The sequence below is a fragment of the Sarcophilus harrisii genome, chromosome 4, assembly GCF_902635505.1.
Source record: "Sarcophilus harrisii chromosome 4, mSarHar1.11, whole genome shotgun sequence".
NCBI classification, from domain to species: Eukaryota; Metazoa; Chordata; class Mammalia; order Dasyuromorphia; family Dasyuridae; genus Sarcophilus; species Sarcophilus harrisii.
Window position 1 is genome coordinate 2,270,145 of NC_045429.1, and position 273,660 is coordinate 2,543,804.

The window sequence follows — 273,660 nt, forward strand, 5'->3', positions numbered from 1 at the left end:
TTCATTCCTCTGGGGTCGTTTGTAATGTAGAACACATGGTGTAACTTTAAAAGTCAGAACATGGTGGAATGGAAAAAGAAGTGGACCAGAAGTCAGTAGGGTAACAGTATGATTCTGGAGTCAGAGGACCCAGACTCAACTCTTTCCTTCAATAGTTAAACTGTGTATGATCTTGAGCAAGTCATGTTACCTTGATGTGTCTCACTTTCCTTATCTGTAAGATGAGGGGATTGGACCAGATCACCTCTGAGTTTCCTTCCATCTCTAGAGTGAGCATCTAGCACCTCCATTTGCCATAGTCTTGTCTCTGCTGCTCTTTAGGGTCATTCTGGATGCTGTCATTTCTATTCTTTTAGTTTTCCAAATCCCATCTGTAAGACTTGGAATCATAGGTCTCCTACGATCAGCTCACAGGGTTATGATGAAATTTGGATAGCAAAATATCCAGGAAACATTTTTCTTCTCTGAAGCAAAGCAAAGTGGAGAATCTGTAGATAGAGGGCTAGAGCTGCAGTCAGGAAAATGGAAGCTTAGATCTGACCACCTCTGGAGAATCCAGGATTGTTTAATATTTGTGACATCCTGGTGAAACCTTAGAGAAATGTTCATTCCATCTATAAGAACATTGGATTTGAGGCAGGAGAGATTTTGGGTCCTGCTTCTGATGCTGTGTGACAGGAGGCAAATAGCTTAACTTTTCTGTGCCTCAATTTTTCTTGTTTGTTAAACAGGTATAAAATGACCAGGAGTTCCCATCTCAAAGAGCTCTCTCTGGGTGTGTTTGTACATATGTGTATGTTTGTACATATGTGTTTGCATGCTCATAGGCAGGAAGGTAAGAGAGAAAATCAAATATCATCATGTGTACAAAATGCAACTGCCAGAATCTGTTAGAAAAATAATTGGTTCATCAGCCATAGGAGAAAAACGGCCATTACATGATTGGGTAGTGTTGAGTTTTTTTTAATGACTATTGTTTAGAGTGTAAAAAGTTTATATATCTGTCTCTTCTCCATCTAGCTCTATCTGTCTTATTATTTCTATAGCTGTCTCTCTGTATCTATCTGTCTTTATCATCTATCTGTGGTCTGCCCCTGTCTGAATCTCTCTCTCCCTCTCTCTGCTATCTATCTATCTATCACTGCTTGTTTTCTTGCCAGGCTGCCTGCCAGTCAATCATTTCTCTCTCCCTCCCTTCCCCCCGCTCTCTCTCTCTCATACACACGTAATGATAGAAACTGTCTATAGAAAAAATCTTTTCCCTAAGACATCTCCCAATCACCCGAATGGGAAGAGATTTTAGCCAGCCCCTTCCTGCATTTGGAATGACTTAGTCCAATTAATTTCTTTTCTGAAATCCTGAGGGAGCATTTTCTTTTGTGGTGGGAAGAAATGGGCATCAATATTTTCATACTTTGAGTCAGGCTTATATAACCAAGACTAATGCTTTGCCTTTAAAAATAAATATAACGAACCCATACATTTGAGGGAATATAACTTGAAAGTCTTATCGAAAAGAAAAAAACCTCAAGATGTTTTCAAAGATGTTCAGAGCAGCATTATATTTAATCACACACACACACACACACACACACACACACACACCTAGAAGCAACCCAAAGGTCCAGCTGTAGGAGAATGGTGAAATGACTTGCAGTCCACGATTGCCATGGAATATTGTGATGCAATTGTGATGGATAAGTATGAGGAATACAGAGAAATCTGGAAAGAGCTCTAGGACAAAACATCGGAGAGAAGCCAGGACTGAGGGGTTCCCCTATTAGTTCTGTGCCCAGTGCTGAGGATGCAGATGGGATGTGATCCTCCTCTCTCTGGGAGCTCAGGCTGATTGTGAGAGTTCTTACCCAGAGGACAGTCTGGGTCATGACAAAAACCAGGTGCGCCTTAGGTTGTGGCAGGAAAAGGAGGAGAAAATCGAGAAGCCTCTAGAATCTTAGGCAGCAGTGATGGTGGCTGCAGAGCCGATGGGCTCTGGCCAAGAGCACCAGTATCCAAGGCTGGGGGGGAATAGAGTCTTGCTGTGCTTGGCCAAGGCAGGACTGAGGGGTGGGGTGGGTGGGTCAACAACCCTCAGTCAGTGAGCAAAGGGGCAGTGGGAGAAGGGCTTGGGAAGGCCCATGGTGTCTTGTTGTGACTTCTGAGATTGGTTCTTGGCCAGTCCAGGAGAAGAGAGATCACATTAAATAAGACCAAATATAAGGAAAAGGGAATGAGAAAGAAATGGAGACTACTAATGAGGAATTAGAGGGAGGGATTGAAAACATGTTATGCTACTTTAGTATTTAAATGAATGCATTTAAATGTAAATGGTTATTAAGCAAGTTTAATTGGTTATATTGATGATCCATGTTAAGCCTTTAATAAAACATTTATAATAAAAATGCAATGGAAATATCAGGCGTGTAACCCCAGGTGTCATTTTAAAGGTGGTTAAATGCAAATTATTCTTTCTCTGTTCAAAATGTGCATGTTTAACTGATGTTCAGGGTTAAATATAGTCTCAGAAATGCCTATTTTGGTATATTTTTAGGCTACTCCCTAATTTAAATATCCCAGTTCTAGTTCTACTCCAGGCACTTAATTCTGTGTTACCTGCCTCAGTTCCCTCATCTATAAAAAGTTGATGATAATAGCACTTGTAGGGAGCTGAAACTCCTGAGTCATTGCACCGAGGTGGGTTCAAGCACTTGGGGTTAATTACCGATTGGACAATAATACTCTATGGGCACATGCTTGGGGAATGGCCCTTCCCACTATCCTGTGCTGGCTCGATAACTGGTGTATACAGAGAATTGTAGGAGGGACTAGGGGGTGGAGTAAGACTAGCCAGAGTCACTTTGGCGCTAGGCGAGAAACAAGGAGGTCGTGGAGATTCTGCTTCCATCCAATCCAATCCTACCTCTAAAGACCAAGAATAAAGACCAAGGACTTTTGGTTATCCTGACTCGGGCTGATTCTAAGGTATCCGGGGGCTAACCCGGTCGTTACAGCACCCACCGCACAGAGTTGTTAGATCAAACAGGATAATGTTTGTAAAGCACCTGCGCGGTGCCTGGCACGTAGTAGGTGCTATAGAAATGCCTAGGAGGCTCTGTGCTTCTAACTTCAGCGCTTTTCCCACTACACCGGAGCCTGCTTGGAAGAGGGAAACCTGTCTTTTCTCAGAGGATCACATTCTAGCTTCCCAGGAGATTGGAGAGCCCCTGCCAGGACAGACTATGGCACAGCATCAAATTAAGGTTTCGGGTTTGGGACCCGAAAACAATCCGCCCCCAAGAACCTGGGGGTGGGGAGGAGGCCACATTTCTCTGAAAGATGGAGGGGAAGCGCTGGCCAGTGGCTTAGTGCTGACTGGTGGGTGCATGATGCTGCGGGGCGGGATCTGGCTCCCTGCTCATTCCCAGTGTGAGCGGGCTCTGTCCAGGGGGCACCATCTGTACCACAGGCGATCTGGATGTAGGATCTGGAGTCGCTTTTTCTCTCTTTGCATTCAAGGCCCTGATGCTAGTTGGAGCTGGCTTAGCTCTGTCTCTGGCTCTAGTTAAGCTTCTTTTCTTCCCTGCAGAGCTTCAACCATGAGTTGTTCAAAAGCTGCTTTTCCCCTTCTACATTTATGGTGACCCAGTGCTTGGTCGTTAGTGCGTTTCCAACAAAGACATCCCAACAACAAGCGCTGGCATTTGCATGGTGACTTGAAATGTGTGTAATACTTTAGATGTGGGAAAGAAAGAGGCGGGCATTTATTAAACACCTACTATATGCCAAGCACTTTACAAATATGATCTCAATTTCTCCTCACAGCAATCCTGGGAGGTAAGTGTTACCGTCCCCAACTTACAGATGAGGAAGGGAGGAGGTAAAATAAGTTGCCTGGGGTCTCACGGCTACTGTCCGGGGCAGGATTTGAACTCGGGTCTTTCTTCAAGCCCAAAACTCTATTCCTTGTGCCTCTTAGCTGCCTGTAAGTAGAGAAAGGGTGGAAAGCTGAAAGGCAACAAAAACTTTGGAGAGATGGAAGGCCTCGGAGAGCCCGAGAAGGATGGCTCCAGATTTCCCGGCTGCCGCTCTTGACTCGGGAGCCTGCTTTGCCTGGGAGATCCCAGGCAGGCTGGGTGGGGAAATGGTTTTAACCCGAGATATGGAAATGAATGTCTCAGATGAGCCCGCTGTGGAAAGGAGCAGCCGAGCCGCAACGGAATAAAAATAACTTAGAAAAATAGATGGAATTAGCATCAAAAGAGCATCTGAAGGCGAGAAGAGTCTTAGATGATGAACAAAACCCTCGGGACTTTGAGAGGTGCCCGGGAGAGGGAGCTGAGCTGAGGAGGGGAGCAGTTCTGTGGGGCTGGGGGTGTCTAGAGATATGTGTGTGTGGGGAGAGGATGGGGGGGGGACTCTCCTATGCCCGTTGTGGGGGAGGAGGAGGGATCACCTGGGATAATCACAGGAAGAGCAGATGTTTGGATGGCTTATTAAGGTTTGCAAAGGACTCCCTGCAGCCCTGGGAGGTTGTCCGAAGGTAATATCGTATGATCCCCATTTTTCAGATGAGAAAACTGAGACTCAGAGAGGTTGGGTCAGAGGTGAGATTCCAACCCATCTCCCCTGAGTCCTGTAGAAGTAGCTGGCCTGTCACCACATGCTGCCCCTCCCAGTATTAACCAGAAAGGTTTACAAACCCTGAAGCACTTTGCAAATGTCAGCTGTGGTTCTTACTGAGACCTCAGGCCAAACTGGGGCCCATGGGCTACTGGGGGAAGGGCAGGGGCGCTGCTTCATTCCTGGGATCCTAGATTCCCTCCGTGGCCTCCGTGGGCCTCCAACCCTGCCCAGCTCTGCACAGGAGCCTCCCCTTGTCACGTGGCCAAGCGACGGCAGCTGCTTCCAGTCCCAGTCCGTTCTTCCAGGCTGCTTTCCTGTTCTGCCTTGTCAGAATCTGGTGTCTCTTTTTAAAGCGGCGGACCCTCTGGAACTGGACGCTCCGCTCCTGCTTGGGGCCCGCCACTCCTGGGGCCTCCCCTCCTGCGTGGGGGCCTCCCCTCCTGTGTGGGGGCTCTGCCCTCCCCTTGGGGCTCTCCCTTCCCACTTGGGGCCTCCTCTCCTGCGTGGGGGCCTCCCCTCCTGTGTGGGGGTCTCCCCTCCTGCTTGGGGGCCCTCCCCTCCTACGTGGGGGCTCTGCCCTTCCCTTGGGGCTCTCCCTTCCCACTTGGGGCCTCCTCTCCTGCGTGGGGGCCCTGCCCTCCTGCATGGGGCCCTCCACAGAGTGGCTGCCTCTCACTCTCGGGGGTTTGGGAGTCAATTCTGGGGTTCCCACTTCTAGGTCTGTTTCAGAAGAGCCCCCCCTTCATTTTCCCATTACCGGACCCCCAAAGACCTGCGCTCCATCTGGCACTTAGTGGTAAGAGCTTGGACGCGTCATTCTGCCTCAGTCTCCATAAAAGCTACCTCGGAGCCGGGAGAACGAGCCGTGTGGGGAGCGCTTAGCCTGGCACTTAGTAGAGGCTGTCTAGGTACTTCCCATTTCCTTCTCCCGCCTAATGAGCTGAGACTCAGGCTTTCGGAAGGGTGAGTCCTGCCTCAGCTGCATCCAGAAGGGGCCACGTGGCAGGCCAGCCCTGATGGAGACCCGCTGGTTCCGCCTCGGCGAGCTCGCAGTCATCACGCTGGCTCCGTAGCAGGCGAGGGTTCGGACGTGATCCGGTTCCGGCTGGCCAGAAGCGGCTCCCCTCGAGCATCTCTCCGGCCACTTGGACTGGACTTCTCGCCGTCTGAGCTCACCGGGATGGTCCCATCCGCGAACCCGCGCCGGAAACCTTCCCAGGCTGTCCCGGCAGGGCTCAGGAGCAGCCTGAGGGCCCGGGCTCGGTCTGCGTCCAGCGGGGCGGCTTCGGGAGGGTCCGGGCTCGGTCCGCGTCCGGCGGGGCCGCTTAAGGCTAGCATGTTAGCTCAGAGAATAACAATAATACACATAAAATATTAGAAAAGGACCCTTCTTTTCAGTAGCACGAACGTTCTGGGAGATATATGGGCGCTATTAAAAAGATGTACACTTGAGAAATGGGGGGACGTTTCTGCTAATATTTCAACGTGAAATTAGAGAAGGGAAGCTGAGCCAGGCGGCCCTTCCCAAATGGATGCCTTTCCCCATTGTTCGGAGCGTTCACAAATCGTCGAACGGGAGCGCGGCATTTATGGCTCGGTTTTCGTTCCCTAATCTCCAGGGAAAGACTGACAGGCTTTTTGGCTAAGAGGGATCTCATGACCCTAATTACTTAATGGATTGAAATGACAGAGAAAAAGACTCCTTTGTTTCAGCTGATTTGTGGTCTTACTGCTTTGAAAACACAGCCAGTGCCCTCCATTTCCTCTCATCCTGTGGGATTTTGGTCCTTGCCTTCTCATAATTCCTTCACAGCACCTCCTCCTAAGGTGTTAAGTGCCTTCTTCCAGCTCGCCTGACAATCTATGGGTACCAGTTTCAGTAAAGGCGGTCATTTGTTATTCTTCCTCTGATGAATGAGCTCTTTTAAATTCAGAGCACTTTAAATAATTTCATTGTGATGTTATTTTCTGACCTGATAGGATTTGGGGACTTAAAAATATCAATAATAGCCAATATTTATGTAGAATTTATTAAGCAATGTGTTTGAGTGATCAGGTTTCGGTTTGAGGAATCTCTTGTGTAGCATATGTGGGTTTGGGGTGCATCCACATAGTGACAACTGTACCAGTCTTCACCCCATCTGGGGCTGGCTCATTTCCTTATTGCTTCTCCACCTCTCACAGTCTGGCTTCCGACCTCATCCTTCCATCAAAACTGCTCTCTCCAATGTTACTAATGATCTCTTAATGACTAAACGCAGTGGCTTTTACTCCATCCTCCTTCTCTCTCTTTTCTCTCGGTTTTCAGGACATCACCCTCCTGATTCTGATGTCCTCCTATATGATTCCCTAGATGATCTCATCAGCTCCCATAGATTTAATTGTTACCCTTATCTTAATGCTCTCACATCTACCCTTTCTGCCCAGACCTCTCTGTTTGCCTTCAACCTTGCATTTCCAACCGCCTTCCAGGTATCTCAAATGAAATGTCCTGTGGACACCTTAAAGTCCATGGATCCAAAATGGAACTCATGGCCTTTCCTCTCTAAAACCTCCTCCCCACCCCATCCTCCCAGCCCTTCAGATTCACAAGCTAGGAGTGATCCTGGACTCCTGGTACCTGTCACCCCACTCTCCATACCCACTGTGGTACGGAGGCCTGTGGATTTCCCTTCAGCATCTCTCCAACATATCCCCCTTTCTCCTGGGACACTGGCTCTCGTGACCTCACATCTGGATTGTTGCTGGAGGGAGGGGAAAAGGAGTGGCTGTCTATCTGCTTCAGGTTTCTTCCTTTTCTAGTCCATCCTTCATTCAGTCACCAAAGAGGCTTTTCCTAATCTTGGGTGTCTGTGTCAACCCCAATGGCTCAATACTTTGGGGATCAAATGCCAAATGCTTTGTTTGGCCTTCAAAGCCCTCCACCAGCTAGCCCCTTCCTACCTTGCCAGTCTGTTTGCACTTGACTCCTGCCCAGGTGCTTTTTTAATCCAGACTTTGTGTTCCTGGCTATTGCATGAACACGGCGCTCTATCTCTGAGATCCAGGCATTCTCCCTGGCTATCTCCCATGCTTGGACATCTCTTCGTCCTGTGTTCTGACTGCTCATCTCCCTGGCTTCTTTTAAGTCCCAGTAAAATCCCATTTCCTGCAGGAAGCCTTTTCCCACCTGCCCTAATCCCAAAGCCTTCCCTCTCTTAATGATTCCGTTTTCCTGTATATAGTTTGCTTTGTATAGATTCATTTGCACGCTGTCTTCCTCTTAGGTTGTAAACTCTCTGAGGGCAGGGGCAAATCTTTTGGCTTTTTGTATCTCCGGCACTTAGCCTTGTAGCTGGCACCCAGCAGGTGTTTAATAAATGTTTAATTACTGGGACAAAAACATAGCTAACTATTCCAGCAAGGTGTCACTTGTGAGAAAGCTCAGGCCAGAATCACTTCCTCATCTGCCGCAGCTGCCTTTAGAACCAGTCCCTCATCCCCTTTCTCAGGGATTCTTTTTATGCAAATTTTCTACATAGATTTTTTTTCCCCCTTCAATTAAAAAAATGATAGTTAACTCACTCTCAGGAAGTTCCCTTTGTCTCTCTTTTAGATTGGACCCCGTCATGGCCCCAGGAGACTCACCCTCCTCTGAGATCTCAGCAGCCTCACCAATACCCTCTTTGCCCCTCAGCCTGGAGGGTTGAGCCCAAACCTCCTTCTAAAGTCTCTCCTTAATGAGGGCTCCCAAGGCAGCCTGCTTACCCTACTCCTTGGACTGGAGCCCATCGTGCTCTTCCCCCACTCTCTCTGCCCTTCGTGGTCCTCCTGAAGGGGGTACTCTGTATCTGTGTGCCCAGCACTTAGCCGAGGGCCTGACACCAAGAGCCATCCAGAGCAAACGCACTAGGAGGAATCCCACCATCCTCGTGGGCTAGGGGGTTAAAAGGACATGGAAAGATGCTTCAGGTTTCAGTGGGCTCTCCTGATGTGGGTATTCCCTTGAACAAGGCAGATGGCAGCCCAGGCAGTCAGGGATTTGCGGGATTATATGTTTATTATGTACCTAGATGGAAAAAAGCATGTTTGTCTGTTCCTCTGATTTCACTGGTGTGGGAACTTCCAGGATGGAAACTTCCTTCCCCAACGAAGACCTGTAGCTTCTCTGTGACATGATCTTGAGCTGCTCGGTGCTCCCTGTGACAGGGCTTGAACCCCGGTGGTCTTGATTCCACTGCCAGCCAGCTGCCCACTGGCTAACACGTTACCTCTTTTTCATAGTCAGAGAATACTCGGGTATCTGAGGAGATCTACAGACCTATAAATATTATGCACAAACATAGGTGTATGCACATATATCTGTGTGTATGTATGTATGTGTGTGAAGTTCCCTTCCAAAGACTTTCATTTCAAGGAGGGCAGCTTTGTTTTGGGTTAGAACAGTAGAAAATGACTTTTTCTTCTGCCATCTCTAACTCCATTTTATTTCAGTTGTACAAACGCAGCCAGCCAGGTCTCCAGGCCCGGGGAGGGGGGGTACTCCTCATGCCCTCCCCTGCCTGCCTGTCTATGGACAAGAAAAGCCCCCTGATGTCCCCCGGAGGCTGCCCGAGGAAGACAAGCCCTGTTTAGCTCCTTCCAGAATCTCTGGAAAATCTGGAAGTTCAGTTAATGGGCCCGGCTCTAAAAGCCCGTTTATTAGATTACTGAGACCCAGCGTGGAGGACTTGATAGATGAGCTGGCTCTTTGCCCAACCTGTAGGTATTCCCTTACAACTATATCTTCTCACTGCTGGCATTGCCCCTCCCAGAGACTACTGGGGTAGAGAATGGGGGGGCCTTTTCAGCCTCCCCCTTTTGGACCTGGCCATCTGTTCCAGCTGTCTAGCAGTCTCCTCGCTGTTTCTTCGCGTTCCTTAGATGTTAGCAGAATTAATGGATTTGGGATCTGAAGCTCCGGGGCTGAACACGACCTCCACCACTTAGCACCCATGTGACCTCAGGCCCATCCTGTGAAATGAGGGGGGCCAAACCAAATAGCTCCTAAAAAGCTCCTTGAACTTTGCTCTCCCAAGATGATCTCCCAAGGATCCCGTGAAGCTGGGACTCCTGGGATCATTCTCATACGGCAGCTGAAGAGATCCAAGGATTGGTCCAGAATCCCAGAGCCAGTAAGTCGGAGGTTCCTGACCCACGAGCAGCCCTTGCCCTCCTGTGGATGGTGCCAGCTGTGACCCAGTGGGGTCCTTCCCAACAGAGTTGTGCTTAATGAGGGGCACCATGCCCGTGTAGTTTTACTTACTGAGATAAGGGCAGGAAAGGTTGGCGAGAGGGAAGATCCAAGTTTCCATGGATAAAAGATGGGAAGAGGAGCCAGCCTGGTGTTGTGGCTGGTGGGCTGGACTTTGAGTCTGGACAAATCCTGGGTTCGAATGTTACAGCTTCTTCTCTCAGGACCCTTCAGAGGAGCGATCCGTGCTCCATGTGTGAGCTGTTGCCAAGCCAGAATGGCTCGGATATTTCGTCTTAGGCCAGACACTTTTAACTGGCTAGTTAAACATTTTAGCAAGTCATTCTTAATAAGCCCCAGAAAATGAGTTCCCGAGAAATACGTGGGCGACGGCACACTCCCCGGGCTTCTGTGATTGTCCATCACTTAGGAGGCATCTCAGGCCTCTTGGAAATGAAGATTATGTAACCATATTGTTAGAGTTCATTAAATAAAAAAGCTCTTAATAGAGCATCATGTAAATGGATGACTTTGGAGCCCGAGAACCGGGTGCTTTTGATGCTAGAATATTATGTTAATTTTCAGGAGACATTTTAGAGAATCTGTCATTGCAAGATTGGTCTTTGAAAGCGCATGTAGCCAAATGGATTTGGGATGGTCTAAGAACCGAGGTTTGTAAGAGCCTTCCTGGCCCCCGTTTTCCAAGCTTCCGCCTGGTTTCATTAACCACTGTGACCTGGCTGTGCTATTGTGGTGGAGGGCATTTCTTATTTGTGTGTGAATTCTCGAGGTGCCCCTTCTTCTAGCCCCAGGGCCTGGCATATTATACGTTTAATAAATGCTTGTCCATTGATTATCTAGATTTTTTATCCAGGTATTGGATTTTGTCCTTCAATACCCCAAAATAGAAAAGGTACCCCAGGAGATTACATGGGGGAAGCCCTCTGCAGATTTTACTGGGCTGTATCATTGGTGGTTCCTATTATCATTATAATAGGAACTTGTCTTGAGACTCTACTTGTCTCAAGTTAGTGGATTAAAGCATCCAAGAGTCCTTTTTAAAAAATCAATGTACGCTTTCCATCTTGTCTTTTTTTGCCAGTAGAGTCAATTACCACAGGTCCAGCTAGTCGGGGCATTTTTTGGAAGGCCACAAAAAAAGGAGAGAAAGGGCTGAAAGCCGATCTTGGCTCTTTAATAGGATAAACTGGAGAAGAGTCATCCTCCCTTTGATCTCATTGTTTGCTCCTGGGGTAATTCAAGGTGTTAACTGGGATGCACTTGGCCCTCTCTGCTAACTTATCACTCTCCGTGCAACCTCCTGAAGCTTAATTCAGCTAAGCCCAAAATTAGATGACTTGAGACTTTTGCTGACAATTTGAAGGTTTACCATATTTGCTGAGGCATTAGATGCACTCGGGAGGAAGGTATATAATTATCTTTATCATAAATATTGTATCCATGTATAAGATGCAAGCACTTTTTGAACCTCCACATGGTAAAAAAAAAATCCCTTCCTATAGCAGCAACAATATTTATCTGGAGAGGGGTGTCAGCAGAGTTTTTCAGCTCTGTATATGAGATCTCCTTGTCACAGAGAGGGTCATCTTTGATTCTTGTCCCTCCTAACAAGGGGAAAACCTTTCCTTTTTATTACATGCAAAGTCAAATCCAATTCTCTTCCTTTTTATTAAGCATCTCTTAAAAGTAAGGCACTGTGTTATATGCTGGGAATAGATCGATAACAGAAACCAGTTCCAGCCTTCAAGATGTTTGCATTTACTGTTTCCTTTTTTTTTTTTTTCAATTATCAAGTTTTTTTTTTTCTCCTTCCCACTTTGCCCACATCCACTGGCAAAAAGAAACACAGAACTCATGTGTCACATAAACATAGTCGAGCAAAACAAACTCCCACGTTGGCCATGTCTAAGAGTGAGTTTGCTGTTGCACTGATCAAAATTCTAAAGGATTTCAGAATTGTTCATTTTTATGATAGATTGATATGTTTTTCTCCTGAATGTTATTTCACTTTCTATAAGATCATATAAGTCTTTCCAGGTTTCTCCGAAGCAGTCTGTTTCTTATAGCTCAATAGTATTTCATATATCCATAATGACATCCATATATGTTTTTCAGTCAGACCCCAATTCATGGGAACCCTCCAAATTTTCCATTTCTTGCCACTACCAAAAGAGCTGCTCTAAACATTTTTGTAAAAGAAGGTTCTCTCGTCATTCTTTGATATTGGACATAAGTTCTAATAGGAAGACTTCTGGATCGAGGGGCTTGCCCAGCCCTTTAAGTTTCAAGGCATGATTTCAGATATGCTTTCCATAAAGAGTAGGCCATTTAGTGTTTCTCCAAATGTTCGTGTTTCCTGTAGTTCCTCCAATATTATTTTTATTTTTGTCCACTTTTTGAGCCCGATAGGCATGAGGTAAAACATTAGAGTTGCCTTAATTTTCATAGTGATTTGAACCTTTTTTCCCCATTTGCTCTAAATGGGTTTCTTCACTTGAGAGCAAATTGTTATATCTTTTGACCATGTATCAACTAGGGAATGTCTTTTATTCTTATATATTTGAATCAGATCCTTATAAAACTTGCAAATAAGACTTTCATCAGAAACACTTGATGAAATGATTTTCCCCTCCCCAAGTTTAGGGTTTTTCTTCTAACCTCAGCTGCAGCAACATTTAACTCTACTCCGGGGCTACTTCTTCCTTTCTCAGATTATTGATTTCAAAGATTGCTGACCATCTAGTCAATCAGACCCTCCCAGTGCATCCAGCTGAGAAGACTCGAGCTCATGAAGGGCAGTTGAGTTTTCTCTTCTTTTCCCTGCTTGTGCATGATTCTCGCACTGACTTCCCCAGTGTCAAGACTACACTTCTATGCAGAGCTAAGCCACATCTTTCTCACCATTTTGAAGTCCGTGTCCCTTGGGCCAGAAGCAACGGCTCGATCCCTTCTCTGCTCTCATCTTTCAGGCCACCAGAAGCTCCCTCCATGTTTTGTGCTCTCGGGCTGAGGTCCCTCTGGTTCTGGAGACTGTTACTATTGAGTTGTGTGCCAGCTTTTGCTGTGCATTCACCCTCCACCTTCTTAAATCTTCTATCACTTTTCCAAACAATCCACGGTTTCCAACCAGGCCTTTATTACGACTAGCCTGGCTGTACTAATAATCCTCCCCGCTGGTTCATCTGCCTCCATTCTCTGCCCGTGAAAGAAGTCTTTGTTTAAATGACTCAACTTGGCAGACGAGCCTGAGCCAAATGGATTAATAAATTTGCCAAATCTGTTTCATTCCTGAGAACTCGCCTCCTTCAATCAGCCAGGCTGCCAATCAAAATCATTATTTAGCACTTCCTTCAGGCACTGTGCTCGGTGCTGGGAGAAACCAATAAAAACTACTTCCCATTAGCTGCCCTGGTGCTTACTTTCCTTTACAATCCAGGGGAGTAGAGGGAGGAGGAGCAGAGGGCGCGGATATCTGGGAAGTGGTACCCAGCCCCGCCAGAAGTCGCCCATCGGACCAGGAAGCATCCATGAGGGCGTGTGGGAAGCTCTGCTCCGAAGAGCCTGAACCCAAACCTCCCAACAAAGGAGCCAGTAATGGTTGTGCCTCCTGTTTGTCTTCTCATTCCATACCAGTCCCTGAAGGCCGCTCCAGAGGCATTAGTTAAAAAAAAGGGAGAGTACCATTCTTGAGAATGTCATCTTGAGTATAAATAAAAGAATCTCAAACTCCCCAAATTGTCCCCAAATTTCAGGATATTTTCTTTCACGTATATACCATTTCCTGAATGAATGAAAAAAGCATTTATTAAGCACTTAGTGTTTGCCAAGCACTGTGCCCAACACTGAAGATGTAAATGCAAAGGTGATCTCAGGGCTTCCATTCGAATCTCTCGCCTCCTTTCCCTGGCAGAAGCTGTGCCCTGTGCTTGCAACGTTTTCTCTCATTCCAAGGTTATCTGAGTGCCTGGTTAAAATTTCTTCCAGAAATTGTCTTGTGTTCATTCTGTGCCTATTTTATATCAACTTATCCGTGTTCTTGCTATTTCTGCCCGGTAGAATATCAAGTCCTGGAGGACAAGAATAGTTTTGATTTTGTATTTGTGTCCCTCGCATTTGAGACAGTCTGGCACACAAAAGGTGCAGAATAAATGCTTACTGAATAGAATTATGTCATGAACAGCTTCTCTCATAAAAATAAACTTCCTTTTTAACTTGCCATCCTCTTTATCTTGTCCATAGAAGATGCTCAATAAATGCTTATTGGTCATGCTGTTTAGAGGAACAGCTATGGAATTTTTTGATGGGAAAAATGCACGACAGAATGAATGGGGCTCTCACCCCCTTTGTGAACTCTCAGTTACCAAACCAGGAAATAGCTGGTTCCTGTGTCTACCTACAAGTACTTTGGCTGTATGAGAAGACCATGTTGCTCATTTCCAGACCTCCATGATTCCATATCTGTAAGTCATGAGGTGCTGCTCTACCTATAATAAGGACCCAACATTCTCTTCTCTTCTTTCTTGGATCTCTGTCTGGAATAAAATTAATTCCGAAACCAGCCATCTCGGAGAAGGGGAGGACTTCCAGTGGTCCTTTCTCTTGCTTGTGTTCCCTTCTCTGCATTCCACAATTCTTGGCAACATTTGGCAACGTCCCAGAAAGTTAGTTCTGCAATCAGATCCGAGTCCTTGGCAGCCCTTCTGTCTCACACATTTCCTCAAGGTCACCGCCCACTGTAGCTTCTCTTTACCAGCAGCATAAACACCGTCACAGTCCCCACTTTATCTGACACCTTGATAGATCAGCAATTTGAAACAGGATTTCCCTTCTGCTTCCTTTCTTTCCTCTTACGGTGAGATGAAAGTAAGCGCTCTTCCTCTATGCTTTAGTGCTTAGGGGATACAGAAAGGCGGGCAATGCAAGTGACCAAACACAAACATTTCTCTTATCGAAGAAGAGAAAAAGAAGCTCTGAATCCCTATTACGTACACTTTATTTTAAATTATATGTTCAAATTAACACACTAGTCCCAGTACTGTCCCACTTGCCTTACTTTTTTTTGAATTTCCTATTATTTCCTTCTGTGTATTTTCAAATGATTTCATTGACATCCTTTTTTTTCCCATCAATGTCAATGACCACCTATTTACACTTATACATTTTTCTCCCTCCCCACCTCAAAGAAACACTAGTCTTTTTACCAATAAGTATATTTGAGCAAACACGCTCATGAATTGGTTGTGGTTGAAAGTGCATCTCTGATCTGTCTCCTTTTGCCAAAGGGGGAGGTGAGGAGCTTCTTCATGGGATTTTGGGGAATTGTAATTGCATTGCATTGATCACTGTTCTTAAATATTCAGTGGTTCTTTTCCTTTACAATTTTGTAGTCATTTTGTAAATTGTTCTCACTTCACTCCGCATCAGTTCACACATGTCTTTTCAGGTTTCTCTAAAATGTTCTCTTCCATCATTTTGCATATGGAACAGTAATATTCCGTTAATTCATATGCCATAAATTGTCCAGCCAGTCCCCAAACGATGGATTTGGTTCTTTGTACAATTAAAAGAGCTGCTATAAATATTTTTGTACATGTGTGTCAGTCCTTTTATTCTCTCTCTGGCCTCTCTGAGGTACTGAATAATGATCACTGAGAAGTAAGATTGCTGGATCAAAGAGAGTGCACATTTTAATGACTTTTTGATTAGGGTTCCAAATTGCTCTCCCAGAATGGCGGGACCAATTCCCAGCTCCATCAACAGGATACTGATGTGTCTCTTTCAGCCCTTCTAATAATGGCCTTTCTTCCTTTTTTCATATTTGCAGACTTAAGGGTGTGAATGGACTGTGGGTATTTGAGTGCGCATTTTTAATATTAGTGATTTTTGAAACATTTTATGCCCCCCCCCCCCACTCACATACACCGTTGTTAATAGCTCATCACTGGAACATTTGAGAGATACCACGCTAACGCTAACATCATTTCTTTGAAAGTGACCTCTCCTTTTTAAAGGGCCATATTCCAAAAGAAAGGAGATGGTGGCTCTACTTAAGTGTGTCCCAGTGGCCTATCTATGAAAATGTTTGGAGCTCTGGCTTAGACTTCCCATTTTCCCGACACTTTTCCCTTCCCGGTGCTCTCTTTTCCAAATTCCTCAGCCCTGTAGCTCAGCGTTTACTTGCGGGGCTGCCAACGTCAGGCTTTGGAAGGCTCCCCAGCTCCTCTGTGCCATGTTCCCTCCGATGGCAGGGAGCGTGCCGTGCAGCCGGGGAGCGTGCCGTGCAGCCGGGGAGCGTGCCGTGCAGCCGGGGAGCGTGCCGTGCAGCCGGGGAGCGTGCCCGTACAGCAGCCCCTTCTGAGCCCATTAAGAGGTGACCTGTCCCAGCCGCCCTCGAGCTGTCCATCTGGTGGCCCTCCCTCTCACCGTGTGGCGGGTCCAGTTTCCTTCCCAATCTTACATTTCCCGGATAATGGCTTTCAGGCCACTTCTTGAAATTGCTTTAAGAAAGAATAAAAATAACCGCGCTCCCCTGGAGCCACGGCACAAACTGGAGCATGCTCATCATCGCTCCAAGCCTCGTCTGCCATTTGAGAGAGAAAAGTAATTACTTTCTCCTATTGATGATCTAATCTCATCCAAATGATTCCCGAATCTCATAGAAAGCCTCCAGTCGTCGCTTGCATATTGATAACAAGAACCGGGATTGCTCCCAGCCTCCCCTCCCCGCCGGGGCTTCTGGAACAGAACACGGGGAACTTGCATCTAAGTACTTTAATGGGGCCGAGCCAGGCTCCAGCGATGGGGGCCGCCTGGCCGCTCCCGCCGGCTAGGGGCCAGCTCCCCTCTCAGGGACCTGGGTTCCAAGACACTTCCCTTCCCTCCCCAACCCGAGGAGGCCCCGGCCCTTCTCTCTCGCCATTCAAGCATCGGCCCAGCCTCGGGCGTCCCTTTGTGGCTGTCCGTTGGACGGCCCCCAGCCTCCCATGAGCTTGCCGAAGGCTGTGAGGAGGAGGAGGAACAGAGAAGGAAGGGATTTCCCCTGAAGCGGTTCCCTGGCTGCCGGCACTTGCGGCTCGTGCCTGGGGCACAGGGCGATGGGCCGGGACAGTGTGAAGCCGGCAGGGCCTGGTGCTGAGTGAAAGGGACGGAAAGGAAGGCAGGAGATGCCCCCGACCTCGCGAGGCTCCCGCTGCTCCAAGGGACACAGCGTGTGGACTGCCAAGGCACAAGGGGCACAGCGCAAATTGGAGGTAGTCCCAGCCGGAGGCTTAGAAAGGAGGGACCGGGAAGGGAGATTGTAGCCCAGGCTCGGAAATTACGCCGCACGTGGGCATCGGAGACCGGAGCATTCTGCCTTCCGCGGCGGTGACTCCCTTCGCAAAGGGGACACGTGGCTCCTTCCAGATCGCCCCGGGCACAGCCCTGCTCCTCAATGATTCTCAGGGGGCGAGTTCCTTCAGGGCGGTGGATTCATGTTCAAAGTAGTGTTAATACAGAGTAATGGTTAAACCAGCCCCGCCAAAAGTATTGTCTAGTTTGGGGCTCCCCCTCTCAAAGGCTGCTGGGCTACTAACAGCCCCAGCCGGCCCAGCACTTAGCCAGGCCTTTACAATTTGCAAAGCACTTTGCAAATATTCTCTCCTTTGACCCTCACAGCAATCCTGGGGAGAGCTGCTTATTCTCCCCATTTCACAGAGGAAGAAACTGAGAAGTGCCTGGTCCCTAATCACCGGAAGCCGGGGGCAAACTCGGGCCATTCTGGCTGCAGGTAGCATTCTCTCTCCTGAACCTCCGGGTTGAAGGTGCACGATATGGGACATCCTCATCCACTCTTCTGCCTAAGGACCCCTGGGCTTCTCACAACTCCTGGACGGCCTTTTCCTCCCTTCCCCACAGCCAGCCCCAGATCCTCTCCCACAGCCAGCCCCAGATCCAGCCCCACAGGGATCCCCAGATCCTTCCCCACGGATCCCTTAAAGCGGAAGTAAGGGCTGAGGAAGCTGGGTGGCCAGAGGAAGGACAGGATTCCGGATCCAATGGCGGTCCCAGCCCGGGCAGATCCATCTTCCACATTTCTTGGAGAGTCGGGTCCATACAAGAAGAATAATGATTTTTTTCTAGATCTAGTATTGACTTTATTTTTATTTTTTTAAATAACTTTTTATTGCCAGAACCCATGCCAGAGTAATTTTTTACAACATTATCCCTTGCACTCACTTCTGTTCCAACTTTTCTCCTCCCTCCCTCCATCCCCTCCCCCAGATGGCAAGCAGTCCTATACATGTTAAGTAGGTTACAGTAGATCTTGGATACAATCTATGTGTGCAGAACCGAACAGTTCTCTTGTTGCTCAGGAAGAATAGGACTTAGAAGGGAGAAATAACTCCGGAGGAAAAACAAAAATGCAAACAGTTTGCATTCATTTCCCAGTGCTCTTTCTTTGAGTGTAGCTGCTTCTGTCCATCCTTGATCAATTGAAACTGAGTTAGATCTGCTCTTTGTCGAAGAAATTCACTTCCATCGGAATACATCCTCACACAGTATTGTTGTTGGAGTGTATAATGAGCTCCTGGTTCTGCTCATTTCACTCAGCATCAGTTCCTGTAAGTCTCTCCAATCCTCTCTGTATTCGTCCTGCTGGTCATTTCTTACAGAACAATAATATTCCCTAACATTCATATACCACCATTTACCCAACCATTCTCCAGCTGATGAGCATCCATGAAGAATTATTTTTAATGATAATAACCATCATCACTAGTAGTTGGCAGGCACTTTCAAGTTTGTAAAACACTTGACAGATGCTGTCTCATTTGACTGTTCCGGTTGCAGTGCAGGGTAAGGTGGGGGACATTATTATCCCCTTCCTAGAGAGGAGAATTAAGTGATTGTGGGAAAGGTTAAGGGATTTCCCCGAGCTTCCAGGCTTCCAGCCTTTGAATTTCTTGAGAGCAGAATCCCTGAGAGCAGGGATTGTTTCCTTTCCTCATTTGTATCTTCAGCACATGCACAGTGCCTGGAACACAGTAGGCGCTTACTTGGTGCTTGCTGATTTTACTTGGTTAGAATGCAGGTTTTCTGGCCTCCATCGTTCCCTCCACAGGACCCTCAGCTTCTTCTCACCTGTAAAATTTGAGTTGCTCTGTCTGTCCTCCCCAGGGACACCCAGGATCTCCCCCACTGCATCCGCGTTCGGATGGGAGTGTTGGGCTTCCAAGAACGACGGTTCACGGGTCAGAGCATCATTCTGTTCTGCATTGTGATGTAGGAGGGCCCCATTCCCAGCTGCCTTTGAAGGCCGGGGAGCCCAGACACTGTGAATGGTCTTTCTCTGATAGCGTTTCCTCCTTGCCAAGGGCTAGCCTGACTCCTACTCTTCCAGAGGTTCCAGGTAGGCCATAATGGTGCTATTGGACCTAAGAGGGGGCGGACCCTGGCCACCTTCTAGCTCTGTCACACAGATAGGCCCCGACTGGTCCCACGAATGGCCTTCCTTTGGTCACTGCCACTGGCCTGTACGAGAATCATCACTAGCTCCCTATTGCCCAAAAGACAATGTGCTGCACTGCCTCCCTTCAGACCCTCCCCGATGCGTCTGGGGAGAGGTTGCATTTCAGAGCACTTCTCTTAATGGACACTGCAACAAAGCCAAACTGAATTAAACCGACATTTCTTGGTCTTGCCATCTCTCACCTTTGCGCTTTGCGTTCATGTACATGTCATGGGGGAAAACCCTGCTGGAATTGGCTTGAGAAGTCCCGGCCAGAGCCACGGCAACCACAGGGTGCTCTTGGTTTCCTTATCTATAAAAAGGGGGACTGGGTGAGATTCAATCCCAGAGTCCTTTCCAGATTCGGGACCTCTGTTTCCTTATCTGTCAAAGGGGGGACTGGGTGAGATTCAATCCCGGAGCTCTTTCCAGATCCAGGACCTCTGTATGGGCGGGAAGATGGTTAAATGAGCCGAGAGGGGCCCACTCTGGGACAGCCGTGTAACAAGAAGCAACAGCTCTGGGCCCCTTGCCCCCACTTTCTCCTCCTTGCCGGGTATCCTGGACCAAGTTCGGTCCCAAGTCAGGCCAGGTTCTGCCTTCTCATCCCGGCTAGCCTGCTAAACCCTCTTGGTGCTCTGGGAATTGTTTAAAGCTTGGGCTGCGGCCCTGTCAAAGTGGGAAATTGAGAAAGGCTTTCAGTGTGGTGTAGGAATCAGGTCTTTATTTCCGACCCACAAAAGAAAAGCCCACAGACACAGGCTTGGATGGACCAGAGGTGAGGGGCCTCAGGGGCTTAACTTGTAACTGGGGGGCCCGGATACCTCCACCCGCTCAGAACCAAAGTTCCCGTGGGGCCCGTGATAGACCGTCCTGCTTCCCCCGGGCCTTAACAATAATGTCCAGTTGCTGTATTTTTATAAAACAGGGCAGGCTCGGACCCCTTCTCTTGCTGGTGGCCGTCTTCTGGCACGCGGGAGCCCGTCGGCCTCAACACACAGGACCTAGGACTTCCAGACCTCCGCCCTCCTCACCAGGTCCCCTCTGAGTCTGGACACGTCTGTTTTGCACAGATAGTCATTCAGCTAAGATCCAAAAATTTCGTCCTCAAAGGTTCAGCCAGAAACCCAGAGCCCAGTTCAGGAGGAACTAGGTAGGAGATGTTCTTTTTATCTATGATGGGAGCAAGGGGACAGAGTGACTGGGGGGAGGGGAGCAAGGGGTGCTTTCTGGCCCTTTGGGCCGTGCTTTCTGACAGTGGAAGGAAAGAGCAACAGGCGACTCCCTGGTCAACACCCATTGGTCTTGGGCTCAGTGGCTCAAGGAGGGGAAAGCCTTCTTGTCTTCTCAAAAGGCTGAGCCCTGTGGTCGCTGGGCCCCCGAATGGTCCCCAAAGGACCCAACGCCGAGTCCTCATGATCCTGGATCCCCGGGTATTTTAGGGGAGCGCTGACCTCATGACACCCTTCCGGGCCAAGTCAGCCCCTGCCCTTTCCTACCGGTGATCCTGTGATCCCACACTCGTGGTTTATTTTCATGAGAAAAGAGAAATAGAACGACTTTGCTCGTCCGCTACCAAGGACTTAACTAGTTTTCTTTTCCGGCTCTGAATCAATCATGCCTTTAAGACTCGAGTGTCTCACAGTCAAAAGGAATTGCCTGAAATGTTGAACTTTGTTGTTGAAATTGCATTTTAACCACAGCTGAAACTCCAGACAGGATGGGACGGGGCAAACGAAGGGGAGAGAACTGTATATAGCAGAAAGAAAAATGGAGTAGGAGCATTTTGAGAGACCCTTCTGCCAAGGATCTGTAGGGCAGGGGCTCTCAGGCCGTCCAGGAGGCGCCCCAGCTGGAGCCTTCCCCAGGCTTGGGCCGCCACGTTGCCCTCCCTGGGAAGGATCCGATCCTGGCGCTTGTCACCAACATTATGTGTGTCCGTCTGTGAGGGCCTGATGAGGCCCCGAGACCACCGCCTTCGGACCCGGGCATTGCGGACTTTTCCCGTGTAGCTAGGGCGTGGCTGTTTCCAGCGGGCTTCCCTCGCGTCCTGCTGAGATCTTGGGAAACATCCTGGAGATGGGCTAAGGGGTGTTTTCGTGCCTTCCATAACAGCGGCGCTTCCCCCCAACATCATCTGATTCAGAAGAGGCGCCGTGACGTCCTGATCAGCGGCGGTGGTCAGAGGGGCAGGGGTTCGAGGCTTCGGTCCTGGGGCTCCTCCCATTGCATGAGAAAGTGGGGGCCCACTTCCCCCTGTGAATCTGTGGGCAGCTCCAGGGCGATCTTCTACCTGAGGCCGTTCCCCTCCCTAATGGGAGAGCTTAAGTCTGAAATTACTGGTCTTTGATGGGATATATTTTATCTGTAGTTATCTGTATTTCCTTTTAATAATAATGATGATGAAGATGATGGCTAACGCTGATGGAGTGCTTCAAGGTGTGCAAACACTTTAAAAATACGATCTCATTTGATCCTCAGAATAATCCTGAAAAGTTGGTGCTATTGTGGGGAAACTGAGGCAGACAGAAGGGAAGTGACAAGTGTCTGGAGTTGGCTTTGAACTTAGGTCTCCTTGACTCCAGACCCAGTGCTCTATCCATTGGCTGCCTCAGTCATAATAACTAGCATTTATATAGCACTCTAAGGTTAACAAAGCACTGCCCTTTCAGTGAATGTAAACTCCTTGGGGTCAGGGGCTATTTTCATTTTTATTTCCTTCCTTCCTCCCTCCATCCCTTCCTTCCTTCCTTCCTTCCTTCCTTCCTTCCTTCCTTCCTTTCTTCCTTCCTTCCTCCTGCCTGCCTTCTTCCCTCCCTCCCTCCTTCCCCTCCTTCCTTCTCTTTCTTTTTCTCTCCTTCCTTTCTTCCTAGGTCCTTTCATTTCTCCCCCCCCCCCTTCTTTCCTTTCTTCATTTAGTTGACTAAATCTTGTTAAACTGAATTGAACTGAATCTACCTTCTCTGACTCCAAACCAGCCTTAGTGTTTCTAGGGTGTGTTGGCAGCTCTGGCAGCTCCCTGCCCCCTCTCATTCAGGCTTTGGGCTCATTGGCTCCCCCCCTGCTCCTTCCCCGAGCGCCATTCACGATTTCTTCCATCTCTCGGATCACTTTGTATCTCTTGGGATTCCTTGGGGTGAGGACGAAGGGGGGGGGGAGGTGTCCGAGGAGAAGGTGATTCATTTTCCCCAAACCTTCTCTCCTTTAGATCAAATTGGCTTTTCCCCCAAGTGGAAGAGTCTGGCCTGAATTCAGAGTGATGACTATTAACCGATTTTCCCCAAAGAGGAGAAAGTCCGATTCTTATTCATAGGCCCAGAATGCATTAGCATGCATTGCTATCGGTGATTGAGAAAGTCTGGGGGAGAGGGGGCCTGGCTGGGGTAGAGGGGAACTGTCCGGGGGAGAGGGGGCCCGTCTTGAGGAGAGGGGGCTGCCTCCTGGGGAGAAGGGCCGCATCCTCCCCCACCCAGATCTGGACCCCAGTGCTGGAAAGTTCTACGAGGTCACCTTGTCAAAGGGAAGGGGCATCATCCAGAGCAGAGCCGGGCAAAGCCCAGGCCCCCCTCCCACCTCCCCATTATCCTTCGTGGCTAAATTGAACTAACCATTTCCTTCTTTTTGCATCAAAATAGAGACGATTTAAGAAAGAAACATTGCTTGGCTTGGGGAGGGGGCGCCTCCAAATCCCAACAGCAGGAAGGCAGGAAGGGACCTCTTGAAATTTGATGGGAATTGTGAAGGGAACGTGGGAGTGTGGGAGTCATTTCTGCCCACCCCCCCCCCCCCCCCCCCCCTCCTCTCCCCTGGTTCAGGAAACTTTCCTGAGCCTCCTTTCTGTTGATTAGTGCCCGTTTCTCCTGTCCGGAGCTCGGCTTTCTGCATGTCATCTCCCCAGAGCGCCATGAGCTCCGGGACAGCATGAACTGGCCGTAGCCTTTCTCTGTGTCTCCAGAACTCGGCACAGTCCCTGGCACACAGCAGGTGCCTAATAAATGTTTGTAGTCTGATCGACAGGACTATGGTGGCGGCGTGCGAGCGGAGAGAAGGGATGGTCGCGGGAACTACTGTGGAGGTAGAAGCCACAGTTCAGTTCCTGGTTGGCTTGAGGGTCAAGGAAGCGCCTAAGTCCAGGATGTGATGGGGGCATGGGCTGGAGCCGATGGGATCTGAGAAGGGAAGGAGGGAGAGAGAGAGAAGAAAGGGCTGAGGCTGATTGAGAGGATGACTCTGATGAGACGGAATCACGTCTGATCCTCCCCTAGTTTGCCATATTTTGCTTTTCTGCCAGAAAGCGTTCATGATGTAGAAGTATGAGGTTTCAGAAGTCTAGAATCCTTGGCCACCTTTTAACCTCAGGCTGTATTTTTCAAAGTCATTTCCCCGATTTCCACTGTGCCCATTTCCCTGCTGAAGTCACGGAGAATCACGCCACAAAAGGCCGACTCAGCCAAAAGGGTTTTTCCAAGTCTTCCTTGGAGCTTCTCCCCCTCTTCAGCAAGTTCTGCTGGGAAATAAGCCTGAATCAGTCGGTTGGCTTATGCTCATTGCGAGACTTTGGGACTGGGATGGCCGAGGGCCGGTGAAATTGCTTCTTGTGACCTTTGGGTAACTTCCTTCCTCTTCATTTCACCGCCTGTGCCCGCCCGCGGTGAGAGCAGCCGCAGGATGGCCGTGGTGAGAAGCGCGCCCGGTGGCTGGAGAAACGCCGTGAGGGGGGCAACAATACTGGTAATGTCTTCTCTACCTCAGGCCTGTGGAGAGTGAGCGCCCTGGGCCCTCCTGAGTCACAAGGCAGAGCGGTTCTGTGCTTTTGCCCCATCTCATGGGTCCCTGTGGCCAGAAAGGCCCAAGGCGGCGATTTGGAGCCAGAGGGAGAGTTAGCGGCTGCCGCGTCCAGCCCTTCCCCTCATGGATGAGGCGCCTCAGGCCCCGGCCGCTGACCCGGAAGGTCCCCAAGATAGGAGCTGTAGAGCAGTGGGCCTTGAACTCCAAACGGGCCCGCTTCCCGGGACACCGGCTTCTCAGGTGCTTGTGCAGATAAAGTCATCGAACATCTGTAAAGTGCTTGATCGATGCTATTATTTCTGTTGTATTTAATCTCACTCATTCCTCATTAGCCCTGGGAAGTAGATGCTATTATTGTTCCCATTTCACAGTTGAGAAATAGACATTCAAGGACTTGCCCATAGTCACACAGCCAGAGAGTGCTGGAGGAAGGGTTAAATCTGGGTCCTGGGACTCTGGGCCCCCTCACAGCCTGGCCCGGGCTGCCTCACATCCCACAGGCCGAGGACCCGACTTCCGAGCTGTTGCTGGTGGCCAGTGATGAGTGACCGAGATTTGAACTGAAGTCCGCTGACTCCCACAGGAAGGTAGCTGCCCCTGCCCCGTGACTGCCAGGGAGGCGGACCCCTGTGCGACTCCTTGAGCACCTTAGAGTGGCTGTGTAAATATTAGCGACTCTTTGGGTTATTAGTTAGTGACTTTGGCAGAAATGTCTGAAGCTGCCTTGGAACCCATGATTTGGGGACTCGGGCCGCTGCCTCCATCGTGAGAACCGAGATCGGGCAGCGACTGTGCAGACAGCCGAGGATGGGGGTGGGAGCAGTGATGTCCTCGGACCTCAGCGTCCATCCTCCCTCTTGCCTTAGCCAGCTGTGGAGAAGTGACTTACTGCAGAGCTCCCAGCCCAGGCGCAATGTCAGCTGGTATCGATCACAGCAGGATGATCACCATGGATGTGTCACATATTTCTGAGCCTCAGTTTCCTTCTTGGGGCCTCTTTCTAGAAAGGGGGTAGCCTTGGAAGCAGGATGGCTTCCAAGCTAGAGCATTGGCTCAGGCATCAGGAAGACCTTGCTCCAGGCGCATCTTGGAAAGTTAGCAGCGTGGGACCCTGGGCAAGACCGGTGCCTCAAACACGGCCCTAGAATTCATCAGTTACTCGATCAAAAACATCTATTGATCATCTGCACTGGTGGAGGCCCTGAAGTGTCTGGGCGCGCTCTGGGGCAGCAGATCGCAGTCCCTGTAGCTTCCGGGCATTCCCTGGGGCAGCGGATCATGGTTCCTTGTGCCCTGGCAAGCTGCAGTATCTCCAGTGGACTGCAGCTGTGGGGGTGAGCATCCCAGACACCAAGTCAGAGAGCTTCAGCAGGCTCAGGATGTCGAGCCTGGAGGAGGCTTCAGGCGGGAGGCAACCGCTTTTTTCAAGTTTGAAGGGCTTTCAGGTGGAAAGAGAGTAAGAGGCAGTGGTTTGTGCCATGAACAAGCATGGCCTGGAGTCAGGAAAACCTGAGTTCAAACCCAGCTTCAGACAATTACTGGCTTAAGCCACTTATGTCCTGCTTGCCTTCTCTTCCCATCTGTAAAATGGGGATAATAACAGCACCCCTCTCTCATGAGGTTGTAACGATCTGGTGAAGTAACTTTGTAGAGAACTTTGCAAACTTTTTTTTTTTTAATTTAATAGCTTTTTATTTACAAGATATATCCATGGATAATTTTTCAGCATTGACAATTGCCAAACCTCCTGTTCCAATTTTTCCCCTCCTTCCCCTCATCCCCAACAAATGGCAGGTTGACCAATACATGTTAAATATGTTAAAATATAAATTAAATACAATATAAGTATACATGTCCATACAGTTATTCTGCTGTACAGAAAGAATCGGACTTTGAAATATTGTACAATTAGCCCGTGAAGGAAATCGAAAATGCAGGAGGACAAAAATAGAGGGATTGGGAATTCTATGTAGTGGTTCCTAGTCATCTCCCAGAGTTCTTTCACTGGGTGTAGCTGGTTCAGTTCATTCCTGCTCCATTGGAACTGATCTGAATCATCTCATTGTTGAAGAGCCACGTCCATCAGAACTGATTATCATACAGTATCGTTATTGAAGTCTATAATGATCTCCTGGTTCTGCTCATTTCCCTCAGCATCAGTTCCTGTCAGTCTCTCCAGGCCTTTCTGAAATCCTCCTGTTGGTCATTTCTTGCCGAACAAGAATATTCCATCATATTCATATACCACAATTTATTCAGCCATTTCCAACTGATGGGCATCCACTCAGTTTCCAGTTTCTGGCCACTACAAACAGGGCTGCCACAAACATTCGTGCACATACAGGTCCCTTTCCTTCTTTATGATCTCTTTGGGATATAAGCCCAGTAGTAACACTGCTGGATCAAAGGGGATGCACAGTTTGATAATTTTTTGGGCATAGAGAACTTTGCAAACTTTAAAGAGTTATAGCTGACCTCTTGTGGCCGTGGAGCAGTCTGTGTTTGGTTCCAGCGGGGATTGCCCGGTGGCTGAGACTCCTTCCAACTTGGAGCCTCATTGCCTCTTCTTATCTGTGGACATGCTGCTTCCCTCCAAAAGAAGGGAAGCCCCCTTTTCTTTTGTCTTTGTGCCTCCTAAGCCCAGCACAGGACTTGGAACACATGGACGCCCGAAATCAATCCTTATTGATTGACTGATTCGGTGAATATTGAGCTCGCTGTATTTTCATCCCCCGCTTCTCAGATTGGAGGCAGCCTGACTGGGTGCACAGAGCACAGGATTTGGAGTCAGGAGCCCTTGAGATTCAATCTGCCTTCAGCTGCTTATTAGCTGCGGGACCCTGGGTCAAACACTTAGCCTCTGCTTGCTCAGCTTCCTCAGCTGTAAAATGGGCTCATAACAGCAGTTACCTCCCAGGTAACTCTCAGGGTTGTGAGGATTGAGTGAGATGACTTCTATAAAATGCTTGGACAACTTTAAGGTTTATTATTGCCATGTACTAGTGTTTTCTCAGTTGTGTCCAATTCTCCATGACCCCCTCTCTTGGCAAAGATTCTGATGTTTGCCATTTGCCGCTCCGGCTCATTTTACAGATGAGGCAAACAGGGTTAAGTGACTTGTCTGGGGTTATCCAGGTCACCAGTGACCCTAGGAAGGGAAGTGGCCCACACCACCATCTGGGGCCGGATTTGGACCCAGAAAGCCGTCCTGACTCCAGGCACAGCCTTCCGTCCCTTGTACCATGTAGCTGCCCATTGTTATCTAGCGTGATGTTCAAATCCAGTCATCCACGTAGCTATATTGTCTATGTTTGTGAGTGTTAACAAAACACCTTCTTAATTATAATCATGTGATTTATTATAACCCGGAATATTTGGATCCTTCCTTCTGTATCAGAAGCAAAGGACCCATAATGTCAGTAGTTTCAGAGCAGACCCTTAGTATCCGTGCTCTGGGGAATTAGAAACGTCTACTTCTTCATTTTTGGTTGATATTCTTATTGACATTTTTGGTTGCTTTCTTTTGTTTTTACATCACCTACAATTCCCACTCTCTGCCATCTTCCAATGCTTTGCCAAATCATTAGTGGTCACAGAATTCTTTGAATTTTGGAAACAGTGCCCAGTATCTCATTTCAGCAGACAAGGGACGGATGGTCATCGCCTTCCTCTGTCGCCTGTTGTGCCTTTTAAACATTATTATGATCTTTTTGAAAGATCAGAGCTTCGTACAGCAATAACCTGAGAAAGAAAAGCATTTGCCTTTTTTCTTATCATAACGACAAAGTACTTGTGGCCCCTGGAAGGGGCTTCCGGGCTTCAGGAGCCAACTCCGAACAGCTCGCCTGCTGTTGAGTTTCCAAAGTGGCAGATGTGCTGACTTGGAAAGGGGGGGGGGATTTCATCAGATGGAATCCGAACCTCATTAATTCTTCGGGCCCAAGTGTGACTAAACACAGTGGAGAATGCTCGTCTTTGGGCCAGCTTAACTCTAAATATCTAACTCTCAAGCTCAGCCCTAAGTAGGATGTCTCTTGTCAGGAGTCTTTGGGAAGATCGCACCTTAATACCGAGAGCTCTTAACCTTTCGTGTGTCGTGAAGCCCTCTGGTCGCCTGGTGGTCCCTTCGGAGCCTTTCTCAGAGAAACGTTTTTAAAGGCACAAAATGAAACACCATCCTTTAAAATGCCAGAACCCTGGGAGCATCATCAGTCAAATGTCACCACGACCCCCTCCAAGGGCACGTGCCACTGAAAGCAGGTTTATGGCAGAAAATCTGTGCAATTGAATTCTTCCTTCCCACGTCGTTAGTCCAAAGGCCAAGGTCTCCCACGGCACCTGGCGTCCTGGCCACGGGACCTGGGTGGCTCTGGGGGAAACTGAGGCTGGTGGTTTTGCCCAGCCCCCCCGCTCACTTAAATCCAGCGTGTCATGGCACCTCCCTGATATCATGGTCCTCTTCGAGAACGAAGGACAGACAATAACAACCACGGCAGCCCAGAGGATGAGTGTGTCCTGATAGAAACGGGATCCCTGGGGAAGATTGTGGGCAGTGAGAGAAGGAGGAGGGGAGGTCCGGGAAGGGGTCACAGACAAGCTTTTACCCTCCATGGTGTCCTCGGAGCTAGTGTGACCTGGAGTGTTGGGCTTTTTGGACAATCGCAAAGAAGCTACTTGATTGAGTGGAAACGGGGCTGGACGTGGATCAAAAGGGACCTCGATACAAATGTCAGCTCTGACGCCACAGACTGTATTACTGTGGGCAGCAGCCTCGGGCCTCTGTCCCTCCATCTACAAAATGGGGATATTCTTAGAGGAGAGGGCTCTTCTGGGCGTCTCCGTGCAAACCGAATGCAATCATGCAAGTGACCCGATCGGTCAAGGTTGGCTCCTGTTATTACCCGCTGCCGCCTGACCCCTGAAGTCACTCAGCCTGAAGCACTTCGACTTGTTTATTCCATTCGCCCAATTTCCACGTCCATTGTATTCAAGCTTCCCTCCAAGTCTCCGGCATCCTTGACTCCAGGCGCAAAGACAGAAGGCTCTCTCCCTGCGGGAGCCGGCGCTTCCACAAGCACGCAGCCACTTTTAGCTTTTCCCAGGATCTCTTACTAAACTAAGAAATATTCTCTGAGGCAGATTTGAAAACGTGCTTAGCAGATTTCTCAGCTGGAAGGAAATTTAGGGGCCAAATCCCTCTCCAACTCCTCCCCGCCAAGAAATGCCGTCGCAGCGCGTCCCGGCTTCTGCTGGAAGAGCTTCGAGGGCTGAGGGGACTCATGGTCTGGGTCTGGGCTACAGCTCGTCTCCCTTTGGGAAAGGGCCGGTCCTGGGGTGGGGGAGGGAGAGATTTGTGTGACTCCTTTGAGCAGAGCCTTCCTCGTACCCTCCGGCCCGGAGCCGGACCTAGGCCTTGGCCCTCTTTTCTCCGGCTTTCTCGGCCGGCCTTCCTCGCCAACTGAGTGAGATGTTGGTGCTAATTTGGGCGATGCAGCAAACCCGGGGCCTTGTGGCCCAGAGAGGAGCCTGAGCGAAGCAGAGCCTGAAACGGAGGGAGCGCCTGGGAGGGGGAGGCCTGGCAGGCCGGGCCTGTCCTGGGTCAGGGGAGGGCCGGTGCGGGAGGGGAGAGAGGAGGGGGGAGGGCCGGCGCAGGAGGGGAGGACTGGCTCAGGCTGGCCAAGCTGACCTGGCCAACCAAAGTGGGGAACCAAGTGGGAAAAGACAAGAAAAAGGAAAGAAAGAGCCGGGCCAGAGGCAGAGACCAGGCAGAGCTAGTCAAGGGCGGGGTTAGGCTGCGCCAGCGTGGTGACGGCCCATGCCAGTACAGTCCTTGGCCACAGGCCGCCATGCCCGGCTAGTTCTTGGCCTCGGGCTGCCGTGTCACCCCTGTCCCTCGCCGCCTTGGCCGTAGGCCGCCGGGCCAGTCTGGCGCCCGGTCAGAGAATCAGAACATCAGGACTGGAAGAGATTGGAGAAATCTCGTCCGTGTCTGTGGGGGCAACGGTGAGAATTCTGGCTCTGTGGCCGGGGCCCCACTGTTCACGCTGGGCCCTTGATGGCTCTGGGCTCGCTGTTCTCCTTTATAAAACGAAGGCTGGCCCAGACCCTCTCTCAGCTCCTTCTAACGGGACGTCGTCACCGTCTTTGTTTCCCCTGTGAGGAGGCCGAGGCCCAGGAGGCTCCGGTTGCTGGAGGTCCTTGCTCTGAAGTGGCTGAGCCAGGACCGGAACCGGGTCCTCCTGAGCCAGGGCACGTGGCCCTCAGGGCTGAGCAGCCGCTGCCCTCGTTTCTCCACCTGTTTCCATTTCTTCATCACGTGCTCCCGGCCTGCAGTTTCCAAAGATGATGAGCTCATTGGGGGGGGGGAGAGGGGGTCCCTCTTGCCACGCCTGGGGCTTTTCAGAAATAATCTCGGGGCCGCTGCATCCAGCCCAGGGGCCAGCCACTCTCTGGGCCCGGGACGTTCATGGCCCATCCCTCGGGGCCAGCCTCCTCTCCAGCTTGGGGGCAAATGACAGACCCCGAGACAGGGCCATTCCCATTAATGAGGGGCTCGTGCCCCTAACCATGGAGAAGACTAGAATAATGATTGATATTGGGACAGCACTTAGAGGTTCATCAAGCACTTTACATACACGACCCCATTCAATCCTCAGCCTCCCTCTTCCTTAGCCCCATTTCACAGATGAGAAGCCTGAGACTCCAGGAGCTCCTGCGCCTTGAAGCCTTGGGTCCCTTCTGACTAGGTCAGTGCTAAGTAAATAGTAGCATTGGTAGTGTCCTGGTTGCTTTCTGGAGGTCTTGGGACCAGCCTTTGTTTCAGCAGAGCAATCACCCCGAGAATAGCCAGGGATGAAGCCTAAGTTCTTTATTGTCTCCCTCACAGTCTGGCTCCTCGCCTGGGGCCCGAGCCGGCTTTCTGGAGGCCCTTCAGACGGGCCTTGGTCTCAGTGGGGGAAGCAGGAGGACAGGCCGGCCTCCACCATGGTGGGAGATGGAACAAATGTCTCTCTTCCAGCCCTTGTTGGTTCTTATATGTTCTATTATAATCGTAGGTGAGCATCTTGTGGAACTATATTAAGTACTAAGTACATGTACTGAACTACAGAACTCACAGCTAAACTAGGTAACCGTTGTCTTATCGATTGCTCTGAGTTAGCACTTGTTTCAAGGACGCTTCTCCAGAGTTCCGGCTCTCTGCAGTGTCACATTCCATTTATTATAATGCAGAGCAAGAAGGGGCTTCAGAAGGGGGAAGTGAGAGCCACGGGGATGAGTGGGATGACGTGGTTAAAGGCACCCGAGGCTTATGGGAGGGCTGCTGCCTCAGCCTGGGTGTTTGGATTCTAAACCTCGGCCTTGTTCCACTGCTTCCTATTGTGGGCTTTGTAAAGCGATATTCTCTGATTAGTTCATCTCAATTCCCAGAAAAGGTTGGGAAGAGGCAGGGACACTGAGGCCTGATGAGACCGCAGGCATGGAGGGGATGTAGTGAATAAAGCAGTGGGTCAGGAAGACCCCAGGTTCAAATCCAGCCCAACATTGATTAGCTGCATGATCTTGGGCAAGTCACTTAATCTTTGCCTCACTTTTCTTTACTGCAAAATGGGGATAATAATATCACCTTCTGTTTTTGTCAGCATCAAAGAAAGTAATATTTTCAAAAAATTATAGCTTTTTATTTTTTCCAAATAAATGCAAAAATAATTTCCAATATTTATCTTCACAAATCACGAACTCATTTCACCCTTATCTTGGTAGATGGTGTTAGATGTTGGTCAGTGCCTAGTTTCTGCCATACTAATTTCTGTTTTTTTCCAGAAATTTTTGTCAGATAGGGAGTTCTTCCCCCAGAGGCTGAAGATTTGGGGTTTCTCAAACACTAGATTACCGTAATCTATTCCACTGATCCATCACTGTAGAGAAGGCGATATTTGAGAAGCTCTCGGCATATCTGGCACCCAGTGTGCACTCTAGGGACACTAGCTCTGATTGTGTTGTTATGTGCACTATCCCTTTGGTCTTAGTAATTGTAGTTCACGGGGAGCAGATTTAGGGGGAGACAGGAGAGAGAATACGAGATCTCCTTGCTAATTCTTGGTCAGAAGTTGTTTTCTCTGGCCAGACGTCAGACTCATTAGAGCGATGAGGAAAGTTTGGGTTCATCTGAAGCTTTTCCTTCTGGCCTCAGGATGTTGATTTCCTAACCCTGTGTCTGGAAATCTTCGTCATCATCAGTGATCACTGAAGATGGAAATGGGACTGAACACAAGCCAGCAGTGGCCCTCCCCTTCCCCGCACAGGCTCTTTAATCTGCTCACTAATGAAAATGAGGGGGATAATAAAATAAATGTCCATTAAGGAACCTTTTCAAAATCAGAGGTATGAGATGGGAGAGAGGCCATCGTCTCTCTCTCTCCCATGGGAGCAGACGGCCACGGGAAGGAGAGGCTAACACAGCCTCAGATGCCGCCCAGTGAAAGCTTTTCATTATGTTCCATGAGGATCATCAGCATGAAAGCCCTTGTCATTTTCTGGGGGATTTAAGAGGGCTCCCGCAGGACCAGGGATGGACAGCGCAGGGTGCTGAAGCAAGGCCTCTGACTTCCTGTTCTAGGCGGAGGGAGACAAATCCAAGAGAAAAGCTGCCCAGCCAGGAAATCGTTGCTACTTGGAATCGTTTTCCCTATGAATGAAGCCTCTGGTTTTTTTTTTTTTCTCTGCACATATATGGATAGAGTCGGGTCATTTTCCTTATTGCTATGAGGGGGATAATAAAAACATCCACTGTTCCTTGACTCTAGGCATTTTCTCTGCCGGTCCCCTATGGCTGCACATCCCCCTCAATCCTCCCCACTTTCTTAAGTTCTTACTGAAATCCCATCTTCTACAAGATGCCCCCCCTTAATTCAGTGCCTTCCTTTCCTTCATGATCTCCGATTTATCCTGTGTGTCTCTTATACGTCCATATCCATTGCATGCTCCCCCCCCGCCCATTGGATTGGCAGCTTGGCCAGGCTGGTCCCTTAACTTTGTGTCTGAGGAAGAATTGGAAACCAGGTCTTCTTAATCCCAAGGCCCCCACTTTACCCATTGGACCCTGCAGCTGCCAGTTGTGGGATGAGGGAATAAAATGCTGGGGTGTAGTTTCATTTGCACCTCACAAAAACTCTGTGAGGGGAGTCAGTATTATTATCTTCATCATCCTCTCAGAGGAGTTAGGTGCCTATTTCAGGGTCACATGGTTGGATAGGGTTTGATTCCAGCCCAGCACTATCTGATCTCCCAATTATGTTGAAACATGTGGATTGCTCCCCAAATTAGACTTTAAAAATTCTTCCTTTTTTGACCGGGAGATGAAAGAGACAAAAGTAAGAATTAATCCCACAGAGCCAGTAGATTACTAACGAGATTGCCGTGATTTTCCCAGGTGTGATTGGCTAGAATTAGAATAAGAAGCCTGGCTGAACCAGGAGCATAATTAGGAAGCAGACGAGGATAGGGCAAACCTTTCCAAAGAGAGAAAAGCAGGGAGGCTGGCCAGACTCCAGGAGGGCTGAAGTGCCAGGGAGTGCCAACAAATACCGGGGATTTAGTGAGTTTCCCAAAGAGGAACATGTGACCTGAGGAGAGCATCTGAACAAATGTGATTATTAATGGCCTGATGAGAAGGGGCCTCTGAGTCAGGTCTTCTTGGGGGTCTTGCCAGGTTAGTGGTGGAGTCTCTTCTTTACTACTGGCCTGTAAGGAGGCAGGCTGAGGTCATACTATGTGTTAGACCTGTACTAGCCATGGGATCCTTGACAAGTCACTTAATATTTCTCAGTCTCAGTTTCTTCATCTGGAAAATGGGCATAAAAATAACACTGACCTCACTAAGTAGTTGTGAAGATAAAATAAGAGGAGATTTTTTTTCTTCCTCCAAGAATTGCTTGAGGATTCCCTGTTCCAGCTCTTATATTACTATTATCATTGATAGCCTTACATCTTCACTAGACTGATCTTGTAATTAGTGTGTGCTCTCTTGAGGTGGGGGTGGTGCTCTGGTGGTGGCCATGGTCTGATTACTAATGGATGTGGTTGGAAAAGGGTTGGATGTGGAGTCAGGAAAGGCTGGATTCGAATTCTGCCCAAGCCACCAGTCCTGTGGCTGTTGCCTCTGAATGTATTATTATAGGAGGCCCTGCAAAGCTGAAACGTCACTGGAGTGGGGGACGTGGGACCAGTCCTGCCTTTGCTCTTTCCTGTGTGACTTTGCACAAGTGTCTCTGGATTCCATTTCCCTCGTCTGCAAAACCAGGAATTGAGACTAAATTTATCCTGGAGCAAAAAGTACCAGGCTTTGAATCAGGAGGCAGTCATGCTGCCTCCTGCACTGGCCACACTGCTCTGGCAATTCAATGAGCCTTTCTGAGCCTCAGTTTCCTCAAATGTAGAATGAGTACAATACCACCTTCATATCCCCCATCTCATTGGATTGTTGTTAGGACCAAGCTCAATAAAGCATCAAAAGTACTTTACAACCTTAATCAGCCCTGAAGGGATGGGGAGCTGTCAAAGGAAAAAAAAACTCCTGGAGACTCAAAGAGAATTAATTTTGATGGGAAGACAGTTTCCTAAGAGATCGACACGGACACAGAGAACTCACCACTCGTTGTAGATTTATTTTTATGTTTAATCATCAACATTTATTCACAGCCTGTCAGTGATATTGTGGATGGTTTTCTGAGATATTGAAAAAGTTTAGCCTTTTTCTTTTTAACATTTTTGTTCTATTTTTATGGCTGGCTTTTATTTTTATATCACATTCATTCCCCAGCCTGGCTTTTCCTCTTCCCTCCCATCGAGTCACTTCTAGTAACGAGGGAAAGAAAGGGTGTAGATCAACAAAACCACTGACACAGAACAAGGCTCTGAGAGGCCCTGGGATGCAATATACCTCCGGCTCCCCACCTCGGACAGGAAGGCCGAGGGACTCATTTCCTCATCTCTTGGTCTTTCCATAATCAATGACACAGCAGCCAGTTTCCGTTTGTTCAGGTCGTTCTATTGATATTGCCTAATTGTTATATAAGTACCCTCCCCCCATGCACAGTGTGTCCTGGTCCTGTTTACTTTGCTCTTGTCGCCTCATTTAAGTTTTCTCCTGGTCTCCAAATTCTTCAGTATCAGTAACTTCCCATTTATGTGCCCGCTTGGCTTTTCCACCCTCCACTGCACAGATCCCTGCTTGGGTCCTAGGTCTTCTAGTCTGTACAGAAAGGGCTCCATCGACATCGTCCTGTCTTTAATCTCTTGTGGGGCATTGTAGCCTTTTTATCCTGGGCATAGGAATTCTGTGCAAAAGCGTTTTATCTAACTTAAATCTTCTCGGTTTTTGTCTCTGTCTCTGTGTGCGAGAAAGACAGAGAGAGAGAGACAGACACACACAAAGAGACAGACAGAGACTCAGAGAGACAGAGACAGAGACATACAGAGACAGACACACAGAGACCGAGACAGAGAAATCCTCTTTTATTTGGCTAGGACTGCTTCCTCTCACCATAGCTGTGCAGAAAGGCCCCTGATGCCATTCTCTGCTATTTTTCTTTTAATGGCGGGGCCCTTTACATTCAGGCTGTGCACCCACTTGGGTTCATTATGTACATGTGCCAAATGTGACTGATTTGACTCCTCCATCTAGGTTTTGATGGCAGCAAGGATAGATCCTGAAGCACCAGGAGGGAACTTTGGCCCATGTTAGCAGCAGTGTCAGGAGCACTGAAGATCAACACCAGACAGGGTGTTGTCTAAGCGCAGCAAAAATATGGAGATGGGCCGGGGAAGGGGAGGAGCTATACTGGGGCAAACAGGAGGATGGAAGAATTGGGAGTTCCTGCAAATGTAAGCCCTTGAGGACAGTAAAATCACAGAGAGAAGGGGAGTGCTCAAATAAAGTCTCTTCTGCTAAGAACAGTCCTCAGTCCCAGAGAGCAAACCCCAAATAACCAGGAGGGAGGGGAGGCCCAAGGTGAGGAGGGGACAAAAAGAGAACCCCAGCCATCCTGGGTGAGACCCCCATTGCCCAAGCTGAGCTCTATGGTTGGGCAGAGGAGAAGCAGAACAGGCAAGATGGCGGAGAAAGGTGGCAGAGAACAGGGGCATCTTGGAGAAGGAAGAGAACAATGGGGTTTGTGGCATGCAGGCCGGGGAGCTTGCCTCTGCCAAGATCCCGGGTGGGGGGACAGCCATGACTGAAGCACAGCAGGGACTGGGGGACATGATTTCCATTGGCAGATCTTTGGCAGCGACAGAGCGCCCTGATTACAGGCCTGGAGAAAGTCTCCCTGCTGCTCTCTTAGTACCGTATAATTAGAGAGATTTAGAACTGGGGGAAAGCTGGACCTGAAAAGAGGGTAATTATCACTTAATATTCTGACTTCACTGTGGGAGGAAGCTCTGCACTGGAGGCTGCCCGGGGTCTGCACTTGGGTATTAGCGACTTAGGCCCGGATTTCGGGACTTCTCTTGGGTCTATTCTGGACCCTGCCTGGGAGCCTCTAGAGCCCTGCTCCGAGCAAGGTTTTTAAATACCTGAAGTAGGGGAGGACGGGAAACCAGGTCCCTGGTTTACACCCCTGACTTGGGGAGAGATGGTGATTTTTCAGATTTGGGGCAGCACCAAAAGGGACATAGGGTGGAGCCAGGAAGAGCGGGCCCCCAGAGCAGCAGAAGGGAACGTCCTCTGACAGCCCAGGTGAGAACAAGGCAGCTTAACAGAGAGAAACAGAGCGGAAGGAGGAGGGGTCAGAGGGAGTGACCAAGATGCAAAATCCCCCAGAGACAGCATCCGGAGAATCCAAAACTGATACTGGTGGGGGCCTGACCCGGCCCCAGTGGGACTGAGAAGGGCTTTTGGGGGCAGACCGGGGAGAGCTCCTGGGGATCTGGGAGAAGGGAAAGAGTCCATGACTCAGAAAGCAACATGCCTTAAGTAGGAAGAGAAAATGTCAAAGCAGAGCGGTTTTATTCTCCCAGAGTCCCATGCAGCAGGAAAATGGCAGGAGAGAGAGAGATTACACTGCGCAGCCGTATCCAAGCCCCTGATGTCCCGGCAGCAGCGTCCAGCTCCCTATCCGTGTCCAGTTGGGCTGACCGGGGATGACCCCGGAGGAGTGGCTCGGCTGTGGGTTTGTTCCTTCCTCTTTCCTTTTCCCTTTCTTCCTTTTCTTACCTTTCATGTAGAAGCCATAGAACATCCCTCCTCAGGATTCTTTCCAGATGGCTTTTTGTGGTGGGGGGAGCAGGGGATGAAGCAGCCCCCTCCCGCCCCTGGCAAGGGCCCATCCTTGTGGGCACAGGACTTGCTGAGACATCTCACTCCCTGCCACGTTCAGGGTAGGGCAGGCTCTGGGACCCTTCCATGGGGCCGAAGCTACTTTGGGGCGCCAGGCTGGGGCTCCCCATTTCACCAGCAGGGTCTCCCTGAACAATAACCAAAAAGTCGATTTTGAGGAGAAGAAGCTAGAAAGTAATGAGAAGTACCAGACCAAGGAGAGCAGAGAGAGGAGCAAGGTCTCACTGAGCAATAACCAAAAAAGTGATCAATGAGAAGTACTTTCTGTTATTATGTGGGAAGTCCTGGGCATCCAAAGGCAAAAGGGAAACAACTCCTGGCCTTCAGGAGCTTCCGTTTCAGTGGCAGAGATGGTACAGAATGTGTACAAGATGAACCGAAAGTGGTTTGCAGATGGCAGGCGTCCTTAGCATCCGAGGGGACTGGGAAGCCTTCATGAGGAACCTGGCCTGTAGCCGAGTCTTAAAGAAAACCAGAGACTCTGAGAAGCAAAGATGAGGACGAGGCGTGCTCGTGGGGCACCCAGAGACCAGAGGTGGACCTGGAGTGTTTGGGTGGAAGAACAAGCTGCATCAAGATGCCTGGTCCTCAGAATGGGCCCCAGAAAATGGAGAGTGTCACAGGCAGGATCAGAACCCGGGACTCTCTTTCCCTCGCATTTATTTGGCCAAAATCTTCTGCTACAATTTCCCAGAACATAAAAGCCTTTATCCTGGAGAGCCCATCTGGGCAATGGGGCAGTGGCAGGGAGGGTAGATGGCAGGGCTGGACAACGGAGCCTGCTCCCCATCCCACCTGGGTCCAGGGGAAAGGGAAGGAGGTCAGGAAGGAACCTGAAAGGGGAGACCAGAGGAGCAGAGGAGGTGCAAAGACTGTCCTTGTGGGACTGGGGACAGCACGCTCCAGGGAAGTAAAGGGCATCCCACAGGACACATGGGAAAGAAATGAAAGGACTTTGGCTTTGAGGTCTGGGCTGCAGTTGGGGTCCTAGTTCCAATGTCTTCTCGAGCATATCTTGCCGTCTCTTCTGGGCCTCAGTTTCCCCATCTGTAAAGCTGAGAGTGAGACTAGGTGACCTCTGGGGCTCCTTTCAGCACTGATTTAGCCAAAGTCGTACAATTAGTGGTAGATGTGGAACTGGCAGAAGTGAAGAGCTGGGAGATCATGAAGGGCTGAAGAAAGGGAGTAGGGATGATGGAAGGGACAAGCGCTCAGTAAAGAGAAGAGTCTAACAAGGGAAGAAGCATTTATTAAATACCTACTGTGTGCCTGAGACTTGCTGAGCATGAGCATGGAGAACTCTTACCTTGACTGAGAAAAAAGGGGATCTGGGGCAGCCCCTGGAAAGATTGGAGTAAAATATGGAAGGAAAGAAGAAAAATGTAGAAAGAGGGAGGACAGCTGTTGAAAAATCACTTAATTTTCTTGGTTAAGTTTGTGGAAAGGTTCAAAGGCAGGAAGGGGGGGGGGAAGGAGAGGATGTGTCTGAAGATGGAGGCGGTTTGAACCAGAGGCTAGCGGGTGTGGGAGCCCCTCAGGGATGGCCGTACAGTGTGAGGACTCAGGCAAGATCAGATAACCCAGACTTGTGTGATTTCTGCCAGTCGTGTTCCAACTACGCCCCTAGAGCCCCAATCGAATAAACACTTATTAAGCAGATGGTCTAAGGGAAAGAGCCCTTGATGTGGAGTCGTTAAGTCTTATTTTTTGCCACTCACTATTTCAGGATGTAATTAGCCCTTGGGCCTCCATCCACTAGAGTGAAGGGCGGCCCAGCCGGCCTCTCCGTCCCTTCCAGGGTGAGTCTGCCTCTTGCAGAGTTCCTGTGCACTGACTGCCCAGAGCGAGCTGCCGGAAACCCAGAGGGCCTGAGACCGTCCTCCCGACGGGAAGCCCGCACAGCTCTGCAGCCGAGTAAGGGCACCCAGCCACCAGCGAGCAGGAGGAAGGGCCCAGAGCTGCAAGGCCCAGGGATGGCCTGGGGAGGACATGGCACCCGAGCTGCCTGGGTCCAGCCAGAATCAGCCGCAGGCTTGGGGAAATCAGGAAAATGGCTTTTACTTCCATTGCTAACATGGGGCAACTGGGATTTGCACAGGGACTGGTGCTTAACTCATCAGGGACGCGAGAGCAAGAGCCAGTTCGAAGGGTGGCCAGTACTCCATGCCAGTTGCCACATGGCAAACAGCCACAATCTTCATTAAATTCGATGTTTGGTGCAGAGGTGTGGGGAACAATCCGCTGCTTGTCCAGGGTCCTGGAATCCAGGAGGGTTTCCATGAGCAAGTGGCTCTTGAAAGGGATGGCCTACCCATACTGGGAGGTCGATTAGCTAAAGGATGCTCCTTGTCTAGGTTACATGTGCCCCTATTGGTCATCAACACGTGCCCGGGGCCGGGTCCTGAGGGAGGCTGGCAATCTGGGGGAGGTCGGCATTTTCATCTGACAAACATCTCGGTCTTTCCCATGATCCCAGATCATTGCCTGGCTGGCTAAAAGGCAGTCATTTCTCTGCTTATTTTCTTGTGATGCCATTTGGCTGTAGCTGATGGGAAATGGCTCCATTAAAGAGAATCCAGGACAGGCACATTGGGGGCTATAGAAGAAGCCTCTTGTGGTCAATACCTGAGAAGTGAGTCGCATAGTCCTGCAGGAAAACGGCAGTGATTGGAGAGTTTGGGCTTGAATTTGAATATTGGCTCTGGCACTTAACACCTGTGTGACCTTGGCCTGGCCATCCGCCAAAGGACAAAGCTGTAGCGGGCAGCCTTAGGTCCTTTCCCACCTAGATCTGCGATGCCTTTGACCCGCAAATGGCCCTGATGCAAAGCCTGCTGGGGACAATGGCGGGGTGCCCAAAAGGCATCGGGGTATCTATGAAGGGGAGAGAAGTTGGACTGATCATGTAACGGGGGTGGGGGGAGACCTGGCTTCCCAAGTAGTGCACTAGAATCTCCTAAATCGGGAAGCCGCCGAAGTCTCCACTGCACTCTCCGAGTGGGTGATTGAGAGCAGGGGTTCTACACCCAGGTCCGTGAGCATGCTCGTAAAAATGCCTGTGTAACCATTTCAGAATGATTCATTTCCTCTGTAGTTGTGGCATTTTATACTCTGACTCTGAGGAGCAGTCCATGGCTTTCCCAGACTGGCACGTGGCACACGGCACAGTCAAAGAGAAGAGTCTTGTCCTTGGGAGCAATCCATGAAAGACATTGCAGGAGAGGGGGTGTCACTGTGGGAGGTGGGGGGAATGGCCCCCCTAGGATCCTTCCTGGACCTGGCAGGAATGGCCCCAGTAGGAGCCTTCTTGGACCCTGGAAGAAATGCCCCCCAGTAGGATCATTGCTGGACTCTGGCAGGAATGGCCCCCGTAGGATCCTTCCTGGACCCTGGAAGGAATGGTCCCCGTAGCATCCTTCCTGGATCCTGCAGGACCTCCAAGGGCATCTAACCCCCCATGCTAGAGAGCAGCAATGGGGATCGAGGGAGATGATGTGAGGGACCTGCTTTAGGTTAGTCGGCCAGGGAATGAGCAACATGCTGGTGGATAGCAGTGTTCACTAAGAGATACTTGGCTCCCACCTCTTCTCATTCATAAAAAGAAAAGCCTCCATTGGATTTTGACTTTAAATTCCCCGAGGTAGCACGAGGAGCTGTGGACAAGAGGGTACGAGAGGCACACTGGGTGTCAGGAAAAGCCTCTGCCCATTACCAGCCCTCTGTGGATGGACCAGGCTGCCTTGGAGGGAGCCCTCTGTAACTGGAGAGCTTTGAGCAAACTGGGTCACGACTGTCAGAAATGGAGGCTATGACCTTCTTTTATGGAACTGGACAAGATCAAGTCCTTTCACCTCTGAGACTCTGTGGTTCTGGAAGCTTTGGATGAGAGGACAGGGACTGGACCTGGGACTTCACCTGTATTGGGGGCTCTCATCCTCACTTTTAATACTATAGCTGCCTCACAAAGTTAGGAGGTAAAGTGACTGGTCCAGGGTCACCCAGCGTGCTGTGATCTCACATGGTTCTTGAGCTCATCAGCCGTCTCCTCTGCCATGTGGCCTCTCCATGAGGTTCAACCTCTGTAGAGTGACTTTGGGAAAATCCCTCCCAGATTGGGATTAGGCTGACAGCACATTAATAAGAATTATCCATTTTCCAGGATGTTGAAACCAAGATCTCTTTTTTCTGTTTCTTGTCATGATTCATTCTACATGCAGGTAAATAAATCTAAACTGGGGCTGGCCATGGCCTTCCGCTGGGCCACGGCTGCCAGAGTTAATTTCAGCATCTAGGAATGAACATGGAAATTATGGCCAAGATCAGTTCAATGGTTTTTTTTTTCAGTGTAAAAAACGGAAATGTAGATATTAGAAGCCAGAGGCTGATCACTCTTTGTACTTCCACCTACAACTTTTCAGTGGATTAATAAAATATTATGAACTTAAAACCCCAAAGGAGCACGTTCTACCCACCAAAGGATTCCAGGAGAACATAAGAAGCCAGGAATATTCTAGGGAGAGAATAAAGCCGGAGTTGATCACCAAAGCTGCTCTGTTCTTGGGCTTCCCTTTGAACTTCCCTTTTGTCTCTTCTATGCTGTAAAACAGGGCTAATGGCCCCCTTTCTTTCTTTCTTTCTTTTCTTTTCTTTTCTTTTTTTTTTTTTTGAAGTATCACCATTGCTGATCCTCCTCCCAATCCTTCCCATGCCAGTGAAAAGCTGAGAAGGACAAACAAACAAATGCACCCTTGTAATGCAAAGCTTAGGCAAGTCCAGCCAAGCCACACAGTGGCCATGTAGGACACCGGGGGGCACCTTGTGTGGAGGTCTCAGCACCCTGCTCCACCCTCAGCTATGGCGCTGGATGGATCTGATCTGACTTCCAAAGCAGCTTTTCTTTGCAAAGTCGCTGTCCATGTGTCAGCGGTGCTACTGGTTCTGCTCAACAGTTCCCATTACCCAGGATGCTCTGAAAGCAGGTGTTTCCCTTACACTGCCCTGGAGCATTCTGTCACACTCTGTGGGGCCGTCCCCCAGCTGTCAAGGAGGCAACTGAAAGGACTTCTGTGGATTGGAGTCCTGTCCTGAATGGGGGAACACAGGTTAAGGAATACAAAGGCCCTGAAGTGGGAAACGACACGCACACGACTGTGTTCAAGTAATTATATAGACTAAATCGAGGGTGGCCTTCTGGGGAAATATTAGCAGGTAGGGCTGATAAAACTCCCAAGTGTGAGCTGAGCCAGATTCAAATGTAATTAGGAAAGGATTAGCAAAATGATGTAATACAAATAACAATTAATATAAATAACACAATTAATTACAATTAAAACAAGTAACAAAAATAGAGCATAAATAATGTTAACTGGTGGTTTTCTGAGCCCATCTGGTCCAAAGGGAGAGGAGAAGAGGTTCCAGAGTGAGCCTTGGATGATATTTTCTGGATCACCCAGCAAAGGGACCTGAGGAGGAGCAGTCAGGAGGTGGGAGGGGACCGGGAGAGAAGAACCAAACTGAAAGAAGAACGTCTGAAGAAGAGCCGGCAGAGGAGGCGCTGAGGAACAGGAGCAAGGAAGAAAGGGAAGAGGAAGCTCATGGGGAATGGCCAAGAAGCCAAGTTCTGGGCAGGGAAGATGAACAGGAATGGGCCAGACCCGAGCCCTCTCTGTCTGCTTCATGGCAGTCAGAGCAGAGAGGGGACACCATGGCGGGCACAGCTGGGTGTTTGCCACGGTGTTTGCCAGCATCCACATGCTGGAGTCACCATTGCTGGCCCTGTAATCCTTCAAACCCAGGCCTGTCCTGTGCAAAGGCAAGGGAAAGTTAGGGAGTGAGAAGAGTGGGATCCAGAGACACTCTTGAGATATTCCAGAGGACTCCCCGCACCTCAGGGTGGACCATCTCCCCTGGGAGGTCCCACCTGCTTTGTCTTCATGTTCCTAAGACAGCATTGAGGTGCTGACTTCCTGAAATATTAAAAAAGATTGTAGTTGTGTGGGACTTGGAGAACAAGACTGGAATCAGGGAGATCCAAGGTCAGTGACGGGATTCTGGCCAAGTCACTTAACCTCAGTGCCTCAGTTTCCATGACTGTAAAATGAGGATAATAATAGCACCTACTTCCCAGGGTATTGTCAGGATCCAATTGGAGGGGTGTGTGTGTGTGTGTGTGTGTGTGTGTGTGTGTATACATGATTGCTTATGTATATATATATATATATATACAAAGGAATATATTGGGTTGTATTTATATTTAAAATAGCGAAATTATTTTAATGATTAAATTTTTACAATTAAACGTAATAACACCCATAGATAGATGCACATGTGTTTATATGTTTCTGTGGTTGTGTATTTGCAAGTTTTGCAAACCTTGAATCAGTCTATGAGCTCACAGGAAGGCCGATAACCAGACGGAATCATTCTAGGCTGGGGGGTTGGCGACTTTCTCCCAAAGCCCTTCGCCTCCGGTGCCCAGAGCTCTAACTTGTGAGGGACCAGGAGGTGATGCTGCTGATTGACAATGCCTGAGCTGCGACCAAGCCAGCTTCTGACTCTGGGGGCTGGTGGGTGGGAGGGAAGTAGGTGCCAGGAACGGCCCTCCAGATCAAGGACGCCTGACTTGCAGATCACATTCGGCTTTCAGACTAGAGCTTGCCAAGGACAGTATTTAGAGAGCTCTTCAAAAAGGTTTGAACAAAGGGGCTATTCTTGTAAACCTCTGCTTTCTGGTTTGCTGGCGTTTGTTGGATTTTACATTTTACTTTACATTTTCCCTTCTGTAAAATTGAAACATTTTCAATGCTACCCAAACCTTGCGTCTCCATTTCCTTCCTTGCATCCTGGTGAATTAGATCATGTCCTCCTTGCCCTCTAGCATTCTCCCGCAAATGTCTTCTCTGCCCTTGACAAGTGTTCCCTCCCATCCCTTGGTCATGGTGGGCTCCCTCATAAAGAGACTTTGGACTTGGTGTGGAGGCCATGATCTTTCCAGCTCCTCATCTTTGAGTCCCCCACCCACAGATGGTTCACAACACCGTGGAAAAGGCAGCCGGGGATAAAACTGAGTAGTTCCTGGAAATGGTTGGAAAATTGTTTCAAGATAAATGAATGCATTCCCTTAGGAGGGACCCCATGTTCATCAATATGCTGGAATCGTCCAAGGCCAGAATAGAAGAACCCCAAAATAGAAAAAAGCAATTAAAGGCTGAAAGGCACACAAAACATGTCAAGTCGGGAGGAACATCCAAGAAATTGCAGGGTCAAGTTCAGAGGGTCATAATAATGGGAAGAACCAAAGGACAAAAGACGGGAAAAAAATCCCATTAAGTAAACATGCTACGATTTTACGAGTACATGAATCACTAAAGGTCAAAGAATGTGTGGGCAAGGTCTCTAATGGAAAGCAAGGCTAATTCAGTGACCGGAAGAGTCTGGTACATGGCCAAGAGATGAAAAATAATATGAGAGAAAGTGCGGCAGTCCTGCTAGGAGGGAAAATCCATTTTCAATAAAAGAAGCAAACTTGGGAACTGGGAAGGCTGTGAGATAATCACTGATAAAGACATGATAAAATAGGTGGAGACTTAACTGTCTTTTCCAGCTATTACCTCTTGGTAGGAGAGAAAAGGGGAGACTCATTAATTTAATTTGGGTCCAGTTCTCATGAGGATCTGTCCCTTTTAACAAGCTAGCCAGCTTAGGAAAAGTGCCTCAGTTCCTTCTTGGTACCCAGACAGATGGAGTGTCTCCCTGAAGCACGTCCACACTGCTGGGAACACAAAGACAAGGCGCCCATCTCATGGGACCCCAGAAGAGGAAGAGATCCCTTACATCCCACTCTCCAATGATGTTCCCTGGGCCTAGAACATGATTTACTTTGGGACTCCAAGGCGAGTGATGAGGTCAGGGGAGCAATGTCTAGGGTGAAATAAACATGTGACTGTACGCTTATATTGTATTTAATTTATACTTTAACATATTTAACATGTATTGGTCTACCCGCCATCTGGGGGAGGAGGTGGGGGGAAAGAGGGGAAAAATTGGAACAAGAGGTTTGGCAATTGTCAGTGCTGCAAAATTACCCTTGCATATAACTTGTAAATAAAAAGCTACAATACAAAATAAAAAAAGAAATAAATAAACATATGACAAGTCCCCAGTGGCCATTCTCTTTGGCAAAAGGCAGGTTTGTTTAGGAGAAGAGGTTATAGACAAAATAAGAAGTAAAATAGGTACCCAGAGTAGCTCAGTACTGCTAAGAGAGTGGGAGAGCATAGTATAGTTAGCAAGGAGACAAGTTCCCCAGAGGAACTCAAAAAGAAGGGTAATACTCCATGAGGTGGGAGGAAGCCGTTGACTAGCAGGTTAGATCCCTAGGGGAGTTCAGCAGACTAACCTGTTAGCCAGAAGAAGGAGAAAGGCGCCTTTGGAGGGAAGGCACTGTGGGGAGGGAGAGAGAAAGTAGCTCATAGGGGGCTTAGTTCTGAGAAGAACTTAGCAAAGATCTTCATCATAAGCAGCTCTTCTAGAGGGGAAATCCAGCCTTGGAGATTTCTGAGGAAAACCAGGGAAGTAAAGGCAGGAACTCAAAGGGGGCTCAAGGAGCCAGATGGGATGCGCTTGGCAGACCAGGTCCCAGTCCCCTCTAAAGATCTGCCCACCAGTATTTCAAAGGTTGCTTAAAGATGCACAGAAGTGGGAGGGACAGACAGGGGAGTTCCAGCCTCACAATCGGTCTATAATTGGGAATTGGTTGGGCTTCTTCCTGACCAGGGAAGAAAATCGTCCGCATCCCAAGTGTCGTAACTGAAGGACTGCATCCCAGAAATCCGGGGAAGGCGACTGATCCTCTCACTAGCACCAGAAGGATCCCTGTCTTGTTGAACATTACATGATGAGGAAAGTGGATCCGTTCAAGTTTGGAGGACGGGTCTAGTCCCGTTGGACTCATCGTCTAAGGCTGTCACCAGCTGGCGACTTCCTGCGGGCCTTGGTCTCAGCCGGTGGCAGAGCTACCCCCAATTCTCTTGGCCCCTCTGCTGGATTATCTGGATACATTCACTTTAATTGTGTTCTGAGTGTCGCTTCCAGCCAGCCCAGGAGAGGGGGGTGCTTTGTAGGTAGGGGCTGAATAGGTTTATTCTAGGGGGATTCTTCTGGGTCACGGATCCAATTTTTAGGTTCAAAAAGCCCCTTTTGTCTGTTCAATGCCTGTTCAGTATGCCTATGGTTTCTATTCTGTGGGGCTGTAAGTCCCCCTCCAACACCCCCCTCCCATTCTGTTCTTCATGATTCCCTGTCAATCCTCTTCTTTCTGTAGTAGAGAGTTGGAATCAATAAATACATAAGAAGCACCTACTATGTGCTAAGCACTGGAGATACAAAAAGAGGTATAAGATAATCCCTCATGGTCTAATGGGGGGAGAAAGCTGAAAGGGGTGGGGAGACCTTGCCCAGGGCCAGGGGAATCTGAGGCTCCGAACCCATTTTCTCTTACAGAAAGATGAGTTTCTGGAGGTCACAAAGCCCAGGAGAGCAGCCAGGTGGGAAATACTGAGAATTCCCTGGGTGCCCCTCTTGAAAGGTGGAGGCCCTGCATTGGCCACCCCCACTCTTGACCAGAGGGAGGATGAGCTGCTGAGGTCATTCCACCTGTAGACTGATGAGTTTCTGCAAATCCTTGCAAAGTGCCAGGAGAGAGATGCAGCTTTAAAATGGGAGGTTTTCTCCAGGTCGCCCCAAGCTGCCAGGATTATGCGGTCCCTTCTCCCGGGGCTTCTGAAGCACTTTGCTCCTCTCCTGCTCCAGGAGAGGGAGCACAAAAGGAAGGACCCACATTGGAAGCATCACCCATAGCCACCTTTATGGGACCCCCTGGTCTGTGCCCGGTCACGCAGACTCGGAAAATGTGGCTGCCACCAGTCTGGGGGAGTATTTAGGAAAAGCTCCTCCTTCCCCTACAATGCAGCCCCAAGCATTTATGAAGTGCCACTGTGTACCCAAACTGAATGGAGGGATGCAGAGGTGAAAGCCCTTGACAGAGTTGATATTCTGTTCTGTCGAGGGCCCCGGCAGCACAAAGATGGGTTGGTACGGGCTGCCCGGGTCAGTATGAGCTGCCCAGGTCGATACAGGATGCCCGGGTCAGTACGGGATGCCCGGGTCGGTACAGTTTCAGGCCCTTCTCCCCCTTCCGCACCCTCCCCGCCCCACTTTGAGTTTGACCTGCCTTCCTATTGAGTCATTGGGATGTTACTGGGACTCCCATGGGCCTTGTCTTAGAAGGAAGCAGTGCTGACTTATAATGTGCAGAAGCTCTTGGCACTTTTCCCAGACAGAGCCATGCTGGTCACAGAGCTGCAGGGTCTCCGCAGGATGGAGTGTGTCCTTCTAGCACATTATGGGTGTGTGAAAAACAGTGAAGTGTCAGCGTTTCCCTCCTGCTGCCCTGTTTACTCCTCTCAGGGGCTTGGCCGGGCACAGACCCAGGCCCTCTCTCTTTGCCCGGAGCTTCCGTGATCACGGTTTGGGCCCATCAGGTGTCTTTTGGATAGATTTCACTTCATGAGCTGCAACATTCATTTTCTGTTCAAATAATTTTCCTGTCCCAGGTTGGACCCCTGAGCTTATCACTGTCAGCCAACGGCCTCAGAAGCTGGAGCTGAAAATCGAATTAAATTCAGTCAGTTTAAGAATGAGCTTGGGCCTGGTCTGTCCACCCCAATTTTGAAGGTCTTCCACCTCTCCCAAGTATCTGGGCTGTATGTTAAACTCCTGCTGCTTATTAAGTGCTCACAATGGCCGAGGGGCCGGCCAGCCACTTTTTAAACAGGTCTCCCAGTTCCCAGCACTTTGACACTCATGCGAAGCTCCAGGTTCTTGCAAAGCTCCTTCTGTTTAGCTCTAGCAACAGCCACCCGCACATAATGCTTTAGGCTGGAAATTCCTACCCTGGGGTCCATAAGCTTGTCTTAAAAACAGGCAATTCTAGTTAAAATCCTTCGTTAGGAATCCTTTCCTTAGTCCTTTTACTCGCCACATCTTCCCCCTGCGATGATCTTCAACGTATCCTGCATTCACCTCATGTGTACATAGGTTTTTGTTTTTTTCATGTTGCCCCATGTAAGCTCCTTGAGGGCAGGCTCTGTGTCATGTCTCTTTTCCAGTTGTTCCAGTGCCCGGAGCATATAGCAAATGGCTATTAAATGCTTATTGACTGATCGTCTCAAGTTCTCCCCACTCCAAGCCATGTTCCACTAGGCTACCCAATCCCTTTTCACAAAGAGCAGATCTGACCGCGTCACCTTCCTCCCTTGAGACATTTCAGTGGCTCCCTCTTACCTCAAGGATCAAATGTGAAAAGCTCTGTGGGGCACTCCCTCTGCAGACCTCTGAAACTTCCGTCACCATCACAAACATGGCTCCATGGTACTGGCATCTTCCTCCACCCTCCCTCTGGCGAATCTGTGTCTCTGAAATGGCTCCTCTTCCCTCTCGACTTCCCCAGCTTCCTTCAGATGCTGGCTCCCTTCATCCCTTCTGCAAGAGCTCCTCTGTCGCTAATGCCTTTCCTCGGAAACCATCTCCCCCTTATCCTCATCTCTTTTATGTACAAGATTATCCCTATGTTTTCTCCTGCTTAAAAGCAAGGACCGCTTTGGGTAGCCGGTGTTCCGAACAGGGGAGGGAACCTATGTATGCTTGTCGACTGGCTGAGAAATAGTTATATTTAAAATAATCATATGTACTGATTTTGTCCACAGTCATTCAATTTGGTAAATAAAAGATTTCCTCATCACATTTGAAATAAATATATTATTTCTAGATCTTTAATGTTTTTAATATGCATATTATCTATCCGATTGGAATTTATTACATATTTTGAAGTATGAATCTAAACCTTTTCTGCCATATTGCTATCCAATTTCATCAGAAAAATTAATGGATGTTAAATTATTTCCTTGATGTTTCATAATCTTGGCTTTATCAAATATTAATCTCTTACACAGAATTTATTTTATTTTTGGAGTCTATATTTTCTTCCATGCATCTATTTTCATAATTTAAAATAATGGATTGTTTTTAATAGTCAAAATAGACAACTTAATAGACAAAATAGACTTTTAGATAAAACCAAATTGTTTTGGCAGTTACTGCTTCATGATAATATATTTTGAAAACTGCCAGAAGAAGATTGCTTTTGTAGTTTTCTTTGTTTCTCATCATAAATTGTATCATTTTATCAGATTTTACGAAGTAGCCATTTGCGGCTTGGTTGTTATTGTACTAATTCAGATGGTATTGATATTTTTATCTTGTTTGACTCATGTGCAGAATATATTATTCTATTTATTTATATCTTCCTGTTTTTCTGTCTAAATTATTTTTAATGATGCTCCTGTGGATATTAGTTAAGTTACTAGCCAAATATTTGAAACATTATTTTATTACGTGGCATTTGATTTTTCTTTCAGTTTTTTGTGTTTTAAACCACACCTGATTTTTAGTGTTTTATCATATGCCTTGCCAAAGTAATTTAGTACTTTCATTTTTCTTGCTAAATTTGTGATTTTATTAGAAAACTTGATTTTTAAAAAAATTTCTAGACTTCCAAGTGTGTCATCTGCAAATAATGGGGCTTCCCCACACCCATTCATTAGCAAGACAGACATAATCCTTTACTATCTTGTTGCTAACTTAGATGTGAGATAAAAGGTAATGATTATGAGTTCTCTACATTAGAATGGAGTTTAGTGGGAATGGCCCGAGATTTTCTCTCTTGTGTATGATCCTGCCTTTTGGTTTGGAATATTTGCAATAAGTCACTGTCCCTCACTTTTTTATGTCTAGACAGCCAACAAACGTTTGTGATATTTTTATCCATTGAAATAAAAACATCTTTGGTTACTTTTTAGTGTATATAAAAAGCAAAACCAGAAACTGAGTGATACAAATGGGCTTTTCTATCTGTTGATGCAGAAGGATATTGTTGGTGATTTTACTTAATGACGTGACACATTGATTATTTCCCCCTGTTGAACCATCTTTGACTGTTTAGCCTAAATTCTACTTGGGGGCAATGAAGAGTCTTTTTTCTTCCCTCTTCTTGCTAGATTCAGCAGTGGTTTGTAGCAAGCTTCAACTAAATTATGAATCACTTGGTACATTTTCAGTGTGAACATTCACACCTTGGGAATTGGCAAATGTTAAAAATCAGAGCTCGATTTCTTGCTTTCTTGATTGTCTAGATTTGTGAGAGTGAGGGGTGATAATAATACAGATTAAATTTAAACGTCTGTCATTCCGTACAATTTTAAAAAGATCCAATTGTTAAACATTTACATCGAAAGCAGAACTTAAAGGTCATCTAGTCTATGGTCCTCGTTTTAGAGATGAGAAAACTGAGTTCCAGAGAGGTTAGGGATTTGTCCAAGGTCACATAGAGAAACAAAAGTCAGATGAAGCCTTTCAGCTCCCAGCCCAGGCCTCTGCTCTCTGGGTTGCTTAGCCACTAATAGACTTACAAGTCTCAATCAGTAATTATTTTGCTAATTCTTTTGGGGGCTGAGTGCCACCCAAAGTGCTGGAAATATATGTGTTCAATATGTACAATTTGTTTGGCCTTTGTACAATTCTATGAAGACAAGTCATCTTTGTTTATAATCAGAAATTTAAATCAAAAATCTACTGTCACTATAGCAAGTTCCTTCCCACTAATGGGTAAACATTGGAAAATACTAACTAACTAATTAGGATCCCAGAGTAATAGTGCTTGCATTCGTACCAGTTGGTAGTGGGGGAGATTATTATGGCTCCAGATTAGGAATGGGGCTGGGAGACCTCGAGGCTTTGTCTGTGGGCCTCTGACCAGCCCCTCATGACCAGCTGGAGCGATGACTGAGCAGACCCCAGTGTGGACTCTGAGATGCTGCTGGCAGCTTTGTCATTGGGGTGACCTCCATCCTGGTGGCCAGAGCTCCATGGAGTGAGGAGGTCAGCCTTGAGGGGAGGGGGGACCACCCAGCCTCCCCCTACTCCAAGGGTTCTGGGGAATGTACCAGATGATGTCAGGTTCCACCAGAGCAAACGGAGGGCCTGGTGCGATCTGTCGATGTGATATTGAAATAGGAAACGGGGATTTCTTTTTGAATCGGAACCGAACCGATTGCATTTTGTCTCCCCTTTGGGATAGGGACTCCTTGAGGGCAGCACCTGCATGTTTGCCTTTGGTAATATTCCAGCATGGAGCACAGGTGCTTAATAAATGCTTATTGATTGACTGAAATAACATGAGGGATATTCTTTATAATTTTCATTTTAAAATTAGGTCAATCCAATTAGTATTGATTAAGCACCTGTTGGGTACCAGGCACTGTGTCAGGATCTTAAGATTGCTGGGGCAGGCAGCTAAGAGGAACAATAAGGAATTGAGTTGTCAAAAGCTCTGAGTCTTGCCCCAGACATGAATGAGTTGTGTGACCCTGTCAAGCTTCTTAACACCTCCCTCGGCCTCAGTTTCTTCCACTGTAAAACAGGATAAGAACAGGACTTCTATCCAAGGTTATGAAGTTCAGGAAGAAAATGTACGTGATGAGCACTTGCCACCTGGAAGGGCTCCATAATGGCTGGTGATTCCAATCCAATCCAATCCAATTATAATCCAGAGAGCCCGGAGAGAAGCCGGACGGTCACGTCGGAGGGGTCGGGCTGTGGGCACGGCAGGTCACACGCAGAATCGTTAAGGGAAATGGTGGGCGAGACCTCCCGGAGAAGGGACGCGGGGGTGATCAGCAAACTCAGGCGTCTCCCTCCTTGTCAGTTCAAACGAAGGCCCACTTTGCATTTATAATGTGAACTATAAATACCCGGGAGCTTTTATTGATGAGCATATTTGCTGTTCTTTTGACATCTTGTCTGAGAGGGAAAATGTCGCAGGAAAAACATCTCCCCCAACCATGTGGCTCCCATGCGTGTGTCGAAATTCTCTGAGGTTCCTTAAAATCGGCTGAAGACCCTCCGCTCACCAGTTAATGAATGAGACACTCAGAGAGCTAATGGGGCTTAATGAGGCCATTATGGTCAGTTTACCATTCACTGATCGATCAGTGCTCATCCAGGGCATGTCCCACGGTCATGGAGAAGCTCCAGCGTGGAGCCGGGGTTGGAGGACTCCCTGCGGGTGCCCAGGTCCGCCTGATGACCCTGCACAGAGGGGCTGCTGTGCCTGCATATGCACCACGCTCCAGGACCCAGTCACGGTTCTAAAGTGAAAGTTCTGACTCTGCGCCTAGAACAGACCTGGTCCATTCAGTGGGGACGCCTGCTGTCTGGCTTAGGAGGAGCAAGAGGGCTGACTGGGTAGCCTGGGAACCAGGATTTCTGGCTTCTTGCTGCTCCTGGCTGCTGGCTCTGGGCAAGTCACAGAACTTCTCGGGGCTCTGTGCTGAAGAGGTGCTGACCTGGGCCTGTAGAGCTTCTGGAGGGAGTTCTTTCTATATACAGACAGTATATCTCTTCCTTTGTCGAGATCAGGGTTTCTAGATCAGAGGGTTCCTGAACTCCTGCCCGCAGCTTCCTTCTAAAGGGGGGCTGGGCCAGCCGGGCTCCTTTAACAAGCTCTCTTTCTGGGGAAGAAGTTACTGTTCTTATACCTATTTTATAGTTGGGGAAACTGAGGCAGAAATGAAGTGGCCTGCCCAGGATCACACTGTCCATGGTCTGAGGATGGATTTTAATTCAGGTCTCCTGTCTTCAGGCCCCAACCTTTATCTGCTGAGCCATTATTTGCCTAAGCTGCAGTCAGGAAGTGAGTTTAAATCTTGTGTCAGACAATATTAACTCTGTGAGTGAGACCTCAGTTTCCTAACCTGTTAAGTGAAGGTGTTGGAGGCCCTTTGAGGTCCCCAAGCATAAATGTCTAACCCGATGGCCCTTCCTCCTTACTGAGTGTCCCAGAGCTTTTAAAGTTCAGGGGCCTGCAGGGGTGACTTTGGGTAGCCGTTGCATGTCTTAGGTACTGGGAATCCCAACAGGTGACTGGGGGTGGGTGACAGACCCTCCAGGCCTGCTCTGCCCCCTCCCTTTCTCTGCCTCTGAATCTACATCCCCAAGGGGATGTGGAAATCCTCGGTTGGAGTTCCATCGACTCAGCCCTGGGAGAATGTGCTTGGACACATTCATAGTCAGTCTCACTTGCCATTTCCCGGCCCAGCCTCCCCGATCTTGGCCAGATTCTGTTCCCCAAATGTGACCCAAGTGTCAAATTCCTTTGCCAATGGGACATTTTCAGCCAACAAAGACTCCTCTCTATTGGACGCTTTTGGGCCCCCTTAGGTGCCCAAGGGATCAAACTCCTCTGCAAACCGATGCTTCCCATTTCAAAGCCCCCATGCACCCATATTCACATCCCAATATGGTCTTTTGTAACCTGACAACCTAAAGAGCGAACTCCATTCAAGTCTGCGCCTGGTGCTAAAAGGCGCTGAGAACTGGTAATTATCTCGTGAATTTAGCCAATGTAGACTTCTTCAGCCCCAGTCCTGTGGATAATTGCTCATCTTTCTACTTAATTTAGGCTGTGAAAAGCACCCTAACATCTTGGCAGATGCCAGGGCTCTATCACTGCCCAGCTACTGGCCCCACCGATGTTTCCTTGGGTGCCCTCTTATCCTAACGAGTCTCTGTCACTCAGGTAGCTAGTTCCCATGATATTGCGTTCTTATGGAGTCATTTCAGGTTTCCTCTAATGAGATCATGGACTCCTTGAAGGCAGGTGGAAGTCTCTGTGTGTCTCTGTCTGTCTCTTTCACCTACTTCCCTGACCGTAATTCTCCATTTCTCTATTCCTCATCCATCCAGCCACCCACGTCCATCTATTTTTATAGCCTGACACTGGGCAATGAATCGGGTCCCAAACTAAGTGCTACTGGGAGATTTGAGAAAGCCGTTAACAAAGTTTTGCTCGATACCGCAGAAACTCATTTCTTGAAAAGCATTATTCCCTCAATCTGGCGAGAATCAGGGAAGACTATGGCTGCAGAAAAACAAAAATTGCGGGCGATGGAGAGGGCCAGGCCAAGCTGCCTGTGGCTGTCAGCAGTGCAAACAGCTCTGGGTTCAGGCAGAGGACTTAAGTGTGAGGACCAGTTTTTCTAGTTAAATTACCTGCATGATCTTGGTCTTAGTCATCTGTGTCAAGTGGGAGGGTTGAATTAGATGGCCCTGGGATGCATCTTCTGGGATGCAGTGTGGTGGAATCACTCAAGAAGTAAGAATTTATTAAGCAGCCCACGCTCCAGCCTTGTCCTAAGCATCAGGGGTCCAGAGAGAGATCCCTGCCCTTGAAGAGCTTAAGTTCTGGGGGGAGATAACATGCAAACACATCCCGGCTTAAGAGATCTATACAGCGGTGATGGAAGGGCTAGTGGAAAGGACATGGGTTTGAGTCTCAAATTTGCAGCTTAGTAGTTGTATGACTTGGGGAATGGCTCCTGATCTCAGTTTCCCTATCTGTAAAAGGAGGTGGAAGATCTCTCACATCCTTCCAACTAGGAGTCTATGCTCCCTGATTCTCAGGCCATTGATGTCTCAAGCATAGCAGGCTGAAGTCTCAATAAAGCAGCGGTGATAATAGAACGGCTAACGTTTATATGGCACTCTTTGCAAACATTGTCTCATTTGATTCTCAAAACCACCCTGGGAAGGAGGGTCTAGTCTCATTCCCATTTTACAGAGTGGGACACAGAAGTAAAAGTGACTTGTCCAATGTCATACACTTAGTGAGTGCTTGAGGATGGACTTCAGGTCTCATGCTCTATCTACTGCACCACCCTAGCGCAGGTAGCTACCCCAGGATAGCTCTCACCTCAGAAAGTTATAACTTGTCACTTTGTCAACAAGCATTTAGTAAGTGCCTGCTGTGTACCCGACATCCAAAGACAAAAGACAATCATAGATTCCCTCAAAGAGCTTACATTGTACCTGGGAAAAGCCAAAGAAAACAGGCAAAACCACGAATTCTCTTTTTCAAACTCTGACCTTGGAGAGAACCCCAGAATATCAGCATCTCAGGGGCATTTCATGTCCTGTGGACCATGAATGTAGTGGCCACGTCCAGCTCATGCTTGGTTTCCACAGCTGTAGCACCAGGGCCCCCACTCCCAAACAAGGGCTCGGTGGCCAGCAGCACTGGGGACAGGACGCGTCTGTCTCCCTCCTGATCGATGCGGGAGAGAAGTCCTTACAGGATCCAAGAATAAAAGCGCAAAGCACAAAGCAGTCCCAGTAGCTCAGAGGCCACCAGTGGGATCCCCTTTCCTCCTCCTACAGGGAGGACCAGTCTTCCACATGAGAAGTTCTCAGATCTTAATGCTGCTCATGGAGCTGGAGCCACCTTTGATATTGAGAACACTTTGAAAGTAAATTTGAGTCTGTGTTTTATTTTCATTTGAAAAAAAAAAGATTCTCTTTGAAGTAGGTAAAGCTATATGCTGGGAAAGAAATCTAATATATATATATATATATATATATATATATATATATATGCCCATTTAAGATATATAAATATTTATTGTTAAGCTGGAGATCTCCCATGGTGGCAGGAAAGGTCAGGGGTCTGAGCCACCCAGAACCCAGAGGCTTCTGGGCTCTTGTCACTGCTCTGTGGGGGGTTCCTCTGGGGCCTTGTGGGAGTGAGTAATCTTCTGGGAATGCTCCTGGCCAAGCCGTACAATCAGGATCACGCTGCATGGCCGGCCCACCTCCCGTGAACGGCGTGGGGATTGATGAAGAGACGGTCTGACCAGACCGGTGGAAACCCACTAAATCACTCACTTCAGAGGCTCATTAAATCCTTTGAAGCCAGGGGCTCTTTAGGGCACAGGAGAATATAATTTACTAAATGGTCCCTTGCTAGCCTCCAAAAGGCTAATGGGCTTTCAGCAAGTGAGGAATTGCTTCCTTCTCTGGAGCCAGATGGCCTCTCAATCTTGTAAATCACCATGCAGGGGTGGGCTTCATCAGCTGGGCACATTAGGGGCATTGAAGAACTGTCACAATTTGTCTGCTACTAACCAGGAGCCGCTGCTGGAACTAGATTGGGAAACTGCCTGAGCTGGAGCCCAGGAGCTGAGTGCAAGTCCTGCCTGTGCTAGGGCCTCCTTGCAGTGTCTTGGGCAAAGTTCTTTATCTTTGATTTGTGCCTGGAAAATGAAAGGGTGGGGCCACACGAGGAGCCCCAAACCCATGGTCCTCCTGCTGTAGCCTTTGGGAATTAGAGATATTCCTTATCTTTGGTACAGAAGACTGAGCTCCAAACCTGCCTTACGTGGACACCTGTGTGATTTAGACCAGTCTCTTCTCCCTTTGGGGCCTTTGGGGCTCATCTATATACTAAAAGGTGTGTTTACATGTGACAGAGCTCAGTGACCTTGGTGGTCCTTCTGTCTCTAAACTTTAGATCTGTGAAGTGCACTGGAAAGGATCCCCCCATTTTACAGATCTGGCAGTTGAGACCCAGAGATGTTCTGTATTTATGATCTTCTTCAGCATAAAAGTTCTCTTTCCCAGGGAGCTCCTTTGTCCTCTTAAATCCTAAATGCAAATTATACTGCGCTGTTACTGTGGCCTTTGCACATGGATTTTTGTGCACAGAGTGAACGCTTTAAGTTCACCTTCAGTCCCATTCATCCTTGGAACACTTTCTCCTCGGCTGGGGGTTGGGGGACTGGGCACTGGTCTGTGCCTGCTGAGCCCCCAGAGGCTCCGAGCCTCGTCGCCTCACAGCTGGCACGGGTCAGAGGCGCTTCCTCCGTGTGGGCCTGGGAGCCTGGATTTGCACATCAGGGACTCCAGAATCAGTCCTTGGTAACTGGTTTGCTCACAGCATTGTGGATACCCAAGAACCTTCAGAAAGGCGGGAAATGCGCTTCCTGCCGCCACTTTTGGGGAGATGGAACCAGCAGAGCCATCACTGCTTTTCTCACCGGACTTTTCCAGCCAGTGCGGCCCACACCGGCAGACGCCCCACACTGGCAGACGCACCAGAGGCCGGGCCACGGTGGGTGACTCCCGGCTCACACTCGGCTCTTGCTGTAGTGGCAGAACATGGCCCAGTGATGTGACAGAAAGGGCCCTCTGAGCAGCCCGGGGGCAGTTCACAGACCCAGCAGGCCCATCATCACAGGCCCGGTTTCTTTCTGGGAAAAGAGAAGTGTGTGTGTGTGTGTGTGTGTGTTTATCCATACCTGATTCGCTGAACCCCAAAGTACCACGGTAGCCCCCAGGAGCTGATGAAGCTTGCACGGATGCCTCCCTCTTCAGAAAGCAGCTGAAGGGATGACGATGGACCAAATGGTTCAGGACTTTGGGGTGGGGTGAGATACCAAGGAGGCAGAATGGTTGGAGTAGAGGGAAAGAGAGGCGGGAGGAGCGAGACAGAGACAGACAGGGGGGAGAGGAGAGAGATAGAGACAGACAGGGGGGAGAGGAGAGATACAGAGACAGAGAGAGAGGGGCAAGGAAAGAGATAGAGATAGAGGGAGGAGAGGAGAGAAAGCAGAAAGCTGAGATCCATTAAAGGCCGTTTTTGTATTTGCAAGATAATAATCAAAGCCCGAGCTTTAACTAGAAATAGTTTCAGCTAGGCAAAACCTGGTGGGGAGGGATGGAGGTGATCCTACTTAGAACAGTTTCACCACAGATTTACTCAGGCCAAGCCTCCTCCCCGACAGGAGCCGGGGGGGAAGGTCACCACCCTGACTCAGGAGCATCGTCCTGTCGCCATTTGCTGAGGGATTGCCCTGAGTTTGGACTGCCCACAGGAAGGAAGACTGCCCTTCTATGGAGAAATGTGTCCCGGCTGGATGTTAGTGTGTCCAGGCAAAGCTCCATTTGCCCAGACCTAGTTGTGTCTCTGATACAAGTTTACCTTTCTTTAACTCTCTTACAAAGTGCTTTTTTCATAACAGTGATCTGCAAATGTATTATGCAAATATTATTCCCATTTTACAGATGAGGAAATGATGATTCAGAGTGACCATGTCCCACCCCACACAGGGATTAAGCTGCAGAGCCAGGACTCAAGTCAAGTCAAAAAGCCCTTATTCATCACTTACTGTGTCAGGCTCTTAGTAAGAGCTGAGGAGACAAAGAAAGGCCAAAATTACAGCTCACTTCCAGAATCACAAAGAGTCTCTGTGGTCTTAAGGTCCAACCCAGACCTAAGAAAGAATCGCTGTTTTAACACACACACTTTCTGCAGGAGGACCTCTCCTCAGCCCTCTTCCCGCAGCCTCCTCCCCCAGCCTCTTTTCTGCAGCCTCCTCCCCTCCAGCTCTTTTCCCATAGCCTCTTCTCCCCCGTCTCCTTCACACAGCTTCCCCCCATCCCCCTCTCCAGTCACTACCAGACTTTCGCTCCCACGCTGCCCTTTGCTCACTTGGTCCATGTCTTGAGTGTGTACAGGTTTGGGTGACATCTCCCTAGAGTCTGTCTTTGGCCTTCCTGGTGCCTAGGACCGTGTCTGGCCTGCAGTAAATGCTTCCCAAGTGCGGCCTGGCAGATGCCTGACAAGGACCCCCAGCTTCTGCTTGGGCCCAGAGCCCACCACCCGCTGCCGACTCAACACCATGGCCTCTCCCTCTGCGTACGGGGAGGGCACTTTTCCCGGCACCAAGCCACCTGTCATGGTGGCTTGGATCCTTGTATTCTTTTTCACCCAGTTATTGTTTCTTTTCCACTGTTACTGTTTCTTTTCACCCAGTTATTCTAGTTCTTTTTTCACCCAGTTATTCTCTGTTTCTTTTCCCCTCAGCTCTTCTGTTTCTTTTCACCCAGTTATTCTGTTTCTTTTCTGCTCAGTTACTATTTCTTTTTCACCCAGTTATTCTGATTCTTTTTCACTCAGTAATTCCCTTCACAGATGCAGGCAGAGCAGGGAGGTAGCAAGAGTACTACGATCTCCCCTAATCGAGGGACATTCTTAACTGACAAGGACCAATTTCATGGAGTGTTTATTCTCCTAGGGCAGCTAAAGCCAAGAGCGAACATCCATGTAAGCTTTATGGTGTGTGAAACTGTACACATATTGCCTAATTTGGTTCTCACATTGTCCCGGGAGGTTCCTCTATTTTAACAGCCAGGGAAACTGAGGCATAGCTATGCCCAGGTTAAGAGACTGAGCTTGTGTTTTGCCCAGATCACATAGTAAGTATTGGACCTTGGTCATCCTACAAAGTCAAAGCTTAATCTGCCTAAAGTTATTTGGAAACCATTCATGCTTCAATTAATTAATCTCAAGGAGCAAAGCCTCCTAACAATTTTTCTGTGAGTCCTTCTGAGGCAACAGTGGAAGTCCATTCTTGGGCACCTTTTGGCTCACAAATTTGTGGCTGGTCTATTCTCTCTCCATCTGCTCCTGCTTTTTGTGATTTGTAGTCATTTATTTATCCCATCGTTCACAAGCATTTTTTAAGTGTCATTGGCCTAGGGGCCAGGCACTCAGGAAAGAATCTCTGCCCCCAAGAAGCTTACATGATGGTCTTTTATTCCAGAAAGGTCTTTCCAGATTTTTTTGTGTCCTTCTATTTGTACTCTTCATGATCTTCATTGAATTATAGTGTTCTAGTACATTCAGGAAGCCATGTATTTGGCCATTTCTCTGTTGCCGGACTTTTAGGTGATTTCCAATTTTGTTTTGGTTTTTCTTTTTGCAATTACAAAATCTGAGCATAGATTTCCCCCAATTCCTTCACTTTTAGGTCCACCATTACTTTATCTTTCAGTGTTTTGGTGAATTAACATAGCCATCCACACGTTGTTTTCCTCCAAAGAATGTAAACTCCTCCAGGGCAGGGGGATATATAGTTTTGGTCTTTGGGAAATCATCTTTCACTAAACACACACACACACACACACACACACACACACAAGTTGTTGTCCTTCTCAAAGAGGGCCATTTGCGTGTGTGTTTGTGTGTATGTGTGCACATAATATACAACTATATCTATATAAGCATACACACTCACATATACATATACCTATGTACCCAGTTAGTAGTTTGTCTTCCATTCGAATGGGAGCTTCTTGATTAGGACCGTGTTTTTGCCTTTTTTTGTAGCCCCAGGGCTTAGCCCAGAGCCTGGCACATAAATAAATGCTTTAGTGCCACAGGACCTAGCACATAATAAGTGTTTAATAAATGGTGATTGCCTGATTTTACATCCCCAGCTCTTATCATCGTTCCTGGCAATAGGAAATATTTAGTACTTTTAGTATTAATTTTTCTCACATGAGGCAGCCATCTGGAGCAGATGACGCTTGGTCCTGAGGTATGGGAAGCTCTCCCTCTTTGCCTTTTCCTTCTTGCTTCCTTCTGCACTCTGTCTAAACCCCTACCTTCTACAAAATACCTTTCCCCGCCTCCCAGCTGCTGGTGACTTCCCGGTGAGATGGCTTCCAATTTATTGTCTGTCTTCCTGCCTATCCGTCTATGTTTAGATATATATGCATGTATGTATGTATGTATATGTGTATACATCATGGTCATTAGGTTGGCTCCTCCATTAGAATGTAAGCCCTTGAGAACAGGTGTAGTTTTGCTTTTTTTTTATATCCTGACTGTCCAGCACAGTCCCTCACATATAGTAAGCTCCTAGTAAATGCTTGTTGACTCCCCCTGACTTGGGGATGATCAGGGTTTGAGAGATGGAATGGCAGGGAGCAGAGTAAGGTGAAGAAGAACAGACAGCCATGGCTCTTCCCTTCCCCCTCCACATAAATTTGGGGCAAAACCAAATCCTGGGGGAAACAAAGAGTGCTTTGAATGTCTCCGCCCTCTCCCTGTTCCCATTGAGAGTGGGAGGGCATTGAAACCTCCCTGACCCCCTGCTCTTCACCCCCTTCCACCCCAGTTGAGACCAAGAAATAGCCCAGTTGAAGACATTCAGGAATCGGTCTCTGCTTTTCCACTCACGCGTCCAACAAGCTCCCTCCTGCTCATCTGCACAAGTACCTTGGATAGCAGCACGCTTTTCGGCCGGCAGGGAAGTGAGAAATACGGCCAGAGTGGAACTCGGCAAGGCTGGCAGGTGAGACAAAATGGCAGGCCGGCCCAAGTCAGCGGCAGCCGCGGCCCCCGCTGCCTTGTTTACTGCTGGGGCTAATTTATTGACAAGGAAGCTAACTCGGTGCAAACCTGACTTGATTATATTTGCTGATAATCAACAAAATTTGACTTTCAATGTCCTGCATATAATTCTGCCAACCGCAAGAGGAGAATATATTTGCCGTTCTATGAATGAGTTGTCTCAGCCTTGAAAATAATCCATATCTCTGCAGAGACTGAATCAGTCACTGAAGAATTTACCTAGCTGCTGCTTATAAAAAGCACGACTTTAGTGAGAAATGACCTCATTTCCCCCCCCCCCCAGCAGAATTAGATATCACTTGATCTGTGGGGGGAGGGAGAGGCACAGATGGAGGGAGGGAGACAGAGAGAGAGCGAGAAAAAGAGAGAGAGAGAGAGAGCGAGAAAGAGAGAGAGAGAGACAGAGACAGAGACAGAGACAGAGACAGAGACAGAGACAGAGACAGACAGAAACAGACAGACAGAGCAACAGACAGAAACGACCCAGATCTGGAGCCAGAGACAGGCTTCATCTAGGCTTTGCCTTTGCCTTGATTACCCATGGGACGAGTTACTTCTTATTTCTTCCCCAGAGTTTCCTCATCTATCAAAGGCAATTGAATTTAGGGAACCTCTAAGGCTCCTTCCAGGTCTGGCTCTATTGGAGTCAGAGGCTTCAGGCCCTGCTCTGCCACTTGTCGCCGTGTGAATCTGGTGGAGTCACTTCACTGGGCCACATTTCCTCATCTCTTCTAGGTAATAGGATGATAAAAAGGGGTGTTGAAAGGGGGAAAAGACCCCATTAGTTTATGGGTACATGAGTGTCAGTGGGCACAGCATCTTGAGGGTTCCTTCCAGCCCCAGAGGCCATCCAGAGCAGTTCCGGGCATCATCACCATTGGAAGCAGTGCAACCAATGTTTACCTTCATCACCTCTCTCCTGCTGGTAGGACTTACCTGATCGCGTCCAGCTGTTTATATTTGTCCTCCCCCTGGGAGGAATTTCTCCACTTCATTTACATCTATTTTGCCTTGATTTACCTGTTCCCGCTCATTTCTCCGGATGAAATGTAAGCTCCTTGAGGGCAGGGACCCCCATCCCATGCAAATCAACCGTGATATATGATTAACTCATGCTTGCTGAATTAAATTGGAGGAAAACAGGAGCTGGAGGCCAGAGGAATGCTCTGCTATCCTGCCTTTGAATTTAAAAACCAAACCCACGAAGCCTTGAGATCCTGGCCCTCCTCTAGTGAGCTTGGCTGAACCAGCACCCTCATTTTCTGCTCTTTCTCTGCGGGGACCTTGGCCGTGTTCTTTCAGGTAGAGATGTTCTAAGCCCGGGCCTGTGCTGGGTAAAAAGCCCCACGAACCCCTTGTCCCATAGCCCTCCTTGTCCTTCAGCCCCTTCCTTGTCCCGCAGCCCTCCTTGTCCCGCAGCCCTCCTTGTCCCGCAGCCCTCCTTGCCCACACTTGCCCCAGAACACCTTCAGAAGACAAGCACAGTAAATCTGGTGGAAATGCCCCAGAAGTGAGGAGAACGTCGGCCACATCACTGATTTCACCTCCACAGGGCCCGTTACAGAGATGACAAGGCATGGATACAGAGGTGATAGGGAGATGATCCATTTCAGAGATTAGAGAAACAGAGATCAGAGAGGCCCGTCCAACCAAAGCTGGGGACTGGAGCTGGACTGAGATGAAAGGTCTGAGCCAAGCGGATCAAGGGAGACTCCCAGGGTCAGGCGCACAGATTGGACGACGGTGGGATGTACCAGAGCCAATGGATGGGGAGGTCTTCCACAGCTGGCTGTCTCTAGAAGCGCTCCCTTCTCTCCAACACCTCTATTTGTGGAACAAAGCTGTCCTCCCTTCCCCAAGGCCTTCCCAGCTGGCCTCTGGTCCCTTAGTGTCTTCATCAAAGCAGGGACAAGCAGGGGACCCAAGCCTGCAGGCGTGGAGCTCCTTCCTCTCCATCCCTGCCTCAGATTTCTATCCTGTGCTCCCCTGTGTGTGATAGGTCAGGTTCCTGTGTCACAGTTTTAGAGAATCAAGCGGCGTGTGTAGGTGCCTGGAAAACCTCCCAGTCCATCAGAAGCTACCTCTTTTCAGATGCTTTTAAACGATGCCCCGATTTAGGGGATCTGGGAGAAACACGTTTGGGGAAGTGCCCGCATCACCCTGGAGACCGTGGCCCTTCCGGACGAGTGGGCGCCGGGCCGTGATGGGCTCCTGGTGACGGCCACGTTGCGGCATTAGCGGCCCTTGGCCACCCTGCGCCCTCACAACTCCCCGCATTTTGCAGCGCCTGATCCTGGTTTGCAGTCAGGGCTGCCCTCTTGCCACCTCTCCTAAATAGACTTCAGACAAAAAGCACCGTTTGTCCCCCGCATCTAGCGAGTGCAGCCTGGGCTGGGCTGTCGCAGACTGGCTCTGATGGTCCTCCCTCCTTCCTCGCTCTCCTCTGGCCTTTCACGGGCGGCACTGGTCACTCGCCGGCACTTCCGGCGGCCCCAGAGAAGGAGCTGGATCTTGGCCCTGCAGAACCGGAGGGGTGGGAGGTCAGGCTCCTTCTCCGGGACGGGACAAGTGGAAAGGAACCTCCACAATTGGCCTCTTGGGTAAACCTGATGACAGAGTAAGGAAGGCCTCAGGGGTGGGGGTCACCTGACAAAATCAGGCCCCAGGGACAAAGGACGATGGTCCAGGAGACTTGGGTCAGAAAACGCGGCTCTTCCACGCGACTCTCACCGGCAGCCTTTGGTTTGTGGGCGCCGGGGATTCTGGAACCGCGTCCTTCTGCCGGACACCATGGGCGGGCCCTGGTGACGGATCAGATCCACGAGCAAACTGAATGATTCAGGGAGAAGCGAGTGCCGCCCCTTGGCAGCGTGTGGGCCTCGTGCCTCGCGGGCACTGCCCCCTGCCAGCAGGAAGGCCACGGGCCCCGAGACTCCGCGATCGCTCTGTATAGCCTGGGTGCCTATGATGTCGGTGGGCTCTCTGAAGCCTTGTGGGAGGGGCCGTGGAGTCAGATCGCAGTGATTTGTGCCCGGGGGCACTTCTCCCCTGGCCAGAGGTGAGCTCCGGGGGAGCTCTGCATTCAAGGCTGCTGCTGGGAAAGTCTCTGCCACTTAGTGCCCCAGGCAGCCCCAGAGCCGCTGCTTCCGGCACTTGGGAACTTGGTTAAAACATATTCCAGAAGTATATTTCAGCATGATGTTTAAACGATCCTTTGTGCGCTTGGCATTTATTTTTGACTGTCATTTCACTTTCTGTTTTCTGCATTTACAACCATTATTCTGAGAAGGTTTTACCAACGAGGGCCAGCGCCACCCTAAGCTATAAATCAGGACATTTCTTTGCCTGAGGAGCCATGTTTCCCCCAGAAACTCCCTTTGAAAGATAGACCCAACAAACCCCAAAGTCAGTGTTCTTGGGGAAGAGGAGCTGCTTCTGGCTCTGCTGCGCCCCCCCCCCCCACGTGCACACGCACGGCCGCGCTCCCGGTGAGGGGGGAGCCTTTAGGGACGAGGAAAGTGACCTGGACCCCCGTCTGAGGCGTCCCCGGTTCCCATTCGAGTGGGTTGTGCCCACGCATGTGTGTCCTGCCAGCCAGAGGCCATTACAGGGGGATTCTGGGACTCCATCATCGCTCAGACCTGACACTGACTGGCTCCCAGGGAAAAGCAGGAACGGCAAATGGTCCCACCCTGCACCGAGTGCCAGGGCCAGCGCGCTCAGCTCACTTGCCTGAGCCAGGGGCACCCCGGGCTCTGCCGGCATTGGTTAAGGCTCTCTGGGGGTGGTGCTGGGACATGCGGGATGGAGGTGGGGCTGGCTCCGGCATCTGGAGGACGGGAACTTCACCCTCTTTGGCCCAGTCACCCACTTCTCAGCGTTCTGGGCAGCTCCCTCGGGTGGCAAAGGCAGGGAAGGTGTCCCCCCGCATGCAGGGAGTTTCCTCCTCTGGGAGTTCCCTGTTCTGATACAATCACAGCCTCTTCCTTCCAGTAATTTCTCGTGTGTGCTTCTTGTGTGGTGACTTTGGTAAAGGAGGCTGAAGAGTGCCTCCCCCCACCCCCTGCCCAGCCCCCTTTCAGGTCCTACAGGACATCTCTGGGAGAGGGGCACCTGCTGTTGGACCAGCCCTTAGTTTCCAAGATTTCTCCAGTTTTCAAAGAGGGCCGTGACCCTTGGCAGGTCAGGACCCCCCCTGCCCCCACCTGTGGAAGTCTAGAAGGCATTGGGAGGCCCTGGGCAGGAGGAGGGACAGCTGGGCATTTCAAGCCCTCAATCACTTGGATCTTGCTCTCCATAAGGGGCTTGGTGCATCCCTGCCCTCCCCCTTCCGGGGTCCAGCCAAACGGCCTTGTTTTCTGTTCCCCGGGGCCTGGGGGTGCCCTCCCACCTCAGATCTGCCCCCAGAATTCTTAGCTTCCCTCAGAACTCAGCTTACCTTCCTTCCCCTGCACAAGGCCTCTCCTCTGTGGGCCCCAGTACTTTGAGAGGTCCTGGGATTGCAGAGCCTGTGGGAGGAGACCTCAGGTGGCTATTGGGGAGCCATGGAGCGGGGGGAGAGGAATGGGCTAGCTGGGGAGGAATCAGGGTAGAACCACCAGGGAAGTGCTTGCTAAAGGTTGGTGGCCGAGGTTAATGCCCTGTTCACCCCACCCTAGTTATAGTACGAGCCTGATCAAGGATGCAGAAACTGCCTGACTCCTAACCCCGATAATGATGGGCCTGGGTGGGGGGTGGGGATGTTAATGGGGCTGGTCCATACTTCTCCCAGACTGTCCCTTAAAGGGGGCAGGACACAAGTTCTGTGAGTGATTTTCCTTCCCCCTGGCAGAGCCCAGCCTTGGCCCTGCCTGGCAGGAGGAACCCTCCCCTGCCCCTGACTTTCCTATGAAAGTGTAAATGGGGCCGGTGCCCGTAGTGCCGTTGTTAGAAGGACCCGAGGATTCCTCGGTGATGCAGTGGTTACCCTGCGCATCCTCTTGCGCCTTTATCGTGCCTCCGTTACCGTGTTCTCCAAAGCTTCTCTGAATTCTCCATGTCTCATTCTCTTTGCCTTGGCAGGGGTCCCATGTTCTCATTCTAAAATGTATTTAGCCCTTGTCTGATCAGGAGCCCCCAGCATCACCTCCAGCTCCACCATCCAGGGTTGTTAGGGAAAATAACCGTGTCTGGTACACAGTAGGCACTTAATAAATGCATCTTTTCTTTCTTTCATGGTCAATTGCATCTTCCTAAAGCACGGTTCTCCTTGTTGGGACTTTATGCTAGGAGAAGGGGAGGAGAATGTGGAAGAATTAAGAACAGAGGAAGTTCGCTTGCTAGGGGGATGAGGGGGCAAAACCCACAGCTCCAATTCTCTCCATCCTTAGGGAAGAGCAGATGCAAGACCTTGGACAGCGCTATCCCCAGAAGTCAGAGGTCCAAAGGACTTGATGCTCATTCCCCCCAAAAGAAGCTTTCCTTGGCTAGAAAGAGCAGCCTCTTAGATCGGGGGCACCCACCCCTGATCGGGGGTGCCCGAGCAAACCGGCCCCTTTAGACCAAGGAACTTGGGTGGCCGGCGCTTTCACCGAGATCCCCCAGCATCCTCTTACAGAAACAACAGATTTTAAACAAACACAGAGAAATAGCTAATGACGCTTCCCTGCAACGCTCTGCTTATTTAAGATGGTAATTGCTGCAAATGGCCACGATTCCACGTCTTTTTGGGTGTTCGCTGCATAATTCATCCCTTCGCACCCTCCTTAGGGCTGAGATGTGAGGAAAACCAAACATATTATGGGAATGAGGTGATTATTTAGAGACGGAGGGCCTTCTTCTTTAAGATAACAGAGGAATATTCATTCCGGGCACTCCCTTCACTGTTTATTTTCCCTTGCAGTTTTATTAACTTCTTTAAAAACTCTTCTCTCCTCCTCTCTCACAATTTACTGCTTTCCTGAGGAGCTCTGGGTCGAATGCATTAAAACATTAGTGATGTCATGAGGCAGCGAATGCCCCCAGGAGGCTCGGAGTTTAACAGATTCACTGGCCCCATTGTTCTCCCTTCTCTGCTCCATATGGAGCAGAAGAGAAAGCAAGTCATTAAAAATTAGTATTTCCAATTTAGGCAAGGCCAAAGGATGTGTTGCACTTAATAAAAGTGAGTAAATCTTCTGCAAAATATGGGGGACTTGGACTACTGGACTTTAGCCAAGTCTTGCTTGAAATTTGAAATCCCTAAGTTGGAAAGGTTTGTTTTGCTTTTGTTTTTTGATAGCAGGATTGCCAATAATTCATTTATTCATTTAAGGGCCATTCTGCAGCCAGGTGGGCAGGGAGCAGAGGACCTGGCTCTGAGTCTAGCTCTGCCATTTTTTGTTTTAATGTGTGACTTTGCACAAACCATTCTGGGACTCTTCTCATGAGGGAATTAGCGTCAGATAGGGAAGCTTCCCCATTGTTGGTCTGACCATTGATCCCTTTGGCAGTCTGAAGCTTATCAAGCCTTCTCAGAATCCTATTTTTAAACAATTGAAAGAAATTCTAAATGTCAATTGAAGGTGAAGGAAAATCAAGATGTCTATTTTCCCCATTCATTCAATACTAGACCCTCAACCCTCCCCCCAAGTTAAGGAACCCCAGGACAAGAGGATCCCCCAGGTCCCTCCGATCTCTAGCTACTGTGATTTGTTCATTCAACACATTTCTAAAATTTCGAGTACACCTGAGATGCTGGGGCAAGTGGAAAGTATAACAAGAGGACCAGAAGGCTGATATCTGGAACATTTGATGAGCTTGCCATCCTCCAGGTCATTGCTAAAAATCACAGGGCCAAGGACAATTTGCCTCAAAATCAGTCAGCCAACAAGCATTTATTAAGCACCTACTATGTTCCTGGCACTATTTGAAGTTCTGAGAATACAAAGGGAAAAACACAGTCCTTGGTCTCGAGAGGCTCCCCTTCCGATGGAGGAATCAATTTGCAAATAATTATATGTACATATGAAACAGAGTAAATGGAAGAAGTCTCTGAGGAAACTTCAAGGACCTTCAACATTTTCCTTTTCCTTTTCTGTCATATTAATCAGTCTGGCAGTAGGAGTTGGAAGCTCAGAGTTGATTTAATGTGCACTTCTCTCATCAATAGTGACTTAGAGCATTTAAAAAAAATATGGCTATAGCTCGCTTTGATTTCTTTGTCCGAAAACAGCCGACACATATCCTTTGATCATTTATCAATTAGGGAATGGATTTTATTTTCATAAATTTGACTCAGTTTTCTCTATGTTTAAGAAATGAAATCTTTATCAGAGAAACTCACTGTAAAAATTCTTTTCATAGTAATGATTATCAGCTGAAGATTCCTCTCCATCCTATTTTCCTCTTCTTTATCCTACTCTCTCTGTTTACCTTGTCTGTTCTCAAAAGTGATTTGTTTTTGATTTTTACCTCCCTTGAACTACTCTTCATTCTGTCAGCTCTGCTCCTCCCTCTCCTTCTCTTGTCTCCTCTTTCTACTTTCCTGTATGGTAAGATAGATTTCTCCATCCAACTGAGTATATTTTATTCTATCTTTGAGCTAATTCCTATTAGAGTAAGGTTCATGTCTCCCCTCCCTGGTTCTTCCATTTTCCTCATCACTATAAAAATCTCTTTTAGGCTTCAAAAAAAAGTCAAGTAATCCCATTCTACCGCTCCCTTTCCTCTTTCCCTATTGCATTATTTCTTATCCTTTAATTTTTTTAGATAATCATTCCAACATATTCAACTCATACCTTTGTCTTCTATGTATATTCCTAACTGTCCTAATAATGAGAAAGTTTTTAAGAATTATAAATATCATTTTCCCATGTAGGGATATAAACACTTTAATCATATCAAATTCCTTATAATTTCTTTTCCCTGATAGCTTTTTCAGCTTCTTTTAAATCTTGTATCTGAAAGTCAGATTTTCTCTTTAGCTCTAGTCTTTTCATCAGGGATCTTTGATAGTCTCCTATTTCATTCAATATCCATTTCCCATCCCCCCAAAATATTTATATTTATTTTTGTTGGGTAGATGATCTTTGGTTGTATTCCTAGCTTTTTTGCCTTCTGGAATATAATATTCCAATCTTTTAACATAGAACATTTTTCCTTCTTTTGCTTTTATTTGATTGTTTTTTGATGTCCCAAAAAGTCATTAGCTGAACAGAATCAGGAGAGCATTGTAATGGCAACCACAAGATCATCGTATGATCAATTCTGATGGATGTTTGATGTCTCTTTTTGATGATTTTCTTGTATCGCTCATTTCTCTTCCTTTTTACCCCTCTACTTCTCTTATATAACTTTAAAAATCCTTTTTGAGCTCTTCCATAGCATGAGACCAATTCATATTTTTTTGAGCCTTTGGATGCAGGAATTTTGACTTTATCTTCTTCTGAGTATGTTTTGATCTTCCTTGACACCAGTGTAACTTTCGATGGTCAAATTTTTTTTTTCTGTTGTTTACTCCTTTTCTAGCTTATTTCTTTGCTTTTAACTCTATGTTCAAATGTCGCTCTGCTTCTCGAATGCAGGTGGCTCTATCTCAAGCTTCAGGATTTTTGTGCAGCTTTTTCAGGGGTAATTCTGGAGAGTAGTTTTTGACTCTTCCAAGGTACTATGATGCAAGGAAAGGTGTGTTTCCTATAATCCGAATTGTGCACTGGCTTATGAGAGACCACAAGCACTCGCTCTTTTCAACCCTGTTACTGTGAGCAGGATCTCTGCTCCCCTAAGACTACAAGCTCTGAGGAGCTAGTACTCCTCCTCACACTGGACTAAGACCCAGGAGTGTGACCCAAATCCAAGAAAGGCAATGCAACAAGTCCTGCCTCTGATGCCAGCAAAAGGACCCTGTAAATCTCCTCCTGACCCCTTATCTCATCCCCTTACCATCTGTGGGCTGGGAAGTCTGGAAATCACCACTGCTGCCCCTGGTTCAGTACCTCCCAAGGCCTGCTCCTGGTTCTCTGGGGCTAGGACTATGCTGGGCTGGGGCTTCTTTCACTCTGGTGCAGCAGACCTTTCTGGCTGACCTAAGTTGTCTAGGACTGGGAAATTGTTTCACTGCACATGTTCACAAATCCTGCTGCTCTAGAATTTGTCTAGAGTCGTTATCTAAAGGTCTTTGGAGGAGAGCTCAGGTGAATCTTTGCCTTTTTACTCCATCGTCTTCCTGAACTTTTCTTAAGAAATTGTTCTGCGGTCCCTTTGTTTCTTTTCCTTTCACTCTACAAGACTTTTTAGTGCCTCGTTCCAGAATGGGAGTTATATTTTAGAGGAAAGTACTTTAGAAAAACAAAGGAAATTCAGCTAATGGACATTGAGATCCCACCTTACACAAATACAGTGTGCTAGAAATCTTCCTGCAACTTTAAGCAACTAAATCATAAATTGGCACACAGACTTTTGGGACAACCTATATTTTCTCATGTGAGCTCTGAAACAATTCTTAAAGAGGAATGCTACAGGTATTAATTTCACTTGATGAGGAAACTGAGTCATAAAGAGATTAAATGAATTGCCCAAGTAGGAAGATTTCAGGTAGGATTGGCCTGGGGCCTTTCCTGACTCCCGGCTCTTTACCCACTGCACCACACTGCCTTTTATTGGAATGGTTTTTTTTCCCCTATCAGATAATCCAGCCTGCTCAGAGTTTACAGTTTTCTGGAGAGAATTCTGCCTTCACGTTGCTAGCATTTGCTTCTGGGAGGGCAATGGAAAACACTTTCATTTTATTCACAAACATGACATTTGATTCAAATGCCGTATTTGATTAAAAATTGACCTCCTCAACTCAGCTCTGTAGAGGAGGATCATTTCTCCAGCCTGTGAGGATGTTTGCCAAAGCTTTACAGCCGCGAGAGCATTTTCTGGGCAAACAGTCGCAAGATCCGAATGTTTGATTAAAAGGGGGGGAAGCTCTTGCTACTGAGAGCATCGTAAATGGGGCTGCTCATGCTCTCCCTTGACCTGCCGTGTTCTTTCACTCTTTCCCTGCCAGGGCAGGACCTTCACATCCTACAGCGTTGCCTCCAGTCAGTGACCTTGGTCCTGCTCTGAGCAGCCCACTGGTCCCAAGCCTTGGCCCTGAGGAGTTCCCTCCGTGCCGTCCTCTGGGCTTCGACCCACTCTAAAGTTTTCTGATGTTGCTAAGAGTCCACACATTTCATCTTTCTAAATCTCACAGGAGGTCTATATATTTCGAGCTAGAACAACCGGACCTCCAAGGTCATGCAAGGCAGAGTGCCTCACTCTACAAGTGAGAAAAATGAATTCGGGGACTTGCAGTGACTTTCCCAAGAAGTCCTAGATCAGCCTTAGAGCTGGAAGGGGCCTTTTTGTCCAATTCACTTTATAGTGATTCCAGGATCTTGCTGGAGGTCCCACAGGCAACTAGGTCATAGAGTCATAAAAGGGAACTTCTCTCGGCCATTGAGTCCATCCCTAGTTTTATAGATTAGTAAACTGAAGCTCGGGGAGATTGACTTTTCTGGGTCATGTCGATTGCAATGTCAGAGATAGCACTTGAATCCAGCTCCTCTGACAGCAGAATGTCCAGGTCCTTTCCTTCACGGTCCCACGTTTCTCTGTTCATCCTAAATGCCCAAAGCCGTGTTCTCCGTCCAACAGGCAATCAATGCTTCGATGAGTTCCCTAGGACACCACCTTGGTTCTGGCTCAGAACACTGATTGCTCTTCAGCCAAAGCTTGCCAGTGTGGACAGATCTATTCTTAAAACTGGTTGCTTCTGGAGACGGCAGTGGGAATCTTCCAGCTGGGGAATGGGTTTGAGCTGACTCCCTGGAATGGTGGGCTTCTTGCAGACCACTGGCCAGCTGTGGGGATTGGGAGGGGGGCTGCTGGGAGCCAGGGGTCCCAGAAGTCGGGCTCCCAGTTCCACGCCCAACATGCTGCAGTGCTCTTCCTGTTCTGTTCTCCATCAAGGTTTCTTGGCCATCTGTGTGGAGATGCAGGAGGAGAATTCTGGTGTTTTCTAAGCCGGGGAGAGCTGCCGGGGGCCTGGAGTAGGGTGGGTGCCTTGCCCATGGAGATAATGCTAGTGTGACCATTTGGCATCCAGGGCCAAGGACAGACTATGTTCTCACAGTGCCCCGAGCCTTCCTGCCTGACCTCCTCCTCGTGCTCGCCCTTTCCTTCGGACTTGGGGCTGGGAGGATCGTGCAATCTCCCATTTAGAATCTGAAGCGACTCTGAGCTCCTGGAATCTCCCTCCTCCCTCTCCCAGATGGGCTCTGCCACGATGCAGGGCCTGTCCAGGGTGAGGCTGTAACAACCCACATGGGAGTCATTGCTGATCCTATCATGGGGATCGTCTTGTTTGTCATCAAACTCCATTTGCCTCGGGGCCCTCGTCCTGGGGACCACTAGCTTGTCCCTCAGCATTCTGATGACTTATTCCAGTCTGATTCACTTTGGTGGCAATTCTGGGCTTGAAAGAATGATTCTGAGCAGCTTCTATGTGGGCTGGTGGAGGTCCCAGGACCCTAAATAGGGGAGGAGCTTCTCCTGCTCAGATGATGTACAGACAGCCTGTTCTCTGGTCCGCCCGTGTCACAGGAGGACCCATGGGGCCGAACTTGGAAGCCGTCCGGCAGCTGGGGACGAAACATTCGGAACCGAGGGTGGTGGGGGACATAGTGGATTTTCTTACCTAAACAACACCCACCTTTCAGAAATGATTGTTTGCTCTCACACCAGACACTGCCCTTTTCAAGAACAAGCCATTTCTTTTTTCTTTATATCATTTTCCCCTGAAGGTCTATGAAAACATCTCCAGCAGAACCAGATAAGTCACTGGGGAAGCATTGGGAGGGGGCGGGTGGTGGACTGGAAGGGGAAGAATGGATCCACCATCGCTGAAAAGCTGTGCATTTTGTGTCTTGTTTCAAAAGATTTAGGGACTAATTTTTCTTCTTCTAAGGCTTTGGAGCATCAGGTCCTACCTTTCTGCCCAGGGCCACGCTGCAAACAGCGCCCCAGCACTCACTCCCATCCTGGCTGTCACCTCCAGGAGCCAATCCTAGGGACGCGCATTTTGCCATGGTTGTTTGGTCACTTCACTCATGTCCGACTCCCTGTGATCCCATTTGGGATCTTTCTTGGCAGAGATGCTGAAGTGGTTGGCCATTGCCTTCTCCAGCCCATTTGAAGATGAGGAAACTGAGTCAGAAAGGGTCTGGACCAAGGTCCCCCAGCTAGTAAGTATCTGAGGTCACTCTGAATGCCAGTCTCCTAACTCTAAGGCAGGTGCTTTGTCTACCACGCTATCTACCCACCCTTGGAAGGTCATGCCAGTGGCCCAATTAGTGGCTTCCTTATTAATTTAATCTTTTTGGCTCCGTATTCCCCAGCTCCCATTTCTGGCTTAATCTGTCAGTTTCCCTCCCAACTTTCTATCCCCCAAACCCTGTCATACAAATCTGCCATCCTTGGGGTTAATTCCTTCCAGCTATTGACTGACTTGGGGATTTGAAAGAAAGGAAGCAACAGAAAGTGTTCAAGCTTGGAAGAGTAAAATATAGAAGCTTTTCTTGAGAGAGAAGTGCTGATACACTAGAGAATTCTGGGTATGCTAAGGCTAGAAAATGCTTTTGTGAGGCAGAGTTCTTGTAGCACGAGGAGGCTGGTAGAATTAAGAGTCTGACCAATGAGCATCCCCTCTCATTAATGGTGAAACAAACAAATCAAAAAAAAAAACGAATTGAGAGGGATTTATGTTTGATGTCTGTGTCTCTTACCTTCTCTGGGGTGAAATTGCCCTCCTTGATGGGATTCGTCTTTTGGATGATTCCTTCTCGGTGCCATGTAGCGGGCACAGAGGGCACAAAGATGACCCTCTTCATTTGGCTTCTTGCTGAGGTGTGAATACTTCACGAGATGAGGAGAAAATTGTCATTGTTGATGTTATTTCATCTTTGCAAAAGGCTCCCTTACAAACGCCAGGTAGAGGGCACCTAGGAATAGAACAAAAAAAGCCTCTTTATTTTGTTTCTTGCTGAAGTGTGAATAATTTAGGTGGGGAGATTAAGGGGATTCACAGCTATTTTCCTCTTGTGGGGATCATGTCAGGAAAGGTGACTCTTTGCAGGGGAGCCTTTGCCGGAGAGCTCGGGCTCTCAGGGTTATTATCGGAGAACTTGAGAGGTGGGATTGGTTCCACCAAGTGTGAAGCTTTGGGATACTCAGGGTCCCTGTTATCTTTAGGTTCCAGGTGCTTCCCATGATCCAACCTTGGAGAACGCCCCCTGTCACATCATGAGAGCTTGAATTTTCACGGTTTACTTGGCACTTCACAACCATTGTCTCAGGAGAGCCTCCTAACAACCATGGGAGCGGAGGCTGTTCCATTGGAGCCTTGGGGAGTTCAAGGGGACCCTAACAGTTAGGCAGCTCAGGGCTTATTAAACTACTCATGACCCCTTTTTACCTGAGATTTTCACATGACCTCAGATACGTAAGAGTGTAAATATGTATAAAAACCAAACATTTGCCGATGAGAACTCATAATTTCATGACCTCTACATTCAGTATGTGACCCCACATGAGGCTGTGACCCACATTTTAGAAAGCTTTGGTCTAGCCCACCTCCTCATTTTATGGAGAAGGAAACAGACACTAGGGATGTTAAATGGTTTGTCTAGGGTCAAAGTGGAACTTGAACTCAGGGCCAGTGGCCAAGTGAATTGAATATTAGACCAGGAATCAGAGAAGACTTGAGTTGTCTGACCCTTAGGGACTTAGCTCTGAATAACTGGCTCAGCCTCATGGAGACTCACCTTTCCTGATCTGTAGAATGGGGATGATAATAACAGCTCAGGGTTATTGGGAGGATCGAACAAGACAACAGATTTAAAGTGCTCTATGAGCCTTAAAGTGCTTTATAAAGGGTAGCTATTAATAGTATTACTGTTGATATTATTACCAACATCATTCTCATCCATTTCCTCAATTGGCACTTTGTAATGTAGGGCTGTGACAGAGTCCTTTCCCTATCCTTTGTTTGCCAGATCTTCCCCAGGGCCTTCTGGGATAAGCGCGTGGAAGACCCTTGTCAGGGCCTTCTAAAGAGGCTCCTGGGTCAGGGAGTAGCTCGGGTGCACAGGAGACCTGCATCCTTTAATATAATACAATATAATATAACATAACATAATAATATATTATTCTGTTATCAAATAGTATCTCATTTAATTCTCAACAGTCCTAGGAGGGGGACGTTATAATTCCCCTTTCACAGATGAGAAAAAAAATCCACATCAGCGGCAGCCTCTGAGTCCGTGGGTCTGCCTCTGCCTCTCTTTCACACACATGGATTAATTGATGGATTAATTCAAGAGGAATCACAGAACTAGGAATCCCCCTGTTTGGAAACCGTCCAGCTGGGTGCTGGGTGGGGGAACGGGCCTATTTCATAGCTACTAATGTAGGTCAGCATTTAGAAGGGAAATTACTGGCCCAGGGTCACATTGCATTGCATTTATGTGTCAGAGACAGGGCTTGGACCCAAATCTTTCTGTCTCCAAACTAGCTGCTATTGTGCACCAAGGTACGTCTGGGGAAATGAAGATAAAAATGATACAGTCCATATGCTGGGGGGGGGGGGCAGGCACAAAGGATTGGATCTGCAGTCCATGAGGTCTGAGTTCAAATCTGGCCTCAGACACGTAGAGGCTGTGTGCCTCTGAGCTTCTCCCTTCACTTCTGCTTGCCTCAGTTTTCTCATTTGTAAAATCAGAATTAAAATAGTACCCACTCCCCCTGTTTTTATGGGGCCCAAATAAAAGAATGAAAGTAGGTACTATACAAATGTTAGCTCTTCTTCTTACCCTCAGGAAGGATACAGGGTTAGAAGGAGGAAGATGTTCCAAAATGGTGAGGGCAAAGGAGATGCAGAGAAGGGGCTTGCGGAAACCCCTTGAGAACCCATTGCTGCTTCCCAGTCTCTTTTATTCCTTGAATTCCCTTAAACAACAAATAACTCGGCAGACCCCGGGGTAAGTTAATAAGCTATTCACAGCATCCGGCAGCTGTTTACTTCTCAAGGCCCCGTTAAAGAATCTTTAGAGTGAACCCCTTGGACCCTCAGCACAGACTCCAAGGGTTTGCACTCCGTTAAATGGGACCCACCAAAATACACTAACCTAGTCCTCAGTGTAGACCCGAGGTAATGATGAAGGGGATTGGAAGTGGCTGAGGAGAGGGCTGGAGAGCAGGCAGGAGCCACCGGGCCATCTTCCCAAACTGTGGGTGCAGTGAGGGGAGTGGGGGGTCCCCTACCTTTGGGGGGAGTCTGGGGAACTCGTTGTGGAGATTGTGGTCAAGATTCATTCCTTGCACTGGGGTTACAATGAGTGCAGTTCTGTCCATTTAATGCAGCCCACGATACATACACTGGGGACAACTTTATGGCTTGGGAGGAGCCAATCTGAGGCAGCGGCCATGAGTTATGTTCCTGGGCAGAAAGGCATGACCTGCGGGAGGTCTGAAACTCTGGCTTTTAGGGCTTGTGTGGGAGGATCTTGGTCCCGCTTGGAGCTGGAGAGCTGGAGGCCGGTCTCTAGCTGATGAGGCTGGGTCGGTCCCGGAGCCAGAGAGTCTGAACCTCCCTTTGGCCCACTTCCTCTCCCTCTTCTTCCCAACGAAGCCCTGGACGGTTCCCTTGTGCGAGGTTTCCCTCCCAGCGATGCTTCCGAGAGCTTTCTTCCATCTGAGGCTCTCCAAGGCCCCACAAAAGCTCTTTGGGAAATGTGCCTCCCTTTGTAGAGGCCCTGGGTGGGTGGGGAAGTGTTGGGGGAGGTTTTCCTGGGGACTGAAGAACCCGCGGCTGAATGCAGGACCGGGATTCAGTCCCGGAGCTGGGAGGCGAGGGAAGCCCCAAGCGCAGGGAGAAGGCAGGCGAACGGCGCTGGGCGCCCGAGGTGAATTACGGCCCGGATTTCCACCCCAGACCAGGGCTCCTGGATACATAAACCAGTTTTATAGTCAGCTTCCTTTGAGGTGGAGGGAAACGGCAATCCGTCATGTCGGAAGAGGTAGCCAGCTCGCTGCAGAGGAGGAGGCTGAGATGGGGGGGGGGAGGAGGGAGAAGGCTCTCCTTCTTGTTTATGGGTGGGGGGAGAAGGATATGAGCCCTGGGACAAGGGATGCTGAAGGTGTTTGCGGGACAAGTGCTACATGGAGGGAAGGATTATTCGGCCGGAGAGAGGAGATCCAGATGAGAGGCAGGAATCGGAAATCTTCCTACATGTTTTAATTGATGCTTTAATCGGGAGAATTGTATTGAAATAATCCCGCCAACTGGGGAATATTATCTCTGCGGAGCACGGGTATTTCGGCTTTTAGATGAAAAACTGGGATTTTCCAAGCCTGGAAGAGGTGAGCTGAATGTTATCAGGGGCTGGCACATGGTCAGGGCACCCCCGGGCCGATATCTCGCATCCCAGCCCAAGCGCCCTCCAACCCCAGCAACCCCCTCCTTAATTGACCAAGTCATTTTAATTTTCATCACGGGCGGCTATTTGTGCGAAATTATCACTGGAAAGATGATCGTTGTAGGGCAAGAATATTCAGAGTGTGCGAGTGGCTTTTCCCGAGTTCTTTGGGATTAATGAGCCCTCTAAAATCTTCTTCCCTTTGCAGAATGGGGACCAAGTCTAAACAGTTGGCTTTCAGAATGCATGGCTGGGCTGCCCCCACGAGTGAATGCATTGTCCTGGCCGAGGGTCCCCCCACCCACCACGTCCCTCCCGGTCTCTTGTTCTCCCAGGCTTTGACCTTGCTTTGTGTGGGAGCTGCTCAGATCTCAGGGGAAGACCTAGAATCCGTAGCTCATCTTGGCTTGGAGGATCAGGCTGGAGGGCTCATCGCTGGGCACCCCTGGAGCTCTCTTAGGCTGGCACATCTGCCCTGTTGTCCTCATGGGAAGGGGCCTGTGGGGGCTTGGCTTGGCTTTAAAGGAACAGCCCACCCCCATCCCCCAACAGAAAATGAGACCCAAAAGGAAGGAAATCTTTGTTCATGGCTTGGAATACTATTTGCATCACGTAAAACATGTAAGATTGCAAAGGGAGGCTTTCATATTGGAATATAATTATCAGAACATAAAAATGTTTCATGGAGCCCGAGTTAAGTGATTTGTTCAAGGTCACACAGGCAGTGAGCATCGGAGACAGGAAATGAATCCAGTTCTGCTGACAAAGTTAATGCCCCCAAAACCTTCGAAACAAGTGGATAAATGTAAAGTTCTTTGCACTTGGTTAGTAATAAATAGCTCTGGATTGGAATTCAAGGCCTTGGAATCCAAAGGAAGCTGGAGGAGGGGTGGTCCAGCCTGGGCTCTGAGCACCCTCTGAGTAAGGGGCGGCTGCTCCAAGGTTTGGCAGGAGTGGGGGAGCACCTGGCAAGACTGTTGAGGCTTTGGGCCTTTCCATAGGGTTGCCCCCTTCTCTTGATCCCAAGAGTCTTCCAGTAAAAGTCAGAGACTCCCACAGGAGGTAGGAGGACATCTTCTTTGTCTTTTCTTGGGACAGGCTAAGACTGGCTGAACTCTAGGGACTTCTCCCTCTCTAGGATGCTATCATTTAAAAAGGGAACCTCTATCTTTGAGAGAAGGAGCTATGGCTGCACTGCTTGGCTATTAAGGTATTAGAACTGATTTGCAAGATACAGGGAAAGCTGGCTCATGCTTCCAGTACCATGATCCCCATTTTATGTTTGTAGAGACCGAGGCCCTCACGTGCTGCCTCTGAGTCACAAGTGATGAATTGGTTGATGTTATTGAAAGGCAATTGCTTTCTTTCCTGGTTTAATCTTTGTTACAAGCGCTAGCTTATTGAGAGGAGAGGGGAAGGGAGATATTCAGAAATGAGAGCAATGTGGAAACACAAGATATATGCAGAAAAGGAAGCCCTGGCGTCTCCCCACTCCCCACGATCCCCACAGAGCATCCCGATCGGCCTCCGCATTTGGGACCGGATGGGACTTAATGAAACGACTCTAGAACCCCTCTGTTTGCCCTGCTGACCCGACCTCTAAAACCATTGTTTCAGAACCATTTCCGAAGGAAATACCCTGTCCAGCAAGATGTGACCGCTTCCCACCCAACACAAGAAGGAAGAGGCCGGCAGGCGGGCAAATTAATTTACTAACCCTTGGAAAGATAATGTGCTTTCACTGTTTCTAGGCAGGCCTGAATCTTTTTTTTTAAACCACCGGGTTGAGGTTTCTTTTTTAGTTTCATAAAATTAATGGTTTGTAACAGCTCGTTATAGTGCAGGACTAAGGGCACCTTTCTCATCATTGCTGGATTCTCTGCCTCTGAAGAAGATGTACAGAAGGCATCCTAGCAGACTAATGTTTAGGGATTCATTATTCCCACAGCAAGCAGAGAGTTTCAATCCTCCCCAAACCAGGAATTAAGTGTGTGTGTGTGTGTGTGTGTGTGTGTGTGTGTGTGTGTGCAATTTGGTGGAGAGAATATTTTTAATATTCCAAAATCATAGACTTGGAGATAGATGAGATGTAGAGATCGTCTCTTTGAGGAATTTAATGTTTCTGATGTCATGGAACTTCTGACAATCTGATGCATCGAGTCTCATGTTTGTTCCTTCAGGAATGAAGGAAATAGTCACATTTCAGCTCGAGTTGAGGAAGAAAAGAGAAGGCCTTTTTCTCCCAACAAATTCACAGTCCCGTGGGGGGCCATGGACCCCAGGGGAAGAGTCCCAGCCTCAGTAGGACCGCTTCACTTGCAAGGAGATTAAAGGCAGTGGGAGGAGTCCTGACTGGCCCAGGGAGCTGCTGAGCAAGGCTTGAACTAGGTCCTTCCCTTCCACACCTAGTGTCCTTCTGTGGCTCACCCTGGGAGGATGACATGATCGGGACAAACACTAGCTTTTACAAAGGAGCTTTGGGGGTCAGTGAACCTTCGAGGGGGCTTTGGCAGCCTCCTTCCTGGGCCCTGCAACAGCGTGGCCCGACCAGAGGGGCCATCAATCTGATCTCGCTTTCGTCCTGTCACCGGCTTCCCTTCCTTGTCACAGCCCTGCTTCTGTTCCATAAGTGGTGACAGTTGGCCGCCTATTTTATTGACAAATATGGTCTGGATGTGAAATATTTGCGATGCCCAGGTTGGTCTTGAAATGTCATCCCCGAAAGGTGGGGACGAGGAAAAGATCGCTGGTTTCTTCTTTGGGGATATATCTACTACCTGTCTGCTTGGCTGTCTGTCTCTATTCTGTCTCTCCATCCTAGCCACATACACAGTCATACATTTCTAAATGGCAGAAATACAATTAATGTCTTTGGGGGGAAATGCCGTCATTTAAAGGTCTGCGGTATCTGCCATTTTGCCATGTAGACTTCCAATACTCATGGACCGTGAGGGGGGGAGGGACAGGCAGTTAGTGACGAGCTGTGGCCCAGAGGAAAGCTAAAAACACAGCACAAATCTGCCCTCAGAAGTCAGTAACCATAGGACCCTGAGCAACTGTCTACCTGCCTCGGTTTCTTTAACTTTAAAATTTGTATTGTAATAGCACCTACCTCATGATCATGGTGATCAAATGAGATCAGATGTGGCAAGTGCCCAGTGCAACTTGAGGCATATGTAGTGGGCACTTGGGCTTCCACAGACCCATTTTTGTAGCTGTGGAGACAATGTATAGAAAACTGCCTTAGCGGATGGGGGTCAAGTGGGCGGCATAGGAGGCTTAGATGGGAAGCAGGTGAGACCTTTGAAAAGCTTTCAGGTGAAGAGGCCTCAGAACCAGTGTGCTCAAGTGAGAGTTTTCTGACCCAGACGGGAAGATCATGGTTTCCTTGACAAAAGACAGAAGAAAGGGAGTGTTTGGGGGAATGATTATTAGTTCTATTGTGGACCTGTTGAGTTTGATACGCCATCCAATTCCAGATGTCCTTGTGTTCTTTCCGAGTTTCTATTTCTGTGATGACCGCCTTAACATCCTGGATACCTTAGAATTAGCCAGAGTCAGGATAAGCAAAAATCCTTAGTCTTTATTCTTGGTCTCTAGAGGTAGGGTTGAATTGGATGGAAGCAGAATCTCCATGACCTTGTTTCTCGCCTACCGCCAAAGTGACTCTGGCTAGTCTTACTCCACCCCCTAGTTCCTCCTACAATTCTCTGCATACACCAATTATCGAGCCAGCACAGGATAGTGGGAAGGGCCATTCCCCAAGCACATGCCCATAGAGTATTGTCCAATCGGCAATTAGCCTTAAGTGCTCCAACTGACCTCAGTGCATCAACTCAAGAGTTTCAGCCCTCTACATATTTCCCCCTAGTTAACATGAGAATATCCTTCTAAGCATGTGATGGATCATTAATTTTCATACTTCCTATCTGTCGTTTGCACAGTGTAACCATGCAGGCTATATGGACACCTGGAATCATAGATCTGGAGGAGTAAGGGACCTCAGAGATCATTTAGTTCAGCCCTCTCATTGTCCAGGATGAGAAGACTGGATAAAGGGAGAAAATAATTATGTCCATTACACCTGCTATGTACCAGGTAGTGCTTTCAAAAAATATCCTACTTGATGCTCCCATCAGCCCTATGAAGTAGGTGCTGTTGTTATCCCTGTATGATACTTGGGGAAACTGAGGCAAACAACAGTGAAATGTCTGATGGGGAGGCCAGATTTGACCTAAGTCTTAACTACACTGGGCCACCTAGCTGGGTAAGATCCCTTTCTCCACTTGGAACCTAGATTGTAGACAAGTTTTGGAGCCATATGCTCTCTCACGTTGCCTCCTTCTGGTGGTTCTTGTTACATCCCTACGAGGGCTTCATCTGAACTATTTTCTTCATCCAAGGAGGGCCCAGGGAAGGGGAGAATCTTGTTGAATTATCAGGATGTGTTATTTACTCCCTATAGAATGTTCTGGTTGAGGTGAAAATGAGGCTTGAGTGGAAGGATTAGAAATGAAGGCAGGTGTTGGAGAGATTGAATTTTCAGCATCTAAATGTGTTCACACCAAAGCTTGAACGTCTGCAGCACCGGCCACCCTCTCCAGGCTTGTCCCCATGGGAAATCACTATCATTTCTCACACCCCACATAAAGTTGCTCTAATCTGGGCTTTAGCTTTGGAAAAACCACTTATTTGTGTTTACAGAATGGGAAAGCCATCTTCTCTGGCTGTTCAAGGGCTTTCAGGAGCAGGGAGAGAAAAAAACCAAATCCCTCAGGAAGACCAGACGTTTTTTGCCCATGATTGTGTGCTTGTAAAAGTTTTATTTTACCAAGCAGATGCTGAAGCTCCCATAATGCTGTGGTTCCATTTGTGAATGCATTTCTTCTTCACATAGAACAGACTCTGCTCAGGGAAGTGGGTTAGGAAAAAAAAAGCCAGAGTGCTGTTTTGGGGCAGAGTGCTGTGCTGGGAGGGAGATGGGGCACAGATGACAGCAGCATCCTTTTCCGTGTTACCAGAGCAGATGCTAATGGGCAGCCCGGCCATTTGAAGGAAAGGGGCCTTAGGTCCGCTCAGTTCCTCCTGGCAGGCCCATCCTTGTGCTGTACAGGGATTCTACTTCAGGGAGACTAGTTCGTACAATTTATGTTCTGTGGACACATGGCTGTTAATTTTAATACAGTTGCTCTCACTCTTGAGAACATCTAGTTGAGTTATAAATCCGGCTCTCTTAGGAATTATTTTCCACTTGTGCTTCTCTGTGTCTGTGTTTTCCCTTCTCATTTTTTAGGATCAGTGCTTGCCTGAAGAATATTTTCCAGGTGTAAATAAATACATGTTGGAACATTTGCTCATCACTCAAATAAAAATCAAACAGAACAATCCGGGTCCTGTGACGTCCGATCTGCTATGACTTCCTTGAATGAGCTGAGATTGGGTTTTTGTGAGCACTCCCAGCCCTCCCTCGATACAGTTTATAATCCTTCTATAACTTATAGGATCACACATTCAGGATATAGGACATGGTCTTCAAAGCTTTTCCCCTCCCCCTGTTCCTTGAGTTCTGGAACTCCTCGTTTCCATCAAAGCCACCGAGACCCTCTGGTCTCAATGGCTCATGGGTTTGGAGCTTAACGGGAAAAGTGAGACATTTATCCCGACCCCTTCCTTTTACAGGAGGGAAGCTGAACAATTTACCCAGTTACTGGGCAATCTCAGAGCCAGGACTGAAGCTCAGATGCCCCACCAGAGCCCTTCCCCTGCATGTAAACTCTACCTCCACCCCACCCCCACTTCCTTACTGGTGTTCTCACCTTGAAATCATTTTGTTTACACCTTCTACTACTTACTTGGGCACAGATTGGCTTTTTTTCTCCTTGGGGGACCACCATCTTTTTTCTTAGTATTTTCATCATCTAGAATATTATATAGTAGGCATATAGTAGGTACTTAATAAATGCTTGTTGAATTTTATTCAAAGTTTGCTGTTGCTAAAAACTTCCTTCCCATGGTCAGTTTGGTCCTGTGCCTCCCTCGCCTTGGGAAGCCCACACCAACCTCTCAGTCTTCCTGACTCCAGTCCCAATTGCCCCCGGGCTGCCCCCACATGGGGACCATCAGTAGGGAAGGGTCCTTCCTCAGCTGGCCTGACACTTTAGTCTGATCAGTTGTTTCTATGATCTTTAACTTGGAAGGATGGAAGCTTCTTGAGGGTAGCGATGGTTCCATTCTTTCTTCAGCACCTAGGACAGAGCCTGGAAGAGTCGGCCCTTAGGAAGTACTTGCAGATTGAGCTTTCTCTTCTCTGAGCGGTCTCTGAACACTCTCAGCACATATTTATGTATCTGCCTCCGCGTTGTTTCCTGAAATGGGTTCCGTTGTAACCTTCTTGCGAGAGGGATTTTTAATCCTTGGTACCCTGTGCGCTTGCTAAGCTCTTAGCAGGGGCCGGGCCCTAAAGCTCACGGTTTGTTGTTTGGCAAAGTGAGCGCTCCTGAGCCTCGCTGTCCCCACTCCCATCCTGCCCTCTTGTGCTTGAGGAGTACGTGGGGAGACTTTGTCTTAGGAGCCTCTGACTAAGGCCTGGGAGCCCAGAAATCTTGCCTTGTTACCCTGCTACTGCCCCGGGGCCCAGAGCTGAGCTGAGAGGGCAGCAGATCCCCCTGGCTTGCTTTGTTCTGAAATTTCCATTCCTCAGACTGTGCAGTAAAAGGATCTTTTTCCTCCTTAAAACAATCAATGTCAGCTGATCTTAGAGTCTGCAAGAAGACTCAGCAGCATTTATTCCTAAATGCTCTCCACGGCAACGGGAAGAAAAACTATCAAAATTTTAAGAGCTGGAAATTTTAAGGCCTCATCCATCCCGACCGAACTCCATCTTCCTCCAAGTTGCTAAAGGGAGTTTCCTGGCGTCCAGATCTGACCACATCCCGCCCCGACTCAGTCAACTCCATTTTTTTTGGACTTCTAATAAATCCTGCTCCAGGCACCAGCAGTATGACCTGGAACAAGTTAATCTCTGCCTCAGTTTCCTCATCTGTAAATCAAGGATAACAATAGCATATGCTCCCCAAGTTGTTAAGAAGACATTTTACAAACTTTAAAATATCATATAAATCAAATAGACACTATTGTTGTTATTGTTATTACTATAATTTATGGGAACAAATACCAAAGCCCTTAAAGGGCCTTTTAAAGCTTTCCACAGCTTGGTCCTTCTCACTTTTTCAGGCTTCTTGCCCTTCCCTCCCTCCCTCCTTGCCAAATATTTTGTCTGGAAAGAGTGGTTTGTCTCTCTCCCCTGTCTCCTTTTCCATGTGACTTCCTTGAAGGCAGGGACTGTTTTTTTCTCTTTGTGGTGCTCTTAGTGTAGTGCAGCACCTGGCATACAGAAGGCCTTTAATCAATGCTTGTTGGCTGGTTGGCTGAGCTCGGCTTTAGTGTATTGTCGTGGAAGAACTGGGCAGTCCTTTGGCAAAATTGTACCCTGATCCCTCCATGTTCCTCAGCACAGTGCCTGGTGCATAGTAAAGGCTTACCAAATTCTTGTTGAGTTGCATTCAGGAAGAGTAGAGCGGAACCCCCTTGTGCCGGTCACAGCTTCCCAGCAGTGGATCCGGTCAATGAGTTGTTGCTGCACTCCCAGCCAAAGCAAGAAAGGAGACCCTGCGGCCTCCTCTTAAAGTGCTCTGGGTAACCCCTCCTCGTTTCATTTTACAATGAACAGACTGAAGCTAAGAGGTCAGCTGGAACGTGTTTGTGGGAGCTGATTGTTAGAGTTTCTGGGCTGAGTCTTTATCCCTCAGAAATCCGCCAGACTGCAAAGCAGGACTGAGTTGATTGTGCTGTTGATTGTACAGGATTATTAAAACCCTGGACAAGATGTTTCCGATGTAGCTTGCAAGTGTCGGGGCACATTTTCCCCCAGGAGAGCTGGTTGTTAAATGATCAGGTGTGAGTATACATTTCCCTCCAGGAGAGCCCCTTGGTGACCATATTGCAGCCTCTGTGCCGGCTCCCTCCATCACTCAGTGGCAGAATGAGGATTTGCCAGCCGGTCTTTGGCCTCCACACCAAGTGGTCTTTCTATTCCACCAAAGTCTTCTGATGGGTCACCCCGGGATCCTGACCAAGAGCGGAAGTTTCTCATCTCGCAGATCCAGAGACCGAAAGAAGTCTGGAAGGTTTCATGAGCCCCCACATGGCTCTGCAATGAGCTTTCACGGGGGCTCTGAGTGCTCTGGGTTTTTGGGTGGAAGTGGGGGGCTTTATGGTGATAATTTAGGACCAGCATGGACTAATGGACTTTATGTTTGGGGCCAGCATTTCCCCCTCTCCCCAGCTTTTTCTTGTTCCCCTCACTTCATCTCCTGGTTCCTTGACTTTCTGCCATGACTTGCCACCTTCCCAAGGCCCTTCCTGCCCATTCTGCTAGGATCATATAGAGTTTTTTGTTTTCTTGGAAAAATCTGTGTGCCTATTGTCTCCCCGGTAGACAGGGGCAAATCTGTGGCCCCAGCAGGTAGCACAGGGGTCAGTATGCAGTTGCTTGTGTAGGTCGTACCACATGGGCAGCCATACAGTTGGCATTGAATGTATGCTTGGGGATCAAATTGAATGACACAGTTAGGTGGGAAAATAAACACTCAGACCCTCTTCTCCTTTCTTGAAATCTCAAGGGAGCCGACTCCCAGGGGACTCTTTGGACGCGTTGGAGGGAGGAGGACTGTCATTTATGCTCATCTGGAGTCAAGTTAATTTGCAAGAGCCAAATGACATTTTTTCTCGTAATTATTTCAATGATGAGTAAAAGCCACTTTTGCCCCACAATCGGGCTCGGGCCCTGGTTGAGTCATCCCACTCGAGTGCAAGGGTCAAATTGGCAGCCGGACTCCCGATCTTTGACTTGGGGGCCCCATGGATCCCGGCACATCCATTTTCTGGTAAATAGTAATCCCCGTACAGACGGCTGAGGCTCTGCAGGTGCTGTTGGTGTTGCTGTGGCTCACTCTGGCCTGGACAGCAGGGGTGGTCCTTAAGGAATGGAAGACAAAAGGAGAAAGTGAAAATAGGGCCATCTGATGGTGTCTTGGTCCAAGAGAGCTTTTTTCCTGCCCAAGGCAGCGCCTTCCCTGGAGCTGCAATCCAGTGCTGAGTTTTCTTCCTGGCCTCTCCCCCTCTGAGCAGCCCAGGCTGATTTTTTTTTCCAGGTTTTTACATGGGTGGTAATCATGGCAGGGATGGGTAAGTTGAATAGGTTTTTTGTAAACCACATTGACTGTCTTCCTGTGATAAGCAGTGTGATTTTACAGTCAAAAAATGGACCAGTATTGAGTCTTCATGTCATGTTTGAGGGCTGGTTGCAAAATATATTGTATCTGGGTTTATGTTCTTGAATGCCCTTTAAGATTCGTGCACTGATTAAAAACCAATATAGCACATCCACGTTCTACTTCTCCCGGGGCATAAGTAATTGGGGACATAAAGCATCCTCTAGGGAGGGCAATTTTAAGTGGCAACTTCCATTTGTGATTCAGTTTCTGTGACATACAAGCGCCTTCACAAATAAGAGCCTTTCTAAGTTTGTCCCTGGGTCAAGCTCTGGCTGTTTTGACTATGCCGGCCAGGTCCCGCTGCGTGGGAATGAGGCTGCCCCCTGAGCAGCCACAGGGATTCTGCCGGGCCCTCTCAGAAGGGAGATTCAGCAGAATCCCAGCCTTGGTTCAGGCCTAATGGAGACCTGTGGTGCAAATGCCAACCGCGTGCTCCATTGGGAGGACCTGGCCGAACACGGGCCAGTCTACTGGGGGAACTGCGCTCCTCCGAGTTTGGAGCTCCCAGCACCACTCTCAAGGGCCCGAAGCCCTGGTGGCCCGCATTTCCATCTGGGAGCAGCCCTGGACCAGACCCATCATCACTGGTAGCTGCCACCACCCTAAGCCCTCTGGGTCTCCAAATGAAGTTTGCCCTCTTTCTCCCCAGGGTCTCCTGCACTCCTTCTGCCCCATTAGTGCAGAGAACACCCCCATCCTCCCAAGGCTGACTGGCCTCTCTCCCCTTTCATCAGCTCCTCCATTGCCACATACAAACCCTTTCCTTGTGTTCAGAGCCCCCCCCCCCAGAGTGGGGAGGGCTGGTCTGGGAGGCAGAAGCCCCTGTGTGAGTGGAATCTGGCTCCACACTGGCCCTGACCCTCTTTGAGGAGCAGCTCTTTTCAGGGCCCCCCAAGCTGCAGAGAAGGGGATGACATTCATTGGCAGAGGAATTTTGCTCACACGAGACTTTCCTCTACCCATGGCACCTCTGCCATGTCCAGGACAGTAACTCTGCACTGTCTACCCCATGATCCTGGCAAAGTAAATGCTCTTATTAACCCCATTTTACAGATGAGGGACCCAAGGCTGAGAGAACCTCAATGATCTTTCCAGGATCTCGTGGCTAGTAAACTAAAAGATCAGTCACTCGGTTGCCTTTTGGCTTTGTCTGGTTTCCTCCTCATCAGACCGGGTGGTCCCATTTGCTTGAGGTGCAGCTTCCTGGGACCCTGTGCATCTTCCCCTTTCCCACAGAGAAATTGTGGCAGAAAATGTTTTCAGGAAACCAGTCGTACTGGGCCCATCCTGGGCCACAACCAGCAGGCATTATTGCAGGGAGGGCCGCCTCCTTCCCATTGAATATGTTAAGGGATAGGTCAGTTCTCTGAGAGCCTCCACAACTGGGGATCACAGCATCTGAAGGCATTGCGGGGCAGCCTTTGCTGATACAGGTGTTACTTGTGAACTGGGAAAATAAATTGGAGGCAGAGGGAGGAGGGAGGTCAGAGAACACAACGGCCGCTCAGTCTCCTTGTAGCATCCCATCCTCTCACACAAAGAGATCCATTCTGGGTCGGACCTCCAGCAGCCACTGTTGGGTGGCTCCCGTGTATTCCAGCGAGGAAGCTGCTTTTATCCTCAAGCCAGGGCTCATCTGGACACATTTTAGGAAGGGTCATAGGCAGACCCGCTTCCGAGAATGCTTTGAGCCGCCAGAGGAGAATTGGAATTGATGGGAAGACTTCCCCTTGATGGAACCTTAGGAAAATGGCTTTGCCAAACCCGAGGGGTGGAAGCTTGTTTAGATTACAGAATGGCGCTGGCTCCAAGCTCCCAATTGCGCTCAGTCATCGATACCCACTTGTAGACATGGGAAACTCAGGGCAACATGCATCCTGTGCCAAAAAGGGACCACACTTGAAACTGAGTCAGTCCTCTCTGTCTGAAACTATGGGGTAAACATGCAGTCCTCCCCAAGCATACCCTGAGTGAGGGGCTTTCTGCTGATGGACCGGCCCCCCCTTGCCCTCCAGATAGCCACGTTTATTTCCTTTTTTTGTTATATCATCAAAAACCCAGCCGCCTCTCATTGGCCATGAATTAATAATGCTTTACCTGCAACACACAGGCCTATTAAAGTGATAAAAAAATGGGCGCATTTCCCAGCACTAATAAAAAGCAGAACACCCTCCCCCCTGCCCCCCCCACCAGACTATCAAAGCCCTGGGGACAATGCTCAGTTCGCCTGAACCTGGAGTCCCTGGCAGGACCTCATGACCAAATGAGTGACTCAAACCAAGATGTGCCCCCAATGATCCTGGAAAGAGTTCAAATTAATTTCTGAACAGTATTGAAATGATGATGTCACATCACCTCCTGCTTTATATTTCTTACCTCATCTGTCCATTCAGGGAGCAAACACTACTACAGCTGTTGATTTCCAAAGGGTTAGAAAACTTGTTTCTTTGATGTGACTGGAACTTGGGGAGCAGGGGAGGAATTCTGGGGTGTTTAAAGGCTATGGGAGACTGTTCTTGCTCCTGTTGACTTGGCAGACAGATTGTGCCTTATTTCTACTCATAAAGACATTAATGTTTCACGAAGGCAGGGGATGGACCTCTGCAAAACTCCAAAAGAACAGGAATAAAAATAGTCCTTGAACTGTTTCTAGCTGAACTCCATTGAATAAGCAGATCATGTTTTTGATGATTATTATTCAATTTTGGGAGTATTTTTCAGGTTCACATTTACATTTTACAGTTATTACATATTCTACATTAATGTAATTACATCATTTCATTTGATTCTCACAACAACTCAATGAAATCAGGTAATAAATGTCTATTTTACAAATGAGGAAACTGAGGCAAAGAGAGGTAAAATGACTTGCTTATTGCCACATTGCTAAGTGTCTGAGGCAGGAACCAAGCTAGGAAATACTTTATATGTTTTTGTATCTCTGGCATGTAGCTCAGTGACTGGTGCTTCAAAATTGCTTGAGCAAGTTCTGATTCTTGGGCTAATGCTAGTGCTAAGTTTGGAGTCAGGGGACTGAGTTTGAAGTCAGAAGGCCTCAGTTGCTCCCCCCTCACAGCGGGGAGGAGATCAGTTGAGCTCTCAAGTTCTTACCCATCTGGCCCTCAGTGCCTTGCACAGTGTTCTAGTGTCATCATAAGTATTTATTGGGGGAACGTCCGGGACCAAAATCCTCACCATTTCACACTTAACCAAGACTCTTTGCTGACTGTCCTGACCCAGCGGATTGGTGATTTCATTTGGTTCTGGTTTTTTCCACCCTGACTTTCACAGTCATTTGACTGGATGAGTTGACTCCCTGGGCTAGACAGGCTCCAAATCAAAGCATGTCATGTCTGAATCTGCCTCGGAGGCAAGTCCTGGGCAGTGGAGAGAATGCCGGCCTTCAAGTTAGGGAGACTCCAAAGCTGGTCTCTGTTTGCCTCAAATATAAAAGGGGAATAAAAATCCAATGAAAGAATCACTGTAAAGTGTTTAGTTAGGTCCTGGCACATAGTAGGTGCTTTACAAGGGCTTTTTCTTTCTCCTCCCCCTGTGCTCTAATTCCTGTTTCCGATGCTGCCAATTTGGCATTTCTGATTGAATCTCTCCAGAGTGGGGGTGAAAGCCAAGCTCTTCCCTAGGGAGGTGAGAGAACAAGCATCTCAATTTACCTATTACCAGTCTTGAGATAGCCCTTTACAGATGACAAAGTATTTTCCCCTACTAGTCTATGAAGTGTGTCGGGTCACTCCTGTCATGTCCAACTCTTTGTGACCCCATTTGGGGTTTTCTTGACAGAGATACTGGGGGGTTTAGCCATTTCCTTCTCCAACTCATTTTACAGATGAGGAAACCGAGGAAGAGAGAAATAACTCGCTTGTGTCTGAAACTGAATTTGAACTCACTTCCTCTGGATTGCAGGATCATTACTCTATCCACTTGCTGCCCCAGCCCTGTGAAATAGGGAGTGCTGTCCAGTATATGTTCCACCTAGGACAGTGATGTGGAAATGGAGCATCTGAGGGGTGTGGTGTGACTTATCCCAGGTCTCAGTTGCCATCCCAAGAGATTTGCAGTAACCGGCCAGGGTTCTACTGTGGGCTCTGCTGTGTCTGACTTAGAGAAGCCCCTTCTCCATTCGTGGTCTCAGTTTCCCCCATTGTAAGATCAAGGACCAAGGACTCTTTAGCAGCCGGTTCCAGTCTACTTTGCCTCTGCCTAAGGCTGGCCCTGACTTTGGGTGGAAAGATATTTTTAGCCTGATTATCCAGATAATTGCCTAGCTTCTCTCCTTCGGTTTACATACAGAGACACCATCGCTGAGAATCTGCCTCACTAATTTATTTCAATCCCCTAAATGTCATTTTCTTCAGGAAAGGCTGATTAATGGTCTAGAAATAACTTATATGTATGCTCTTATCACTGGAATCAAGGAGAATTCTTGACAATGTTTTGTAAATCTGTAAAAATAGAAGCCATGGATCCGAGGGTGGACCAAGGAGGAGGTTCTGATTTGGGGACAGTTGGGAGCCCAAGTGCCTCCTTTGGAGCTATAAATAGGCATCAGCATTCCCATGGAAAGCACAGATTCCACTGATCGGTTGGGATAAACGGCGGCTGATTTGCAAAGATCAACATGTGCTGGGACTTGGAAACAAGTTGGCCTAAAAATAATCTGGGTTGTGCTAATGATGAGAAATAATGAGCCGGCCTGACAGACACAGACGGTCTCCTTGGAGTTCTGCTGTAGGTGGGGGAGACAATCTGGCAGTCGGCATTAAGTGCCTACTATGTGCCACGTATCTCTGCTAGCCGTGGGGCTACATGTATGAAGCAGGGAATAATTCCTGGCTGGGATCTCTCTGACTCCCCCGGCTCTTCCTGACTCCTCCTGAGCACTCTCTGTCTCCCCACAACTCCCCTTCCTTCCCCTTAGCTCCTCCTATCCCTTTTTGCCTCCTTTTGTGTGTTGGTGTCTTTCTCCATCAGATTGTAAGGGTTTGGGGGAAGGGAGTGGTTTTTTAAAAAAACAATTGTACCCCGTGATCAGCTGGTTCCTGGCACAGAGAAGGCCCTTAATAAATTTCTGGACAGCTAGATGGAACAGCGCATAGAGCACCACTCTTGCACTGAGTCAGGAAGACCTGAATTCAAATACAACCTCAAGCAGTTATCAGCTGTGTTGTGTGATGCTAGTCTAGTCACTTATCCCTTTCTGCCTCAGTTTCCTCCTCTGTGTAATGAGCTGGAGAAGGAAAGAGCAAACCCCTCCGGTAACATTGCCAAAGACACCCCAAACGGAGTAGAAAGAGTTGGACATGACTGAACAACAGCTAGAACAATAATAACAGTGACTGCTCCTGTTTGGGCGGGATGATGGTCAGTGGGTTGGAGGAACCCTTTGGGGTCTTCTTGGCAAAGATCCCAGAGGAGTGTGTCATTGCCTTCTCCGCTCATTTGGCAGATGAGGAAACTGAGGTAAACACCAGCCAGTGCCCCCCTGACAGACCACCCAGCCAGAACCCCTCTACTGAAACCGACTGGGCTGCTGCTCACCCATGCCCTCCAGATGTGGCGAGTGCCCCTCCTCCTCTGCAGGTGCTCAGGCTCCCTCCCCAGTGGCTGCTTAGCTGGCAAGAGCAGGGGGTGAGTTTGGAGAGCAGAGAGACCGGAGCAGAGGAAACCGGGCCGGATCTGTGGCCTGGATCTCACTGACCCTGGCTGCCCATCCATGACCAGAAAAGAGAAAGATGGTGCCCATTTGAGGCAAAGGGGGGGTTTGTGAGCGCTTGGTCCCCGCTTAGTGCCCAGGATTTCTCTAGTTCCAGAGGGCTGGCCCGCTTCCAGGTCACTTAATGGTTTCAGCTTCGACAAATAATGCTGAAAACTCCAGGGAAGAAAAAAGGGATCTTTAAGCATCTGGAAAGGAAGCTGCTGGTGGTGTGGACACGAAGCTGGTGGGAGCAGGGCAAGATTCCAACGCCTCCCTGCATAGATGGATGGCTCTCACTCTTTTGTGTTTATTTATTTGGGGTTCCTGGCCCGCCTCTTCCCAGAAGCCCAGAAGTCCAGTATTAACTCAGAGGGTCTGTGCTTTCCGAATGAGCTCCTATGCACTTTTTTTGGTGAGGGAGAAGCTGCAGGGATTCATGGACCCAAGAGTCATTGGTTTACCTGTTGTTGCCCAAAAAGAGCCCAAGGAGAGCTTGGGAGGACTTGGAAGCAGCTTTGTGGGTGACTAACCATGGCCCACCTTGGGGTGAGCCGAGGGCCTGGTCTCTGGCAGCATGTTCCCATTATTCCGGATTGTCAGAATCTGGGGGCACCCTCCTTTCCAACGCTCAGGCCCCCAAGCAAGCTCTGCCCCGCCATTGCTGTAACAGCCACCTTTGTGGTCCGGGTGATCTCACCTTCTGGCAAAGGGTATTGATCTGAGCAGCCCCAGGTGTTCACTGAAGGACTCATAATTTTCACATTAATCAATAATGGTTTATGTTTTCTGGCTCCCCTCCCCCCAACCCCCCATCACTCACAGGCTCACAGTCCCTGCTTCTTGGAATGGCTCAGTGACCCGAAGCAGGTACTGCCCTTTCCTGCAATGCTACTGCTACTGCAACTGCTACTAATGGGTCCATTTCTGTCTCACTTGTGGTGCTTATGTATATAAATGTACATATGTATATATGTGTTTATGTATATAAAACACCCCTTAGCCCCAACATGTTAGTCCCTCTTCCCTAGGAGGAAGGACTTCCATTCTCCTGCTGCAATGAATTAAACTTCTGTTTGATCCCCGAGGATCCTGGCTCTGGGGATGGAGAAGCACAATTAGGGTTAATGGGGATGGACCTCTAGCAGGTGCTTGGGCTGGACCAAGGAGGAAGATCCTTCCAGGCAAAGGCAGCTCACCTCCATCTGCCCGGTGCAGCGCCCCGTGGTAGCATCAAGAGAGCTCGTTAAAAGGGGAACTACTTCATTCAGCTTCCAAGTGTGTGGAAAGTGGCTCTCCCAGGTCTGACTGGGGACCTTGGCAGGGCAGCAGGGCTGGTGTTTCACATCGACATTGAGAAGGTTTTAGAGAGAATTGTGGCCCAGGAGGAGAGTGCTCAGGCAATGATCCTGCACACCATAAAGGCCTCATAGAGAGAAAGAGCTTCACAAGCAGGAAGACGCCGGGCTCTGGTCTTGTCCCTGACTAGCTGGGTGACCCCGGGCTGGTCAGTGACCCGGACACTTGTCTAGCTTGGATATTTACAGAGAGCCCTGTGCACTGACCTGGGCTTTCATTTTGAAAGTCCCTCTGCAGTTGAAATCTCAGGTCAAATGGAAATAAAGGGGAGCCATGGTGCTTTTTTAAAAGAAAAAAAAATTATTGTCAAGCATTGTTTTGCTTTCCCCTCATTCTCTCTCTTTGGAAAAAGAAACCCATTGAAAGAAATCTGCATAATCAAGCAAAACAATCCCTGTATTGGAGGAGTTGCCTTCTTCTGCCTTTCGTTTCACTTCTCTGTCAGGAATCGGGGAGCCGTGTTCTTCCTCTGTCTAGGGGACCTCCATCCTCATCACGTTGAGCAGTTTCAGAAATGCTGCCGTATAAATAATTCTCCTGGTTCTGCTCGGGTCATTCTGCTGATGCAGAGTCTGGGGCGTCCCGTCTTCGGAGATTTCTCTGAAATCCGTCCTTTCCCAGAGCCAGCAATGACCTATCACGTCCGTCCACCCTGAATTGTCCAACCATTGTCCAGGTGATGGGGATGGGGGGGTGTGCTGCCGTTAGCCATCTCGAAGGCTTGGTCACGTCTAGACCGTGAAGGAGAGGGAGGCTGCCCTGTGTGGGAAGACCTTGGCCAGGGACATGCTGCTTTCTGGCCATGAACTTGACAGCGTCTCCTCCTTTCCATCCCCAGATGCAACAAAGCATAGGAAACTAATGGCATTTTCAATGGAAAACAGCAGTTCATTAGGATTGGTTAATAAGTTCCTGGCAACATTTCAGCTCAGCCAGGAGGGGAGTGTATCTCCGTGTGCTCAGCGAGGCCGGCCCCACGCTTCTTAATTGGGCCACTCCGTACTATAAATTTGCTCTGACAGCCGGTAAACAGATAAACGTGTCGTGGGAGCAAAGAGTACGGACTTGGGAGCTCTTTTCAGGGAAGTCGGGGCAAGGGGAGCCAGCCAAACCTTGCCACAGATGGCGACCTCCTCTCCCTCTTTATTCTCTCCTGGACTGTCTGAGGAGGAGGTTTCATTTCCAGAACCCTAGAACATAGGAAGGGATGATCAGTGATGAGAAATGAAGTCTTGGAAATTATGCTTTGGGATGGTGGGGCTGGGGGAGTATTAAATGGCCAAGGACCCAATAAGGTTCAAAGTCACTGCCTCAATTTCTTGTTGTTCAATCAATAGTTCCTTTGCTTGCAACAGCTGAGTGGGCAATCACTCCATGGGACTGTGGACTGTGTCTAATTTAATTCAGTCACCCAGAGACTCTGCCTGCCACAGTTTCCTGCAGAGAGTTGCCCTGACTCCTCAATCTGCCTACTTGGGGTGCCCTGGTGGGTGAGCAGCCTGATCCCCAAGGGCCACGGGCAGGGGCAGGGGCTCTCTCTGAGTTCCACGCCTGTTGGGACCATCCAAGCTACCCCCCCCCCAGAAAAGGCATCACTTCTAATCATTACAAAAAGGACTTCTGAGAGAATGAGGGCGGCTGCAGGGACAGCGTCCTGCCACAAGAAGCTCTTAATTAAGGGCTTGCAAGCGATGTCGGTGAGCGAGGAAGCTGGAGAATAGCTTGGGCCGAACGCGTTTTTGGAGTGGAACAAATGGGTAAAGGATCCATTCTTTGGGTAATTAGACCATGAAGAGAGTGGAGAAAGGTTCTCCTGTTGGGGAGTGGGCTGAGTCTAGGAAGTACAGGAGGAGTTAGGATCGTTTCTGGTGTCAGAATTCAAAGTCCCACCAATTCAAGTCCATCCAACCCCTCCCCTCCATTATACAGAAGGGGGAAACTGAGGCTTTCATGATACCCCTCCAGAACCACGCCGGTTCTCCATAGGTACATGTCCCCCGGTTTCTCGGCGTCATGCCTTTGTTTACTTTGTAAATCCCACTCCTCACCCATGGGGTCCCGATTTTGTGGCTGCCTCTGAACACCCTTTCTGCTCCAGGGCCCAGATGAACATCTGTCTCCTTCTAAAAGCTCCTGCTCATCTCCCTCCTTAGGAGATCTCCCATAAGCCCACCACATCGTGAACACCTGTCTTAGATACTTCCTCGTCTGTATTTTTGTCCAGCAATCTGGGCTTCCCAAGTGACTCTGGATACATAAAGAAGGAGGTGTTTATGGAGACCAGAAGATCTTGAGAGGAAAGGGCCAAATGTACAAAAGGAGAACGAGGTGTTTCTCCTGAAGGCCAGACTCCTGAGCCCGAGCTTGGGGGCTCCCCCTGACCCCCAGGACCCAGTGCACTCTCCTCTCAGGCTTCTGGCCCCTTGGAGACCCCCTGGACAGCCATATCCTTCCCTCCATTCCAGCCCCTCCCCCGGAATGTCGGGGACACTTATTCGGATCACTGTGGCTAGAGAGTAAGACTTGGCTGCCAGTGAAGCTTTGTGGCATGAGACAGTCTGGGGGGGGGGGGGAGTGAGAGGGGCCGCTTAGGCAGGATCCAGTCCAACCCCTGGGACGTTGGCCGGAAGATGGGAGATGGAGGATCGGGTGTGAGGAAGTACAACTGGACAACAGCCGATAGGACGGGAGCAACACAGAGCTTCTTTCTAGTTTTAAATTTGTGAGTCAATGAAAAAGAGATGGCTCAGGCTTTCAATATTCACCCACCCCTTCATCATTCTTTCGTTCGTTTCTCTAAAAAGTTTCTGCTGGGCATCTTGCATCATTTAATCTCTAGGTAGATATACAAAGCACAGAAGTTCCCCTTTCCAGATACATCATTTTGCATTTCTTTGACTGCTCTCCCAGCCTGGAGGTGCCTCCCCCGCTCCTGCTTTTTGCCTTTCTTTTCTGGATTGTTTCCCCCATCAGATTATAAATCTCTTGAGGACAAAAGGGGGCTGTCTTTCTCCTTCCTCTTTGTAGCTCTATTACTTAGCACAGTGCCCGGCACCAGCACCCAGTAGGTGTTTAACCAATGTTAATTTTTTTTGAAAAGGTAACTTGTATATGCATATGAGATGCTTCTGTTTTACGTATGTATTTATAATACATAACCATATGTTTGGAGGAGCAAATTTGTAAAAAGGGCTTAACACCGTGTCTGGCACATAGTAGGTGCTATGTAAGTGTTTATGCCTTTCTCCCAACCAGACAGTGACTCCAGAATAATATCTAAGCAGACATGTGCTGCGGGGCCCAGATGGTAAGCATTAACGCTGAGATGAATTCATCTAAAAAATAGGTCTTGTAACAACAATTCACAAGTGACATTTGAGTTGTGCATGATTGACTTATTCAGATTTCATCAGGAACAAAGAAATTAGCATTCCTCTTCCCTCCCCCCTCCCAGCCCAATACCTGGCATAAAAGACTGATCATTTAAATCTGTCTGGAATGAATGCATTATGAAGAAGGAGCTGGTTTTTTTTTTTTTTTTATCAATTTACATTGTGTTTGGAAAAATTGTATAAAGCAGCCATCACCAGATGATTTTCTCCCGAAACTGCCTATGAAGGCTAGTGGGGGGGGGGGGGCAGGGACAGGTCTTTGTGGTTCAGGCCATCGAATTGTCCTGTGGCTGGGATCCCCTTGGGATGAAATCCTTCTCTTTGTTTTGTTTGTTTGTTTTTAGATTGTTAACAATATTCCCAAAGAAAGGAAACAAAGGAACAAAAACCTTCCCCCAATAACAGAACCAAGAAATGGGAGACCTTACTGAGTCTCCCCTTCTCTCCTTGACCTTCCATTGATTAAAATCCAGTGTATGGGTTGCTCTGTGAGTTTGACCCCCTTCCTTTTCTCATTATGTCACATTTTCCCTTCTTCATGATCATATTTGTAACTGTTCTCACTCCTTCCATGCTTGGCACATTGTAGGTGCTTAACCAATGCTCATTGAGTTAAATATTTCGTTATTACAGGTGAAACAGCTACATATTTGCACCGATAGGTCTTTCTTCCCTTTTAAACTGTCTTTTGAGTACATTCCTGGTAATAGGATCAGAAGGTCAGAAGGAATAATGAGTTTTATAATCCTCTCCAAAATGATTTTAATTGATTTACATTTTTCCCAGCAATGCAAGCGGACCTATTTTCCCAAACCTTGCCACCATTGAGTTTTAACATTTATTCATATACATATATATTATATATATACACACACACAAATATAGATATAGCCTATTTCACAATATGAGGTGATTCCTTAATATGAATTTAATTTGCATTTCTTTAATAACTAGAAAAATCCATGTTATCATTTGCAGTTTGTCTTCCTGCTTTGGGACGGTGTCTGTTCTTGGTCATTTATTCATTGGAGTCTCATTTATTTGTTTCAATTTTTCATGGATTTCATTCATCAGATTTTTTCCATAGTTTTAATGCAAAAACATGTTCCCAAGTTAATACTGTTCATTATTGTTTTTTGTTGTATATGTTTTAAAAATTAATATATTTGAATCCATCTACTTCGTCCCCAGTAATTTCTTCCATTTGTTTAATTGATTTTTAAAAAATTAATGTATCCATGCTTTGTAGTCAAGATGTATTTATCATTCCTTCTAATTCTTTTATGTTTTGTTTTTAATACTTAACTTATTGATCCTTTTGGAATTTATTATATTGGAGGGCATAGCATGAGTTATGACTCTAAACTAAGTTTTCACCATATTGTCTCCAATTTTCCCAATAATTTTCATCGAATAATAATTTTATTTTTTGACAGTTTAATTTATCAAATGCTATTTTTTTGTGTTTCTGGGACTTTTATTTTATTGCATTGATCTCACCTCCCTTTCTCTTTTTTGGTTTTCTTTTCTATTTTCCTCTCTTTCTTCTTCTTTCCCTTTTTCTCTTCCTCTTCCTCTTCCTTCATTTCTTCCTTCTCTCCTTTCATGTCCTTTAAAAAATTTCCTCTTAATATTCTTTCACATTTGTTTTCCCTTAAGGATTTCATGATGATTTTTATGAGATTTTTATCAAGCAACTCACTGGAATCATAATTGCTTTTACATTAAATCTTTGATGAATGTAGAAAATAATTTTTTTTTAAACAATCATCTCCATGTTCCTCCCATTGTCCAGGGCCGAATCCTTTAATCAGTTATTTCTGGTCAGGCCATTTGTTTACAAATTCCCTTGAAGAGTTAATGCTTGCAACACATTTGACGTTGATTATGTATGTTTGGTACCATGAAATGGTATTTCTCTTTTCATCCACTTTTCTTTTAATCTCATATTTGGGGTTTTTTGCTAGCAGTTCTGGGGAAATGGATAGTTGGTGGTTCTCTTACCTAGCTACTGTTTACTTTCTCAAGGTAATTTATCATCTCAATTAAAAAATTTCAGCTGACTTCCTTGGATTGTCACCTACAGAGCTATTTTCTTCTCCTCTTTTTATTACTAATTCTTTCTGAAGTTTCTCCTTCATGCTTTATTATTAGCTTGTACCCCATTTCTCCATGTTTAGAAACAATTTCTACCAGCTAATTGCCTGCCAGTTTCTTTTGGAGACAGTTTGGGCCAGTGGTTCGAGCCCTGATTCTGGAGTCCAAGGCCCTGCCTGCGGACACTGCCAAGACCACCTCGATGTCTCACCCCCATGAGACAGCTCCTGCAAAGCAGGATTCAGCATTTTCTGCATGACGTTACTTACTGAATCTCAGAGACCAGTCTGTCCATTGGAGAGGCGAGGAGGGCACCGACCCCGTCACAGCGGATGGCGTTTGGGAGGAGAACCTTCCCAACATCACAGAGAATCCTTCCTGGGAAAGGACACAGAAATCTGATCTGGGCCGGGTTTGAGCTCACAGCCCCACATCCACCACCACCAGACCCATCAGGGAGGGACGGCTTCTCCAGACTAAAAACAGAGAGACGTCCCAGAGAGGGGTCTGCTCCCTTACCGGCGTCTTCCTTTTCTCTCTCCTCCTCTCTCTGTCTCTCTCTTCCTGCTGGTGCTCCTTGTCTTCTTGCCTGTTTTTTATGCTGGTCCCTTCCCTGGTGACTCTCCAGGACAGACATTTTCTTGTGTCTCCACCTTAGGGCAGGTCCTCAGGGTCTCCCTGATCCATCCTCCTCCAGCAGTGATCTCCTCACCACTCGTCTTCCTTGTCTGCATTTTCTTCCCTCTTGTTTCCAATTAAGCTAGGGTTGAGCCAATGGAGCCATTCAGTGATGATGGGCCATTGGGAGCTAGCCACTGGACCCGGGTCCTTTCCTAGGGGCCATGGCCAGTGGGGAAGGTCTCCAGACCTCTTCCCTTGGGGCATTGCCTCCCCCTTGTACCCACAAGGAGAAGTCCCCAACTCATCCCCCAGGAGACATGAAAGCATGGGGGTTGAAGCTGATTGTCCTGAGGACCCCTCTCCCCAGTCCTGGCCACGCAGTCCATTGCAAAGGGCCCCTCTTCTCCATGTGCTCAGCAGAGCGGGTCCAGCTGTGGAACATAGGAGCACGTCCAAGGCCCCCTGCCCTTCCACCCCAGCTTTCCCAGGAATGGGGTCCCCATGGCCCCGGGAGGAAAAGTCACAGAGTCCCTCTGCAAGTGTCCCAGCCATCCCTTGGAACTTCTATTTTCACTCCCTGTGCTTAGCTAGGGCAACACAAGTGAGCTGTTAAGGGTTGTGCTGACATGTATCCATTTGTCTGTCTGTTGTCTGTCTATCCATGCATCTGGGCATGTGAGTATCCCTCCACCATCACACCACCGGGAGTTCTCTTGGGCCGTTACCTGCGCCTGGGACGTCCCTGCTCCTTTTCACCCCAGGCTTCCCCAGCCCCTCTGTTGGGAGCCTTCCTTTAATACTGGTGTCTCTCTCTCTCGGTTCTCTTGGATTCATTTTGTTTTCTCATAGTGTTTGCTCCCTTAGATTGTAAGCTCCTTGAGCTTTTTTTAGCCTCTTTTTGTGTCTCCAGCACTAAGCCCAGTGCCTGGCACACAAGAGGTGATTAATAAATGCTTCTTGACTGAGTTAATAAATAGATAGGAGGAGCAGAGACCCAGAGCTTGAAGGGACCTTAAAGATCATCTAGTTTCTGCCTTCCCTCACCTCATATTTGCAGATGGAGAAACTGAGTCCAGGGAAGTAAGGTCCCAGTAATAGGAAGGGACAGAGCTGAGATTTGAACTCAGGTTCTCTGTCTCCAAATGCTTTTTTCCACTGCTCCATTTGGCTAATTGGAAAATCCACCGTCCTTAAAGACATCAAAGGGAAATCTGAGAGCTGAGGGTCCTTTTATTCCATTTGAGTGGCTGTGGATTGGCATTTGGAGAGAGGGAGGAGGGGCAGACCCCATAAAATTTGTGGTGTTTGTCTATGGAGAAATTCAATACAATTAAAAACTCATTATTTGTTATGAACCTCCCCCTCCGGTTGGGCTCCCTTCCTAATGCGCTCCTCTCTCAGACGGGCGGCTCGCTTGTCTTGGAGAGCCCGCTGGCCTGGGGTGACCCCAGTCCTGCCTCGGACGACAACCTCTGGGACTTGCTCTCACTGGGTTAAGATGAGTCGGTACTGCTGATGACTAGCAGGGCACAAAGCGGTTCCCTTAGTCTGCCCCTCCGACAAGCCTGCGAGGAAGATGCTGCCATTATCCCCGTTACACAGATGAGGATGCTGAAGCTGAGGGAGTCTGCTGCCTTGTGCAGGGCCTGCAGCCAGGAAATGCCCCAGTTGGAATTTGAACTCGGGTGCTGGGGTCTCCAGGCTCAGCCCTCATAACTCTGGGGATCCCTTAGATCCAAGTACAGGTGTAAACCCCACCCCCAAACCAGGTAAAATTATTGTTACTAATAATGGTGGTGGAAGATTCAGGATGAGGATCCTGAACCAGGAGTCTGAGCCCTCACCCCAAAGCAGAGCAGAGCTTCTGGAAGCCCTGACCATCACTGTAGTAGTGGCTCCCCTTGGGTGCAACATGGCGGCTACTTTGTGTCCATCAGACTGGAGTGGAGGCTGGGCCAGCAATCTCATCAGTGCTCCAACAGGCGTCTCTTATGGTCCTACTGTGTGCAAGGCACTCATCTTGGTGCTGGAGACACAAGAGAGAGCGAAAAACAGCCTCTGGCCCCGTGGGTTTGGGTTCTATGAGGAAGGAATTCCTGCATGAAGGAAGAATGTTCTCATTGAGAGCAAAGCCGGGTGGTGCAGTGGATGGAACACTGGGCCTGGACAGGATAGCGGTTCTTGCCCTGCCTCAGACAAAGCAAGCTGTGTGCCGGCCATGTCTCCTGCCCCCTCTGTGACTCAGTTTCCTCATCTGCAAAAGGAGCCCCTTCTGGCTCTGAATCCATAGTCCAGGATCCCCTGGCCCATTTGTTAAATGGTTACCATGACGGCAGGTCTGCTGGCTCCTGCTGGCAAGGAGCTTCCTTTCCAGCGGGGAAACAAAACACAAAGCTCTTCTTGCGGGAAAGCGTCCCTCAAACACAAGTTGGATAATGCCAAGAGGCAAAGGGCGGCTTCCTGGGGAGGTGACCCCTTGGCTACCTCTCATGGACACCTTGGGTCACTTCTGGTAAACCTGGGGGGCAGCCAGAAAGTGGGAGTCGTAGAGAAAGCGCCTCAAAGATGGAGGTTCTCCCCTGTTTCTCTCAGAGTCCGGGTGGCGCTCTGAGGACCCTGTTTCACAGGCGATGGCGGCTGGCTCCTTTGGAGGGAGCCATGGTTGTCCGGACCTCGAGCCATGGTTGTCCGGACCTCGGCCTTCTTAATTGGGCAGGATCACTTTTATCCCACCCTGGAGCCTCCACACTTCATCTGATTGAAGGCCCCAGAGAGCTCTGACGCTTGTGCTCCACCGTCTGTCCCGGCCATTAATTTACTTCTGAGTGTTGTGAAATCGAACCTCTGATGCCCTGGGCAGATTTATGGGCCATGACACCAGCCGGGCCCTCAGCTGTTCGATAGCCCTCCCATCGCCCTGATCGACAACCTGTTTCATCCCTCCCTCTGAGCAACCGTTTCAAATCTTCTCTTTCCTCAAGACCAGGACTGGGTGACGTCATCCCCCTGGGTGAGCTGGGTGAGCACCCAACTAGCAGCTTCAGCCATTTCTAAAGCACCTCTCTGCCTCCTCCCCTACCCTCTTCTCCTTCCCTTGGCCACTGAGGAGGAGACATCTCTCTTCTCCTTCCCTTGGTCACTGAGGAGGAGTTATCTTTCTTCTTCCCTTGGCCACCGAGGAGAAGACATCTTTCTTCTCCTTCCTTCCCTACATTTATATTTTGACCCAGAGCAGCCTGAGGGGCTCTTGTCTTGGCCCTAGGCTTGTGGCTTAGCCATGGTCTCTAAACTCCAAGCACTTTGGCAAGAATAGCACCTTTTGCCACAAAAGCACAAGGTGAGGAATATTTCTTATCCATCTCGGAGGGCCTGGAAACAAGGCTACCTCTGAGCATTTGGACACAGAAACTTTGCCATTTTGGGGAACTCCATGTCGCTCTGGTCCAGAAGGTCTTGGGAGCCTCTGCTTAAAGTGGGAAAGCTCCGGGCACAGGAGGCTTCAATAAGCAGAAATTCCCTCAAAAAAAAAGGTTAGAATTACTCCAAATGGAAGAAATTAAAATTAAAATTGTTTTACATAGATACTTTGCTATGTATCTGCTCTTTTGGAAGTGGGTGATTGGGGGCATCTGTCCTCTGGGGAGAAAAAGGACAATCCGTCCTTTTCTTTATGTCTCACCCAGGTCACTCAGTATGTGGCTGGAAGCAAGAAAGAGGGGAGGCTTGGGATGGGTTCATTTTCCTATTTGTGGACTCCCCCTTACTGGAGAAGAGCTTTATCTTTAAATTTACACAAATAGTATCTCAGTGGCTCAGAGCCTGCTGGGCCACGGTGCCATTGACATGGAAATCTCCAATTGGGAATTGATGATATGAGCTGGGAGCCCTGTCATGGCCAGGCTGGAGGATGACTGCCATGGGGAAGACGGGCATGTGTGTTCCATGTCTTCTGAGGGTGACATGGCTTTGGTGAACTTCCCCGGGTGATCCGAAGCTCTGATCCACCACCAGACCGACACTGAGTTGGAGGTACGGGACGGAATTGAGGGAAATCTGATTTTATATTCCAGAAACAATCATGTAACCGTGTGCCAAACGTATTGCCGTGAAATTCAAAATGACAGGACTAATTTTACAGCCTGCACTCCATTTACATCCTGACTCTAAGTGTTTTTTGTAAATGACATGATGATGTAACCGCTGTGTGAAAAGTCCTATTATGAAAAGTCATGAAAAAGAGCTCCTCGCCAATGGCTAGCCATTATCGGCTCCGTTTGTTAATGACTGCAGGCGGAGGATGAAGAATCATTCCACACCAGCGTCTTCTCTTCTGGGCTCTGGAACTCCCAAAGGTTTTAATTATTCTCTAACATTACATGCTTTTAATTTTCTTAATGTTTCTGATGCAACATCTGAAAACTCCTTGGAGTAGCAAGGCCATAAGTATTAAGGCAGGGATGACTAAATCTCATCATTACTTAGGGGATGATTGGAAGCAGAAGCAGAGACCTCGGGCCATTCATTTAAGATATTGTTCCATAAAACCACTAGGACAGTTGCTTCTGTGTTGGAAATTTCCCCTAGAAAATGATAGTTTCATTTTAACGATGAATTTTAATTTGTATTAATTTTGCTGTGAATAATACAGCCAATGTTCTGCACATAAAATGCTGGGGTTTGGCGGGGTTTCTGTGGTACACCGGAGGTGCATCTATAGCCTGGTACCCGGTTCAGGGTGGGAGCTGCTTGAATAACTATTGATAGAAGAAAGCTCATTAGTTGATTCTTGACCTGATCCCTAGTTTCTTGAGCCTTAAAACCAAGGCTCTCCCTTTAGTTACAAAGGGGAAATAGAGGAAGAACTATGGAAGGGTGGTGTTTTCATAGAGCATGTCCCATATGTTCTTGCAGATCTGAGGGTTCCCAAGTGTGGGGGGAAGAGCACAGGACCTGGAGCTGCTGGGTTCAACCATCCCTTACTCATCACGCCCTTAATGGGTCTGCAATGGCTGGAGACGGTCCTTGGCTGATTTCTGAGTCTGCTCAGTCCGTCTGGGCCAGAGCGCACCCTTCCAGGGCTGCCCATAGACAACGCTTCTGCTTTCCTGGCTTGGCTCTGCATCTGATCCAGAAAGTGCTGGCCATGGAACTTAGGGAGGCCGGGGTAGCCAGGACTCAGAGGGAGGCCCGGAGAAAACCCTTCAACTTGGGCAGTGGAAATGGGAGGTCTTGTTTGATGCACGGCAGGAAGGTCTGTTACAGAGTATGCAACAGAGGAGTCTGTGAGAGCTCAGGTTGGACTAGATGGCCCAGGATCTGAGGGCCTTCCATTTCTGAAGCTCTGTGAGCCTAATCCCCATTTTAGAAATGAGGGAACACAAACCTGGGCCACAACGGGTGCTTGTTTGTGTATGACAGGGACCTTTGTGAGCAAGTCTGAGGCAGCCCACTAGAAATCTCTGTGGAGCTCAGATCCAGCCCCAGCCGCCCATTTCTTAGAAGTTCCACCAGGAAGTTTGATGGGCTCCTCTCTAGTTGGCTCCTGAACTTCCCGCTTCCATCCAAAGTCCCTGCTGCCCTTGCAGTTTCTCCCTCTGATTGGCTGCTTCCCTTAGAGCCTCCATTCCAAGGAGGGCCAGTCCTTCCTTTCCAGGCTCCAATCCTGACCCACACTTTCTGTACAATGGCCTCACATTGGGCACCATTTCCTTTCAGCTCCCTTTTTATTTTATTTTTAATTTATGGAACAAAACAAGCATTTTCATAACATAAAACAATAAGATGATTGCATCTGTAATTACAAATCTATTATGTATAACTTGCAATTCCTTTCAAATACACAACAAAATGATCATTTGAATGTGTTTCCCCCCTTTATTTTCCTTCTCCTCCCCACCCTAGAGATGGTTAACACTAAACCCAAATAGGTATGTGTGTATACATATATACAAATATGTGTGTGTATATAATTATTCTACATAGACTTCTATTTGTCAGTTCCTTCTCTAACATGGCCTTCATCGTTTCTCTGAGGATTTATCATGGACAAAACCATTGCTCAGTTGTTCTTAAAGCAGCCTGGCTGTTCCCATGCGCGAGCTGTCCTTGGTGCTGCTCATTTCTTTCTTCTCCTCACTCCCTGTGAGCTTTCCCAGGCTTCTCTAAGATCATCGCACCCTCATTTCTTACAGGGCAGTATTATTCCCCCACAATCGCGTCCCGCGGCTTGTCCGGCCGTTCCCAATTCTTTTCCCATTAGATGTTGTTTCCTCCTGTAAGAACGGAAGCTCTGGGAGAGAAGCTCCGGCCTCCTTTCCGCTGCCATGTGTTTTCCCAGCACTTAGCGCCGGGGTCCAGTGACTATTTCATCAGTGCCTGTGGACTGGACGTTTCCATTTTCTTCGTGGATCTGTGACCTCAGCGACAGGGCCGCCCTCCTGGGGTACTGCTCACAGCCCCCGGACCGCCCCGCTGCCTCCCTGCGACCCGCCGGGCGCCTTTCTCCAGACCTCTGGGCCGGACATGAGTGGGGGGTGTCAGTGGGGGGGGTGTGGATCACGTGAATGACCCGCGGCCTGGGCCTGGCACCCAGCTACCTGGGGCCACTCGGCTCTTCTGCGCTAAGTGCTTCCTTCTGTGTGTGTGTAGCGGTCGCCCACACGGACTGCGAGCTTGCGCCTCGGTTGCCCTTTGGGTGACTCCCCCCTTGGAGTCTCTGGTCCATTTGTTGTTGACTGGGCACCTGGGACCCTGGAAGACCCCATCTGGGCTTCTTGGTAAAGACAGCGGAGAGCGGCCATTTCCTTTTCCGGCTCATTTTTCAGTGAGGAAGCCAAGAGTGAAATAACCTGCACAGGGTCACCCAGCTGGGAAGTATCTGGGGCTGGATTTCAACTTCCAGCTGCCTCGGGACCTCCAAGGGCTCCTTTTGCCCCGGGGCGTCCCCCGGAGGCCTCTTGCTCCTAATGTTTCTTAAATCGCAAAGACCTTTTTCCTCCCTAGAAGCTCCCGAGTGCTCCTCCCCCCTCACTTGACCTTAACTTTAGCTGGAGGCGCTTCCTTTTTTCTCTGTTGGGAACTTGAGCAGAATTAAGTTCCAGCCTCAAGATTACAGGCTGAGACTTCCCCACAGGCACTTTCCCCATGGTGCCCCCTTTGGGCCTCCAACCCTTTGGGCTTTGAGTTATATTGTCCCCATTTTATGGCGAGGAGACGTTAAGGGACGTTCCTGGCGGCTTGACTTTGTGGGTACGCGGCGGCGTGGGCCGTGTCTCCCCAGGAGGCGGCTTCAGGTTTGCCCCCCACACTTGGCACAACGCCTGGCACAGAGTAGGAGCTCCGAGTTCTTATGGCCCCACCGACCCACAATGGGCGCCGGCCGCCTTTCTTGGATGGTGGGGACAGTTGGGAGAGGAGTGGGCTACAGGAGAACCTTGGCTTCCGAGCCACAGAAACCGGCTTCAAAGCTGCTGCCATCCTTATGGTTCTGGGCCTCCACAGATCCCTTCAGTGCTGCCATCCTTATGGCTCTGGCTCTGGGCCCCGACAGATCCCTTCAGTGCTGCCATACTCACTGGCTCTGGGCCCCAACAGATCCCTTCAGTGCTGCCATCCTTATGGCTCTGGGCCCTGACAAATCCCCTCATTGGCCTCCCTTGCCAACGAAGGCTTTGGGGAGATGCCAGTGCCGAGGGGTCGGACTCGGGAAGGAGGCCAGCCTCCGGACCAGGGCTGCCTCTGGCTGTGACTCAGGACTGGATATCACGGAGGCTGCTTGGGGCTCCTCAGGTGTGCTCAGGTTTCACACGGGAGCCCTGGTGGGTCCTGCACTCAGCCACGTTCTCCCACAGGGAGCCGCTCTCTGGCCAGAACGTCTGTCACATTCGTGGTTCCCCCTCGCCCCCCCCCCCCTTCTTGTTTGGTTAGTTCTGAGTTTACTGACTTCTTCTTTTTTCATGCAGGGGAACCAAGGACCTATGACCCCGAGTTCAAAGGACCTATTTATAAAAGGTGAGCGTTGCCGTCCACTCCTTTTTCCCTTCCATCAGGTTCTCAAATTGTCATGTGTTGGGGACTTTTTGAGGGTTCCCTTCATGTAATGGTGCTTTAAATGCATGAGATAAAAGAGGGGGGAGAGGGGAAGGGGGGACTGCAAGAGAAAGATCCAGGCGCCTCTGTCCAGCTTTCTGCCTCCTGAGCCTCTGTGTGTGTGTGTGTGTGTGTGTGTGTGCACGTGTGTATGTATGCGAGCCTGTGTATGTGTGTACGTGTGTACGTGTGTGAGAGTGAGCGTACATGTGTGCATGTGTGTGAGCCTGTGTGCCTTTTTTTGGCTCCCAATTAAGTGAAAGCAGAGTTATTCGGATCTCTCAGGGGGCAATAGCTCTGGTTATTTATGGCTTAGAGAAAGTACCCAGAGGTCCAAGGTTCCAGCTGCTGGCTGGAGGACGGAGGAGACCCAAAAAATGAGCTTCCTGGGGCTGACCCATCTTGCGGCGCCCACTCGTCTCCGGGTCCCTCTCCCCAAGTCCTATTGCCATGATAACCTCGGGTTTCCGGGTCCAGGAGCAGAAGCAAATCCCTTGCTTAAAGACTCCCCTTCATTACCACCCTCAGCGCTATGATGCCCTGGGGAAGAGACGGCTTTCTAGTGCTGCCCTCTGTCTCTGTCTTTCTATGCCTCTGTCTCTTCTCTGTGTCTCTGCGTGCCTGCCTTTGTGTCTTTCTGTGTCTGTGTTTTTCTGTATCTCTGTCTACCTCCTCTCTGTCTCTGTTTCTGTCTCTCTTTCTCTCCATGTCTGTCTCTCTCCTCCCTATCTTTTTGTGTCTCTCTCCTTCTGTCTCTCCGTATTTCTGTCTATTTTTAACCTCCTGTCTTTGTCTTTCTGTCTCTGTCTTCTCTATCTGCCTTTCTCTATGTCTTTCTGTCTGTCTTTTCTATGTCTTTGCCTCTGTTTCTCTGCCTCTGTGTCTGTGTGTCTGTTTTTGTCTGTCTCATCTCTTTCTCTCTTTGTTTGTTTCTCCCTCTTCCACCCCCCCTCTCTCTCTCTCCTTCCTGTTTTTTCTGTCTTTGTCTGTTTCTCCCTCTCCCTCATCTGTGTCTCCCTTCTTCTCTCTATCTCCTTGTATTTCTCTCTCTCTCTCTCTCTCTCTCTCTCTCTCTCTCTCTCTCTCTCTCTCTCTCTCCCCTTCCTGTTTTTTCTATGTCTTTGTCTGTTTCTCTGCCTCTGTCTCTCTGTGTCTGTCTCTGTCTCTATGTTTCTCTGTCTCTGTCTCTCTATGTCTGTCTCCTTTTTTTCCCCTCTTGGGGCTTTGTGACCTTTAAACACAACTTGAGTCATTCCAGGGGCTCCTGGTGATTTGCTCCTATTCCCACCTCTCCCTTGATTCCTGAGCCCCAGCTTTTCCATGCAGGGCTGAGAGGAGAGTGATTCAGGGAAGCTGAGCCCTGGCAGGCAGGGGACTTGAACCTTGTGTCTCCAAGTGTGTTCCAGGCCCTGAGCATGGAGATGGCTTGGGTCCCATTTCATGGCAACATGCCCAGAGCATTTGAAAGCATGGGAGGCTGTCATTGGAGCTGTCATTGGATCATTGATTTGAGTGGGTGGCTGTTGGGACTTGAATCTAGGCCTTCCCATTTCCTCAGTGTTCCAATGCCTGTCCCCCACCTGCTGCTCAAATAAAGCCGAGGGTCCTCTCTGTTGGCCAATGGACAAATGGCTTCATGGGAGACCTCTGAGGTTATTTGATGGGCCTGGTCTCCTCCTTTAACAAAGGCTCCCGGGCAAGGGCATGTGGGGGACTAAAGGTGGGGGGTGGATCAGGAAGACCTGTGTGTGAATCCCATGTGGGTCCTTGGGGCCCGGTCAGTCCTCAGGGGACTGAGAGCTTTCTGTGTCCTCTGTGTGTGTCCCCTCCTTGGGAGGTCCCCATGCCCCTGAAATCCAGACCAAAGCGGACTGGAAGGGAGGAAGGGGAGCAAGGGGTCCCCCCCTGCTCATACCCTCACTGGTGCCAGAATGGTCCCAACCCTCCCTTTACAGCTGAGGAGACAGAGGCCCCAGGAAGTCCCCACAACTCTTCTGGCTCCAGTCTGGGTTTCTGCCATTATGCTGAGTGCCTGGCTCATCTGAGCCCTAAAGATGATGATGATGATGATGATTAATGTTAGTCAGCTGCTGAACACACATTTGCTCAATGGGCACTCTGTGGGCACTGTGGGCACTGTGGGTGCCCTGTAGGTGCTCTGTGGGCTCTCTGTGGGCACTGTAGGCTGTCTGTGGCTGCTCTGTGGGCACTGCGGGTGATCCGTGTGGTGTCTCTGTGTGGGTGTGAGTGGGCGCTGTGCCAGCTGCCAGCATGTCAGGGCAGTGAAAGTGGCTGGGCTTCCAAGGACCAGCCCTGGATGGGGCGCTTGTGGCTAACCCCAGGGATCGACTCATTTTTCTCCAATAATCTATCCCTTCTTCTTTTTCTACAATGTGTCACTCATCTTTACCAACTCCTGGGGCCTCAGACATGAGCACAGCCCCACAGAACCATCAGAGTGAGCCGGGAGGGACCCCTCGGTCCCTCGGATGGGAGCTCGGATGAAAGAGCGGCTTTTGGGGCTCTCAGAGAGTGAGCCGGGTTCCTGCCAGTGGGGGCTGGCAAGCGTGGGGGCCTCCAGACGGGCAGGCTGGCGCCCCGAGCTCCCGCCCACCCCTGTAGGAGACAGGCGATTCGAGGTCACCTGCCGGTTCCCCTCCCGTGCAAGGCCTAGAGTGGGGAAGAATAGGATGGGATCCTGGGACAGAGCAATGGGAAGAACTAAAGCTGCTGGGGAGGTTTTCAGGCCCAGCCTTGGCCCACTGCTCCTGTGAATAGGAAGGTGAATCTGTAATGAGGAGGGGGAAGCTCCGACTCTGTTTCTCCTCCTGCCCCAGGCTGTATTTAAAGAATACCTCAGGTACTTGAGAATGACTGTCCTATTAGAGCCAATCTCTGGCGCCTTAGGCAGACTCTTGTCTCTTGGTTCCCACAGAAGTTGGGTTCTTAAAGAGCTTCTCCGACCTCCAACAAGGCCTCCTCCAGGGCTTCCTCCAGGGCCTCCTGGAGGGCCTTCAGCCCCAGAGTAGCAACAATCAGGCCTCTTTGACTGGGACCACAGACTTGATGTTTCATAGAGGAGCAGATTTATTAAATTAATGTAAGAAATCTGGACCAATCGAGGCGGGAGCCAGATGGAGAAGGGCACAAAAGCCAAACAAAGGAGTTTGGAATAGGGAGGCCGCAGGGAGTCCCTGCGTTGGGGGAGGGAGGTAGCCACCCGTGCCTTAGCAATCGGGCCTCCTCAGCTCGGTGGAGGATGCTTGGAGGGGAGAGAGACTGGTGTTGGGGGCCCAGTACAGGGGAGGCCCCAAGCTTCGGCAGGTATGGCATGAATGGAGAGCAGGGACGGCTGCATTTTCCTCCCAAAATGCTTTGAGGCAGACGGCACAAGAATAATGGTTGGAATGCCTCCGACCGAGAGACTGAGGCCCAGGGAAGCGCTTCCAGCAGCGACAAAACACGAGATCCCGAGAAACCTTCCGTGATGATCCACGCCCCAATTTTGACATCGCAAGTAAGGGAAAGGTGAAGGAGAGTGTGGCTGACCTTGGCCACAGCTCCGGGCTCTCTCCTACTTCCTATGCGAGTTTACCTTCTGGCAAGTGAGGGAAATGGCTCGGGTCCGTTCAGGGCTCAAGCCGGTTCTGAGCTGGACCCGTCGGAGCGCGTCCACCCTCAGAGGTTGGGGGCTCCCCAGCTGGGCGTCCATTGGTCGGAGCTCCCTGGCTGCTCGGCTCACACGGGATCCAGGGGAGCCAAGCGGAAGAACACACAATTCTGAATTTAAAATTGTAAATAAGAAAAGACAAAATAAAAAATAAGAAAATAAGATAAGAACGCCCGATAGTCGGAGTATTTGAGATGGAAGCGGTTTCCGACTTCCCTGAATCCTAAAGACAGGAGCAGAGAGAGCCCTGGGGAGAGGCAGTGACTGGCGCCATGGTCCTCGAACCGGTCCTTGAGCCGGTCCTTCCAGCAGTGGCTGAATTGTGCCTCTGACTGTCGGGGCAAGTATGGGCCGGGCCTTCATATGTCCTTGGGCTTAAAAAGGAACACCACGTTCCCGAGACCTCCCTGTTTCTGTTCAGTTACGGCACCGAGAGTGTGGGATTTGAAGATGGAAGTCCGGGATCCAAATCCAGTCTGTCATTCCTTTCAGTTCGTGCATTCCTGTTCTGTTCGTTGATCTCCCTGCCTCGGTTTCCTGATCTGTACAATGGGGGAGTTGGATCGGGTGACCTCTGAGGTTCTTTCCAGCTCTGGACCTAGCTCTTCCCCCTTGAGGTCTTCAAAGACTCATGGGAGTCTTTGATTGATTCAGACATTAGAGGCCGATGGAAATGCCAGTTCCTGTTCTGACCTCCCTGGGACTCCTTGTCTAAACTTTTCAGGGGGTTCCGGAACAGGTACTGGTGCTCTGGGCGGCTCCTGCGCCAATGGAAAGGGCGTGTGTGTGATTTCAATCTGGCATTCGCTTCCCACTTGGAGAAGGGAACAAATGCTTTCAGATGATCAATTATTTATCTGTTTAACTGCTCTCCACAGAAGAGGGAAGAACAATCGTCTCATTAAAATTCACAACCTGTCTCTTGTACAAACACATTTCTCAAACAAGTTCCTGAATATATTTTCACCTTTTATGTGCTCATATCAGGAAAAATAAAAGGAGGAACCTAAAATAATTCCCGTTAGGAACAACGATTATCAATCTAAGAAACAAGGTGTGGAGCCCAGAGATTTTAAAGCCCGTAAGCTGCCTTGCTGTATCAGGACCAAGGGCAGAGACTAGGAGTGGTGGCCCTTCCCTTGCCAGGCCACCAGACACCCCTTTGCCACGGGGCAAGAAGGAGCGGGGCTTCTCAGTAGTAAGATTCCTTTGGGGCTGGGTCCCTTGGGATAATCCTGCAGGTCTATGTTAATAGGAGGAAGTCCCAAATGAGCTGGCTTCCTGAAAGGATCACAGCATATTAACATTTCCAATTTGTGAATGTTCTCACTGAGCATTTCCGAATGGAGCTGGTGAGTGGGTGGGGGAAGAGATGTGCTACCTTTTCTAGGGATTTTGTAGCCCTTTCTCTCTCCAAGATCCTTGTCTTGTCCCTCTGATCCCCTCCCAGCTTCTCCTGGAAGCTGTCCCTTCAGCCGTCCTCCTTTTCAACTTCTCTCCACCTCCTTGATCCTTCTTTGCTGGCTCACACATGTCCAAATCTCCTCCAGCTTCAAAAACCCTTCCCTGGTTTTTGCTCACCATCCTGCCATTCAAAATCTCCCTTCCCTTTTTAGCCAAACTTCATAAAAAGACATCCCCACTTGTTGACTACACTTCCCCAATTCCAACACTCACCTCATTTCTTTGAAATCTAGCTGGGGACCTCGTCACCCGGTTAAAACTGTGGCCTCCCAGTTTCCCAATGCTCAATTGTTAAATGGGATGATATTTTCCCAGTGTTCCCCATTCTTGACCATTCCATTAAATTTGAGACTTATCATCTATCCCCCCTTTTCTTGAAGAGTCTCCTTCTGGGGGTTTTCCCGACACCTCTTTCTGTAGTTCCTCCTGCCCTTCCCATCTGATGACTCTTCTGCTTCTTATGTGTCTAACTTGCGTCTCTATGTAGAGGACACACATGATATACATGTGCACACATAGAGATGTGTAAATGTTTTGGCGTGTATAGGTTGTTTATATACCTATGTGGGTACAGACATAGATGACAGACTCTCCCAGTCACTTAACTCCCAAGCCACCAATTGCCTCTTAGACACTGCAGATAGGATGTTGCAGAGATTTCTCAAATTCATCACATCCCACACTTCATTTATCATCTTTCTCCCCAATACTTACTCTTCCTCTGCTTTCAAACTTTCTGTTTCTTTTCCAGCAACAAGGTGAAGTGACTTGCCCAGGTCACACAGGTAGGAAGTATCTGAGGCCAGATTTGAACTCAGGAATTGAGTCTTCCTGGTGCTCTATACACTGACCTCTCACTTCCCCATGTTTCTTAAGTCTCTGCCCACAAGCTCCCTTCAGGCTCCCAAGTATACCCCCATCTCTTCCCTTCGCCTGGGATTTTTTGCGTTTGGAACACTAGCATCTTTGTCAGAGGTTTAACAATCGTATCTCCGTATAATTGTTTCTCTTTGCATTTTATTTAATGACTTAAAAATATGAAGAAAGGAGCTGCGCTGTCAAATAGCCCTTGGGCTGGACATCCAGAAGCTTCCGGAGCCCCTGCTCCGCGTGGTACAGCCGTGCCCACAAGATGTGGCTAGCCAGGGGCTGTTGTGTTCAGTGCCCCATGCCCCATGACGAGCGCCTGGTTTTTGTCTTTCTTAGACCTGGGATTTCATTGGTGAAAGAGCTTCTGAGGGGGAGACAGTCAGCCCCTGAGACCTCAGAGCATCGCTGGGGACCGAGAGGCCAGAGATGGTACTTGAGCCCTTGTCTTCCTCCCCGCCCTGACCCATCTCAGCTCTCTGCCCCTTTGCCATCCTGGTGTTAATTACATCCTCCCCATGAGCTGATTATTCCAGGCTCATTAAACTGCTCAGTCGGGGAGGGGGGCACAAACGTGACAAGGAAGGGACACGCTATTCCCTCCGGATGGTAGAGAGAAGGCAGCCCCACTTGTTGAAGGTAGCTCAGCACAGAGACTACGTAATTACAAGATCTCGCAAAATTTCAGGCTTAGAATAAACCTCAGCTCTCGTCTAATCTAAGGCAAGGCTGAACAAAAACCCTGGGCTCATCCGTGCTCCTCCAGCCTTGGCGGAAGATCTCTGATGAGAACAGGAGGATTCCTTTGGGGAAACAAGGTAGTTTATCCCGGTCAATGAGAAGCCTGGGGTGGTGTTAGAGACCGAGGGAGGTCTTCTAGGGTTTGAAAAACTCCCTTGGAAAAGGAGGAGCTTATTTGTTCTGATCCACCCCAAAGGGCAGGATTAGAACCACTGATGGGGTTCCCAAAACAAAGCTTTCAACTTGGTAGCTGAAAAAAAAAAGTTATTTACATCAGAATGTCCAGTAGAATGGCAGCTTCTTGGGAAGAGACCTTTTCACTTTCTCGGTGGTATTTCTAGCTCCTAGCTCAGTGCCTGAGCTAGAGGAGGTGCTTAATAACTGTCGCTTGAATTGAATTGTATCGAACAATTTGAAGTTTCTAAAAAGTGGAATGGGTCGCCTGAAAAGGTGATGAATCTTCTAAAAGAGACTGTCATTGGAAGCCGGATGACACTGCTGGGAGATATTGGAGAAAGGCTTACTAGTCAGGCCTGGATTGATCAGACCAGGTGACCCCTGGTCTTTTCCAAGTGTGAGATGCTATGGTTTGGAAACATCTTCTTTTATTCTTTCCACAGCGAGGAAAACAAAATGACAGCCACAAAAGCCATCTTCCCGAGCGGATAAATCAATATTTTATTTTCGTCCCATTTAGCCCAAAGGAAGAGAGGAAATCTTGATTCTCCAACACAATATTCTTAGAGTAATTGGCATTTTTGTCATTTTCACCATTTCAGAAAATGCCTCTTAAAAATCTCACAGTCAAGTCCTTCACCTTCTAAAATCCAAGCACTGACTTGGAAGCTTCATTCAGATACTGCCCTTGTCATCTTCCTTCCTGTGTAGAATTGTTAGTAGGAACGGAAGCTCCTTGAAGGCAGACGTTACTTAATATTGTCTTTGGATTTCCTGTGCTCATCCCTCAGACACAGCAAGCACTTAATCAATGTTCATAGAATTAAATTAAATTGACTTGAATTTCTTTAATGCATATTTTACGTTAACATGGCCTGTTTAGGTCATTGGCTCATGGATCCAAGAGAACCCAAGTGGGCCCGTCAGTCATCAGGAGGGACTGTGTTAACTCCACTCGTCTGACTCCAGACATGGCAGCTTCACGAGGGTGAGACCTCCTGAAGTGGGTTGGAGCCAGAGAAGACGACCCTACTCTGGTACTTCTCCAGCCATTTCCCTTAATCTGCTGCTTCTGGGACGTTTCCCATGGCAGCAGATCTATAGAGAGTCTAGAATGCAAAGTGGTCTGTGTATTTTTCCCCAGTGGGGTTTAAACAGTGGAGCAAGCAGAATGTAAGCTCCCTGAGGGCGAGGTCCAGTTTAATTTTTGGCTCTCTTGGCTCCCTCCTGGACAATGGGGGTTTTGGACAAGATTTCTAGGGTCTTCTTGTGAATCTGTGAGCCTAAGATTCGAATTGGGGACCAGATCTAGAACTGCCCTGTGGCTGAAAAGCATGGGATCATTGAGTTCCACTTCAGAGGGATCCCCTAGTCCCAAGCCTTCATCTTCAAAACGAGGAGTCAAAGTTCCAGAGGGGTTAAGGACTGGGTCAAAGGGATACAGGCTCTCAGCCTGTGGAGCTGAACTCGAACACAGGTCTCTGAGGAGGCCCGGAGGCTCGGGGGCAAGTCACTTAACTGCTTGTCTTAGTTTCCTCATCTATATAATGGGCACAATAGCACTCTCAAGGTCCAGCCTTTTGGAGTTGTTGTGAGGATCAAATGAGTTATTTGCTAACCACTTAGCACTGTGGTGGCAAAGAGTAGGTACTATTTACCATTTCTCTGCCATCCTTCTCTGACAGTTCAGCATCCCAGCATTTCTCTTTTGAAGTGAGGGAGCAGGGCGTGGAGGGGAGGACTTCGCCACAAACGGGCAGACACTTGCCTGTCACTTATCCTCCTTTAAAATGGGAGCAAGATCATTTCAGTAGGTCGTGAGGATCAAATGAGCATGAAATGCTTGCGAGGGCAAGGTGGGAGCCGCGGGTTTGTAAGCCCCGGATCCTCCCCTGCTCAGAGAGCCCTTCGTGGACCGTTCAGCTGGCTGGCCGCTGCAGGAGACAGAGCGGAGGCTTTACGAACCACGAAACAAGTGGCCATCCCACCTTCCCTCTGCAGGCAGGGTCATCGTGGGCTCTTCCCCGCCTCCTCCTCTCACTTTAACTGACTTGGATCCATTGCAGGGGCTTCCAGGGCTGCGTGTGCGGTTACATAGAGTTCAGGGGACGTTTTGCCTCGATAGTTCTCCAAAATTCCAACGGGATCCGATTCCTCGTCACCGCCTTGGCTGCTTGCAAAGATGGCGGGCCGGCATTTTCACTCGTCCTTCTCCCTTTGTCTTCTTGGATCCACAATCATGACTCTCCAATTAGAAGGCGGGGGTGGAGAGGTCGCGTATCGGAGCCCTCCATTTGACTGCTAATCCTTCTTCCTACAATCTTCCAAGAAAAACACAAAAGGTTGAAAGGAATCCTTGCATTCATCGGCAGAGGAGGGAGCTGGCTAATGTGCTTCAGCCCAAAGCATGAGGGCTGTTTTCTTTTCTGCTCTTCGAAGAGCATTTACAGTCTCAGCTCCAAATTGCTTCATTATGTCTTTCAAAATACAGTTCTTGGGTAACAACTAATCAGGACATTCAAAGGGTTTGATGGGCGAGGAAAAAACAAAACAGCTGTTTGCTATTTAAAGTCCTCGAGATGAGTGAGATTTCTTTCCCCAGACAAGAGAATTTCCTATTGACTAAATAAATAAGCATTGTCTTGGAAGATGGCTCCTTCTGTGTTTCAGGGGTGGGAAGATCTGGAGGCGAGAGCAAAACATGAAATTGCTCCTCTCCTGCTCTGTTAGGCCATTCATTTTGCACAGTCGGAAAGCGCAGGCAAGGAAAACAACAGTAAATTTTGGTAAATTTTACTCCTTAGCTTAAAATGAAAGAAAACAGGGGAACAGAGCTGGCAGTTGGCAGCTGGTTATTTTTAAATACTAGGAAGCTGAGTGAATGCGATAGAGCATTTTTGTATTCAAAGTTCACAGAATGGATATTGGAGAAAAATCCAAGTTTTTGCAGTTCAACTAGCACATTAATATGTCAAGAGCTAAGCACAGAAATACAGAGCAGGCAGCAGATACTATGTGCATAGCTAGGTACTCATTAACTAACACTTCTCTTCTAAAGAAGATTGTTTAAAAAAAATTCTGGTTTCTCTAGTTGAAAATGGGGCAAAGGGAGCCGCTAAGGCCAATTAACTTTTTAAATTAAATTAAGGAAAAGAAAAGTCGTGTAGGGCTAGAGTTAGAAAGGTCCTCAGAAGCCATGTAATCTACCCCCTCATTTCATAGATGAAAAACCTAGCCAGCTGAAGAGACTTACCCAAAGTGAAATAAGGAGTGTTAGTGGTGGTTGCTGACCCAGGGCCAATAGTTTCATTGACATTGGGGAGCCCCCTTGTGGGGGCTCATGAGCCATCTGAAGTCGGATTTGAATTCAGATCTTCCTTCAAATTTGGGGCTCTTCACCCTATACTACTAACTGCCCATGGGTTTACCACCTTCCAAATCAAGTCTTCTTTTCCCCCTCCTGATGATCAGAGCTTTCATTCCCCTTAAAATGGTATATCTGCTTGCTTGTTTCCATGTCGGTTTCTCTTGATAGAGAAGAAACCCTTTGAGGGCAGGAATTACATCCCTAGCACCTAGCCCAATGGCTGGTATGTATACACTTGGCAACCAGTAAATGCTTGTTGGATTGGATTTAACTGAAGCCCACAGAAATGAGTAGCTCCAGAAGGCATCTCCCACTCTCTGATGATCCTTCCCAGATAGAATCAAATGTGTTCATATCATGGGGACCAAGGCCAGCTTGGATGATATCCCAGAGTTGTGTAGGAGGGTATAGACCTCCATACAAAGGCTTGGAAATAATCTAAATTGTGAAAAGCCCTGGTGGAGCCTTCATGGATAATCCCCGGGACCCAAACTGGCTTAAACCTGGAAGCCTGGGATCACAGCACTGTTCTCAGAGCACTTCCTGCAAACACAGTGCCCCTAAGAAGCCCAGGCTTCCTGACAATGATGCTAGTGATCATTAGCTGGTATTTACAGAAAGGCTTATTGCAATTTGATCTTCATCTCTCCTGAGGAGTTGGATCACAGGGAGCGTTGCTCTCCTTTGTGGAACCACAGAACCTCAGATTCTGGAAAAGGAAAAAGCTCAGCTAGTTCTACCTGTGTCTGCCCAAGACGCCCTTCGGAGACAACCCCCATTTTGGGAGGCAGCCCATTCCTGGAGAGCTCCATTTTTCCTGGGGTCTTTTCCTGGCAGCAAGCTTCCGTTAGCCACTTTCCTCCTTAGCTCCTGGTTCTGCTCTCTGGCACATGGTGTGTTCTGCACAACATCTCTAGTTTGTCTTTCAGTTTCCCAGCAGCATGTCCCACTCAAGTTTTCTCTTCTTTCAAAGTGAAGGAAAGGAAGCTTGAGCTGACTACACTGCTTCAGAGAGAGCTGGGAAGACATGGCTGAACTGACGCAGAAGGAAGGGAGCAGAGCCAGGAGAGCAAAGAACATCGGAAAAGCAGTAATGAAAGACTGAAGAACCCTGGTCAGCTTAAGAGCTTGAGCAACCATGATCCAGAGGACCACTGATGAAGGCTGCTATCAGTCTCCTGCCAGAGAGGGAATGAGCTAACCGTTCAGGATGAAACATTTTTGGATCTGGCTAATAGGAGAATCTGTTTTCTTTGATCTTCTATATATTTCTGCATATTTTCTTTTTTCCAAGCAGAGAGGACTGGGAGGAAGAATAAATGCTTGCTAATTGGATTTTTTTTTTTTTGCTGAGGCAATTGGAGTTAAGTGACTTGCCCAGGCTAACTGAATTTGTTTAAAGAAATATTGAGAAAGAAGGCAAATGCATCATGTAGCAGGAACCAGGAATAACTTAAGGGCTGCCTCTGTGGTCTGCTAGTGTACCAATGGAATAAGGAGAAAGTGAAGAAGGCTTCCAGCATATTGAGCAAACCCCATCTGATGGACTTACAGGAAGAATACTTAAAAGGTAGTGAAGCCCTGGACAAGTCACTTCACCTTTTTTGTTGGATCCATGTACAAGATGAAATGGATAGACTTGGGTGGAAATCTCTAAATCTATGATCTTGTCAAAGGGTCCTGAATCATACGGGAAGAGCAGGTGTGGATGGGATCCAACCTAAATTATTGGAGGGAACAGTTAATTGGAAAACTAATGAGAGCATGATCCGTTTGAGCAGCTGAGTCTGCAGTTCCCCTTCTGCCTATCCCCTGGGGTACTCTCTTGACCACTGCAAATTGTGTCTCCTCCACTAGGCTGAAATCGAATTGTGAAAAATCATCATCCTCACTTAAAACAGGGTCAAGATGTTAAGTGGCAAGGTTGTGTATCACCAGTTTATTTGTGCTGCTCCAGCCTTTTACCAGAAGGCTCTTAGGGGATTTGTGAGTTAAATCATTCGTCCTGGATAAAAAGCTTGTCTGATAATTGGACTGAAAGAGACCCTCAAGTGCAAGGTCGTCCACTCAAGATATTGCTTAGGTCATCCACAAATCTGACATTAAGCAATTAAGTGGATGATGTAATTAAATGACTTTCAGCCTTTATGGCCTGTATCTTTTGGTCATTCAAAAAGAAAATCTGCTGTTCTTAGGAAAGGGACTTGTGGTGGGGCTGCTTCCTGAAGCACCATCACGGTTCCAGCTTTCCTCCTGCCTGCCTTCATCCCAGACAAAGCTGCCTTTATCTCTCTTTTCTGCTAACATAACTCGACTTCTCTTTCATTTGGATGTTCCATATGCTGTAGCCTGTCTCTAATGGCCTATCACATAATTCTGATATTGCCCTGGGGCAAATTAATTATAAAATCACACTTTTGAAATCTCTTTCCCTTTTGAGGTGGCGTCTGAAGAATTCCCTTGCCTTTTGTTGGCGGTTTTTGCCTTTCATGAAGGTCTTTGATTTTTCCTGTGACTTTCTGATTCCTGGTCAGCTCTGCCTCTGCCATATCCCCCATCATTATCTGAGGGTCTTTCCCTTTTGATGGAGATTGAGGAAGAGAGCTTACATTAGAACCTGATTCCCACTTATTGGAAGGTTGGGTACCCCAACTCTTGGCTCTCCGGAATATTTATCTTGCTGGTGGGTCTGCCACTCGTGAACCCACTTTTTGGTGCATAAATAATAATCTCTGGGGGACTGATGGTTAGGGCTCTGTGGCTTCGGAAGGAATGGAGTTAAGCTGAGGGCAGCCCAGGAGGGTATTTCTGGCTCAGCTGTTTCTGTGCTTTCCTGGAATATAGCCTTTAGTTCTGTATTCCCTGCTTAAAGTTAAAGAATGATAGAATTTCAGGAATAGACTGGGGGGGAGGGGGGTCTTAAAGTTAGTCCAGGGCCAACAGAGGCCCTGATAGATGAAGTCACTTGTCCAAGGACCATTGAACTCAGTCTGTCATCCTTCCTTCCTTTCTTCCACATTTATTAACCATTCATTGTGTCAGGCAGTGAGGCTCCATCTAACTTTGACTTTGGGATTCAAGGGCAGGGAGAAAAAAGGGATTATGGGAGCATTTCATGGGCCACAAGTATTCAAGTCCTCCAGCAGGAGCGGCTGCTAATCTACATAAAATAATCCCACATAAAAGAAGTGGGAGATGTGTTCTCTGCAGTATTCTACTGTAGCAACTGCGTATTAGCCAGAAAAAAAGGGCCTTTCTGTGCATGAAAAGAATCGTCTCAGCCCAAGGGAGTGAGGGGCAGCAGGAGGGGGAAGACAAAGCCCGAGGGACGGCTTGGCTGGACCAGCCAGTTGGGTGAGGGGGCCACGAAGGCTTTGTGGATGCCCAGCTACAGACGTGTGTATTTGTATGTTTGTAGACATGGCTGTAGACATACCAGTGTACATAAGCACATATGTACATAGATGAATGCTCTTAGGCATAAATTTTACATCCGGCACTGATCACTAATAAGAGCAAAGATTCATTGTCTCATTTGATCCTCACAGAGAGGTAGATGCTATTATTCCTCCCATTTTACAGATAAGGAAACTGAGGCTGAGAGGGTTTAAGTGGCTCACTTTGTCCCACAGATCCTAATGGATTGAAGCAGGATTCACACCTGATTCTGAATCTAGTTTTGCATCTCTCACATCACCTGGAATCTCCTAATGCAGCCGGGAAGCTCTTCTATCTTATTTGAAAACAAGAAGAAGGAAGACTTTCCTGGCTCTGCTTTTTCTAGTGGGTAGTTTTTCCTGTGTTTGTTTTTTGCCTGGAGGCAGGTGTCTGTCAGCCAGAGGCTCTTCCCATACAGAGCCTTGGGCTGTCTGCTGAAGCTTTCTCAGAATATTTCCAAGCACAAAATGAGATGCACAGGCTTATAAAAGGGTGCTGGATCTTTTAAAAGGTTAGGGGGCCCAGGTTCCACCCACTGTGTCTAACCAAAGGATTTTTGGAAGGGAAGGGGGAAGCCTAGAAATGAAAGAAATTTTGAAATTTTGGAAGGAACCCTGGAGGCCCCCTCATTGTACAGATGGAAAAAGTGAGTCCCAGGGAGATTAGATGACTTCTCCAGGATCATACAACTAGGGCTAGTAAATGCCTGAGGCGAGATTTCAACTCAGCTCTTCCTGAATCTATTCATCTGCCTCCTTAATAAACGAGAAAAGGTAGTTTAAGTCCAGGGAGCTGTCCATGGTGCCACCCGTTACCTTAATAAAGGGGAAAGGGGAGTTGATGGTAATAACTCCAGCTTTCTATGCTGAGTAGTAACTGGTAGAGATGATATTTTGGGGGGGGGGGCGGGAATTGTCTCTCTTGATACAAGCTCATAGCTCCAGAAATATTTCTCTCCAAAGCAGGGCAGGACGCTGCCATTCAGTGAGCAATAAAGTTGATCTCTCTTGTCTATAGACAATTATTTCTAATAATGAGCAGAGTGACTTCCCCACAGATTTCCCCACTTAATGAAGGGATGGAAGTCCATTTCCCAGGGGTGTGTGCTCCCAGACACCTGGGATGGCAGGGATGAGCCACTGTAATGAGATCTTAAGTAACGTGCCCTGAGAATTGCCTTGATCAACATATTTGCTTCCAGGCCCAGGGTCTCTGAAATTAATTCCCAGCTTCAATGCAGGTGGAAGTTGGTCTTCTTCAAAACCAAGTGGAATTTTTTTCATGCTGAGGCCCACCCATATATTAAATGGGCTAAGCCATTCTAGAATGGGAATAATAGGGAGAATAAAAGATGCCCACTTTGCTTGCCCAGGGTCTTGGGTGTAGGTAGGGGCTCTGTACGGCAGAGCAGGACAGTCAGTCCCTTCCCTGTGACTGATAATTTCCTCTCCCAGAGGCCCACCAGCTGGATCCATTCTCTGGCTCAGAGGCTGGCTCTCCATTCCCCATAGGGCATCCTCTTCTGCTGAGAACCACATCTGTATGCAGTCCTCCCACATAGCCTCCCCAGAGTCAGGGGCATCATTTTCTTGGATAAGAAACATGGTCCAAGCTGGCCAGGACCTCAGCAGCCACTATATCTCTGGACTGACTGCACACCACACATCACAACATCCATCCTCACGCCCTATACTCAAAGCCCGAATTTAGGGAGAAGGGAGCTGTCCTACCCCCTCCAACACTCTTGGAACAAGAAGCCATCAGAATGTTTTTTCTTACCCCAGAGACAGAGGTGAGGGGCCAGCTCCCTTAAAAAGAAACAGATCCACAGATACTAGCAAAAACAAGCCATTCATGTTGGCCTTTCCAAGGGCTGATGTTCCCAATGAGGGCCGTTAAGGCACAGATCAATTCTCCAAGAGCCTCCATAGCTGTGGATCATAACATCTGAAGGAGTTGCAGGGTGCCCTTTGCTGATACAGGTGTTGTTTGTGGACTGGGAGTGAGATAAATTGGGGGCAGAGGGAAGAGGAGAGAGGTCAGACAATGCAACTGCCTCTCAGTCAGAGAGGTCAGAGAACAGCAATTGCCTCTCAGTCTCCTTGTGTCATCCTCTCACAAGAGGAGATTCATTCTGGGTCACATCTCCAGCAGCCACTGTCAGGTGGCTCCCATGTATTCCAACATATGATAGCTGAACATGGAGTTAGAATTACAAGAAGAACCAGAGCTGTTTGTGAGAAGGATTCTTCCAGAGTTAAGGAAGAAGAACCCTGGTAAGACCTTTTAGTCGGGGTAATTAATGGACCAGTACCTTAAAGTGCCAAGCCAGGAGCCTGATGAGAGACTTAAATGCTTATTCTGACTACAATCCTCTTCTCCGTTTGAAAGTTTGCCTTGATCAACACCTGCTAAAACTATCCAGAAGTGATAGTGCTGTTTGAATTCCTCAGTGTTCGGACCATGCTGTGGGGAGAAATAACAGCAAACTTTTCTCAGGCAGTCACTGGGGACAGGTGGGGGACAGACTGTGATCTGTGAAGCACATGCTTTTCTAAGAGTTCCTAGAACTTAGAGAGGACATAATTCTGGAGCTCATTTAGCCCAAACTTTTTATCTGACTGAGAAGAAAGTTGAGTGACTTTCCCATGCTCATCAGTGGAAAGGATGTGAATCCAGATCCTCTCTGATTTGAGCCTCAATAATCTTTCCCCACTTATTATACTGCCCTCTAGACTTGCCCTCTAGACTAAGCATCCCTCTTACAGCATCTGCTCTTTAGGTGGTCAGATATCATGGAACAAGGAGGCAGAGAAGAGGGATCAGAGATTGCAATTCAACCACCAAAAAGTCTGATTGTACCCTCTAGGAAAAGTTCCAAAAGCAAATGCAAGGTACTGAGCAGTGGAGTCTGAAGCTGCTCCAGCACAACAATTGAGGAACAGTCACACAAGTTGTAGTCTATGTGTGTGATGGAATGTGACTGTGCTATTCTGGGGATGCAAGACAAAAATGAGACATTCCCTGTTCTCAAGGAGCTTATTGGGAGAGAAAATGTGAACACAAAAAATATGCAAAAAAGAAGGTGATTTGGGGGGCACTCATTGCTGGTGTGTGTGTTAGAAGTTGCACATTCCATGCAGAAGTTGGCCCTTGATTCTAAAAGGCAGAGATGAAGAAGAGGGGAATGCCAACAAAATGTCAAGCTTGAAGATGGGTGATATCTTCACAGACTCGGCTGTTCTCTCAATAGAACAGCCTGAGACAGAGCCTGGAAGCCAGTGGAATGAGCAAACCCCTGGGGAGCCCCAGGTTAAGCCTTGCAGCTCCCCAGCAAGCCCGGTCTTCCTCGGTGCTGATTGACGCTGTGTGACTGACAGCTCTTCCCCCGCTGCTTCGCTTATTAGAACCCTTGTTGGACAGGTATTGCAACTGAAGAGGCTTGTCCAGGGTGGGAAGGAGACAGAAAGAAAGCATGCCCTTTGAGAAAGTTTGCTTCCTTGCAGGTTCATAGTAGAAAGGCACAGACACTGCCTTAGTTGTAATTATGCTGTTAAATAGATTGGGGGTGCTGGCGGACAGCTCCCAAAGACTGAATCTTCTCTGAAGTGTGATGATGAGAACATTTCTTTATTCATTGAATGGATATTAAAACTACAAAATAGTTGGAATCTGGGTCTGAATTGTTAATCCTCAGCTAAAATCCTGGCCCTTGGATGTAGAGGTGTGTGTGTGTGTGTGTGTGTGTGTGTGTGTGTGTGTGTATGTGCATGTATTAGCTCCAAGGCTCTACCTATGGATGACAAGCTCTGGAGGGTCCTACTCAGATAGATGGATTCTGGGTATGTGTGTGCAGATAATTGGGTGCTCACTATTTGAGGACCAGCCTAGCCAAATTTGGGAAAACTCAGAAAGTATAAGTGGTCATCCAATGAGAGGGACACATTCCATCCTAAAGCAACCCTTTCCCCTTGTGGGGGATTCTGATGGATTAATAAGCTAATTGAGAGTGGGAAGGGGTCTCAGGGCCATCAAGTATAATTTGTTCACCAAAGAAATCCCTACCAGAACATGCCTGATGAATGGCAATCTGGACTCTGCAGACCTTAAAGGAGGGGAAGCCCACTGCATATTGAGACCACTCGGTCCACTTTTGGAACCTCCCACAGCTGGGAAATTTATCCACGTAGATGAAGCCTAAATTTTCCTCTCTGTAGCTTCCAGCTGATGCTCCTGGTTCTCTCCTTTGGGGCCAAGTTGGACAAGTCCAGTTCTTTCAATGGCAAAAATCTTTAAGGACTCAATGGACTATCCCATCTCTCTAAGATCTCTTCATGAGGACAAACACATCATGGTTCTCTGATTGATCTTCACTGGGCATAATACCAAGGCCTTCAAATTTCAGTTGCTCTCTTGTGGATGCTGTTGAATTTTAAATCATACATTCCAGACTTGAGGACAGGAGGCTCTAATCTGTGGTCTGATAGTGCAGGGCAGTAGGACAATGTCTACTTTTGTGGCTGCCACATCATTCTGCTAACTGGCTCATATTGAGCTGACAAGCTCAATTCTTTTCACAGCTGTTACCGAACCATGCTTCCTCCAGACTGTGCTTGTGACATTGATTTTTTACACCTCCAATTTAAGACTTGACATTTATCTCTATTGAATTTCATTTTTTAGATTCAATCCAATGCTCTTGCCAGGTATTGACAAACTACTTAAAACTGTACAAACCATTCTTAACTCAAGAGTCATGCAAAATGAGGTGGTAGGCCAGATTTTGCCCATGGACCATAGTTTTCCAACCTCTACTATCTATATCTGTCAAGATTTCTTCAGATCCTGACTGTCATTAATTCTGTTAGTTATCCTTCTTACCTTTGAGTAAACTGAAAGTTTGAGGAAAATGCCATCTATGCCTTTTTTCAAGTCACTGATAAAAATATTAAACAGCACAGGCATGCATATTCCCTGGAAAGCCCTATGGAAGACCATATTTACATTGAACTATTAACAGCTACTCTTTAGGACCAGTCATCCAATTAATTGTTAATCCATTGAACTGAATTATCTCTGGTTTCCCTATCTTTCTAGGTTCCTCAAAAGATTAGTACAAAGCAGTTAACAAAAGGTTTTGTTAAAATCCAGGTAAACTATATCTATGATATTTCATTTACAGTTTATTGTTACTGTCCAAGAAAGGACATGCAGCTAGTCTGGCATGGCTTTTTCTGGGAGCCTCTTAGAAATCACTGCTATCCTTCCTAGACATTCATCAACCATCTCTTTAATGATCATTTCTAGAGTTTTTCATAGACTCACAGTCAAACTCAATGGATTGTAATTTGTAGACACTATTCTATTTATTTATTTATTTTAGCAATTAGGACATTTGCCATTTTCCAGTTTGGGGATACATCTCTCATTTTCTGGGATCCTTCTTTTATATATCATTGACAAAGTATATCAGTAGTCTCATCTGTGAAGGGGGGGGAGTAAAATGAGATAAAGCTGGAAAAATGGGAAAGATTTCTGTGTAGGAAATACCTTATTCAGATGTATATGGTCAGATCCCTAAATGGTCAGCTCATGATTTCATTTCTGTATTATTTATTTCATTAGTTTTCTTTACCAGATTTCCTTTCCCACAACTTCTCAATGAGTCTTACATACTATTGCCAGGGTAATTTTCTTTAAAATTTTTTTTTTTATAATATCACATTCTTACTCAGGAGCCTACAGTGATGACCCACTAAGTCAGGTTTGAACCTTCAACTCTAGCAACTAAAACCCAGCATAATTTGGCCCTACAAAACCAATCCAAACTAAACTTCCCCTTTCCCAAAACTCTAAATTTCTATTTTATTAGGATTCTTCCTGCCCTTTTTCCTAAAACCACCATCTTTAGGTGGGATTTACACCTTTGTTTTCATTCTTCTAATAGGAATGCTTCACCTAGCTTTCCTTCTTCATCAATTCAATCCATCCACAATCACTCCCTTATTTAGTTGTATTCAAGAACTCTCACTTGCCTCTAAGACTTTCAAAGCCCTTCACAATCCCCCCACCCTGTCCTATATTGCCTTGTCATCCTGTGTTCTTTCTGTTCCTCACACATACATTCTATGTCCTGTCTCTGCCTTTGAACTGACCATCCATGAGGCATGGAGTGCACTCCCTCTTTAGCCCCTCCATTTCAAAGAATCCTTTATGTCCTTCAAGCAGTTTGTTACTCTGCCCCCAGAGGGACAAAACTATGTATATCTTTTGTCCTAGTGAAAACATCCTGGGCTTATAGCCAAAGAAATCAAAAAAGGAAAAAAGAAATATGTACAAAATAATCAGAGCAGACCTAGTGGTGGCAAAATCCAAACCAAAAAATCTTTGGAAACTAGGAGGGAGACAACCGACTGGGGAATGACTAAACAAATTCAGATAGATGGATATATTTGTACCTTATGAATGATGGAATGGTTTCCAAGAATACTAGGAAGACCCATATGAACCGATGCAGGATGAAGTATGCAGAACCAAAGAGATCGTTTCTACTACAACAACAACATTACAAGGAAAAAGGAGCTTTCGAAGATTTTAGAATGCTGATCAAAGTGATAAACCCCAACTTCAGAGGTCCAGGACTAGAGCATGTAATTCATCTCCTGAAGGAGGGGTAGAAAGCTGAAGGACTCAAGACGAGAAATGCATTTCATTTTTGTTGTCATTGCTGTTGTTCTTTGAGGAGGGGTTAAGAAGACAAAATGAAATGTTTCTTCATTGAAAACATAAATAAAACTAAGATCAAAGATTATTATACATGAAACATTTTCTGATCTCCCCAACTACTAGTGTCCACCCTTCCTAAGTACCTTGTATTTAACTACTTTGAAATGATTTTAGTTTGTTTTCTATAGATTTCTTTTGTGACTAGTACATCCTTCTCATCATATCTTCAGATCATCACTCATAGCTTTGGAGATTATGTCTCCAGATGGGTTTCCTCCCAGATTCAAAGGTATTTTGTGGATACTCCTGAAAGAATAGCTCACAAGGCCCCCATGGGTGCATTTCCTTTTGAGGATTGGCCAGTAATTGCAGTTAGCTCATGGTAAAGTATCCATCGGACTTGTCTAGACCTGGGCTTGCTCTCTCACCAACAAACACAATGTCAGGGACAGAACCCATGACTCACTGGACCACTGTGACACTGCAGGGTGCTCACGGAGCCTTCCTACTGTGCACCCCATCCCACTGGGCAGTCCACTTACCTGGACCCCATGGTCTTCATCTTCATCTCACCATTGCTGCTGGGTCTGTCTCTCTGGAACCTCCTCTGGTGTCGATTTTGCCCCTTACAGCTGCCCCCAGCCAGCCCTTTCCACATGCTCTGGAAGGATGCAGAAGAGCCCCTGCCATTGTCTGGGGGTGGGGGAGAAAAATCCCCTCCCTCTTCTTGCTCTCTGGTGGAGCCACAGAGGGTACATTAACCAAATCCGGCCCCAACCATCTCTTGGGGTGGCCAAGCTCGTGTCATCCTGGGCGTCGCTGATCTGTGGCTAACCATTAGCTTCCCCTAGGATTCCATTGGGGAGCTGGCACATTTTATAAAGGAGTAGCAGAACATTTTTGCAACTGGTACAGCGGGCAGAGCAGTGCCCTGGACACAGTGCCAGTCCTCTAGCCACAAGGCCTGAGTTCAGATATAATTTCTGAAGCTTACTAGTTGTGCCAGCCATCCTTGGCAAGTCACTTACTCTCTACTTGCCTTCATTTCTTCAATTGTAAAATGGGGGTAATAACAATAAGAGCATTTACTTCCCAAGGCTGTTGTGAGGGTCAAATGAGACAGTAATAAGGAAGCATTTAACAGAGTTCCTGGCACATATTAGGCATTTGATAAATGCTTATTTCTTCCCTCCTTCCCTCCTTCGCTCCCTCCCTCCCTTCCTTCCTTCCTTCCTTCCTTCCTTCCTTCCTTCCTTCCTTCCTTCCTTCCTTCCTTCCTTCCTTCCCTTCCCTTCCTCCCCTTCCTTCCTTCCTTCCCTTCCTCCCCTTCCTTCCTTCCTTCCCTTCCTTCCTTCCTTCCTTCTTTCCTTCCTTCCTCCCCTCCCTCCCTCCCTCCATTTCTCCTTCCCTTCCTCCTTCCCCCTCTCCCTCTCTCCTCCCCCTCCCAGAGCTCTTTCCTTCTTCCAAAGTTCTGATTTTAAGTTCTTTCTCTTTAAGGATGATGCAGATCATGAGATTGGACTAACTTGTTTGTACAAGACCCCCACTGTGTTGTGCTCAGGCTTGGGTGGGGTATATATCTTTGTATAGACAACCCAAAGCTGTAGGTAGTCTAGTTTAGAGATAGTTTCTCTGTCCGAGGGTGACATGACGTGACTAATCAGCCTTCATCTTAATATAGCTCACCTTCCATCGTGTTGTTCAATCAGAGTTAATTGCCACCCATCAGAACACCTATTTTTTGAAGGGTATATGAGCTGTGAGCTCAGTAACAAGATTGTCTTTGGTTTGAGAGACTTCAAAATGATCATGTTTTCATTAACATCCTGCTGATTTTATTAATAAAATGACTAAATTACTCCAAAAGGAAGTCCCTTGGAATTTTTTAAATCTCCCGACTCCCTAGTTTAACACATGAAGCTTCCTGATTTGCCCATTTCTGTGATTTCTTTAACTGGACTGGAGACACATTGATTACTCAACGACCAACCACCCTCTCCCCACTCCAACCCCGACTCACACACATTCTCACACACTTTTATATGTACCTATTGCTTTTCTCCCTTGTTTGCAAGGACTATGGAGTGAAGAAATGAAGGTTTTTTCTCCCCATGAGCAGGTGCCACTGATCTGAGGCCACATGGAGGAGCTGGCTGGGATGGGCAGGCAGGCTGGGTCACCCTTTGCTTGGCCAAGGGCGAAGTGGCTGGATATTTGTGCTCCCAGTCCATCCAGGGGTCACTACATAGACCTCATCTCTGAGAGGGCATCGGCTTTGGGACTCACACCTCATGGATGCCCTCAGCCTCTGGGCAGAGGAATGGAAAACTCCTCCCATTCCTTCCACTTAAAGAGGGATCAGCAGCCCATCCCATCCTACCCTTTCCTGGGAGTCCCCCCCCATATGTTGTGTTCCCCCATTAGACTGCAAGCTTCTTGAGGGCACTTGCTGCCTTTTTTGTCTTACTTGTATCTCCAGTGCTTAGCACGATAAATGATTAACACATATTTATGGAATAATCAACCATCTAAGTCATCTAGTCTGACATCTCTTTTTATAGTTGAGAAAAGTACAGCCCAGAGAGGCTCAGGAGATCACTGACTGAGTCCTGGAAGGTACCTTCAAGGCCACTTAGTCCAGCTTCCTTATTTTACTTTACACATAAGGAAACTAAGGCATGAGAAAGTGGTTTGATTTTGTAATAAGTATCAGAGAAAGAGTTGAGCTCCAGTTAAATTTGCAGCTCTTCTATGCCATGTTGTTGGAATGGTATTCTAATATTGGGGGATGCGATGGGAAAGGGGATACTTTTGGAACATGAGGCAAGGGATCACAAGATATCAGACCAAGGCTGGTTGGAGGAGGAAGTCCTTGGAAGCAGCAGGGAAACCACATTTCCATGGCTAGAGGTTCACTTTGTTACAACCCCCCTCCCCCTTCGCCTTCTCCCTTTGCTTGTAAGAGAAATGGGGCCATTTCTTGGTAAGGATAAACTGAAAAGGGGTCTAATGACTCTCAGATTTACTATTCATGTGCTTTTCTGGGTATCTTATGTTGTAATGAAAGAGACTCGCTGCTATATTTTGTGATAAATTTTATGTCAAATGCTGAAAGCATGATCCAGCTTTAGATCAAGAAATTTTGTGTTTAATGTATAGCTTGGGATAACGGCAACAGCAGGAGTTTAATGTCTCCGGATTTAAATTGCAAACACCTTTCCATTGAGCAGCAATGTCAAGAATTATTTAACCATCTGAATGTGAAGTATGTAATTACCTGGAGCTAAGATTTAGCAACTCCCGATTTTGTCGGAATGGAAAGCAGCTCGGCAGCCGCCTTTCCCGGCAGTGAAGCTGGCTTTAGCTCCCTCTGATTTGGGGAAGGGCTCCTCCTGTTCAGTCTGTCTGTGTTAATCATCTAAAATGTTTAACCTTTAATAGCGGCAGTCACAGAGACAAAGAGGGCTCCTTTGGCTTGATTTCCTTGTATCCCACTGGTGATTAGTTCGGAACTGAACCTAGGATGTGGGGCAATGACAGCTGTCTCACTGTGATGGCTCAGAATACCTGGGCACCTCCCCTTGGGAAGTTGCAGGCAAAGGGGTTGTTGCAAACAGAGGATGCATCATCTTTGCTAACGTTCTGGGCCCCTGAGCTGATCTTCCAAGTTTAATTGGATGCTCAATAGTCTCCAACGAATAGATTTGTGGTCAATCTTGAACTCCATCATAAAGACCCCACACATTTTTGGTGGAGATTGATTTGGAAGAGTATTCCCCTCCGAGAGTAACCAGGCCTGTAGATCATAAGTGAAGTGTATTGGCAAACCTTCATGGAGAAAAATGAGGGAATTATGGAATGCTGGAGCTTGAAGGGGCCATTAAGACAGTCCGTGCAAAGCCCTGTCAAGATATACAGTGGGAACTCAGGCCCAGAAGTGAAATGACTGGAGGGGGTGGCAGGGCCTGGGCTAGAAGTTATTTAATATAACTGACACACATTAAGCACCTACTGTGTGCAAGGCAGTGACTTGGGTGCTGGGGATACAGAGGCAAAATCCCAAGAATCCCTTCCCTCTTGGAGCACACAGCATTTTTTCTGGCTTGAACCTGATTCAAATATAATTGGAAAATAGCTAACAAAATAAATAAAAACCTTACAGGACATGGGCAAAGTTAATATATGGTTTTCTAAGTGGCCCTGTTTCCATCTGACTTCGACACTACTGATGGACCCAATTGTTGGAACAGCCCAAGCTCTGGACTTTCTCTCCTATCTCCCACCAAACACTGGGTCCCCAGAGCTTGGCTATGATTCATCCTTTCAGGGTCCTGGGGGGATTAACTAGTGTGCTTTCTGCCATGATTACTAATTGGTATCCATTAATGAACCAGGCAATTAATTAGATTTTAGAAATGAGCATTTCTTACGTTCCTAAACAAACAACTTTCCATTAAGTGTCTCTAAAATCCAGCAGGAAAAATGCAGTTACAGGAGACTTGCGCACAGAGAACTTCAGAAGTCCCTTTTCCTGGAGACCTCAGGGTACTTCCTTTGAGGTCTGCAGCTTCTTTCTTACACTCTTTCATCTCTTCTTCATCATGTTCAGTCTCTTCTTACCTCAATAGTTATTGCTGTCTGAGGACACTGCTAGAACATGGAGGGGAAAATCCACCTCTTATTTCCCTCAGAAGGCCAGAAGTAGTCCTGCAGTCAAGTCTGAGGTGAGGAGACCAAGGCTGAGGATAGGTCAGGGCTCTTCTCCCCCAGAAGATTCTCTCTCCAGTTCCCATTTCTGATTGATTGATTAAATCAGCCTTTTAAGGGATCAGGAGTAACAGATTTTCACTGATTGTAAGCAGTGGGCCATCTCAATGACCTCTCCATCCTTGCACATACAGATAAATTAATTTCCAAAGGGGCCAAGAATTAAAGAGGTCAAGAGGAGGGTTGGTCAGGAGATGTTACCAATAGTGGGCATTACCAGGGTTGAACCTGGAGAAACTCAGGAGACTGTGGTGTGGTGTGTCTGCCTTGCTGGCAGGAAGGGTATGGAAGCGGGAAATCGAATATGGAACGTGAGGGGCAGCTAGGAAGTAAAAACTTGGTTTTCTGTCTCTGGGAGTTGGACAGGCCATGAACAGATGTCTCCCCCCAAATATTTTGAGATTTTTCGCTTGTCTGAAGGTGCAGTTATTTTAGATGTGTAAAGACAGAAGGAAGCAGTACTTTCCCATCCTTGGAAAACCATCCTGAACACATTTATGTCTAAAGGGTGATTTTCAATGGCCAAGATGCAGGATGTCCCTCCTCCTCAGTGAATTAGTTGACAAATCTCTTGATTCCATTTCCAAATCTAGTGGAATCTTGCCTCCTGTCCATCAAGATTTAAAGGCAGAAGAAAATGATGTGCAGGAAGCAGTAGAAGGGAGGCAGAACCTCCCTTCTTGCTCATAATTTGATCTGAAATCTTTTTTTTTAAATAATGGGGACTGAATGAAATGCCATCTTGGATGAGCTGAGTGTGTTTATTTGGCAGGAGCCCAACTCTTGGCTTCTCCCACTGGGCTGCCCACTGAGTGGAAATACACATTCATTCATGATGGATCTCCTGATCTCTACTGGGAACTAAGGACTTGGGGGCCACATATAGACTGGAGGGTTGATTGAAGGTTTAATGTCTTTGTGATCCCAGTGCCTATAGTATGGTTGGTACACAGTAGGAGCTTCATTTTTTCTTGTTACTGTTTAAATTTCAAAACCCAGATTATTCTGTTTCTCCTTTATAAAATGACATGAATAAATTAAGGCTGCAGTGATTTTCTTTGGGGGCTACTATCAAGCATTGGATTTTAATATGAGGGAGGGAGGGAAGAAGAGAGACAAACAGATTTTTAGATACATGTAGCAGGGGTGGCACTAAATGGGGGGTGGGACAGAGATACAAATAAAAAATAAAAAGAATCAAAAGAATCCCTGCCCATGGTAGGAGATGGGGAGTAGGAAAGGTAGCCTCCTGAAGGCAGAGTCAGGAAACTACAGAAAATGTCAGTGACCCAGAGGGCCATTTATAGGCAGGGTATGGTGAAAGGGTCCCTGGAGACACAGGGCTGGGTCCAAATTTGTCTTGATTTGGAGCTGGTTGGAAAGGGGTGCAGAGATGAGCTTTATTCTTGTTGGGTTATCCGGGTCCACAGGGAACAGTGGCTAGTTTGAGAAGGAGCAAAGCACAGCATTGCCTATTGAGTATAGAGTGTCACCCTGAAGAGAATAGTAGGGGTTTCCTTTTTAATAGGTAGGGACATTAAAAAGTGGCTTCTAGTAAAAAAGAAGCCACAAATTCAAATTAGCACAAACGTTTGATTAATGAAGGTTTAAAAGGCAAATTTTTCATATTTTGCAGTTCTTCAAGGAGGAATCATTAGTCTTTGCCTTATAAACAATTGTCACAATAGATGACAGTTCCCTAGAGAGTTAAAGATAGCCAAGAACTTTGTCCCATTGATCTCATTTCAGGGCTGTTCTGGGACTAGCTCTCACTAGCTTGTTAAACTTCTAGCGGGTACATTTACACCCCCAGAAAATTGCCAATCACCACAAATCAAGGCTTGATTTATTGTTTTGTTGATTTTCTAGATGTTAGAAAGTATAAATACCATAGATAAAATTTAGAACTTTCTCTTCCCAATGGCCTAGTTGTTAAATATTTATCGAAGCTTCCCTTTATTGCTCTATAAACCCTTGCTGAGCTCCTTAGGAGTGTGGTAGGAGGTTTGGAGCCCAGGCCACCCTGAGAATAATGACAACAATCATTAATAATAATAACAATAACTGGCATATTTACATAGCACCTTAAGGTTTGCAAAGCACATTTGTCTCCAGCATTTTACTTGAGCCCCACAAGAAGTCCTTTCTATTTCCTGGATTTTGCTGGTAAGGCTGATGAAGGCAAAAGGCTTGTCCTTGGCCTCTGACTAGTAACTGCAGCATTGGGACCCGGCTTTTCTTGACTTCCTGCTCTGATACTCGGTTACTCCACACTGACTCCTCAAAGTTAGAGAGGCTGTGAGCTACATGCTAAGCAGAGAAGCATCTTCTTAGAAGCTCAGTGCCAGGCAATGAGAGATGCTGTTCTTATTCCCACCTTTCCTACCTCTCATTTGCAGAATAAAAAAAAATATATAAATTTTATTTTATTGGCCTTTTGTATTTTACATCACTAATATTTTCTGCTGTACCTCTCCCCATTCCCTGCTAGAAAGTCATCCATTATAATAAATAATTCAAATAAATAATTTTAAAAATTTTAAAAAAGAGAAGAAGGAATAAAAGATTCAGCAAATTAACCTCCATAAATTAAAATAAATCTGAGATATGCAATATTGCATATTCAGGTCCCTCCTTCCGCACTGCAAAGGAGTGACTAGAAAGGGATGGGAGTTGTCTTCCTATATATTTTCTTTGGGGTTGAGCTCAGTGATTAGAATGTCATATTACTCAGAAGTTTCGACAGTCTATCTCTGTTCCCTACATTTATATATTCACAATCATAAATGCTGTTTCCTGGTTCTGCTTCATTCTCACGCTTTTCTCTGACATTCATTTAATTCATTTATCTGTTTATAAGTGTTTGGGGGGCTTTTTGACTGGAGTGAAACAAGAATGTGATCAAAGACACTTAATTATTCTTTCCTTGTGACACAGGCCTAATAGCATGGCATCTATTTGGAAACATTTTAAAAATGTAATGGCACGAAGGGAAACTCGATGTGTTATAGTATCATTACTGGGCCTTTTGAGTATAAAAGCTGTATTTCCAGGACTCAGACATGGGAGAAAGGTGAAGTTTAATCTCATTCATCCATTCCATCATGGTAAGTGCTGAGGAACTATAAGGATCATTGAGATACTGGCCCAGTCTTATGGAATCTGTGGTCTGGCAACAGCCAGCGCTTCCCAGGAGCTGGGTCCTGTAGCATCTGCTTTGGGGGAGCTCCACCTCTAACTAGCCGTGTGCCCAAGAGGGGAGCACTCTGGGATAAAGCTCTTGCTGACCCAGGAACACCCATTCCTCCCCTTTCACCCCTTCCCAATGCTGTCTGTGCCAGTGACCTCAGGCGGCTTGCATCAGTCTGGCAGGACTGCTAGGAACACAAGCAGCAAAGGAACCACCCTAGATATGCACTGATGAAGCTGCCTGGGGACAGCAGCCTTAAGGCAAAGACCCTGCTCCTTGAAGGGAAAGCTCTGGCAGGTTTGGAGAGCAGACTGTCAATAAAAATCAAAGCTATGGCTTTCCCAGTAGCCTCACACAGCTATCAGGGTCAGATTATAAGGGAGGTTGATAACCACAGAGTCCATACTTCCAAATTCTGGGGCTGAAGAAGACTTTAGAGAGTCCATTGGATGGCCAGATCCAATCAGTCAATACTTAAGGGAACGAATCCATGCTCTCCATTAGAAGGTCAAATACTGAAGCTGGAACTTAGATACTTTGGCCACATAATGAGAAGACAGGTCTCACTGGCAAAGACCCTGATGTTGGGAAAGATTGAAGAAGGGGATGGAAGAGGATGAGATAGAGAGACGGTGACATTGAAATGATGAACACAAGCTTGGACAGGTATGGCGAGACAATGGAGGAGAGAAGGATCCAATGTGCTATGGGCCATGAAGAGTTAGGATAACAGCGTGACAGAACGACTAAGCAGTCCCCTTTCTAAAGACTGATAAGTACTCCTTCCTGGTCCAGCAATGATAGAACTACCTGGCCAAGCAAACCCCAATCCCCAAGCTTTTCCATAGCTCCCTACTTGCATCTCCTGCCCGATAGGATTCCCAAATTGGACGAATGGATGCAGAGCAGTCACTAGGAGCTGGTCCAGGTCTACTCCTCTTGCTCTTTTAGTCTAGGAAGGCAAGCAAGGGAAGAGCATTCCCAACTAGGGAGAGCCCTGAAGGCTTAAAGGAAGAGATCCTGCTTAAATGGGAGCATGAGGGAAGGGTGAATGAGATGGAGAGAAAGGGCACCCAGAGTATAGGTACCCAAAATCAGGGATGTTGGGAAGTCGTGGAGGTCGCAGAGGAATCTGTTGCTTCTGTGGGGAGACTGGACACTCACTGGCTGTGTGACTCTGGGCAAATCACTCAACCTGATTTTCCTCACCTGTAACTTGAGCTGGAGAAAGAAATGGCGACCACTCCAGTATCTTTGTCAAGAAAGCTCCATGGGCAGAATGGTCCATGGGGTCACAAAGAGTCGACTCAACGGAACACCAGATTAACTTTTCCATTAGAGTGATAAACCCTTTGTGTCATTAATGTGGTCCATTTCTCTTTTTTTATCAGCGTGTTTTCCAAATGAGTGACAGACCACTTTCCTGTTCTTGAAGTATATATTAAGACTGGTAGAGTGTCAATTTAATTACTTTAAATGTGTTTTCTCCATTAAGCTTCATTTCCAGGATGCTCGGAAGTCCTTTAACTTCCTACCTTTCCCCTTAACAGCTTTGTGCTGACTGGAAAGAAACAGAATGTGTATAAGTATTGTCTTTAATTGCTGGTTTAGGGATGGGGAGGCCCCTGGTTCCCAAGAAGCCCACTGGGGACAGCTCTGAAACTTTTCCTGACATCCTCTAAACTGGCCTTTGGAGCCTCTGCCAGTTATTCCTGGTTCTGCCCTCCAAGGCCAACCCAAAGAAACTGGATCTGTCATCCCAAGCACCAGCCTTCAGCAGCTCCCGGCCCTCCCAGTCTTCTCGAGCCCTGTAGCCCCAATGCCTTCAGCTGATTTTAGATGGCATGATCTCATCTCCCTTTTGACCTCTCTGGGAGACCCTTGAGTTTCTCTCTCTCTTTTATCAATTGTGAGACGAAGAAATGAATATAAAACTACTTTGGCCAGGGACAGCAGGAGAACCTTCATCACCTTATTCCTGGAAATTCACTTTTTTTGCTGCACTGAAGATTGCATCAGGGTTGGGGCTGATATTTTGAAGTATCTTCAAAGAATTTTACCTCAACCACCTCTTTTAAGCACCTACTGGATGCCGGGGACTGTGCCGAGGAACGTCCTTAATTCTAATCCACACCAGAACCGGTGCCAGGAAGAGAGCCGGCTGAGACAGCGAACCAAGGAGTCCATGTGGACAGAACCACCAGCATCAGCAGCGGACGAGCCGCTTTTTCCCACCGAACTGGTTGTGGGGGTGAATGGTACTGGGTGACCTGGTGCCTTCCCCCAGCTGCCCATGGAACCACGGAGCAGTGCCCTTCAGAGGGCCCGGAGTTCTGCCCTGGGAGCTGAGCGTCCACATGGAAGCATCGCCCAGGGGTCCCGAACAGGCTCATTAGGCATGGACTGATGTTCTGTCAGAGCAGCAGCGGAGGCTTCCTTCTGGTCCTGAGAATGAAGCTGCAGAGGCAGGGGTTCGAACTAAGCCTTTGCCTCCGGGAAGAAGGGAGTGGGAACGCGTCCACAGCTGACTGATGCCGGAAAGCTGCCCTCTGAGAAAGCAGGCGGAGGCCCGCCGGGGCTGTCAGCTCGGAGCAAGGGGCTCCCTTGTTCTTGGGAGCAGAAGCTGCGGCTTTATGGGGGATCTGTCTCGATGGGCATTTTGAGGGAAATGGTCAGCCCAACAGTGAATTGTGTCTCTGGAAAACTCATTTGCCTGATTAAGAAAAAATCAAGAAAAATGGGAAATGTTCAAGGCCCGATTTCATCCCTGCCTGTGCTGCACTCAGGGCATCGAGTCTGAGAACCAGAAGAGCTTGGATATTGTCCAGCACAAGGCTCCTGTTTAAGGAGCCCATCCTGACCCTAACATGCCAGGAGGCTTGGGTGAGCCCAAAGGGCCTTCGCTCCATGCTGACTTTCCCTGAGATTTCTCAACTTTTCTCTCTGCCTCTTATTTTCAGTCTGTCCAAAGGAAGTAATGTCGACAGATTATTGGGAGAGAAAGGAACTGCCTGGCAATCCGAAAGCCTTGTCGGCAGACTCTAAGTAACTCTGAGGGGAATGGCAGCAATTACGCCGACTTAGGGGGAAGGACCCGTGTGCAGATCTTGCCTCTGGTACTCCCTGGGTAGCTTTGGACTAGTCACTTACTCTCAGTTTTCTTATCTGTGAAATGGGACGGGTGACCCCTTCTGGGAGAGGGGGAGCGGTAGAAAACCTTTCCCATTCTAGTCCGTCACTAAGAGTTTTTAAGCGTCTGTTATGTGCCAAGTGCTATGCTAAGTGATGTTCCAGATCTGTGGCCCTTCCTAAACTGCCAAACTAAAGCAAATCCCTACAGGAAGTGGAGGGAAACTCTCTCTCCTCCAGGAAATTCATCTGAAACTCTGCTCCTGTGGTCTCTTTTTCAGGGTGTTCCTCGCTACTCTTAGGCTCTTAAAAATGGCCCATGTCACCACGGGCTGTGCTCTACTCTTTGTTCAAAGCTGGTCTCTGAACACAAAAGACTTTGACAACCCCACATACATCATAATTCACATTCTGACCGAAAAGCACCCAAGACTAAAAGGGTGAATTATACAGGGAAGGCATCTTGTAGCCAAAAAAGGGATAGTGCTGTCTAGTGGTTATCTCCTGTGGGTCATAATTTGGCACACAGAGAGATAAAACTCCTAAGACAGAGCCCTGCCCCCTTAGAGTTCTTGGTAAATGAATTCAGGACAAAAGGGATGTTTTAGTTTTGACAACTGTGCCCTCTCCCGTGGATGTGCCTCTTGCTTGTCAGTCTTCAGTCATTCACTGCTCCTGTTCCACACAACCTGAAGATGTGAATATACCTGAGGGGAGGGGCTGGCAGGAAGACATGGAGCCCCAGATCTCCCCCTTACTTTGTCTTCCTGGTAATTTTGATTATCCACACAGGTTTGACAATTCAGAGAGTTATAATTCAAGAACTGCCGTTTTCTCTTGCTAAGTCTCTTTACCTGCAGGCATCTTATCCCTTATTAGATCCTGTCCCCATCTAACAACTTCACTGACAGGATGAGAACCTTATTCTGAATTCGGTGTGTCAGGCTCAGGGTGAACCAGCTGCTGTTTTCCTTGCACCCAAGGCGGCTTGGCCCCGGCTATGCTCAGCCGAGAGACAGGAAGAAAGTATCCCCCTTCCCTGCCTATTTTTTTCACGTTTTTCATCTTTATGTTCAGTGTAATCAGAGAGAAAGGGTCCTTGCGGTTTTACTGCTATTCAGTATCCCACGAGGACTTTTTTATGTTTAATGTTAGACTGTGTGCTAATTGATTTTTATAATGGGGTAAAGAAAAGGATGAAAAGAAAAAAACAGAAAGAAATGGAAGAAAGAGAAAGAGAGACAGAGAGAGACAGATGGAGAGAGAAAAAAGAAACAGAGAGAAAGAAAGAGAGAAAAAGAAGGAAAGAAAGAGAGGGGGGAGAGATGGAGTTAAGAGAAATGGAAGAGAGATAGAGATGGGGATGGAGACAGAGAAAGAGACACTGAGAGAAAGAGACACATAGAGAGAGACACAGAGATGGAAACAAAGACAGAGACAGAGAGACAAAGAGAGAGACACCAAGAGAAATCCATTAAGTGCTTACCATGTCCCAGCTACTGTGATGAGGGCTTGAGATGGGGCCCTTTCCTGGGCTCTTCTCTTGGCTCCCGGCACTTCTTTACTGGCTGGGAACCTTTTCACTGTGCAGTGTCTCTCCCCCCCCCCCCACATTCATTATGGGTTCGTTCGTTGGCTGGTTAATATCCTCATTTTGGAAGAGGAGCAAAGTGTCATCACCATGTTGGGAGTCAAGGTCCCATGCGTCCAGCTGTGGCTGCTCAGGTGGATCCAAACTCCAAAGTCCTACCACACATCGGACACAAATAATCCACCTGAACATTTGGAGGGGAGACGGTTCTAAATTTGTGCATCTCATGGTCTTTGGGAGCTACTGCGATTCGGCTCCTAGATCTGCCTTTGAGGTGGGCAGCCCGTGATGGGTGGTCCTTGGCCAGCATCTCCTGTGTTACACAATCCTGCGCAGTCTGGGCTGAGTCTCTGTGGTTTGTGGGGGGAAGGGCTGGAGGAATCGTCCTGAGCCCTTCCTTGAACTGCTGGGAACCTTGATTTCCTCTGACCCTCCATTTCAGGGTACAAAAAAGTGAGCTTCTGCCTTCATCCAGACTCTCATTCCTGATCCCCTGAGAGGGATCAAACCCTGAAGGGTCATGGGTGTGGACTTTTCAGATGACGTTTTCAGAGGAATATATTCCTTATTTTTAAATGACCCCTTTCCTTGGTAGGACCATCAGAGATGTCAGTAGTCATTCTGGCACCTTGCGTGGTACAAGGAGGTGGGAGGGTGGGGGAGCTAAAGAAACATTCACGCGGCATCTACCAGAAGGGGGAGGGCGTACACCATCACCCAGAGCCCCATCACCATCACCATTGTTGTCACTGGCATTTATATCCTAAAGTTGGTAAGTGTTTTAGATATGTTGATACTGTCTCAGTTTTCCCACATCCCCTCCAGCATTCTGCATTATCTTTCCCTGTCATTCTAGCCAGTCTGACAGGTGTGTAGTGGTATCTCAGAACTGTCTTAATTTGCATTTCCTTGATTAATAATGACTACGAGCATCTTTTCATATGGCTAGAAATAGTTTCAATTTCTTCGTCTGAGAATTGTCTGTTCATATCCTTTGACTATCAATTGGAGAATGGCTTGGTTTTTTACAAATTAGGGTCAATTCTCTATATATGTTGGAAATGAGGCCTTTATCAGAACCTTTGACTGTAAAAATGTTTTCCCAGTTTATTGCTTCCCTTCTAATCTTGTCTGCATTAGTTTTGTTTGTAATAAAAACTATTTTTTAAAGAGGAGCAAAAAAAAAAAAACCCAAAACAAATTGAGTAGAATTTGTCAACACATCAACCAAGGAACCAGGTAAAAGTGTTACCTGCCCCAACTTCCTATTTTAATCCCTTATTCTTGTGAACTTGGTGACAAGCTCATTTGTTTGCGTTGTGAAAGGAAGAGCAGCACTGGGTCGACAACCTAAGCCAAGTCCTTGCTGTTCCATCCTTGTCATGTCTCTGAGAACCAGGAAAACAAAGGTTATTAGAGGGAAGTAAGGGAAAGGAAGCACTTCAAAGCACAATTTCAAACAAGTCTGAAGTTACTTCAGTAGATGTGGAGCTTACAAGGAGGGAGCATCTATTTCCTCCCACCCCCTCATTTCATGGCCATGGAGACTGATGCCACGTGGTCAGGATGGAGTCAGCCACAAAGCACAAACCGGGGTCTCCCCAACTCTAAAAGCCCCTCTATTCACCGCTTCCCGGAGCAGCAGAGATAGAAAGAAGGCTGAATACTCACGTCCTTGAGGAGCTGATGTCCCGGGAGCCTTTGGGACACCCCTCCCACTGTCCCCGTCCCATTAATGTGGGAATATCCATGTGCACAAGCAGGGGGTGCCCCGGGGGCGAGAAGACCCCGAGTTCCCATCGGGCTCCAGAGCTGAGGAGCTTTGGGAGCCTGGGCCCCCTTGTCCACACAATGAGGTTACATTGTGTCTACTTCCCAAGGTCATTATGGGCTTAAACAAGAGCATATTTGTAAAGAGCTACTGAGGCATCAGCTTATCTGAGGCGTCCCCAAGGGGCTGGTGGCTAGTAAAGCGTCAGGCTTATCACCTCCGGCTGCTCCACTGGGGCTGGAGTCAGGCTCTCCCGGGGACCTTGGGTCCAGCCCCAGGGACCCGGGAGCTCCATCAGTCAGCAAGTGTTCCTGGGTGCCCGCTTTGTGCCAGGGATGGGCCAAGTGCAGGGGACACAGAGAGAGCCGGGGGCAGAGGCCGCCCTCCAGGAGCCAGCGGCAGAGCTGCTGAGGGGTCCCCGGGAGGGAGCGGGACCGTGGGGGGCACGGGCAGGGGGAGGCGGGCAGCGGACCCGGCCTTCCTCCCTTCACCTCTTCCCTCTGTCTGTTCCTAGGAGCTGTACGGATGTCCTGTGCTGTCTCTTCTTCACCGTGGTCATCTTCGGCTATGTTCTCTTAGGGCTTCTGGGTAAGTCGGGGCAGGGGGGGAGCGGCGCCCCCTCCAAGCCCTCCCAGTCCGTGACCAGGACTTTCCCAGGGGAGCCCGGGCTCTCGGAGTGAACGGGAGACGGCCTGGCCAGCAGCCGCCCAGGCTCCGAGAAGTTGTGACTGGGGAGGGAGGCGCTGGTCCCGCCGGGGCCGTGGCGCTCCCTGAGCCTCAGACCCTTCCCTGCGAACTAAAACAAGCCAGAGCAGGCCAGGGGATGGTGTGGCCGGAAGGGAAGCTCCCCCGAGAGAGAAACTCCCCAGAAGCAGGAAGATGGCGGCAGTTCTGGGGGGGGGACCCTGGGCAGCCTGGGCGGGAGCCCCTCAGTGCACCGCCGGCTTCGGGGCAGGGGAAGCAGCCAGAGGGCGGAGGGGTCGCGGGGCGTGATCTCCTGCTCCCGGCGGCCGGCCTGGTCCTGACCGCGAGAGGCGGCTCCGGAGAGGGCCCGGGTCTCATGTATGACTGCAGAGGTGCCCACCCCCACACGCGTTACACACCTGCAGACACCTGCACGCCGAGTGTGTGTGCAGCGCGGACATGTATGTAAACACCCAAGCGCACACATTGTACAGCGATCAATGTGTCGGTGCCAGGCGCACGTTATGCGTACGGAGACACGGGCGCCTGTAGCTTCCTTCTCCATAAGCCTGTAAGTGATGCCCACGCGCACGTTCTGTGCACACGAACGTGTCTGAGCACAGACCTCGCACAGGAGCGCACGGACGTCCCGCACTGTCACCGTCACGCGCAGGTTCTGCGGAGATGCTGAGAAACACTTACGCACACGCGGTTACCTGCACGGAGACGCGGGGAGCCGCCGCACAGGTGTGTGGGTGCGCACGGAGAGATGTGTGTGTCCGGCCCCGCGGCCTCGGTCAGGCCCCGACTTCTGCCCTGGCCCCAGACAGGGCTCCCGCCCTTCCAGCCTCGGTGTCCCCGCTTCTGTCCGAGGGCGCTGGTGCCGGGGCGCCTTTCCTCTGGCTGTTGCCTTGGCAAAGGCCTCCGGCAAGGCCCCGGGCCCAGGGGCAGAGGGGCCCCGGGGACGGGGGGAGGGACGGCATGTCCCCTGTGTCTCCTTCTGTGGGGGCCGAACTCTGGGAGGTCCGGGGGCGCCCGGGAGGGAGGCTTCTCGGGGCCCCGCCCGCGGCTGTCCCTGTAAGCAGTCTCCTGATGGGAGCATCTCCAGGGGTCTCCGAGGCCGTGTCGGGCCAGCGGTGACGCGCCCAAGGAGGCCGGGGCTGTCCGGGCGCCCTCCGGGAGCCCGCATGGCATCTCCCTGCCGAGGCGCGAGGGACGCCCGAGCTGACAGGCTGACGCTCTCCTGGCCGGGCCGGCTGCCCCGGCTCAGCCCAAACCCTGCCGCTGATGGTGCCGGGGACAGGGAACTTCCTGGGAACTAAGAGCGAGCACACCCGCTCCGGGGCGGGGTCCGCCTGCGGCTCCTTAGCCAGTCTGGGAGGCCGAAGCGTGCCGAAACAGTCAATGGCACGCTGGGGACTGAGGGTGACCCTCCCCGCCCCCACCCTGCTCCCGCTGCCACTGGGGTCTGAGGGTGACCCTCCCCGCCCCCACCCTGCTCCCGCTGCCACTGGGGTCTGAGGGTGACCCTCCCCGCCCCCACCCTGCTCCTGCTGCCATTTGCAGGAACTGAAACTATCGCCACCTGGTCCCGAGGGCAGGGACGGGCCTTGCGGTCTGTCCAGATTCCGAGGGGGTCACGCCCAGGTGAGCCCCACGAGGAAGGGTGTGGGGTCTGTGGTGGGCTCATGACCTGCAGCCACGGAATCACCCGTCCCGGAGTCGGAACTTGTGGGGCTGAGTCTGACTCCCCAGACGCGCCCCCCGGGATGCCCTGGAACGCCCTCCGGGCCCCGCGCCGGTGATGAAGCCTTCCAGGGAGAGCGGGGGACGGAGGAGAGGGACCGGCCGAGGAGAGGGACCGGCCGAGGAGAGGGACCGGCCGAGGAGAGGGGCCCGGTGCTCCTCAGTGACGCCCGGCCGCTCTGCGCTGGGCCCCGGGCAGGCCTTTCTGGAGGTGAAGGGTCCGTTTTGTACCTTTTCTCCTCCGCCCCCTCGGCTCCGTTAGGCCCGAGAGCGGGCCCGCCAGCGAGTATCTGCCGCGCAGCAGCGTCCGTAACGCCGGGAACTAAGGGACGGAAGTAACCGCACAGTCTCAGAAACGGCTGCGGGAATCACGGCCAGAGGGACCAGCCGCCTGCGCTGCCCCTTCCTCGGCCGAGGCTGACTCGGGGTAAAGCTCTGCGGGTCAGGAGGGCCCGGCCTCGCCCCTCGCGTCTGCCTGCTTTGGCGGAAGCCCGGCCCACGGCTCCCTTGGATGCTGCCATTCTTTCCCTTCAGGGGCTCCGTCCCGTGAGACTGAAAGGGGAGGACCAGGGGCGGAGGACCAGGGGCTGCGAGCCAGCTTCTTTCAGCAGATGCCAGGTGGGCACACGCCCTCTGCTTTATCCCTTAGTTGGATCCTAGTGTTATGGAGAGCCCAAGAGAAAGGAGGCGACTCTTCAATCCCAAGAGAGAAGAGAAATCTTTGCTTTCAGAAAGATTTGTTTTCTGGAGGACAAGAAGATTCAGAGACACAGAACAATTCATTGGAGGATTTCATAAAATTGAGAACTGGAAAGAGACCTTAGGGGGCCATGTGGTCCACTCTCCCCATTTCACAGATGGGTAAACTGAGATTCAGAGAGGATAAGGAGCTGATGCAGGGACTAAGGGATAGATATAGGCCCGATGGAACAGAGGTTACTTATTGACCAAGGTCACATAGGGAGGAAATAGCAATGGAGGGATTTGAATCCAGTTCCTCTGTGACCAGAGAGTCTGTTTTCTCTGCCAAATGGCCTTCAAAAATAAAGAAAATTAAGGGCTCCTCAGAGCTCAGCAAGCTCATCTCAGATGGTACGGTGAATGGAGCACCCATTTTGGAAGCTAGAACACTGGCTTCCAGGCGACAGTGTTGCGGCTGGGGATAAAATCAGAATGACGCTACTGGGAGAACCTCTCCCATACAACTGTTGTGAGGATCAAAGGAGGTAATACATGTGAAATACTGAAAGGTTCTCCACCAGGTGGATGGGTAAATAGAGTTACTACAGGCTTACTATGTGCCAGGCCCAGGGGAGCTATGCTGGGGAGTGCTCAGCAAACAAAGGCAAGAAATGCAGAGCCTGCCCTCAAGGAGCTTGTTGCGTTCTAATGGGGAAGAAAACGAATAAAGGGAGCTGGAAGAGAGGGAAGGTGTATAGACAGCTAAGAAACAGTGGGGAGTCCGGTTCTGGGCAAGGTGGGCCCAGCTCCCACCTCCCAGATGGGGACCTCCAGCCCCAAGTCGCAGAAGTAGGGGAGAAGGGAATTACGGCCCGAGTGCAGGCTGTGTGGTTTGTAGATGGCCTGGAAGTGGACATGAATTCGGCCTGTGAATCAAGGGGAGGGAGGGAAGGAGGGAATATATCAAGAACTATATTAAACAAAGCCAGAGACAAAGTTGGTTTTACATGTTTGGCAGAGTCCTAAAACCCATTACGAGGCTTAATGAAAAGATTTTGAGACTCTGAAGGATGGGGACACGTACGGATCATAGCCCGGATACACATTATCCCTTGTTTTTATCCCCCTTCCTCAGTTTTCTGCAGGGGACCCACCCAACAGGCTGGGAATTGCCTCATTCCCCTGGGACAGCGTGGAGGCCACAGAGAACATGGCTTGTCCTGTTGGGCTGCCCCGCTCCCTCCCTCGGTCCCAGTCTCCCATCTCTTTCCTGCTGTCCCTGACTGTGCTCCTCTTAGCACCTTCCCCATCCTGAGCATTAGATCTTCACCTCACTTTGCTCCTGTTTCATGGGATGCTTTCCCTGGGGGCTTCTGCTGAAGACTCTTCTGTTGTGGACCCTCCCATCTTCCAGAGGGCTTTCCCTGGCCCTTCTCTGCCTGCTGACCTGTCTGCCTATTCAGATTCCCACTAAAGCACTCATTTAATCCGCAGTTTGTTTATTTCGTGCATGACAAGAACATTCATGATAGGAAGAAGCTGATTTCTCTGCAAATTCTAAAGTTTTAGGACAAGAATTTAGACGAGTTCAACTCACTCTGGAAGGCAGAGAGCAGCCCAGCCAGAAGACTCACCAGAGTTTTGTTAATTAATCTTGCTGTGAACTGAGAGAAATCACCATGCTCAGATAATCAGATATTAAAGAAGGCTATGACAGTTTAGCAGTTACTTACAAACATTGATAAATGGGTATCAAATAAATGAGGTTGGGTTTTTGAAACTAAAAGTGAGGGGAAGCACAGATATTCAGCAAGCCCAGATTCAGCTAGAATTCCTCAGCCTGCCCTTTGGAGGAACGGTGAGGGCCATGGCCCCCTTCTCAGAGCTGCTTGGGGTCAGAGGATATGGGGGAGAACTCTGACACATGCTGTCTACATCATGGGGCAAATCCCTTTGTCTCCCTGTGGTCCGTCTCTTGATCTGTAGCAAGAGGGGTTTGGATGAGATCCTCCAGATCTCAGTCTATATTCTCTGTTATCCTTTCTCCTAAATGTTGAAAATAATTTGAATGGACAAATATAGTCTTAAATGGGAGAGACCAGAGAAATATAATCAAAGAGTAGGAAGTTTGAGCATTTAACATTTGGGATAAGATAGTGGGAGGCTCTGTCCAACATCTTTTTGAGAATTATTATGGCCGGCGATAAAGTACTGGGGCTAGTTTGAAATTCCACATAAGAAGATGGATGGGTAGAAATTGGAGAGAGTCCAATGAAGAGAAATTACATTTCTTAAAGGCTTAGAAAATGGCAGTCAGGAGTTTCAAACAAAGAAAAATGATGAGGTAAAGTGATTTTGATTTCATCTGGAGAAAAGAGAGATTACCTAATCAGTGCCTTCAACAGTGAGGAAGGGCAAAGAAATCAGGGTGCTAATCTGCTGCTCTTAAATAAGAAGAAATGAGTTTAAACAATGAGAAGAAAGATTTTATTTCGATAAGAGAGAGTCATCATTGGGTATAGATTTTATTTAGAAGTTTACAAAGGAGATCTTGGAGTCCTCGTTGTGGGGAAACTTCAGAATCCCTCTGGATAACCATCTGGCCTGGACATTGGGATACAGGATATTTGGAGTCTGGAGATCTGAATTCAAGCTCTATCTGCGTTATAAAATCATGTGACCTCTCCGTGGTTCCCAATTTGTAAAGTAAATCTGAATGAGATGATGAACAAAGTCCTTGCCAACTCTGGTCCCTCAGATTCTGTGAAGTTCTTGTCTCCTCCCCTCCATGAGAATTGTTTCTCTTTGAATTTAAGATTCTTGAGTGCTGAGACTTTTATCTTTGTATTCTTTATAACCCAACACTTCTGAAAAGAACAAGGCCTTGCATGCAAAAGGCATTCAATAAATGCTTGGTGGATTGAACTTTATCAAGACAGCTTTGGGTGCTTGTTGAGGACAGGGTCTCATGGTGCTGGTAAATAGGGAAATCTATGAGTTCTCATATGAAGAAATTACCTTTACTTGTGTCTAGACAGGATTGTATATGCATTGGACATGTTACATTTATTTGAAACTGGGGAAGGATTCCATTACTCTGCAATCACTGTGAGAAAGCAGATGGAGTCTTGTTAATGTGAATGACCCATGGCATAGATGTGTCCAAATCATGGCCTCGAAAAGCACTTAGGACAGTGCCCGGCCCATCAGAGGTGCTTAATAAATGTTTGTTGATTTAACTAGAAAAGATGGCAGAAAGACCCAGGAGTAAAACAAAACTTCATAGGAAGAACATGGAGGAGTTCCGACCAGGCTAAGGGGTCCCACGTTGGGCTGATTTCCAAAACAAGAGACTGGATAGCCAAAAATCCAAGAGAGCTCGAGATACTTTCCTCCTCAATAAAATGATTATAGCAATATTCATACTTGCTGTCTTATAAAGGATTTTCCTTTTTATCAAAGTCAAGGTCATGGGAACTAGTTGTAGTATAAATGTGAGCTGTCATCAAAGTTACTTCCTCAGTGGCAGGTAATTGGACCCCTCCCCAGCCCATTGCTCTCAGGAGGGAGGGTGAAACAGCTGAAGGAAGCTGGCTTGACCCTGGATAGGCCATTCACTCTGGCAGCCTTTGATGGTCCCTACTGGCCTCATGCCAATGATTCTCTGGTCTTCCATCATCTTTTTTCAAGTAGCCAAGAGACAGGAGGGCCATGGGAAAACCCTGGGCTAGAGTGGAGAAAATCGCCTGACATGGTGACTGGCCCAAACAAGGTGGAAGAGGTTTGCAGTAGGGAGGGAGGAGCAGAGAGAATAAGATTGGGAAAGAAGGAAATGGCCTTCAAATACTAACTTTACTATGTACTTCCCAGCTGACTTTGTGTACATCACTTCTCTGTCTGGACTTCAGTTTCCTTATCTGTAAAATAGGGCTCTCTCTATTCACTGTCTCTCCCCAAGTTCTTAGACTAGCACATTAGTCCAGGGTGTGCTTAGGGCAGCTCTCACTGTCTCTTGATATAATTATAAAGTTACCAGTGTGAGCCTTCCTACCTCAGAACTCAGCAGATTAGAAGTCAGGTCTTGATTTGTTGTTCTATTGATTATATAGACTTAAGAAAGCAATGAGAAAATGCCGATTAGGCATGTTCAACTTCAAAAAGCATCCTGCATATATACATGTATATATATACATATGTACATACACACATACATATATATATATTCATTATCTGATCCCCTTAAATTATCCTTCACTTCTTGCTTCTCCCCCCCAAATCCATTCTTCTATTGAATTTCTCATATCTCTTGACGTTCCCAACATCTTCTAATCATCTAAGTTCTCATCCTCTGGGGCCTCCTTTCACAAAGCCAATTATTTGCTAAATCTTGTCATTTCTACCTCCATAACATCTGTCCCACAGCCTCCTCCATGACTCCTCTCTACACTCCCACAGACATCCTCTTCACTCAGGTCTTCAGTCACTCTCATCTGGATTATTACAAAAGCCTCTTAAATGATCTTTCTGCTTCATCTCTACTCTGTGCAATCCAGCCTTGCCATCATCTGCTAAAGTAAATTTCTTAAAACTCAGATCTAACCATTTTACTCCCCTACTCAATAAACTGCAGTGATTCCCCATTACCTCTTGGATGTATTTAACTATATCCAAAAAATCTTTTCCAGTCTTCTTACCCATTATGCTTTCTATTATACAGCCAAACTCTCCTACTTCCCATTATGCTTTCTATTATACAGCCAAACTCTCCTACTTACTGTTTCCATGACACAGTCCTCTTTATTCCATTTTCATGCCTTTGTTCTGGCTCTCCCCCATTCTGGAAAGCACTCCCTCCCCACTTTCATCTTTCAGAAATCCAATTTCCATCAAGGGTCAACTCAAGTCACTCCAGTGCTCTAAATGCAACCCCTTTTAGTTTCCTCCTTTGTAAAATGGAGATAATAATAGTACTTACTTTCCAGGGTTGCTATGAGGATCAAATGAGATCATATTTGAAAAGCATTTTGCAAATATTAAAGCATCCTATAAATGCTATTTATTGTTATTATAATAATAGTAGCCCTACTTATTAGAATACTATTATTGCTATTAGGTTTTAGCATCCACACAAAGCCATAAGTACAGAATATTCTGTGGTATTCTGCTCCAAACTACCTTTTCCACCCTCATCACGTTCTCGACCTTCTTGTGCACTCTTTTCCAGGACAGCTGGGCTTTTAGTCATCCCTGCACTTACGCTCACTGGTCTTTATAACTTTGCTCATGTTTCCCCTTCTGCTTGCTTCCCCTATTTCATTATCAAAATCTGACCCCTTGTTCAGAGTCCAACCAAATAGCACCTCCTCTCTTGGGTGTTCCCTTATTCCCTGAGATGGAAGTGACTGATGGCTTCTCCCTCAAAATTCTTAGTTTGTTGACCAGCTCTTTTATTATTATTATTACCTTCTTGTTATTGTTGAATCCAACTCTTTGTCAGCTCATGGAGTTTTGATGGCAAAGATGTTGGAGTGGTTGCCATTTCCTTCTCCAGATCATTTTACAAATGAGGAAACTGAGGCAGAGTGAAGTGGTTTACTCAGAGTCAGGTTTACTAGAGTGTCTGTGCTCTTCCCATTCACTACCTAACTGTCCCAGGGTTTTCAAGATCAAGAAATCAAAAGAGAAAGAAGGTCTGTATATATGTATCTAAGGGGGAGGGGAAGAACTTTACAAAGACAGGAAGCGAGATCTAATTAATAGTTAAAAATCTGGCTTGGCCAGAATCAGCTGAATGCATGAAAGGTGGTGGGTAACATGAAGTGGACTGGGAGGCAGTTGGGAAACAGGCTGCAGGAGCTTTCAAGATCAGGCTCTGGGAATTTTGTCTTCTTCTAGAGCACTGAAAGCCACAGAAGAATAGAGGGGGGAGAGGGATGAACCTGCTGGAATTGATGTGGCATTTGTGGAGATGGATTGGAGAGGAGCAGCAGACATATGACAAATGAGGAAACATCACAATAACTGTGTGTGTATTTGTGTGCGTGTGTGTGTGTGTGTGTGTGTGTGTGACAAATCTATCACCATCTCTCAAGTTGTCTGGCTTGTCAAGTTCTTCTGAGAGACCTCACGTTGTCTGCCTTCCTGGCTTTGAGATCTGTACGCCTGGCTTGCATAGTGAACAGATTTTCTTTCAATGGTCTTATTTTTTGCTTTTCTTTTTCTAGATTGTCCTTCCCTTCTTCATATTTGAATTTATGATCTCTTGTTCTCTTTTCTTTCTTTGGCCCATTGTCACTTTTTCGATTCTGTCCATAATTTTTGTGGGCAGGACAAAAATTCTGCTTTTCTAATTCCCATTGTTCTTTTAAGCCAATCTGGAACTCCATGTTGCGGTTCTGTGTTTTCCTCCAATTCCACAGGGTCCTCTGTCTCACTAAGTGTGGGATTGTTTTCCTTTGGTTTATTCTTTTTTATTCACAGAAGGGATGGTTGCTGTGTGAGCAGGAATGATTGTTTTTTTTACCTTCTTTTGGATCCATTTGTCTTGGACCAGAGACAGCTGAAATTGCTGTATTTGGGGGATGTAATTTGTGGTTTTTTTTTTGAGAGGTTTGAGAGGTTATGGAAATCAGAGAAAATGTCTCAAATACAATAATATGATGATAAGGATGCTAGCATTATACAGCATCTTATGCTGGCAATACCCTTGGCGTGTATTCTCTCTCTCGATCCTCATTAGAACCCTGTGAAATAGGACCTATTATTAACTCTCTTTTACAGATGAAGAAACTGAGGTTGAGAGAATTTAAGGGATTTGCTCAGGGTCACAGAGATGGGAAGAGTTCAAACTCAGTTCTTTCAAACTTCAAGGATAATCCACTCATTGCTCCATCTAACTACAATGATAATTCTTGGGCAACATTCAGAAAATGTGTTGAAATAGCTAACAAGAAAACACAAGCCTTTCTTCTTAAAATCCTTTTCCTAGTCAGACTCTCTGGGACTCATTGATTCATGATGTGGACCCAGTTAGTCATCCACTTCTGCTGGGCTTTCCTGAGTAGGGGCTCTGCCTTTGGCTGCCTTTCAAAGCCTTGGGATTTGCAGGTATCACCTCTGCCCTTTCATTAAGCTACTTGCTGCTTATTCTTAGGCGAGTTCTCCTCCCTCAGTTGGGTGATGAAACAGCAGCTTGTCTGTCTGCTTTCTGCAGCCTTTCTATGGCAAGAGCAGGAAGCCCTCTGCTTCCTCCTTCCTCCGGGCTCCTTTCCTAGGAGGGATGGGGGAAGAAATTCTGGGACAGGGCCATTCCCTGGACTGGCAAGTCCGGCTTGGAGGACAATGCCACGAGTATGGGCTTGGGATGGGGCTGCAGTCCGGTGGGCACTGGATCGGAAGCCCAGTGAGGGAGCAGGGCCCTGCCCAGGAAGGATCCAGGGCAAAGGCTGCTGTCGGTCTGTGAGCCTCTATCGGAAGCACTCAGTCGGATCCCAGCTGGGACACCCGATGAATTCGCATCTTTCGAATTCTCACTGCACACTGCCAGAGATGTGGAAGGAATTATGACATTTCCTGGAATCACGACTTTGGAGAGCCTTCTTCCCAATACACGAGACTAGTGCTAGTCTTGGTCTGGACCAAGAGGTGTTTCATTACGGACGGTGGGACCGAGGCCCTGGGCGAGGGGAGCAAGCCTCTGGGACTTCTTCCTAAGGGAAGTGGCCCAAATGAAGAGGTCCTTGGACAAGGTGGGATCGATCTTCTCGGGCTTCAGGTTGCTGGTTGCTCCTAATTTCGAAGCCATAGCAATAGCAATAATAGCAGCAACAGTTCACACTTATATGGACTCCTTTAGGTAATCTCCTTTGTTCCTCCCAAGAACCCTGAGGCAGGTGCTATTATTGCTGACTTTTGGATGAGGAAACTGGGGCTCGCAGAGCGAGGCAGAGTCTGAGCCAGGTTTTGTCCCCAGGCCTTCCAGAGTCTGTCCTCTGGCCAAACAAATAGAAGCAACAGCTCTCCTTCACGGGATCCTCACAGTGTGCAAAGTCCCACTTTATCCTCGCAGCAACGATCCTCACGTTCATTTCACAGGTGCAAAGACTGAGGCAGGCGGGAACTATCTGAACGTCACATCTGAGCTCGGTCTTTTGATCCCAAGTTCAGGCTTCACCCCGAAGCCGCCACGGGGGATCTGGGGGCCCTGACGGGCCACAAAGCACCAAGTCTGTTCCCTGTCTAGACGGAAAGATTGCAGCTGGACGGAGAGCCAATGGGCCTGAGCCTTGCGCAGCTGTGTGTGGGACGGCGCTTCTAGAGGCGGCCTCAGTTTCCCGGGAGGGCTTTCCTCTGGGGCGCAGACTCCCCGAGTGTGGTCAGGTGGCTCCTCTCAGCTCTGATCCCAGATCAGCCAGGGTCCTTCTGAGATGGGGCTGGGCCGGGCCAACATGGCCCGAGGCAAGGGCTCTGCTTCCTCCCGAGTCCCTGGCGGGCCTCTGGCCCCGGGACTCCCCAGGGCGCTCCGCTGCCCGGACTTCTGGCCACGTACCTGCGGGAAGGAGGCGGCCCCGCGGCTTGTTGGAGCCCAACACGGCCTCCGGCCCGGGCCTCCGGCCTCGCAGGGGAGGCTGTCAGGGCTGGGTGCCTGCTGGGGGCCTGCCCGGAACCGGAGGAAGCCGCGCTTTCCATGAAGCGCCTGCCGGACCCTGCAAAGAGGGAGATGACACGGTCCCCGCCCCCCCCCCCCCGTACCCCAGAAGCGGAGCTGGCGCCGCAGGCCAGGGAGCCGCACGGGGGGGCTGTGGGGCTCGGGAGGGCCTGGGGGGGGAGGAGCCGGCCTTGGCCCGGGCCTTCGGGGCGTCCCCGGCTCGGCCTGCGCCCAGGGCTGCAGAAAACTGGCCCCGAGCCCCTGGGCCTGCGGGGGGGGAGGCCTGGACAAAGGCCTGCCTGCGCCCCGCCCTCTGGCTCCTGGGCTGCCCTGGCTCCTGGGCTCCCTCCCTGTCTGGGGGAGCAGAGGCTCCTCCCCGCCGCCCTGACAGCGTAGCTGCGTGGGACCCTGTGTGACCGGGGCGCTCGGACTCGCCGCCGGCTTCGGGGGAGTCTTGTGGGAGCGCCACAGTCTCCGGGACTTTGAGAAGCCAACTCCCGCCGGGCTCAGCTTTGTCAGCTACACGATGGCCCCCCCTTGTCGGACCTGCTCCTCTGGGAACCTGCGCCCTTTGTACTGATTTGTATGGGGCCCAATCAGGGCCGAGGCCCGGGAGCCGGGAGCACCTCCGCCCCGGGAGCACCGCTGCTTGGGGACGGGGAGCACTCTGCCAGGCAGGGTTTCAGTCTCAGTCCTGGGAGCCTGGAGCACCGCTGTTGGAGGACGGGGAGCGCTCTGTCAGGCAGGGTTTCAGCCTCAGTCTAGGGGGGGTCACAAAAGGGATGAGAGGGGGAGGAGGAGTCCGTTCTCGCGGGACTTGGGAGCGGGGTTGGCGGCGGGGCCCTCGGGGCGCCTGATCCCCTCAGGGAGAACCGGGCTGGGGGCCGGCCCAGGAAGCCGCTCCTCGGGGTCGGCTCTCGCCCGGCTGGGACTCGGACGACCGCCTTCCTTCTCCATCTGTCAGACACGAGGACTCGGCCACTGAATTCCGTGCTCAGCCCCAGGGGAGCCCTCGGGAGGCGGAAGCTCCGCCCTCAGAAAGCTCGTTTCTGCCGGGCGGCAGCGCCGGGGCCCTGCGGGACGAGGCTCCGCCGCGGGGTCCGGGCCCTGAGCCCGCGGGGCCGAGTCGGGGGACGCCGACCTGCGCCGGAGGAGGAGGAGATCCCTGCGCTGATGGGTCCCGCTCCCTCAGCCCCGCCCCCGCCCGGCACCACGGCCCACAAAAGGCTTCCCCGCTTCTTTCCCGGAGGCGGCACTGAGGCAGTTCGGGTGATGGGTCACGGCCGTGAAGGTGGTTCGGGCGCCGCTGGGCCATTTCCGGGCTGCCGGTACCGGCCCAGGGGTCCCTGAGGGCGGGCTCGGGTCACCGGGCCGAGCGGCCCCTCAGTCTGTGCGCAGCGAGACCGGAAATCAGGGTCGTGGAACGCTGAGGCCGCGCGGTGGCGCAGCCGTCCTCAACCCCCGCCATCGGCTCTGGAAGGGCCGGGGCCTCCTTTCCCAGAGGCGCGAGGCGGAGCACGAGGCGGGTCCTCCAGCCACCGGAAAGGGCCGAACTCGCGGCTCCTGGGCCCTCGCGGCTCCCAGTGCCCCTTTCTGGCCCGCTAGCAACCGCGCCTGGCCCAACGCGGGGGGGGAGTGCGCAGGGCGCCATGTTAGTAGTAAAGTCGGGCCCTTCCCCCGTCACTCCTTCACCTCCCCAGGAGAAATTAAATAGGCCCCTGGGGAGAGAGCCGAGAGGAGCCTCTGGGGGACCATTACCCAGACCTTCGCTTTCAAACCGGCCTAATTATCACCAGAGGCAGCGGCCGCAGGGACTGACGGCGCCAACAAAGAGGGGACGGCCGGCCTCCTTTCATAGGCTGGAGGGGTCACCACCTGCTTCCGCAAAGAACCCAAATCCGGCCAAAGGGACTGTGGGCTGGGCTCTGGCTCGGACCCCGCCTTAGTCCTGGGCGGCCCGAGGGGACTTCCGGGCGGCGGGGGCTTCCTGAGGGCCTGGAGGGGACTCCGGAGACCCAGGGGACTCCGGGCGGCCTGGGACTCCGGCGGCCCGTGGGGACTTCCGGGCGGCCCGTGGGGACTTCCGGGCGGCCCGTGGGGACTCCAGCTGGCCTGGGGACCCAGAACCCTGGCCTTCCCGCCCGCCTGGAGGGACCGGTGTCCTGAGCCCGAGCCCCGGATAGCCGGGTGCCCATTCGGGCCGCGCATCCCCGAGCGGGCCAAGGGGCCCACTGGTTCTCCGCCGAGGGTCCCATTTGCAGCCGGCTGAGGGCGAGGCTCCCCGAGGAGTTGCCCTCCCCCATTTCCACAAGGCCATTCCTAAGTGCATTACCTCATGTTTGGGCCCGGGCCAGAGCGCCGTCGTTTCTGATAGATCGGGCCGTTTTTCATGGGGCTTTTCATTAAGAAATGGCCACGCAGGGGAAATCAAACGAGAGTCCGGGGCAGCGGCCGGGCCACTGGGGGGGGGGGGGGGCAGCGTTCCGGCCCGCTGGGGAGGGGGGGCAGGGCCTGCCTGGGGGGGGGGGGCAGCCGGCTTCCCCGGGGGGAGGGGCCTCTCATTGAGAGGCGGCTCCTGCCGCTGTCACTGATGCTCCTCTCCCCCTCCTCCTGCAGCCTGGACCTACGGGGACGCCAAGAAGGTGGCCTACGTCACCGACAGCCGCGGGCAGTTCTGCGGCCAGAGGAACACAAACAATGCGTGAGTATGGGCCTTCCCCCTCGGGGACCCTGACCCGCTGCCGAAGGTCCCGGGGCTGCGCAACCCTTGGCACGGGAGGAAAAGGAGGCCCCGGGACACCGGGCTCACAGCGGAGCCTCCCTTCCCCACCATGGTTTAAGACGGAAGGTGGTCTGAAGGCAAGGACTCGGACCCCAGGCCTGGCGAACGAAGCTCACGCCGCCCCGGGTCACACTGATCTCAGAGCCCGGCCGGGTCTCTCTCTCTGTAGGTAAAAAAGAAAAGGCCAAACTTCCCAGAGAGAGTCTTCCCCTCCCCATTCTAAAGCAGGGAAGCCATAAACACCGTCCCTAGTGCCGCTTGTCCTTGGGAGGGAGCAAACAGCTCGGAGCCGTCCCCTGGGCCCCGCGGTCTTGCAGTCCCCCCACCGGCTTTGTCATTTCTGCCAAAGCCTCGAGGAACTAGGAGGACAAAAACCAGAACCGTGTTAAGATGATTCTCCAGCAGCTCCTCCTTCCTGCTTAAGGAGGGCTGCACTTTCAGTGACTGAAAATAAATGTATTTCCCCCTTTCCTTTAGCTTAGAAATAGAAGGAAACAAACCCCTGTTGTAGCAGGCGCCTGCCATCCCCTCCTGTGCCCCAGGGAGCCCTGGCAGTGTCCCGCAGCTGGGGGCGCCGGGCCCCTTCCCCGCGGTCTGGCGGTGGGACATGTATCACTGGGGCCCTTCCCCCTCTGAGGAAACTAGTACAGAATGGGGGGGGGCTTAAAAGGCCCACTTTTAAGAGAAAAAAGGCATTCCTTTTATTAACTGAATTCCCTCCTCAGAGGTGGGCCTGGTTGAGAACATAAATAGGTTCAAGGAAGGTTTGGATCCATTCCGGGACCCGGTTCCTAATAGATCGGCCAGGGAGCCCGGGAGCTTTAGAGGCCTATCGCTACCCACTGGAGCTGGAGGGCATGGAGGCCGCCTTTGGGGGGAGTTCCCGAAGTTCACTAGGGGCCTGAGTTTTGACCCAGCGCAGCAAAGTTTAACTCTTAACCTTGGTGACTCAGGAAAGCCCCGGCCCCTCTACAAAACAAGACCTGCTGGGAGCGGGACAAAGAAAGCTCTAGAGGTGACAACATTTCATTGTTCGTTCCCCAGTTCCTAATAGTTATTTTTAAATCATTCTAAAGGTTTCATTGAAAAATAAATCTCTATGACAAAAAAGGGATCCAAAGCCCAGCCAGTGACCCACTTCTTTCCAAAAGCCTTGGATCGTACCATAGCCCAGAACTGGGGCAATTCCACGGAGCGTCTGTAGCACAGGGTAATTTGTCCATCTTTGCTGGAAAGTCTGCTCTCGGAGTGCCGGAGCTCGCCTCCTCATTCATTTTTGCATATTCTGAACCGTAACAAACTTCAGTTCAGTGAAGAGAATAGCTTTGGTCTGAATGGCTTCAGCTCTGCCTTCGTTCACGCGCCCACCGGGTCCTACGGGGCCTGTGCCGCTTTGGGTCTGATGTTGGAAGGGCCTGAGATGATCAGAAGTGAGCAGCGCGCATCGGAGTCACCCGGACAAACGCTCGGGAGTCGCCCGGATGTCTCAGGACGCTGATGACGGCTGACCACCTCTGAGCACTTACTGGTCTCTGGGTCACCTTACACTGGTTACCTTAGATAATGCTCATGATCCCCGCACAGTGAATGCGCTCACTGGATGCTGTAGCTACACACGGAGCCTGAGGTTAGAGACGGGTGCCTCGACTAGTCCTGGCAGAATCCGAACCCAGACCTTCCTCCTCCCACATCCATCTGCCAAGCCGCCATTTTTGGCCCCAAAAGAGGAAGTTGGAGGTGGCACTGTGCCGATTCCTAATTATCAACATAATCAACAGTTATTTCCTGAGCACCTAGTTAGGTGCTGGGCTGGGCATCAAGTTAGGTTCTGGGAATCCGCGCACAATGAAGGAAACCCTCCCTGTTGGCAAGGAGATGACATCCTAATGGGGACAACAGGTGCAGGTCTGTGTGTGCCCAGTGCAGTTGTATGTGTTTTATATGGATGTGTGCGTGTGCACTGCACACAGTGTGTACACATAAATATCAGACAGAGAAATAGCAGGGGGATAACTGCAAACGATGATAAGGTACTTGAGTGTTACTTGGGAGGAAGAACACTAGGAAGCATTGGGAGAGACATCAGGTGGCGGGCCAGTGCAAAAGTGTGGAGGTGGGAGATAGAGTGTGAGGAACAGAGGGGAGACAAGAAAAAAATGAGGTTAGAAAGACTAGGGGAGACAGAGGCAACACACACACAGAAAGAGGAGGAAGGGGAGGAGAAAGAACAGGAGAGATCCTCCTTGTGGAGGCTGAGGGGGAGCCCTTGGGGTATTCCTCCAGGCAGGTCCAGGCCTGTGGGTTCTGTGGCTCCTCTTGGGGGTGAACAGGGGTTCCCGTCCTGCTTCTCTCCCTTGGTGAGGAAAGCCTGGATCTAGGCTGTCCAGGCAACATCAGGAATGGTGTGCTCCGTCCTGGGAGAGACATTTGGAAGGATGTGAATAAACCAGGATGTGGGTTCCGAATGGCCATTGTGACAAAGCGGCCGGATTTGCTGCCACAAGAACCGGGGTGGAGGAACTCCGGCTGTTTTTCTTGAATTTGTGTGCTTGGCTCCCTGGTAAGATGAGGAACAAAGAAGAGAGGTTTCAGGAGGGTCGATTTTGACTCCATGGAAGAGAGTGCTTCCTGCCCATTTGGGTGGTTCCAAGGTGGAGCTGCGCTGCTCGGGCCACAGCGGGATCCCCCTCCTCTGGGCTCCTCAGCCAAGGGCTGCCTCCTGCTGGAGAGATTCCCGGTCGGACGTGGGTGGGCTAGGCCGGATGCCTCTGGGAGCCTTTGCCCCGGAGCTGAGCTGGAGCAGGTCTTGGGATCCCAGCATGCCCGGCTGCAGGATAGAACCAGGACTCGTCCAGGCCCAGAAGTGATGGCAAAAAGCCATGTGAGAGGCTGATGGGGAGATGGGCTGGTCCTGGCCCAGCCTGGGAGCCAGTGGAGGCAGCTGGCCTTGGAAGCGCCCTGTGGGAGCCACAGGCCTCTGGGGGCCTCCTTTCTGGTGGAGGAATCACACGATAAGGTGCAGAAGGGTAGTGACTTTTATCTGCAGAGGGAGGAGGCATTTTTGAAGTCCTCACTGGGCCGGCTGCGGAGCACACTCAGGAGAAGGGATGGGAGCCCCCATGAGTGATTTCACTGGGCCAGGGAAATCCCTCTGGGCCTCCACGCAGGGGCTGCTCCAGGCTCTCCAAGTCAGAGCTTTGCAGGCTGACTGGTGCAAGAGAGATGGAGAGATGTAGGCAGTGACACGGCTGGGCGGTGGCCAGCCCACCTGGGCCCTGGTTTTCCTGGGCCGAGCCTGGCTTCTGTCCCGCTGAGCCAGGCAGCAGCCTCCAAGGGGCCCGTGGCCATGGAGGCAGTGAGGAGAGGGTCTCCACATTTCCCCTTTCGAGACTTTTGCAGTTTTAAAGCACTGGATCTTCTTGGGGCCTGTTTGCTTTTTCAGTGTCGGAACAGAGCCTTCGTGCCCTTTTGTGACCCCTCCCCCGCCCCTGAGCCATCGCCTGCCCCATGGGGACGGTGCCGGCCTTTGAGCAGCAGCCCCCCCCCCCCACTCCAAAGCATATCGGCCGTGCCAAGCCACCTGTGGCTTCCCCCTGCAAGCCCCGTAAAGCGAGGCCGCAGAGCGGGGTTTGGGGGCCTCGGGGTGGGGAAAGATGGTACCTGGGGGCTCCGACACCCGGAGATCCCAGGTCTGGTCCCAAAATCGACGCCAGGCTCCGGGCCAAGGATGGGGAGGGACCCGTGCGCCCAGGTCAGGAGGAGGCACAATGCAGACAGAAGTGGGGTGCCCAAGGTGGGGGTCCCCTGGGGAGCGGAGAGAGGCCCCGAGGGTCCGGCCGCCCTTGGCCGTGAGCCTGCCCCGGGCTGCCCGGATTCTGGCGCCCGCCCACCATGCAGCCAGCGGCTTTGGGTGGATGTCAGCGCCATCTCCTGGCCGCCACGGGAACTTTCGGAGCTGAAGCCCGGCCCTTGTCTCCCTCCTGAGCAGAGGTGGGCACCTTCCCGGTGTGGGCAGGGGGAGGGCATGGGAAGTGCCTGCTCACACTCGCACACAAAAGCCATTTCTCCCACCTCTGGCATCCTGGCAGGGACCTCCCAGGCCGTGTCGGTTCCACAAATCCCTCCGCCCCAGCAGACATAAGGGAACCAGCTGTCGGTTTGATCCTGACGTTCCCATCCCTGTTTTTGGGGGGTCTCTAAGATGACTGGACACCCCCTAATGATCACACATCTCCTCGATTCTCCAAACAAGTCCATTTAATGACTCATGATTACCCCCGCTCCTCCTCCTGGCACAGAGTAGCTCTCGGCTGAGCCATCCCCCCAGTACCCGAGAAAGGCTTCCCATGAGCCAGGGGCACTTGGGGGAACCCTCCAACCGAGTCCCCATGGCTTGGTCATTCCCCCCGTCAGGATGTCCTGCCAAGAGACTGGTGCACTGTGGGACGCCTATTCCAGACTCTAATTTCTGGGTTTTCTGCCGGTCTCTGGACCAGCCTCTTTCAGCTGAGTAATCACCCCGAGAATAGCCACATGTTAAAGTCCAGGTGTCTTTATTGTCTCCTTCACAGTCTGGCTCCTTGCCTGGGGCCCGGGCCAGCTTTCTGGAGGGCCTTCAGACGGGCCCTGGTCTCAGTGGGGGGAAGCAGGAAGACAGGCCGGCCTCCACAATGGTGGGAAATGGAGCAAATGTCTCTGACTGAGTGTCCCAGCTTCTGTACTCTTATAATTGCATCATCGTAGGTGTGACTCTTGTACAACTATATTAAGTACTCATGTTCTGAAGGAGAGAACTGTTAAGCACCGCGTGTAATATTCTTCCCTAACATGTAAATCTTCTCTTGTTGAGGTTTTCTTGGGGTCTCTGGAGGCAGCCTCCCTTTCAGCTCAGTAATCACCACATGAATACAGTCAGGGGTTAAAGTCCAAATCCTTTACTGTCTCTTTCCAAGTCTTGTCTCCTTTCCGTGGCCTGGTTGGCTTTCTTAGAGTCCAGATCCTTTATCTCCTCCTGGGGCCGGGCAGCTTTCTGGAGGCCTTTCAGCCTTGGTTCCGAGAGCTTGAGCTCCCGCTGCCTTCTCTGGCTTTTGACTCTCCCTGACTGAGTCCTGGCTGAGGCTCCGAGCTTATATTCTCTCTTATCAAAGGTGTGAATCTTGTGGAACTATAGTAAGTACTGAGTACATGGACTGAACTAGAGAACTATTAAGCACCCGGCTAAACAACCATTGTCTCTATCCATTCCACTGGCTTAGTGCCTTGTTTCAAGTTCTGGCCCCTAACAACCGTGCTAAACTAGATAATCATAACCATTGTCTATCAATTCCACTGACTTAGAGCCTTGTTTCAAGTGTGCTTCCCCAGAGTTCTGGCTCTCTACAAGACTCTGGAGCAGGTTGCCCCCAAAGTTAACTCCTCATTACTCTCCAATGTCCGTTCCCTACCAAAGAGTGCCCAGCCTCCAGGTGCCTGTTACCGTACCATGGCCCATCATTTTGAGTTGGCAGTTGCCTAAGAATTATTGTAAAAGCTCCACAAAGCCCCCTCTGTCCCTCAGTTTCCTCTTTTGCAAAATGAGGGGTTTGGATGCTCGGGCTGTGACGTTAAGGATGTCTGCTCCTGGAGTCAGGGGCTGTTAGCCCAGAATAATCCGCAGTAAAGGCCCAATGGCTCCCAGAAGGTGAATAGAAGTGGGTGAGATCTTCTGGACCCTCTGGCCAAAGTGGCCGGTGTTTCCATGCTCCCTGACCTTAACTCTTTCTCTGTTGTTGTCTTTCTCTCCAGGAAGAAGCACTTTCTGTTTTATTTTAACATTCTGCGGTGTGCCAACCCCTCTATGCTACCGAAGCTGCAGTGCCCGACCAGGCAGGTAAGGCAAGAGCGGAGAAGGTTCAGCTTCCTTCCAGAGCCAGTCCAGCGCTCTCTGCCTTGGAAAGACTCTGTCCTGCTCCCTGGGTCCTTTCCCTCTGTCCTCCCTCCTCCCACCCCAGTAGAGCCTAAGCCGCTTGAGAGCGGGCCTTTTTGGCTGGAGGGTCCTGAATCGGCTCCCCTTGTGGGGAGAGGGTTCCCAGGTGACTGCCGGGAATCCCTCTCTGCTGGCTCCGTGGAATATAAGGACGGGACAGGTGCCATGGATGAGCCTCTTGGAGAGGGGACTAGCCTTGGAATCAGGACGCGACAGGATTCACCCTGCCCCTGGTCTGAGGCCGTCCCGGGGAGTGTTGGGGGGTGAGGGTCTCCCAGGGGCATGGGTGCCAGTGTGAGGGGGTAGGCCTGCTAACCAATGGCAGCATTTGAGTTAAGGGTGATGGCAGGAACCAAGTCAGCAGCTGGTGCTCCAGGAGGAGAGGGAGCACTTCAGGCCCAGAAACAATCTGAGGAAGTTCAGGGCTGAAGGGTCTTGGGGGTTTGGGGTCTGGGCTGCATGGCCCCCACTTCTAAGGCTGCATTGATGGAACCCTGGGGAGATCTGGTGTCAAAGCCGGCAGAGAGCCGTGGTGGGCATGCCCAGCCTCGGGGCTGCTCCTCTCTCCGAAAAGTGAGGGGACGCACCTCCCTCCCCCACTGCCAGAAGCTGTTCTTTATGAGGACTATACATCTCAATATGTACCCTATAAGAAGCTTAAATAGGTACAGTTTAAAATTGTTTCTATTGCAGTGCGTGGCTTGTTAAATTAAAATAACAACAGGTATGTTACATGTTAAGCTAAATAACATATTCTGTGAAAAATTAGTAAAATGTCCAGAGCAACAAGCGAGAAGAGCGGCCTCGGTTCATATTTGTGCCTTCTGCTCAACGTCTGGTGATGGGAAGAAGCTCTGTTCCGGGCCTGCTTCCGCCTTCGGAGGCCGCTGGTTTTGGTGGCAGAAAATCTGGCTCCCCCAGATGGGGAGCTGGAAAGAACCCTTGGTTTCCCATCAGGGACACGGTGCTGGAAGAACAGAGGTGCGCGAAGTGGCTCAAGTGGTTCAGTAGGAAGCGCATCCAGGTGGTACCCAAGACACGGTCCTGATGCTGTGGCTGGGAAAGTCCCTCCTCCTCTGCCATCGGGAGAGACTCAGAGGGGGGAGAGTGTCAGAGGGGGGAGAGTCAGAGGGGGGAGAGTCAAAGGGGGGGGGGAGAGTCGGGCGACAGAGGCTTTGCAGCCCTAAATCTCTGTCCTGCCTCCGAGTTCTGCCTCCATACAGGCCGACACTGACTCTGCTCCAGGGACGGCAAGGGGTGGGGGGGAGGCCGGTTCTGCCGCAGAAGGAGAGCTGGGGGGCGCTGGGGAAGGAAGCTGACGGACCAAGGGCTAGCAGGGGAATGAAACCTCTCACAAATGTGCCCGTTGGACACACAGAGCAATGGAGGGAGGGAAGCGCGGCCGCCGCCCCGCCGGGCAAGGGCCCCGGGTGGGGCAGCGCTGGGAAAGGCCGGGAGGCCCCACTTGCTTTGCCAAGGGGCTTCACGAGCCCCGCAGGACCCCGGTCACCGCCCGCGGAGGGGCCGCCCCTCCCCCGCCCGGGGTGAGCACGTTGTGGGACGCTGCGCGCCTCGGTTCCCCCTGTCGGATGGATGGGCTGGACCCGAGGGCCGGGAAGGCCTCCCTCCGCGCTCCCCTCATGGGGCCCTTCGGGGCCCCCCACGCTGCGGGCGCGCTCCCGTCTGGGGCCTGAGCCGGGGTTCGAGAGGGGCCGAGGGCCCCCCTCCTGAGCCGCTTTCCCTGCGGAGCCGAGGCCGGGGTCCTCCCCCCGCGCTCCGGGGGCCCGCTCGGGAACCGGCCCTGCTCACGCGGTCCGCACTCGGCCGAGCTCCCGCTGACCCCGAGGCCGGCGCGGTGATGGCGGAGAAGCACAAGCCCGGCGGGTGGGGGCGGGCGCGCGGGCCGTTGTTGCTTAGCGCCCGTCAGAGCCGGCGGCGGCCCCGGAGCTGCGGGGCTGGGGGCCCGAACCCTCCGTGTGCGCCGTCATTTGTGGGCACGTGTGTGCGCGCGCGGGGCGGGAGGGGGGGAGGGGAGGGGCGTTCCTGAGGCACCGCTGGGCTCCGGGCGCTGCCCAAGCAGATCCCCGAGTGTCTCCGGCAGCTGTGCGCGCGCGCGTCTGTCTGTGCACGCGCGTCTGTCTGTGCGCACGTTTGTCTGTGTGCGCGCGTCTGTCTGTGCACGCGCGTCTGTGTGTGCGCGCGCGCGCATCTGTCTGTGTGTGCGCGCTTGCACAAAATCATCTGTACTCTAGCCCTGGAGGCAGGAAGGCCCGGTCTGGCTCTCACACCTAAAAGCGAGGGAGGGAAGGAGCACGGATCAAGCTCTTCCTGTGCACTAAGCTCTGGGGCCCGCGAAGCACAGGCAGAGAAGTCAGCGGTCTCTGCTCCAGGAGCTGCTCCCGGCCGCAGGGGCCGCCTCTCTTCCCCCCCCCCCCCCCCCCCCCCCCGGGAAGGGAAAGGTCCCCGCTCCTTGGGGCACTTGGCAACGGCGCAGTCACTAACCGCCTGCTCTGTGTCATAGGCCCCGGAAGACGCCCCCCCCCCCCATCGGGGCGCCCTGTCCCACTGCACGATGTCAGGCGTGGCTGAGAAATAGCCCATCACACGCTCGGTCCTTGGGTTTTCACATTGAAATATGGCTCATAAGCCCCCCTTCCTTGTTCCCCTTGTCGCGCCCTGATCTAAGGCACCGCCTCCTGACGTACCTTCTTGCTTCTGGCCTCTCCCCCCAAGCCCCGTCCCCTGCGCCATGAACCTAAGTAAGGGCTGGCTCTGGGACAGAGCCAGAGTGCGGGGTCCCGGTGCTGACAAAGGGGCTTGGTAGCCGTGGGTCCTCACTGAGCTGGAGAGACCGGTGTCCTCAGACAGAGGAGGTTCTCCTGTGGAAGTGAAACACAAGGAGGCGGGACGCCCCTGTACCTGCCTGACGGGAGGGCGGGGCTGGGGAAGGCGGGGCTGGGGAGGGCGGGGCTGGGGACGGTGGGGCTGGGGAGGCCGGGGCTGGGGAAGGCGGGGCTGGGGAGGGCGGGGCTGGGGAGGCCGGGGCTGGGGAAGGCGGGGCCGGGGCTGGGGAAGGCGGGGCTGGGGAAGCCGGGGCTGGGGAGGCCGGGGCTGGGGAGGCCGGGGCTGGGGAAGGTGGGGCTGGGGAGGCCGGGGCTGGGGAGGCCGGGGCTGGGGAGGCCGGGGCTGGGGAAGGCGGGGCTGGGGAAGGTGGGGCGGGGGAGGCCGGGGCTGGGGAAGGCGGGGCCGGGGCTGGGGAAGCCGGGGCTGGGGAAGGTGGGGCTGGGGAGGCCGGGGCTGGGGAGGCCGGGGCTGGGGAAGGTGGGGCTGGGGAGGCCGGGGCTGGGGAAGGTGGGGCTGGGGAGGCCGGGGCTGGGGAAGGCGGGGCTGGGGAGGCCGGGGCTGGGCAGGGCGGGGCTGGGGAAGGTGCGCCGGCTGGGGGCTGGGCGCCGGGGGTCAGGGCCGGCCAGTGGTCTCTCTGAAGTCCTGGATAATATGAGACCAGGAGGCAGGTACTGAAGAAAGAAGGGAAGGGGACCTGGGGTCCAGCTGGCGATATCAGGGCGGGAGACGAATGACTAGAGCTGATCTCCGAAGAGGAAAGGTTACTAAGTAACTGAAGGGAGGGAGAAGGACCTGGGCCCGTCCATACAAGCTGGGGCTCCGTCCTCAGGACCCCGTTTTGTCCGCCACGTAAGGTGCAGCCTTACCTCCAGGCTCTCCGCAGTGGCCCGGCCGCTGATTGCTTGCCGCTCCCCTCCGTTTCCTCAGTCCCCTCCTTTGACGGATGAGAAGACAGGCCTAGGAAGACAGACTTGTCTCTGGCCACGAGGAGAGTCATTCTCAGAGCTGGGCTTGGGACGAGTGTTTCCGACGCCGGGTCCAGCTTTGGGGCCACTGTTCCACTTTTCATGGCGCAGGGGGAGGGGAGGTTAGGTTGGAGACACTCTGGCAGATTCCTGGTTGGCTTTGGGGGGGCCCTTAAAGATCCAGGGCCCTCTGTTGTCAAGGAAACGATGCTGCCCAATTTGGGGTCTTAGAGAAGCCTGGAGCGCCATAAAATGGGCAATGCAGCAGTGGTAGCCAAAATATTAAATGTTGTCTTCTTAATGTTTCAAAAGTGCTTCCCAAGTGTGTTGATTCCCCCCCAACCCAAGGAGTAAAGTAGCCCTGATTTCCTCTCTTTTGTTCCAGAATTTCTTTCTCTTTTTCATTATCCGAAGGGTGTTCTGTGCCCTCTGGTCCTCTTGAGACCCGACTTTACAGGGTTAGCATCCTATTTTTTAAGCCTCAAAGTATTTCCTGGCCAAACTGGTTTGGCAAATGCGATTTCAGGTTAATCCATCTTTGCTTATTGGGTGAATAAAAGCAAAGAGTAGCCTTCGCTTCCCCCCTCCCCATTACACGCCTCTTCCCGGGCATCATTGGCCCTGGGTCTCTCTGCAGGGTCCCAAATTGCTTCTTAGTGACTCTGCAGCCCGGCCTCCTGCCTCCCCTGGACATGAGCACAGCCACCTGATTGTGCCTTAAGGCGAGTGGAATCTCTGCTTCCATCCAGCTGACACTGGGAAAGGATTCTGAGCAAAGATTGATTGCTGCAAATGGCCCTAATTGGGTTAGTTTCTTAGGGTGATAAAAACTTCATTATGGTTCCCGAGTGGTTGTTGAGAAAGAGCTGGCCCTCATAATTATGGATGACATCATGATTAATGGTCCCAGCATTCTGAAATTTGCCACTTTGTTTCAAGGGTATGAGGCAAGTCTTTAACTTGGAAGGTTCATGATAGGCTTGGCCAAGAGACTGATCTTCAATTTTAGCTCTGCCCTGCGATTCCAGGATTGATCATCCAGCCCCTCCGACCAACAAGCCATTTTGGCACCACATGTGTCCATGTTCTCCATAACCCAGAACGTTGCCAGGAGAGACTGGGAATTAAGATCTAGACACGGGACTGGAAAGTCCTTGGGGGCCATCGGCCTTCTGACGCACGGGAGCTATGCAATTTGGGGCAAATCCTTACCCATTTCTTAGCCGCCACTTCCTCATCTGTGAAATGGAGCTAGTAATTCTAGCACCAACCAAGAGGGTCTTTCCATGGTTTCAAGAATAAATCAGTTTCAATAATGGATCTTTTTTCTTATTAATGTTGCTCTTGTTTCTTCAGATAAAAAAACTGAGACCCAAACATGGGCAAGGGATCTGGTTAAGCTCAGAAGTGGCCAAATTGAGATTTGAACTCATGACTATTTACACAAAGTTTCTCCACTAGTCTTTCTGGGGTCTTAGCTCCAGAGCTTTAAGGGCTTCCGACTTCTGGAAGTCCAGCCCCACCATGGAGGGCACAGAGTAATTTGGCCACATTCTCCCAGAGAGCATCATGGTGGGGTTTGCCCCTGGAGATGCTGGAATCCAGAATCCACCTTCCAAGTTCTGGAGGAAGCACAGAATCAGGTTTAGGAAGCTAGGCTGGAGTCCCAAGTATCTGCCAGTTATTCAGTGTATGACTTTACACAAAATGCTGAGTCTGTAAAAGGAGAGGGTTCGATCTGATGATCCCTGGGGTCTCTTCCAACTCCAAAGCTCTGTGTCCCATGCTTGCCAAGGTTTTCCTCATCTTTTAGTCCCTGCAAGGTTGGTTCAAGAGCAGCAGCATAAAATGTGCTTTTTCATGTAGTCCTAAATGGGACAGCCGCCATTTTCCTTGAGACGCTCTTGGATGGGCAGTTGTGATTGCAAGACTTGTTCCTCCTCATTCAGCTTCTGTTTCTGTGTTTTCCTTTCCTTTCTGTAGGTCTGTGTCTCTGAGTGCCCTGACAGGTTTTTAACCTTAGTAGACGTGCAAAAAGACCACGCAGATAATAGCAGCCAATGGGAATACTATCGGCAATACTGCAAACCTGGCTTCAGCGACCCTTTGAAGGTAAGCCCCCCAATGAAGCAGCCTCCTTGGGGTAACATGGGTATGACATCTTGGCTTCTCTCAAGAGCTAAGTCTTCATGTTGTTTACTGTCGTTCAGTCATTTCTTTTTCTTTTCTGTTTTATGGCATACTTTTATTTTTACTTTTTATACAAAATACAGTTTTTAAAGGAAAAGATGGCAGCCTGATTATGGAAGGCTTCAACAATCATTTTTGTAAGACGTTGTGATCCAAATTTTTCTCCCTCCCTCCCTCTCTGATCTCCCTTCTCTCCAAGCAAGCCATCTATGTTAAATATATGCAATTGTTTTAAAGTTATTTCCATATTGTCATATTGTGCAAGAAAAATCAGGTTGTTCAGTCATTTCAGTCATGACCAATTCTTTGTGACCCCAGGTTACCATTCCCTTTTCCAGTTCATTTTACAGATGAGGAAATTGAGGCAAATAGCATTAATAACTTGTCCAAGGTCTTAGGTCTGGAGAGTGTCTGAGGTCCATTTTGAACTTGAGAAGATCAGTTTTTCTGATTCCAACCCAAGCACTCTATGCACTGTAGTGCCACTTAGCTGCCCCAAGTCTTTTTTGGGGGGATGGCTTGTACATGTACATTCAATTTTTTACATATTTTCATATGAATCATGTTGGGAGAGAAAAAAAATCAGAACAAAAGGGAAAAAACTATGAGAGGAAAACATAAAAAAAAAGATGGAAATAGTGCTCTCTTGGATCTATTTTCCAAATCAGTTGTCTTTCCAATGTGGTATTTTATATATTCTTCTATTTTTTTTTCACTTTTTTGGTCTGTTTGGCCTATTCTTGATTTTTCATAGAGTCATTAGCTTCCATTAGCTAAGATCTAGTTTTAAATGTATTTTTTTCTTCAACTAGCTTTTGTATCTTCTTTTCAACTTGATTAATTTTACTTTTAAAGGTGTTTTCTCCAGTGGATTTTCATTTGGCCAACTCTATTTTCATCAGTCAATTTTTGTCTCCCTTTTCCACCTTCTGACTCTCTCTTGTATATCTCTTGTTTCTTTTCCCAACTTTTCTTCTACTTCTCTTATTTTACTTTTAAATCCTTTAAGTGCTTGTCCAGGAAGGCTCTTTCATATTTCCTTTTGAGGTTTGCCTTGTGGGCACTTTGTCCTTTCTGAGTTGGTGTTTTGGTTTTCCCTTTCACCACAGTTGTTTTTTGGGGGCCTCTGGGGTTTTGCCCATTTTCTTTTTTTCCTTATTTTGTGACTTGTAAAGAGGAGGCACTGTCTTGAGCTTTGGCTTGGAGGGCAGGGCCCTCCATTGGGTGATTTTTCCTAGGGGACCATCCTCTGGGGGGGTACACTGACCTAGTCCTGTCTGTTGTTACCCGAGTTCCCCAGACTGGCAGTTTGCCTCCTGAGCTAAGACTGGAGGCTGCCCCACTATTCTGCATGAATTAGGGGAGAGGGTCTCGGTTACTGATCCCTGTGACTAGGACCCTCCCTCTGGACTTTCCGGACACCACATAAGCCGGACTGTGCCTCCCCACCCCAGTGAAGCTGACCCTGAAGTCCTTCCAGCCCATCTTGGGCAGGAAATTGCTTCACTCTGTCTCTTTGTAGACTCTGCCATTCCAGACCTGGTTCAGAGGCTGGTTTTCACAGGGTTTGAAGGGAAACTAGGAGAGCTCAGGCTGCGTCCTGCCTTCACGCCACCATTTGTTCTGATCCCAGAAGTCTCCCGTCCCAAATTCCTCAGATGTGGCAGAAATTACTAAGAATATAATTGGATCAAAGACATCCAGCCCTCTGAGGTTGTGGCAGGTTTGGGTACAGTGGATGGATGGGGTCACTTGGAGCAGGGACACCTTTGATTTTTCCCACTGTAAATAGCCATGTTGACATTTTCCTTCGCTGACATTTATTTTTATTTATTCTGTTTTTTTTTTTTTTTTTTGGAGAGGTAATCAGGGCTAAGCGACTTGCCCAGTGTCACAAAGTAAGTGTCAAGTGCAACTAAAATTTCAGTGACCAATTTGAGATGATTATTCACTTTTGTAAAAGTGAAAACTCAGGAACAAAGTGAGTGCTTATTGATCAGGGAAATGACTGAACCAATCATGGCATCTAAATGCGCTAGAATCTTAATACACTGCAACAGACAGTGACTTGTATGAGAGATGCCTAGACCAACATAGTGATGAAGAAAGAAGAAAAAGCAAGGTACCACAGACAAAGTGATTGCAATAATCCATGGGAACAGAACAGGAAAATGAAGTGTGCTACATGTATCAGTCTTGTCCCTAGAAAAAACATATGGAAATGGATGTTCTTATTTTCTTGGGGAGGTGGAAATTATTGGTGCAAAAAAAATGACCGCTCTGGCCATGGACATACAGAGGACATCAACTAGGTGTGTTGATACACCTTTTGGAAACATTACCCCAAGGTGGGAAAAACTAATGGAAATGTTCTCCCAGGTCTGCTAACTCGTGCATTCCGTACTCTGTTCCTAGCTTTGACATTGTCACACACAGCAACATACTTCCTTAGTTACACAAATATAGTCACTGAGTTATGGACAGTGGATTTTGAGGGAAGGATATATTTGGAAATGATCATGATGAAAGAAAAAAAAAAGAGGAAAAGAAGAAAAGTAAAAAAAAGGAGAGAGGAATAAAATAAAAGGAAGGGAAAGAGAAAGAATTAATTGAAAAAAATAAATTATTTGGGACCATACTTTTAGTTTTATGGTGATGGAACCTTGTTGTTTTTGTGACAAATCAAACTTAGCTATCAACTCTAATGGTTAGTTCATTCACACAATCCCAAACACAAGGATGTAAATATAAGTTCGAGCCAGCCACCTGACCCTGCCCAAATAAAATATAAAATATAAAAATAAACTGACAATATTTCTCTGGAGAAAAAAAAAGCAGCAAAAATGAAAATACAAGCATTCAGGATCCTTGGACTTTATTTGGAATGGACTCATCTGTAACAGGGTGGATCAGAAATGCCTGTTTTTTATTTCCTACTGAATTACATTTGAGGCCTTTTAAAAATTAAATTTTGTTTTATTTTCAAGTGAATGCCCTTCTTTCCCGTCTCTTATCTTCCACTAGTCCTGCACTTCTAGCCATGTACACATGGAGAAAGCAAGAAAAACAAAATCCCAGTTACAAACACATATGGCACTTATGACATATATAGTCAAGCAAAACAAAGTCTCCCTTTGGTCATAAAAAAGGAATCCAGAATCTGAGTCTGTTTTTTCTGTATGGAGCTCAGCAGCACGTTTTATTTCGAGTCCTCAGGAATTATTGTGGGTCATTGTGTTGATCAGAGTTCTCAGGCCTTTCAAAGGTCGTTTATCTTCATGATTTTGTTGCTACTGTGTAAAATGGTCTTCTGGCTCTGCTCCCTTCACTTCGCATCAGTTCTTAGAAGTCTTCCCAGGTTTTTCTAAAACTGTTCCCTTTATCATTTCTTTCAGCATCACGATATTTCATCCCAATCGTAATCCCCCAGCTTGCTTAGCCATTCCTCAGTGGATGGGCCTGGCCTCAGCTTCTAATATAAGAGTGCTTTTAATGGATAACTTGCATGTATCTTATTTTTTATTATGAATTTAAGAAATAAACATTTCCAGAGCAGCCCAGGTGGCACAGTGGATGGAGTACCAGCCCTGGAATCAGGAGGATCTGAGTTCAAACACAAACTCAAACATTTACTACCTGTGTGACCTGGACAAGTCGCTTAACCCCAATTGCCTCCTAAATAAATAAATGAATAAACTGATGAGTAAAAATAAAACAAGCATTTCCATAACATGAAACTACAAATTTATTGTGTACAACTTGCTTTTCTTTTTAAATATATAATAAAATTACCATGTTTCTTTTTATATGTGTGTGTATGTGTAAAATCATATTATACATACTTCTATTTATCAGGTTTTTCTCTGGATGCAGATTAGATAGTTATTTTCCTTCAGATACCTTTTGTAGTTAATTTGGGCATTTATAATAGTCAAAATGATTTTGTCATTCAAAGTTGTTCTTCAGATAGTATTGCTATTACTTTATACAGCGTTTTTCTGGTTCTGCTCCTCTCACTCTTCATTATTTCATGCCAGCCTATCCACATATTTCTGAGATCAGAGAGCTCATCATTTTTATAGCACAGTTGTATTCCACTACAATCATATGGCACAACTTTTTGAGCCATTCCCCAAATTATATGATTAAATGAAGTAACTTAGATAATAAGTCCATTATGATTGTTTTTTTAAAAAGGTACAGACTTTAAAATTTATGTGGTAAAACATTTTTTCCTACATTAAGGATAAAAGTAACTTGTTACCGTGTCTACTATGCTATTATATATTCCTTCTTCTGTTTTCAGCCTATACTAGAAGTTTTTCGGGATGATGATTGTCCAGCAGTGATTTTTCCCAGCAGACCTTGTGAGTGACTGGTGTTTTATTCTAAATTTAGTCTTTGTGATTTGAGCATGGTTTCTACATAAACAAAACATTATAAAAGTGAAACAATTCTGATGGTATTTTGGTATCACTTGGATACATATAGATTTGAACAAATGATTGCTTCAAAATTCACTTTAAAAAAACTTAATTTTATGACTCAATTTGTAGATAAGGAAACTAAATCCAGAGAGTTTTAGTCACTTTCCTGGGAGACCGTACCAGAACCAAACCCAAATCAAGTGCATTATTGGAAAGGCCATCCACCTTATGCGAGCCTCCTGGGAATGTAGACATGAAGGAGATGAAATAAGAATCTTTAGCAGGAGAACCCATATTAACTAGCTCAGATCCACTGTACTACCATCTTTGTGGGCTAGGTTGGCAAGGAAGGACATAACAAAGAGCTTTGAAATTTTCTTTATTAATCTTAATTTTTGTAAAATCCAAATTAATTATCACTTGATCACATTCAAATTGGTTAGGATGAGTTCATTTCTGGTATTTCTCAGCATAGATCTATAAAGAGAAATGCATTCTGATCTACTCCTTCTCATCTTCTAATAAAAACTGTGGGGCTAGAGGGGAGTGGAGGTTTTGTTCCATTTGTTAGCAGTTCAAAGATCACATTCTTTGAGTTGGAAGATACCTCCAAGGCCATCTCCTTCTTCCAATACTTAGCCAAGGGCACTTTAATTAGAACCATTATTGAAAAGATCAAATTCTGACAAACCTCTTCTCTGTGTCACCTGCATCAGCAAAATAGAAATCTTATTTATGGCTTCAGAATTTCCACTCTAAACCCATGAAAAGGAAAGAGAGCTGGGGGACATGCAAATTATTAAGACATAAAAAAAGATCATCCCACTTCTTTTAGTTGTCTAGATGTGAATGTGGCTCCTATTTCATTATGAAGCTTTATTTTGCAAAAGTTGGCTGAATGAGCATCCATTTCTTTGCCCTAAAAGAAAATAAATTAGATTTTTCCTTTCATAAAATCCAACTTAGTATGATTATCAATGTATTTTTTACAATGGGCAATACATATTATTTCCATTTTTCTTTCTGTGTCATGCCTCGTATTCTAGATGAGCCCCTGAACAGTCTTGTTTCAGAAGTCAGATGGCAGGTCTCCTTTAGGAGGCACTTTTCCTCTCATGAAGTAATAATAAGCAGTAATTGTTGCATTGAGTAACTTCTGCATTATCTGGAAAGAACTGAATGTCAAACCTCGGGAGGCTTCAGGGTGGAGGGAACCCAGCAGAAGGGACCCTTGGGTGGGGACGGGCGGAGCAGTGACTGCCATCGCTTTCATGTCTTTTCTAACAGTTCTCAAGAGATGTCTCCCGGACTTCCGTAATATCAGTGGCATTCTGACCCTCAAAAACAAGACAACGTTCCTTGATGGAGTTGGAAAGTTAAGAAACATAACTGAACTCTGGGAAGGTGTCAAGTATGTTTGTTTATCGTCTTAGTTCTGCTTCCAATCTCTCCCCAGACTGGGAGGATAAGGGTGGGAGGGGTGAAAGAATGTGTTTGTTGTCCCCTGCCAGCTCAAAACCCAGACCTGGGTAATGGGCACGGGCTCATTCGAGCTATTAGAGACAACAGAGGAAGAAAGCTGATCTCCAGGCGTCAGGGAGATTACCCAAATGTCTGTGAAACAGAAATGACACATATGGAAAAAGCATCCACGATAACATAGCAGAGCCCATGGAAATGTTTGTTTTTTTTTTGTCATCAAGGACCCTTTAGGATTTTATTTGGGGTCAGATCCTACGGTTTCCTTGGTGTATAGAATGGAAACACCTTTCACTGCTGGAGACAGGCCATGCATCTGGGCTTTGTAGTCTCAGAGATGGACTGAGGGCAGTGAGCGGGTACTGGCTTCCCCTCCTGTGTCAGAGGCAAGATTCGGACCTGAGTGACCCCTAACCCCAAGGCTGGTCCTCTATTCAGTGCAGCAGGTCACTCCTCTCCTGGTCAGCGCCCTCTCCAAAAATGCTCTCATCAACAGACTCCTCCCTTCTCAGATTATTTTTAGTGACTATTAATTAATCCAAAATGGGGAGAGAAATATATATATATATAATCACACATACACACACGCAGAGGCAAAGACTGTGAAAAACACAGATATAGCTATAGATATATGTAGAGAGAGACAGACAGAGACAGAGTGAAAAACAGAGAGACGGAGAAAGAGAGGAGCAGGGATGACCATGAAAATGACCTCTCTCTATGGACTTGGGTTTCTCTGGCACCCAGACTGCGCCCGGCACCGGCCGCCTGTTTGTTTTAAGGGCACAGTATTGAGCACTGCGCACACCCACCTGGCCAGGGTGGCTGCTTTTGTGGCCCAGGGTCGCTGAATTTAAGTGCAAGAGTCACTATTTTGTCCAGTGAGACATGTCTGTTTGTCTTCCCCGAAAGCGGGCAGGCATTCCGGGGCCCTGTGGCAAAACGGGAAGCGCCGAGATTTGGAACCAAAGGCCCGGGTTCCAGCCTCAGCTCAGCCTCCTGCTGTCTGAATGGCCCGGATACCTTCTCAGTCTCTCGCGCCTTCCTTTCTTGATCTGCAAGACGAGGAGTTTGGGACGGGCACCTTTAAGCCGCTCCCACCCCATCTGCCTCCGGCTGCAAACCCGGGCCCTCTGAAGAGAGCACCGCTTATTTGCTACAGTTTTGTGGAAACAGATGAGGAAAAACGCCCTCTCAGACACCTGGAAGTTGTGAGGGGAACGTCAGACACATAGCACCCATTCCCTGGCTCTCGGTATTCTGAACGTGCATTAAAAACACCCCGAGAGAAGGAAATGGGGCTCTACTACGGGGCTGACTTGGTGAAATCAGGGGGTTCTGAGGCCCTCTCCTCGGGGAGGCCCTCTCCTCCGCTCCTGAGGGCCCCGCGTCACTGGGCTCCCGCACAGAAGTTGTGCCAGCCTCGCCAGAATCCCTTGGCGGGGTCATTGTCCCGCCGCCCCCGGGGTGGGGGGCTTGGGACCGCCGGGGTTCAGGGAGCTCCGCTCTGCAGGGTTCCTTCCCGGGCGCCAGTCCTGTGCCCGGCCCTGCGGGAACCCCATGGCCGCTGCGCTTGGGGGACGCCCCGACCCGGGCGCCAGTCGCTGCCAGCGCCAGCCTTGCCCAGGGTAGGTCTCGCGGCGCAGCCCCCCCTGGTGGCCGGCCGGGGGCTGGTTGTAAAAGGCTCTCTCTTCTCCTTTGAATTCAGCGGGGTCAACATGGTGCTCATGGGGAGAACCATCGGCGTGAGGGTGTTCGAAGACTTCGTCAAGTCCTGGCACTGGATCCTCATGTGAGTAGTTCCCGGGGCCCCCGCGTCCTGGGGGGCGGTTCCGGGAGCAGGAGCCGCGGGCCTGGGTCCCAGCGCGGGGCAAGAGGCTCGGAAATAAGGGGCGGCCCGGGCGCAGGACGCTCTCACGGCCGGGGGGGGGGGGGTCCTTGTGGGGGGTGACGTCACGGCGCTGTGGCTTAGTCAGCGCCTTAGAACTGGAGCGCCGCGGCCAGGCCGGCTGAACGAAATGAACGTTCGCCTGGTTCTCCCCAAGTGCTGGGAGCACGAAGTGCAGAGCGGGGTGAAGGCACGGCCCCGCCCTCAGAGCGCGTCGTTCTCCCGCAGAGACCGCGCGGGCGCTGAGCGGGGGTCCGGTCCGTCCCGCGGACCTCGGGGTACAATATCTGGGAGTAGCCGGGAATGCCCCTCCCCCCGAGGCCTGGGGCATCTACCCTGTCAGACAGAGCCGGGCAAGCTGAGGGGGAGGAGGTGACGACCAGGGGGACAGGGGCGCTTTCTCCCAGAGCCCCGCCCCTTATCCCGGCCCCCCGGAGCCCCGCCCCTTATCTCGGCCCCCCGGGCAAGCTGAGGGGGAGGAGATGACGACCAGCGGCAGCGGGCGCTTTCCCCCGGAGCCCCGCCCCTTATCCCGGCCCCCCCCCCCGGGCAAGCTGAGGGGGAGGAGATGACGACCAGCGGCAGCGGGCGCTTTCCCCCAGAGCCCCATCCCTTATCCGGGCCCCCGGGCAAGCTGAGGGGGAGGAGATGACGACCAGCGGGAACGGGGCGCTTTCTCCCGGAGTCCCGCCCCTTATCCCGGCCCCCCCGAGCCCCGCCCCTTATCTCGGCCCCCCCCCCCGGGCAAGCTGAGGGGGAGGAGATGACGACCAGCGGCAGCGGGCGCTTTCCCCCGGAGCCCCATCCTTTATCCGGGCCCCCGGGCAAGCTGAGGGGGAGGAGATGACGACCAGCGGGAACGGGCGCTTTCTCCCGGAGTCCCGCCCCGCGCGCCCCGGGGAGCCGGGTCCCCGCTAGCCTCGGGACGGCAGGCGCCTAACAGCGTTTACTGACTGACTGAGCTAGAAACATGGCCCAGGCCACATCCTCCAGGCCAGAAGCGCTGCGCGAGGGGCTTTCACCGAGCGTTCGCCTGCGTGTCGGGGGCCCCGAAACTGGCTCCTCGGGCCGGGCGCTTCTCCATGTTTCCAGAGCCGGCTTTTCACCTCCCGGATACGGCTCTTTTTTAAAGGGGGTCCCGAGGAGAACTGAGCAGCGCGGCTCGGCGGCCCCGGAAAATGGCGGGAAGTAAAACCCAAAGGGCGGGAGCGGCCCCGGGCCCCGGTCTGCGGGACAGGTCCCGGCACAGGCAGGAAGGGAAGGGCGCCGGCGTGGGGGCGACCAGACCCGGTCCCTCTGTGAAGGTGGGGGCAGGGGGCTCCTGGAAGGCGGGGCTGCGAAGCTCGCGCAGAGAAGGACGTTTTCTGGCTCCCGCGCTTTCACACTCCCGCCGGTCAGAGCCGGCTCCCAGCGCAGCATCTCAGCCCGGCCCCGGCTGCTCCAAGAGCGGGTGCTGAGCGCCATCTGCTGGGCAGCGGCGAAATGGTGGGAGCCCGCCGCGGAGGAGCTTCCGGAGGCGAAGGAGGCTTTGGAGGCCCCAGGAAGTGGGGACTCAGAGACGCTCCTGCCGCCTTGTGGGAACCCAGCTTGGAACCAAGCCGAGGGGGCCGCCGAGCCCCTCCCCCAGGGCCGAACTCTCCGGGGTCGTAGGTCACGTTCGGAATTCTGGGGGATGGAGCCCCTTGTGTATCAGGTCGGGAATCGCGGCTCCCATGAGACTCTGAAGGAGCTTCCTGGGCATGGTGGGAGCCTTGTGAACCTGAGCACTTGTAAAGACTGATGCGTGTGGTCCCTTTAAGATTCCCTTCTTTCTGATTATCAATCAAGGACCTTTTGATTCACAAATCCTGGTCCCTTTGGATTCCAATAGAAGACTCGGACCTGAGCCAGCTCCCGCTACCCCCACGGGCCCCTGTAGCCAAAGCTCCCATTACAAAGGGCCGCGCTGGGACCCCCTCTTTGCAGAGGTCCCACCGTGGCAGCCTCAGGCCCGGCGTGTCAGGACCCTCCGTCCGCTGGACCCTCCGTCCGCTGGACCCTCCGTCCGGTGCCCTCCTCATCTCTCCCTGCGCCTGTTCCCCCAACTATGCTTTAACCTTGGTTCCAAACCCCGTAATAAGCCTCTTTTACCAATCTAGCTTTTCGGGGCAATCAGTGCTTCTATTGGGGACTCCCCCCCCCCACTAGGCCTCATTTCCCGCCGTATCCTTGCGCCGAATCCAGTGGGGCTGCAGGGGAGCTCCGGCTCCCCGCCCCCGGGCCTGCCGCTGGGCCTCACTTAAGCCCCGATTTCTCGGCTGCCCCGGATCTGGGCCCCGTCCCTTGGTTCCCACATCTGTCCCGCATCGGGAGCACTGACGGCCGCCTTGGGCGGGGCCGACGCTGATACCGCACCCGGGCGGAGGGAACAGCGGGAAGGCTGAGGATGGAAAAGCCGCCCGAACCCTCCCCCCCCCAGGGGCTTCCCACCGTCTCAGCCGGAAGCGGACCCCGCGCTGCGCCGGGAGCCCGGGCGCTGTTGGCCCGGCGCTTCCTCCTGAGGGTTTCCGGGACACGCGGATTCGCCCTTCGCTTTAGGGGGAGAAGCGAGAGCGGGATCCGTTCATTCTCAGTATGTTCGATAATAAGCACCCGGCGGGTGTCGGGAACCAGGGGCACGAGAACCTGTGGGCCCCGGGGGACAACACACACAGTGAAACAAGCGGGAGGAAGCGCCGGAGCCAAGCTGCTCCTTGTCCCTTCTCCGAGACGACTCAGACAATGCCCCGGAAGGAAAGCTGAGAAGAATGGCCGTGAATCACTTCCGGGCTAAGATGACTGAGGAAGACGGAGACCCTGCGGCCGCAGTCTGGCCTGGAGCTCCCGGAGCCGGGAAGAGATCCCGGGCAGCCCCCGGCCCCGGGGATCCCCGAGCTGCTGCCCGGGGCCGCTGCGAGCTCCCCCGCTCCCCGGCCGGAGCACAGACTCCGTGCCAGACGGACCCGGGCCGGGGACAGCTGGGGGGCAGAGCGGTGTTTGAGCCCGGCGCCCGCTGGGGAATAGCTGGGCCGCAGGCGCAGCCCAGAGCGGGGCCCGAGAGCCGGCGTCGGCCTGCGGCCGCTCCCGGAGAAGGGAAAGCTGACGGCCCAAGCCGGGCCCCCGGGCCCCCGGGCCCCCGGGGAGCACAAAGGCGGGAAGGGACGGAGCCCTCGGGGCGCGGCGGGAGGAGCCAGCGGCGGGAGCTCGGCCGCCTCTCCCTGCGCGGGACCTGAGCGCAGCCCCAGAAGTGGGCGGGGGAAGGGACCCGCCGAACGGACCCCCCCGGGGTTCTACCATCCCGGGACCATCGGGGCGGGGGCTCCGCGCCCTAAGAAGGCGAGAAGGCCGTGCAGCACCCGCCAACCCAGAGGGGAGCAGCAGGCCCCGAGAGCGTGTCCGCCATGTAATGTGTGATGCAAGGGTTTAAGAAGTGCCCAGGGCCCGCGGCGTCCAGCTTCCCCCAGAGATGGTTTAGAATCAAATGGCCAGTAGAGGAACAAGCGAGAAAAAAGCCAGAGCAAGGGAAGAGCGATGTGAGAAAAGAGCCAGCAGCTTGGGAAGAGAGAAAAGGATCCCTCACCCTTGAGGCCTGCCTCGTGACGACTGCATGAGGCAGCAGGAAACGGCAAAGTCAGGTCTGGAAAAATGGAAGAAAGTGAGAAATGATTTCTTAAGAAACATAATTAGTCTGGGAAATTAAAAAATTGAAAGTCACTAAACTACCTAAAAGCTATGAACAAAAAAAACCTCATTATTTTATTTCAAGAAACCATAAGAACAAGTAGAAATTGGAATATCCCATGGTTACTTATTGAAAGAAATTCCAAAATGAAAATTCTCTGGAAGCAAATATAGCCAATGTCAAAAGCTCCTACATAGTAAAGGGGGAGCAGCCACAAAGAAGAGATTCAAATACTAAGGAACCACAGTCAGCAACATTTCAGATTTAGCTTAAAGTACAAGATGCTAAAGGCGAACGATCTAGGCTTAAGTCCAAGAGTAACCTACCTAGAAAAACAGCGTTCCGGGAAAAATGGATTTTTGGTGAAATAAAATACTTCTAATTATTCCTGAAGAAAAGACTAGACTTGACTAGAAATTTAATGATATAAACACAGGAGTCAGAAGAATCATAGAAAGATAAACATCATAAGGGGAAAAATCATAAGGGACTAAAAATGTAAAGGTGATTGCAAGCTTATAAGGTACTGATAAGTGTGACTCCTCAGAACTTTATCATTATTGGGAGTCTTAGGGAAAGTCTAATTAAACAAAAATAGATAAAAATTACATGAATAATCTTGACAGAAAAATGGAAAGAATGAGGAAGAGAAATGAACTAGTAAAGGGGAGGAAGAATGAGAAAATCACTTCACTTAAATATGATGTTCAAAAAGGAGTTTATAAAGTGGTGAGGAGTGGGCAACGCTTGAATCTTACTCTTATCTGAACTGTTTAAAAGAGGAAAGAACATACATACATACAGTTTATTACAAAGGGTGGGTGAGTGGGAGAGGAGTTATCATTCATATAGTTCCTACTACATGCCAGATACTGGGCTAAATGCTTTACAGGTATTAGCTCATTTAATTCTCACACAACCCAGTGCTGTTGTTACTCCCATTTTGCACTTGAGGAAGTTTAGTCAAGCAAACATTATTTGGCCAGAGTCACACAACTAGTAAGTGTCTTAGGTCAGATCTGAATTCAGATCTTCTTACTACAGACTCTACATGGTGTTTACATCAAAACCTAAATGCTTCTATAAAATATACAGGAACAGAAGAGAAAAGGATTCATGGAAAAATGATGAGGGATTAAAAAAAATAGCTTAAGGGAGGCAGTAATTGGTAAGAAAACAGACTTAAAAGGAAGAAGGGAAAACTGTAAGAGAAAAATGCAGAAAAATACACAGCAATCGTAACTGAAATATAAACTTCATTTACAGAACAGAAGTTTGCGGAATAGACAAGAAGCCAGAATCCACCACGTTGTTTACATGCTATACACTTGAAACAGAAAGACATACACAGAGTTAAAATAAGAGAGTAGAGCAGAAACTGTTAGGTTTCTGCTGAAACAAACAAAAAATAGAGTAGCAATCATGATCCCAGAGAAAACAAAAGCAAAACCAAACCTAATTAAAAGAGATAGATCGAGACACTAAAAGATATGCTAGACAGTGAATTGATATTAATATTACATATGCCAAATTTGAATGGCAACGAAATTCTTTTTAAGAATTTTAATAGCATTTTATTTTTTCAAATACATGCAAAGATAATTTTTGTAATATTTACCTTTGCAAATCTTGTGTTCCAAAATTTCTTCTCTCTCTCCCCATCCCTTCCCCAAGACACCAAGCAATCTGATAAACATGTGCAATTCTTCTAAACATATTTCCATATTTTTCATGCTGCACCCCCCCAAAAAAAAAGATCAAAAGGGAAAAAAAGCTGGTAAGCAAAGAATGAAGGTGAAAATACTATTCACTTTCCATCACAAGTCTGTTGGAATTGCCTTGAACCACCTCACTGTTGAAAACTTGAACTACTTCTGTTGAAAAGAGTCATGTTCATCACAATTGATCATCACATAATCTTGTTGTTGCCCTGTACAATGAACTTGTGTGGGATGTAGAAGACCCTTACCCAAAATGACTACTCAGAGATCGTTCAGTAGAAAGCAGAAATGTTGTTTATTAAAACCTCCAGGGGATGAGCTGTCCCATCATGAGATAAGAAAGAGAAAGTTTGTGGTAGGAGGGCTAAAGAATTAGTAAAGATATACAGCTTTTATAGGTTCTGTTATAAAGGATTACATCATGAATTGGGAGCATTGAGAAATAGGTGCCCTCTCTCCTAATTGAATGTTAAACATTGGTGCCAAAGGCAGATTAGAACAGAATGTTTTGTTTCCCTGATTCCAAGAGGAATCATTAATCAGACCTTCAGACTTAAGGTTACTGAGCTGACATCATTTAAACTAATAGTCTAAATGTTGAAATCATTGAACAAGGATAAATGGCATCATTTCTGGTTAAGTAAATATATCTAGAGTTTTAAGTAAATATTGGCTTGCACATACGTAGGTCACAGAGACATAGATACAATAAAAAATACGAAAAAAAATTTAAACATTCCTCTAAGTTCTTCACCTTATCTCTCCATTCCACATAAACTCCTGCTTCTGCTCATTTCGCTCAACATTTCATGTAAGTCTGTCCAGGCCTTTCTGAAATCTTCCTGTGGGTCATTTGTTACAGAACAATAATTTTCCAAAACATTCTAGACCATAACTTCTTCAGCCATTCTCCAATTGATGGGCATCCACTCAGTTTTCAGTTCCCTGTCACTTCAAAAAAGGGCCACCACAAATATTTGTGCACATGTGGGCCCTTTTTCCATCTTTTATGATCTCTTTTGGATACAAACCCAGTAGAAACACTGCTGGATCAAAGGATATATACAGTTTTATAGCCTTTTGGGCATAGTTCCAAATTAGCATTGAAATTCTTTTTTAAGAAATTTTTTTTTATTAAAGCTTTTTATTTACAAAGCATATACATGGGCAGTTTTTCTAACATTGACCCTTAATTATTTATTATAATTAAATGTAATAAATTATATTTATTGAATATGTAATTCAATAAAATTTTGAAATTTATTTCAAAATAAAGATTTTGAAATCTTTATTTCAAAGAGGTGAAATAAAGATCTTTTACAATGGAGAGGAGTCTGGGAAGGGGATTGGGGCAGGCAGTGCTTGAACCCTAGTCCCCTCAGAACTGGCTCAAAGAAGGAATAACATACATATTTAATTGGGTATAAAAATCTAGTTTATTCTACAAGGAAGCAGGAGGGGAAAAACTGATAGAAGAAGGGCAGGTTAAAAAAGATAGTGGTCAAAAACAAAACATATTTTTGAGAAGGTAAAAAGAAAAAGAAAAACAGAAAAAATAGGATGGAGGGAAATACAGTTAATAATCATGACTGTGAATGTGAGTAGGATGAACTCACATATCAAATGGCAGAATGGATTAAAAAACAGAATCCAATAATATGTTGTTTACAAGAAACACACTTGAAACGGAAAGCTACAGAGAGTAAAAATAGAGAGTTGGTGTAGAATTATACTTCATTTGAAGTAAAAAAAAAAAAAAGTAGGGTAGCAATCATGATCTCAGAGCAAAAACAACAACAAAACCTAATTAAAACTGCTAAGCAGGAAAACTACATTTTGCTAAAATGAAGTACTATCATACTAAATATATATGTGCCAAATGGCATATCATCCAAATTCTTAGAGGAAAACTTAAATGAGTTATTAGAAGAAACAAATAGCAAAACTATACTAATGAGGAAGCTCAATTTTCTCCTATCAGGGATAAATAAATCTACCCATAAAATAAATAAGAAAGAAATTATGGAAATGGAATAGAATTTTAGAAAAGTTAGATATGATAGACCTCTGGAGAAAATGGAATAGAATGCAGTATGTTGTTTTCTCAGCTGTACATAGTACCTTCACAAAAACTGGCCAAGTATCAGAACATGATAACCTCACAACTAAATACAGTAAAGCAGACCCTTTTTAGACCCTTTTTAGCTAATGGAATAAGATAATTTTCAATAAAGGATCCGTGCAAACACAGACTAAAAATTAATGGGAAATTAAATGATGTAATCCCAAAGAATAAGTGGGTCTAAGAACAAATCAAAGAAGCAATAAATAATTTCACTAAAGAGCACGACAACAATGTCACACATACCAAAATTTATGGGATGCAGCCAAAACAGTATGTAAGGGGGGAAATTTAATCTCAAGTTCTAGCCTCAATAAAATAGAAAAGAGCAATGAAAAATCTTCAATTAAACATTAAATTGGAAATCCTGAAAATCAAATGAGAAGTTAGTAAAATTGAAAGTAAGGAAATTATTGAACTCATAAATAAAATAAATAAAACTAGGAGCTGTTTATGAGAAACAAAACCCAATTAAATAGATAAATCATTGGTTAATTTGATTTTTCAAAGGAAGGAAATTGTGAGAAATGAATATTTTCTCTCTTGTATTTAATAATTATTGCATTAGAAACAAGCCTGATCTAATCAGTCAGTAAAAGTAATTCTAAGTATGGGTTGTTGGGTATGTTCCTGCTCATTGTTTTTGTTCAGACAGATTTGAACAAAAGTTGAGTCTCCTCATTATTAAGACAGGTGATGTGGAAATTAATGCCTTTTTGACCAAGATTTTATTGATCAATGTATAGCAAGACCTTTATTTTAATATAGTCCACACCTGCTTTTGTGTTAACAGTTTCAGCTGGAGATGGGTCTTTTCAATACTAAGGTGATTCAGGCCAGTTCCAATGGTCCTGTGATGAAGAGAGCCTGCATCCAGAGAGAGGACTATGGGGACTGAGTGTGCATCATAGCATAGTATTTTCACTTTTTTTGTTGTTGTTTGCTTGCATTTTGTTTTCTTTCTCTTTTTCCTTTTTGATCTGATTTTTCTTGTGCAGCAAGAGAATTGTGAAAATATGGATAGAAGAATTGTATATGTTTAACATATATTGGATTATTTGCCTTGTGGGGGAGGAAAGAGGAGGAGGGAAAAATTTGGAACACAGGATTGTGCAGGGTCAAATGTTGAAAATTATCTCTGCATATGTTTTGAAAATAAAAAATTTAATATAAAAAGGGAAATTATCGGCATAATTAATCATATCAATAACAAAATCAACAAAAAGTATATGATTATCTCAATAGACACAGAAAAACTTTTGGCAAAATAGAATAATCATTCTTATTTAAAACTCAGAAAGCATAGGATTATTGGAGCTTTCCTAAAAATGTTAAGTAGTATCTATTGGAAATCATCAGCAAGCATTATCTGTTATGGGGATAAGCTAGAAGCTTTCTCAATAAGATAAGGAGTGAAGCTAGAATTTCATTATTTCTAATATTATCCAATATTGCACTAAAACTTAGCTATATCAATAAAAGAAGAAAAAGAAATAGAATGAATTAGAATAGGCAATGAAGAAAAAAAAAACTCTTTGCTGATGATATGAGTGTATATTTAGAAAATTGGCTTAAAAACTAGTTGAAACAATGACCAGAATTAGCAAAGTTATAGGTCACAAAACAAATCCACATAAATCATCAACATCTTCCCATATCATCACCAATATCCAGCAGAAAGAGAAAAATAGTCTCATTAAAATAACTTCAGACAATATAAAATATTTGAATGACTAAATGCCAAGACAAACCTAGGAACTACATGTTCACAATTACAAAACATTTTTCACACAAATAAAAGCAGAGCTAAAATTAATTGCTCATGAGTAGGCTAAGTCAATATAATATGACAATTCTGCCTAAATTATTTATTCAGTAACATTCCAATCAAATTTACCAAAGAATTATTTTATAAGCTTGAAAAAAATCACAGAATTCATCTGATACAACAAGAGGTCAACAAGGGAGTCAATGAAAAAACATATGAAGAAAGGTGTTTTGGTAAAGTCAGATATCAAACTGTATTACAAAGTTGTAATCATTAAAACGATCTAGTCCTGATTCAATAATAGAGTGGTGGATCAGTGAAATAGATTAGGTACGCAATAAACAGTAGCAAATATTTATGCTCATCTAGTGTTTGACAAATCCAAAGATCCAAAATTTGGGGGCAAGAAATCTCTTTGAACAAAAATTTTGGGAAAATTGGAAAGCAGTTTGGCAGAAACTAGGTATAGATCATCTTCTCACACTGTGTATCAAGATAAGGTCAAAATGGGCACATCATTTAGACATAAAGGGTGATATCATAAGCAAATTAAGGGAGCATGGAAAATTTTACCTATCAGATCTATGGATAAGGGAAGAGTTTATGAACAAATGAGATGAAGAGGATGAAGGGATACAAAGTGGGTAATTTTGATGGCGATATAGCCCCAAACATAAGTGGGATGTTTGATGTAGAATAAAAAAGGGTTTGCATTAACAAAGCCAATGCAGCCAAGATTAGAAGAAAAACAGGAAACTGGAAGGGAACTTAATAGCAAATTTCTCTGATAAAGGTTTCATTTCTCAAATATGTAAAGGCCAAAATCAAATTTATATATAAAAAAAGGAATTCCTCAATTATGGTCAACATATATAAATAGACATTTTTTTTCAGAATAAGAAATCAAAACTATTTTTAGTCATATTAAAAATGCTTTAAATCACTGCTGATTAGAGAAATGCAAATTAAAACAACTGTGGGGTACTATACCACACCTATCAGATTAGTTAATGTGAGAGAAAAGGAAAATGACAAATATTGGAGGGGATGAGGAAAAACAGGGACCCTAGTGCACTATTGGTGGAGTTTTTAACTGAGCCAACCATTCTGGAAAGTAATTTGGAATCATATCCAAACAATATAAAACTGTGTATACTCTCTGGCCTAGAAATACCACTACTAAGTCTACACCAAACAGATCAAAGAAAAAAGGAAAAGGACCTATATGCACAAAAATACTTGTAGCAGATCTTTTGTAGTGACAAAGACTTGGAAATCCAGTGGATAATTATCAACTGGGAAATGACAGAATAAGTTGGGCCACATGATTGTGATGGAAACTTCATTGTGCCATAAGAATTGATAAGGAGAATGATTTCAGAAAAACCTGGGAATACTAGCATGAACTGAGGCAAAGTGAAATGAGCAGAACTAGGAGAATACTGTACATTGTAATAACAGTATCATATAATGATCAACTGTGAATGACCTAGTTATTCTCAATAACACAGTAATCCAAGACAAAGGACTTATAATGGAAAATGCCATCTATCTCCAGAAAAGAAATGGTAAAGTCTGAATGCAGATTAAAGTTTAGTTTAAAAAAAACTTTATTATTATTATTAGTGTTGTTGTTTTCTGACTTCTTTTGGAAAATGGTTAATATGGTTTTCCAGACTGCACTTATACAATCTATGTCAAATTGTTTCCATTTTCAAGGATGGGAGAGATGGGAGAGAGAGGAAAAGAATTTGAAACTCAAAAATTTTAAATGAATGTTAAAAAATTTTTTATGTGTAATTAAGAAAATAAAATAAAAATTAATCAATTAAAATAGGCAAAGAAGGGATCCTATCACATTCTTCTGACAAAAATATTGTATTGATGTCTAAATCAGGGAAACAGAGAAAGAAAACTAGAACAATTTCTCTAATAAATATTGAAGAAAAATTTTAAATAAAACACTATTAAGGAGATAATAATATATCACAAATTGCATACATGGTGAGCAGATTAGATTTATACTAGGAATGCAGAACTGGTTTAATATTAGAAAAACCATAAATACAATTTACCACAATAACAAAAACAACAGAATCATATGACTGCTTCAATAGATGCAGGAAATATACCCATTCCTATTAAAAACAATAGAGAGCACTGGAATAATCAGTTTTCCTGAAAATGATAAATAGGATCTATTTAAAACTGAGAAATATTGCATGTCTATTATGGTGGCAATCTGGAAGGTTTTCCAATAAGATCTAGGGAGAAGAAAGGGTGTCTTATTATTATTATTTTTACTATTATATTAGAAATTTTAGTTATAGCACTAAGATGAAAAACAAAGGAATAAGTTAAGTCACAGAAGAAACAAATCTATCATTTCTTTGCACAGAATCAACTAAAAAACCAGTCAACATAATTAACAAATTCACAAAAGTTACAAGATACAAAATAAATTCATACAAATCAACATTTCTGTGTAATAGTAACAAAATCCAGCATTGTTTACTCTGGGTAAGAAGGGCTGCTCCAGGGTTACTGGTGATCAGGCTGCAGCACCAGGACCTCAGGGTGGGGATGAAGAAGCCGGCAACTGTAACCAGAAATAGCTATTTTGTCTTTATGTGTCTTTGTTTATAGGAATCCAGGGCTGGCAGGGAAGCTTTCTGAGCCTGAGCAGTGGCTGTTTCCCCAGGCCTCCTGGATGCTCAGGTTCACATTTTCCTTCCTTTCAGTGGGCTAATCCTTGCAATGATCAGCAGTTTGCTATTCCTGATGTTCCTGAAATACACTGCGGGTGTCATCTTGTGGATCTTTGTGTTTGGCGTGGTCATCCTTATAGCCTACGGTAGGTATCTATTTACTCTTATTCACATGTCTCAGAAGCACCGATTTTGAGCACTGGGGGCCAGGGAGAGGTTTCAGGGAGCCCCTGGATTTTTTGAGTGGCCCCTGGATAGATTTTGAGAGGGCCCTGGATAAAATCCCAAGGGTCTCTGGAGAGGAGAAACAAACCCATCTTCATTTTTACTAATCTTTGTCCTCCTCTTATTGTATTTTATGCATTTATCAGCATTATTATGGGAAGGGCTCCAGAAGCTCCACCCAATAATCAAGGGATCCAGAATATAAACAAAGTTCAGAACTCTTTATTACCTCTCCCCTTTCTTTGCTGGCATTATTAGCACAGAGTTATACAGGTCGTGGAATGAATTATTCTTCAAAGGGAAAGAATAGAGAAAAGGGGGTCAGTGAAAGAAACTGAGCTCATTTTTATAGTGTCTACAATCATGATTCCTGAGGGATTTCTAACTCTAAAAATTTCCTAATCTACATAGTAGGAAGTTTGGAGACTGCCCCCAGTCAACCTGACTCAGACTGTCACTGTCAGGAAATCAATCAATAAGCGTTTGTTTTAAGCATGTCATATGGTCCCGGCACGGTGATCATAGATGCTTTTATTGACAGACTGACTCCTATGTCCTGGATTACAAGGTCAAAAGAGAAATGATATTTGTCCTCAAAGAAGTTGTAGTCTTATGAGGAAGACAGCATGTGCATAAATAAGTGTATACCAAAAAAATCATGTGATGTGCCAGAGGATGATGGAGCAATTATTAAGCACCTTCTGCCCCGGGATCCAAGGTTTCTCCCAGAACCCCCATTTGTGCCATCATTGAATTTGTCTTAAAATGGTGATTGGGAGATGCTTTTCATATGGCCAGGCTGTGCTGTTTGCCTCCAGTGCCAGATTTGCATGTTTCAGTTCAACCCAGCTGTTGGGTCTTTCTGCTTCCATCCTCCCACCTGGTAATGGGCTTTCCATGAATCTACACTTCAGCATTTTCAAGCTCATTTTGCTAATGAACCAGAAACCCACCACTTGTTCCCTAAGAAAACTAGACCCTCTTGGAACAGCATTGACTTTCTTATTTGCAATGTACCACACAGAGAGTCAAAAGCCCCAAGGTTGGGGATGAACATGCCTTTTCTCAATGTTTCTGTTGTAAAGATGCAAATCTGAGTGTTCCTTCTGTCTCCCTCTCCTGACTTCTGTGATAAAGTTTCAAAAGTACACTGATGGTGGTTGGACAATAATGGGGGAGCAATGAGGGACAGGAGTGTCCTGAAAAATTTCCATTAGGTAGAAATATCTACTGGAAATGTCCTAGAGCCCTTGGACTAATAGTTTCAGATAAAACATATAATTTGGAAATAAAAATGAGAACCACGAGGGAATATACCTGGTAGAAAATGTTCCCGAGAATAGCATTCTTGGCTTATTGGCTCTCATTATTTTTTACAGGTATATGGGCGTGTTACTCTGAGTTTCATCATCTTCATACAAAGCCCGGAACCCCCACACTCTATGAGATCGGCTTTCAGTCGGATTTGAGGGCGTACTTGAAGCTGAAACATACCTGGTTAATATTTAGTAAGTGACTTTTCAAATCTTTACTAGAGATGCAATAATAAGTCGTGTGTGAAGAGGTTGACCCACAATGTCCGCAAAGTGTGTCCCTGACCTGCTGAAATCCATCCAGATTCTCAGGGGGCTCCTCGTCAGAGTTCTTGGGGTTCACACACGAGACCCTGTGAATGTCCTCTTGGTTAGGTTCAGCTTCTTTATAACGTGAGGACATCGAACCCAGTTTTCTCTCCAGTCCTTCCGGCCATCACATTATAGGATTCCACGGCTGTAAATGCTTCCTTTCTCTGCTTCCATCCTCTCTTCTCTCCCTTCTCCTCATCTAGTCTTACTCATTCCCCTTCCTCCCTATTGAACACAGGTTTTCATCTATGTAGGGGACACCAACCATGTAAAGAACTTTCCCTGTTAGTTCAGATTATCAATTTCTTTGCAGCCTTAGAACAGGATGTTCTAATGTCTGTATGAAAACAGATCATGTATGTATGTGTGTGTGCACATGTACAATATAACATTTATATAAAATATAGAGAGGAAAACTGCTTTCAAAATAATTCACTTCCTTTTGAATCCTACATATTTTATGCACTTACTTGATTCTGAGAAAAGGTCCTTAGGCTTAACTAAACTGTCAAAGGGTTCTATGAAACAAAAAAAGATAAAGAATGTCCTTTTAAGAGGTCCCCAGGACATTGAGAGATAATGAATTGTCCAAGGTCATGCGGGTGTTTTAGCTCCAATCAGGACTCAGACGCAGGTTTTTCCTTCCTTTTTGGTGCCAGCTCTCTTTAGTACTCCATGATGTGGCTCTGCTTTCGAGTGTTAACAGGACTGAAGATGGTTACAAAAATACCTCTTCCAGTGAACGATGTTGGTACGTGATGGTTTATAAAGGAAGAGAATGCCATGTGCTCGATGGCTACAGACTTTGCAAATGACTTTGAAAGGGTTTGGATGTGAAAATTTCATCAGAATTCAGTTGATATCCTTGCAAGGAATTTTCAGTGGCGTGGGTGTCAAATTTCCCTATCTTGACCAAAAAAGAATGAACTTCTTCTTAATAGAGTCCTTTGTGACCAAATGTTATTTCAGATTTTTCATTGTAAATTCAGAGATAATATGTAACCATGGCTAATTTTGTATATTCTAATATTTATTAAAATACAGAACTAGATAGAAATACTTTTTAAAAAGTGAAATGGAAGATAGCAGAGTAAAAGCAAGGACTGGTTGAGCTCTCCCAAATTCCCTTCCAAACAACTTTAAAGTAATGCCACAAAATGAATGCCGCAGAATAAACAAAAGAACAGAGTGAAATAATATTTCCAGCTGGAAATAATCATTCCAGCAATAAAGTTGCAAGCCCAACTTGCAAGGTTCGTAGGAAAGTCTGTCTCACTGGGGTGAAAGTGGAGCTCAATCTAGTGGCAGTTGTGCCCTGACAAGCAGGGCTCCAAAAAGACTGGAGTTATAGCTTCTGGAGCTTTTGGATTGGACACCTGGGGGGACACTGTGCTGGTGCTGAATGTTGGCCCCAGTTTCATGGCCTGAACTCCATTCCAGATCACAAACTCAGTGTGAGGAGGCGTGCCAGCCAGGTCACAGTTCCAGGGCAGAAAAGAGGGCTTGTGGTAACTCACAGACAAGAGCACAGGTCAGCAGAGCGGTGACCACACCTCTGCTTAGATCAGGCCATCTTGGAAGAATGGAAAACCTACAGATCAGCAGAACTAGTTCTGAAAACAGTGACAGAAAACCCTGAAGTTTGGGAGAATGCCTCCTTCTTCCCCAGAGCAGAGCCCGACTTTAACATAAAGCTAAATGTCAAGAAATAAGCTGAAAAAATGAACAAACAACAAAGAAGAACCTGATCATCCAGAATTATTCAGATGACAGGGAAAATTAAAAGCTCAGATTCCGACAAAATAAAAACAGCTACATCTAAGTCTCAAAGAAAACTGTGAATTGGTCTCAGTAATCCCTTCCCCCCATAAAAAAGAATCCCTGGAAGAGTACAAAAAGGATTTAACAAATCAAATAAGAGGGGTAGAAGAAAATTTGACAAAAAGAAATGAGTGATTTAAGAAAATTATATTGAAAGACATCAGAACTTTGTTCATGGAAATGACTAATTATGACTTCAAATGACTTTGGTCAGAAGGTTAATTAATTAATTGATTTAAAGTAAAGAATAAATCATACTCTTATTAGGTATTGTCAAAAAGAAAAAAGAAAAAAAAGAAAATTATATAAAGATAATCAACAGTTTGGTTAAAAAAAGACATAAAATATGGAAGAAAATAACAGCTTAAAAATCAGAGTAAACCAAATGGTAAAAAGAGGCATAAAAAGCAGAATTAGCCAAATAGAAAAATAAATACAAAAATTCACTGAAAAATTGAACTCCTTAAAAAGTAAAATTGGTCAAATGGAAAAGAAGATACAATAATACTGAAGAAAACAATTTCCTAATTAAAATTGGGCAAAAAGAATTTAATGAATCTATGCAACACAAAAAAAGAAAGACAAAAAAAAAAAAAAAGAAAATGTGAAATACCTCATTAAAAAACAAACAAATTACTGACCTGCAGGATGGTACAGCAGACAGAACACCAAACCTGAAATCAAGAGGATCTGAATTCATGTCCAGATTCAGATACTTACTAACTACATGATTATGGGCAAATCTTTAACCCTGATTACCTCTGAAAGAAAAAAAAAACTGACCTGAAAAATAGCTTGAGGAGAGATAATTTAAGAATTATTGGACTACCTGGAAATTATGATTTAAAAAAATCTTAGACATCATATTTCAAGAAATTAAAAAGAATTCCCAATTTCCCAGAATCAGAGGGTAAAATAGAAATAAAAAGACTCTATCCATCACCACTTGAAGAGATTTTAAAATGATAACTTCAAGGAATATATTATGGTGAAATTCTGTACTGCCAAGGTAAGAAGAAAATATTATAAGCATCTAGAAAGAAACAATTAAAATATCATGGAGCCACAGTTAGGATAATACTACATTTAGTAGCTTCTATATTAAAGGACTGAAGGATTTGAAATATGATATTCTAGAAAGCAAAGGAACTAGGATTAAAATCAAGAATAACTTACCTAGAAAAATAATGAAACTACAGGGAGAAAAATGGATATTTTATAAAATAGAGGACTTTTTTTTTTTTTGCTGAGGCAACTGGGGTTAAGTGACTTGCCCAGGATCACACAGCCAGGAAGTGTTAAGATCAATAGAAAATTCTATTTTCAAATACAAGATTTAAAGAGAAATCATAAGGAATTCAATAAGGTTAAACTGTTGACATTTCTACATGGAAAGAGGATACTTCTAACCCTAAGAACTTTTTCTTATTATTGGAGCAATTAGAAGGAGTATATATAGACAGAGGGCATGAATATGAATTTACTATTATGGGATAATATATAAAAATAAAATTAAGGAATAAAAAAGAATGATGTACTGCGGAGGTTGGAAGGGAGAAATAAAATTACCTTAAATAAAAGAGTCATGAAAAAGTTTTTATATTGGAGAGGAAAATTGGGTGGTGGTGAGAGACAGCACTTAAATCTTGCTGTCCTTAAAAGTGGCTCAAAAAGTTAATAACATACTTCATTAGTTGGGCATATAGTGGATCTTATCCCTACAGGGGATAAAAAGGAGGGGAGATTGGAAGAAGATGTTATTAGAAGCAAAATTCTTTTTAGGAGGGACAGGATGAAAGGAGAGAGACGAGACAGAGAGAGAGACAGACAGAGAGAGAGAGAGAGAGAGAGAGAGAGAGAGAGACTCATACAGACAAAAAAAGACAGAGAGAAGGATGATAGGGGAAATAGAATGAAGGAAAATAAAGAGTAATCATAACTTTGAAAATATTTTTACATCAAGTTTCTCTGAAAACAGTCTTATTTCTCAAATATATGTAGAACTTATTCAAATTTATAAAAATGCAAGTAATTCCCCAAATGATAAATAATTGAAAAATATGAACAGGCAGTTTTCAGAAGTTATAGTCATATGAAAAATGGTGTAAATCATTATGGTTAGAGAAATGCAAATTAAATTAACTCTGAGGTATCATGTTATACCTATGAGATTGGCTTAAATGAAGAAAAGAAAAATTACAAATGTTAGAGGGGATGTGGGAAAATTGGAACTTTAAAACTCTGTTGATGGAGTTGTGAACTGATCCAGTTATTTTGGAAAGCAGTTTGGAACTATGCCCACAGGCCAATAAAACTATGCAAACTCTTTGGTAATACTACTACTAGATCTGTATCCTAAAGAGATAAAAAAAAAACAAAAAAGGAAAAGGTACTATTTTTATTTTTATAGCAAAAATAGAGGATGCCCACCAATTGGGGGTGATTGAACAAATTGTGATATACAACTGTAATGCAATACTATTATAGTACTACAAGAAATGATGGGCAGGATGATATCAGTAAAACCTGGGAAGACTTATATGAACTGATTCAAAATAAAATTAACAGAACCAGGAGAACAGTGTACATGGTAATGGCAATATTATATGATGATCAACTGTGAATTCTTTAGCTGCTTTCAGCAATACAATGATCCAATTTAAAGGCTCATAATGAAAAATACTAACTATCTCCAGAAAAAAAGAATGTAAAGAGTCTGAATGGAAATTAAAGTATACTATTTTTTATTTTTCTTGTGTTTTTTTTTTTCTTTTTGGTTGATGTTTTCCTTCACAGCATGACTATTATGGAAATGTTTTCTATGACTGTACATGTATAATGTATCGAATTGCTTGCTTCCTCAAAGAAGGGAGAGTGAAAGGAAGAAGAATTTGAAACTCAAAATTTTATTTTTATTTTTAATAATAGTTTTTGTTTTCAAAATACCTGCAAAGATAATTTTCAACATTCACCTTTGCAAAACTTTGTGTTCCAAATTTTTCTCCCTCCCTTCTCCCACCTCCTCCCCTAGATAGCAAGTAATCCAATATATTAAACATGTGCAATTAATCTAAATATGTTTATACATTTATCATGCTCCACAAGAAAAATCAAATTAAAAAAAATAAGAAAATAAGAAAAAAACACAAGCAAACAACAAAAAAGTGAAAATATTATGTTGTGATCCTTATTCAGTGACCACAGACTCTCTCTGAGTGCAGATGGCTCTTTCCATCACAAGTGTGTTAGAACTGGTCTGAATCACCTCATTGTTGGAAAGAGTCACGTCTGTCAGAGTTGATCATCACATAATCTTGTGGTTGCCGTGTACAATGGCAACAATGTGTACAATGTGTACAACAATCGTGTACAATGATCTCCTGGTTCTGCTCATTTCACTTTGCATCAGATTCATGTAAGTCTCTCCAGGCCTTTCTGAAATCATCCTGCTGGTCGTTTCTTACAAAACAATAATTTTCCATAGCATTCATAGACCATAACCTATTTAGCCATTCCCACCGATGGGCATCCACTCAGTTTCCAGTTCCTTGCCACTACACAAAAGGCTGCCTCAAACATTTTTGTACATGTGGGGCCCTTTCCCTCCTTTATGATCTCTTTAGAATACATGCCCAGTGGAGACACTGCTGTATCAAAGGATATGCACAGAAACTCAAAGTTCTTTTTTTTTTTAATTGAGTGTTAAAATTTGTTTTTACATGTAATTGAAAGAGTAAAATATTTTTAAAAAGTTAAATGGTCCATGTAACATTATTCTTCTGGAAATGTTTTGCATTCAACATTTTTTTAAATTATGCAATTTATATATATGTTCAATTGCATTTCTTTAGAACTGTTTCCTTAAAATCTACATGGTATTACAAAAAACATGCTATTTCTGTCATCAGCTTATTTTTAAAAAATCAGTTAAAATCAAATATTTTTTCAATGAAATGAGATGGATGTGCCATCAGCAGGATTCAGATTTCTCAGAGAAATAAATTCGCGCATCCCAAGCAATTTTGTCTTATGAAATCTACACAAGCTCATTTCCATCAAAGACAGTCTCATTCCCCCAGTGTCAAAGCCATTGCTATGGAATTGCTGCCAATTGCAGAAAAATATGGCACATACATTTATAGATTAGGGGATAGCCTGAGGTTTCCATTGGAAATGTAGGAAATTCCAGTTGAGGAAGAGCACTATCTCAATGCAAACTTATGCCCTCTCTGCAATGGAGAGTTTTAGATTTTCTGAAAAACAGAGATTTAGTGATTTTCTCAGGTCACATGTGTTGGGAACAGGACTTGAACCCAAGTCCTTCTTACTTTGGAGCCAGCTTACCCTCCATTATGCCATATTGTCTCTCCTTTTATCTATTGAGAAACTTCCTCTAACATTTTATATTAGAACAAGAAAAATAGGAGACCTGCACAAAGCAAACTGGAGAAAGTATCAGGAGAGCTGGGCTCTCACATGGGCCTTATGAGTAGCTGGCTGTAGGACCTTGCACAAGGCATCGATTATTTCTGGTCTTCAGTTTCCTTGGTTACAGATGGACAATTCTGAGTCAGATGATCTCAAAACCTTTTCTAGTTCCAAACCTCTGACTCATATTAAAACTAAGAGAGGAAGGGCAGCTTTTAGTGTTCAATAGATGACTTATCCCACAGGGAACAGACATTTTAATATTCAGTAAGCTGTTTATCATTTCTGCAAAGCCAGAAGATAAAGTGAATCTGACATCTCATTTCCTTGAGCTAAATGATCAACGTGTCCCAACATCAGCAGGTGGTGATTTCAGCCTAGCATTTGCTCCTTTTTAATATAGCCATATTAAACTCTCTCATTTGGCACTAATTTCAGTATTTTAAGGGAATACATTTGCATGAAATTAAAAATATGGGGGCAGCTAGGTGGTGCAGTGAATAGAGCACCAGCTCTGAAGTCAGGAGGACCTGAGTTCAAATCTGGTCTCAGACACTTAGCACTTCCTAGCTGTGTGAGGCCTGGGCAAGTCACTTAATCCCAATAACCTTGCAAAAGAAAGAAAGAAAGAGAGGGGGGGAGGAAGAAAGGAAGAAACGAAGGAAGAAGAAAAGAAGGAAGGGAGGGAGGAAGGGAGAGAGAGAGGGAGGGAGGAGGAAAAAAGAAAGAAAGAAAGAGAAATTAAAACTATGTCTGTAGCTAAGAAGGAGACCGTTACATTGGAGTGAGATGATTCATTCCCAAACCTTCTTTTTCTTATGCAGTATAACATTCCCAAATCTTTGAGATATTAACCAAAATGTGAAATAACATTAGGGAAAAAAAGAGAGGAAATTGGCAAGAACCACTAGTGGTCCAAAGTGGTTCCTCGAAGTCACTCTTCTCCCTTTCCTGCATTCCCTCCCCGTTATTGGAAGAGGTCAGTGCAGGCTGGACCGGGCATCCCGAAATATGCAGCCTATCAAACCTGTGCTTTGGTACTTCTTAGCGATGCGACATTGAGAGTTTCGGAGGCTGCATTTCCCGATGGGGATGTGAATGCTCTTATTCATGGTGGTGTTGTGAGCATCAAACACCATCAAAATGCGAGAAACGTCTCCACTGACCTCTCTCACATCTTCAGTATCTTGAGGGATAAGACTTGTGTGAAACACTTTAGATCTTCAACTGATGAAGAAACACCAGCGAGTCAAGCCCACAGCCACTTGTTAAGTGCCTCCCATGTGCCAAGTACTGTGTTAAGTACTAGAAATGAAAAGAAAAGGCAAGAAAACCCTGCTCTCCGGAGCTCCCAGCCTAATTGTTCCCTGCTTCTTCTTAGCAATTTTATTCCTCTCAACAGCTAATAAATGCTTAAACAAAATAAAGTGCGAGGTGTTTGGGAAACCTTAAATTAAAGCGTCTCAGTAGGAATGATTAGTAAATGCTCTATCTAGCTATCAACAAATATGGGGTCTAAGCAGCCGATTGTACTGGATTTGGAGTCAGGAAGACCTGAATTTGAATCCTGACTCAGATGCTTACTAGTCAGATGATCTGGACAAGATGCCTGAGCTCTCTCAGCCTCAGCTTTCTTTTGCATAAATCTGTAAAATGGATGTGGTAATAATAATACCTACATCAAGGGGTATTCTAAGGATCAAGTGAGACATATAATATATTTAATAAACATTAAAAGAGCTACATCAATGTTGACTGCTATTATTATGTGCCTATTCTAGGTTAGATATTCTACCCAATTCCAGGAATATGAAGCTACAACTCAAAAGTCCTTGACTTTAATTTGCTTATACTTGGTGGGGAAGGGAGTGCAACAATATGGACACATGGAAGTATCCATGAGGTCATTATGGCACACAAATGGCATAGTGACTTAGAAGTCAACTTTAGCCTTGAGAAAAAATTTGGGGACAAGCTTGGCCCTTGCCACAATAGCTGTGTGACTGTGGGTAATTCACTTAACCTCTCTGAGTCCCAGATACCTTGTGTAGGCTATCAGTTGCCTTTGCACTGGTGGCGGGAGTTTACACACTAAAGAAATTATATTCCCTCAAAAATATTTCTCCAAATAATGTGATTATTTTTCTGTCTGAAGTGAAGTGAAGAATGTCCCAGAGATTTCTGCAGATCCCAGCTTGCTGGCTGCAGGTCAAGGTTCAAGACTGGAGCCTTTGAAAACAGCATGTTGAGACGTGGTTTAGGTTGTGCAGAGAGGGGACGTGTTTGCTTGAGCTGAGACCCCATGGCAGTTCCAGCTCTGTGTGTTCTTTTCTAGTGATCCTACTTTGCATCCTGGAAGTGATCGTTCTCCTGGCACTTTTGTTCCTGAGAAAGAGAATCCAAATCGCCGTTGCACTGCTGAAGGAAGCGAGCAAGTAAGTGGCTGGTCATGGGGTGCCAAATGAGGATCGCTATCCTTGGGAGAGACGGTAATTTAGCTGAATAATCAGCCATGGCCCAAGGGACTCTCTGGGTAGCAGGACTTGGCTGAAACCTGAGAATAACGGTCCTGGTCAGGAACCATGGGACAACCAGCCTCAGTCAGGGAGCCTCAGATCCAAGTCCTTCTTCAGAGATGGACTGACTAAGCCCGGCAAGTCACTGATGGCTTACTGCCTCCAAGTAGCGTACCAAGTGCCCGCCAGCACTGATAACGAAATGGTCAGGACATTCACCAACTCATAGATGATTCAGAGAAACATGAGTAAGTCAAGCTAAGCTGCAGGGCAAGGGACCGCAGAAGTCATCCGGCCCAACCCCAAACCAGAATGTCTTATTTCTTGTGGGGCACCAGTCAAGTCACGCCATCGATCTGTGTCTCCATTTCTTCCTCTGTAAAAATGTTAGATTAGAGAGTTCAAGATTCCCTCCAATCCTTTAACTTTTGTACTACTTTGAAGATAAATCTACAAAACCTATAAGAAACCCATTTGGTCTTTTCTTTAAAAATCTCTGAGAATGGGGAAGCGTCTTTAGCAGAATTCCATTTTCAGATAGCTTGCTATGCCTCCCTGCCCCGCCATTAAATGCCTTCTTTACTCCTAGAACTTCATTTAAGGACCAAAGAAAACAGCATCGATTTTTCTTTTACATGACAGACTTTCAAGTACTTTGGGTTAGCAATCAGCTCCCCCACGCATTTCTTCTCCAGGCTGACTAATCCCCAAACATTTCTCTTATGAGTCCCTTCACTATCCTGATTTACCTTTTGTGGACAAACTCCAATTTACATTAAAAAAGATAATGTTCTGGACACTGTCTGAGAAGTCAAATATGACGAGACGATATTCTACCTTTTCCTGGAAATTATACATGAGTTAATGTAGTTCAATATCACATTGACCTTTTTGAATATCTCACACTGTTGACTTATATTGCATTTGTAATTCCTTAACTGCTCCCTTGCTATAACTCTTATTCTTTATTTTCCAATTAAAGAAAATAAGTTAATGCTAGATGTGGGATATAAACACACACATGTATGTGTATATATCTATGTGCATTATTTTAGTATAGATAATAACGTAATATGAATGAATATAGTGCATACGAATGTGTTTATACATCACTATTGGATCTGATCTTGTTGGTTTCAATTTAATCCACTGAAATCTTTTGGTATTCCAGTGTAGCAGCTATCCCTCTCAGATTCATATGATTCACACATCTAATAAAAGGTCTGTGAATGTATATGTCAAATCAACTGTTTTCTAAATCAACTGCTTAAGAAAAAAGTTCACAAGAGTAGTACCAGTGTCAGCAAGCAAAGTGCAAAATGTGTCTCTGGCCATAGTGCTGACATAGGTCAGTCCTCAGGCATTACGGCACCTAGAGTCTTCAGGAAACAAGTCAGCCATTGGGGCAGCTTTCATGGAGGACTGCAGGAGCGTGGACTGGTTTTGTTTCTTTGGGTTTGTTTGCTTGTATATTTTTGAGAACTAATCTCCTTATCTCACTGAGACTAGAAATGTAAGGTCCTTTAATAAGCCTGATTCACTGGAAAAAACCAAAAAAACAAGGGAGCTTAGATATGCTCTGTTTCAGATCTGGACCAGTTCACTTCTCAGACAAACTGGTCCCTCTTCCATTCCTCCATTCAGGGTTCATCATAATAATGCGAAAATGAGTGAGAGCACCCAGGTAGCATAGCCCACTATACTGAACTCCTGCGCTTGAGAGGTCTTCTAGCCTCAGCCTCGCTGGTAGGTTTTACACAACAAGACCATAGGTTTGGTACATTGCATTTCAAAGGTCAAAACATCTGAGTGCAATCAAAACTAACATGCCCAGCAAAGCTGAGAATAATCCAGAATGAAAAAGGACATTTGACAAACTGACTTTCAGATATTTGGGACAAAAGACCAGAATGCAAGAGAAAATTTGATATAGAATTTCACTATTGAAAATTCAATAAAAGATTTAGAAATATGAAGAAAACACTAAATACTGATTATGAGACTCATCAGGGTCAAACTGTTTATGTATAAAAATGTTCCTCTTATTCTTAAAGCTCATCACTATGCAGAGGACTTTGAAAGGTTGGAGCTGAGTTGTATCTGATGGGGTGACTCTGAAAACAAAGTTATAGCCGGGATAAGAGGCATGTCTTCTGGTTAGAACAACAGATGGATTGTCATGCACTCCGGTAGTGAGGCAGTCAAAGGCCAGAGTCAGTACAGTGCGAGAAACAGCTTTTGACTCACCGCTTTAACTTTGGGCCCCTGATGATCACGCAACTCAGTCATGCCGTCCATATGTCTATTACCATACAGCTTCTCCTTCTTAGTTTATTTATATCGAGCTCCACTCACTAGGAATCTCCTCTGGGAATTTTTTGGCATTAGTTTATATGAATGTCTTGTCTAGTTCCCCAAACCTCAAGTTTTATAGGTTGTTCTTGTTGTTAGCAGTGAGTTCGAACTGTTGATTCCATGGTCTGTGCTTTATTCCGAACAGATGCTGCTGGAGGGAATTCTAGACATTTTTCAGCTTTATTAGTCTACTGAGGATCATCCAAACTTAGGGTCACAACAATTAAAAACCAGGATAAATTGAATTGTCAACAAATTCCGAGGGGAAATCCCAAGTCAGACATGAGCTGGGATCCAAAAGTCAGAAATGGACTTTAAAAGTGAAATGGCCAGACCCGTGTCCACAAGACCAGTTCAAGATGGAATATATTCTTAGCTCATTTGGCAATTCCTAAATACATGCTGGCTTTTAGTCTTTGTCTCTCTGTATTCTCTGCTGGCCAGCCAGTCAGGCAACAAACAGTTCTTAGGAGCTTGCTTGGTACCGAACATAATGCCAAGTGTTTGAGATACAACGAAGAGCAAAAATGATCCCTGCCCTCGAGAAGTTCACAATCTAATGTACAGAGGAAAGAATATGCAAATAACTATGTACAGATGGATGATTCTAGGGTTAAGGGAGACTAAGAAAAGTTTCTGGCAGAAGGTGAGATTTTTAGATGAGATATTCAGAAACCCAGAGAAGTCATGAGGGGGAGAAGAGGAAGGACATCCCAGGAGTGGGGGATGGCCAGTAGAAGTGGCTCAGTGTTGGGGACAGAGCCTTGTGAGAAGAACAGTAAGGCAGGCAGTGGTATGGGATCCAGAATATGAACTCTGGAGAGATCCCCAGGAGGGATCTAGGTAAGAAAGCTTTAAATGAAAACAGAGGTTTTGATACATGACCCTGTCGGTCCTCCTTGGCTTGGAGCTCTGAAATAAATCGGAGCTAAGTCCAGGATAAGTGAGCCATTTGTAGTTTGATAGTCTGGAATGAAATCTGATGAAGAATCCAGTCAGGTTTGGGACTCCTGCCTGAGATGCTGCATATGAAGCCCTACTGTGTACATGCATCAGTCAGGAAATGTTTATCAAATGCCTACTCTGGGCCAGGCCTTCTACAAAGCACTAGAGATCAAAAAAAGGCCAAAAGATACTTCCTCTCCTCAAGGAGTTCACAGTTTAATAAGGGAGTCAATATAGAGGATAATAAACGATATTAATCAGAGGGAAACACTAGAACTAAGAGAGGTTATGGAAAGATTCCTCTAGAAAGTGTGGTTTTAATTGGAACTCAAATGAAGCCCGAGAGATTAGTGTCAGAACAGAAAAGGGAGAACATCTTAGGCATTGGGGGGCAAGCAGAGAATGCCCTGAGATGGAGTATCTTGGTCACCAAACATCCAGAAGACCAGTTTCCTTCGATAAGATTGTTTGTGCTAAGAAGTAAGGTGTGAGAAGACTGGAAATATAGAAGAGGGAAGAAAGACCGGAAATATGGAAAGGGAAGAGTGGAAAATTTAGAAAGGGAAGATTGTAAATACAGAAAGGGAAGACTGGAAATACAGAAATGGAAGACTGGAAATATAGAAGAGGCACTAAGTTATGATGGTCTTGGAGTGCCAACCAGAGAATTTTGGTAGCTGAATGGAGGATGCAGTAGAGTCGGGAAGAGACTTGAGGCAGGAGAGTACTACAGTAGTCCAGGTATGAGGTGATGAAGACCTTTACTGGGCGGTAGCGGTATCAGAGGAAAGAAGGGACATCTTTGAGATGTCACAGAGGTGCTATTGGCAGGTCTTGGTGACATGCTAGATATGGGTGTGTGAGAGAGATAGTGGTGAATCCAGAAGCACTCTTGGATTGTGAATCTGAGGGATTGAAAGAAGAATGTTGCTTTTTATAACAACTGAGAATGTAGGAGGGGGAAAGTTTGAAGGTGATCTAGCAAAGGAGTGGTCCGATGGATAGGAATGCAAGAAGCAGAGAGTGATATCCTTTGAACTAGAGAGAAGAAAATTTCTTTTTCTTTCTTTATGCTGTATAAATGTAAATTTTTCTTTTTATTTAGGGATGCCCAGAATAAGAGCCTAAATTAGGCTGTAGGTGAGATGGGCCCAAGGTCCTCCGTGGAGAGAGCCTGTTGACAGACTTAGAATTTCCATGGTCTACTCATATTTCTATCACTATCTGAAATTCCAGCATTAGTCTATATTTCCTTTGTGCTAAGTTCTCTGGTTGCTTTTTTCTTCTTCAATAATATTTTATTTTCCTAAATACCTGTAAAGATAGTTTTCAACATTCATTTTTGTAAGACTTCGTGTTTCCAATTTTTCTACCACCCTCCTTTATTTCCTTCTCCCCCCTCAACAGCAAGCATTCTGACATAGGTTATACATGTACAATCATTTTAAATGTATTTCCATATTTGTCATATTGGGTGAGAAAAATCAGATCAAAAAGGGAAAAACACAAGAAATGAAAAAAAATTAAAAAGGTGAAAATATTATGTTTCATTCCTCATTTCTTCTCTCTTGATGTGAATGGAATTTGCATTCCAAGTCTATTAGAATTGTCTTGAATCACCTGCATTGCTGAGAAGAGCCACGTTCATCACAGATGATCATGACACAATCTTATTACTGTGTACAATGTTCTCTTGATTCTGTTCACTGCACTCAAATCAGTTCCTGTAAGTCTCTCCAGGCTTTTCTGAAATCAGCCTGCTCATCATTTCTTATAGAACAATAATATTCCATTACATTCATACACCATCACTTATTCGGACATTCTCCAACTGATGGGCGTCCAGTCAATGTCCAATTCCTTGCCACTACAGAAAGAGCTACTACAAACATTTTTACACATGTGGCCCCCTTTTCCTCTTTGATTACCTCTTTGATACAAACCCAGTAGAGGGACACTGCTGAATCAAAGAGCATATATACATGGTTTTAAAGTCCTTTGAGTTCAAAATTATTCTCCAGAATAGTTGGATCATTCACACTCTATTGCATTAGTGTAATGACATAATATGTTGACCCAATTCTAAGGTGACAGTCCACTTTCAAATTTCATTTGGAATGGAGAAAAATTAAACAATAAATTGATATGACATATGAGTTCAATAATCATTCTGTAACTCTTCAGGAGTTGGGGTCAATTTTATTTTTATTTATGTAAATATATTTTCATATTCGCCATATCAAATAATAAAGCACCCCCCCCAAAGCTGGTTCTCCAGTTTTATTCCTTTTCATGCGCTCTATGTCCCAAATGACTGTATGAAATGTTCATCTCTCATCTCTGTCCCTTTGCACGAGTTGCTTCCATTCCTGGAATGCCCTGTCTCCTCACATCTGCCTCTTAGAATCCCTTTATCACCTGCTAATGCTTCTACCCAAAATTAGCTGGTGGATACAAGCCCACACTCACATGTGCACATTTTGTTCAAGTATAAGTTCCTAAAACTCAGGAGACTTTAGTCTTTTTGTCCCTAGCATCTTGCATATGGCTTAAGGCATGGGAGGTCCTTCAAAAGTGCTTGGTAATTGATCAGTTAAGGTTACTAGTGACACTTGTAGAGTGTTATACCATCTTTGGCCCCTTTTAAAGATTCTGTCATCACAGATTAGAACTCTGCCCAAAGGGCTCTCAAACTGAGCATCCCCTTTGACCCAGCAGTATCTCTACTTTATCCCAAAGAGAGCTTAAAGAAAGCAAAGGGACTCACATGTGCACAAATGTTTGCAGTGGCAAGGAACTGAAAACTGAGCGGATGCCCATCAGTTGGAGAATGCCTGAATAAGTTATGGTGTATGAATATAATGAAGTATTATTGTTCTATAAGACATGATCAACAGGAGGATTTCAGAGATGCTGGAGAGACTTACAGGAACTAATGCTGAGTGAAATGAGCAGAACCAGGAGATCATTGCACATGGCAACAAGACTATATGTTGATCAATTCTGATGGACTTGGTTCTTTCCAACAATGAGGTGATTTAGACCATTCCAATAGACCTGCCATGGAGAGAGCCAATCTCTGTCCAGAGAGACAACCAGAGAGACTGGAGATGCATCAAAGCTTTGTATTTCACCTTTTTGTTGTTGTTTGCTTGCTTTTTTTCTTCATTTTTTCCTTTTTTGGTCTGATTTTTCTTATACAGCATGATATTTATGGAAATACGTCTAGAAGAATTCTGCATGCTTAACATATTGAATTGATTGCAGTCTAGGGAAAAGATGGGGAGAAAGGAGGGAGAAAAATTTGGCACACAAAGTTTTGCAAGAATGAATGTTGAAACTATCTTTACATGTGTCTTGAAAATAGAAAGCTATTATTAAAAAAAGATTCTGTCATCTTTGGCCTGTTTCCAGTTTTCCAACATCTCCACCGTTTTCCACAAGCTCCATGAAACACAAGGCTCTGGGAACTCAGCTGCAAATTCATTCCACATTCTAAAGGATAGCTCAATTAAGCCAAGATAAGTGAACTCATGCTTCTTCTTGAATTGTCCCCACTATTCCCTTGTCTTTCATTCCTCTTAACCATGTTTGTGCTACTCTTTCCAGATCCATGATTCTTCTCCTTGACCAAGAAGTTGAAGACAAAATGAGTAATCCTGCTTTCTCTCTGTCATCTGCTTAACATTATTCTGACATCCATTTCAAGTATTCTTTCTTATTCTTCCCCCAAATAACTTTTAAAGCAATCTTTCCTTAACAGCCTTGTGCCCCCTCAAACTCAAGTTATTCTGAATTAACCATTCTGGCAATTCTGTTAGAGGCCTGTGCCATTCTTTGGTCCCCTTCTTCAGGGAGTAGCCCCTATTTTCACCTTTTATACATGTGCTATTTGATTCGGAATCATTGAGCTCCTTGTAAAACCACATCTACTATCCAGGTGCCTCTTTTTCATCCTGACCATTCCTAACATCCTCCATTATTTCATTCTTGAACCCTCCCTATCCTTCTTGAGCCACATGTCTTTCTTTGGCAATGGGCTGATGCTTATTTTACTTCTCTCCATTGAAACATGCTTTCTGACAAGGTTGGACGCATGGTCGATCATTCCATCCACTTAACAAGACATTGTGGGCTCCAGTTCTCAAAGAGAGCCATCACATCAGGAAGGGGACGCCATGACAAGCAAGTGCATTGGACTGAAGTGAGTGAGGACCATGCAGCATCTCCCTTCTCCAGATCAGGATGCTGGAGAGACAAAGCCACAGACTCTGGGAATGCAAGGAACTCCCCTTCTCTGTGCCTCCTTGGCTATCAGAATGCCGATTCTAACCTGGGCGCCTTCTTCCCTGGTTCCTTAACCAAAACTCTCCAGGCTGAGGCCTTACTTTGTTGGAACACTGAGAATGGGAAGAGAAGGTTCCTTCATTACGTTGTCAGCATCCTTTCTCCTGCTCCATGTAATCTCCTTGCTTCCTTTGTCTTTTAAGAAATAAAATGTCAGCAGCCTAAGATAAGAATTTGTCAGAATAGAAGAGAATGAGCTCAGATGAGCTGAAGTTCATCTTCATTCTATCTTGCTTTCATGCCGGTGACTTTCAGCAATTATTCATCTGCTTTCTCTGTCTCTCCCCTCTTTTATGTCATACTGCTGATTCAGATATAGCTGCACCCTTTCCACTTGCTGTGTTTTAGTCATGAGTTCTAATAAGCCACTGATTTCTATCAGGTGGTATTATTTCATTGTTTTGAAAACTTCATTGACTTTGGTTTTTGGAGACAATCTGGCCCTGGCTTTGAACTGGGCCAAATTGGGTCCAAGGACTTTCTGGTACTTCTGGCCCATGGAACTTTGGGAAGGTCACTTCATTCTTCAGGGCTGCAGTTTCCTGGTCTGGGAAAAGAGCGAGGTAGATTAGGAAGCCTCTGGGTCTCTTCCAGTTCCAGATCGAGGGGCCCATTAGCTTTGTGGCCAATACTCTGCATGATGCTTCCATGCCTGAATGGCACCTCATGATCTCATCATGTCCTCGCCTTCAGTAATTGCCTTCCCAGCCCATCTGTATTCTGGGCGTGTCACTGCTATCAAATGTGGCGACAGAATCCCTTGTGAACTTCAAGTAAAGCAATACACGCAAAGCATTTCTTCTTAAAGCTGTATGTCTACATATGCATTTGCATTAATTATGACTATTTTATCATTCTCACCATGAGGGGTGTTTGTGTCATGTTTTCCCTGGAGTATTCTGTGGGATGATCTCCCCAATCTGCTGGAGAACTTCTTCTCTTTCTTTTAGCAGCCCGAGGAGCCCAGCACAGCCCTGATCTGTCACTCTCACAGTACAGACCATCCACCTTCATTTCCGATTAGAGATTTCCTGGCTGGGATGTGCTGCATCGTTCACTGTGTGCTGAGCCTTCTTTGTCACATGGAGTCCACCCTCCATCCCTCATTGATTGCTCTTTGGGTCAGCCACAGTTCTGAGGCTTTAGAGGTTGCTGTGATCCTTAGAGCATCCGCGGGGAATACTCCGTACATGAGCACGGAAACTTGCTCTGGGACTGACTGCCTCTGGGATGATCACCTGGTCTCCCAGGGAGTCCCAGCAGAAAGAGTGTGGGATTTATACTTGGTCTCCTATTCTGGTTTTTGCCACTTGCTGTATGAATTTGGCCACATACTTAAGCTCTGTGGGTCTCAGATTTTCATCTGTAGAGTGGAGGGGGTGATCATTGTTAGGGTTTTTTGTTGTTGTTGTTGTTTTTGTTTTTTTACAATGGGTCAGCTCAGTGCAAACAGGGAAGTAATTTCTGTGGACAGAGACTGCCTCATGGGAGGGACCCTGGTCATACTGAGATAGCTTCGTAATGGGAAATGGCTCCCTCTCTGCATGGCTGTGCATGTGACCTCACAGATCCTTCTTAAGCCCACTGCGGGCAGCAGGAAGTCGCTCTCTTTATCCTGGGGTAGCTGAGCTGAGTGCATGGATAGCCAAGAGAGGTAGGGAGCTTGATAGTGAACACGTGGGTCTCTCGCAGACCAGGTGTTCACCTGGGAGTTAACAGGTCAGGGCACGATGTGAGCAAGTATAATAAAGGCTTTAAGTTTGCATGTGGCTGTTCTTGAGTGAGCTATCGGTTATTAAATTATGGCCAGAGACCTCTGAAGGCCTCAGAGGAGGCCAGTCGGGTTAAAGTAAGTTGGCACTGCCAAGGTCAGTGGCCAAGGTCTGATTCCCTGGGAATTAGGAGAGACTGGCCATGTGAAGGTTACAGAGTGACACTAGGGCATTCGCAAATGAAGTGACTGCTTAGGATTAAATATTACTGTACTTTACAGATTAGGTGAGCGCTAAGATCTGGTCCTATGACTTCGAACTCCACTTTTCCAAGTCAACCTTGTAGTACGGCCAAATTAATACGATTCCTTATGCCCAGACTTTTCACAGTCTGGCGTCTCTCTTAATTTTACAATTCCAGCGAATACTCTTTTCCTTTGTATACTCTACCCTCCAGCCCACTAATTGCTGTTCCCACAATCCCATACATTTCCTCATCGCTATGCTTTTGTTTACATGCTTCTTTATACATGTTTGCCCTTCAGCTCCGATTGTCATGGAAAATCTGCTCAAATGTCACCTTCTCTAGGAAGCCCTCCCCTAGTTTCAGCGGGTCCTCCTCACAGTCCCTCCCATCTCACCTCCCAGCACTGCTCCTAGGGATCAGTAGGACCTTTGAGTCATGGTGCACAGGGCTTTGAAGCCTGAATTTGAGTCCTGCCTCTTACACACACTGGCCATGTGATCCTGGGCAAGAATTTCAAGACAACGAGAGGCAAAGAAGGAGGGAGGTGGAAGGAGTTTCATCACCTGGGAGTTCTTTATATATAGGTTTAGTCCCTGTCCCTTTATATATTTATCAATTTAATTCTGCAAGTATTCCCATCACATAGTACTTTGTGTTTAGTTGCTTACAGCTGACCCAACTTCCATCCCTCCTGGACCAGCCTCTGGACCAGCACAGAGGCAGGACCATGTATTTTCTAAATTCCTTTAGTAGGGTAGAGTGCTCTGCACAAACTAATTAATGTTTATGGAACTGAAACATAAGTTAAAGGGTATGGCAGATGAAAAATAAAATGACCGAGGAAAACAGAGGTTCAATCTTCTGAGCACATTAATTTATTTGGCAGTGTCTGCCAGTTACCCAACAAACTATGACCAGACCCCTTCTGCTTAGGCCTGGACCCTAAATACAAGGGGAGACAGACTTTTTTACATTAAAAATAATTATATAAGACCAATTAATTATAATTAAAAGGAAACAATACTACATTAGGAAATCTGATTTCTAATTGGAGGGAAGATTAGGAACTTTCCAAGTTAGGATGGGGGAGAGTGAATGGGTATAATTCTCTGAAATCAGAAAAGGAGATGTCCCCCCCTCCCCCCAAGTGTCTATGAACAAAGGAACATGGAGGCAATAACTGATTGATCAGTAGAGGCCGGTTTTCAGCTAAGACATCTTGGTTGCTTTCAGATGTAAAATTGTAAGTCCTTCCATCAGTCCTTGGATCCGACTGGGTTCTTTCTTGGTCAGTATAACCTGGGTCTTTGAGTAAGGGTGTCGAAGCGGCAGGGAGAGGTGGTCCACTTTCCCAACCAAATCAATAAAGTTGTCTCCCAGTTCTCACATTGAATAAAGTTTTCTTACATGACAGAAATTGGACTAGACCCATGATTGAATAGAAAGGGAACTTAACCTGGCTCCAGAACTGAGTCACCAGGTAAAATCTGTGAGGGACACTCAATTCCCACAATCAACCACCTGCTGTCTTAACTCTCTCCATTCCTTCGAGTGGTGAACATCTGTTCAGAATCATTTTGTTCTTGAGTTCAGAGCTCCTCACTTCAGCATTATCCTGCTGCCTAGAGCTCTCTATAAAATGGCCACTCACACTTTACTCTGAGAACTTTTCTCTCCTCCACTAGCTTCACTCCAAATCCCTCTCAGATCAGACCTAAAGCTTGTGAAAGCCATCTCAAACCATCGCCTCCAAGGGCACATTCCGTTCACTGGTACCATCTGTCTTCCATAATTTTCTTTTTGTTTAAAAACCTTAAACTTTCAGTCAGAAGAAGTGAAGAAAGTGGCATCTATGTCCTATAGCTTTGTTTCCATTCCAGGATTTCCTAATCTTCACAAATCTGTTCCAGATTTTTCCTGGCAGGATCATTTGTCAGCACAAGAATCCCCAGAAGTGGGTTGTGCTCCATGGGTTTGCTGGAGCTCTCCAGGCTCCAGGAATCCCACACACCTCATCACCAGCTCTCCCTGGGATGGAAATCACCACCTGCTCCAACTCCTCCTGGAGTTAATAAGCGCTCGTGTCCTCAAGGACACTGGGAACCTCACTTACCGCTCTGTGGAAGGCACATGAATTGGCCCATTTGGGAAGAATTTCCCAGGCATCTTGTCACCATGATTACCATCTCCCCTCCCCACTTCCTTTACTTCAGATCCTGTTCCTTCCACTGAACTGGAAACGTGGATGTCCTTGAGTCCTCCTTGGATCATTGTTTTCCTTCCCAGCAAAAAGGTCTTCATCTTTGTTTGGACGTTAGAGCATCAGGAGGTATTCCTCAAGCCTTTGCATCTCCCCTTCAAGCAGTAACCCCCACTTCTGCTGCACCCCCACCTGGAAGGGTGTTTTCCTCGATGGAGAGAACATCCGGGCTAGTCACTGGCAAAGTTCCTTCTTCTTCATTCCTCTTGAATGATGCGATATTATACTTTTAATCCCTTAAGTTACCTCTGAAAACTTCCACTGGTGATGGGAAGTGAAAAGGTTTTTAGGGAGCTTGTATCCATCAAGGTAAAAAGATTTATTAAGCTGTGTGCCAGAAGCTGAGGAAGTAAAAAAAATAACACCAGTTCTTGCTCTGTTAGGGAAATATTAAAATTATTAAAATATTAAAAACGAACTTGCAGCTGTGCTGTCTCTGTCTCTGTCTCTCTCTCTCTCTCTCTCTCTCTCTCTCTCTCTCTCTCTCTCTCTCTCTCTCTCTCTCTCTCTCTCTCTCTCTCTCTCTCTTTCTCTCTCTCTCTGTCTCTCTCTCTGTTTCTGTCTGTCTGTCTGTCTGTCTGTCTGTCTCTCTCTCTCTCTCCTTCCTTCCGTCTCTCTTAGTCTCTAACTCTGTGTCTTTCTTTCTCTCTTTGCCTCTGTGTCTGTCTCCTAAATATTATCACTGAATTTACTATTTGATCTTTAATGAGAAATAAAGACATAATCCCAAAACAATCAATCACAACAATCAACAAAGCAATTTAAAAAACCCACCTCCCCCAATTACCATCCCTCCATAACCATCCCACCTCTTCTAATTTGTCCATTCCTAGTTCATCTCCTAAGTTGTTAGATAGATGTTGTCTCATGGAGTTTTTTTAATTCCTATTACTCTTTAGTCATCTCTGTGTTGTTGCCATTTCTTCGCAGCTGAAAGCAATGATTAATTGATACAGGGACCTACAGGTGATTCTGGTGCCCCCCACCTGTACATTTTTGTTTATGACTCACGATTCAGAAAGCTTTTATACTGTGAAACATTTTTATTTTTAAAATACTACAAATAAACACTTGCGGTTTTTCTTAAGATTCATGCTGGGAGTTAATAACATCTGCAACTTCCAAACAACCCCCAAATGTCATACTTTAAACTTGTATATAATGCAGAAGGAGAAACATGGGAGGTAATTACTATAAACTCAAACACCCAGGCTCTGGATGGATGGAAACAACGTCATTAATGGCTACGGATGAATTTTCAAGCACATTTTAAGGATTCAATAATTGTACTCTTTAAAGCCAGTTTTTAAAATACTTAGTAAATAGCTTGAAAGGTGGGTCTGTCTCTCATTTCCTTATTAATTAATGAGCCCCAGGGGGAGGATTCTGGGAAGATGTTGGAGTAGGGCAGAAAATTTTAAATGCTCCAGATTTCTCCCACAAACAGAATAAAATTGTGCTCCAGGGCAAACACTGACTGAGGAAAAACAAGGAACATTTGGGCAGAATAGGGGGCCTCCTGGGACAACCTCAGAAGATCTGAAGACCTAACCTGTGGTGGGATTTAACCTATGTGAAGTGTAGACACGTCTAGGTTAGGTCCCCCGAAACCCTGGGACTAGCTGGGGTTTCCAACCACAGTTTCACTTCCTGGACAGCAGTGAGGAACTGAGAGTCTGCGTCTGGGAAGACTGAGGGGAACCTCTGCTGATCAGGAACACCAGACCCAACTGTGCTACAAAGACTGGACCCTGGGTGAAAAAGAACCAACACATAAGAGTGTGATTAATGAGAAAAGAACATATACATTTAGAGGGAAATGAAAGTCTTCTAAATGTATACAGAAATAAGTGAGGGAACTAGATAATGGGGAGGGGGATGTAGAAGAGGATGTAGATTAATAGGAATGGGATAAAGAGGGAGCAATATAAAAGACTTCTAAATTCAGGGAGAAACGTGAACAAGGAGATGGGGGGGGAGAGGACAAGGGAGGGGTTCTTAGAGGGGTAATAGGTCAAGTAATAGGAGGGCAAAGTAGGGGGTAGAAGTAAAGCAGGGGAGTGAGGAGGAATAGGAATATGGTGAAAAGGATAGTGAAGAAAATAGGAAAGAGGAAAATAAACTAGTATTATAGCTTAGAATGTAAATTGGATGAATTCACCCATAAAATGGAAATAGGTAATAGAACAGAAATTTGAATTCAATAATACGTTGCTTTTAGGAAATATTACATGAGAGATACACATAAAATAAAACTCAGGAATAGAATTTATTATGTAAAAAAGAGCAGAGGTGGTAATCATGATCTCAGACAAAGTTAAAATCAGAATTGATTTAATTGGAAGAGAAAAATAGAGAAATTGCACTATATGGTAGCCATATTAATTAGTATTGTTTTAGACTATTTAACTAGATACTATGAGATTAGACTGTTGCACAAGTGTAGTAAATGATAAGCTAGGGGATTTAGAAAAAAATATGGAAAGACTTGGACTTATGAAGGAAGATATTATCCACCTTCAGGGAAACAGAGGACAAGAGGAATTAAACATAGTACAATTATATAAAAAGATATATATGTGAATTATTATAGATATATATGTGATATATATGGGTATATATATATATATATATATATATATATATATATATATATATATATTTGTAGAGGGATACCCATTCACATCGGATCTGGATTATATGTGTGTGTGTGTGTGTGTGTGTATATATAACCTCCATGCTTAACTGTAGCCTTCTGGGTGATGGAGGGAAGGAAGGGGAAAAATAAAGTAAAAAGTGCCCAGCAGAGAACAAAGGAAAACCTACAAGGTGGACGGTTCTGAACACAATGTGTCCTATTTATTCTATATGCTTTCTTGATGTAGAAATTAATTGCCTTATATTTTGAATTCTCTCTTATGTTCTGCTGTACACATGGCAATATTTTGTCCTTATTTTGTACTTAAATTTAAAATGAGAAAAACTAATGACTCATAAACAATCCATGACAGTGACTAACTGAGGTAGGTGTATTTGGTCAGAAAGAATACAATCTGCTGTGACTGCCTTCAGCCTTCCTATATGGTTTTACCTTATTTTTCCTAAATCCCATTTATTAGTGTTAGACTTTTCTGGGAAAGGGGGATTTGAGTGTCTTCTGAGTTAATTTGTTTCTCATTTCTCTTCGGAAATGGTGACCATGTATACTTATTGTGTATCTAATTTATATTTTAATTTTAACATCTACTGGTCATCCTGCCATCTGGGGGAGGGGGTGGGGGTAAGAGGTGAAAAAAATGGAACAAGAGGTTTGGCAATTGTTAATGCTGTAAAGTTACCCATGCATATATCCTGTAAATAAAAGGCTATTAAATTAAAAAAAAAGAAATGGTGACCAGAAGGGCCCCCAGCTCTGGTGGCCAAACTCCCAAGTGGAGCTTGTTGGGAGAACCACCAGGAAGGGCCCATGTGGGAACCAAGGGTTCCTAGGGCCAGAGGGCTCCTTAATGGAGCTGAGGTGATGCAAGTGTGAGAAGGTAGAGAGTGAAAGGTAAAAAGCGGCCCAGCTCCTGGCAGAGTGAGCCACACAGGGTCAATGCTCCATAAAAGCTTGTTGAGCGATGGAGCGATTAGGGGGCCACAGACCGGAATCCTAGATGACCCAGCTCCAGCGCAGCCCCCAGATCTGGGGATGCAAAAGAACCTTCTTCCCCTCTGCCCATTCCTCCATCCTGGGGGAGTAAGTGCCACGTGCTGGGCCATATCTGGAAGCAGGCCTTGGGCTGGAAAGGATGCTCGCTCTCGAGGAACAGAACTTGGGATCAGATTCTGCCTCTGATTCTCAAAGCTTGTGTGACTTTGGACAAGAAACGCTCTCAGATTTTTTAAATTAAGGGCTTCTGAGGTCCTGGGAGGGGCGAGGCTGTCCCCAGAAGGTGATCCCAAGGGGGAATCACAGCTCAGCAAAAAGAACAATGGGCCTGACTTCAGATGTCCTGGGTTCAAATTACAGTGGGGTGAGTGACCTCATCTTTCTTGAGGTCATTTTTCCACTCGATAAAATGAGGGGGTTGGGCAAGGTGATGCTCTCTGACCTGGTGTCTGGATATCATCTCATTAGTGAACTTTGAAGGATTTGCTAACCTGGAGGGTGAGGAACAGGAAAGGAGATGTGAGGACAGCCTTAAAAGGGACCTACAGTGGAAGAGGGGCCTGGGCTGGTCATTTATTAGGGGCGGACCCAGGCTCTGGGCTGATCATTTATTAAGGGCAGACTCAGGCTCCGGGACTCCTCTGGAGAGGGAAGATTCCCCAGCAGTCGGAGCCGTCGCCCTGGGATGGCCGGGCTCAGCTGGACACAGAGACATCCGGTGGAGGGGGAGATGAAGGCCCCCTCGGGGGAGGAGCCGACCTTCCCAGCTGCCAGAAGTCTAACCAGGGGGAATCCTGGGACTGGGTGGGCATGAGGGAAGCCGGGAGCCAGCAGCCGAGGTGCCAGACTTAGAGCCTTTGTAGCCACAGGGACGGAGAAGAGGGAAGGGAGCCGCTGGCCCCTCTGTCTGTGGGGAGACTCAGAGGAAAAAGCACAAGTGTCTGGGAAACAGCAAGAGCTGGGGGAGGGTGACAGCCGCTTTGGGGACTGGTCAGCCCAAGGTTGGACACGAGTGCTATGGGGGGCATTTGGGAAACCGTGAGCATTTCTGACCTTTCTCCCTTTTATTCCAGGGCCATTGGACACATCCCACACTCCTTATTTTTCCCCTTAGTCACTTTCTTTCTCGTTCTGATGTGCATTGCCTACTGTACTGTGATTGCAGTGTATCCTTCCATTAGTGACATCTCTGCCCTCCCTTCAGAAGGGCAAGACTGTCCTTCGGGGCCCAGGCCAAGGAGCCAGCGTCTCCCCACGGGAACAGCACAGAAGCATCTTCCCACCACAAAAAGGTTTTCTTTTCTATAAATGGGGGCAAGGAGCCACGGAGAGGAGCCGAGAGGACTTGGTGCTGACGTCAGTCGGGAGGCCGTGGCCTGGACACGTGGCCGCCCCTTCAGGCCCCCTGGGCAGCTCCCCAGAAGGGCGCCGGTCCTCGAGGGGGAACCTCCCTAAACCAGCGCAACCCAAGTCCGAGCCCTCCCTCCTCAAGTAGCGGGAAGATCTTTGAAGCCAGGAATTGTAGCATCGTTAGGGTTAACGTGCAGTCCTCGCCCCCTCCTCAGCATTTCCACAAGAAGGGAGAGAGCTCCGAGGTGTGCCTAGGAGAGAGTGATAAGCACTTCACTTCGGAGCACTAAAATTTCGCAGATTTAGAGATTGAGAAGGGATCTTTAGTCCCCTAAAGCCAACCCTCTCATTCATAAACAGGTTATGGGTTTGTCTGGGGTTAGACAGCAAATAAGTAGCTCAGCCAGGATTCAAATTCAAATCCTCTTGCTTTGCCCCCCCTTCTCCCTGCCCCTTTTTCTTCTTCCCTTCCTCTTGCTCCTTCCCTCCCTCTCTGTCTCTTGGCCTTTTTGTTTCTGTCTCTTATCTCTGTTTCTGTCTCTGTTTCTCTTTGTGTGTCTCTGTCTTTCTTTCTGTCTCATTTTTTCTCCTCCTCAACTGAATTCGTTTTGCAAACTTAATGTGAGCTTAGTTTACAGGAATTGCCTAAGCACAGCGATAGCTCCTTGTAGCTCAGATGAGGGAAGGCTGAACTTTGTGGGGGCCTGTGCTTGTTGGTGCTAGGGGTCCCTCTCCCCCCCCCAAGCCAGTCAGACCTTGCAGAACTCTCTTCTGATGGTTTGTCTGTGGGGGAGGGGCTGAATGATAAATGTCACCTCTTCTCCTTAACAAGGTCCTCTCAGTTTCTTGGGTACCACCGGAGAGGCGATATATAAAGTCCAGTCTACTGACCCTAATTGCAAATATACAAATGAACACTGTGACCCTGAGGTAATCAGTCAACAAGCACACGTTAGGGACCTACGGGGTCCCAGCCCTGCCCATGTGGTAGAAAACTGAGGTGCCTCGGGGAATGTGTCTCATTTTCTTTTCTCCCCATAAAATTCTCCTGGATGAAGCTCCACAGCTCTCGCACTCAGTCCCTCGGGAAATCCCGCTTCTCTGGGCTCATAACCAGAGGAGCCAGGGAGCAGTTAGAGAGAGGAAAGTGGACATAATGAAGGCCTGGCCTGTGGTTGAGAGCAAAACCTAACTAAGGCGAGGCAGGGGTGACGTTTCCCAGTGTCCCCCTTGAAAGGGTGTTTTGATAGTATTGATGGCAAAGAAACAATGACGTTTAGCGCCCGAGTAGCCATAATACTTGGTTGGAATAGAAGGCACCAGATAGCAGGCTGAGGGGGGCTCTTCCCCAAGCCCCAACATGTGCTGCTCTCCCAGAGGAGCCCTCCGCCAGTGGCAGGGGCTTGTGCCCATGTTCACAGCCCAATCTGCCCCTTTCCCCAGCCGTACTCCAATGGCTCGGGGTATTTGTCCCAGACAGAAAATGCCGTGACCCGTTTTTATTTGAGGAAGCTTTATCATCTCCTGTTCTCAGGAACTCATGGGAATGATAAAATAAATAAATACAAAGTCAATCAGGGTGATGGGGAAGGAGGGACAGGGCCGGGGAAATACCCCTTGATAAATGATCGAACTGAACAACGGGTAACATGTCCCAGCCCCTTTGGATATCACTAAAAGTGGACACAAATGGTGAGGGGGAAGTTCCTGGAAGGAGGAGCAGTACGGGGAATGGGGGGCCACAGAGAGCTTGGGTGTGACTGATGGATGCACTGAATGGTGACTCTCTTTCTCTGTCTGCAGACGTTTCAGTCTACCAACATAAGCAGCGAATGTCCGGGAGTTCAATGTACCTTTGCTTTCTATGGTGGAAAAGCCTTTTTTTACCAGTATGTCTTAATTTTCCATATCTTCAATGGATTTGTCTTCCTCTGGCTGGTGAACTTCTCCATCGCCCTGGGTCAGTGCACCCTGGCAGGTGCCTTTGCCTCCTATTACTGGGCCTTCCAGAAACCTAATGACATCCCCCCACATCCGATCTGTGCTGCGTTTGGACGCGCCCTCCGGTAAGAGTGATGATGGCGCAGACTCCTGGGGGAGATCACTTGGCCGGTGCTAAAGAACATGGGCTCAGAGGGCCCTAGATCAGAGCTTGAAGGAAACAAAGAGGCCATTTTGGTAATAACCTTGTCATTTTATTGATGGGAGAACTTGTGAATGAGTGAATCACTTCCCCAGGTAAGTGCCCGGGGAGATGTGCAGGCCCAAGTACTCCCGGTCACAGTCCCACTGACCAGAGATGGATTTGCCGTGTCCCGATGGACATCAGCTTTGCTTCGGCCCCAGGGAGTGTCCCCAGCCCCGGTCACTCACCTTCTAAAAACCCTTCATCACAAGGGAGGGACTCGAAGACCCCGGGATTGCTCAGGGCCAGAATAGCTCGGCCTCCCTGTCTCACCCGTGGTGGATTGCTGCCATCTTCATTCACAAAGTAAAGGGGTTCTAGAGCCCATTTAGTCCCCTTCCTGCATGTTACAGGCAAGGAAACTGAGGAGCAGGGGTCTGAAGGATCTGCCCAAGGCCACCCAGAGACAAGCATCAGGCACAGGGGAAATGAGGTCTTTACCTCCTCCGGCAGCTGCCCTTGCACTGCCCCTTCACCCCTAGCCCAGGTCTAGATGCAGGGGAAAGCTCTCCGTTAGTGCTTATTGAATGCCTGTGCTTTGCCTACTCTGCAGAAAGTGCCGACTCTGCCTGTACACAGGAGGCGGCTAGGGGCCAGAGCAGGCAATGGGCTCACGCCCTCCCCAGGGCTGACCCGGGCATGTGGCCGGTGGCCGTCCAGCCTGGACGACAAAAACCTCCTCTCTCTCGCGGGGCCACCAGAGTATGTTCCTCTGGGTTTGGGGCAATAGCCATTAGCTTTGTGTTTATTAGTCATTTTCTATCTGGTGTAAATCTGGCTGATGGGACCAAGCCCAGGCCAGAAAGTTCTGCCACAGCTGGGCCCCAAATAGCCCTGTGGGGACAAATTCCCAGACAGTTTTACTGTGGGTCAGTCTGTCCTGTGCTTTATACACTGGCGAAGGGAACGGCAAGTTGCTGGAGGATCCTTGCCCAGAAAAGCCCAGGGACCGCATGGTTCACGCAGTTGTGAAGAATCAGCCATGATGGAACAATCGCCTCCTCTGTGTGAACATCTCATTGTGGGCTAGTCCAGATACGGAAACAACCTGCGCTGAGGTGGATTGCAGCCCCCTCAGTCCTGGGGGGCCAGAGCCAAGGGCCCCCAAGGGGGGGCAAGATCTGAGCTGGCGCTTTCTCCCCTAAGCTCGGCTCTCTGGGCACTCTGCCAGCCCCTCTGCGGACAGACTGACCCACAGTAAGGTTGTCCTTACAACCCCAAAGCAGAAAGAACTGAATGAGGCCGTTTGTCAGATGAGTAGGAAAACTGCCTCTGAATCCTTGTTTTGTCTTATTAGTGAAAGTGCCTCAACTTCCTTATTTGGTTTTATCTTTTACTAGATATCACACAGGTTCCCTGGCATTGGGGTCTCTCATTCTTTCAGTTGTCCAGTTTCTAAGACTTATACTGGAATACTTGGACCGCAGACTTAAAGGTAAGATTCCAGAAGTCCTTACTGAACAATGCTACCTTTCATTAGCCATCCTCCTCCTCCTCCTCTTCCTCCTCCTCCTCCTCCTCCTCCTCCTCCTCTTCCTCTTCTATTTCTTCTTCTTCATCATCTCATTATCATCATTCCTATTATTGTTATTCAATTTTAATTTAAAAATATTAAGCACAGAGAATTACAACAGGTTAGGTTAGAGACTGGGGAAAACAAACAGTGGTCCTGTTCTCATACAATTTGTATTCTATTAAAGGAGCCCCAGCATAGATGGATCAATTAATTGTTTACTAGATGATAAGCGTACAAATCAGAAAATAAAGTAATCCCTACTCTGAAGGAGCTTCTGTTCCACTGGAAATACAAATATATTCACAGATGCTGAACTGATACAACACGAATAAATAGAAAGTAATTCAAAAAGGAAAGTGTGAGCCATTGGAGAATGGGGATTTAGAAAGACTTTACATATAAGGGGTTTGCTTGAACTGTCTCTTTTTATTTTTAAATTTGTATTGATATTTTCTATTATATCACTAGTAAATCTCAGGGATCCCATCCTCTCTTCCTTTCTAGTCCATGTTTCCAATAGTATTTTTAGATAGAAAAAGGTCAGCACAACTGATCAACCCATTAAAAAGTCCCCAGATGTTCAATATGTAACCCCTGTTAACCTCCCATCTCCACAAGGGTCTGAGTTGAGGATCTCCTCTCATCCTTTTTCATTCAAGTCCTGCTTAATCTTTATCATTTTGTAATATTCACTTTTTGATTTTTTTTTTTTAGTTTTGTTCTTTCCATTTACATTGTGGCTGCTACTCATATGTTGTTTTCTCAACTCTGTTGACTGCATTCTGCATCAGTTTATACAGTTCTTTCCATGCTTTCCTATATTCATCACACAGGTCATTTTTTACAGCACTTGCCCCATTTGTTTAGAAATTGCCTAATTGATGGACATCTACAATATTCCCAGTTTGTAACTTACACAAAAAGTACTGCCAGAAGCATTTTGGGCTATAGACTTTTTTTCTTATTGATGGTTCCCTTGGAGGTATGAGCCTAGTAACAGAGTATCAAATTCAAAGGGTATGGACATTTTAGATACTTAATTTGCATAATTCCAAATTCCGTTTAAAAGTGGTTGTATCATTTCACAGCTCCATCAACATCTAGGTGTACCTATTTTCCCATAAGCCCTCCAACAATGACTTGCCATTTTTTGTCATTTTTGCCAATTTTCAAACCTCAGGGTGATAAATCAGGATTGTTTGATTTGCATTTTTCTTTGCATTATTAATAATTTGGAAGATTTTTCATGTATTTGTGAACATTTGCAATTCTTCATTGAGAACTACTTATTCATATCCTTTGGCTATTTATTTATGGAGGAATGGCTATTACCTTAATGTTTATTAATTATTTACATATCTTAGAGATCAAACCCTTATCAATTTGATACAAAGATTTTTTTCCCATTTGACATTTCCTTCTTTTTTTATCCCAAATGTTTTGTTAATATTGTCTATTTAGGTACTTTTCGTTTTCAAGTACTCAAAGTGATCGGTTTTGTAATTGTCTCTATGTCTATGTCTCTATGTCCTCTCCAAAGTTGTGAGAGGAGTGTTATTTCTTTCTCTTCTCAATTTTTCATCCCATGATTTTTAATATTTAGGTCGCACAGCCATTTAGAATGCATTATTGAAGTAGTGTGACATGTTGGTCTAAGCCTAATATCTCTCAAACTGTTTTCCCACTTTCCCAACTGTTACTATAAAATAGACAGTTTTTCCTCAAGTAATTTATGTTTTCTATTTTATCAAACATTGAGTTATTTAGTAGTCTTCTTTCTGAATCTTGCTTTAGTCTGTTCCAATGATCTGTTCTTTAACCATACCACATGATTTTCTGCTTTATAATAGAGTTTGAAGTCTTGACATGATATCACTTCTTCAGCCCCACTTCTTTTAACCATTTCTATCTTATCCTTTTCATATTCTAAATCTTTCATTTTTCCAAATGAATTTTATAATTATTTTATCAAGTTTGTAAAGCGCCCCCTTAATTTTGATTTGATTGATATAACATTAAAAGTATAAATTGATTTTGGTAATACTTTTATTTTTGTTATGTTGTTATGGCCAAGTCATGACCATTGAGAATTACTTAAGCTTATTTAAGCTGTACTTTCTTTTCTTCAAGGAGCACCTTGTAATTAAATCCATACAAATATTTTTGTGCTTTAGGGTCTGGCTCCCAAGTATTTTAATCTTGTTGTAGTTATTTAGGAAGAGCTTTCCTTTATTATTATTGCTTCTTGTTTTTGTTATTATTATATAAAAAGCTATTGATTTGGGGGAATTTATTTTGCAGTCTCCAATTTTTCTTGAAGCTGGGAGTTCATTTATGGTCTGTTCAATTTTTCTTCCTTAGAAGCTATTTAAAATACTTATTAAAGTATTTTCTTTTCTGTTCTATTTCTGAGCAATTTTTATTTATATAATAATGTTCATTTCATTTAGATTGTCTGTTGCTGGCATATAGTTTCTTAACATTTGCTTTAATGTCATCTTTGTTGGTTGTGAATTTGTGCTTAATTTTTTAAATTGGTACTTTAGTTTTCTTCTTTAAAATAAATAAAATTATTAACTGGTTTATCTATTTGTTTTTCTTAGTTTTCTTAGTTTTATTTGTTTTTCTTTTTTAAAATTAATCTTTTTGCCATTCAAGATTTCTATTTTTGTGTTTAATTGGGATTTTCAATTTTTTCAAGGATTTTTAGGTGAATTCTAAACTTATTAATTTGTTCTTTTTTTCTTTTATTGATGTAAACATTTAGTTATAGATTCCCCCTAAGGTAGTACTTTCGCTGCATTTCAGCTAAATTTTGGTAAATTTCATTGTTGTCATTGTCTTTAATAAAATTATTGATCTATAATCCACCCAATCTATAATAAACTTAGTTTCCAATTAAATTTTAAGCTATGCTTTAAATACTTTTAAAAAATTATTTTTATTATGTTGATGAATTTAATATTTCTGTTTTTGTTCATTTGTGAATTTTTATGCCCTATTATTTGGTCAATTTTTGTGAAGATGCGATACATCTCTGAAAAATATACACATTCCTTTATATTCCATTTATTGCTCTCCAGAGGTCTATCATATCTAACTGCTCTAAAATTCTATTTGCCTCTTTAACTTCTTGTTTATTTTCTGTTTAGATTAATCTAGATCTGAGAGGGGTAAATTGAGTATTCTCTCTTACACTATTATAATTTTATTATCTCCTCTTGTAAATCATTTAATTGTTCCTTCAAGAATTCAGATGCTGTGCCATTTAGTACATAAACGTTCAATATTGATGTTAAGGCATCAGTTATGGTACCATTTAGCAAAATATTGTTTCCTAATATATCTTTTTAAATTATGTCTATTTTTGCTTTCACTTTTTCTGAGATCTTTATTGCTAACCTAGCCTTTTTACTTTAGCTGAAGCATTACAATCTCTTCCAGTCTCTTATTTTAGTGTGTATCTTTCTGTTTCAAATATATTTCTTGCACACAACATATTGCTGGAGCCAGCTTTCTAGTTCATTCCATTAAGAGTTATGTTTACTAACTGTATTTCCCTCTATCCTATTCTTTTATATTTATCTTTCTCTTTTTTATCCTGTTCTCTACTTGAGTTTCTTTTGCTTCCGACTAATACTTCTCTTAATCTACTTCCCTTTTATCCTTTTCTCCATTATTTAGCCCTTCTTCCTCCTCCTAGTATCCTGTTGGATGAGTTAAATTTTTGTGCCCAACCATGGGTATGGTTCTCATATGATTTTGATGACAATGAAATTAGCATGCTTCTTAGTCTAACCTATCTTCCCCTCTATTATACAAACTCTTTTTTATGTGCCCCATTTATGGGAGAAAATATTCTTTCTCTTCCTTCCCCTTCTCCTAGTACATCCTTTTTCTCACCCTTCTGTTTTTTATTCCATTCTTTAAGATGATCCCAACTTAATAGAATCACAGCCAGACCCTCTGTCATAGTAGACTCCTTTTAAGACCCCTATTGATTAAGTTCTGAGGTGTTACATGCATCATCTTCCCATACAATAATGTCAGTCTTGTTTAGACCCTTATGGTTGTTCTTTTATGTTTACCTTTTTATGTTTCTGTTGAGTTTTATGTTTGACTTTTTATATTTAAATGTCAGAGTTTTTATGTTTAGATGTCAAAGGTTTTTTTCATAAGGAATGCTTGAAAATTCTCTGTTTCATTAAGTGTCCATTTTCTACCACACCCTTCACAGGAGTAAACTCAGTTTTTCTGAGTAGTTTATTCTGAGTGGGTTTTTCAATTTTTCAATGAGGTATTGGAATTCTTAATCTCTCACAGAGTCATTAACTCATTTTTAATGTGTAGTTTTCTTCAGTTAGCTTTTGTATCTCTTTTCCCATTTGATTAATTCGACTTTTTAAGGTGTTTTTTTCCCAGGGATTTTCTTTTACATTTAGCCAATTGTGTTTTTTAAGGAATTGATTTTTTTTCAGTGGATTTTTTTCCACTCGAATAATAGTATTTTTTTAAGGAATTGTTTTCTTCAGTCAATTTTTGTCCTTCCTTTTTTGTTGACTCTCTTTCATACTTCTCATTTCTTTTTCAAATGTTTCTTCTACCTCCCTAATATGCCTTTAAAAACAAGAAGTCTCTTGAGACCAAATCCTATAACTTTTTGATATTTCCCCTGTGGGCATTTTATCCTTGTTTGAGTTGGTGTTTTGGTCTTCCCTGTCACCATAGTAGCTTTCTCTAGTTAAGGTACTTTTTTGTTTCTTGTCCCGGTTGGATTGGAACATCTCTAATCACTTAAAATGTCTTCTCTTATTTAAGGCCTTCTTCAAACAGGGTATTTACTTTGACTTCTGCTCAAAACTATCTATCAACTACCTATGGATATGACTTGGAATCCATGGCTATGTCTGGAACTAGTTATTTAGTATTTGTGAAACAATTCTCCATTTTGTTTTCTTTGAGATCATTCAGGGCTAAGCTTTCCAAATCTCAAAGAAAATTTTTGGGCTTTTCAGAAATAATATTGCTCAGTAATCTGCTCACTAGTACAATTCATCTCTTCATTCTGAGCTATATTTTTCAAGCTATTTTTTGCTGTCTTCTCTTGTACCTATTTGCTCATTGAAATTGAGTATCAATGCATGTGTTGTTTTATATTGGAGAACCTTGTCAGGTTCATCATGGGACTTCTCACATATAACATCATTATCTGTTATATCTACATTAGTCCATCATCTGCGATCTCTACTTCAGCCCTAATGGTTTTTCGCCTCTTTCCCATACATGCCATTCGTCTCCCATGTCCTTGCCTTTCTACAGGCTGTTTCTAAAGCCTGGGATGTTCTTCTTCCTCAGCTCTGCTTCTTGGAAAGCCTCTTTCCCTTCATAGCTCAGCCCAGGTACCACCTCTTTTCAAAAAATCCCACCCTCAAATCTTTGTCAGGCAGTCAACAGTCAACAAGGATTTGTGGAAGGCTTACTGTGTGCTAAGGCACTGGGAGTAGATACAAAAGCCACCCTAGTCTCTGCCCTCATGGAACCTCCCATTCTCATTCTAACCTTCATTGTATATTATTTTGTCTATAGTTTATGTTCATTGATATGAATATGCTAGGTCTACACAAATAGATTACAAGCTCTTTGAGGGCAGGAGATTTCTCATCTGTTCATTCACACCCCTCCCCAGCACAATACCACTTCTCTCTTTCTGCTCCCCTCCACAGGTATTCCATGGGACTAATAATATTTTTAAAGACAAAAATATTTACCTTCTTTTTGAGCTCTGAAAAGCAAGTTCATCAAATAATCCAAAAATTGTTTCCGGTCATCTTTGGCCGCATGATGAGACCCATTTTTTCCACTTCTTTATTGATCTTTCTGGAATGAACCTGAGAACAACCCTTCCATTTAGCAATATGTTGGGTTTTTCGTTAAATAGACCAATTTTCTGGTTTTCTATTTAGCAAAAATGCCTCTATAAATGTGGTCTTTCTTCTTGTTGGTCAGTAGACCAAGGCTCCAAAGCTAAATTAATATTTTAGTAGTTTGAGTTGTAAGATTCTTGAATCTCTCTCCTCCTTCCCATCAGTCTGCTCTCCCATCATTGCAGAAGGGGAAGGGAAATGGAGTCAAAAGAGACCCATTTGTGTTTTGTGGCCATTTTGGGAGACACCGTTGTTAGGAAACAGGTTGTCGGTGGGACCAGTGACTGAGCATGTGCTGTTATTGGCACAGAACATTATCTCTGCCAATGCAAGTCAGTATCTTCTTAGCAGCACAGATGGAGGCTTAAACTTGCTGTTTGCCCTTTGTTCTCAAAGAAGGCCATAAGAGCAGGTGCCACGAGCAGCAAGTGAATTGGATTTTATGAGGGAGGGCTGAGCAGCGTCACCTGCCTCCCTCTCCCCTCCAGAATCATCTGGATCCAGTGGCCAGATCCAGATCAAGAGGACTGGAGGTGGCCCTGGATGAAATGGGAGACCTTAGCCTTTTTAAGCTCAGGTCTAAAAGCTGTTCTCAGTTTGACTGAGGCTGTACCTATGCAGTGATTAAGGCTAGGTAGCAATTGAGGTAAAGAATCTCCTCTTTTACCTAGTCCAAAAAAAAATTTAAATAAATAAATGAATCTGAAGGGAAGGCCCTCAGGATTTCTGGTCAAAACAGAAAGGACTGATATCTATATTGGGCCTTGATCAATCAGGACCCAAAAAAATGACCAAGTGGGGCTTGACTTAGGACCTGTAGGTGGCCAGTGAGAATTAAATTGGTTTTGGTTAAGGCCTGGTACTTAAGAAGAAAAAGTGGCCTTTGAACCCAGGTCCTCCTGGCTCAGAGGCCGCTCTCTTTTCAACAAAAACAATAAAGATTTACCTCAGTGATGGACTTCTCCTTGACACCGGCTTCCATTGAGGCCGATTTTGCTGGGCATCCAAAGACACTGAAATTCCCAGGATTTAGCTCCGCTGCTCACAGATCTGGGTTTTGCCTTCCCACAGGGAAAAGGCATTCGTGTGCCAAGTTCCTTCTCTGCTGCCTCAAGTGCTGTTTCTGGTGTTTGGAAAAATTCCTCAAGTTTATCAACAGAAACACTTACATCATGGTAGGTGGCTGGGTTTGGGCTGGGTGGGGCTCCAGCATCTCCAGACTAGAACCGGGTGGCCAGAGGCATCTGGCTGGCAAGGACCCCCAAAGTCAAAGAGCCTTATATCTTTATTTTTGTTGGGTAGTCAGGTTAAGCGACTTGCCCAGGGTCACACAGTCAGGAAGTCTTAAGTGTCTGAGACCACATTTGAACTCAGGTCCTCCTGACTTCAGGGCTGGTGCTCTATCCACTGCACCACCCAGCTGCCCCAGAGCAGAGTCTTTCAAACTGAGTTCCCTAAATTTGGTTATTTTAAAAAATATTTAAATTTCTTTGTTTTCCCATGTATTTGATTTTCTATTTTAACCACATGATTTTGGAAAAAGCCCAAGCGACCCCACCCACCTGCCAAAGAAGGTCTAGCTCGAGAGGGTTGGGAAGCCCTCCTCTGGATTCCCATCTGTGAACTGGGTAGAGCAGGAGTCCGCACGGCTAGGCCAAGTCAGGGGTTGTTCCAGGAGGGCCCCCAGCCCCAAAGCCGCCAATTTCCCCCCAGAAGGAAGCAGGGGAGGGGACGCCACTGCTGGGGAGCTTCTCTTCTTCTCGGTCTCTGCTCTCGTGAGGGCATTGTTCCCACTCCAGAACCTCCCCTCATGTCTGTTTTATTTGTTGGTTTTCTGCAGATTGCGATATACGGAGAAAACTTCTGTGCTTCAGCCAAAGACGCGTTCATGCTCGTGATGAGGAACGTGGTGAGGTCAGTAGTCAGAGTGGGTGCCTCGGGCCTCCTTTCCCTCAGTCAAGGAACAGGTATTTTAAAGTCCCTACTGTGTTCTAGGCCTTGGGCCCGAGCAGCTTTCTCACTGACCAGCAGTCTCCCCTGGGAGACTGGCTTCCACCTGCTCTGAATGTACCTGATTACTCCCCACTAGAACGGAAGCTTCTTGGGGCCTTTTTGGCCTTCTTCTGAACCTCCCAGACTTAGCATGAAGGCGGCTGCAAAATGTCTCCTGCTGGGCTGGTGGTCATTGCTAACGGAGTCATTCGGCAGCCAGCCAGTCACCAAAGACTGAGCTCAGTTATGGAGGAGGCACTAGGAGACCTAGGGAAGGCTCTGCTCTTAGAGTTTCTCTCTCTCGTCCCCATTCCTGTGCATCGTTGGAACACTTCCACAAGGGTTTAAGGTTTACACAGTATTTTACAAATGCTGTCTCATTTGATCTTCAGAATGGCTTTGGGAGGGAGGTGCCTTGATTATTCCCATTTTACAGGTGGGGAAATTTAAGACTGAGAGATTAGATGACTTGTTCAGAGTCGCACAACTAAGCTGTGTCTGAGGCAGGATTTGAACTCAGGTTTTCCTATTTCAAGTCAGTTTGCTGTGTTAGAGATGCCTTACTGCCTCCTTCTGAAGAGGATCTGAGTTCCCCAAAAGTCAAAGCTGGTTCCATTTTAATTACTGAATGCTGGGCCCCTCGCACTTAGTCAGTGCTAATTGATCCATTGATTCATCATTCATAATAGTGCTTAATAAATGTGTGTTGAGTGCATATGTTTTGCACTCTCCTACCATGCACTGACTTTGCATCTTTTGTCTGCAATGATCATACTATCAGTACATACATAATTATCATATAATTAGTGACTGAAGACAAAAGGTGCCATCCCACGACCTCTCAGACCTCTGTAAAACAGAAAGGATGCACACGGTTTGGGCCACCCCAAATCCCAAAGAAGTTTATTTTTAAGGACTTGTTTGACTTCTTAAGCTCAGAAGAAAATAAATTTCAACAATTTTTAATGTCTCCCCACACCCAAAACTGATACCGGCTCACCTTCAGCTCACTCAGCACCGGTCTCCCAGGCTGCTGCAGCAGATCCGGGACCATGATCCAGACTCTCATCGAAACCCTCTCCCACACTCTGGAATCTCCCTGCTTCCCAGGGCCATGAAGACCCTTGTTCTAGAAGATTTAAGTTTGTGGAGGCCCCAGTGGTCAGCTTGGCCACTACCCTAGGGAGGCAAAAGCCTAGCAGGAGCTGAAAGGCCGGCTGCCAAGCTCTGAGCTAGTGGTGCTGGGAAAAGTCGGCTCCAGAATGGTCCAACTCAGAGAATCGAGGACAGTGAGCACCAGGTCAGGTCACCAGGACAGGATATCCTGCATGTGGGGCCCCCTGGCCCAGCCTGAAGGTCAAGACCTGCTCAGGAATCGCCTGGTGCAGATTTCGATTCTCTGGGATACAGTTCCCAAGGAAACCCCAAGCAGAGGGGAGAGAGTCAGAAAATAAGTGATGAAGAATATTATTTGGGGGCGGGGTGAGGGAAATTGAAACTACCAAAGACTTAAGGAAGTAGAAATTTCAAAACCTAGAATCCGGACAGAGAAATCCATAGGAAAAACATTCTGGCTGAAAGAACAAATCATAGAAATGATTAAGAAGGATGATGTGAAACAATATGCCAAAATTTCTGGGATACAGCTAAAGTAGTTCTATGAAAAAAATCGAATCCTTACAAATATACAATAATACAGTAAAAAATTATTTAACTGAGCATGTATTAAAAATTAGAAAATAACAAAGGAAATAGGCCCAAGAGAAAAGATATTAAAATGAGAGGGAGAAATAAATTATTTGGAAACAGAAAATAACTATAGAAATGATAAATAAAATTAAAATCTAGTTCTTATAAACATTTTATAAGCCCTTAGCTAATCTGATTAAAAAGAAGAGAGCAGAAAATCAAGTCAAAAATACAGCAAATGAGTGAGGTGAAATTATAGCAAAACCAGAAGAAATAAAAGATGCACTCATAACATATTCTACAGTTATGTGTTAACAAAACAGAACACAAAAGAAGTAGAGAATACTTCCAAAAATACAAAATATCTAAGTTATCAGAAGAACAGATTGAGATCGTAAATAATCTTGCCTCAGAAATGGAAATAAAAGAGACAAACCAACAAACAAATTAAACTACTGGTCCTGATGTATTTACAGGAAAATTCTAACAAACTACTAGTTAGTGTATATATATATATATATATATATATATATATATATATATATATATATATATATACTTTACAAATTATTCTCAAATACAGAAAGAACGATCAGAATCGTTTATCAGAATCCTTTTATGAGACAAATATATACTAATATCTAAACTTGCCACTACAAAAGGGGCTGCCACAAATATTTCTGCACATGTGGGTCCCTTTCCCTCCTTTAAGATCTCTTTGGGATTGAAGTCCAACAGAAGCACTGCTGGATCCAAGGTATGCACAGTTTGATAGCTCTCTAGGCAGAGTTCCAGATTGCTCTCCACAATGGTTGGATCCATTCACAGCACCACCAACGATATATCAGTGTTCCAGTTTTTCCGCATCCCCTCCAACATTCATCATTATTTTTTCCTGTCATCTTAGCCAATCTGACAGGTGTGTAGTGGTATCTCAGAGGTGTCTTAATTTACATTTCTCTGATCAAGAGTGATTTGGAACACTTTCATATGAGTGGAAATAGTTTCAATTTCATCCTCTGAAAATTGTCTGTTCATATCCTTTGACATTTATCAATTGGAGAATGGCTTGGATTCTTATACATTTGGGTCAATTCTCTATATATTTTAGAAATGAGGCCTTTATCAGAACCTTTGAATGTTAAATGTAGTGGCAAGAAACTGAAAACCAAGCGGATGCCCATCAGGTGGAAAATGGCTGAATACATTATGGTATATGAATGTTATAGAATATAAGAATATGGAATGTAAGAAACGACCAGCAGGATGATTTCAGAGAGGCCTGGAGAGACTTACATGAACTGATGCAAAGTGAAATGAGCAGAACCAGGAGATCATTGTACATGGCAACAACAAGACTATACGATGATCAAATCTGATGGAAGTGGCTCTCTTCTACAGTGAGATGATTCAAAGCAGTTCCAATTGTTCAATGATGAAGAAGTCATATACACTCAGAGGACTGTGGGAACTGAATGTGGAACACAACATGGCATTTTCATTCTTTTTGTTGTTTGCTTGCATTTTATTTTCTTTCTCATTTTTTCCTTTTTGATTTGATCTTTTTTGTACAACAAGATAATTGTGTAAATAAGTATGCATACATTGGATTTATCATATACTCTTACCATGTTTAACATATATTGGATTACTTGTCATCTAAGGGAGGAGTGGGGAAGAGGGATAATTGAAACACAAGGTTTTGCAAGGGTCACTGTTGAAAAATTATCCATGCCTATGTTTTGAAAATAAAAAGCTTTAATTAAAAAAAAACATAGAAAGGAAAAATAAAAAATAAAATAAAAGCACTTAATAAAACAACAAAAAAATAAGCCTGGGAAAAAGTTTTAAAAGGAAAGAAACATATAGACCATTATCATTAATAATCATTGACTCAATTTTTAAAGACAAAATCCTGTTAAACAGACTAACTGAGTTATCCAAGAAATCATTAATTATAATTAAGTGGGATTTAGATTATGGATGCAAGGATAGTTAAACATGAAAATAATCAACATAATCATATGAAACCCCCAAACTTCTAAAGCCATAATTACCTCAATAGATATATTTTTGACAATAATTTTTATGCTAAAAGCCCTGCATAGTATAAGCACAGAAGGTTATCTTTAAAAATATTACAAGAAACATATATCTCAGAGCAAAAGCAAGCTTCATAGATAATAAAATTACAAAAGAACCTTTTCCAGTAAATACAGGAATAAAGTAAGGATGTGCACTCTTCTTACTATTAATTAATATAATTCTAGAAATCCTGGCAAGAACAAATAAGAAAAGAAAGATTAAAGGAATAAAGATGTGTGAAGAGAAAATAAAATTACCCTTATTTGCTTGTAACATGACGGTTTACTTGGAAAAGCCTAGGGGTTCAGGTACTAATTAAGTGAATAATTTCATCAAAGTTTCAGGCTACAAAATAAATCCTCAAAAACCAACAACATTTCTATATAATAATAACAAAAGCAAAAAGGAGCAATAGAAGTCCTATTCCAAAAAAAAAAAAAACTAGAAAATGCATAAAATTTCCAGGGATAAATCTTTGAAAGCATTCAGAAGATTCAATTATAAAGTGCTTCTTAAAGAAATAAAAGAACAACCTAAATAAATGAAGGAATATTCTGTGTTCATGGCTAAGTTGTGCTGATTTAATAAAAATTACAAACTAACAAAATTAATTTACATTTCAATGTTATACCAATTAAATTAGCAAGATAATATTTTATAAAATTTGATAAAACAACAGCAAAATTCAATTGATAAAACAAAAGATCAAGAATATTAAGAAAAATGCTGAAAGAAGAAAAAAGGAAGCATAGCATTTCCACATCTTAAACTGTATTTCAAAGAAGCAGTTGTCAAATGATTTGGTATTGGTTAAAGAATAAACAGACCTATAAAATAGATTAGAACAGGAGATAAAAGGAAAGAAAACAATAGAATTTAGTATTCCAGTGTTGGATCATAAATTGCTTAGGCAAAACTCCCTGTTTGATAAAAAAAATAATAAGCTGATTGGAAAGAATCTGGCAGAAATTACACTTAGACCAACCCTTTGCACCATACATCATAATAGATTTTAAATGGATACATGATCTTACTATTAAAGATCACACTGTAGAAAACACAAGAGAAAGATCATTTTCCTCTCATGGCTATTGGTAAGAGATGTATCAACTAAACAAAAGATAGAAACACTTACAAAAAAAATGAAATAGATAACATTGGGTACTTGAAACTGAAAAACTTCTGCACCAAATACATTAATACAAGTGGGATAACAAGGAAAATATCAAATGGGGATGGAATGATTCTTTGTATCAGATTTATCTGATAAAAGTTTTGTAACAAGATATATAAACCATACACACACACACACACACGCGCGCGTGCACACACACACACAAAGTATCCATTTTTAACAGATTAAGGGTCAAAGGAAATGAACAAATGTTTCTCAAAAGAATTGTAAAATATTCCCAACCACATGAAAAAATACTATGAGTCACTGATATGAGAAATATAAATAAATATAGCCCTGAGGTTTAACCTTGAGGTTTGCAAATTATTAAAAATGACAAAAACATGGTAACTGTCATTATTGGAGAGGCTGTGGAAAGATAGTTCCACAACTATTGCTGATGGGGCTGTGAAGTGCTATAGTTATTTTGGAAAGGGACTTGGAATTGTGCAAATAAAGTGACCAAAATATGCATGCCTTTTGAACCAAAGACTCTTATTACTGGGCTTATGCCCCAAGGAGACTACTAAAAAAAAGCCCCCATAACCTCCAAAATATTTAGAACAGCATTTTTTTGTGATAGCTAAGAAATGGGTACAAAGCAAATTGGGGAATATATGAATCAATAATGATATATTCTGGGGCTATAAGAAGTGATGTGTATGCTGAAGCCTGAAAAAGAGTTACATGAACTGATATCTGCCGAATAAAGTCGGGAGAGCCAAGAAAATGATGTATACAGTAACTATGACATCATACATAGAAATAGCATTGGCACAAAGTATCAAGAGTGAATGAAGATCAAGGAAAACTCAAATAAAAGCGTTTTTCAAAGCCCCAATGTTGATAGCCGTGGCAGAGAGCAGATTTAAATGTTTGACTTTCTTTCAGTCTAGTGCCAGTTCTTTCCTTAGGATTTGCTTACCATTCAGTACTTCTATCCAGTTGCCTCATTTCCCCCCATTTATTCCTGCTTTGGCTGCCTTCATGTTCCAGCTGTACCATAGCATTGTCATCATCAAATAGTAAATGGTAGATGTTGGTAATTGGGGGGGAGGGTGGGGAAAGAAAATGCCGGGTGGCCGGGAAAGTCTAGATGAGCCAAAGGGAAAGAGTGCTCTGACCATCAGACATCCTTAAGTCCCATTGTCTTCCCAGTGGAAGACTTCTTGCTGGGCAAACATGGCAGCAAGCACAATCCTGAACGGTTCGGCGAGGTCATGTTCTGTTTAAGATCATCCAGCTCCACCTCTGGGTCCAGGTTCATCTGGGACACCCATCTTCTGTCAGACCAAATGTTAGGCAAGAATCATGCAGCTGGACTCCTGCACGGTCCCTCCCTCTGCCCTCTGGGAACCCCAGAGATCCTGCAGAGATGCAAGCCAAGAGGAACGGGGTTCCTGAGGGCGCTTTTCTCCCTTCTGTGTCATGCAGGGTTGCTGTGCTGGACAAAGTGACAGAGTTCACCTTATGGACAGGGAAGCTGCTTATTTCTGCGGGCATAGGTAAGTAATCTCCGGGGGTGGGGGACAGGAAGGGCTTTGGGGAGCAGCATGCACATGAATGGTGACCTTCTTGCTCTTTAACAGGCATCCTGGGCTTTTTATTCTTCACAAAAAGTCTCCCATTCTCAGCGCCAACACTGAATTATTACTGGATTCCTCTGCTGGTAAGGAAGGGCTGTGTCCTTGCGGCACCTGTGGGGCTTTTTGGAATGGCAGGCAGGGGAGCTTCCATCTTCCAACAGGAGAGCCTTCCTCTCTGGGTCATCTTGACTAAGGTTGTCACTTCACCTTGGGGGCTTGTTTGCTCCTGTCTGATGAAGTGGTTGGGAAGGGGAGAGAGCCTTTGAGTTTCGCCATCTCTTGACCTGTGCACCCAAGCTTGTATGATGATGAAGCAAGGGAGGGACTAATCACTCCTGAATGTCCTCTGAATCGATGACCCTAGGCTTGCCCGAGTTTTCCAGAAGAGTTAAATCAATGAGTTTATAGGGGTATTGTCCATGAAGAATTGTTGTTTTAACACTCTATGAGGCATGGGACCATCTGTAGGTTAATAACTGAGGATTTCTTCAACTGTATAATCAGGAAAATAAGAATAACACTAGCCCTTAATTCAGCTATTTGTTATGAGGATGAAATGAGATAATATATGAAGATGAAGAGGCTTTTTTCACACCTTAAAACACTACACACACACACACACACACACACACACACTCACACACACACGCATGTGCGCGCGCGCACGCGCGCACGTTCTTTTCCACATTGGAAATTGCAGGATCAACCAGATGCCTCTGGGGAGAGACCCCTTTTTTGCAATGTCCCTCCTTTGTACTTAATGTGATGCAAAACTAATGGAGAGTTTATGGTAGCTTCTCTCTCTATTCTCCCCTCCATGAGGCAGTGTGGTACAGTGGAAACACTACTGGATTTAGCCCCAGCATCTGAGATCAAATGCCCGTTCTGCTCATTAATGCCTAGATGGTGTTATACAAATCACTCACCCTGAGCCACGGTTTGTTTGTTCCTCTGTGAACTGGCCTCTAAAGCTCTACATCTCCAATTTCCTGACTTAAGTACCTGACTCAAGAGTAGAACCAAGTTCTCTGGAGGAAAAAGTGCTGAAACATGAAGAAAGAGAGAGCTGAGACCATGGACTTCTGAGCAAGCTCAGAACCTGGGCTCAAACATGTGGGAATCAATAGCATCTTAAGTCTGAGAGTCCAGTGGGGAATGACATGAAAATGAACTGCTTCCTTTAGGAGATGGAGTTTTCCTGAGAATCTTGGGACTAACTAAGCCAGGAATTTCCCCATTGAATCTTTTAGTCGCTCTATGTGGCAAGCAGGAAGTAGCCGGTTTTTTGAGATCCCAATCACCCAAAGCATCATGGGTCGAATCCATTCATTTAATTGTTGTCTCCTGTGTGCCAGTCTATGAGTTGCACAAAAACAGAGCTGAAACAGGCTTTGTCCTCAGAGGGATTCCATTCTATTTGAGCTGAGGTACATGACGTGTATTTAAGTATATAAACTAGACATTTTATACCCACTTACACACACACACACAACATGGGGGCCAATGACAAGTGAGAGGAATCAGAAAAGACTCCCTGTAGCTGCCAAAGCTGAGACCTCAGTGACTGACTGAAAGGCATCGATGACCCATTTCCAAGGATTCCTTCTGGATACATAGGATTTTGTATCTTTCCCATTTGCTTCTTGGGATAATCTCAGTAACTTGTTTTCTGCTCTGTTCTCTCTGCTTTCAGGTGACAATTTTCGGGTCTTACCTCATTGCCCATGGATTCTTCAGTGTCTTTGCAATGTGTGTTGATACCCTTTTCCTCTGCTTCTGTAAGTATTTGCACCTGCTGTTTGATGCCCAGGTTGGGGGGTGTAGCTGGGAGGCCATCAAATAAATGAAGGCAAGAATATGCCGGCCAAGTCCTTGATTGTTGGCTTACGGACTTGCCACATCCTGAGTACAAGATCAAACTCAGATTTTGGTAACTATGGGAAATTGCTTAGCAGTTTCCTTCAGCACCAGGGACAATAACACCAAGAGTTTTGCCAAGTGCTACCATTACTCTTGGGTTTCCTGGGGCTGGACCGGCTCAGCCATTCCTTGTACTCTTAAAAAAATGTCTTCCAATTTGTGTTCATGAATAGAATCAATGGATAAAAGGACTGGCCCTTTCTGCTTTCAGGACAGATTTTTCTTTTGTGGAGTCCATGCTAATGTCAGGCTCTCACTGATTTCAAAGTCATATAGGGTCAGATCTTCCCTTGTATAACTTAATCCCCCAAAAAAGACTTGTAGGGAACTGAAGTTGGCTCAGTCTGTGTGCTGCCAATGATCAATTCCTTAAGGACCTAGAAGTGCCCTAATCCTTCCCAGGTTAATTACTGACAAAAAAAGGAGGGGGAGAACCTCAGATACCTATATTTCTCTCTCTCTCTCTCTCTCTCTCTCTCTCTTCTTTTTTTTTTTTTTTTTAGGAATAGATGATAGGGATTGAATTTGTGATTTCATTGGCTTAGGGGATTCCCAACTTTAAGGAAACTCTTTCTGCCCATTCAGATCATCAACTTAAAAATCTCCAAGGCCCCAAAAGGTTAAGTGAATTATGTAGGGTCACATAGCCAGTGAGTGGGGGTCAGGACTTGAATCCATGTTCTTTTAACTCTAAGACCAGCTCTATCCACTGTGTCATTTTCTCTTTTTTTCGGAGCATGTCAAGATCACAAACTAAATCACTGTGTTAAATTTTAGTTTCAGAACTTAAGAGCCCCAAAGACTTTCTCGGTCGGTCACTTTTGTCACATTCAGCAGAACTAGGGGAAAGAACTTGGCAAAAGAAAAACAATTCTTTAGACATGATTTTATGATTTGCTCAACTCAGCCGACTCCACAGATAATAACCTGGTCTTTCCTGAGTTCCAAGTGAAATGTGTGGTTTGATGGGATTGATACAATCAGCAGCATATCTGTTATTGTTGTTCAGTTGTGTTGAATTCTTCATGATCTCATGGACCCTACATAGCACCCAATCTATCCTCCAGCATCCCATAAATCTGTCCAAGTTCACATTCTTTGTTTCTATATATTATCCATCCGTTTTATCCTCTGCCATCCCTTTTTCCTTTTGTCTTTCATCTTTCTCGATATCAGGGTCTTTTTCAATGGGTCTCATCTTCTCAATATGTGGCCAAAATATTTATATGTCAGCTTCAGTGTTTGACCTTCCAGTGCGCAGCATGAATTAATTTCTCCTTGCTGATTAAGGGACTCTCAAAAGTCTTCTCCAGCACCATAGTTTGAAAATGTCAGTTCTACAGTGCTCAGCTTTCCTTATAATCAAGTCCTCACACTCAAATATTATTACTGGGAAAAAACCCAATTTTGCCTGGACAGACTTTTATCAGCATGATGCTGTCTATGCTTTTTAGTGAGCTATCCAGATTTTCCAAAGCTTTTAATTTCATGACTGCAGTCACCATCTCCAGGGATCAATGATCAGCCCAAGAATATAAAATCGACACTGCTTCTGTTTCTTCTCTATTTGCCAGGAAGTACTGGGATCCATTATGGTGCCAAGGTTTTAGTGTTTTGTTTTATTTTTAATGTTAACAGCAAGTCAGCTTTTGCACTTTCCTTTCACCCTCAAAAATCATCTTAATTACTTTTCACTTTCTGCCACGAAAGCGGTATCATCTGCATATCTTAAGATATCCCTCCTGGTGACCTTAATTCTGGCATTTCTCGTGATGCACTCTGCATATAAGTTCAATAAAGTATCAACCTGCAGCCTTCTTGTACTTTTTCCAATCTTAAACCAATCAGTTGTTCCATGTTCAGTTCTAACTAAATGTTGCTAAATATTCAACTAAATGTTGCTTCTTGGTCCACATACAATCTCCTCCGGAGACAAATAAGATGATCTGGTCCCTCCATCTCCTTGAAGACCTGCTTCATTTTGTTCTGATCCACACAGTCAAAGGCTTTAGTGTATCCCATGATACAGAAACAGATGTTTTGCCAGAATTCCCTTCCATTTTCCACAACCCAGTAAATGTCAGCAATTCGGTCTCTAGTTCCTCCGCCTCTTCAAAAACCAGCCTGCTTTTGGGTAATTGCTGTTTCCCCATATTGCTGAAACCTAGTTTGTAGAATCTTGCTGGTGTGTGAACTGATTGTGATTGGTCCACAATTTGAATATTCCTTCACATTGCCCTTCTTTAGGACTGAGACATAAACGGATTTCTTTTCCAATCCAATGGCCACTATCCAATTTTCCAAATTTGCTGGCACATTGAGTGCAGTGCTTTAGCAGCAGCATCTTTCTGGATTTTAAATAGCTCACGTAGAGTTCTGTCATCACCTCCACTAACTTGATTGTGAGCAGCACTTCCTAAGACCCACTTGACTTTATTCCCTAAGATATCTGGCTCTAGATCAGCAACCACACCACTGTGGTTATTGGCAGTGCAAAGATCTTCCTAGAATAATTCTTTTTTCTTTTTTTTTTTTTGTATTCTTGCCTCCTCTTCTTTTTCTCTGCTTTTGTGAAGTCCCTACCATTTTTTGGTTTTTATCATGATCATTTTTACATAAACATTCCCGATATCCCTTGAAACAATCTCTTGTCTTTCCTACTCTCTTGTTTTCTTCTATTTGTTTACATTGTTCTTTTAAGAAAATCTTCTCTCTCCTTGGTATTTTCTGGAATTCTGCAATAAGGCATGTATACCTTCTCTTTTCCCCTTCCTTTTCACTTTCCTTCATATATCAGAGAGAGACTCAAAGACTCCTTTTCTTCTTTGGAACTCACTGTTTCAGACCAATCCCTAAGTTGAGTTTATGCTGGATGGAGAGAGGAACAGAGTTGAGTCACTGTCATGGAATAAATGAACATACAAGGAAATTCTTTGACCTTTCTTTTCATTCTCAACAACTGTTCTTCAATCCGGGGGTCCAGAAGACTGGAATTTGGACGTCTTGGGCTCAGTTGCTGATTCTGTCTTGGAAGAGTTGTGTGCCTGGACTTGGGCTTGCTTATTCTGCTCATTTTGACTCAGTTTACAGTTGGCATACTAACATTTGCTTATTAGGGGAGTGTGGTTGTAGAAGGAGAGCCAGGCATTCAGTAAGCACTCCTTTTGCGGTAGGTGCTGGGCTAAGCTCTGGGAATACAAAGAAAAGCCAAAGCTCCTTCCCTCCCGGACTGTCTTACAAAGGGCAAAGTTGCTGGTCAGGCTTGTGGTCAGAGGCAGCCCATGCTGGAAGAGAAGGGCTGTGTGAACTGGAGATGAATCCAACTTGTCCCCCCAGTTACATGGAGGGGCAGAGGCTTTCGGATGTGTTGGTCATTCCAGGCCTGTGGCTTCCCTCCGAGTGGCAGATGCTCAAGGACCCCCTCCTCTGGAACCTCTGAGGCCCTAGGTGTGTTTGGCTAGGAAACTTGGTTTCCTTGGGCACTTGGTTGGGGCAGTCAGAATGGCCTTCGCCCTGACCTCCCCCTGCTGACATCTCACTTAAAGAAATGTCAACCCCAGAGAAAACCAGCTCCCATTCCAGCTTCAATCTCCTCCTTGTGCTGACTACGAATGTGTTTCCTTTAGAGAAGTTTGTCTTGACAAATAAAGAACAGGGTAGACTGGACTGGCCATTGTCCTTAGACATGAAATGACCGTCTTCCAGGCCGAGCCCTGATTGGGTGAGACAGCCTTATTGTTATCCCTGGGCTGCCAAAGAGCATTACAGGCGTTTTCAGAAATGCCAGGTATTTCAGGACCCATCTCCAGCCCCTCAGGCTGTTGGGCCGGTGCCATGGCTTCTGTCTCCTCCCTGTCCCTTGTCCCTGTCCCCTGCCCCGAGTCCCGAGCCATACCCACCCTCCCAAGGGTCAGTATCCCTGAGACTCCAGGTGCCCACGGGAGGAGACGGCTGGGCCGGCCATGAACGCCCGTCTGGCTGTTGTGTGCCAGGAAGGTGAAATCAACCGATGACGGGCAAGAAAGAGCGCGTTCAATTATCATCACATTTGAATATTCAAATAACACTTGAAGAGCTATTCTGACTGTTCTAATAGCCACTAATAATTGCTGAAGAGCATCCTGGCACAGTGGATAGAGGGCTCACTGTCGGAGCAGGGAGAACTGGGTTCCAATCCTGCCCCAGTCACAAGCTGACCCTCGAGACCTAACTGAGGCCCCTTAACAGTCTGTCGTGGGAAGTTGCAGATTCAGGGAGACGAGTTCTTCTCTAGGAGTTTCTTAGGCCAGTGAAGTCAGACATGGGACCAAAAAATCACCAACGGAATAGCTAATAATGTAGATTATTTACACAGAGTAGAGTAAGAATATATAATAACATTAGAATTAACAGGGTGCTTACTGTGTGCCTGACACTGAGCCAAACAAACCCAGTGCCCCTGGATTCCCACAGTGCTCTGGGAGGCAGGTGCTATGACCGCCCCTTAGACACAGAAGTGACTTGGGGAGGGTCTGGGGCCGGGACTGCCCTCTGATCTTCCCCACCTCAGGCCCGAAGCCTCAAGAGACGCCACAGTCCTGCCCCGTGCCCCCAGAAGCCCACACACTGTCGGGGGAGCGCCTCAGTGACAGCTTGGCTAAAGCACCCTGGCCCTCACTTCCTAACGTTGGTCTCTCTTCATTTTCCCTGTTTTATTCTTGGCTTTAAAAACGTGCTCCCGATCTCCCGCTGCTGGCCGCTACCCCTGCAGGCGAAGACCTGGAGAGAAATGATGGAAGCCTGGAAAGACCCTACTACATGTCCCCTAAACTGCTCCAGATTCTGGGCAAGAAGCAGGTCACACAGGAGAATTAAGGGCCCCCACACAGGGCCGCCACTGCCAAGGAGACCACCAGGCCGCGCCAGCCCAGAATTAGAACCCAGGCTTTGAATGACGGGCAGAGAGTGCCCGGCTCCTTGGGAGGCAGAGATCTAGGTGCCAGCAGCCACTGGGCAAAGCAGGGCTTGCTTTGAGGCTGCTGCCCTCTGGGGACCACTGGGGAAACGCCAAGCACTTTTTTAAGAATAAAAAGTATTCTTTAGCTTAAAGTTTTCATAACTTTTCTAACTCAATTGGCTTTTTCCTCTAGTGGACCTTTGATAATCTCTCTCTGTCTCTGTTTTTGTCACTTTCTCTCTCTATGTCTCTGTCTCTCTGTTTCCTCTCTCTCTTTCTCTATGTGTCTCTCTGTCTCTGTCACTCTCTCCCTTCCTCTCTTCCTTACTTCCTCCCTCCTTCTCTCTCTCTCTCTCTCTCTCTCTCTCTCTCTCTCTCTCTCTCTCTCTCTCTCTTTCTCTCTCTCTCTCCCTCTGTCTTTGTCTTTCTTTGTGTGTCTCTGTCTCTCTCTCATTCTCTCTCCCTCTTTCTCTGTTTCTCTCTCTCCCTCTTTCTGCCTCATTGCCTCTATCTCTGCCTTTCAGTCTGTCTCCCTGTGTATGTCTCTCTCTGTCTCTGTCTCACTCTTTCTGTCCACCTCTCTGTCCCTCCCTTCCTCTCTCCCTTCTCTCCTCCCTCCTTTCTAGTAAGTGATATTTGTAAAGGATATCCAGGCAATTTCTGAAAGCACTCCAAATGTAGACCCCATTAGCCATAAGAAGATCAGCTTCTAGTTAACCAGCATATGGTCCAAAATGTGCAGATGTGACCCGGCGGCCATGTTCTGACCATCCAAGCCGGCCTTCCCCTTTAAATGGTGATGGAACCGTGTGCCGATGGTGCCCTAGGAAGTCCACTTCAGTAAGATGTTCAAGTCTTTGGAAACCAGTCTAAGTCAAATGGGATTGGGGGCTCTCGGAGGCAAATCAGAGCAGAACCTGCCCGGGGCTCTCTAAGGCAGCAAGGCTGTTTCTGGTGACCTGGGCCCCGGGGCCTCTGGTTTCCAGCCTCCTTCTGTCTGGGGGACAGCTCCAGTGCTGTGCCTGTCTCGGGCTCCTCTCTCTCTGTCTCAGATACAGACTCCCACCTCCACCTGGAGAAGACCATCCTGGGGCTGGTCCAGAGGCCCGGCCGCGGCTTCTCACTCACCCTTCCGTACCTCTCCATCGGGCACCATCTGTGCCTTAGTGCCTCGGTCCACTGAGTTTGATGGCCACGCTGGCCCTTCTTTCCCAAGTGTCTGGATCTCCTGTGTCCCACCAGGAGGATGCTGCCGGCCAGTGTCTCGCTCCTTTACCTGCCAAAAGGCAGCCTGCCTTCCCTCCAGAGCCTGGGAGAGGAGCACTTCCCCCTCCTCCCTGTAGACGGAGGGATGGTGGGGGCACTGTCCTAATCCCATCCCTCCTCATTTTCTGAAAGCCGGGCCTTGGGAGGAGACCACTAGTGTGAGCACAGGGGGTAGCGCTGGGCAGCCATCGGCATCCTCTTGGCTGTAAAACTGAAGCCACGGGAACATGGTGCATGTGGGCCAAACCCAAACCGTGTGGATCTGAACCCGGGCCCATCCTTCCTGGACACAGAGAACTAGGAGGGAAAAAAGGCTCTCTGTTGATTTACAAGCTCATTTAAGTTGCTCCGGAAAGGCCAGTGACCCAAGCTAGAATCTTTGAGTGAGGCTCTGGGGTTGGTCCCGACTTTCCAAAACTGAAGCCTGCCTTTGCTGGGGTTCTAGGTGAGCGTTCCCTTTCCCCAGAGAACAGCTTGGCTGCCCACAGCTGAATGACTGAAGGAAAGAACTGGGATAAAGGGACATTAATGGCCCGTCATCCCACAGAGAAGGGCAGAACTATAACTAGACATCCATGTCTTTGAAAAGAGGGACTCACACCCTCAGTTTCCTCCTCCTAGTGGAGACCGAGGCAGAACCAGACACCGCTGAGCAGAGTGCTCAGAGAACTAGGGCACGAGACTCCCAGCCATGGGGTTCAGCCCCAGGGAGAATGTATGTGGGAGGAGGAGCCCCATAGGGAAGCAGCACCCACAGTTAGCTTCCAGTTGACTAGTTCGAATGGCTAACAGGTGCTAAATTCAGTTCTTATGTTGCCAAAGAGCTGCGGGTACTATCAGAATTCTCCGACTTGAGCACCCTAAGGCAAAGCTCTGACAGCCCTGCCTAGTTCCAGCCTGTCTCCTGGTCACCTCAGGCAATTGTTCTCCAAGGTGCTACAGCGGAAGACAATGCTTCGCCTCTGAAATGGCCTTTGACTCGCTGCCTTGAGCAAGCTCCATCTCCATTAAAAGTATCCCGGGAATTCCCCAGAGTGAGGGCGTGGGGGAGTGAGAGGCTCTGGTTCATTCCCCCTTCTAGGACCTTAAGAGACTGCAGGGAAGGGCCCTATGGACCGGCGATCAGCGCGCTCCTCATCTCCTGGAAAGTGGGGCGGCCTCTGGGGTCCCTCCCCGCTCCCAGTCGGTGATGGCTCCAAGCTCCTCTCGCTTCCTTCCTCCGCCGCCCGCCGTCTGGGCCACCCATGGACGCTGGCTGCTTCCCTGGGCCGGGTTTCCTATCAGCAAAGTGAGAGATCGCAGCCTCTGGCCGGAGAAGGCTCTTCCGGCTCCACGAAGCTCGGGGTCTCCCTTGGGTTCCTACTCTCCAGCCCAAGACCTTCCTTCCTCAGTCAGCGGCCCAGAGGAGGATCACAGGGTGTGGTCAGGCTCTGGAGGGATCCTGCCCCGGGGTGGGCAGGGGGAAGGCTCGGTCAAGGCCAAGGGCTGAGAAATGAGCGAGCGGCTTTGCCCGGCCTGGAAGGTCTCCGAGGCGGGGGCAGAAAAGCAAGAGACGCGTCGCGGAGCTCCTTTGCAGGCTGGAACCCTGGCAGTGCTGGGGGGGGGGGGTGCCAGGAGCTTCTGATTAAGGCAATCTGGGGATGAAATGGATGCTCAAGAGGTCTTAAGCCTGCAGGGACGGCGCTGGGCGACGTTTCCGAAGGGTGTTTTATTTTTTCCTAATCCTAGAAATAACGAAAACCCGCCACGTGGCTGAGCCTCTGTTGGCCACTAACCCGGGCGCTCTGGGAGGGGTTTCTCGGTCTGAAAGTTTCCATTTAATTGGGCCTCCTCCTCTTCAAAAAGAAACCGTCCTTTGCTGATCGCTTCTTGGTACCGACGCCACGTGCGGAATCTAAATGAGCCTCTGGGAGAAGGAAATTTAGAAGCCATTTTCTTCATGAAGCAGTTAAGGCGATAACCGGGGAAAAGGAAGGAAGCTGCGCCCTCAGCCCGAACGCCAGGAGCCCCGAACACTGCCCAGTCATTTCTAAAAGGCGCCTCTGGCCGTCGCTGGCCCGGGGAGCCAAGGACGGGGTGGGGTTTCCGAAGGGAGCCCGAGCCACCAGAGCGCAAGATCCTCACGCGAAGGTGACTGCGGGGCTTCCTTTGCCTTTAGAACTGGGTCCCCCAAGGCCAAGATTCCCCCGCGCAAGGAGCCCCGGCTGGGCCAGGGGGACCCCTCTCCCCCCCCCCCCCCCGCGCCGGAGGGCTGTTGGCGCGCCCCGGGTTCGCAGGGTGCGGCCGCCGACGTTTGCGCTTTTAAATAAAAGCAAAGGAAGTTTGGGGCTTCGGCAGGTGGCAACCGCGCCCCGCGCTGCTTCGCCCGAACCTCGGTGCCGGCCGCCCTCTAGTGGAAGACGTGGGAAGGGAGCAGAGAGCGCCCAGGAGGGACCGAGGACGTCTGGGCGAGACTTGGAGCCGGCACTGAGGGAGAGGACCAGAAGCGGGGCGGGGGGTGAGCCGCTCCCTCGCTGGGCCCCGGCAGCGCACGCGCGCCGCCCCCCATCGCCTCCTGGCTCTTCTCCGCGTGTTTGGTACCAAAGCTTCCATCGTCCCGGGGAAAGCCATTAGGAGTCGCAGAAAATGGAGCCTTTCTGTGCTAAAGCAGGGGGTCAGCCTGCAGCTGCTGGGCCGAGGGGGAGGACGCTGAGCCTTCTGGCTGTGCAAGCGCCCTTTGGGAAGGATGGCTCCAGATCCCCGGCCCCCGGCTTTTCGGGAGGAGATGCTAGGACACTAGTGAGCCCCCCACGCCCAGCCCCCCCCCCCCCGAACCAGAGCAACCCCCCGAGGGTCCTGCCCCCCCCTCCTCGCGAGGAGGGGCGAAAGCTCCCCACGAGTCAGCCAGCCTCTCCTGCTGCTTCCTCTCTGACCAAGTGCCTTAGCGGCTGCCCAAGTTTACCCCGCGTTTACGCGCAAGTTTACAAACCTTGGGAAAATGCAACCATTGCGACGGTTAGTCACGTTTTCAGCCTTTTTTCCTTTTCGCTCACTGGGCGCCAATCAACCGCCATTCGCTGGATTTGAACTCGCCGCGTGGCCCAGAACGCTGTGGGGAACACGCGGTTCTCCTCGTAGCCGAGGGACCGGAGGGAAGGTCGGTCCTTAAGGGCAAGAGATTGCAAACGAGCCTCTGGGTTGGTTTGTTTGAGACGCAGTGATGACGCGGAGGGTGTCGGGACGTGTGTTCAGGGATTTGTTCTTTTTTCTTTCAGTAGCAGGAGTCCTCGCCTCTGAAAACGTGCCAGGGAGAATCCCGAGGTTCTCCGTGTGCCGCTGAGATCAGAAAGGAAAACTTCTAGTGTCTTAAAGGGAAACTCTCCCCCCTGGAAATGTCGCGCTCCCTTTGAAAGAATCCATTTTTTTGGTCACCAAACTGTGTTTCCTCTACAGCCTGTCATTTTATACCTTTTGATATAACCGACTGACTTGTACTATGTCGTTAATATGTATCGTGTCGCTACAACGGGGATGTCATTTCTAATTCCGACTGAAATCATTTTCCTGGTACTACTAACAATAGCAAAGTGAATTCCGTCTGTTCCGCTCCATCTGTTCTTCCTTGCCAGGAGAAGGGGCCACGAAACATTTGTCCTGAATAAATACTCGTCAGTCACATCGTGGTGATTTACGAAGGTTGGGGGATTCCTAATAAATTACGATCAGTCTCACCTAGAATCACATTTCTCTTTCAGTGTGATTTTAGATAAGCTCACACCAAAAATAAATGAAGGTGAGCGTGGGACCGGCGGAGCTCCATCATCCGTGTGCTTCTGCTGTGCAGAAATAGTAGGAACATTGATAACCGAAATGTTTACTATTTAATGAAATTTGTTGTTATTCGTTGTTTTAAAATGATTTGTTTTTCTTTTAATAAAGATTTAAATAAGAAAATGTTCTTTTTTCTATACTTTTGTATTTTCAAGTTAATAAAACCTAGGTTCTTTCAAAACTCGGAAAGATCATGGCTTTGGATCCCAAACACCCAGATGTTATAGGACACATGGATTTGTAAAAGATAATTTCGCATGATTTTCCATAGGCTCTTAGAGGGGGGAAATGTGCAGGGCAATCATTACACAGCAAGATTAAAGTAAAAAGAAGGGAGGATTTTTGATTCAAAAGATGTGGATCAACTACTCTGTCCTAGCTTAATAATGAAGAGCTGAGTCTCCCATTTTAGTTTCCTTTCCATCCAAAGTTGGTTCATTCTGCAAAGAGCCATAAAGTTTTTACTTGGATTGGAGGGGGTTTTAATTTGTTTTATTATGAGCATTTAGAATGGGCACACGATCTGTCACCTTCATCGACGTTGGCCAACAACCAAATCTATCTATCCAGTGCTCATTGGATTTCTCAAATGTGAATCACATTTTACCGGGGAGATACCAACTAGTTATCCGCTACTTCAAAGAAGCATGACATTGATTTTTAAGATAGAGAATTTAACTCTCATAATCCAGAGGATGATGACTAAAGGACCAGAACCTCTTGTAGTGAGGTTTTTCCTGTCTCTGGTCTAAGAGGAACCAAAAAACTCACTTTCATGCATTTAGGTCAGGAATCTACAAGAGTGTATTTCCAAGAGTTACCATGATCCACCCAGTGAATCTCCACCGAACATTTTAATGGACTATTTCAGGAGTAACACTGAGGTCATCTGGCAGTTTTCAATGTAGTTTGAATTGGTCCAAATCCAACCCAAAGGTTACTAACATTGGTCACTTAAGTTTTATTCAGTCAAGTAGACCAGTTACTGTTTAAGGAGCAAACAAGCAAGCTGTCCTCTGTGACTCTCACCATCACTCCCACTCTGACAATGGAGGAAAATCTCCTGAGTGATGCTCCAAACAAGTGGGCACCCATCCTTTCCTTGGGAGGGGCAACTGCCGCCTCCCAAGCCACCTTCTTGCACTTTAGAGCTGCTCTAGTCGCTGGGGATGCTTTCCTGATACTCAGCCCAAATTGTACTCGTCCCTCCCTCCCCCCTTCATTACTTCTGGTTCTGGGTCAAACAGAATGGGCCTTCTCTCTCAGGTCCTTGAAGGCAGCTCCCAGCTCTCTCCATCTTTCTGTTCTGCTGCTAAACATCTGGCTGATTCCTGAAAGAATATGGACTATCTGCAGTGTGCAATTCACACATCTAGAAAGGAGAAGCTCAGCAGCCAGTCAGATGCCAGTAATTAAGCAAATAACAATGTTTTCTGTCTCCTGTTAAACGGCATTAACGCTGCGAAACAAAACTAATCAAATATAAGCATTTAGCCAAAAATGAAGGGAGTGATGTGCCAACAGGATTCATGACTGAGTCATGGATTAAATACATCTGTCTCTATTTTATGCTCTCTTGCTTGCATCCTTTCCAAAGGAGCTTCACATTCATGATGGAGGCCGAGGGTGGGTGGGGGACGTTCTCTCTCCCTTTCTCAGATCCCAGACATTCATTCTCTCTCCCCCTCTCTCCCTCCCCTTCTCTTTCTCCTCCTCCTCCTCCTCTCTCTCTCTCTGTCTCTCTGTTTGTGTGTGTTCTCTCTCTCTCTCTCTCTCTCTCTCTCTCTCTCTCTCTCTCTCTCTCTCTCTCTCTCCCTCCCTCTCTCCCTCTGTCCCTCCCTCCCTCCCTCCCTCCTGCTCTCTTCTCTTCTCTTCTCTTCTCTTCTCTTCTCTTCTCTTCTCTTCTCTTCTCTTCTCTTCTCTTCTCTTCTCTTCTCTTCTCTTCTCTTCTCTTCTCTTCTCTTCTCTCTCTCTCTCTCTCTCTCTCTCTCTCTCTCTCTCCCTTGTCCTTTTCCCTCTCTACTTTCTCTCCTCCTCTCTCTCCTCTCCTCTCCTCTCATAAAAATTTATTAAATGTCAGTGTTTCCTGATACCTTCTGGTTTTCCATCATCTCTGTTTCCCAGTGTTCGGTCCCTTTCCTCTTCCTACAGAATCAAACCTTATAATAAAAAAGGAAAAGACCTGAGCCACTCAGAAAGCTTGGGTCCCCTGTCCAGCCCCATCTATGTCCTTGTTGCTGGCTGCACTCTGGCTTCTGCCTTTGCCCCCTCAGCTGAATTTGGTTTCTCCAGTCAGGAAGGAACGGAGGGGCCTTTCCTACCTTTTCTTTAGGATCCAGTTGCTGGTGATAATTCTGTTGCCGGACTTCAAGAACCCTAACAACTAAATGGTAGTTTCAAAGGCAGCCCCTCCAGGCCCTTCTAACATTTTCAGATGAGACCTAGAAGCTCAAATGGGTGCATATTCCCCAAAGAACAGACTTTCCAAAGGTCTCCTGCCTCTCCTGCTTAAACTGGATAATCTGTAATCCAAGGCTGAGGAGGAAAGGGCTTGAGCAGGGTAAATGATCTATATGGGAGAGGACCATGTTTGCTCCCTGCCCCACCCTCGCCAGTCCCGGGGAGCTACCTCCATAAGCATTGGCTGGCAGAACGTTTGGGGGATATTTTCAGGGTGTGGGGGCCTTAGTTCCTCCCCATCTCCTCACTAGAGTTCCCAGGCGACATTTTCTATTTTTTGTCATCTTTTTCTCCCCGGAGTCCGCAGTGACTGACATCACACCTCCTCTTGACTGGCTGGAAGTGATTTCACAGAGATTTTCCAGCTCCCTCCTCCTCAGCCGAGGGCTTACCGAATGGTTCTTCCCTTCCTTTAACTTTCAGACCGAAGCCAGTTTGGGGAAGTTGGGAAATTTGGGGGTGTTTCTGTTGCTCTATCTGTATAGACTGATACTTAGTCACAGGGGCCCTTCATTTACTCTGCCTCAGTTGCCCAACTGCCTATTTACCAATGGATCCTCATCTCAGAGGCCTGGGACTACGGTCTTGCCCTCAGCCAGCCAGGGCTTCCTTGAGTCCAGACTCGGCAGCTTGGGAGTGGGGTGAGAAGGCTGGCTCCTGCCCAGACCTCCGGTACATCCAACAGAGAAGGTCCTAATCAACGAGAGAAAGCCAAGGATAAGAAAGGGAGCTGGCAAGTAATCGTGGCTCTGCCATCTCTTGGCTCATTGACTTGTAGCAACTTTGTACCAGTAAAGAGAAAAAACCAAAAGTGTCCCTGCGGGGGAGAGAATTATTCAGGGTGGAAATTATAGGCCCTGAGGCCTAGTGACGAGTCACAGTGAAAAGAAAGGAGAGCTTTGTTTATGGTGGAATTCGGTCCAATCTAATGAGGTGGTTTTTGCTAAGCACCTACTATGTGCCAGTCAATGAAGGAGGTGCTGGGGGCACAAAGGCTTGAGCACCTTGCATTTCTGTGCACGGAGGCAGCACGAGGCAATCTGCTTCTCTTGTGAAGGGGGCACTTGGCCCGAGCCCTGCAGGGGGTGCCCAGAGGAAGGGCCGAGGAGGGAGCTCTTGAAGCTGGCAACATTGTGGTGTTTTCAGGTCAAGTGCTCTTCATCGTCGTGTCTCATCTGCTGCTGTTAAGTCCCGTGACAAGCCGCGTTAAAGGGACCATTTGGGAACAGCTCGAGCTCGGTTAAACCCAGCCTAGAGCAACTTCAAATGCCTCAGCATCAGTTCATGGAAAAACTGCAGCTTGGGAATCCGGTCCTGGCTCCAGTCCCCAAACGTAAGTCTGAGAATGGAGTAAGGAGCCCGGAATTAGCCAAGTGCAGCGACGCACGGGAACTGGAGCCTCCATTTTCCATGGTGCCGGGGCCAGACCTGCTATGGCCAGATGTCGCCCTTACGTTATGCGGGGATGTGTCTACGTAGGAGTTTTCAGGCAGTCAACAGACACTTGTTATGGCTCTTTCCACAGCGGTCACTGTGCTGAGGGCCGGAGATACAGATAAAAAGCAAGACGGTCCTTGCCCTCGAGGAGCTTACGATCTAAAGGGAGAGAACAGCACCCAAGGAGAAGGTGAAAAGGTGGGGGAGCGACAGGACTTCTCAGTGTTGTTGTATCTGTCCCTGCCGCCAGAGGACCCCGCAAAGAGTCAGACTGACTAAAAGCTACAACAAGACGGCAGACGGGGCACCATAGACTCAAGATCCCCCTTGACTTTCCATTGGATCACTCTGTAAAGAGAAAGCTTGGAATCCTGGCAGCTGCCGGGGCATCCTGTGATTGGTTTACATGGAAGCAGCAGGGATCTCCAGATGGGGAGATGCAGCTAAAACTCAGTTCCATTTCAGAAGTCTTTGGTGATTGGGCAGTTGCTCTCTGAAGCCCAATCAGTCATTCTTCTACCTGACCAAATGCCCCCATAGTCCCAGCTCATGTCCTATAATATACCTTCCGTGTATTACGGGAGGGTGGGTAAGTGGGGTTTATTATTGTGTCAGCTGGAAGCTTGGATAGCAAAGCTGGTTATAACTCAATTCACTTCACCAACGAATCATTGAGCCAAATTGGGACTGTTGGTTGGCTCTGTGCTGCTCAAGGATTGAAATCCTGCCAGCAAGGTCCAAATTCAGTGCACTAAGGCAGTCCACGCTCCCTCCGGGTGGGTGTCCCCAGAAGTCACATAACCTAGTCCGCAACTGGGCAAGAATCCGGTGCACAACTTTCTTGGGAAGTGGCCATTTCTTTAAGATCTCCAGGAAACGGGAAAGTCATAATCTGAAGGGAAATTAGTGAGCTTTGGGGACATACCCCAGAGCCCTTTGTGGCTCAGGTAAACAACCCACCAGTATTTACTAAGCTCTTTACCTCTGTAAGCCCTAGGGATACAGATAAAAGTGAAAGTGTCACCCCCTTCAGGGGTTTCTAGATTCTAACAAAGGAAACAACCCATTTTTAAACAGGAATAGGCGAGGCACTTGGGGCTAACAATGGGTCAGATCACATAACCCAGAGCCATGGATTTCCAGTTTCTCCCCCATAACTGAAGTTCCAGCCTGAAGTTGGGATTGTGTCCCTCCTCCTGGGGTTCACGGGGTTGTCGTGACGAGAATTCTCAGCATTGCAGCTCACTATCCTTCTGAGACTTTGTGGTCCTCAACAATGGCTGTGGTGGAACAAGAAACCCATCTTCCTTTCTCTCACCTGCTGATGGACCAGCCAGTCAGCCTGGTCCTCAATGGCTGCCCTCCAATCTGTTTTAAGCTCCTCGGTATTTTGCTGCTGGAATGGCTTTCAGGAACCCACAGCCCCTTGCCCGAGCCTGGAGGAAGCAGAGAAGGTCACTAGATCACAGGTAAAGGCTTCTCTGGTCTTTTTCTCAGATTCTTTTAGCATCAGCCATGACTGAAGCAACATGGAGGTCCTGGACTGGACTGGGAGTCAGGAAGACCAATGCCCAGGAACAGGGCTGCTGGAGGACCCTGACAGGTCACTGGGGCCCCTTTGCCTCACTTGGCTTATCTGTAAAATGACGTGGTTGGACTTCATGACTTTCAAGTCCCATCAAGCTCTAGATGCTATGTTGACACGAAGAACTCAAACATCCAATAATGGAGACGTTTGAACAGACTCTCAAACACTCTCAAGTTCAGGAAGCTTAATATTTATCTTCTGCCCATCAAGAAAGTCTTCTGTCAAGCGGAGATTTTCCATTCTTGCCCTAATATTGGAGTCTGGAAGTTTTTATGTTTTCCTTCCTCTCGTCTGGAGAAACACACGAGACTGAAAAATGAAAGCCGAGGCGAAATGTCACCGCAGTTCTTTTGGAGATTCTTGGATGGAAGAAGTCATTCTCTGCCTGGAGTGAGCTCCCTTCCCACCTCCTGAACCCTCACTCCCTTCAAACATAGTTCCACCCACCCTTTTCACACGGAATCTTTCCTCGTGCTTGCTAGTGCCCTCCCTCCTAAGCTACTCCTTATTGGAAGGATATTTGTTCTCCATGTACCAGTTCTATGTATATGTGTTGTCTCCCCCGAGGGAGGATGTCATCTCCTCAAGCTCAGAGACTGGCTTATTGGTTTTTGGTACCCCCAGCATCTCGAGCAGTAAGCTTGGTGCAGGGCAGGTAGATCATTGATTGACAGATTGATAGATCATATGGCACATAATCTACTAGAGGCACTGAATGATGCACTGGATGATGCATTAGGTGATGCAGTGGATGATACAGTAGGCGATGCACTGGGTGATGCAGTAGGTGATGGATTGGATGATACAGTAGATGATGCAGTGGATGATGCAGTGGGTGATGCAGTGTGTGATGCACTGGGTGATGCAGTGGGCGATACAGTGGATGATACAGTAGGCGATGCACTGGGTGATGCAGTAGGTGATGGATTGGATGATACAGTAGGTGATGCAGTGGATGATGCAGTGGGCGATGCACTGGGTGATGCAGTGAGCGATGCATTAGATGATACTTTGTGTGTCCTCCTCTGTCACTTCAGATCACAATCACTTCGATTTGACCCAGCTTTGGCTTAAGTTCAAGGAACCTCAGACCACTTCCAGATCCATTTTAAAGTCATTCGTTCCAAGCATCTCTAGCCATTTGTTCAGCACGATCTTGTTGCTAAGCCTTGCTTTTTGATCTTGTTTTAGTAAAATAATAAGAAAAACGCTCCCATTGTTTCCCGAGGACGAAGCCTTCCTCACTGCAGCTTACATTTCCTAGTTTTTCAGCTTGGGAGTTGGAATTTCTCATCAATGGAATTAAATTTCTTAAAGGGGGATCAGAGAGCCCAGCTGTGGTTGGCTCTCAGGGTCCTGACCAGGACCCTCATAGTGTACCACCTGTGCATCCTTTGTAATGCATCTTTAGGAAACGTGCTTCAGATGTGTTTCCCTCAAAGGCAGCTCCTGGCACAGCTCCTCCGAAATAAATCCGCCCAGCTGGAGACAACTCGTTTTAAGGGTGGGGTACAAAGGAACAGAGATGGCTTTCCACAGATCTTTGTTAATGTCATTTGAGGGAGGGGAGGGGTTGCCTTGATTTTCCACACATCTGACCAAGGCAATTTCCTGTCTTGGCTCCCCCTTCCATCTTGTCGAAGCCCAAGCTTTCTGCTCCGAGTTCTTGGCCTGTGTCTGCAGGCGATCGATTTTAATTTTTCTGCATTCAACCAAGCAAGTTTTTTGCCATTTGGAAAGGAATCTGGAGAAGCGTCAGGAGAGCTGGGCTCTAATTTTCTCCAAACGATAAAGTTGAAAGCCTCTCTTTCGCCTCCTTTGGTATTTTCTCATTTGCTTTTCCTTTTATTCTTCCTTACTTTCATATCTCACTTCTACTTTTAGAGAAAATTATTGAGTAAATATATTAATGCCTACAGGCAGGTAAATGGGGGGATCATTTTCATCTAGATGACATTTTTGAAAGCAGAGATGATAGTCCCATTGTCCTAAGATCGTCTCCAGTTATTGGGTATATTTGAGGTTTAAACCAGACCCACTTCTAGTCAGAATCAGCTCCAGAAACGCCAGGAAACATAGAATGTGGTATAATTCCCCTTTCCTCATTAATTCTTAGACATCTTCATTTTGTTTCTGATGCCATCATCCAATCAGCAACACGGTGGCAACTATGGCAGACCCTTTGGCTGAGAATCCTTCATAAACCCTGGCTTCCAGTTACACTGGGGCCTTGAGCGGTGACTCCATTCTCCAAACTGTCTTGGCCCTCACCTAGGAGGCTGCCATTGGTACGGGGAGCTAGGCAATGGAGGTCAAACCCGACCCTCTCCCTGAGGGCAGCCGTCCATATCCTCCTAGACCTTGCTTAGCCATAAATCCACACACACTGTGCTAACTCATCACCATCTCCCCACGTGCCATTCACCCACACTCAGCCTCCCATTTGTATTGTAGAATCTTCTGTTCGCCTTTGAGAGGACGTAGCAGTACTTAAGTATGCAGAAATAAATGGGGGAGATGACCATCGGGGCCAGTTTGAATACAACCCTACACCTTCTTGTATGAGCGTGGCTGGAACATGGACCAAGCAGCCAGGGAGCATCCCAACGCACTAGACTATGAGCAATTAAGACCTTCATTTAAATCCAGTCTCAGAAATTTAGGAGCTGGGTGACTCTAATTTAACATTAAATGTTAAAAACCATTTAATCTTGCCTTGATTTCCTCCTCTGTAAAATAGGAATGATAATGTCATCTACTTCCCGAGGCTACTGTGAAAATAAAATGAGACATTTAGAAATCTCAAGGCTATATGTATATATATATATATATATGCGTTGTTAATATTTATATATGTATATGTATATATGCTATTATCATGATATGACATTCTACAACTTGGATGAAAGATTCTCTTAAAGATGAATGGGACTGGGACTCCATTTGTTCTAAACCTTTACCTTTTTTTTTAGGTCATGGACTCTGTCCCACTTTCGGCAAGCTGCTTAAAAACTATGGACTCCTTTTCAGATTCGGGTTTTTAGATTCATAAAATAAAATAGACAGGACCCAAAAGGAAATCATTTATTCTGAAGTAAAGATTTCCAAGTTTCCAGAAGTCCTGGTTAAGAAGCCCAGATCCAAACAGGTGCATATTTAATATGAGATATGAAAATGATTGTCCATGGGGGAAAGAGCACATGATTCCTTGAAATTTTGCAGAAGACTGAATAATGGGAAATAAGAATGTTTTCTTTTTGGGGGAAATAAAGCAAATTAGAAACAGTCAACTTCATTAATGCTGTCTAACTTCTAAAATTCTTGGCAGTCTTTCATAAGGAGTCAGAGGGGACATGGGGCCCTCGAAGTCTATGTCCTTGGAACCCAAGCTCTGGAGCGTTCTGCCATGTTGGAAATCTTAGACGCTGATCTTTGGGACAGATTGAGCCTGTAGGTTGGGGACTATCCAAGCTAAGTTGAGAGGGGTTCAGCATTAGGAGTCTGCCAGGTCTTTCACCATGGTAACCTGTAAAACAAAGACAAATGTATTTAGAGGGCTCTTGGTCCTCTATGCATGTGTTCAGTGGTTTTCAGTTGTGTCCAACTCTTTGTCATCCCATTTGGGTTTTTTTTGGCAGAGACACTGGAGTGGTTCGCCATTTCCTTCTCCAGATAATTTTACAGATAAGGAAACTGAGGCAAGCAGACTGAAGTGACTTGCCCATACCTAGTAAGTGTCTGGAGATTTGAACTTGCAAAGATGGAGCTTCCTGACCCTGAGCCCAGAGCTCTCTGCACTGAGGTGTTCCTAGCTGCCTTTAGTCCTATGCTGCCTCCTTTCATGTTAACAGTGATGGGGGGACAATGGCAGAAAGCAGCTTGAAGGCATTAAGAGTCACATCATTTTAGATCAACTATTAATCAACAATCAGTCATTCAACAAACATTATTAAGCATTAAGCAACAGTATGTTAGGCACTGAGGATTCAAGGACCAACAAAAAGAAAGTGGAGGAGATCAAAAAACCTTATAAACAACCTGTCATCCAAATGTGAGATCTCTGTCTGGTGACCAGTAAGCCAACGTAACTGGCATGTACACATTTTAAGGTTGGCAGAGGGTGCCTGGGCTATCTCGGTGGTTCTCACAAGCCTTTCAGGTTGGTGCTATTATTATCCCCATTTTACAAATGGGGAAACTGAGGCAGCTGGTAGTGAAGTGATTACAAGTATCTGAGGCTGGATTTGAACTGAGGTTTTCCTGACTCCGGATCTGACAGTCTAGCCCTGGGGACATCTAGCTGCCTCTTAGAAGAACCTGAAAATGCTGAGACTGATCTTCTCATCATAAATGAAGCCACGAAGTTGTAGCCAGATAGAAAAATTGGTCAAAAGTTTTCCTGGGAGAAGCAAAGGAAGGCACTGGCAGTTTCAGAAATGGCTGTTAGCTCGAATTTGATCTTTTCATTTTGTCGTGATCAGGGAGAGTATCAGCCAGAAGACTCTCACGAGAGCAGCTTCAGCTTCTGCCCAAACTAGGACTGGAGACGATGAAGAGGGAGGGACACGGAGGACCCGATAAGATTCTGGGCACCTTGGTCACGAAGGACATCGATGAGCTAGGGAGGAGCTGAGAGCCTGGAGTCTAGGCCACATGAGGAACACGTGTAGGAACTAGGGGTGTTTAGCCCAGAGAAGAGAAGACTTAAAGGGTCTGAGAGTCATCAGCAAGTGTTTGAAAGGTTGTTGTGGGCAGAGATGGACCGATTCTACTATTCGATGGTGGTATGGGATACTTTGAGACATACTGGGTTCACCCTCAGAGGTCTTCAAGCAGAGGCTGGGGCCATATGTCAGGGAAGTTATGGTGGATATAACTTTGTTTTTTATGAATGGTGTTTTATGCTTTCCAGTTAAGTGTAAGGATAAGTTATAACATTCATCCTTTTAAGATCTTGAGTTTCAAATTGTTCTCCCTCCTTCCCTCTCTCTCCTTCTTCCTCCCCAAGACAAAAAACAATCTGATATAGACCACACATGTACAATCACGTTAAATGTATTTCCACACTTAGAAAAGAAGAGCCAGAACAAAAGGTAAAAACCATGAGAAAGGAAAAAAAACACAAAAAAATGAAAAGAGTCTGCTTTGTTCTGCATTCAGACTCAGTAGGTCTCTCTCTGCACGTGGTCAGCATTTTCCACGAGTCCCTGGGAATTGTCTTGGATTGCTGAGAAGAGCTAAGTGTATCCGAGTTGATCGTCGCACTCTGCTGCAGTTACTGTATACAGCGTTCTCCTGGTTCTGCTCACTTTCCCTCAGCATCAGTTCAGGTAAGTCTCTCCAGGTCTTTTTGCAATCATCCTGCTCGTCGTTTTTTATAGAACAATAGTATCCCATTACCTTCATATACCATGACTCATTCAGCCATTCCCCAGTTGATGGGCAGCCACTCAGCGTCCGGTTCCTTGCCACTACAAACAGGGCTGCCCCAAACACTTTTGCACATGTGGGCCCCTTTTTAATAATCTTTTTGGGATGTAGTAGAGATGCTGCTGAATCCAAGGGTGTGCACAGTGTGATAGCCCTTAGGGCATAGTTCCAAATTTCTCTCCAGAATGGTTGGATGAGTTCACAACTCCACCAACAATGTATTAATGTCCCAGTTTTCCCATATGGGGATAACTTTTAAGGGTGCATTCATTGGGCTAGATGGCCACTGTGGACTTTCCCAAATTGGTGATATTAACACAAGCTTCATTTCTTGGTGATTTCATAGCAAGGATTGGCACAGGGAAGGATGCTAAAAATTCTGTTGGAAAATGTTACTTGGTTTGAGAAGTAAAAAGAGGTCAAAAATATATAGACAGCTCGGAATCTGTCTTTCTTCTAGCACTTTCTTCTAGAAGGGAAGTGGATAGTATTAGACATGTGAAGAACTGATAATAGAAAGGAAGGAGAGAGGAAATAGGAGGGAGAGAAGGAAGAAAAGAAGGAGCAGAAGTGAAAGGAGAGAAAGGAGAGAGGGAATGGAAGGTAGGAAAAGAAGTGAGGGCAAAGTAGAGAAAGAAGAAAATTATTCTTCAACAAAAATTGACTTCTTGGTAACTGATGTGGGAATTATAGCAGAATCAACTGTCTATTAGACTACCCATTAGTTACAGCAAAGGTTAGAATAAGTATCAAATTAGGAGAAAATAAAAATAAGAAAATAAGAAGCTGCTGAGAAACACTCTAACAGCTTCAACCTGACCAACTAAAATGAGCTGTTGATGCTGTTAAAAGGGAATTGGAAAAAGGTAAGATAACTTTTGTAATTACCATTTTTGAAAAAGTTTAGCCCAGAGAAAGTGGAGTCCAAATGAGTTCAGAAGAGCCCCAGTCCTGCCACTGATGGCTTCACATGATAGGGAAAAAGATCTACAGTCTGAAGATCTGGTTTCACATCCTGGCTTTGCTGCCCAGTCCTGTGTGATCCTTATGTCATCAAGCCCCCACTTCTCTGAGTTTCCTTTTCTATCTGGCTCTGAGTCGAAGGTCCCATCACCCTTTGCCTCTCTGCTGCTCCCAGGGGCTTTCTCATTATAGCCACAAACCCCGTTCCCTGCCATATCACACCGACTGTGAAACTCCCATTCCCTCAGGAGCCCCTGCACCAGGGCCCCCGACTGCAGATGGTGAAGATCACACAGGTCTCCCCAGATTCTCTAAGGATGGGGCCCAGAGCAAGCATCTCACCATTTCCCACCTTTGCCCCCTCACACAACTTTTTTTTTTTAGCAGACTTTTATGTTCTTCCAATTTCACCATTACTTTGTAAACTCCTTGAGGGCAGTGACCATCCTGCATTGTATCTATCCCCGGGGCTTAGTCCAGAGCCTGGAACATCGCAGTCACTTGCAGTTTATTGAGCGGCTGGACTGACCTTACCCGTGACTTTACCCCCTTGAGGAAGGTAGAAAGGATTGCCGGCAGTTTCTAAACCATTGCCGGGAAGTATGAGGAAAGGTTGGGAGCCGTATCCCCTCCTACACTGGCGGGAGGGAAAATGAGTTTGGCCCAGCTTGGTACGTGGGCGTGAGAGCCAGCAGAGCCACCTTGTCCCAAGAGCGTTCAGGGACGAAACTGGCGGGAGGCCAGCGAATACGGCGGCGGAAATGGAGCCGATCTGGCTCCTCGCTTAATAGTGTGTTTTCATCCTCAATTTGCTCGCAGATCTGGATGCTCATGGGCCAATCTCTTCCACAAGGAGGCTGAATGGCGTTTAGGGAAAATGAAATTAGGAGAATAGCTAAATCCAACCAAGTATATTCTGAGAAAGCCAGATTGCAGGGAACAAAATCTCGAGATCATCTTTTACAAAGTTTCATAGTGGGAGATGATATCAAGGAAATGGGAGGGATGGAGGAGATTATGGGTGGTACTTTGACCCCACGTGGCAACTGAGAAATCGCCAGTACTGATTGACACATCTTTATAACGTCCACATGAAAATGATCCACTAAATATTAGGATAGCTGTTATTATAATTCTTGTTTTTGTTGTGTCGGTTACATACAGTCCCTTTTTAGGGTCCATTATTCCTCAAAAGGCATGGTTCCTAGAAATCTATACCAGAAACATGACTAGGTGTGAAATGCCCAGTGTTTAGACTGATCTACAATTGGACGAGTCCCTGGAGCTGGTCTGTGTACCGGGACAGCCTCTGCAGGTGGACAGACAAGACATTGGACATGAGATTGAATCGGAAGACTGGAATGAATTGGGCTGCCTTTGGAAATCATCTAGTGCCTTCAATGAAGTGTCTCCTTCACTTATTTACACCTCTGGGTCTTGCTTCCTGAAGCCTCACAATCTCTGGCTCATCCAATTGGCAGATAACCCCGCGGATGAGGGAAGGGTCATGGTGGGCACGAGTGGCTAGAGACTCCTTGGATCATGGCTTGTAGTCTCACCTCTGACGCAGCCTGGACTTCACCCCTCAGCCTTAGGTTGCAGAGAAAGTGCAAAGGGACAGGCAATTTCCTCACCCCGAGTCCCCTTTAATAATGAAACCCCAGTTCCAGTCCCTCAGATCTGCGAGCATAAGGGACAAAATGATGTCATTTCCCCTCCCCATCTCACCATCTCATTGGGTCTCACAATGTCCCTGGCAGGCGGATTCTGCTCTGACCCCATCTTACAGAGGACAAGAGGCTAAATGACTTGCCAAGGGAGCAGCATAATCAATAACGGCGACAGGATCTGAACTGAGGTCTTCCCGATTCTGAGTCCAGCCCTCTCATCATTGCCCAGCCAACAAGAAGTGGGCCCATGGTGCAGTTAGAACAAAGGATGGCGGACAGCCAGCCAGAGGGTCTGCCTCCGTGGGACACCATGGGCTTCGCTAGCAGATTTTCCTGGCAAAGATACCGGGGTGATTCCCTACTTCTTTCTCCAACTCATGTGACAGATGAGGAAACTGAGTCACACAGGGTTTTAGTGACTTGACCAGGGTCAATAATAATAAATGATTGAGCCCATATTTGAACTCAGATCTTTTTGACTCTAGGCTCAGTCTAGACTCCACTGCCCACAAATCACAGAGTTTAACTGCTGGAGCCTTGAAAGCTGTGTCTCCATTCTCAATCTGTACCTGATTAGAGTATTCTGACAGAGCTGACTTTAAATATGTGTATATATATATATATATATATATATATATATATATATATCAGCTTTGTTATAGGAAAAAAACAGTTATAACTATTTTATCTCGCTGTGTATTTTTATTTCTAATATGGCAGGGGTCCCTCCTAAAACTCTTGTGAAAAATAAATGAGAAGAGGGGACGTTATAGCACAGTGGCTAGGGCAGCAGCCTCACCATCTAGAGGGGCCAGATTTAGGTCTCCCCCTGTTGTTCAGACCTGAGTAATTCACTCCATCTCTTAGAGTCCCAAGATATACTCCAAGGGGCCAAGTTGTAGAGCGCGTCACCAGATGGGAAGACTCTCTGCCAGTGCAATCCAGGTCTTGTCCAAATTAAACTGAGTTGAAAATTGGGCAGATCGATCGATGGCTCCAATGAAAGCCTCTCTGTGAGCATTTGCCATGTACTGTTCACTGGGACCAAGGCCACCAGAGCCAGCCTTCTTGCACTGACTAAATCTGCCCATTTTAGACAATGGTTATATCAAAATCCCCTGCTGATGATTCCCCCAACAGAGCTGAGGGTTCTGCTGCTTGTGGAGTCCTGGGATTCTGAATGATTTCCTGACCCTGGGTTGAATCTAATGGAAGTAAAAATGATGCTTTCATGTTCACAATTGGGAAAAGTGTCTGAAAGTCTATAAATTTGCAGATGACATTGGGGGGAAAAGACAAAAGCTGAATGGAAAGGACAGGAGGGAGGGGGAGGAGGGCGGATATAAAACTTACCAGGGCCCAAGAGTCCTTGCTGAGCGTCTGACCGGGATGATGGGGCTCCCAAGCTCGGTTCTCCTCATCTGGTCACCCCTCGTCCTGCTCTTGTTGTCTCCTTGGCCTCCATCTTCTCTGTAGAATTGCAAGCTGGGCCATTTTGTCCCCATAGGACCATGGTAAAGATGAACTTAGGCCCTCCGAAACAGAGAAGTGCAAAGCCCAGAACTGAAAGAGATCTCATCTGCAGGGAGCAGCGAGAGGGAGCAGAGCTGGAGTCTGAGAACCTGAGTTCAGAGCTTCGTAGCTGAGTGAGCTTCCTCACATGAACAGGGAGGCAGCTTTCCAGGATGGACTTAGTGCCCTTGAATGTCCTTTCCAGCCCTCATGCTGCGCATTCATGATCCCACGAGTGGGTCCGACCCTCCCATTATGCTCTCTACGTCCCTTCAGGCTGTGTGGTCCTACTAAACATCCGAGCTCCCTGGGCTGCCTCCAAACCTCCGCCCATGATCCCGAGCATGATGAGGAAGGGAGGGAAGGACACCTGGAAGCCAGATTCTGAAGGGCATTGGACCCGCAGGTCAAGAAGTCCCACTTCAGCTGGAAGCAAGCGGAAACACGAACACTTTTCAGCTGAAGAGCAACGGTCAGAGTTTTACACAAGTGAGGAAGGCTAAGGGGGTGGCAGCTGGCCAGTCAGGAGCCAGAAGAGGGCTGACCATATTGACAAAGATACACTGCCTCTCAGTGGATGCATGTAAAAAGTACAGCAAAGGTGTAATCCCTAGACTTTGTTGTTGTTGTTGTTGTTGTTGTTTTTAATAAAAGCTTTTTATTTACAAGACATACGTGGGTTATTTTTCCACCTTGACCCTTGCAAAATCTTCTGTTCCAAATTTTCCCCTCCTTCCCCCCATCCCCTCCTCTATATGGCAGGCAGTCCAATCCATGTTAAATATGTTAAAGTATATGTTAAATATAATATAGGATACATATTTATACATATACAGAAGAAAAATCAGATCAAGAAGGGAAAAAAAACTGAGAAAGAAAACAAAATGTGAGCAAATACAACAGAGAGAGTGAGAATGCTACGCTGCGTTCCCACAGTTCTCTCTCATCTGTAGATGGTTCTCTTCATCACTGCACAAGTGGAACTGATTTGGTTCATCTCATTGTTGAGAGGGCCACATCCATCAGAATTGAGCATCATTTAATCTTGTTGCCATGTACAATGATCTGGTCCTGCTCATTTCACTCAGCATCAGTTCATATAGGTCTCTCCAGCCTCTCTGAAATCCTCCTGCTGGTCATTTCTTATATAACATACATATACCATGTGAAATTCAGCCTTTCTCCAGCTGATGGGCATCCACTCAGTTTCCAGTTCCTTGCCACTGCAAAGGCGGCTGCCACAAACATTTTTGCACATATAATCCCTAGACTTTAACAATTCAATCAAGGCGTGTTGGGGTGGGGGGAGTCACAGAGTGGGATGTGAGGGAGAAGGAAGTGGAGGGCAGAGATTGTTTCTTGATTCTTTTTGAATCCCTAGTGCCTGGCACATAAAAGGCACTTAATGTTTCCTGAAACAGCAAGATGATGTGACCCTCACCTGTGACGGACTTGGCTCTTCTCAGCAACTTGGCAATTCAAGACAATTCCAATAGACTTGGGATGGGAAGGGCCATGTGCAGCCAGAGAGAGATCTATGGAGACTGAATGGGGATCAAAACATAGTGTTTCACTTTTTTGTTTTTTTCTTTCACTTTTTTTTTTCTCTTTCGGTCGGATTTTTCTTGTACAACATGACAAATAGGGTAATATGTTTAAAAGGTTAGCACATGTTTAACCTCTATCACATTGCTTGCTGTCTTGGGGAGAAAGGAGATAAGGGAAGGAGAGAAAAAACTTGGAACACAAAATCTTATAAAAATGAATGTTGAGAATGTATTGGCCGTGGCTCTCTTCAACAATGAGATGATTCAGACCAGTTCCAATGGTTTAGTGATAAAGAGAGTCATCCACACCCAGAGAGAGGACCGTGGGAACTGAGTGTGGAACACAACACAGCATTCTCACTCTTTTTGTTGTTGTTAGCTCGCATTTTATTTTCTTTTTCATTTTCTTTTACTTTTTGATCTGATTTTTCTTGTGCGATAAGATAATTGTATATATATATATGGATATATATATATATGGATACATATATTAGATTTAACATATATTGACCATGTTTAACATATATCGGATTACTTGCCATCTAAAGGAGGGGGTGGGGGAAGGAGGGGAAATTGGAACACAAAGTTTTACAAGGTCTAATGATGAAGAATTGTCCACACATAGGTTTTGAAAAACAAAAAGCTTTAGTAAAAGAAAAAGAAAATTATCTTTATATTGCATAAAGATGTGTGCAGATATTGGATTTAACATATATATTTCTACTACGTTTAACATATATTGAACTACTTGCCATCCAGAGGAGGGGATGAGGGAAGGGGAGGGAAGTTGGAACACAAGGTTTTGCAAAGGTTAATGTTGAAAAATTCTCCATGGATTTAACATCCAAAGCTTTAACAAAAAAGAACATTATCTTTACATATATTTGGAAAAATAAAATACTATTGAGAAAAAATAATTGTTTGCTGATTGAAAACTGACTCCAAAGCTTTTAGGCCGAGTAACCAGTAGGAGCAAATGGCGATGTCCCAACAGATGCTAATTACTACCTGGTGAGCGTTAGACCGAAATCACATCATCTTTAGTCTTGGTCCCCCAAAAGGAAGAATATCTTTCTCCTCTGTACAGAGGTGGAGCATCCTACTCCAAACAGTGCGTCAGTTAGTCAATAAGCATTTATTAAGCACTTCTTTTGTGCTAGGCCTGTGCTAAGCACTGTTGGCCAGTTTTGGGACTAGTTTTCTTTATTCTTTGTGACAAGGAATGGCTCAGAGGTGTGCAACAAGCTTCCACTGCAAGTTTCTTCCCTGTACAATACAAAGGAAGACAGGTGCTCTTCCCTACCTTCAGGGAGTTGAAATTCTAATGGAGGAGGTGGGAGGAGGTACACATTGGGAACTGAAGGTGATTTAAAAGCTAAAAGTATCTCTAAATCAATTTAAAACATATTGTTGGCCTGCCACGTTAGCAATATCATTAGATGGGACCTTTTAGAAGATACCTTTGAGCTACTGGCCTTTCAGAACAACTGGATAATAACATGAAGGGGAACCAAGCAGGCAGAGGGAGACTTGGAGTGACCAGACTGCCCTGAACTTGTGGGCACCACGTGGAATTTGGCACCTAAGGGAAGTCCATTTGAAAATCATAATTGACCCCTCCCTCCAACTAATGCTATCCCCTCAAGGGCTCTCAATGCAATCTATCTATCCCTTGGGGGGAAGGGGAAAAGGGTGATCCTGGTCCAGTCCCAGGCTTGTGGTGCTGCCCATCAAGTTGAGTGTATCCACCAGCTGCGCCCTCTCCTGGGTGCTAGAGTCAGTGAAGTGGGCTTCCCAGCCCCCATTCCCTTCCCCAGAGTCTTACGTGCTGTTGCAATGACATTTCTTGGGATATTTTATTAGTTAATAGTTTTCCTGGCTGACCCAGTAACTTGCGTTTAAACCCCCAATTCTGGATGGCAAACTTTGGTTCTGATGAAGACAAGAAAAGAAGGCGGGAGAAGATCCCACTCTTCTGTTTATTTGAAGGCATCTTGTTTTCGCCTCGTTCTGTAGGCAGAGAGTCCCTTGGGTTTGGATGCTGCCATTTTCCTTTCCAATGGTCGGGGCGGGAGCCAGCTGTTTCCCATAAGGCTATCTTGGGAAATCACTCGGATCCTGCCTGGGATGGCAGATGCTATGTGATACCATTTCTAGGGGGTAGTTCCTGTTGAAATGTTGCAAGAGGGTTTTCTAAAGAACAGGCTGAGATGTCAAGAACGGTTAGGGCTGACACACGCCAAAGTCGGTGGAGAAATCAGAACTCTCGCAGGAAGTTTCAGAAGGAGGAGAGAAGTCTGTGTGTGGCTCACCCTGTTTGCCGAGAGCCACAGTAATCAAACTGACCCTGCAGAAAATGTCGGGGGGGGGGTGAGCCAAGCCAGCGGACACCCACGTCGAAAACTCTCCCGGGACCAAAACCACCGGCATCCCAGGCTCAGGGCTTCAAGGGCTCCAACAGGCGGAGAAAGCCGTCTCCACCGAGGGGTCCGGCCCGGGTCGTGTTGTTCCCCACAGAACCCAGCTGAAGACTGCCTCGGTTTGCTTCCACCACAGACTGCATCAAGTAAGCCTTGTACAAGGCACCCTGCTATAAACTGGGGTGCAGATATTAAAGCCCCCCCCCAGTCTCTGCCTTCAATGAATGTCTGCTCTACATGGGGAGAGACAAAGCATGTCCAAAAAACTAGAACCTAAGCAGTCCAATGAGCATCGATGAAGCGTTTTCTGTGTCCCAAACTCCATACAAATACAAATACAAGCAAAAAGAAGCTTCCAAGGAATTTCCCTTCTAATGGGAAAGTACATAAAAGGGGGAGGGGGTGATGTGCCCCTTAGATGCGTGGGAGACACTGAAGTCTGGGGTGAGACATCACTAGTCTGGGGCTTACGGGAAAGAATGGGAAGGCAGGGGCCTAGGAAAGGTTGACAAGGGGGCCAAGAGGTGGTCCAGGTTAGGATGGGGAGGGGGATTACTTCTCGATTCCAGGTGGTCAGCCTTTACTCCCTCCCAGGAGGACCCTGGGAAAGGGCTAGGGCTTAGTTTGGCTCTGGTACTTTCCAGCTTGATTCCCAGCGCCTGCCTCCGAAAGTCCGTTTTTATTGAATTGATCGAGGCATTAGTTGGGGTAAATCTTGACGAAAGAGAAAACTTTCCCAAGCTAGAGATGCGGAGCGAGCTCTTCCGGACCTCGTCCCCAATCCCCGGGATCATTTGGTGGCACTTGGAGTCAAGGGCACACAGGCCAAGTTTGGCCCCAGCACTAGCCCTGCCTCTCTCTAGTCTTCGGGTTCCCTCTCTGTAAAAGGAGGGATTTGGACTCAAGGACCCCAGGGTCTGGCCTGAGGTGTGAGCTCCTCCTGGGCACCTGACTAGCACCTCTGCCCCAAAGGGACTCATTGCAGCCAAAATGCAATGGCTGTGGAGGGGCAGCTAAAATCCTGAGGCTGCTGCTTCCTAAGAGTCACCAGCTTGGGAGAGTGGAGGGCTATGTGCCCAGGGAGAGTGACCTTGATGCAAATGCCAGGGACCTTCTAAGCCAAAAAGGCCCCAAGGGCCAGCCCCCACTCTAGTCAAAGCCCCCATCTTTCATCCCCTGGAGCACAGAAATGCTTCCCTTTGGAACAAGGTCCTCTTCTGACTTTGTGAACCACATGGAGTTTTCCCGGCCTCATGGCATGTGAGCTCTCTTGCTTGTCACAGGCGTTTGGAATGGTTCCTGGGGTTGTGGGGGGCACTTTATAACGCCAGCCTTCTTGTCTATACCTGCCAGGTTATTTACGTCAGTAAGTCCGGCCCCAGTGCCTTTTGTTCCAAGGTCCCATAGACTGCAAATGCTAATGGGAGATTTTGATCATTACTCTGCCATTCCTTCGTTTTTTGATTAATTTTTGGAAATCTAATCTCTTGCCGACTTAGCAAAGAGAAGATACTGGCTAAAAGCCTTTGTGCTGCTTTTGCCCGAGACGGAGCTTTTCTTATCTGTCCCCACTTCGTTTTCTGTAACTCGATGGGCAGATTTCAGAACGAGCAGGAGATTCTCAGGCTCACCTGCCCACGTTTTTATTTTACTTTAAGTTTTGGATCAGACTTGGGATTCCACTGGTGATGGACACGCCCCGTGAGAAGGCCACAGTACCAGCGGGTCCCTGCCTGCAACTTATAGTCTGAGCTTGTTTCCTGTGGCCCCATAGCTCAAGTGACTTGCATGGGATCATGCAGCCAATATATGTCAGAGACATGACTTAGCCAGGCGCCCCCGCCTGACAAAACCACGCCGATGGACGCGCTGCCCCTGGCTGACAGTGTCCCCCACCCGCCGGGAGGGAAGGCAACGGGTCGTCATGGTTTTTCTGTAGGGCATGTAAGGATATTTGACTATGGTTAAGAAATAGAGAAAATGATAGACTTAGGTCTAGTGTCTGAAAAACTCAGGATGTCTATTCCTGGGGCAAGAACCCACTGTTCACCAAAAATTCTTAGAACTAGAAAGGATTTTGGCAGAAACTCAGCCAGCTTCTCACCCTATACTAAGGCAAGCTCCCAAATGGGATATGACTCAGACAAAATGATAACAGCTTAAATTAGAGGAGCAAGAAAGAATTACCTGTCAGACCTGGGAACAGGGGAAGAGTTCATGGCCAAGCAATTAATAGAGATCACCAAGGGTAAAATAACCAATTGTATACAATTTAAAAGGTTTTGCCCAAAGAAAATCCATGCTGCTAAAATTAAGAGGAGAAGCAGAGAATTGGGGAAAAAACTGTATCAAGATTCTCTAATAAGAGTCTCAGTTCTGAGATGTGTAATTTATGTGCCTTAGATACAAATACATATCTTATCAGTTACATATAATTATGTCAGATATATAGAATATAAAAAGAATCAATTACATCCCCCAGTTGTTATACGGTAAAAGGATATGACAGAATTTTCAGGGGAAGAAATTCATCAATATGAAAGTATTAATAGCCATATAAAATGTTCTAAATATACTAATAATTAGGGAAGTACAAATTAAAACAATTCCGAACTTCCACCTCATACCAGTCATATTGACTAAGATGAAAAGGAAAATGCAATGGCTGGAGGGCCTGTGGAAGCACACGAACGCACTGTTGCGCCTCACGTGCAAATTATATCAAGCATTTTATGGGAATTGGTCCAGACACTCTGGCAAGCAGTTTGGAACTAGACACAAAAGGCTATTTGCTGTGCAGATCCTTTGACTCAGCTTCCACTGCTAGAGCCCAAAGGGATTAAAGAAAGAAGAAAAGCGTCTATATATATCCCCCCAAAAATAGTTCTAGTAGCTCTGTTTATTGTGGCCAAGAATTGGCAGCTCAGGGGAAGCTTATCAATTGGAGAATGGCTGAACAAGTTATGGTACGAATGCGATGAAATACGATTGTGCCATAAGGAATGTTGAAGGGGGAGAGAAACCCGAGAAGACTTGTAAGAGCTGAAGCAAAGCGAAGTGGACAGAATCAGGAAAACAAAATATACAATGACAACCTTACTGAGAAGAGAAACGACTTTGGAAGGCTCCAGCACTCTGATTGCAGGGCGGAGCCATGGTTTTCCGGGCCTCCGCTTAGGAAAGGGGCTCAACACACTCTTCTCCCCATTTCTCACTGGCTACACTGCTTTGAAATTGCTTTGGACTTCTCCAGCATGACTCGGTGCTGAGGGTCTCCCTTCCCCCCCACTGCTTTTTTAGCTTCCTTTTGTGTGCGTTGTCCTCTGATACACTGTAGCTCCTAGAGGAAGAGACCGTTTTTTAAAACTTGTATTTGTATCATTCAAAATTTTGTTCAGTGTCTGGCACAGGGAAGATGTTTAACAGACATTTACTGACAGACTGGACCGGTCACCCCACAATTCCAAATGGCTCATTAGGTATGCTGCCTAATTCTCTAAGTACAGATTAAGGCATATTTTTAGACATAACCAATGCAGGAATTTGTCTTACTTATCTATACACATTTGTCATGGACTTTTTTTCTTGATCTCTTAATGGAGTAGGGGTAGGATGTGGGAGGAAAAGTTAGATTTTCATTTGAAAATAAAATAAAATTTAAATTTTTAAAAATCATCATAGCACTGTTTCAAAGCCATGATAAAAAAGAATTAAGAACCTAGACATCATATTGCAAGAAATTATCAAGGAAAACTGTCCAGGTCTCTTAGAATCGAATAAAACCAGAAAGAATCCATCAGTGACCTCCTAAAATAATCCTTAAATGAAAATGTTCAGGCACAGCATAGCCCAAATCCAGAGCTTCTGAAGAAAACGTATTTCAAAAGGCCAAAGAGAAGTCCAATAATGAGGAGCCAAGGTCAGTTTCTCACAAGCTTTAGCAGCCACTGATCTAAAGGAGAAACTTTTCAGAACAGGACATCCCAGAAGGCAAAAGCGACAGGCTCATCACCAAGAATAAGCTCAGAAAGAATGAGCAACAACCCAGCGTGATCCTGGAGGGAAAATGGACTTTTCAGGAAAGTGCATTTCTGAAGAAGAGCTCAAAGTTCAGAGGAACGTGAAATCGAAGAGAAGCATTAAAAAGTGGCCATGAGCAAGCAATCAGAAGTGGGGAGTGCCACATGTCCCTCCCTCACCCTCTCATCATCAGGGGTCATAGGCAGAGTCTGTTGTACAGAGGATCTGGAAGTCATTCTGATGCTTTGATGATCTTCAGAGAATGGAAAAGGAGAAGATAATTATGGGGGGGGGGAATAGGAAGGATGAGAAAAATGATCTTCCATAATTAGAATGGGAAACTAAAATATTATACAAACAAGGAGGAGGGAGGAAAGGAAGTATTTCACTTGAATTTCACTCTCTTCTCAGCTGGTCAAAGGAGAAAAGAGAGAGAGAGAGAGAGAGAGAGAGAGAGAGAGAGAGAGAGAGAGAGAAACAGAGAGAGAGAGAGAGAGAGAGAGAGAGAGAGAGAGAGAGAGAGAGAGAGAGAGAGAAACAGAGAGAGAGAGAGAGAGGGAGAGAGAGAGAGAAACAGAGAGAGAGAGAGAGAAACAGAGAGAGAGAAAGAGAGAGAGAGAGAACGAGAGAGAGAGAGAGAGAGAGAGAGAGAGAAACAGAGAGAGAGAGAGAGAGAGGAGAGAGAGAGAAACAGAGAGAGAGAGAGAGAGAGAGAGAAACAAGAGAGAGAGAGAGAGAGAGAGAGAGAGAGAGAGAGAGAGAGAGAGAAGAGGAGGGAGAGAGGGAGAGAGAGATGAGCACAGAAATAAATTTCAGTCAATAGGGGAATAGGGAAAGGAGAGAAGGGAGAGGAGAGGAAGGAGGGAGGGTAGATTAAAACAGGAGAGGGCAGAGCGGGGCACAGTAATAGACAAAAGCAAAACAATTATTGATGAGGAAATAGGAAAAGGAGAGAGAGGACAAATAGAATGGAGGGAAATCCTAGTTATAATCATAACTGTGAACATAAGAGGGATAAACTCCCATAAAACAGAAGGGGATAGCAAAATGGCTCAAAACCCAGAATCCTATAATAGGCTATTTACAGTAAATAGCAGAGACACACACAGAGTAAGGGTAAAAGACTGGGGCCCAACATATTCTGCTTCATTTGAAGTAAAAAAAAAAAAAAAAAAAAAAAAGGCAGGGACATTAATCCTGATCTCAGCCAAAGCAAATGCAAAAGTAGACCTAATTAAAAGACACAAGCAAGGAAAATGCATCTTGCCAAAACGTACCATAGATGGTGAAGTAATATCAAGAAACAGACACGCGCCAAGTGGTTTAGCACCCCAGTTCTGAAAGGAGAAGTGGAATTACACATTCATGACTGAACAAGAGACAGAGAGCTTTGCAAAATGGAAAATTTTGATGATATTACATTTAAAAGCTTTTGTACAATAAAAGCAATAAAACCAAGATTAGAAGGAAAGCAGAAAGCTGAGAGACAATCTCTACAGCAAGTGTCTTCTATAAAGCCATCGTTTCTCAAACATGTGGAAAACGGAGTCAGATTTGTGAGAATACAAGCCATTCCCCAACTGATAAATAGTGCAAGGTTGTGAACAGGCAGTTTTCAGATAAGAAATGCAAGCCATCTGTGGGCATAAAAGAAATGCTCTAAATCACTTTTGATTAGACAAATGCAGGTTCAGACAACTCTGGGGTATGACCTCACACCTATCAGAGTAGCTAATATGACCAAAAAATGATAAATGTTAGAGGAAATGTGGGGAAATCGGGATACCAAGTGATCCAATGGTTCTAGAGAGTAATTTGGAACCATGTACAAAGGACAACTAAACTGTGTAAACCTTTGATCCAGCAACCCCACTATTAGGTCTGTATCCCAAAGAGATCAAAAAAGGAAAACTAGTCATAGCAGCCCTAGCGGCAAAATATTGGAAATTAATGGAATGCCCCTCGGTCAGGGAATGGCTAAACAAGTGTCATACACAAATATAATGGGATACTCTTGTGCTATAAGAAATGATGAACAGGCAAATTTTATTTAAAAATAAATAATGAAAAGCCACGTACAAACTAATGCAAAGTGAAATAAACAGAACTAGGAAAATATTGTCCAGAGTACGAGCAACATTGTGTGATAATCAACGGGGAATGGCAGCTCTCCCCAGCTACACACCGATCCAAGACAAAGGATTCTCAAATGCTCTTCACGTCCAGATAAAGAACTGATGGACTCTGCATGCAGATCAAAGCCCTTTTTTTCACTCACTTTATTTTTTTTTCATGTTCCTTTCTCTTTTGATCTATTTCCTCTTCCACGGCTGTGATTAATATGGAAATATGTTTTACATGTATAGCCTATATCAAATTCCCTGCCGTTTTAGGAAGAGAGGAGGGGAGGGAGGGAGGAAGAAAAAATCCAAACTCTAAAATCGTGTGAAAATGAAACCTGAAAATTGTCTTGACATGTAATTGGGGGAATTATACTGAAAAAAAAAAAAGAAGCCATAACAACCTGAGGAGAAAAAGGTGGGTCTGAGAAGATCCTGAGTTCTGTCGTGCACACAATGAGCTGGAGAAATGTACACAGTTGGCAATGCCCAACAGGCCTTAGTGAAATGTGTTGGGGGAGTTGGAACAATGACTTAGGAGAGAGACTTGGGCGAGGCGGCTCTAGAGCGATGTGGGAGCCATCGCCTAGAGAGGAACGTTGAACTCGAGGGGAGTGATGGGATCACCCGGGGAAAGGGTCTAGAGAAGGAGAAGAAGGGAAGTGTCTGGAGACACCAATGGCTGGAAGAAGGGACACGGACAATGACTCTAGAGAGGAGCGTGAGTAATAGTCAGGAGAACTAGAGAAGGGCAGGAGGTGCAGAAGCATGAAATGCATTGCCCAAGTGCTCAATAGATTAGGTGAGATTTGAACCTGGTCCTGAGTCTAAACCAATGCTCTTTCCGAGAAACCACAGCCTTTTAAATGGTCTCCATCCCCTCCAATCTCCTCGCTCCCAGAAAATGGCCCAACTTCTCCTGCCTGGGCGGGAAGCCGGTTCTCCATCCCTCTGAGCACACTCGGATCCTCCTCCTCCTCATCTCCGTGACTCGGCGCCGGCCACCCTCATGCTGGCGAGGCGCTCTGCCCT

General features: G+C 46.9%; 1 protein-coding gene across 1 annotated transcript; it reads left to right on the forward strand.

Annotated features, from left to right (window-relative positions):
* Positions 1-9,680: 9,680 nt before the first annotated feature.
* Positions 9,681-242,526, forward strand: SLC44A5 (solute carrier family 44 member 5). Its single transcript, XM_031967936.1, has 25 exons — positions 9,681-9,776; positions 16,105-16,226; positions 19,016-19,089; positions 20,437-20,499; positions 108,554-108,602; positions 144,093-144,166; positions 157,953-158,037; positions 163,903-163,987; positions 169,876-170,004; positions 174,389-174,449; positions 175,797-175,920; positions 177,697-177,780; positions 189,929-190,041; positions 191,500-191,628; positions 200,330-200,429; positions 217,102-217,194; positions 218,221-218,308; positions 219,182-219,444; positions 220,904-220,998; positions 228,075-228,178; positions 228,844-228,917; positions 235,378-235,448; positions 235,533-235,612; positions 237,223-237,307; positions 242,200-242,526. Exons 1-25 carry the CDS (start codon positions 9,681-9,683, stop codon positions 242,301-242,303), a joined length of 2,445 nt encoding a protein of 814 aa, XP_031823796.1. The 3' UTR covers positions 242,304-242,526.
* Positions 242,527-273,660: the final 31,134 nt, after the last annotated feature.

Coding starts and splice junctions, on each gene's coding strand:
- SLC44A5 (XM_031967936.1), top strand. CDS start 9,681: ATGATCTCCCAAGGATCCCGTGAAGCTGGGACTCCTGGGATCATTCTC. Junction 158,038..163,902: donor CAGAGGAACACAAACAATGC/GTGAGTATGGGC, acceptor CTTTCTCTCCAG/GAAGAAGCACTTTCTGTTTT. Junction 177,781..189,928: donor TCCTGGCACTGGATCCTCAT/GTGAGTAGTTCC, acceptor CCTTCCTTTCAG/TGGGCTAATCCTTGCAATGA.